The sequence below is a fragment of the Tursiops truncatus genome, chromosome 18 (genome assembly GCF_011762595.2).
Source record: "Tursiops truncatus isolate mTurTru1 chromosome 18, mTurTru1.mat.Y, whole genome shotgun sequence".
Classification (NCBI taxonomy): Eukaryota; Metazoa; Chordata; class Mammalia; order Artiodactyla; family Delphinidae; genus Tursiops; species Tursiops truncatus.
Window position 1 is genome coordinate 4,944,425 of NC_047051.1, and position 288,358 is coordinate 5,232,782.

The 288,358-nt window shown below is 44.2% G+C and overlaps 5 protein-coding genes and 1 long non-coding RNA gene across 15 annotated transcripts; 4 read left to right on the top strand and 2 right to left on the bottom strand.

Moving 5' to 3' along the window:
* Positions 1-28,873: 28,873 nt before the first annotated feature.
* On the top strand, positions 28,874-40,356 carry GTF3A (general transcription factor IIIA). Its single transcript, XM_033843862.2, is given in 11 exon segments — positions 28,874-28,897; positions 28,950-29,222; positions 31,419-31,519; positions 34,413-34,509; positions 34,879-34,967; positions 35,948-36,021; positions 37,525-37,605; positions 38,156-38,385; positions 39,415-39,474; positions 40,089-40,217; positions 40,219-40,356. Coding segments are annotated over 11 exon segments (1,278 nt in total). The 3' UTR covers positions 40,339-40,356.
* On the bottom strand, positions 40,308-50,967 carry MTIF3 (mitochondrial translational initiation factor 3). 5 transcript variants are annotated; one of them, XM_019936824.3, is made up of 5 exons: positions 50,669-50,774; positions 49,234-50,091; positions 43,408-43,868; positions 41,948-42,105; positions 40,308-40,559 (listed from the first exon to the last, which is right to left on the bottom strand). In XM_019936824.3, exons 2-5 carry the CDS (start codon positions 49,365-49,367, stop codon positions 40,341-40,343), a joined length of 972 nt encoding a protein of 323 aa, XP_019792383.1. In that variant the 5' UTR covers positions 49,368-50,091; positions 50,669-50,774; the 3' UTR covers positions 40,308-40,340. The 5 variants fall into 5 exon arrangements, with proteins under 5 accessions (XP_019792383.1, XP_073651093.1, XP_004313727.4 ...); XM_073794992.1 differs by having other exon boundaries at positions 43,408-44,171; XM_004313679.4 differs by lacking the exon at positions 49,234-50,091 and having other exon boundaries at positions 50,669-50,967.
* Positions 50,968-90,895: 39,928 nt separating this feature from the next.
* LOC141277011 (uncharacterized) lies at positions 90,896-126,162 on the top strand. The gene is made up of 4 exons (XR_012327537.1): positions 90,896-93,728; positions 94,842-95,873; positions 100,128-100,226; positions 125,633-126,162. It is a non-coding gene; the product is annotated as an uncharacterized lncRNA (long non-coding RNA).
* Positions 100,282-186,763, bottom strand: LNX2 (ligand of numb-protein X 2). 6 transcript variants are annotated; one of them, XM_019936821.3, is made up of 10 exons: positions 186,625-186,763; positions 144,438-144,956; positions 133,479-133,705; positions 132,137-132,336; positions 126,679-127,047; positions 123,150-123,287; positions 119,602-119,779; positions 114,748-114,979; positions 104,762-104,920; positions 100,282-100,547 (listed from the first exon to the last, which is right to left on the bottom strand). In XM_019936821.3, exons 2-10 carry the CDS (start codon positions 144,842-144,844, stop codon positions 100,541-100,543), a joined length of 1,917 nt encoding a protein of 638 aa, XP_019792380.2. In that variant the 5' UTR covers positions 144,845-144,956; positions 186,625-186,763; the 3' UTR covers positions 100,282-100,540. The 6 variants fall into 6 exon arrangements, 3 of the variants coding, with proteins under 3 accessions (XP_019792380.2, XP_004313728.3, XP_019792382.2); XM_004313680.4 differs by lacking the exon at positions 100,282-100,547 and adding an exon at positions 100,579-102,805; XR_002176701.3 differs by lacking the exon at positions 100,282-100,547 and adding an exon at positions 105,000-105,173 and having other exon boundaries at positions 104,742-104,920.
* A 1,389-nt stretch (positions 186,764-188,152) lies between these two features.
* LOC109550254 (RNA polymerase I and III subunit D) lies at positions 188,153-229,959 on the top strand. The gene is made up of 3 exons (XM_033843660.2): positions 188,153-188,285; positions 213,249-213,323; positions 229,372-229,959. The coding sequence occupies exons 1-3, from the start codon at positions 188,260-188,262 to the stop codon at positions 229,637-229,639; spliced, it is 369 nt and encodes a 122-aa protein (XP_033699551.1). The 5' UTR covers positions 188,153-188,259; the 3' UTR covers positions 229,640-229,959.
* On the top strand, positions 188,155-189,760 carry LOC117308844 (DNA-directed RNA polymerases I and III subunit RPAC2). The gene is made up of 2 exons (XM_033843662.2): positions 188,155-188,285; positions 189,187-189,760. The coding sequence occupies exons 1-2, from the start codon at positions 188,260-188,262 to the stop codon at positions 189,560-189,562; spliced, it is 402 nt and encodes a 133-aa protein (XP_033699553.1). The 5' UTR covers positions 188,155-188,259; the 3' UTR covers positions 189,563-189,760.
* Positions 229,960-288,358: the final 58,399 nt, after the last annotated feature.

Consider the following 288,358-nt stretch of genomic DNA (forward strand, 5'->3'; position numbering starts at 1 on the left):
GGGGAGGAGAGAGGGAGTGGGGATGGGAGGGGAGTGGGAGGGAGGGAGTGGAGGAGGTGGCAGGCCCAGCTGGGAGCAGAGGGAGAAAGTTCAGTTTCTAGCAGATAAAAGCAAAACTGAATTTCTGGCATCGTCTATTCTTAAGGCAACTTTGACCTACTTTGCCTCATCTGTAATCTACTCCAGGTATCTAAGTAATGCATCTCAGTGCTGAGCTGAGATTGTTATCCAGGTATTTGAGATCTGTTATCTTGTGATTGGAAGATACTAGATGGGTTTCCTGTTCTCTTACCCACCTCTCCCTCCACGCTGAATAGTGCTTGGTCATCCTGTTCGGGTCAGGCTCCGTGCAGGGTCCCACGTGCCATGCCGGGCTCCGAAGGTGGCATCCCACAGGGAAGCGCATGGACCACCCTGCTGTTCTGTCTAACTCCCAGGGTTTTATAAAGGGGTCTTCCTCATTCGTTTGTACGGCTGCATCGCTTAAAAGTACCACGTTTTATTCAACCAATCCTCTCCTGGTGGTCATTTGGGTTCATTTTAGAGTTTTGTTACTGCAAGTAGTGCATATATTTTTTCCTGTTTTTGCCAGTGTACATTTGGGCGATCCCTTCATAGAAGAATTGCTGGGTGAAAGAGTAAAGGCATAGGTAACTTTTCTAGACATCGCCCAGGTCTCCTCCCACTAGAAGTGTATGGGAGGCATTTCCTCACAGCCTGGCTAACATTGTATATTGTCAAACTACTGCATTTTTGCCAACCTGCCAGCAGAAAAACTGTACATCAGCGTTATTTTACTTTGGGTTTCTCTCAATACGAACGACGTGGAGGACTTTGTCATGACTGAGGGCCCCTTACAGTTCTTGTCTTGTGAACCATGTTCCAGTTTCTCATCCATTTTTCCATAGGTTTCTTGACCTTTAAAACCCTCTGTGATGTGATGCAAATGTTTTTCCTAATTTGTCTTTTGTCTCTTTACTTTGTAACGGCTGTATGCCATGTATAAAATATTTCCTTGTTGTTCTTTTATTTTAGCAAATTTTTTAACTCCTTCTTAATTCTGATTTTGAAAACATAGAGAACTTTCCCCCATTTCTGGTTTTTGGATTTGAGCTGTTTCCTTTATTGTATACTAAATTCTCATGTGCAGTTGGGTCAACTTCTGGACTTTCTTTTCTGGTCCATCTGTCTGCCTGTCTTTGGGCCAAAATTAAACTGTTTTAATTATAGAAGCTTTGTAATACCCTCTCGTGTGTGGTAAGGCTTGCCTTTCTTCTCTCCATCATTTCTCTTTTCCAGGGTTTTCCTAGTTCTTGCTAGTGCACAAACCATATTTTAAAAATTTTAAGGCAAATTTTCACAGTTACAATACATAGATGTTGTTTAGATCCTCATTCAAACAAAAAATTATTTTAAAAATGGCTTGTATCAAAACCAAGGCAATACCCATACTATGTATTTGATGAAATTAAGGAATTACTGTAAATTTATGTGTGTGTGTGTGTGTGTGTGTGTAATGCTATTGAGGGGTTTTTTTTTTTTTTTGAGTCCTTATCCTTTAGAGAAATATAGTGAAGTATCACACATTAAATCATAATTTATATTTTCTTCAAAGTAATCCTGGTGGTGGCTGGAGGGGATAAAGATGAAACAAGATGACCATAAACTGATAATTACTGAAGCTGGGTAATGGGTGCTTGAGGTTCATTTTACTACTCTATTTACTTTTATATATGTTTGAAATTTCCCATAATAAAAAGTTCAAAAAATCGAAAGGGATTTCAAGTTCTAAAGGTTTTTGAAATGTGGAGCAATATGAAACTTTTTTGAAAAATAAGTTTTAGAAAAGAGTGGGTACTTTGCATTAAGGAAATTTGCAGTCAGAAGCCGGTAGTGCAGAGGACAGAAGTGGGGAGAAAATGTTTGCTGTGGTTACAGGACTGACTTGGCCCAGGGCCAGGTGCATGAGCTAATCATTTTCTCCATTAAACATTTACCTGTAACTGAACTATATCCTTTTCTGGAATTAAAGGTCCAATATAGATAGGTGTGCCCTTATTTACACACCAAATGAGGTGTGTCATTTTTGTTCAGGGTTTAAGACTAGCACTCAGTCCTGCGGCTTGATCCCCTCTCTTGATTGAGTATCTTAAGACTGCTCTCCAGAAGTTAGCACTTTTGCAGTCCTTTTTAAAACTTAAGAGACTGTGAGAAAAAATACAGATAGAACTGGGTTGTTGAGGTGTGAGGGAGGAGGAAAACAAATATATACCCTTTATTTTTAAAAAATTCAGTACTGGCTACATATATTTCCGTTAAATTACTTGGGGGACTTCCCTGGTCCTGCGCTTCCCTGGCGCAGTGGTTAAGAATCCGCCTGCCAGTGCAGAGGACACGGGTTCGAGCACTGGTCCGGGAAGATCCCACATGCCGCAGAGCAACTAAGCCCGAACGCCACAGCTACTGAGCTTGAGCTCTAGAGCCCGAGAGCCACAACTGCTGAAGCCCGTGTGCCACAACTCCTGAGCCTGCTCTCTAGAGCCCACGAGCCACAACTACTGAAGCCCGTGCGCCTAGAGCCCGTGCTCCGCAACAAGAGAAGCCACCGCAATGAGAAGCCCACGCACGGCAACAAAGAGTAGCCCCCGCTCACCGCAACTCGAGAAAGCCCACGTGCAGCAACGAAGACCCAACCCAGCCATAAATAAACAAATAAATAAATAAATTTATAAAAAAAGAAAAATAACTGCTTGGAAAAACAGTTCTTCTCTGACTGAAGATAAAGAGAAATGACCCAGATATCAAGCTCCTGAAATACACTTCAGAGAAATGCATGTGCCCCTGGACACAAGTACAAAAGAATGTGCCAACAAGACTGTTCCCAACAGTCAAATACTGGAAACAATACAAGCGTTTAGCAGCAGCTGGACAGATAAATACGTAGTTGAGTACTGATGCATTGGATAATCATACAGCAACGAAGAGGAATTATCCATGGCTACATTCAGTAGCATGGATGAATATTACAAAGACGTACAACAAACAGACAAACAAGAGTACATACACATTGTTTATAAACTGTGTTGCTAAAGGACGCATACATAAATGTTAAAATAGAGAAAACAACAACAGGAAGAGTGACAAATATAAGTCTGTTAAACTCAACAGTCGGTGGATCATCACAGAATGCAGGATAGTGGTTATCTTGGTGGGAAGGAGAAATAAATGAGAAGGGACGCATAGGAACATCTGGGGTTCAGGAAATGTCCTATTTATCAGCCTGATTGGTGAACACACAGGTACAGAGTGTAAACTTATTTATTAAACTGGACATTTACTTATATGCTTTGCTGGATAGGTTTTATATTTCTCAATTAAAAAGTTTAAAATAACGTTAATTAAAGGGCTTTTAAACATTTATGGGAGGGATTTCCCTGGCGGTCCAGTGGTAGAGAATCCACCTTCCAATGCAGGGGACGTGGGTTTGATCCCTGGTCAGGGAACTAATATTCCAAATGCCACAGGGCAAGTAAGCTCACATGCTGCAACTACTGAGCTCGTGCTCCCCAACAGGGAGCCCGCGTGCATCAAACTACAGAGCCCACGTGCCACAGCTAGAGAGAGGAAACCCGCACGCCACAACTAGAGAGAAGGCCTCGCGCCGCGACGAAAGATCCCTCATGCCTCAACGATGATCCCGCCTGCGCAACTAAGACCTGATGCAGCCAAAAGTAAATAAAACATTTAAATTAAATATTAAAAAAATAACCATTTATGGGAAACATAATTTCCTTTGTATTGTCTATAAAAATATGTATCACTTGTGAAACAGCCATTGTGTACACAATTGTCTGTAATGTCACTAAATTTCGGAATCGTATAACTCATACTTATGTAAAGAACGTTGGAGAAACTAGAGATATATAAGGGAATAAAACATCCAAATACGTCATTAGCAGTGACTTTTCACTGAATTAACAGTTTGGAAATACACATCCGTGAGTCCATGTTAAATAATGATTTATAAAGGGAAAACATAAAATGGAGAAAATAGTAGCTCACAGGGGGAGATTGAGATGGTTTAAAAAGTAGCAAACCTGAAGTATATTGATGTTTTTTCTACTTAGAATAAAAGTCCTCTGTTACACTTTGGTATGTGTTTGTAGGGCAAGGAAGAGGGGACTCTTTTGAGTAATGAGGGGAAGTGACTTTAATATTGCAAGTGCAGCCTCTGGAGGCCCTTACGGATTTGCCATGCGGTAGGCAGCCAGCACAGCCCTTTCAAGAATCAGATTTTCACAGCTATCAGCCAGTCAGAAACTCAGTTTAGGATGACTTTCTAGATTTTAACATTGGTTAATATAGTACATGCATATTCCCTGCATTGTGGATTGTTACAAAAGAGCTATGTTGTACTTCACGTGGTACTGAGTTTGAGAAGCGAGACCCAGTTGCAGAAATACAACAAGCAATTCCATGTTATCAGCATAAGTAACAATCACTCTGAGCAAAGAGAAACGAGGAGGGAGCACCCGATCTTTATTGCACGTCTGGTACTGTGCCAGTCGCTTTTACACGTAATCTCACGCAATCTTACTGGCAGTGCTTCCTGCAAAGCAGGTACAAACTCCAAAGGATGGACTGTTCTTCCCCATTTCACAGATGAGGAAACTGGGATTCAGAGTGGTAAGCCAACCTGCACAACATAAGCGGCAGCGCCTGGGGAAAGTGTGAATTTCAATAAAAAACTTAAATTGTGATAACAGACAAGATACCAAGAAAATGTAGATGCTTTATCAATACATTTATTATATATGAAGACTAAGCACTCAGCTTAAGTAAGTAAATATCTAAAATGTGACCCATTGCAATCTTTCTGACTTCAAGACATATTATATAGTTATAGTAATCAAGAGAGTGTGGGACTTCCCTGGTGGCACAGTGGTTAAGAATCCACCTGCCAATGCAGGGGACACGGGTTCGAGCCCTGGTCCGGGAAGATCCCACATGCTGTGGAGCAACTAAGCCCGTGCGCCACGACTACTGAGCCCATGCTCTAGAGCTCGAGAGCCACAACTACTGAGCCCGTGTGCCACAACTACTGAAGCCCACGCGCCTAGAGCCCATGCTCCGCAATAAGAGAAGCCACCGCAATGAGAGCCCGCACACTGCAAGAAAGAGTAGCCCCTGCTCGTCACAGCAAGAGAAGGCTGCACACAGAAATGAAGACCCAGTACAGCCAAAAATAAGTAAATAAATAAATAATTTATTTTTTTAAAAAAGAGTGTGGTATTGGTGGAGGGATAGCTATGTAGATCAATGGAATAAAATAGGGAACACAGAGATAGACCTATACAAATGCAGCCAACCAATTTTTGAAAAAGTTGTAAAAGTAATTTAATGGAGGAAGAATAGGTTTTACAAAATATGGTGCTGGAGCAATTGCACGTGCATAAGCAAAAAAAAGGGATCTTGACCTCATTCTCACACCTTACACAAAAATAAACTTCAAATGGATAATAGTTATAAATGTACAATGTAAAACTATGAAACTTTTAGAAGAAACACGGGAGAAAATCTTCAGCATCTAGGACTAGGCAAAGTCCTTAGACTTGACACCAAAAGCATGATCCATAAAAGGACAAACTGATAAATTTGACTTCAAAATTTAAAACTTTCGCTCAGCGAAAGACCCTGTAAAGAGGATGAAAAGACAAGCTACAGAGTGGGAGAAAATACTTACAAACCATATATACAACAAAAAACTACTATCTAGAATATAAAGAACTCCTAAAACTCAACAGTAAAAAAAAAAAAAAGGCAAATATCTAATTAAAATACAGGCAAAAACCATTTCACTGAAGAAGATATACATATGTGAAATAAGGCCAAGAAGATGTGTTCAACATCGTTAGCCATCAGGGAAATGCAAATAAAACCACAATGAGATCACACTCCATGCTTACCAGGATGGCAAAAATAAAAAGCAGTGCCAACACCAGGCGCTGGTGAAGTTGCAGAGCAACTCAATCACACATACATTGCGCACATAAACGCACCACACGGCCCAGAAACTGCACTCCTGGACATTCATCCCAGAGCGATAAAGACCTGACATTCACACAGAAACCTGCACGCAAATGTTCATTTGTAACAGCCCTAAACTGCCACCAACTTCATTGCCCTTCAGTGAGTGAAGAGTGAAACAAACTGGGGCCCGTCCACACCATGAAACATTCCTCCGCAATGAAAAGGAACAAAATGCTAATGGATTTTGGATGGATCTCCAGAGACTCACCTTCTTGGGTAAATGACTTATCTTCCGTCTTTGCCATTTCCCTGGAACCACTGGACTTCTACAGTTCTTCATTCTTTGTACATCACGTGTCTTCAATCAAAGGCTGATTTAAGGCTTTGGCCTTAGAGTGTTTCATGAACAGTTTGAGGAAAATCCCTATTGTCGTCCAAACGTTCAAGTTAGCCTGCAGTCTTCAAAATTAAGGCTTAGAGCAATGAGCAATGTTTACAATTAAATATTATTTTTTGTTTGTTTGTTTTTGGGTTTTTTTTTTGCGGTACGTGGGCCTCTCACCGCTGTGGCCTCTCCCGTTGCGGAGCACAGGCTCCGGATGCGCAGGCTCAGCGGCCATGGCTCACGGGCCCAGCCGCTCCGTGGCATGTGGGATCTTCCCGGACTGGGGCACGAACCCGCGTCCCCCGCATCGGCAGGCGGACTCTCAACCACTGCACCACCAGGGAAGCCCTACAATTAGATATTTTCATGTCTTTCTAGTGCAGCAGTTCTGAAACTTTTGGATCTCAGGACCTCTTTACATTCCTGAAAGTTATTGAGGACCTCAAAGAGCTTTTGTTTATGTGGGTTATATCTACCCATATTTACTCTATTTGAAACAAACACCCAGAAATTAAAAAAAAAATTTTATTAATTCACTTAAAATAACAGCAATAAATCCTTTATCTGTTAACATAAATATTTTATTTAGAAGAATTATATTTTCTGAAACAACAAAACAGTGAGAATGGTACCACTGTTTTCCCTTTTTGCAAATCCCTTTAACGGCTGGGTTCCTATGTTTGCTTCAATCTGTTGTAATCTGTTGGTTGAGGTGAAGCATAGAAGAAAGCCCAGCCTCCCGCAGATACGCAGTTGAAAAAGGGGAACCCGGGAGACCCCCTGGAAACGTCTTGGGCCCCCCCAGGGATCTGTAGACCCACTTTGGGAATTACTGATCTAGTGGATTTCCTCAGATTTCATGTAAGTTCTTGCTTCAAGGTTTCAGAAGACATGCAAAGCTTGACTTTTTGTTCAAGTCTTTGGAGGACTTAGTCCTTGTAGACCATTCAGGGAATAGTAAACTGAAAACAGGATAATGAAGGAAAACAGCGTCTCCAGAAGGTTTTTGGGGGAAGGGGCAATGAGGTCTGTTTTTTCTTAAAAAGTCAAGGTCTCAGTGAGGGCCAGCTTTTGGGGGCCTGAACAAAGCTCCTGACCCAGCCCCAGGGCCCACGATGCACAGGTGACCCAGTCCTGGGAAAATGGGGCGTTTCCAGCAGCTCTGGAAAAGCAGCGTCTCTCTTAGCTTTCCTTTTAATGAGATTAGTCTTGCTTTTCCCCTCGTCTTTATTTCACTGTCTACGGGCCACCTCTTGGCTCTCATGGTAATGTGATTAGCTGGCCTGTGGCCCACACGGAGGCCACTGTCACAAAGATCTCTGCTTACTTGAGTGCACCTCTTTCCTGAAAGCGCATCTCGTGTTTATAATCACAGGGGTATTGTGAACACTCGGGTTCCAATAGAACAGGATATTTACGACATCCTCCTACCTCCCCCACCCCCATAAAAGTTGATTCAGGGAGACAGGGAAGGAATAGACAGAAGACAGATGTGTTTCCTTCCCAGATGCTGAGGAGCTCCAATTGTTCTGCGTATGTAATGGCTTTTTACTGCTCCCTGCAAATGCCTCTTTTGACTTTTAAAAAGGTGCCAAAGCCAAATATAGGTAGTTTTAGTAATCTCACCGGATGCTCCAGCTGGCTAGAAATCCTCTATCAGAGGACGCACAAAAAGCATACACCCCTTTCCCGTTTTTACAGATGTAGGTGTGATTTCTTAGTATTTATGTGTAAGGCTGTTCAGGTACATACAAGAAGCGATAGTGTCTTATTCGGACAACAGATATCTTTCATAAACATTTAATGATTCAATAATTGTTTTAAAGTCAATTTGTGTAATTATAACAAAAAGAAAATGAAATTAATGGAGAATGTGGACCCTCATATGAAATTTTTTACAAATATTTTATTACTACATTTCTGATTTTGTATAGCACTTTGCAATTTACAAAACTTTTTGAGGTACAGTTAGCTCATTTGATCTTTACAACCACATTGTTTTCAAGAAACTTCTTTTTAAAAATTTTAAATTATTTTTATAACTGAAGTGTAGTTGCTGTACAATATTATTGTTACAGGCATACAGTATAGTGATTCACAATTTTTAAAGGTTATACTCCATCTATAGTTATTTTATATTGGCTATATTCCCTGTGTTGTGCAATATATCCGTGTAGCTTATTTTATACCTAATTGTTCATACCTCTTACTCCCCTACCCCTATATTGCCCCTGAAACTTCTTTTCTTTTAATGCAAATCAATACATACGATCACCTCTGAAGGACAAGATTTGTTTTGGCGGTTTTGCTACTTTAGGTTGAGCTGAACAGGAAAACATCCAGGATTGGGGAATTCTGTCTGTGGTGCTGCACTGACCAGCTTCTTGCTGTGCTCCTCTCACTTTAAAGACGGTCTGCTCAGAGTTGAACTCACTTGATTTGATCCCAGCGCACAAGGTCATCACTGTCACGTCCGGTGTGATTTCAGAGGGATGTGCAGAAGGGTACTGGGTGCCTCACAGGTCTGCTCCCACTGTCATTTCTCCTCCAAGGCCTGGAGCTGAGAAACAAATCCCTGACTGACAGAAAAAAATGGCAAAAGAGAGCAGAGCCCATGAGGAGAGGCTTCCCAGACACAGACATTCTTCTGCCTGAGAATCCCGGTTCAAATATCTCCTCATCTGTGAAATTCCTTGGTACCCTCCATCCCAAAATGCTCTTTTCGGGGTTCTCATGTCAGGCGTGCTCAGTGGTCTGCTGGTAAAGTTTAACAACCAGCTCTTTGGGGAGGGAAAATGAGCCTGATTTGTAGTGTTTGTGATGCCTTGGTGTAAACACTCCCACCCTGGCTGACTTCCAGCCACCACCATGATGTCACTGCCACTGGAGCTGAGAAGAGATGCATCCGACAGGCTCTTGCCCACCGCTGCCCCAGCTCCTGCACCTCTGCACGCACTTCTGCTGCTTCTGCTTAATTATGCGTTAGGCGCGCACAGGTTTGTCTCTCCAGGGAAATCATAAGCGTGGTGAAGGCGAAGAGAGTGTCCTATAGGTTTTTACATCAGCTGCAGGGCCTGCTCAGTGTCCCACAATAGCAAGTCCCCCGTAAGTTGTCACCAAATTGCAGCATTATTACTAGTTTTTTAAATTGAAGTGTAGTTGATTTACAATGTTGTGTTAATTTCTGCTGTACAGCAAAGTGATTCAGTTATACATATATATACATTTTTTCACGTTCTTTTCCATTATGGTTTATCACAGGATATTGAGTATAGTTCCCTGTGTTTTACAGTAGGACCTTGCTGTTTATCCATTCTATATATAATAGTTTGCATCTGCTAACTCCAATCTCCCAATCCATCCCTCCCCAACTCCCCTCATTATTACTATTTTTATTGTTGCTGTTGTTATTGTTAGTTAATACATTTTTTATAATTAATTAATTAATTAATTTTTGGCCATGTTGGGTCTTTGTTGCGGTGCACGGGCTTCTCATTGCGGTGGCTTCTCTTGTTGTGGAGCACGGGCTCTAGGCGCACGGGCTCCAGTAGTTGTAGCACGCAGGCTCAGTAGTTGTGGCTCGTGGGCTCTAGAGCGCAGGCTCAGTAGTTGTGGTGCACGGACTTAGTTGCTCCTCAGCATGTGAGATCTTCCCGGACCAAGGCTCGAACCTGTGTCCCCTACCTTTGGCAGGCGGACTCCTAACCACTGCGCCACCAGGGAAGCCCAGTTAATACATATTGGATTTAAATTTACTCATATAAGAGCGTCACTTTTATTGTCTCATTTGCTGATGATGAAAATAAGAGTGTATTAGAGACTATGGAAAACAGTATAGTGCTTCCTCAAAAAGTTACAAATGGATTAACACTATTGAACTATATACTTGGAAATTGTTATGATGATAACTTTTATGTGGGATATTTTAGCCACAATTAAAATTCTTTTAAATATAGAATTACCATGTGATCCAACAATTCTTCTTCTAGGTATGTATACTCAAAAGAATTGAAACCACAGACTTGAACAGATATCGCTACACCCATGTTCATAGCAGCACTGTTCATAGTAGCCAAAAGGTGGAAGCAACCCAAATGTCCATTGACAGATGAACAGATAAACAAAATGTGGTCTATATACAGTGGAACACTTATTATTCAGCCTTTAAAGGGGAATTCTGACACATGCTACAACAAGGATGAACCTTGAGCACATCCTGATAAATGAAATAAGGCAGTCACAGAAGGACACATAATGTATGATTCCACCTATGTGAGGTATCTAAGATGAGTCAAATCCATAGAGACAGAAAATAAAGAAAGCCTGCCAGGGGCAGGAGCGGGTGGGAATGGGGAGTCATTGTTTAATGGATATGGGGTTTCAGTTTTGCAAGATGAAGAGACTTCTGGGGATGGATGGTGGTGATGTTTGCACAACAGTTTGAAAATATTTATTGCCCCTGACCTGTACAGCCTAAAATAATTAGGATGGTAAACTATGTTATTTGTATTTTACCACAATTAAAAAAATTTTTTAAGACTGTATTAGCGAGGATGAATATATTTGTTGAAAGAGTTGTTATCAGAATTATACTCATTCAGCGTCTGGAAAGCAGCGAGTGATGGTTTTTGTTTCCTCGTCTCTCCTCCTCTCGATGTTCCCCCTCCTCCGAGCACATCTTTCTTCCTGTTCCCTCTTCTCACGCTGTTCCCGTCTCCATTCTTTATGATGTATGTGTGCGCACAAGCATTTGCAAATAATTCTGTCATCAGAGTGGTACAATTCTCCATCTCACCTACAATTATCAACATCACCTCCCTGAAAAAGCACGTCTCTTGAGGCTTCTCTTATCAAGTTCCCTTATCAAAGAGTTAGGGGAAGCCAAAGAAAGAGCCGCCTCAAATAAAATCTCACAATCCCAGGACAGCAGACAAAGGAGGGGGGTCAGCAGTCAGAAGGGGGTTGGAAGGACCACATTTCTTTCAGGCCTGCCGCCTGTGTAGGGTCTCAGAAGAGTGTCTGGAGGCCCCTCCGAGGTTCTGCAGAGGGCAGCTTGAGCCTAGACACCTGGGGTATCATTCTGGCTCAGAATTGTCTCAACTACAGAATCGTGTAACTTAAGGCGGATCATCCCCCTTATATTCATTCAACATTTTTTAAAACTTCCATATTCTAATTTATTTATCTATAAACTGGAATAACACACTTCCTTATAATTTTGCGATAAAGTTCAAATATATGAGGTTGTGCTTTTTAAAAGCGCAAAGTATGACATATGCTCACATATGTAGAGCGTGTGAGAGCCCTAATTACATGTAATGCGTAAGCACATTCATATGAAGTATTATTTTTTCTTTGGACCTTAGACCAGTGATCTCATGGCTGATACAGACCTATAGGTATTTCACCGCACTGATCCAAATCCGTAAAACACTCATTGTTATCAGCATCACACATGTTTATTTGTTAAATGTTCGTTAAATGTCCATTTTGGTTGTGCATTGGTGCCTAGAGTCTGGGTGATTATTGTCTTTGAAAATGGTGACCGGACATCTATCCTATTTAGCTAAATGTATTACTAATGCCTAGGAAATGCTCTCAATTCCTGGTCCTATAGGTGATGTCTCATCTAACCTATCCCAAATTTCTGGATTGGGCAGAAGTTATAGAAATTTCCAGTTTCTGTTAGAGTTTTTTCCCTGTGTTTGTATTAATTTAGGCTGTTTTTTCCATAATACATAAGTGTATCCTGAGAAGTGAAATCTGACCAAAATGTAGATGGAAACATTTTAATAAGAATTTTATTCCAACTATAGCTATTTGTCTATAGTTATTTGAGGCATATATCAGAGGATTGTTTTCTACTTTAGGTTGAGTATCATTTAGTCAACAAATTCTTGTGAACGAATAACATTCTAGGAGTCATGGCTAGTCCCCCCAAGCTGCTGCCATGAGGCCGATTTGCTCAGTTCTTCATTCTGGGAAGGAGATCCAGCTTCACCCCTCGTCCTTCTCATCCACCAGCCCCAGAAGGGAACTTGGACTTCTGGCGTTTACAGACAAATGTACAGACTGTGGTCCAACACTGGACACCTGCATAAGCTCATAGAAGAGACTGTGGTTCAAACAGCCAGTTTTACATTCTTGGTCGATTGTGGAAACTCCACCCCCACTGCACTGGGGCTGGGGGAAGTTCAGATAAAGCACGTGCACACCCCTTGTCTTACCGGGCTGACAACCTCCCCAGGAAAGAAGGGGAGCGACTGCTGTGTTAGGATACCCATCGAACAGGGGAGCAGATGGGGGCACAGAGGGAGCAGATCCCGACGGGGATGGTTCCGGAGCCCCTGGGGGACCTGGGCAAGCTGCAAAGCCAGACACTTAGTCCATTGCTCCCCGTACCCTGAGACTCACAACGTGAGATGAGCTGAGAGCTAGATCTCGGAGGAGAAAGGGGACATTTAAACCTCATCGATTAAGCCCAGCAAGAAATGCTTCCTCTTCCAGAAACTAAAACGCATTTGTCATCAAAAGATCTTTACACGAAGGCAGTTATGTCAATACACCATCTGGGCACAAAGAAAAGGGTCCATTTGAATGTACGTAAATGCTGTCAGCATTCAAGTTGTTCAAACTGTGGGTGACAGTTGTGTTTCAGCCGGTGCCACCTGCACCCTCACCTCTCCAGTCCCTCTTGGAAACCAATTGCCGCATCTCAAGGTTGCTGTTTCCCCGGACTACGGGAAAGGAAGTTATGAGGCTGGCTGCCTTCTCAGGCTTCTCAGATCAGGAAGAAGTGATTTAATTTTTCTTGTTCAACCGATTATTTAATATCTACCATGAAAAGAAGGTACTTATTTAAATATAGCTTTCCTGTAGTGCTTTTCAAAGGGCAGATTTGAGTGCCCAAATCCAGGATGGCTTCCAAATTAATGATTTGCTTGTTTGTTTTTTAAAATGTTTTCTCCCAAGATCAGAGGTGAGGGTTCTTCTGAGAAGAGAATAGTTTCAAAGTCTATGGTACTTCCTTACTGGAAAAGCAGGTGGTGAGAATGGAGGCTGGGAGCAGGTCTGGAAGAGTCTGGATGGAAGGAGGCCAGGAAGACAGCAGGACCTCCTCTGAAGGATCCCAGCTCATCCCAACAAAAAAGTGCGAGTGGGAGATGGAGAAAATGTTTTTGTCTGGTTATATTTTTAAATGAATGGGCCCTTGGTGAAAAACATTAAGACCTGTTGTCGTTAAGAACTGGATATTATAAAAAATAAAACTTAACTTAAAAAATCTCCACACTTGACCAATAAAAGGGCCAGTGCAGTTACCCAGGGTGGAAAAGAACACTGTTCGTCCTTTGATAAAGGACTGCCAGATGTGTGACGCATCCATACACATCCTCGGACATGTCCTTTGATACTGGAATCTGAGTTTTATGATCTGCCCGTAATGAAAGTTTTGGGTTAAGTTTTTAACGGAGAGAAAATTAAACACTTTAAAGCCAACACCTTGTTTCTCAAGATGTAACCCGCGGCGGATTTTTATGGCTGCACTAGGCTTTTAGTCACTGGCTGCCACTTGCTTCCTAATTTTCAAACTGCTTCTAGCTTTTCCTCTTTATGGCAGGGGCTGTGCTTCCGGCGGGGCCGCAAGTGCAGACCTGCCCATTCATCCCCTGTAGACAGGCTCTGCAGCCACAGCTCCATCCTGGTCCCAGGGGTGGGCAAGACTGTGATGAGGGGCAGGGGCTGACACCGAAGGGGGTGGGCCAGGCCTAGAGGCAGCCGAATTATAAGCTGAAGGAAGTCGAAATGGGAAACGATCACTGTGTCTGAAAGAATAAAGAGCTTCTCTTAAATCACAGCTACCTTCACTGCCACACGCACAAAGGTGTACCAGGCCAGCTGGTACAGGCTCCCGAGAATCTTCAGGGGCCTTCCAAGTCAGTTATTAAACAAGCCATCCTTTTTTTTTTTTTTTTTTTTTCTGTACGGGGGCCTCTCATCGTTATGGCCTCTCCCGTTGCGGAGCACAGGCTCCGGACGCGCAGGCTCAGCGGCCATGGCTCATGGGCCCAGCCGCTCCGCGGCATGTGGGATCCTCCTGGACCGGAGCACGAACCCGTGTCCCCTGCATCGGCAGGCGGACTCTCAACCACCGCGCCACCAGGGAAGCCCAGCCATTCTTAATAAATGATGTAAGAAAAGAAGGTGGTAATAACTCAAAGTTGATCACTTACTATTTGTCTTTTACTGCATTTTACTATCATCTATGTTCTTGAGATTATTTGGGTTATTGTGGAAACCCTATAAGGGTGCATTACTGGGCATCTCTTACCAACCCCACGTTCAGTGATGTTATGTCAGTAGACAGAAACCGGCCTTGGTGGGACTGTGTGCACCATAGAAACTGGCAAAATGCTTGATTCATTGTTAAATCAGTCAGGGGTTGATTATAAATCAGGGCCGGATTTATTATTTTGTTGATTGTCTAGACTTAAGAAAGTGTGATGGAGAAAATGTTAATACTGCAGATTAAACTGAAAACGTATATTATGTGTATAGCTGTTAAAGTGTGAATAGCTGAAAAACTCAAAATGTGTCCTTCCAGTGTATGAAAATACTATCTGATGAAGCAAAGAATTCACACACATCATCGATAAATAACTGAAGTTTTGATATAGTCTTTGTTGTTTTACTTTTACTGTTAAACAAAAATCTCAACTAACAGTTCCGTTGGAACTATGTTTGTTCATCAGTTGGACATACAGATTGGCCGTGGATACAAGCAACAAAGATCAACTGAAGGCATTCTGTGAGAATCAACTAGCTAAATGGAATTTACAATCAAGAGTATTACCTATTTTTTAAAATTTGTAAATTGTGTCACACATCTACATCAGTAATAATATAAAATAAACATATGTATTATACATTATTATACAATAATAATGTACAGTAAACCTGTATATTACGTACATTATATATACACACACACAACATACACACATTTTTACCCCTGAGAACTGGTTGCTTAATATCTACTGAGACACTAGTGCAACGTAATGCCAGACTTGTAGAACTCTTAGCAACCCACTTTGACAAACTAAATCCCTTATGGCCTACCTACCTCCATTGGTTTCCATATGACATAGAAAAAGAGCTCCTTGGATACATTCGGCAGAATTATGCATACATTTTTTTTTTAAGATTTAATTTTTATCTATTTTTGGCTGTGTTGGGTCTTCATTGCTGTGTGCGGGCTTTCTGTAGTTGCAGCAAGCGGGGCTACTCTTCGTTGCGGTGCGCGGGCTTCTCATTGCAGTGGCTTCTCTTGTTGCGGAGCACGGGCTCTAGGCACGCAGGCTTCAGTAGTTGTGGCATGTGGGCTCAGTAGTTGTGGCTCGTGGGCTCTAGAGCGCAGTCTCAATAGTTGTGGCGCACAGGCTTAGTTGCTCCGCAGCATGTGGGATCTTCCCAGAACAGGGATCGAACCCATTCCCTGCATTGGCAGGCGGATTCTTGTCCACTGCGCCACCAGGGAAGTCCCTATGCACGCTTCTGACTTCGCAGCAGGGGCATTGGTGGTTCACACTGGAACTGCAATGCATTGGTGCGTTACTGTGTAAAGACTAGGAAAGTATAGGCAGATGCTAACGTACCCCTACGTACCGCAGGGCTAATCAAACAACCCACACCAAACTCAGTGCACGGTAACAAAGCTAAACCAACAGCAAGTTGTAATTTAAAAGCCAGAAAAGTGGCAATTGTGAAGCACAACCTGCTCACGACAGCCTGACAACAAAGTGTTCCTCCCCCAAACTTCAGGAATCCCAGCTACGTTGCGGGCGCCCCAGAGCCAGGCCTCGCGGCAGCCAGACCTCTGCATTGGGGGTGCCCTGAGTGGGGCTCTCAGTGTATCCAGCCCTGTGTTAATTTTCGTTTGTGAATAATACATTGTGCTGACTCCTAATGACTCACTGTCGGGTCACAAATAATTAGGCATGAGTCGTCATCTATAAAAGCGGAAGTGTCTGGAATGGCCTGTCATTCATGCATGAGGAAGGAGGGAAGGACCTGGATTTTGCCTCATTTCCCAGGTGGGCGGCGGACCATGGAAGCCCCTACCTCACAGGCTCTGGGGCGTCCTGTGGACCCTGTACATCTCACACGTAGACGCTCTCTCCCCCAAATCAGACTCAGACTTGGAGTCCTCGTGCTCAATCAGGTCTGTGCTGGCGGCTCCTGACATAAGTGTGGCATCTTTGTGGAAGCGTCACATCCTTCTGGCGGCCATCACAGCATCTCTGGGGCCAAGTCAGTCACAGCAGGTCTCAGGCAGCACCCGGCCACTCTGCTCCAGGTGGAAGGCCTTCCCTGACCGCTGGTCACTACAAAGGCCCAGCTCCACCCCAGATGCGGGAGCGCTTGGGCAGACAGCCCTCCATCCTCCAAATGAGGGCCAAGTGGCCGGTTATCTCTGCCTGGGAAATTCTGGGTCTGCTTCGTGGTGTGCTTCAAAGAGCTTACCTTTCTGCTTATTTGTTTCTCCTGATCGAAACAACTTTGGTCCACTGACAAACCGGCACCCGGAACTGACCCAGCAGCCGGACCGCCTCAGCCTTGGTTGAGACTTGACTTGGGGGTTAAAGTTTACACTTTTTGAGAAAGGTAGTAAAACATTAATGATGGGTAAAGTTCTTTCTCTTTTGCCCCGTACGTTAACTGGGCTGTGCTGTTTGCTCTATAAAGTGGACTGTATTTGCTGAGGGTAATTGAAATCGGCAGCACAAACGACCTCCCTGAGTTCCTGCTGCTTTCGGCCTCTGTGTCAAGTGAGCATTGCCACGTGTTACGAGGCAGCTGGAAACAGCCTTGTCGTGTCCAAGACCCGCTCTTCATCAGGTCCCCCGCCACGGGACAAATGCTGCATGTTTTGTGAGAACCGCTGGATCAGAGACTGGGGTGCCTCAGATGCTAGGAGCCGCGAGGTTCCCAGAGCTTACACCCCACCCGCAAACGTACATCCGTGTCCCGTGGTGCACGAGAAATCGGGAGCTGGGGAGTCTGATTGACTTTCATCGTTGAGGACTCTGATTTTATTCCTGTCTCCGGCCCCCAGGCTCCTGGGTGACCTTGGACCATGCTTCGGATTCGACATCTAGAATGTGATGTATCTCTTTGTTCGTGGATGTCTTCCCATGCTCAGAGCAGTGCCTGGTACATAGCAGCGCTCAGTATGTTAGACCAACAAATGAATCCTATTACCTCTTCCACACTGGCTGCCCATGGCTTTTGTGGCATTTACCATCCCCCTGGGGAGACGTGGCTGTTACATGGCACACAGGAAACGATGAGACAACCGAATGAGGCCGGCAGAGCTGGGTGCCGACCCCCCGCACAGCCTGCAGGCCTCCGCAGGAAGTCAGAGGGCTCAGAGGCCCTCGTGGGCCCAGGGCTGAGGCCGGGCAGGCACCTCCGCATCTGCTGGGCAAAGATCAGGTTGGCCCAGGTTGGGTCTGGACCAGTGTGGAGAAGCAGGAGGCACAGTGTGCGTTGCCCTATGGGTACGGGGAGCACAGCTCATTTTAAGAATTGAACTGAATTCTGTCTTGGCTGACTTTAAGAGTGTGGCCAAAGCCATCTGTGACAGGTTACCCCCTGATCTGGGCGGGCGATTGTTCCTTCGTGCCTGGAAACATCTACTCCAGCTGAGGCTCTTAGGGTTCCATGGCCTGTGGGCCTGAGGCTTGGCTTTGCTAAGCACAGCCCCGAAGGCCTCCTCTGTCAATGCCAGGCCGGCTGCTGAGCAGGGACCACATCAGTGGAGGCAACGGAAGGTTTCTCACTCTCCGGGCAGTCATCCCGCATCAGTCACCACGTCCTTAAAAAACGTCTCTTGTAACGAGAGTTCAAGTTGGGAGCTTAGGTTTGCTTATTTGAGGGCCGAAGTTTGTGTGCAGAAAAGCACACAGGCATCACCAGTCACAGCTGATACGTGTTGGCAAAGCTGTTTATGACAGCCCTGCAGACGCAGGTGACGTGGGAGCTTGAAGGAGCAGACAGCCCGAGCTCAGGTGGCAGCCGCACTCTGGAAGTCGCCCCCCGTGTGCACTGGGGGGGGGGGGGTGGTTCGCTCTGTGGGCCTCGAGAACGCAGCATATGCAGCTGTTTGTACCCCTAAACGGCCCCCATGAAATGACCGCTGCTCCCAGGAGCCGCAGCACGAGTCCTGATGCCTACAAATGGACGTTCTGCATCTCGTATCATCTCTGATGAACTAGACGCAGAGCGTGGCTGCACAGCTTTCAACAGCCTTGGAGAGCAATCTAATTTATTATTATTTTTCACAACATAAAAATCCAAACCACATGGTTGGGGCAAACAATAAACGTTTGGGGATCACGACTATCCAGTGTAGCTGTTTACTTCGATCAAATCACAAACTAATGACCGAATTTGGATTCGATTACATGCCTATAAAGATAACCGAGGACACAGTGTGGGCAACTGTCAGTCAAAGTCTCTTCTGAAAACAGTGAGCATTATAGCACGCCAATAACATTTTTATCAGGTAGTTAAGTTAATTACCTGTGGTAAATGTGTTAGCGGGACAAGTGTAGATTGCTGTCAACATTTGCTGACCACTTTAAAATGCTTCCCGACCGTGTGGGAGGAACCAAGGGTATGAGAGTATGCAGATACATTGACACCCGCCCATGTCATATAGAACCTAATTCAAGTTTTAGGCTGAAACGTGTGCATCGTTTTTCCACCACAAGGTGGCTCTGTTTGGTTTCTTCTCAGAAGAAATCTGGGATCGCCCGGCAAACCTGCGTTTGCGAAGCCGCAGCAAGCCTGGCTGCTTGCTACAATTGAAGAGTCAAAACTGCACGGTCAGTTTTTTAAGGACCCTCCATACTGTTCTCCATAGTGACTGTATCAATTTACATTCCCACCAACAGTGCAGGAGGGCTCCCTTTTCTCCACATCCTTGCCAACATTTGTTATTTGTAGACTTTTGATGATGGCCATTCTGACAGGTATGAGGTGACACCTCATTGTGGTTTTGATTTGCATTTCTCTAATAATTAGTAATCCATCAATTCCGCTCCTGGTACATACCCCCAAAACCCAAAAACACTGTTTTGAAAATATACATGTACCCCAGTGTTCCTAGAAGCATTATTTACGGTAGCCAAGACATGGGAGCAACCCAACAACAGAGGAATGGATAAAAAAGATGTAAAAAAAAAAATATATATATATATATATATATTCCATATATATACAATGGAATATTATTCAGCCACAAAAAAGAATGAAGTAATGCCATTTGTAGCAATGTGGCTGGGCCTAGAGAATATTATGCTTAGTGAAATTAGCCAGACAGAGAAAGACAAGTACTGTATGATATCACTTATATGTGGAATCTAAAAAATTAAACCAGTGGATATAACAAAAAAGAAACAGACTCACAGATCTAGAAAACAAACTAGTGGTTACCAGCGGGGAGAGGGAAGTAGAGAGGGACAAGATAGTGTTATGGGATTAAGAGGTATAAGCTACTATGTATAAAACAAATAAACTCTAAGGATATATTGTACAGCACAAGGAATGTAGCCAACATTTTATAGTAACTATAAATGGAGTATAATCCTTAAAAATTGTGAATCAGTATGTTATACATCTGAAACTTACATAATATTGTCAATCAACTATACCTCAATAAGAAAGAAAGAAGCAAATCAACAAGCAGACGAATAAACAGACTTGGGCAAATGTTTCATGAGAGTGCTAAGGGCAGAAGCCAGAGCATAGGATACAATGAAAGACATAAATTGATAAAGAAAAAGCATACATGTTTAAAAAAAGAGAGCAAATTTTTAAAAATTTAAACATGATAGCAGAAGATATAAAAACATAAAAATAGTATAGAATATTTGAAAAACTCAATAGAAAGGTTAGAAGATAAAGCTGGGGCAATCTTCCAGAAAACAGATCAAAAAGAAAAAAAAATAGAAATGAACAGATGAAAACATTAGAGGATTAAGGGCATCATTTAAGAAGTAATCCAAGAAAATCTCCAAAGATTCAGGGCATGGGCTTCAGATTACAAGAGTCCACTCTGTGCCCAGCCCAATGGTGAAAACAGGCCACAACGAGACACACCTCTGTGTATGCTCGTGAGATGTCAGGACACCAGGAGAAGGAGAGGACCCTCAGAGTTTCCAGTTTCCGTAGCAGGTCCTGGGAGCAGTCAGTCCAGATGGGAACAGGTCAGAAGTGCTCCAGGAGAAATTTCTCCAAGAAGATAAAGCTGAAAGAATGCCTGATGTGTTGGAGCGTGTTGAGAGAAGCTCTAGCTGACTCTCGGCAGTTAGGCTGAATTAGAGATAAGTACAAAAAACACAAAAGACCAGGTAAGCCACAACAACAACAAAAAAAACAGCTTTTAAACTCTGGCTAAATTAAGAAGTTTTGCAAGAAGGAAAGAGAAATCACAGTTTACTACCTGGATCAGCTGTTGATAGCACTGATATAATCATATTAGTAAAAATCCTGAAGTCTGGTCTCACTAAAGTTACGGCATAATCCCAGCCATATAACCGTGATTGAGAGCACAGACCCTGAGGCCAGACCGACTAGGTCCAAATCTTTACTCAATCATAATAACCCACTTATGAGCTGTGCGGGTGGGCAGGCCATTCACTCTGACTCAATTTCCTTATCTGTAAAATGGGGATCATAACAGAACCTATTGCATAGGGTTTGGGGGGATAGTAGATGAACTAATACATGTGAAATGCTTAGAACAATGCCTGGCATGTGGCAAATTCTATATAAGAGTAACCTAGCAGTATTGTTACTTCATAACCATTTAGGAGAATGGAGAAAGTGTGTGTGTGTATGTGTGTGTGTGTCTGTCTCTTTTTCTTAATCTTCATATCCCATAAGGAAAAATCAGTAGAAACTGGCTAAAACTGAAAAATCGAGAAGTAGCACTATGAAAATGTTATTTAGAGATGTAAAGGAACATACCAAAAAAAAAGAAAAAAGCTGAGATGAATGTAAAATTGTTGCTTCTGGAGAACAAGAGGTTGGAGAGAGGCCGGGTGGGGCTGGCAGAGGCCTGTTGTTTTTTGGAATAAACCTTATAAAATGATTTGAATCTTGGTTCGCCAGAGCAGACCCTGAGACTGAGTTTGTAGGCAGAATTTGTGAAGGAAGTGCTCCGAGGGGAACTAGTAGGGGACAGGGTCCCCTAGATGTGGGAGGGGGAGGCAGGGCCAGGCTCCCGCCCCTGCAGGCTGGGCTGCTGGGCTGCCTCTCACCCCTGGCCAAGGCCAGGTGGGGGGCCTTGCAGCCCCGGGGCGCGCCTTGGGAGTGTGCTGGGTGCTGGCGCCCAGAAGGCTGGTGATAGGCCTCAGAAATGTAAAATTATCTGGGAGGTGGCTTTTAAATCGCTAAAGGTCCTAAAAATCTAGTTCGAAACTCTCCAATTTGCACCTCCAGCCAGACTCTCCCAGGCTCCAGGGATGAGCAATAAACCCAACTCGTCCCCCCAGGGCTCCTGGAGTCTTCACACCCACCTTCCTGGGGGTATTTGCTGGTTTCTTTTCAGGTACCCAGATACCTCAGTGTGTACTTTCAAGCATGAAGCAAAGGACCATTCGGGGCCAAGTTCTTCCTGAGCCCCTGGAATCACGGGCGCAGACAGCTCCTCCCTCCGCAGGGGGCTTGATGCTGGACGGCTGCGCTCGGGGAAAGCACGCTCGTTATATACGGTCTGCCGTACCCCGTGCAGTGAAATAGAAACAACAGGGCTTAATACATTTCAGTACAATTTTAGTACACATTTTAATACAATTATAACACTCAAACAGCACTTTTTTGCAAATACGACCAGCAACAAAAAAATTTTTAACGCTCAAAGTAACTTTGAAAGAGAAACCAGTCCTTTTCATTTTCTCCCAGATTTACATACTTTCATGTATTGCTCAATAGAAGCTTAATGAAGAGTTTGTATCTGATGTCATGATTAAAACACATAAAATCGGGACTTCCCTGGTGGTCCAGTGGTTAAGGCTTTGCCTTCCAACACAAGGGGTGCAGGTTCGATCCCTGGTCGGGGAGCTAAGATCCCACGTGCCTCGTGGCCAAAAAACCAAAACAAAGCAGAAGCTATACTGTAACGAATTCGTCAAAAAAAGTCTTTAAAAAAAACCACATAAAATCTTTCTCCACCAACCTTGCTGCAGACAAGGGGCGATCTCACTGTAACACTTTTAACCGCTCACCCGGCACTGGCCCAGGTGACTTTGAGGTGTCTGCTCGGAGGCTCCGGGGTGCAGTCCCTGAGCACCACGTGGGGCTGGCCCAGCATCTCACACAGAGAGCCCCAATTAACAGCTGCAAGAACCAACCTTGAGCCATTACATGCAGGTCTGCCCGCCTTGTCGCTCTGTGCCATCACTGAGAGCCTCACCAATGTCATGACTCTGGGGGGAGGCAAGGACGTCAGCCACTTGCTTGTGGACAGAACGCGTTGTCGCAAACCGTCCCAGGGAAGAGCACACTCCCTTCCAGAAGACAGCACTGCCTCTCCCCGGACGCCCACCCTTTGGGATTCTGGAGGAGCCGCTGCGCCGGAGACAAGCCCCACCGGGAACAGTCACAAACCTCAGACTTGAAATCGTACCACAGAAAGCAACCAAAAGATCGAAAATTCCAACCGGCATGCCAGCTCCATTAGTCTCAGCTGCCCCAAGTGTTACTTTTGAAAAATCTTTTTCTACTCACCCTCTGGAGCAGGAATTCGTAAGCTGAGTCCACCCTCCATTAAATTGTATGCAGTATCTGTCTGCTGAGATGTGTGTGGGTATTTTCTGAGGAGAGGACCCTGGGGATGATGCCCCCTCCCCCCAGTTGTAATGATGGGCTCTAAGGGTGACAAAGGAAGAGCTTTTGGTGTGCAGTGGAGTATATATTTTTTCTACATTTGGTAGAGGAAATACCCATATAAACCAGATTTTTTTTAACATCTTTATTGGAGTATAATTGCTTTACAATGGTGTGTTAGTTTCTGCTTTATAACAAAGTGAATCAGCTATACATATACATATATCCCCATATCCACTGGGTAAAAGAATGACAAAAGGCCTGGAAAAGAGAAAAATGGAACAGAACCATTTCATTCCTCCGCAGCTGCAACTAGATGAAGGCATTTCCTCTTTTTATATAGGGGCAGGGACCTACACAGGAGAGGCAGCAGCTGTTTCAACATGCACTCAAATTCCTATTTCTAGAAAACTAATGCTTGAGACCAGATAATTTCTCTTCTCCACAGGTAAGTGAATATTAATAGAGGTCCTTTTAAGGTTCCGGGTCAAGTTTGTATCATCACAGACATTAGAGCCGTGGTTTTCCAGGATACATTCTGCAGGTTCTGAAACACGGCCCCAGACACCCCAAGGAGCCAGGAGACCCCTGCCCTTCCCATCCTCTCTCCACACAACCCTCTATCTGAAAAGAGATGGTTCCTATTTCTTCACAGCAGTGTTGGGAAATCTATAGGCTCTATGAGAAGAGAGTGTGATACAAAACTGAGAGGAGAGTATGCGGGGAAGTGGGTGATGGGCAGGTGTGAGTAATGAAGGAAGCTCATGGGGGTTGGACCGAGCAGGGGTGGGGGGCTTGGACCAAGTGGGAGGGGTGCGAATTGAGGCCGTGCGGGGTACAGTAAGGAGTCAGGGCTTTATCCTAAAGGCTCTAGGACACCACTGAAATCCTTGGCTTTTGGAAAGGATCCCTTAGCAGTCGTGTGGAGAAAGGACTGGAGAGGGGGACCCTGGCTACAGGATGCACCTGGAGATCAGGTGAGATGATGGTGGACTGGACAGAGATGAGGCAGTAAAGGGAGACGGATGGATTCCACCCCTAAGGTAAACCAAGCAGCCATCCATAAATGGGGCGAGGACTCCCGCTCAGCTCTGCCGGGGGCGTCTCTGGGCGCTCGGTGAAAAAAGCTGATGGAGGAAATTATCAAACGCAAAAATCTTGCACTGGCTGTGGATGGAAACTGTGAGCATTCAAGCACCTGACCCTGTGGGTAATCAGAGAGCAATTAGGTCTCACTAACTAGATGGAATCTGGCTGCTCCCGGCTCAGATGGGTTTGAAGTGGGTGGGAGTGATTAAGCACAGGCCCGTGGCGGTACCCTGGTGGGGCAATTACAGCTGCAGGAAAATTCAACGATCAGACTGAAGCGAGAGGAGGGCTAATTGGAGAAGCCAGGCTGGAACTGCGTGGTGAGCGGACAGCCAAGAAGGGAGGTGTCCCGCGTCTCCCACTGCCCACTGATGGTTCCCGGGGAGGTCGTGGCGGGGCGGGAGGCGGTCCAAGAACAGATGCTGCAAGAGGGCGAGGACTCTGCTGACAGAGGAGCAAGGACAAAGGTACAGGTGATGCCTGGGGAACCTCTCCTGACTGGTTAGATGATCAGTGACCCCGGAGGCTCCCTGAGGGATGGGGGAGACTGGCTATATTGAGGATGTGGCCGAGGGGTGGAATCTCTCTTGCTCAATCCTACCTTGGTCATCCTTGGGATGACCTTGGCTCATTCACCTTTTGTTTGAGCCAATATTTGAGAACCTAGTGTCAGTAACAGTTTACAGATGGCTAGCACTTCATGGTTGGCAAAGGTGTTTTACGTGTATTTTCTTGTTAATCCTCACAATCTGTGAAGTAGGTACTATTGTCCTCAGTTGGCTGATGGAGAACTGAGGTTCAGAGAGGTCAGTTAACTCGCCAAGTTCCCATATGATGCCCTTAGCAACTGTGAGAGGAAGGCAGGGCAGGGTCTCCTCTATTTCACAGACTAGGCAAAGCAGGTTGCGGAGAGTTGCCCAAAGTCACACTCAAGTAGTTAGTGGCAATTGGGGCTGAATCCAAAAGTCTTTCTATGGCATGCCTATAAAAGAAGGAACAGAGCTTCAAGTTAAAGGTGGGTTTCAGGGATGATGTCCTGGTGCTTTGCTTGATCTGCTAGGACAGTGGCCCTAGCTGACCACCTTGTCTGTGCTGGACCAAACCGGAAGAAGTAAACGTTAGGAGATAAGAATAAAATCGGGATTAAAGGGACCACATATTGAAGGGCAGTCCACATTCAAGCTATTTTGTCCATTTATCGCCATTACTACATGCGTTCTTGTCACACTGTGTGATTTTTGGATAGGAAGAAACTTGTGTGATGGTTGGATGCTGGGTCAGGGTCTCCCTCTGGTCAGAAACCTCTTTGTTCAGATGCCCTCTCCCTAGTGTGAGCGCAGGACTACCAGGTCTAGAGTTATTTTGTGTAATGTAACTCTGCGTTATGCTGCAGGACAAATCACCCCCCAATTTATTGGTGTAAACAAACACACACTTATTATCTCACAATTTCTGCAGGTCAGGAATCTGGGCATGGCTTACCCAGGTTCTCTGCTTCAGGGTCTCTCCCAGGCTGCAATGAAGGAGTCAGCCAGGGTTAAGGTTTCATCCCAAGGTTTGGCTGGGGCAGGATCTGCTTCTAAGCTCACATGGTCGTTGGTAGGATTCAGTTCCTCCAGGGCTGCTGGACCGAGGGCCTCAGTTCCTAGTTGGCTGTTGGCCACCCTCAGTTCTTTGCCCTGTGGGTTTCTCCAGTGTGGTTGCTGTTTTGTCACAGTGCACAAGCCCAGAAGGGAATGAAGGTCTGTTAGGAAGATGAAAGTCCCAGTGTTTTGTAACCTAATCACATCCCATCACCTTTGCCTTATGCTATTAGTTAGAAACAATTCACAGGGTCCAGTCTACCCCAAGGGGGTGGGTAATCACACAAGGATGTGAATACCAGTAAGCCGTGTTCACTGGAAGCTGTCAGAGCAGCCTGCCAACCGCAACTCAAGGGTAAGAATAGAAGGCAGGGCTTCCCTGGTGGCGCAGTGGTTGAGAGTCCGCCTGCCAATGCAGGGGACACGGGTTCGTGCCCCGGTCCGGGAAGATCCCACATGCCGCGGAGCAGCTGGGCCCGTGAGCCATGGCCGCTGAGCCTGTGTGTCCGGAGCCTGTGCTCCGCAATGGGAGAGGCCACAACAGTGAGAGGCCCGTGTAGCGCAAAAAAAAAAAAAAAAAAAAAAAGAATAGAAGGCATAAGCCAGCAGCAAGTGGGGAAAAAAATAAAGGCTACTAATTTTTGATTACTTATTATGTTGAGCCCTGAGCTAAGCACCTCGCATGAATTAACTGTCTCATATAAATCTCCCAGCAACACTGTGGCATAGATATCATTATTCCCATTGTACAGGTAACACACACTTCAGAGGAATTAAATAACTCTCTCTCGAGGCCAAATAGTAAATGGTAGAGCCAGGATTCAGAGTTGGGTTGCCAAACTACCAAGCCCATTCAGGGCCTGGAGGGGGCCTGAGCCCGGGGACCCCATTTCCCACCTGAGTGCTTTTACCTGAATTGTAGGAATAATAGCTAAGAGGAACAAAAATGCTTTGCAAATGCCAGTCTCGCAAACTTAAACCTAGAAAGTCTCAGGTGTTTTACGGAGAGATTAGAGGTAGGAGAGCGTTAAGGTAGGAAAGCGGTTGAGAGGCTGTTTCAGCTGTCCAGGCTCAGAGCAAAGCAAAGCTGGGCAGCAGGTGGGAGGGAATGGACAGGCAGGTGCACAAGTCGGCCAGGCCAGGGATGGGCAGATGGAAGGAGGAGGGACAGGGGCTGATTGCACTGGTGCGGGCGGGGCCCAAGAGACATCCTTTTCAGAAGCTCCTGGTGACTCCAGTGTACTGCCAGGGTGAGAACCACTGTTCTACATTTTCGTGGGTGGCAGACAGGGTCACGCTGCCAATGGCAAGAAAGGCAGGGAGCAAGCGGGAGGGCGGGAGTGTAACCAGGATAGAGGTGGACGATGGATCAGTTCATAGGAAAGAAAGAAAAGAAAAGGCACGGCCTGGGTTGTATCAGCTTCTTTACATGCAGAGTTGTTGGGAGAGCTAAGAGTTGCTGGGAAATGTGCTTGGCTCAGGGGGTGACACGTAATAAATGGAACTATCGGTTAATACAGTCGCATTCACTCCAAGAATGACTCCAGTGGTCCAGTTTAAAGGTAAGAAAAGAGATTCAAAGAACCTTATCCAAAGTCCTACAGGGAATAAATGTAGACTTAGACCTCAAAGTCGGTGCTCCCCGCTACAACACCTCACATCAGAGGGCTGAGCACGAAGACGTGGGTACCGAGAAGAAGGTGTGAAGAACAGTTGGTTAAGGAGATGGGAGAAGTTGGGAAGGCAGGAGCAGAGGCACGGGGCACGGTGTGCGTCAGGAGGCCAAGAGCAGGGCGGAAGAGGAAGAGGTTTACCACGCAACCCCGCCACGGCCAGCGGGCAGCGGAATGCGGAGGAGGTAGCCAGCACCGGCACCAGGGAAACCATTTAAGATGTGCACAGTTGTAGCAGGGCTGTCTGCGGACTTGTCCCCTGAAGAGGGGTCGGACCAGCAAAGGAGAAAAGCAGCATGTGGATGCGTGTCCCAGACTCCCTCTCCCAGTCCTCAGGACCCGACACGACAGGCCATTATCCTCGTGGGAGAGTCCTGGTTTGTTTTCAAAACTGCACTTTCTTCGCAGGGACTGCTCATCACCATCAGACAAGGGCTTGCCAAATGATTCAAAGTGATGCAGTCTGTGAAAAGTACACACCTGGGGGAACATCAGGCCATCCTGTCATTGTTATCCTCGTCCAAGGATGTCCTTTAAACATGTGGTCCCCATAAAGATACCCATACCATTCAAGCCTCTGAACAGTGCTTCTCAAATTCCAAGGTGCGTCACATCACCTGGAGACCTCTCCGATTCAAGCAGGTCCGAGGTTCCGATTTCTAACGAACGATGCTGCTGACCCGAAGACCACACTCTGAGCAGCAAGGCCTCAGGGCCATGGTCCCCAAACTTGTCTGAACGTTGGAATCACCTGGGGAATTTCCAGACTACGGATTCCCGTTTCCCAGTGACAGAAACTGTGATTTAATTGGTCCGGTATATGCTCTGGGCTTGGAAGTTTTAAAAAGGTTTCCACGTGATTTTAAGCAAGTTTAGGATGCACTGCCAGGGGGCTTGCAGAGGGAGCATGTAGAGAGCTTGCAGGAAATGAATCCATAAAGAAGACAAACCCAGCTTGTAGTAAGAACTGGATAGTTTAGATCATGCAAGGGTAGTACTTCGAAAAGGGTGGTGGCGGATGGGAACACATTTAACAGTCGCCTCGGGGTCCATCACAGGGCCTGCGACTCGCGGGCACCTTTTGCTGGGGGCGGGGGAGGATGAGGGCCTGGCCATTCTTTCCTCCCTTCCGCTCCTGCCCCAGGGCGGGAGGGGCGGGGGCCGGCGAGGAGCTTCTCAGAGCATGCGCAAAAGCGGGCCGGCGAGGAGCTTTTCGGAGCATGCGCTACTACGCCGGCGCTCCAGCCCCGCCCCGCCGGGGCCGCGCTACCGGAAGTGCAGTCGGATCGCGCGTAGGATCTCACGGAGTGGTCGGTCGGCCTCGGTTCGTGGCACGTGGCTCAGCACGTGGCCGAGTGCCTGACCCTGGGCACCCTGGAGCCGCCGGCCTCTGTCGCGGAGGCGGTGTCGTCCCTGACCATCGCCGACGCGTTCGTCGCGGCCGGCGAGAGCCTAGCCTCGCTGCCCCCGGCGCCCCGTCAGAGGTTCATCTGCTCCTTCCCCGACTGCAGCGCCAATTACAACAAGGCCTGGAAACTAGACGCGCACCTGTGCAAGCACACGGGGGAGGTAACGAGGCCGAAGGCGTGGCCGCGGGGGGCGTGGCGTCCAGGCCGGGGACTAGGGGTGCGGTGCGCGCCAGGTGGGCGCTGCCCGAAGGTCCCGCGCGTGGGTGCGCAGACGCGTTCAGCTTTGGCCTCCGGGACGCACAAGCGAACCAGCCATGCCTTAGGGCAGGGAAGGCCTGGGGAAGTAGACAGGGAGTTCTAGGACCGAGATATCCTTGCCGTGGGCTCAGGGCTCACTAAGCAACACTTTCCCCTTCTTTGACCTTGAGTGGTGGCCAGTCACCACGTCCCCATAACGTGTAAATATTTGCAAGGTTGGAATACTCCCTCCCACGCCCACCCACAACCTGCCTTAAAAGGCCCCGCCTCCTGGGACCGGAATGGAGGAGAACTTTAGAGTACTGGAGGTTTGCAAGCAGCATGTGTTCGTTCATTCATAGTTCAGTACCGTCCTGGCCCGGAGAGCAGCAGTTACGACAGGCAAGGCTTCTGCCGTCAGGGACCTTATGCTGTAAGCGGGAGGATAGCGGAATAAGTAGGAATGCGACGCAGTGAAGAGAGGGCTGCAGGAGGGTGGTCGGGAGAGGCCTCTCTCTTGACCTGAATGAGAAGGAAAGGTCCCAGCCCTGCAGACATTTGGGGGAGAAACAGCCCGGGCAGAGAGAACTGCCAGAGGAGCGTGTGGTCCTGGGGGTGGACGCCGGCCAACGTGATTGGGTGGGGGAACCATTCAAGGGGAGCCTGAGGGGCACGCCTGGAGGATCATTTGTAGGCCAGGGTACCAGTGGGTTTAGAGCCTGCGTTTTGTTTTGAGAGCAGTAGGAAGCCTTTGGAAGGTGACAGGTGAGTAAAGGGCGGCTCATGGAGGCCTAGGAATTGGCCGAGTTTCCCAGGATTTGGCAGTCTGGCTTCTCAGGGCCTCAGCTGAAGGCCGTTAACCAGGGTGCTGCAGCTCCTGCCTCCGCTCCTAGCACTTTCCTGACTTACAGGTCATTCCTCTGTGTGTCCTCACGCTGCCCGTCCCCCTCACCCCTGCAGCATTTGAAAGCTGACCGTTCCCTCCCCGGGACCTTGTCCCGCTCACTGACCCTTTCCCCTGGCTCCTCTCCCGCCCTCGAGGTTCTCCACCTGCCCCACTCTCTTGGCTTCTTCTTACCCTGTGACTGGCTTCCTTCATGACGTGCTTTATGCTTCGCCTTCCTCTCTTTCCTCTCGCCCGTTCAACCCCCCTAAATTCTGGGCCCTGTTACCAGGATGTCCCGATTAGACTTCACGTTTCCTTTCAGACTTGTGGGCTGTATTTAGGATATTGGCACTCCCAGCTTCCTTCACACAGGCTAGAAAACTTGGAGTCATGTCATCCCAAATCTCACATTAATTTGACAGACATTTTTCGAACGTCCTGCATGACAGGCTGTGCAGAGTTCTGTGCACCTGCCCTGGTAACGCAGCTCTTGTCTTCCTGTCCACCTGCTTTGCTACCAGTAGCGTCCTTTGAGGCCTTGGTACCTCCTTCCTGGACTGTTCTGGGGCATGTTTTCCATAGTTAAGTGCACAGAACTGGTTATAAGGGGGACATGTTTTGGCTTTTCCTACGGGTTCAGAGTGGAAGCCCTTCCTCCCAACTGCCGGGTCCCACGTGGTGGTTGCACTTTGGGCCGTGAGCTGTGTGTGTCCGGGCACCTGTGAGCTTTCTCGGTTGTGACACACTCTTCTGTAGCTGTGCCGGGCGTTCTCTGAGCAGACAGTGGGCTTGTCCAGATGAGACCGCCCGCCCTGGGCTCTGAGTGGATGCGGAGATGCTGTGCGGAAGGAGAGGATCAGTGCGCGCAGGCCGCGCTGAGAGCCGGCAGGAAATCTTTAAGGGGGCCGCTGCTGAAGCCGGGTGTAGGTCAGGAGCAGGTTCACAGTACTGTACGGTTACTGTGAAGGCTGCCCGCTGGTTTCACATGGTGTTCCTGGAACAGAACCTGCTGCAGCGACTTTGTGAGCAGCTGCGGCATTTCGGTTGTCGTGTAACCCCAGGCGGGAGATCCTTGCCTGGCCTCCTGTAGCAGGTGCTCAGCACTTACTGGGTGGAAACCACCTCTACAGACAGAGTCCACGGCTTTGCCCATCAGATAGTTTAGGGCTTGAAGTAACACCAGAGCCACTGACGCAGGCAGGATTGACGTGCTTTTTGTCGCCTTCCTGCTAGAGACCGTTTGTTTGTGACCATGACGGGTGCAGCAAGGCCTTCGTCAGGGACTGGCACCTCAGCCGCCACGCCCTGGTTCACACTGGAGAAAAGCCCTTTGTGTAAGTAGAGAACTGTCTTCAGGCCTCGGAAGTGGGCGGCGTTTGGCACAGAAAACTGGCTGATGACCTTCGAGGTGAAGAAAGCGGAGCTGCTTCGGCCTGCATCTCCTGAGACAGGGTTTGGAATGTGCAAAGAGCGTTGGGGCCTTGTGGGTCATTGCGTGTGATAACTTCAGGGACGCGCTCATCCGAAGTTGTCTTGAGTTTGCATCCTCTCGTCCGTCTCCCTTTAAAGTGTATCCTAAATGGGAAATCAACCTCGTAAAGTTCAGACCAGATGGAACATGGTTCCCTGGCAGATTCTGGGCTCTGTATCATCAGGGTCTTTACGAACCAGTCAGCTGCTGGGATAAGAGACATATGAACGAGGAAGTAGAGCTTTAACAGTTTATCTTCTCTTTCTTTCAATTAAGCCCCCACTCCTCTGCCATGCCAGTGTTAATTTCATTCTTCTCTGACAGAGTTGCTCATTATCTCTGAAAAGGTAGATATTACTGCTTTTCTTTTAAACCAGCTACTTTAAAGCAGTGGATCTCAAATTTGGGGTCCATCAGAATCACCTGGAGGGCTTGTTAAGTCACAGATGGGAGCAGCCCTCCTGCTCATCAGGAAGAACCAGGTAAAGTATATCCACACCCGTGGAATACTATACAGAGGGGAAAAAGGAATGCAGGTGTTCCCTGTGAAACTAAGAAAATCTCTGGGGCTTATTAGTTGAAAAACCAAGGTTCCGAAGAGGGTGTATTTCGGGCTACCTGTTTGTGTGTAAAAAGGAGCAGGGGAGGTAGACAACAAGTCCTCTATTTGTATTTGCTTCTGTTTGTGTAAAGAAATCCTAAAGGCTACATAGCAAAACTAAAGAACGTTGTTGCCTGTCTTGGGAGTGGTGGGAGTCCTGGGTGAGTAGGGGCAGGGCTGGAAGGAACCATGCAGCTGTGTCCCTCTCCAGGCCTCTGGTTTCTGAGCTAAGTGGCCGTATACTATTTAAAACACTAAGTCTTAAATAAAAATGGGGGTGGATGTGGATGCGCAGGTTGGAGAGAACAGCGAGGGCTACTCCTGCTGGAGCAGGACGACTGCAGTGTCTCTTCCGGCTCGCTCTCCAGCCCACATCCCTCTCTTTAGCGCCAGATCCCCGAGTCCAGCTGCTTGCTGCGCGGCGTTATTTGGCTGTCTCCCTGGTTCCGTGGGGCCCAGGTCCCTGACAGTCCACAAGCTTTGTCTTTGGTCCTGTTCTTGTCAGGCGGCATCACTGCCTGCTTGCTGACCCGCAGGACTCCTGGTTCTTCCCTCCCGTCCTCCACAGCAGAAGGTCTGCAAGGGCTGTCCTTACCCTCAGGGCCTCTCCCCTCCCCCAGCTGCCAGTGTCTCGGTTCAGGCGCTGGCCTGCACGCCTCACTTGAAGTCTGTTTCCCCGGCCCTCTCTCACATCACCCTCCAGATTGCTTCCTTTCCTAAAGCTGGGCAGTGGTTTTGAGCACTGCTTATGTAATGACCTTTGTGCCTGGGCACTTTTGTGGTCTTGCCCCATTTGCTGGACTCTGACAGGAAGTGGTGGTCCAGCTCTTCTTAACTGGGCAGCAGCACTCCCACCCCCAGCTTTGCCAGGGTGTCTCACGCCCCCTGTCTCTGCTGTTTGGTTCCTGGCAGGACTTTCCTGGCCCTGTCCCGCCCCACAGTGGTGTTGGGTTAGATGTCTGTGTCAGGATTGAAGTCAAGAGTGACGGAAAACTCAGCCCAATAGAGGCTTAAACAGGATAGTCTCGGTTTCTCTTGCATAACTAAGTTGCAGAAAGGCCGAGGTGGATAGGGGCTCTTCCTAACTTCCTCTGCAGTCCTCATGGTCCAAGATGGCTGTCGGAGCTCCAGCTGTCACATAAGCATTCCTGCCACTGGGATGGAGGGAGGGGCAAAAGAGGTGTGCCCCCTTTTTAGACACCTGTGGGAGCTGAGCAGGATGGGCCAGCACTTAGCGGTGGGACCACAAGGGAGGCTGGAAGAAGCTCTGTTTCTGTTGGCTGTGAACCCAGCTGAAAGTCAGCGTTTTGTTCCTGAGGTCAGAAATAGCACGTGTTGGAACTCGGGGTGGGTGGTCTCTGCCACAGCACCCCTCTTGTGTCCTTCCAGTGGCCTCTGGGCATTTCTCCCCCCGTCACTCTGCACCTTTTTCTGCCTGTCCCTGTGGATAGCGTGGTGCCTGATAGGAGTGTTATTCGGGGTTTATCAGTGAATGATGGGTAAGATGAGGGCTTGTAAAGGAAGTCCTGCTTCATCCATCCGGCTTATGAAAACTCATCACAAAAAGAGCACATATTAAAAATCAAAGAATTTAGATAATTCAAAGTCAAGATATAGAAACACTCATTAAGGGGAGCTACACCGGCTTGGTGATATGTCACAGGGCCTAATGGTTTATGGTTCTGTAAATATCTGTTTTTTACCTCTAATGATAAGCTGAAACCAGTTTTTTTGTTTGTTGGTTTTGTTTGTTTGAGGTCTTTTTGGAAATGTAGTTTGTAGAGACATTTCAAGCAAAATTAAAGTTATCAGATTCTAACCTGAGAACAGTTTAACTTAAGCATGATTTAAGTCTAAGCAGGGTTTAGGCTTTTGGAACTAGTGTTTTTCATCTTCCCTCTGTCCACTGTATAATGTCTGCTACACTGTGCTTAATTTCAGAAGCCTAACAAGAAAATGCATCTCTCGTTACATATAATCACGTCAAATTGAGAGGCGTTATGTGGTATGGCTTAACACTTTGGAATTTGTTAAAGACTATTTTTTATTATACTTTGGAATAATTAGCTTTTATAAAGTGGAAGGATGTACACATCTTAAAATTTCTCTTCCCTTGGTTTGTTAATATTTTGGTTTTTACACAATTTCCCAACAGTTGTACAGCTAGTGGCTGTGATCAGAAATTCAACACAAAAGCAAACTTGAAGAAACATTTTGAACGCAAACATGAAAACCAGCAAAAACAATATGTAGTAAGTATGAATGATTTTATAGGCTTAAATTCTGACTTTTTTATGTTGATTGCCTGTGTGTCTAAAATTTTCATCAACCAAATTTTGTTGGTCAAATATCTGAATTTACTTTGACACTAGCTATCATAATAATGGTTTATTTTGAAAGCAGACTTTTTGCTAATTAAAGTATATTATTGGTAGACTACCCCAAATGAATCGTTTTTGCTGTTTCATATGTGTTACTCTTCAGAGCTTCTTGAATTTTATAGTAACTAAATGGGTGAAAGTAGCAAGTATGTAATTTCTGCGATATTTTTATCTTGAGAGGATTCTGTTATGAACTGTTCTGGATTTGTTTTTGAGACTACCAAACCTTTACTTAAACAGTGCAGTTTTGAAGGTTGTAAGAAGACCTTTAAGAAGCATCAGCAGCTGAAAATCCATCAGTGCCAGCACACCAACGAACCGCCGTTCAAGTAGGTACCTTACGTGGGTGAAACCTCTTAAAGTTCAGGTGGGGATAAGATTAAAATGCATAGGTTGCATACCAATGCTCAGAAGCAGTTTCTTAATCAACATTTTCCTGTTAAGTTGTACAGTGTATGCCCATTTATGTATTGGGCGTTTCACAAGTTTGTGCTTTTGTTTCTCTAACAGAAAGATTTAATGTGTTTCAGAATAATTTGTGAAATTAGTACAATTGTGGTTAAGCTTGAAGGTAAGGCTTATGTCTTAACTACTCAAATAGAGCCTGTTCAGTGGCGTGAAATGTCCTTATGCAGATGCTAAGTATTCCTTTCCTGTAGAACAAAGGTATCTGGGCTTAGCCTGCATCAGAGAGGGTTTCAGGACGAACAGGAAGAGGTGACTGGACGCGTTGGAAGACACCTGCAAAGGGCACCTGCTGATGGCCGTCCTGCGAGCCCTGGCTGGCGCTTTGCACGGCTGGGCGGTCCCCTGCCTGGGACTTGTTGCCGTTGACAGTGCCCGTCCCTGCTTGCAGCTCTGCCGCCTCTTCCTGTGCCGCTGGTGGCCTGAGCGCAGAAGGGGCGCCCAGAGGCCATGCATCTGCTGCTGTTTTCTTTTCACACCATCCCATGGCAACATCATTAGAAAAACTAGACGCACATGACTCAGGATGGCTTAGGTGTTTACCCGAGCCATCTTTTTGTTGCCATGAAAACGGTATATTTTCAGAGGTATAAAGGTGAAAACTGTTTAATGTGATCACATAAACAAAAAAAAAAGTAATGACTTTTTTCTCTCAGTTTGTTCTGCCCAAGGCTGGTGAAGTAACTTGCATTTCATCTACAACTAGGTCTGAATTTGAAATCCCATTTTTATGACTGGTTTGGTTGTGGGAAGAGGAAACTTTGGCAGGATGAGGACGACATACTATTTAAGTACAGTTCTGTCTGAAAACGGATCAGCTAACGCTCGTGTGTTGTTGACCCAGGTGTACCCACGAAGGATGTGGAAAACACTTTGCCTCCCCCAGCAGTCTGAAGCGACATGGGAAGGTCCACGAGGGTATGTACTGGTGCCCGCTCTGACGGGCACACCAGCAGTAGAGCGTGTTAATTCTCTGACTGCTCGAGTCTGTGGTCATCCCAAGAAGCCGAAACTGCTTGGGCAGGGGCTCCATCTGCCTGTTCAGGTTTTATGCTCTTGACCAAAGAGGTGCTGGGTGTCGTGTCTGCCCTTCCACTCCTTGTTGTTGCTGTTGAGAGTTAACGTTTATTGTTTACAGCCGTGCCTGCTTATGCTTCTTCCTTGTGAAAGGGTTGGAACTCCAGCAGTGGCTTTGCTGCTTCAGCTGCTTTTAACCTCTTCTCTTTCCTTTCCTTGTTGGCATTCAAAGGACTTGGATTATAGTTTGAGGTTTTTGGAGTAATCAGGTTGTAACTTTTTTCAGAAAGACTTGATTAAGCCAACAGCTTGAATCTCTTCTGTTTCCATGAAGGATTTTTGATACATATTCCAGTTTCCCAAACCTTAGAATTTATGTGACTTAAAAAAAAAGTATTTATTTATTTATTTTTGGCTGCGTTGGGTCTTCGTTGCTGTGCGCGGGTTTTCTCTAGTTGCGGCGAGCGGGGGCTACTCTTTGTTGTGGTGCGCGGGCTTCTCCTTGCGGTGGCTTCTCTTGTTGGGTAGCATAGGCCCTAGGCGCGCAGGCTTCGTTAGTTGTGGCACGTGGGCTCAGTAGTTGTGGCTCGTGGACTCTAGAGCACAGGCTCAGTAGTTGTGGTGCACGGGCTTAGTTGCTCCACGGGCTGTGGATCTTCCCGGACCAGGGCTCGAACTTGTCTCCCCTGTATTGGCAGGTGGATTCTTAACCACTGCGTCACCAGGAAAGTCCCCCCTTTTTTTTTTTAAAAGACAAGAGACTAGTAGTTGAGTCTTTTAGTTTCTCTCTGGTATTTAACTGGGTGAAGCTCAGGCTGACTGTTACACTGACTAATCCAGTTCAAGTGCTTTGCACAGTGTCCATTTTTGTTCACAGAGTTTTTCTCTGGAATCTTTTCTTTTTTCCCTTAGCTGCTTCTTCCTAGTTCTTTTTTGCAGCATGAAATTTACAAGATATTGGCACTACAGGAAGCGGGGGGCGGGCAAGGTTATCCTTGGTGGTTTATCCAGGGCAAAGGGCTGAGTAAAAAAAGAGGCAAAGGTAAAGCTCGGGGAGGGGAAAGGGGCCTTGAGCCATGGAGGCGAAGTTGGGGGAGTGCATCACAGCAGCTGGGAGTTCGTGGGCCGTGTACCCAGCCCACTGAGAACAGGAGAGGGAGGGCCTCCTCCTGAAGCCCTGCTGAAGGGAGAGCCTATATGAAGGACCTTGACATGCAGTTGTTTGGTTTTACTGTAAAATACACTTTTCTTAGTTTTCATAGCTACCTTGCAGTCTAATTTTGTTTTGATAATTTGCTTGATTTTTTGATAATTATTTTCCTTTCAGTCTAATTATGATTGGTGTTTATGCCGAGTATTCACAAAAGGCCATGCACCAATCTGTTTTTTTTTTTTTTGGAATAGGCTATATGTGTCAAAAAGAATGTTCCTTTGTGGCAAAAACATGGACAGAGCTTCTGAAACATGTGAGAGAAGCCCATAAAGGTAAGGCAGGCATGAGGGGCATATGAATATCTGCCCCTGTGGAACTGACCGAGTGCTTTTAAAGGGTGAAACGTTAAATGTGAACTTGAAAGTACAGAGTTTCTATAGTGTGTCTGGGAAGTCCAGGGTACCTCAGCTGTTTGACACGTGAGCAGAGATCTGTGGTCCTGGGCCGAGGCCTGTGCACCTATTAAAGGCTCGGGCAGGTGAGGCCTCCGGGGAGGCCCTGGCTGATGTCCGCGGGGCAGTCTGGGAAGTGTGCCCTGTGTGTTGGGGGACACGGAAGAAAACCGGTCCGTTGAACTCCCTCCCCTTGCTGCACCTCCGGGTGGAGAACCCCTGCTGCTTGCAGACAAAAACAGGGACTTCATGCCATGTAGGAACTTGGAAAAATTGAGGCACACTGGAGTTAGTTTCCTCCCAGATTTCTGATCTATGTGTCATCATAAGGTTTTGGGCATCGAATATGTCGCTTGATACATTCCAAATTAGTTTTTCCTGTATGGTAACACATGGGAAGTGGGCTCAGTTTGCTAGTCTGCTCCCGCAGAGGACGTAACATGTGACGTGTGCCAGAAGACGTTTAAGCGCAAGGATTTCCTGAAGCAGCATATGAGAATTCACGCCCCGGAGAGGGACGTGTGTCGGTGCCCCAGGGAAGGCTGCGGCCGCACCTACACCACCGTGTTCAACCTCCAGAGCCACATCCTCTCGTTCCACGAGGAGTGGCGCCCGTTCGTGTGTGAGCACGCCAGCTGCGGCAAGGCATTTGCCATGAAGGTGAGCGCCCGCCCGGGCGCCGTCCTTGGGGGCTGCTGGGCTCCAGGGAGCCTGGCCCCAGGCGGCAGATGGGAGGCTGGGGGGGACTCGGGCCCTTCACTCCTGCTCCAGCAGGAGTGGTTCTTCACCAGACTCTGCGAGCAGACAGATTCGCCCCTGCCAGTGCTGTGCTCAAAGTCTGGCCCTCAGCATCGCCAGGGAACTTGCGAGCAATGCACATCCAGACCCCCTGAATCAGAAGTTCGGGGGATGGGCCCAGTCATGTTTGTTCTAACGAACTTTCCAGGTGATTCTTACGTGACGGAATTTGAGACCCAGTGGCCTCTGGTACGATGTGCTTATTATTTATGAGTCTGTTGATATTTGGGGTGTCCTTCTGGGCTGCCATCATCTGGGGATTGAGAAGGGGAGCAAGAGACAAGGACATGGGGGACCTTAGAGCTTCGGGACACTGGTCTAGACTTGGAGACCGTGACCCCAGGTGGAGGGGCCCATGCGGCTCTGAGGACCCGCGCCCGGTTGGTGCTCTCACAGGCGCTCGTGTGAACAATGGTAGAGACTGAAGTTGGGGTGAGGCTGGCTTAGCACAGCCCAGACCGTGAGAAAACCACGGAACTGCTGGTGGTCAGTGTTCGTGCTGAGGACAGCAGGACTTGGGTCAGATTTTCCACTGGTGTTTGGCAATGCTGATGACACAGATTCAGTTAGAAGAGCCTCCTTCAGCTCGGAAGGGTTTTCAGAACTCGCCCCCCAAACCCCTTACTATGAAAGAACTAGGAAGCCACAGGCACACGTGGTGAAAATGTATACACTCCTAACCTGGGTCCTTGGAAAAGGCAGTGATTTTAGTCCAAGATTTAAGGGACAGTTCCGCTCCAGTGGTAGAAGTCAGATCCCTCAACAGAATGTAACAGAAAGAAGGCTGTCCGTTTATTTAAATGACTCATGGGGTTTTCATATTAGCAGACACCAAATACCAAGTGGCAGTGTTTTACAAATAAAACTGTTTTTCTTTTTCCTTCATTGTAGCAGAGCCTCAGCAGGCATGCTGTTGTGCATGACCCTGACAAGAAAAAAATGAAGCTCAAAGTAAGTTGAGACTTAGCAAGCTGTTAACTTTAAAACATAAATTGGCTTAAACTAGATGCAATCTATTTAGCATATTTTCAACTACTTATTACTGTGTGAGGCTGTACTACTGTACAAAGCAATTGTGTGGATTTCACTTTCTTACTTCACGACAGTAGTTTTGTTGTTGTATATACTGCGATCGTTGTATACCTGATAGGTATACGACTCCAGTAGTTTTGATTTTGAATTCGAGTTACAGTCGTCCCTTGGTATCCATGGGGAATTGGTTCCAGGAACCCCCAGGATACCAAAATCCGCAGGTGCCCAAGTAAAGTTATATGAGGATTTTCGACTGCGCAGGTGTCCATGTGCCTAACCCCCCCCCAAGTTCAAGGGTCAGCTGTATTTGCATATAACCTCCGCACATCTTCCATATACCTTAAATCATCTCTATGTTACTTACAATACCTAATACAATGAAAATGCTATGTAAATTGTTGGCACACGGTAAATTCAAATTTTGCTTTTTGGAACTTTCTGGATTTTTCTTTTTTTAAAATATTTTTGATCAGCTGTTGGTTGACCCGCAGATACAGAGGCCTGCCTGTAATCTGTCTTCCTTATTCCCAAAGGTGAGACCGTCTCATGAAAAACGGAGTCTGGCCTCTCGGCTCAGTGGGTACCTCCCTCCTAAAAGGACACAGGACCAGGGCGTGTCTTTGCCCAGAAATGGGGAGACTGAACTGCCTTCTGAACTGCACTAAAGGCAAGGTGCCCTCTGCCGTGGCGACGCTGGCCCCAGCTACACACCAGACTGCTTTGTTTGAAGGACCGCAGACCAGCCAGCTCAGTTATTTTCTCTCAGAAGCACATTTTTATTAAAATCACTGGTGCAGAGCATTGGATGCTCCGTCGTTTCCATTTCCTCTGTTCAGAGCGTCTCCCCTCTGGGTCCCCAGAGCTGATCTGCACGCATTGTCTTCCTTTTGGCTCAAGGGACGAAGCACACACATCACAGCCTTGCCCCGTCTGATGGGCTGTGGCCTGGATGAGAAGGTAGCTATTCCAGGCATAGTCTGCAGTATTTGATTACATATCTCCTCCTAGAAAAGGAAAACAGCCGAAGACTAATTTAAAACCAACATCTTTGATTCTTCCCCGTGGTAATGCTCTAATACGCATAAAAACCAGCATGCTTGAATTGCTGTTTAAGGGATTTGCTGAATCGAATCGTACATACCTGGTTAAGTTGACTGAAACCTGTACAATAAGCAGGCAGTTATACAAACTCCATGTAACTAGGCTAATGCACTAAAGGCTTGATAGTTTTAAATCCCGTCAAGGCACTGAGGGGCTGTTTGGCCCAGACCACCCTCTCGAAAAAAGTGCAAAGCAGTGGGTTTGGGCACTGGCAGAACCCCTCCTTTCCCCCCAGGTTGTCAGCCCAGTGCCGTTCCCAGCACTCATTCACAGAGTCATTGGGGTGGTTAGAAAAACACAGACAACTCAGTTCTAGAGATTCTGGGTCAGCTGCGCTGGGCTGGGCCGGGCCCTAGGCCTGAGTCATTCTAACGTGGAACTAAGGTTGAAAACTGCTGGAATAAATGCTGCCTTTTAGATGCTGCAAGTTGTCTAACTCCAAAAGCAAAGTAGATAGTCCACAGACTTATCCTGGGACTGTAAACTGATAGCCACTTTCTGGAAGACAATTTGACTTTATATGGAATGCTGCTTATAGGCCTTTATAAAGAGGAAACAGACTTTAGAAGATGAACCCATAATGTTTCTAACTTTCCTATTTAAGTACTGGATCCTCTACAATTTGTAAAACAGAATAGCATATATCCTGTTAGTTATAAAGGAGTTTTTCTTTTATAAATTTATTCTTAGTTTTGCGTTGGGTCTTTGCTGCTGCACGCGGGCTTTCTCTAGTTGCGGCTAGCGGGGGCTACTCTTTGTTGCAGTGCGCGGGCTTCTCATTGCAGTGGCTTCTCTTATTGCGGAGCATGGGCTCTAGGTGCGCGGGCTTCAGTAGTTGTGGCTCGTGGGCTCTAGAGCACAGGGCTCAGTAGTTGTGGCTCGCGGGCTCTAGAGCACAGGGCTCAGTAGTTGTGGCTCTTGGGCTCTAGAGTGCAGGCTCAGTAGTTGTGGCGCACGGGCTTAGCTGCTCCGCGGCATGTGGGATCTTCCTGGCCAGGGCTCGAACCCGTGTCCCCTGTATTGGCAGGCGGATTATTAACCACTGCGCCACCAGGGAAGCCCTGTGAACTAGAGTGTTTTCATGTGGTGAAGTATTGATGCTACAATGGAAAAAGTAACGTGTACATTTTGCATTTTGAAAAACAAATTGGAAAGCTACTATCGTCACTGGGTAGGATTGGTAGTTACTTTTCTTTGCCTTTACATTCCCCAGATTTTCTACAGTTGTATTTTTAAGATCAGAAAGAAAACAAAAACACACAGGCAGTCAGTCACACCTGCTTTTACTCACCATTTTGTTTTCTGGCTCTTCTGTAGTCTTCCCTTTCTTTATTGTAATTTGAACTTTGTACTTTTTCTCGATCCACTGCTGAATCTGTTTACTCTTTGTGTCCAAATCATGTTGTCCAATATTTGAAGAAAAAGTCAGTTCCTTTGTCAGGGTGGGTCCTGGTTTGAAAGAGTGAGACTTGGCGCTAGTCTGTGTGAGGCCTGTGCTTCATCACATGCTCGTCCTAAGTCTACGTTGCTACAGAGGGCCTACAAGTCCTCCTGTCCAGTAGTTTCACATGCCAGTAAACATTCAAACACAGGAGACAGACACAGGTAAAATACCAATTTTTTACCTGCCAAGTAAGAGTATTTCAACATGGAATGCTTCTGTTTATCATTACCATTGTCGGATGAAAGAACAAAGAAGTGGTTCTTTAAAAGGAACCAGTTAATCCTCATTCTTATTTTGGATGGTGGGTAACAGGTGTTTATTATGTTTTTTCTTTAGGCTTTCTTTTCTTATATTTTTTCTTCTTTAAATTAATTTTTCTAAAAAGGAGTTCTTTTATTAACACCTCTTTGCTTCCTTACAGCTCCTACCAGCTGGCCTGAGTTCTCTGTCAGCCCTTCAGCCATCTCTGAACCAAGCTTCTCAGGCTGTCCACCTTTTTGTTGTAAACGTGGCATAGTTTGATGTCCTTATCACCCTGCTGGCCTCTGTGGATAGTTTTTGTTTTCCAGTCAACATCTCTGTTGTTAAATGTGGTGTCAGAAAATTGACACGTGGCCTTACTGTGCATTCTGGAGCCAGCCTTCTGACCTCTGTCCCAGTGTGTTTTCTGTAATGATCAGCACTTACTAGGAATCATGAAAAGCAAACCTCTTCACTTAATATCCAACTCACAGCTTCTGTACGGTTTAAATGACAAGTGAGTTGGCACATCACGTGAGCGTTCCTACCCTTACTGTGACGAAACGGGCGTGGGGCACGCTCCAGGAATCACTTCAGAGTTAGGGAGTGCTTCCGTGTGATTAACTGCACACGCACACACACACCCGCCCCCCCCCCCCGCCCCGCTTAGAGATGATGGGAGCAGGGGAGGAGGGCGCCCCGACAGGTGAGTGGCCCAGGACAGGACCAGGAGCCCACCCCACCTGTCCACGTCGTCATGCCCTTGCGCAGTGGAAGGCCAGGCAGCCGTCAGGGGGGTTAAGGGGTTCCCATTATTTTGGTGGTGGTCACCTTGTTTTCCCCTCATTTTACACAGGTGTAGAGGAAGACATGACAGACACAAGAGTAGCAAGGAAAATAGAAAAAAAGGGATAGAAATAAGTGGACAAAAAAGACACTGGAAACGGTGGTGAAAGGACGTCTCAGCTTCTCACTGGCCTGTTGTCACAGGGGCCCTGGCAAATGCCTGACCTCAGCTGCGGATGTGCAGTCCTGAGGACCTCGGGGGCAGACAGCAAGGTACCTACCAGGCTTGGGCTCGGCCCTCTCCATCCCTCTGAGCCGGAGCCGCTCCTGGTAGATCTGCGTGCCCGTCATGAGCTGGTACTGCGGGGGCTGGGCGCCGGGGTCCCTTGGCACCAGCCGCAGGTCCTGCTCGGCCATGAGCCTGATCACGTTCGCTCGGTGCATGGGGCCCAGGTCGTTGCCCTTCTCGTCCAGCACCTGAATGATGCGCTCGTTAATTTTTCTTCCAACGTTACGAAAAGCTGTTTCATTCTTTTTTTTCTTTTCTCTCTTGTCCTGGGTGTCTTCAGTACTAAAAGCTTCTGCGTGAATGAGGCAGGACAGTCTTGGGGCAGAGGCAATGTGGGATGGTTCCGCCAGCGCCGTCTTCTGTACGACGTATTTACCCAAACGTCTTCTAATGCAAGTATTTTCCGTTTTTATAGTTTGTAATGTTAACCTCTTTAGCAAAAGAGCAGCCATCCTAAAAAGCAGGGAGAAAAGCTCACTGAAGTCTGATCACTTATTCCCATGGGTCGGTGCCGTGGAACATGGAGGGCGTGTGTGAGCCTGTGGGAACCTCACCTGTGAACACTGCAGGTCCATGCACAGGAAACTTAAAAGTTATCTTAGCTGACTCCGTTCCCCATGGATCTCACAGCCCTAGCTCCAAAAGCAGATACACCCTAAGGCTTTATTTAGGACGATGCAGAACATTGAATCCCTGGTGACTCAACAAACACCTCTTCATGAACGTAGTGAACAACTCATCAATACATCTGACGGTCTACAAAAGGTAAGAACACTGTTATGGGAAAGGGGACCCTCCAGGAAGACAGCTGACCCCCTGGAAGAATGAACTGGGACTCTCAGAAAGGAAATGCCCTGACATTAAAGTGGCCTCATAAACTACATCCATCGCTCACAAGGCAGGTGCTGCACTGCAGCCGAAGGTGAGCTGAAGCGTCAGGCGCGTGTGGTCTGACTTACGGCTATGAACGCTGCACTTAGAAGGGGCACTTTGATTTTTTAGTTGCTTGTCCGCCATAATGTGTCCCTCCTACCATCCACATGACAGGTAGACCTGAGAAGTGTCTGAGGAAGTGATGAGAGGACCTGTTCATCTCATCTGGGTTTGCTGAGAAACACGAGAGAATCAAGAACTCAGAGAGGTAGGTGTGTGCGGCTCGTCAATGAGAGAAGAGGATGCGGTGCCTTAGGCGGCGCTTCTCAGAGAAGGCTCCCTGGGGCACCTGCTCGAGCATCACCTGGGGCGTTTGTTCAGACTGGAAGCTCCCTCTGGTCCAGCTCTGATCCCCCTGGGCTGGGTAACCCACCCCTCCTACCCGTCACCACCAACCACGCCCATCGTCGACCAGTGACATGGGTGGGGGGAATGAACAGCAAACTATGGAAAGTGATGGGAGGCGCACGTTCTCACCTCCCTCCCCCGCAGGTCTGTGGCTATGGCTTCAACCCCCCAGCCCCCCCAGAACGCCACCCTTGCAGAGTTAACTGCCCACCCAGCCCCTCCACGCAGATACCCAGCGGGCACCCTCATCAGCACGGCCAGAGCTGAATTCCACCTGCCCTGCTCCCCGCTCTGTCCTCCCGTGTCCTGTCCTCACATACACCCTCTGGCGCTCAGGCCCAGACAGCTGAGTGATCTCTGACCCTTCTTTTTCAGCAGATCCCACTGTTCGCCCTCTAAAAATCAGCAGGATCCAAGCACTCCACCTTCTCCCTCGCTGTCTATCACCCTGCCCCTGACACGCCCTCATCTCTCACCTGGATCAGGTCCCAGCCTCCTGACCGCCCTCCCCGCTGCTGCCCCTGCCCCTTAAAACATGGAAGTCAGGCCGCAGCGCTCCTCTGCCCACAGCCCTCCGCGGCCCCCACCTCGCTGCAGAGCCCCTGGCACCAGGCCCCCACCCACCCCTGCCCACAGCACCCGCCCCGCTTCCTGCGCTCCCTGTCCCAACCGCACGGGCCTCCCTGCCATTCCTGTAAACGCCGGGAGCGCCCTCCCCGCAGCCCCCGCCCCGGGTGGGATCCTCTCCCTCAGACGATGCCAGTTCATTTACTTCTCGGCGAGGCCCTCCCTGTCCACTCTGTCAACGGCACATCCCATCCTTTCAAACCCACGACCTTGCCTTTTAAAGAGATTCACTGCTGACATACACTGATCCACACACGAACACTCAGTCTTTCCTCACTGGAACGTAAGCTTCGTGAGAAAACGTCACTTGTCTACTTCGTTCACTGCTGTGCTCCCCACACTACCGCCTACAGCCTGTCTTAGTACGTACAGCCGTCCTCGGTATCCACGCGGGACTGGTTCCAGGACACCTGGCATGGACGCCAAACTCCGAGGATGCTCACGTCCCTTATATAAAAAGCTGTCGTGTTCGCACATAACCTGTGCACATCCTCCTGTACACTTTGAATCATCTCTAGATTACTTATAATACCTAATACGATGGAAGTGATATATAAATGGTTGCCTGGCACAGTCGCTTTTTGGAACTTTCTGGCAATTTTTTCTTTTTTGAGTATTTTTAGTCATGTTTGGTTGCAGCCACGGATGTGGAACCTGTGGATACGGAGGGCTGGCTGTACGTGCTGAATGACTGCATGAGCCCAAGGAAACCGCCAGGAGGCAGGCGGTGTCTGGGGGCAAATCTCCAGGTCGTCAGGTGCATCAGCGGCCCCCACCGCAGATGCGCCGTAAGAGTGCTCTTTTTATTCTAGAGATACTGAACTTTCCTCCGTATATTTTATTCCTTTATTCAAAAGCTGGGGCCCTTTTTTCCAGGAGTATTCAATCATACCGCTGTGTCAGTTTTCTTCTGGTGCTCTTCTATAGTATCGTGAGAAGATATTGTCAGATTTATGAATAAACCTTGAATAAAATGATCCAGGCTTTACAAAAAAAAAAAAAAATTCCCAGCTGGCATTTCAAATGTCCACCAACCTCAGAGAGCTCTACGGCCAGATGTTTCATCCACAATGAATGGGTCACCTGATGGTCATTAACTGGGGATGCAGATGCTGTAAAGGCTCCACAGTGGGACTGAACTGGGTTTTAAATAGCTGAGATACTTACTGTTCAATAACAGACACTCAGATACTTGTTGCCACATGGCGGAAGCCGGCAAACCAAACAGAAAAGTCTGAAGACACTGGAGACGACTTTTCCATTATCCTCAGAAAAAGAGCAGCAGCAGCAAGTCCCAAAGTTCAGTATGAGTTAGGAGGAAACTAGCAGTTACAGACGAAAGCTAGTGTGCCCTGTGTAATGAGTTACCAACACGTTACATAGAAAATACTACTCAATAGGTAGGATTTTGTAAAACAAGGAAGCGAATGAACAAACTAGGCACAGGAGAAAGATGAAAAGAAATTTAAGAAGAACCCTGAGGTTTCCTTAAGGTTGAAGACACAGTAATTTTCATTCCCCTATTCTTCCTAATTACCATTATTTTTCTAAATTTTTTTTTTTTTTTTTTTGCGGTACGCGGGCCTCTCACTGTTGTGGCCTCTCCCGTTGCGGAGCACAGGCTCCGGACGCGCAGGCTCAGCGGCCATGGCTCACGGGCCCAGCCGCTCCGCGGCATGTGGGATCTTCCCGGACCGGGCACGAGCCCGTGTCCCCCGCACCGGCAGGCGGACTCTCAATCACTGCGCCACCAGGGAAGCCCTCTCTAATTTTTTATAAAGAGGAAGTATTTTTTATACTGATAAATTCTATTTGTTTACAAAATAAAAACTATTTCAGAAAGATAATGTAGATTTTTTTAAAGCTTTAAAAACATTTTCCAAGAAGAGGAAAAGGTAAAGAGTAGAAAAATTATTATAACAATAATTGAATATAATAATATATAATTATTAATTATATTTTAATATTATGATATATAATTATATAGATTATACACTATAATTTATATAAATTATAATTTTTATGAATTATAAAATTTATAACAATACTATATAAGTATATATTATAATTATATAATTATAATAATATATAATTATTAATGTAATAATTAAAAATGGTTATTATTTACCTTTACCTTTTTAAAGGTTCTTGCTATTATTCAAATTTTAAAAGGCTTTAAATGTTCTTGACTTACACAGCAGTTATGCTTCAACACTAGCTAAATTTTGGCTTTGGAGCAGCAAAAAGGAAGATATACCTGTTTCTTCAAAGTAAGCTTTTCATAAAAGATAAAAATATAAATAACAGAGTTAGGGAAAAACCTGTGATATGAAATTTGAATCGGAAACATCAACATAAATTCAAGTAATTGAGAAACTTCTTATTAGGAAAATTCTCGAGCATGTACAGAAAAAACAGCAAAATAAAGGCCTAAGCACCCATCACTTAGCTCCTTGATTTGCAGCATGTGGTCCAACAGGCTTTCTCTCCACCAGCAACTACTCCCGGGACCCCAGCATCTGTGAACTACTTCCGAGTAAATCCTGTGTCACCAGTAAACACTCCAGTAAGAGCTGAGGACTCTTGTATCTTTTGAATAAACACAGTAACACATCCCAACTGATAATCATTCCTCTGTATGTTCAAATATCCAGTCTTCAGGTTTCCCTGATAGTATTACCATTTTGTTTACATTTCATTTACAGTTTGATCGCATGAAGAGACTCCCACGGGCCAAATGTGTGATAATTTAAACATCAGTGACTGAAATTCATTTCAACACACCGAATATGCAAAAATCTATGAAAAAGAAAGATAGTTAGCCACAACTGTATGTGACTGCTACTCTGACTCCTTACTCTGGAAACTGGTCATTGAAAAAGAACTAAGCACTTATCCTACCTTTTTAAGAAGAACTGTAATCACCGCCAGTTGATGAAGAAAAGCGTTCTTTAGAGGAGAACGCCAGCTAATACATGGAGAAGAAAAGTAAAAGTAATTTGAAAACCACCATTTTGCCACCTCCGATCAAATCACTGACTCGGGCAAGGATGGATGCAAAGATCATTAGGTAAAAAGCTGATGAGGAAACAAAGTATTCAAGCGGTGCCGAAGGGTGACCCAAAGAATACTTCCAGACTCAAGCGGGAAATGCGCACCCTGGCCGCCACCCCGTGACAGAGGTCAGACTCAGCACACTTTCAGCATATGCACATCATTAACTAGAGTTCAATATTCATTTACAATCTCTTCATTTTGAGGCAGAGTTTACAATGAAATGTACGAATCTTACATAATTTGACAACACCTTTGTTACCAAACTCCTATCAACTGAAGAGGTGAAAATAACTTCCATTTGTTCACTCCCTGCTTTTCTTTCCTACAGAGCTGACATTGTATATTGATATCTATTCTTTCCAGGGAGGTTGAGTCAAAAGGTACATGGATTCTAGTGGACTAAATATTTGTGAAATTAATTTTGCCAATTCCAATGACTTTAAGAATCCTTTCTCACGCCTTCCAAAGGAGTTTCACTAAGTCCTTCTGCCTGCTGCCCTGCCCACTGCCCCACCTGCCCCATTCCAGCCCGGGGTGAGCACTGCTGTCACCAAGCCTTCAGGTTGCTGTCCGCTGGCCCTGGTTTTGTACAAAGTACTCTCCGCACTGCCGAGCTGTTGACGAGCTAGAACACTGATTAAAACACTGGAAAAAGCTAACATATATCTTGGCCAATTACTTAACCACATTTCTTTAGCCATAAAATTTAAAATTTTATTTTTTAGTTATTTTATTGAAATAAGTTAACCATCCACAAAACATTTTTTGAAAAGCTCTTAAATCCTGAGCTCAAGACTCAATATTAAAAGTTGTACTTATTCCTGTATATTAATTTTCTAAACGGTCATCTCACCTTCCAGAACTCCCTATCTCAGTGACCAGCATCTCAGTCCGTCCAGAGCCACGTCGTCTTGTCCACTTCTGCTCTCCCGCACTCTCACAGCTAATCCAACACCAAGCCTCCTCAGTCTTACTTCCGAACACCATAAATCAACCTACTTCTCTCCACATCCACTGCCACCACGCTAGTTTAAGACATCTTCCACCTCTCCTTTGGATTCCCATCAGTCTCCTAACTAGGCTGTTACACCATGAGCTCTGCAATCAGTTCTCCCCTCTGCAACGCTGGTGTTGTCCCGGCACCCAGCGCCCGCCCACCTAAAACTGCCTGAAGATTAAAGACCAAGAGCTTTCAGGAGGTCAAAAGGTCCTTCGCACCTTTCTGGCCTCACTCCATTCCAAATTTCATTTATGCCTAAACCCCCTCGGCCTTTCCGATCTTGAAGTGCTCTTCCCCTTGGTTTAGGAAACTCCATTCCTGTCTAGCGGGGTCTTTCGCAGGGCGTTCTTTTGATTACCTCCCAGACTAGGCCAGCTCTCCCCTGGTCAACCCCCCCTTTCCCCCGTGTCCCGCTATTTGCTTGTTGAGCTCAGAGTTAAGTGCGTCCACAGAACAGCTCATCTTTCCACGATTATAATTCTGTGATTATCTTATTACTGTTTCTCTCAGACGGTAAGTTCTGTGAAGCAGGGAACGCATCCGGTTTACCCTTCCCTGCATCGCGCTGGGCACGGTCAACAGTGGCTGATTTTCCAGAGCTCTCCACTCTGCACTTCCTTACACTGAAGCCTCTTATAACCTGTACTTGGAACTGCGGCTCTTCAGTAAGAAAATGTATTTACTTCTTTCAGGAGTCTTATGCCGTGAAGCCTAGTTAATGGTAAATGGGAAAACAAGAAATCCCAGATCACTCAGCGACCTTTCCCACTACGCCGCCTCTCTGGCCGCAGAGTGCAAAGAGCCTGCACGCCCGCCAGTTCTCCGCGCTGAGCCAGGGACTGGGGAGTGGGGGGAGCCCGGCGCACCAAACAGACCGGTCACGTGCATCTGTGGTGGCCACGCCCACCCGAGCCCCGCCCCCGCGGCGCGCCTGGGCCGTAGCGGGCCGTAGCGACGTACGGCCTGCGTGCGTGCCCGTACGTGCACAGGGATAGCGGGGCGGAAGGTCCAGGGGCCTGAAGGACCGTGGACGGCGGGTCTAGATGCTGCGGCTCCGGGGTGCGCGGACAGCAGCCTGGGCTCGAAGACGGCTTTAAGCCCGGCCGAATCCCCGAACCCGCGGCACGGTCTGCAGGGCCTGTCCGCTGGCGGGTGGGCGGCACTGAGCTTCCAGGGACAGGGACACGGCCGAGCGCAAGCCCGCGTCCTCCGCAGGCACGTCCCTACGACCCCGTCCTCCCGCTGCAGGTCCCCTCACCCGCGCAGCGCCCCTTGCCTTTAGTTTTACCTGTTCCGGGCCGCCGATTGGTAAGGTTTGGCAGAAGGAGCCCGCAAACGGGCTCCGCCGTGTGAGACCCTTTCACCTTCCGTAGTGGGCGGGGCTTCGGCCTGCGTCTTTAAAGGAAAGGAGATGAGGAGGAGCGCCTTTCCGGCCGGCGGCCTAAAGTCCTCCGACACAAAATGCGGAGGGCGAGGGGAGGTGCGTGCGGGAAGTTGCCGTTCACCTGGCTCCTGCCGCCGCAGGTGGTGCTGCGATCGGAGCTTCCCATCCCCTCGGTCCATTACGTTGGTGCCGACCACGGTGTGGCTGTATTCCCACTAGGCTTAGAGCTTTCATACACGTCTTTTTTATTTAATAAAATACTATTTTGATAGAATACTTAATAAACGATTTCATAAACGTCTTTATAATTATTGTGAGTTCGGGAGCACTGCTCACCTGCATTTGTAGATGAGCAGGCAGACTCGGGAAGCAGAGGCTCCCGTCGGTTCCCAGGTAAGCGGCACTGGCGGCCTGCGAGCGCCGGGCCGGGCGCGGAAGGCCCCCGTGGCGCCGTATCCCGGAGAGCTCGGAGCCGTCAGCGTTTGGCCGAGGACCACACGGGCGTGGGGCGTGCGTGCGGTGTCCAGGCTCTGGAGCAGTTTTAACCCTGGGAGCGGACCGTGCACCCGGTCTCTTGCCTGCCTGCTTTGGGGTCTGCGAGCCTGCAGACCGCCGTGCCAGCCCCTGCCCCTCTCGCCTCTTCTCCAGTAGGAAATTCCTCCTTGGCAGAGTGGGAATTCCTCAGTGGCCGTGACCCCCTGAAGCCACCTAGTTAGAGGATACTTTTATTTATATGAGAGCACACTGCTTCTATTGGATACTTGTAGTCCAGCAGGACACGTCGCTTTATTCTCATTAAACAGCTCAAGTCTCGCATTACCTCTTTCGTTTCAGATGAGGAAACTAATGCAGCCTTAAATAGTTCCTTGAGAGCAAAGACCAAGTTTCCGTTTCCTCATCAAATCCACGGCGTCGTCGGGCATAGTAGGTACTGAATTTTCGTTGAAAACAGTGAAGTGGTAAACCCAGAAAAACTATGTGAGGCCCAAAGGCCAAGGTTAGTATTTGCATGTTGGTCTTCTCCAAGTTAAACATGAAGAATTAAAGATTCATTTTATCCTACCAAAAATATTCTTTAATAGCAAGGTGTGTTTGTTTAGTGTAGATCTGGGGATGGAGTGACCAGCACAAAACTTGGGAAATGGTAGGTGCTTGTCACCTGCAAATGCCCGCATTTACCTGTGTGCGTGCCCGGGCAGTGTTACACAAGTGGTTGACTTCTCTCGAGTTGTTTAATCCTCAGGAAAATGTAATGACCTCATTTCACAGATGAGGAAACTGAAGCCTGAAGAAAGTAAGTAATTTGCCCAAGGTCACGCAGCTAGTAGCAGATTCAAGGATAAAACAACCCAGGCAGCCTGGTGCCAGAGTTGGTGTTCTTAATGCTGAATGTCCCTTATGAAATGAGTGTCAATGGAGTTACACGTCTGGGAAGATACTAAGTGAAATTGGTTGAAGAGTTTAATACCCAAACTAAGGACTTAAAGTTTGGTGAGATTATGGTTCGAATAAATTCACACCAAGTTGTCCTTGGTAACTGGAGCTACCTGTCAGCATCCTTTTTTTTTTTTTTTTTTTTTTTTTTTGCAGCCCCTCTTTGAAGGTATGAGTGGCCAGAATAGATGATTTGGGGAGTTATCTAGACTGCCATTGTGAGATATCTCAACAAGAGAGGGGCTTTGGTGTTCCTGGAAGGAGATGAGCAGGAAAGGGTGGGTGTTACAGACATGCCCTCAGAGAGAGAAGCAGGTTCTTTTTAGCTCTTCTTTTGAACTCTGCTCTGACCTCCAGCTGAAATGGGGCCAGGCAGCTTCAAAAGAATTGTTGATTGTCTTGGGCTCAGCTCCAGTGGGGGTGACTTTGAAGACCTTTGAATAATGATAGTAAAGTAGGTAACTGGGTCTTTCAGGACCCCTCCCTGTACTTACGGCCTCTGCTTGCTAAGGCACCCTTCTTGGTTTGGGGACAGAATATGACTACACCACAAAACCCCTGTAAGCTGTCTCTTTCAGTATGTGCAGAGAAGAGGACTCTCAGAAGTGTATAGAGCTTCCCAAATTGTTATTGTCTCTACCCGTAATTTACCAAAAAAGCAAAGCCCAGAATGTAGAAGTGTAACTCCGTAATATGACTCAAATCCTGGCTATTCTAAAACTTCTCCATTTTCCACCACAGGGTAATTTCCATGATACTTTTCCTGGTTGGTCCCTGAGCGACACATTTCCTCACACAAGGCAGGTATTGATGTTTTTGCTCTGACGAAGGATTAAAGGAAATATTCTGTCCCTCTCCTTGCCTGTTAGCTTTCAAAGTCCCCTCTCTCCCACTGGTGCGGACAGAGGTGTGTGAAACACAGTTGCTCAGCCCAGGTCATTGAGGTTCAAGATATCTGTCCCACAAAGTCGTTACTCTGTGGGTGATTTCTTTAAAAGTTGTCAACACTAGGCTGTGTCTTCATGATACCACAGTGACTGCAACAAGTTGAGAAGCTACTCTGCTAATAGTCCTGCGTTTGTTTCGAAGGTCTGTGCGTGTGGCAGAGCCTGCGTGAGGTCCAATCTCTGCATATTCTTCAACAGGTAGTTGTTAATGGATTGCAGGTAGTTTAGATGCCCCCTTGCCTCCCTCCATTACACTGTAAACTCCTGCCAGGACATTTTGGTAAAACTAAAGAATGGGAGTCTATTGCACGTGAGAGCCTGTGCAGTGCAAACTACGTCCAGTAAGAGCGCTGGCTTAAATGGCAGCCACTTTCTCGTCACAGTGCCATTTAAAAACCGAGAGGGTCCGTGCTCTGCTCTCCTGGGTACGTGTTTACAAACTTGTCGAAAGGGACAGAGAAAGCAAGGTGCGCACAGGGCTTTGGCTGATGTGGGGTGACTTCAAAACCTCCGGAAGATGCTCGCAGCCCAATACCATGTGTCTATTCTCATAACACATGAAAGCTGGAAGCCTTCTTACAGAATCTGTACCATTATCCACAGGCAGAAGTGTGATTAATGCGTTCTAAACGTGTAAACATCTGTACACTTAAAAAAACAAACAAAAAACAAAACTCCAAACGAGGAGATTCCGCCCTCCCTCAGTATCTCATTTCGTTGTTTTAAAGGACTGAGGAAATCTTCCTTTAAGTAACCTAAATCCATCATGCAGCTACTTCTGCTGGTTCCTCAGAAGAACTGGAACATCTGGTGACCACATCTGTGTTAAAACCCTTCACATACTCTCAAACTATTATTAGATTCAGAAAAAATTTCTTTTTTAAAAAAATTTATTTATTTATTTATTTATTTTTGGCTGGGTTGGGTCTTCGTTGCTGCGCTCGGGCTTTCTCTAATTGCAGTGAGTGGGGGCCACTCTTTGTTGAGGTGCGCGGGCTTCTCCTTGCGGTGGCTTCTCTTGTTGCAGAGCACGGGCTCTAGGTGCATGGGCCTCAGTAGTTGTGGCGCGCGGGCTCAGTAGTTGTGGCTCACGGGCTCTAGAGCACAGGCTCAGTAGTTGTGGTGCACAGGCTTAGTTGCTTCACGGCATGTGGGATCTTCCCGGACCAGGGCTCGAACCCGTGTCCCCTGCATTGGCAGGCGGATTCTTAACCACTGCGCCACCAGGGATGTCCCAGAATAAATTTCTTTATCATGTAAAATTTCCCATAACATTAGACTCCAGATTAATCATTTATCAAAAGGGATGGCACCAATGTTTAAAACATGATGGTGGTTGGGAATGAGCAAAACAAGTTTGTCTAAAATGAATAACAGTGTGATGAATTTTTTTAAAAAGCTCTCATGTCTACTAAGTAAAAGAATATTTATATATGGAAGGGCCATTTATCTTCTGTGAAAAATCTCTTGTGCAACCGAATGAAGCAGAAAACAAATAGGTTCAAAAGTCTCCTTGGGAAAAACAACAGGGCCATATGCTTCCATTTCAAAGATGTTAAGTTTAGGAGTGAGTCAGTTAACTTTGGTCATTTTGAAACACTTAATGAAAATAATTTCCTTTACCATGATAAGACATCATGCAGAAATACAAAGAGCTAGTACAGGAAACTTGATGAAAGGTGCTGTTTCCTACTGTGTAAGTCAAAGCAAAGCAGGACCAAGTTATTAGTGTTCTACATTATAAAGAAAACCCAATAATGTGTTTAAACAGCCACATGAGATCTAGTTAGAAGGCTATGTAAGGAAGCAGAACTAACAGTAAATATCATGTTAGTGATGAAACAAATTTGTGCTCTCACTGTTTCCCATCTTTGAGGGAAATGGAATTAAAAGCAAATCATTACATCTTGGCAAGTTCTCAGATGTGGAGTTTCACACGTTTACTGTCTAGGGAGGACTTTCCGCTGGACATTTCCGTCACTGTTGGGCTGATTTCACCCCCTGGAAGTTGCTAGCTTCCACTGCAAAGATTTTAAAGGCTGTTTTGCTTGCAGCCTGGGACGTATCCATGACCTTACCGAAGTGGAAGTGAAAGCTCTCAGTTTTTCTTCTTCTTTTTTTTGGCAACAGTAAATCTACCAATTTTACAGTCAGTTGAACAGCAATAGATGAATTTGTTTAAAGTCTGCATTCACAAAGAAAATCTGAACTTCAGTGGCTTGAACGCCTGAAGCTGCAGCGTGATAGTTGAAGGGCAGACATGCTTACAACTTGCTCTAGGCCACTGTCACCTGCTTCTCCGCACAGGTGCTGACCCCTCCCTCAGTCGATCTGGGGCATCCTGATGGGGGAGCAGGAAGCCTGGCCTTTGTGTGCTCCAGAGAACGCTTTTCCAAGGACTGGACCACTGTCATCTGCTTCTCCGCACAGGTGCTGACCCCTCAGTCGATCTGGGGCCTCCTGAGAGGGGAGCAGGAAGCCTGGCCTTTGTGTGCCACAGAGAACGCTTTTCCAAGGACTGGACCACTGTCATCTGCTTCTCCGCACAGGTGCTGACCCCTCCCTCAGTCGATCTGGGGCATCCTGATGGGGGAGCAGGAAGCCTGGCCTTTGTGTGCCACAGAGAACGCTTTTCCAAGGACTGGGCCACTGTCACCTGCTTCTCCGCACAGGTGCTGACCCCTCGGTCGATCCGGGGCCTCCTGACTGGGGACCAGGAAGCCTGGGCCTTTGTGTGCTCCAGAGAACGCTTTTCCAAGGACTGGGCCAGTATTCTCCAGCAGTCACAGGAAGCAGAAGAAAGAAAAGGTTAAGGGCCACCACCAGGGTCAGAATAGGTTAAGTTTAGTTAACATCAGAGGTTATAGCTTTTAACAAGAGCTTCAAGAAAACTTATTCGAAGATGCAATTTGTTTCTTCTTTGTCAGCTGTTATTTTTTTTTTATCCTATTGATAGTGACAGCTTAACAAACTTTTTATTTGCTAGAGGTTTTCATCCTTTAGAGGATAAAGGACTGTTCCTAAAAAGAGATGCAGGTGGAGAACTTTATAAAGCTTCCATGACTTTCAAATTGAGAGCTTTAAAATAGACTCCCTGCTTGGCTAAGTCAAAAATAATCTGTGAGGGATGTTTAAAAAAATCCCTGTTGGAAATGGAGGACTGCTTCTGAAATCAGATGCAGAGGCTCAGATTTCTAGAAGCTTCTTTGTGTGTATTTTGCTTTCATCCATTCTAGGACAGTTTTCCCAGTTGTTATTCAAAATTACCAAAGAGGCCTCCTGTGAACTTTCCATACATGTATTTCTTTAAATTTAGAGCATCGTACTGAGAAGAACTAGTTGTTTATTGTATTTCTGTGTGAGCAGAAGAGATGGCCACAAGTTTCTGTACCTGCCGTCTATGTTCCTATCATTCTGTTAGTCCACATTTTCTGATCAAGGACTGAAAGGTTCCAGAAATTGGTCCTTCAAAGGAGAGTCATGTAAACTCTAGCTTTTCAATTGGAAACCCACACCTTTCAATAGGTGTGATTACCCAGGGCTGATGTTGAGTGTCCTGTGTCATACGAAGGTGCTGTGCATTATTTAGCTGCATTTCTGCCATAGACGAGAGGCTTGACTTTCTTTGAATGAGTTTTATATATTTATTTAACTGAGGTTTTGTTTTTGATTTGTTTTTGTTTCTTGGGGCCGCGCTGTGTGGCATGCAGCGGCCACACAGCCAGACACAACCAGACTGAGATACACACTCATACTGTGAACGTGACAGAGTCCGAGAAGAAAACACAGGACAGTGGGGATTCCATGTGGGTAGGGGGTCTGGAGAACCCCGTGGCAGGCTGGGCAGACCTGGGGGCAGGTGGCAGGGGAGCGGGTCTGGCTCTTTGGGAACCTCAGAAACATTATGGTCAATGAAAGAACATGTATTGTTCTTACATTTATAAGAAATACCCAGGGTTTCCCTGGTGGTGCAGTGGTTGAGATTCCGCCTGCCGATGCAGGGGACACGGGTTCGTGCCCCGGTCCGGGAAGATCCCACATGCCACCGAGCGGCTGGGCCCGTGAGCCATGGCCGCTGAGCCTGCGCGTCCGGAGCCTGTGCTCTGCAACGGGAGAGGCCACAGCTGTGAGAGGCCCGTGTACCGCCAAAAAAAAAAAAAAAAAAAGAAAAGAAAAGAAAAGAAATACCCCAAAATGACAGCTCCATGGAGACGAAAAGTAGATAATGGTTGCGTAAAGCAGGGCGTGGCAATGACGAATGATTGTAGATAGAAAAGAGGTTTTTGTTTTGTTTTTTAGGGTGATGGAGGTGTTCTAAAATTAGATTGTGGGGATGGTTGCACAACTCTATAAATTTACTAAGACTCATTGAATTGCACAATTAAAATGCGTTGATTGTATAGTATGTAAATTTTCTAGTGTGTATTGATATTATATATCAGTAAGGCTACTTGTAAAAAGCCAAAGGAAACGTTATTTTAATAATAATTAAAACACTTCTAGGAAAATCTTATTATATAAAAAGATCATCATTTTACCAAATTTCTGTTCTTAGTATTGCATCTGTTTTATCTCAATGACCTGTAAAATGCCCATTGGGATGTTAACTATGAACTGCATTTTTATTTTCCTCAAATTATTATTATGCAAAAAAAGCAGCTTGTATTTTTTTCAGTTTATGTGGTATTAGATAGGAATAAGTTTATTTTCCCCAGGGAGTCAGTATTCCGTGGAATTGAGGGCGCTCAGATTTTATACTTTTGCCTTAACAATTACAACATATAGTTGTAGTAGAATTTTGATAAAGTTTATGTTTAAAAACTACCATAATTTGAAAGTATCATTGGGTTACTGCTGACAGAAAATACTTTATCATGTAAAATTAAAATACAGCTACATTTTGCATTAGGTCTTGAATCAGTTTCAGTGAGAGAGATTTTATAAATTCAGCCTGTGTGCAAATAGAATTTCTTTTATAAATTAACCTGTATAAATGGTAATGCCTGTTATTCCACAAGAATATAGATTTCTTATTTTTACCAACAATTGTCTAAAATGCTCTCATGAAAGGAGACTGCGCTAGAGCCGACCCTTCATATACAAAGTGTCTGAGTGTCTGAGGTGCTCTGTAGAAGCTGGATCTGGACGTTAGTCCTACAGACTCCACAAGAATTTCTATTCTGTCGTTAGACTCTTTAGGGAAAGTCTTGTCTCGCTGGTTGGAGGGTCTCCCTCACGGTGTTCGTGTTGAATCATTCTCACGTGCCCTAGAACGCCATGCTGAAAGGGAGTCAGGCCCCTGAGGACAGGAGCTCAGTTTGGTGAATTGTGTCCCTAATTCCATGACAGACGACTCACGGGCTTCCTGAGGGGGCAGCACACACAACCGCTAGCAAAGCTGCACGCGAGCCGTCTGTGCAGGAGGGTCTTTGCCCACAGGAAGGATTCGTCAGCCAAGCACCAACAGTCAGAGGAAGGCCCCAGACAAGGGGAGTACGCAGGGGTCAAACAACCCTGGGAAGCAACTTCCCAAAGTCCAGCACCTGGAGTTAGTGCCAGACCAGGGGACGCCGTCAGGGTGGCCCTGGACGTGGTGCCGAATTCACCGGCCTTCTAACTTGCAGTTTCAGCTCCGTCTTGGAAGTCGCGTACAAATCCGGGTGGGGCGTGAGTGTCGGCAAGCTGGGGGCTCAGCCAGGACTGCCAGGCATTTCCCATCCTGCTCTTCCTGGCTGTCCTGGGGTGCTGCCCCCAGGGACCTGGGCTTTTCCTGCCTCCGAGACAAGGGCTGGGTCCGGGGTGCTCTGCGAATCCTTCCCTGACATTCTTTTTCGAGGATGCCTCCTCGCTGGTCTAAGTGAGGGAGGGATTCTGTGTTGTTTTTGAGAAAGAGAATTCTGGGTCAGAAAACTGAGCCTTGACACCCAGGACTCCTGGTCTGAATTAAGGCTTCCTGCAGATCCCACCTGGCCCGGGCCTGAGGGCTGAACAGCTTCGGGGCACTGTTACTAATAATGATATAATATATGATACGTATACACACGTATGTATGTATACAGCTTACCGTGTGCTCTAGACACTCTTCTAAGCATGTTACATCTATTGACTCATTTAGTTCTCATAAAAACTCTCTGATTAATTACTATTCTTATTCTTATCTATTCTTTCATAAATAAGGATGCTGAGAGAAGAGAGTAACTTGCCCAAGGTCACACAGCTAATTAACAGCAGAGCCGGGATTAGAACCTAGGAGGTCTGTGTCCAGAGTTCATGCTCTTACCTAATGTACTACAAATGAGAGTTAAAATAATATTGTGATATGTTATTTATGCAATAATAATAATAGTGACATTATTATTAGCATCAATTTGAATAGATACCTAGGTCTTACTTAAAGTGAGTTATAATCCCAGAACTTCCTTCACTTCTCAAAAACACTGTAGGGAGGTGATATCGAAAATCATCTACTAGAGGGGAATATTTATAATTAGTTAATATTTTATTTTCAAAATTCTTTGTTTTCCGTGTGGAGGACAGAGCTCCATTGTGAGATATATATTTGCTAACTGCGTCTTGTACCACCTATAGTTCCTTGAGCAATTAGCTTTAGCTCTCTGGATGCGTCTTCATCCTTAGAATGGGATAATATTGTCACAGAATCACAAGGATCAAACATGATAAATTAAAATATTTTGGAAACTCTAAAGCAATATAGAAAGGTAAGATATTATTCATCTCCTGATCCCAGGTCCCCTCGAAATACTTATCTCTGAGGATTTTCAGACTTCTACACATAAACTGAGGAGGAGGAAAGCTACACAAACCGGTGCTACCTGAAGTGTGGTCTGTGGACCGGCAGCTCCAGTGGCCCCTGGAAGCTCGTTAGAAACGGCATTTCTCGGTGTGTTCTCAGATCTACTGATCAGTAACTGAGTGCAGGTGCGGAGCCCAGCAGTCGTGCTCAACAACCTCTCCAGGGGATTTGGACGCACGCGAAGGTTTGAGCGGCGCTGTTGTGGAGGGTTTTCATGCATTCTTCAACAAATATTTATGGATGATCCTAGAAGGGGCCGGTGGCTGTCCCGGGAGGATAAGACACAGATGCTCTCCTCAAGGAGAGTAGCTCCTCTTGATGAACCCCTTCTCATCCTTCAAGATACTGTTCAAGAGCCCTCTGGAGGACCCCACAGCCCACGGCACGTAGACTGACTGTGGCCACGCTGGCGCCGCCTGCGTCTTCACTAGCGCCCCCACACCTGTCCTCCCACCTGGAGGCCTGTCCCTGAGAATTGCTCTTCCCAACCGTCCCGTGTTCTGTGCGGCCTCCGTGCTCCTGTGCTCGCTGGTCTCTCTGTGAAGCCTTCCCTCCTTCAAGGGCCACTCCCAGGAAGCCTCCCCGCCCTCCGTGCGGACCGTCACTGTCCATCCCTCTGCGTCTCCTGTGTGCCTCCACTGGGCCTCTTTCAGGTCATAAGGTGAGATGTTTTATGTCTGGTTTTCCCCTAAACTAGAAGTGTGCATTTTAAATTTCTAGATCTCCAGAGCTTGATAACATCCACTGAGGGAAGACAGGAGCGAAGTGAGGGAGGGGGGCCGGGGGGTCGGGGGTGGGCGTTTGCCTTTTTGCTTTGTAAGGCGTCACCTCCATTCACCTGCTGTGCAAACAGGATGATTTTGTCTTTGGCGTTGAAGGGACTTTTCAAAGCCCGACTCTTGAAATGACCTGCAAATTTAATCAAATTCAGTAACTATTTCTTTTGCACCTACTGCCTAAAAGGCACTGTGGTTGCTGCACTGAATGATGCTGCCCTCGGGCAGCTCCCAATCCAGCGGAAAGACGGAGCACCCAGTGCCCCTGACTAAGCCAGGTGACAGTGCTTTACCAGGGTCGCAAGACTCAGAGGGCAGGTCAGGAGAGCAGTGGCCCAGGAGAGGGCAGGGTGATGAAGGGGTGGCCCCAAATAGGAGCTGTTCCAGGTCCAGGTGGAGAAGGGGCTCCGCCCAGGCCTCCCTGGAGGGATGGGCAAGTGACCATCTACACCGGTGGCCTCATCTGTGTAGGATCCGTTCCCCTGGCGCAGCCTGCATGGCACACGTGGGGACCTCCGGCTGCAGTGCAGGTTCAACCCTGCTCCCCCCAGCCCGTCCTTACCCTCCTGAGGATAATCGTTGTTAACCGAAGTTGATGTCCACCTCTGTGACTGCTGGACGCTGGGAATCTGGGGCACAGAGCCAGGAAAGCGGGGTAAGCAGCATCCTTTCAGAACACGGCTTCAAGAGAGCGCAGTTTTGACAGAGGGCTCTCTTTACACCTACCTGCTCTGTCAGTGGCTGCAGTGTCTGCTGCTGTCCCCTGAGACATGGACACATTCAAATGAGAGGGTGTAATCTCGGCGCTAGAAGGGAAGACTCCTTGCATTTCTCCCCAGGTGGTCTCCACTGTGTGTTTTCCCATCAGAAGGCAAGCCGCCTGGCAAAGTGGGAGAGAGTGTGGGCTTTGCCGGTGGGTGAAACAGGGCTTAGACCCTGACCTTGTCATTTGTGTGCTGTCACCTTGGGCAGATTGCTGACCTTCTCTGTTTTTCTTACTCCTTTGCAAAATGAAGATCATGATTTCAGTTTGTAGCTGGAGCGTCTCATGTATATTAAGTGCAACAATATTATTGCTACTGCTGCTTTAGGGTTACATGAAGTGCTGTAGGATGGACAGGATCAGGGTTTCCATAAGCTGGTGATGTCAGACCACTCCAGCAGAACCGTTAACCTTGAGTCTGCCCGACGGCAGCCCAGGAGCGAGGGTGCGATGGGTGGGGGACGGTGGCGAGGCTGAAAGGGAGGTGCATTCGCACCCGGGGTCCCTGTCGCTGCCTCTCCCCATCTTAATGCTGTGTTCCCCTGTCATTCTCCTCCACCATCTTCTCCTCTCTCTACACTTGTACACCCAGAGGGAATTTCAGGTCAGTGTCCTGGGAGGTGGAATTTTGATCAGTTGGTCACCTGGAATCCTCTGGATGGCATTCTTAAGCCTCTGCCGTCTTCCTAAACGTAGGGCTGGTGCCACGGTCCTCTGCTAAGTCCCCTGTTCCTTCTAGAAGTTTGCAGCTGGGAGCCGTGGCTTGGCGTGCAGTGGTGGGCTGCCCTTCTGTTTGGAGGTGGGAAGTGGGTGGAAGCTGGTCGGGGGGAGGTGTGCAGTGTGGAGGAAACAGGGGGGAGGCGGAAGGGGCTGGCTGAGAAGATCGAATCATGTTTCCAGAAGCCCTGAGGCTCGTTTGAAATACTGATTCCTCTGGGAGGTCACAGCTCAGCCTTTGGGGTGCTTTCAGAGAGACTATTTGTACATTTTGGTCTCTGTTTCAGAGTTGCCTCCTGGGCTGGGACACTCTAGCTTTGCTGAAGTACTGTTTAAAAAAGAAAGTAATAATTACTAACTTCGTACTCAGAAAACAAAAGCTTTCACATAAGCATCTCCTTCCACTGCTCTGGGCAGGGGTGGGGGCACGGGACCTGGAGTCTTCATCTCTAGCTAAAGCAAGGTTCTTGGAATAAATTAAGTAAGGACTTTCATGCCCTTGAAGGGAATGAGCGTCTCAAGGTCGGGCCAGCTGGGACCTGCCGTCTCACTGTGGTTCCCGACTTCCTTAGGAAGGTTAGTTAGTCAGTGAAGTAGAGTGGGTACGGGAATTCTCGGTACTTTCTGCTCAGTTGTGTTGTGAACCTAAAACTGCTCTAAAAATCGTCTATTAAAAAAATCCAACAGTGTGGAGTTCGAGTGAAATTAGCCGAATCGATGTTTTAATGATGGGTTAGAATCTTCTGTGCTTATTATTTATATGTCTATGTCATGTATGTATGACATATGACGTTCTCAATCAAAATAATTAATCAACGACAAGAGAAAACAGTTCAGAAAAGAAGATGAGACCGTCGGGTTTAGACGGCAGGCCACCCTACTCTGTGGAAGAACACAGAGCTGAGTTCAGCTACCGACCCACCACCGCCACCAGCATAGGGACCGAGAGAGGCACCTGCCTGGATACAGAGAGCTGAGCATCCTGAGTGTGACTGAAGCACCCAGAGAACTGGAAGGCTGGGCCCGGATTCTTGGCACGGCCTCTGCCTTGTGGCGGAGGGAACTCCAGGGGCCTCCTGGACTGTCTTGGACTCACTGGGATTCTCAAGGAAGAGCAGACCTCTCAGGTGAGATCCCTGGGTCCAGGAGCATCAGCACCGCTGGGGGGCTTGTTGGAAATGCAGGGATCCCAGACCTGCAGGGTCGAATCTGTGTGAAGTGTGGGAGTCTCTGCTGATGGCTCACCTGGAGCAAAGCAGAGCCTGCGGGCGTGAGCAGGGCCAGCATCCCCCAAGGTGTTCCCTGACCGTCCAGAGCGCCCGTCTCCATGGGGCCCGATGACGAGATGGCGTTAGCCACTGGGCGTCCCTGTGGACAGCCGCTCCGTGGGTGCAGGAGGCCCTGGATTTTAACACTGCCCTGTTTACTGGAAGCCACATCATCCTCCTTGAAGTGGCCGCTCTGAGACTTACCCCAGGAGACCGGCTTTGTGGGCACAGAACCCAAGAGCCCAAACAATCTTATCATAAGACACTGAGATTATTGGGTGAAAGGAGCTTTTGATCTTATCTGAAGCAGGCTCGTCTGCGTAAACTGCTACTACTGGAGACGTCTGCTCCTTTAGATTAAGTTTCCTGTGGCCCTGCTTTCGCAGCTCAGAGCTCTGTAAGTGCATTGTGGTTTATGACTTCTGTCCTCAAAACCCTCTCGAAAGCAAGGAGCCCCTGCTAACCTGTACACGTAGCTAGGATCCCTCCCCTGGTAGCCTCTGATAGTAGCCCTTATTAGTGCTTGCCAAAGACCTCACAGCTGGAAGTGGATTTACATGAGGTCTGACCCCAGAGCTTTCGACCATCATGCTGTAACGCTTCCGTGCACGTGTGCCTGACACTCTGCTAGGGTCAGAGAACGTTTGCTCATGCAGGCGCCCCAGGTCATCCCGTCTCCCACGTGGGGTGGCTCTTCCCAGGGAGAGAAGGGTGGTGGGGATGTTCTGAGGTTCCGGGCACCTCGTGCCTTTGCGACCCTGAACCCTCCCCTCCCCTCCATTAGCAGCCCCCCTCCCGACCTTATTCTCAGCCACAGATGCTGCCGTTAACGGGAGCAAGCGTGTGGAGACAGAGGATGTAGAAGCAGCTGGAAGTCCTCCCGAGAATTCGGTAACCTGGCCCTTGTGCTCCTCCCGCAATAAGGGAGGCCTGTGTGATGGTGGAAAGTCACCAGTGATTTGGGGGCATCCATTCCTGGTCTCCCCGGTGCTGTTCTCTGGAGGCTGAACTGGGAGCCCAGCCCGTCCGCAAGCCCCCAGCTCGTGGCACCGGGCTCCATGGAGAGCAGTGCCCTGGGGTTTACTGGCATTACAAGAGCAGACACTAGTATCGATACAAACGCACAGGTGACGGCAGAATGATGGCTGCGACTGGAAACGCTGGTACGGAGCTTGTAAGCGTTGGCGGGTGAGGGAGAAACCGTGAACTTGTTTTTCTAGATTCAGACACTTCTATCGGATTCAGGGTTGACACAGGAAGGCTAGTTATGTGGCGTATCTCCTCCGGGATTTCCTCTTCAAACATCAGCCGGTCCGGTTCCTTCTGTGCAAATCATTTTGAGCATTTATCCTGCTTTTCATTAACATAATCTCTCCTGGGCCATCACCCTAGCCGCTCTCCTCTGAAACATTTCACAGGGAAGAAAAGCTCAGAAGGGGTGGGGGAAATACCGCATCTTTGTGAAGGAGGTGGAGTTTTTATTCTGTCTCCTCTGGCTGCTATATAGTATTATATGCTATATCCACATCCAAGAAGCTTTATTTTTTTCTGTAAAGAACAAAATAAACAGATTTACAGATATAGAGAACAGACTTGTGGTTGCCAAGGGGAAGCGGGGTGGGGGAGGGATGGAGTGGGAGGTTGGGATTAGCAGATGCAAACTTGCATATAGAAAGGATAAGCAACAAGGTCCTACTGTAGAGCATAGGAAACTATATTCAATATCCTGTAATAATCCATAATGGAAAGGAATATGGGGAAAAAACTAAAGCTGAGGTTAACTACTCCTAGGTTAAAAAGCCCCAGAGTCTCAAGGGAGATCTGGATTCTCTCTGCGGCGTGCTCTACACGATGCTGTGCTTCTTATCCCAGTGCTGGGCCAGATACGAGGCAGCACGTAAGGGTAAATTGTGCAGGAGATGTGCTCACTGCAGAAGACACATCACTGAGGACTCGTCTCTTCCAGATGGAGGGTTTGTTCCAGTTGGAGAGGGCTGGAGGTGTGTTTTCTACCTCTCTCTTCTGGGAGAGCATCTTTTATTTCTCTGCCAGGTCAGGTGGAGGGGGACGAGGGATGGGTACCCCACAGCCCTCTTCTGCTGCCGCCCGCTTCCCCCAAACGCCACCTTTTCACAGTTTGTCCCTCGATTTGTACGCACACGTGGGCCACTCTTTTGGGTTCTGTACGCGGTGCCCGTCAACCTGTCTCCAAATCTATTCGTTCTTTGTACCAATACAATCCCAGCACTTAGTAGGCAGACGTGAGACACTCAATCAACATGCCTTAAATTGAGTTAATTTCATGCTCTGAGGTGGGAAGTAGGGATTTTCTGATTTTGGAGAGCCTTTGTTTCTAAAGTAATGAAAGCGAGGGTACAGAACCACATACCAGATAGAATCTCGGCTATGAAAACACACACACACACACACACACACACACACACACACACACACACACAGCTTGTGCACACATGCAAAAAAAAAAAAAGACTGCAGACTATCACCATAGTGTTAAAAAGGATTATCTCTGGGTAGTTGGAATTTAGTTTCTTTCCCATATTTTTTCAGAATGGCTCTGGGAATCTATATTACTTTTGTAATCAGAAAAAAAATAAACATTTTATTTCTTCTGTAAAAGTACCCTTGACACTGGTTAATTAAGTAATCATCAGGCAACATTTTCAGAGGAATTAATGAATGAAAGCCTCGGAGAAATAGCACCCGAGCTCAGTACCTGAGGTTTGGGAAGAGACAGGGTGACAGGGCAGAAGGGAGGGCTGTGGCCCTGTAGGACAGTGTCACTGATGTCACACCTTTCTTACTGTGTGTTGAGCTAAAGAAACCAGACAGGAAAGAGTACACAGTCTGTGATTTAATTTGTGTGAAACTTGAAAACATGCAACAATAAGCTATGGTCATAGAAATCACTAGTGGTTTCTGAGGAGGGGCTGTGAATTGACTGGGAAGAGGTGTAAGGAACTTTCTGAGGTGCTGGAAGGCCTTTTATGTCTTGATTGAGTGGCTTATGGGTTATAGGTAAGCATTTGTTGAAGTTGAACTCTACCCTTAAAAAGTTAACAATGAAATTTTAAAGTCTGTGTTTTATTGTGTGACTATGATACAGCAATTTTAAAAAAGGATGCAGAATCAATATGAATGGACACCTCTCTCAAAACGAAAAAAAAAACCCACCTGAATAGACACCCTGACTTGTAATTCACCTGAAAACTGCATCAGTGAATTAGAGGAAAAGCAATGGAAACCATAAGAAAGGATAAAATTTGTTTTTCGTGTTTTTTTTTGTTTTTTTTTTGCGGCACGCGGGCCACTCCCTGTTGTGGCCTCTCCCGTTGCGGAGCACAGGCTCCGGACGCGCATGCTCAGCAGCCATGGCTCACGGGCCCAGCCGCTCCGCGGCATGTGGGATCTTCCCGGACCGGGGCACGAACCCGCGTCCCCTGCATCAGCAGGCGGACTCTCAACCACTGCGCCACCAGGGAAGCCCAAGAAGGGATAAAATTTGAATCCAGAGTAACCAGTACTTGAATATTAGAACTTTCATGAGGAGAGAGAAAAGGATAGAAGAAAAAACAATGAAAATATCATTAATTTTTTTTCTGAGTGGAAAGGGGCCATTGAGTGCCAAGTAGGAATAATTTTTTGAAAAACCAAACACCTGGATATAGTCTGATGAAATCTCTTAATTCCAAGGTCAAACAGAAAAATTTATAAGACAGAACCCTCCACCCCAAAAACCAATTACCCTCATAGAAAAGAGAATCAGGCTTACCTACAACGTCAAGCGCTAGAAGAGAGTGAAACAATATTCCCAGGGCCCTGAGAGAAGGAACTGTGGGTTCGAATCCATAGCCACCCAGCTTGGCCTTTCAAGTGTGAGGGCAGAAGAGTCACGGTTGGTGGACCACCCACACCTCTCCTGTGCTGACAGCCACACACAGTTATTAAGAGAGTTCTCTTAAAGCTCTTTAAAGTTCTTAAAAGTTTAAAAGTTCTCTTCACAGGAAAAAAAATGTAACTATGTCTGCTGACAGATGTTAACTAGATTTACTGTGGTGATCATTTTGCAATATATACAAATACCAAATCATTATGTTGTACGCCTGAAACGAATACGATGGTAACTGTCAATGATACCTCAGTAAAAAACAAAACAAAACAAAATGCAGAAACTAAATAACCTCCAGGAAATAAGTGAAAATGCACCAAAATGAATAATTCAGGAAAGAATGAAGGTAAGAAACAGTGTTAAACAATAAAAGCTATAACTGAGTTTAAATTATTATTGATAACAAGGTTATTCTTTTAAGCATTCTTAAAATAGAAGAGGGATAAAGTAAAAATTAATAATAACATAAACTCCAACATTTAGATGATTTCAACAGCGGTATTTCAACCCAGAGAGGTAGCAAAGGGTAAAAGTATGTTAAATATTGCTCTTTCTGTGAACTTGGAGGAATTATATAGAGATTATTTAATTCTTGACATTGATGAAAAATACACGTTCATATATGTTTGTTAGAATAGAAATAGGATTATAAAAGCTTCCAAAAACCGGGTGGGGGGGCGGGGGGCGGTGTGGGTTACGAACTGTGTTCATCCCAACAGATGTACACTCCACCGCAGTCTCTGAGCGCCAGGGGTGGGTAGAGATGTACAAATGAAACAAGAATGGCAGAATGCTGTTCATTGTGGGAGCTGGTCGACAGGGACACGCGGGTCATCATCTTTATTCTGTTTATTTTATATGTTGAGTTTTCGAAAATTTTAAGTATTTTTTCCTATTTCCTTCATTCCAACTGGGTCTTTAGTTTGCACTTCCTCTCTCTGAGGCTGGTCTGGGAAAAGAGCCAGGTCAGCAGCCCTTCGCTGCCTCTGGCGTCGTGGGACAGGAGCCTGGTGTTCTAACTGTGGGCGTCTGGGTCACGGGGCAGAGGCCAGGGTGCAGACTCAGCCTCCAACTCACCCTGAACTCTGCCTTTGCAATTTGCAACCTGTGGACAACTTGAAGCAGAGATGGTGGTTCCTTTGTGCGCCCGACCCCGAGCCCTGCCAGAGGGGTGCTCACCAAATGTTTGGTGAATGAATAAACGAATGAGTTAACAGGAGAGTTAAGCCAATAAATTATCATTGAAACAGGCTATAGACTTTTCAAAAAATAAGCATATTGTAGGCAGAACCCAGTTTATACATGGATTGTACCCTAGAAATTTATTTGTCAACTGTTTGGATTTCTTGATGAATTTCTCCAGAGTGGTGAAGTTTCTAGATCAGTTACAAAAGATGGTGGCCCATAAGTCACAACATGTAACATTGTCTCCATGGAAAGATGCATTTGAGATCCAACCCTAGAAGAGTTTGCTGCAAATGTGCAAATATCCGGTATTTACTGAGAGGCAGTGGCCCCAAGCAAGAAGGCAAAAGAGCCTCCTAGAAGCTTCTCCTCTCCCAGCCTGGGTAGATGTTCTGTTTCGTGTTCCCTGTCCCCCCTCATCACTGGGGGAGCTTCAGAATTTCTATCCAGAACAGGGCTCGGGGGCCTTGTCTAAAACAGTAGTAGTTCATACTTAGATCACAGGTGTATTTGGAGTTGCTTGCAGAGGGTGGCAGAAGCCCCCTATCGCACACCTTGGTGCTTTCACTACTCGTATACAGCAGTCGTTATTATTGCTTTAAAAATATCTATCTTCCCCAGCAAAATGCCCGCCTGGTGAGGCAAGTATCATGTCTAGTTTTCTCCCCACACCAGGCAAGCACTCAGGAAGTTACCGTTGCACGTTGAATAAGGCACTGCTGTCCGAGGGGAGCCTGCAGGGCCTTCAGGATTCCCAGCAGGATGCGCTGCTGGCGGCCGGGCTGGGCCTCACTCAGGCGGCACTGGAGGCTTCGCCCCCCAGGTATTAAAGGAAAGCGCTCCAGGAGATGGAGGGGGACATATAGCCCCCTGAATACTCACCATGTGCTACGAGCTAGAGGTCTGATGGATGTTATCTCATTTTACTCTTACAAATTATATAAGGGAGAATTACATAGATATCCCCATTCTACAGAGGGGCAAGCAGAGGCTTGGAGTATGGTTCTGCTTGGAGATGATAAAGTACACTAACTCACTTAAGGTACCTAATACCCAGTGTCAGTCGACACTTTCAGTGGAAAGCTTTAGAAATATAATATGTCTAACCCTTGCTGATTCTTTGCAATCCCTTTGCTTCCTGTTGGATGAAAAGGGCACGTAGGAGCCATGTGGACGGTGGGGAAGAGAAGAGAAAATCAATGTATCAGAGGAAACCATGAACGGACGCGAGACTGTGTTTCATTCTCAATTTATTTCCTAACACATCCCAGCCCGGCAGCTGAGCTATTAGAAGCCTGCAGCGTTGGCTGGACGCTTGGACCTCTCTCCCACTGGAGGTATTTCTTGCTAAAATAGCAGTTGCACATGCCTCCCACAGAGAAGGACAAGACCGCCAGCCTGAAAGTTTACTCAATTCCTGCATCTGAAGGTCCTTCTGACTCTGCCATTTTCTCTTTTTAAATCCTATTAAGGTAAGGCAAGAGCAAATTTTACTGTAATAGGAAAAAAAACCCACCACAACCCAATCCTTGGGCCTGTGGTTTCAGTAATTAGCTCAATGTGTTAATGAGAGCCTTCAGGGAGAACATTAATTAATGGGTGAATTTCACTGTAATAAATGTATAGGCAATTTTCTAAATGCAGATGGCAGGGTCCACCCTGATGGTCTACCTAGAGCCACTCAACATGGTAAGTGTCGGAGGAAAGTGGTTAATTTGTAAAATGCGTCATGATCCTGATTAGAAGGGAAATCATGCTGCTGTTTGCTTTCCAACGTATTGTTCGTCTCTCCCAGGCTGAGAAGCCATCCTGCTTCCATCTCCATCGTGTCCTAAGGCTTTGTGTTACTCCTGTTGTCTTGAAGAGGGAGACACTCCTCTCTTCTTCCTGGGGGGCTGGGCTGGACATCCCCCACTTTGTGGGCTTTCTCTCCTGGTTTCTAACCCCTAGGCCAGCCCAGGGCTCTTTATCTCCTATTTCTCTGAATACCATAAATGGTCAGAATGTGGTCCAGGCGAGATCAAGACACTTTTAGAAAAGATGGCTTCCAGGATATGTGACACTTCAAAGTCACCATTTCCTTAAGAAATCATTTGCTAGTAGTTGGTTACAGACATTTAAAAACACCAGTAAGGACAGGACACTAAGAGAAGAATGAATTCCTCTCTTCTTTTTTTTAAATTTTTATTTATTTATTTATTTTTGGCTGCGTTGGGTCTTCAATGCTGCGCGCGGGCTTTCTCTAGTTGTGGCGAGCGGGGTCTACTCTTCGTTGCGGTGCGTGGGCTTCTCATTGTGGTGGCTTCTCTTGTTGCGGAGCACAGGCTCTAGGCACGCAGGCTTCAGTAGTTGTGGCACACGAGATCAGTAGTCGTGGCTCGCGGGCTCTAGGCACACAGGCTTCAGTAGTTGTGGCTCACGGGCTTAGTTGCTCCGCGGCATATGGGATCTTCCCGGACCGGGGCACGAACCCGTGTCCCCTGCATCGGCAAGTGGATTCTTAACCACTGCGCCACCAAGGAAGCCCTCCTCTCTTCTTTTAATTACCTCTCTGGATCAGGTTTGCCGTCAGGCTTCACAGTCAGGCAAACCTGGGCTCCGATTTGAAAGTGTGTTTCCAGACTTTCGAAAGTGGCTGTCTCCTCAGGATTTATTGGGCACTTTCTTGGACATGCCACTGGGAAGTCACAACTACAGTACAATTCAACTGCTCTGGATCAATAAACTTGAAAAATTACAAGAAGTCAAAATTCATTGCCACCATTATCTCAATGATAAAATCTGTTTAACAAATCATCTGTGAGCGAGACTCAAATTAATTGGAAAACCCAGTTAAATGGAAATGACTTGACCTGTGATTTGGCGTTTTAAGAATCAAAATGGGAAACTGCTGGATGATCATTGCCATTGCTTTGGACAAAGGTAACCTGTTTGCACCTGGACCAACTCCTACTTCACTGGGCATTTCCCACGCTCACTGGAGACACTTAGTCACCATCGTGTGCCCCATAAACCTGGGAGGATGTTCAGAAGATGACTTGGAGGGGCTGTGAACTCCTCTGAATGGACCCCACCTGCCCATCTTTGACATCCCCTGAAAGGGAGGTAAAGCATCACATTCTAGAGACACTTTTATGTACATGAGGTGGGATTCTTTTTCCCCCCTCAGCCCACAATGAGTAGTAAACTAAGGCAATTGGACGTTATATTCTGATAAATAGATTCTGAATCCAGCACAAAAATCTGGGACAATCACAGAATCCGTATGGTCCTGGAATCAAAGGGTTTTTTTTTTCCAGAACCGAAATGAAATTTGGGATTAGCAAGTGTTCACAGCCCAGACGAGAAGAGGCGGCCTGGAGGGGTCGGGATACTTGCTCCAAGCCAGCTGGACAGAGCAGAAGGAGGCCCAGACCCAGCTGCCAACCTCTGGAGGACGCAGCGGTCTCCCTGACCCAGGAGGGGGGCCGAGGCTGCCCGCTTGCTTTTTTCTCGCCGGCCCTGCGGTGCGCACACTTCTGGGGCCTGGCCCTTAATGCACTGGCCTCATGGCTCCAGGCCTGGCCAGAGTCTAGCCTTTGAAGTCAAGAGGCTGCTACATTTAGACAAGAGCAGCAGATTTAGCAAAGTGAAGAGACCAGAATGGCCACGCCGGGGCCCCCCGGGGCTTAGCCAGATGTAGTTTGTGTGTCCGCTGCAGCTGCCCTCCCAACACCTGGATCCTGGGACGACAGGAAAGCAGTGATCCGTGTCTCATTTCATGTGTAAGCGGAGAAGAGAGATGCATGCCTGACTCCCTTCTGTGACACTGGTTATTGGGAGTGGAACTCTTAAAAAAACAGTGCTAAGAAAATTCTTGCCAAGAGTTAGAAGAGAGAGTGTGTGAAGGGCCAGGGGCCCATAACCCCTCCTCGCTGTCCCCCGGACCATCCGACCAGAGCCAGATGCGCCCCGGTCTTCTCTGCTATGAGAAAGCAGGGACCACTGACGTGCAGCCTCTGAGCCAGGACTGTGTCACATGCTTGGTGGTCTGTTCTGCAAAGCCCGCCCCGCAGGCGTGAGCGCTGAGAGAGGGAGACCATTGCTGTTCCACACCTGGGCTGCGTTCAGATACCACGGAAACAGCATGGACTCTGTACACGGCTACGCTGGGTGCCTAACGGGTGACCTTCGTCCTTTCCATAATTCATTCACTTATTCAACAAATCTGACCACTTTCTTTCCACCAGGCACTAGCGCTGGGGATAAGACAGTGAGGAATGGGGATGCGTTTCCTGACCTCACGGAGCATGCGGTCCAGGGGCGGAGAGCAAGTTCAACAGTAATGTCCACGGTAAACTGATTAAGTTATAAGGTCGCCTTTGCCTCGTCTGGTCAACACACCCAGCGCTTTGTTACGGTGGCTCATGGGTGCTAAGGGGACAGGTCAGTCTTGCCGAGACCGGGACCAGGAATCCAACCAGGCCACAGGCTTTAAAGCGGCAGAGAGACCAAGGGTGGCTTACAGACTCAGACCACCCAGGTCACAGTCTGGTCCCTGTCCCTCACCAGCTGTGTGACCTTGGGCGGGTCAGCTGCGCATGTCTGAGCCCGCTTCCTCAGAGGTAGAATTGAGTCTAGGGCTCGGCCTCGGACGGGGCGATGCCTGCGCTGGTGTCCAGTGCCAGGTGCGGTGCCTGGTACATAGGAAATGTTAGCTGTTGGCTTTGCCAAGAGTTCTTGGCTGGAAATTTAGTTTGTTGAGGGCAATTCAGTTTATTTGATTAACAGTAATAACAATCTAGGCAGATAGAGGGCCTGGGAGGCTATCGGGGGAATATGGCAGCAGAGTTCAAAAATTAAGACTGGTCTCAGGCAGTCCAATGGCTGCAGCAAACGGAGGGGTGGACCCAGACCCCACAGCTGCCTCTGTTTTGCGTTTCCTGAGACCACGGACTGGGAGTGCACGGGACATCAGGAGAGGGGCCTGTGTTGGAGGCTACTGTGAGCTCTGAAATCAGAAAGCTTTCCTGACTTTTCCGTCTTGTTCACCTTTGGGCAGAAAAACTCAGCCAAGGTCACGCTTCCTCCTGTGTCTGAACCCGGCTGTTCAGAGGAAGACAGGACCCGATGTTTTTCTCTCATTTTCACTGGAAGGCATAAGGAGTGAGGACGCCTGTCCTGGGCATGTCTGTAGGAGAGTTTAAGTTCATAGTTTAGGTTTTAAAACTGCAATTTGAGCCCATTAGAGAGAGATTGGGCTACTGACACACACGGGAAAACAGTGCATTAGCCTATTTCCTTCCCGTAAAGACCTGTAAAAGCCAGTGTGATTTTTGCAGAATGAGGTTATTGCAGCGAGTGATCGGCTCGGGCAGCGCCAGAAGCCCTGAAATCAAGCAGACCGGGTCAAAGCAGGGCTGTGCGCCCGAGAGGGAGCCGGGAGCAGGCTCTGTGCCTGGTGTGGAATGTGAACAGATTTATCTGAATATTCACTGTCACTGGATGGGGTTAGGATCAACCCCATTTTATGGATGGGGAAGCTGAGGCTCGGGACTCCGTGATTGTCCTCCCTGGCATTGGGAATGGAACAGCCTGAGAGAGGAAAAGCTTCCTGCCAATCGAGACAGCCCGGGTTCGAATCCCGCCTCTGCACCCACTGGCCAGGTGACCTTGGGCACGTTCTTGACTTGTGAGACCTCAGTTTCCTCATATAAGTAGCCCTGCCTTGTGGGGCACCGGGGAAGGTTGAAACAGAAAATGCGCCAGCCTGCTCAGCCCTGCTCCTGTGTCTTGACCTCAGAGCTGCCCCTGCTGCCCTTAGTATAGCGACACGGAGGGGACCTCAGTCTGCTCAGCACAGGGACAGGCACAGGTGCAGGAGGCCTGCAGCGTGCTGCCACTTCCGCACCTGGGGAGGCCCCGCCCAGATAGAAGCGGGTGCCTGGCGACGCCAGGACTCTCCCGGCCCCTCCACATAGCAGCTGGGCGGGCTCCCTGTCGCCCCCAGCCGCTCTCAGCTTCCAGCATTACAGCTCCCCGCAAACACCACCTCCCGAGGGTGGGCCATCCATGCGACAGCTTGCAACGCATTTCCCGGCTTTCGCCTCTGTATCTCCCGGCTTCCTCATCCGGAAGCAGAGGTCATGACGTGGCCCACCCTTTGGGGAAACTTTGAGTGTAATTAATCTAATTGTTTAGAGTGCTTTGAACTCTTGGGGGTTACGGTTTATCATAAAGATGATCACCATCGGGATAGCAGGTGTAATTAACTCACCATATACTTTGCCCAGGAACCATGTCTTTGAAAAACATTATTTGTAACTTTACAAATTGGATGGCCCCATACTGGTCGGCAGCCAGCAGCGGACTCTTGAAACAAGCCCGGGGGGTCCTGGACTGGTGTCTCTGAGCATCCCAAAGGGGAGTGGGGACAACTTTCCTCCCTGAGGGCCCTTCGCCCCAGGCAGTGAAACCACAGCAGCACAGACTTCAGAATCAAAGCGGGATCCTGTCTCAAAATCGCTCTTCTTAAGTTGCCGGAGCCGGATGGCAACTGCACCCGCAGAAAGTCCCTTTCTCTCCTCCTTCCAGGTCCGTGGCCCACCTGTATTTTACCTCTTCTGAAATCACGGCCGTCAGAAAACCCATTCTGATATTCTTTGAAAGAGCATTTATTTATTGAATGCGAACTCTGTTCTAGGTAAAAGGTAAATTAGACATTCTCTCTGTCTTTCATATGGTCGGTTATGGCTGTGGTCACAGAGAGGGAAAAGCACGCCCTTTGAATGCTCGCGGGGAGAGGCAGATGGGATCACGCACGCGCATGCACGCAGACGCACGCACACTCGCACGCATGCGCACGCACCCTGCGTACCTGCGCAGGCGGGGAGCCGCAAAGTGGTCCCTCGGGAAGGATACGTACGAGCGAATCAAGACACCAGCCATCGGCTCTCACCTCTGCGACGCGGATTGTGCTTCTCATCTGACCATCGGAAGAGTTCGCCTCCCAGGTCCCCTCTGCCTGATTGCATATTTTGCGCACCTTGGCAGGTATCACGTTTTGAAGCGAATGCAATCGCAGCGCTTATGTAATGTGGTTTGCTGTGCACGCCGTTCCTCTTCCTTTTTGAGTCCTCTTCCCGTAAAGACCTGGGAAGGTCTTCTCTGCCTTTTCTTAATCGTTCTGTTGTTGCTTGAACGCCTCACGTGCTCCGAGTTCTTTAGAAATGTGGCAGTGTGTTTGTGTCTCATAAGTTAGGGTCCTGAAGGACCGCACCCTCGTCTCAGCTGAAAGAGGGGCAGGCAGGTGGGCCTAGCCAGCGGGCAGGTTTTGAGTGGTGTCCGCAGAGCAGTCTGCACACGAACCCGGTAACAGAAGGCAGCATGGCCGCGGGAACACCGTCTGCTCCCCTGAGAGGCCTCATGAATCCCCTCGTGTTTAGTAACTGAGGGTACGCGGCTCGCTGCCGGACCTCTGCCCGATGCAAAGGTACAACTTGCCTCAGGCAATGAGGGGCTCAAGAGGGCCCGGTTGTGTGACTGTGTCTTCTTAATAAATCACTCACTGCAATTGTCAGGGGCGTTCTTTCCCATGGATGTCTGATTTAGGGAAGGCAGCCCTGGGCTGTGGACAGCCTTGGAGTAATTTGGTCCTAAAACAATGACCCAGAAGCAATCAATGACATAGCTGTGTTAGGGAGATGGGCCTTCCATGGTGTGGCTTTGGACAACTCAGAAATCACGGATCCGAGCAGTGGAAGAAGAATTCCCAGGTTCAGACCAACAAGGTGTTCTTAACACCTCTGGCTGGCACTCCTCCGAGCCCAAGGATGCCGCTGCAGAAGACTCTTCGGGCTGGCATCCCCGGGGAGGGGGGGGGTGGACCGGGGTGTGCTCCAGTGCCGTCTACCTGGTGGTTGTCCAGCTCTTTCGAGGGTGTTCTCTGCAGAGCTTTCCACTGTGTGGTTTATTGTCTTGTTTGGAGCTCCTTTAAATGAAGACAATCCATGCCAGCACGGTTCTCTCATTGTTGCTTCTGGTCTGTTTACTCCCAGCTCTCTTTAGGGAGGAAAAGGCTGGAAACTGCATCCTAATGGCCCAATTAGTCCTAATGCTGTGCGGTGTTGACTATTTAGTTACCACCATATTGTGTACGGAACTAATTGTGGTGAAAGCAAATGAATGGTCAGGAAACAAACAGGCTACTAGAAAATAATTACTTGGAGTGTTTCTCTTTAGTACCTGGGCAGCGGATTTCATTATAGTCAACAGCCTCTAAGCTGCTCGAAATACTGGTATTTGTCATTTTCATAGAAACTTGATAATGACATTAATTTATCTTAATGGCCTGTTCTATTGTTATAAATAGTAAAATTATCTCAAATTGTCTTGCTCTTGCTGGTTTTGGATGGCTGCAGAGGACCCCACAGCAGCGGACGAGTAGATAATTTGGTATACTTGACAGATTTCCAATAATTTGTTATTTGGGACATGAGTAATGCTAGTACCATTAATGTTCATTTTCCTCTAAATTCATTACTGCCCTTTTCCCTTTTATCTTTTTTAATGTCTGGGCCATTTTTCTATATTTCAAGTGGAGCCACAGAGCCTATTCATATTCAGCCGGCTATTAACATGCTGCACATAGCGAACATCCCATAGAAAACAACCCTATGAAATGATGAGCCTGGTCGCTCTTTATGACAGAAAAACAGGCAGAAATGGGGAGCTTACTGGTATCAGGGCCCGGGTGTAATTAAGTCAAATGTAATTTTAAAGAAATTTAAATGTTTTCATTTTATGGCAAAGGTAAAATGTACTCAAGGGAGAATCTAAGAAGGTGTAAATGCATTCACCGCGCCTCCTCCTTCCTCCTTTCCACATCACTCCTGTTTCAACTTCCTGGGGCATTTTATCAAAGGTGAGCAGGCAGCGCTCCCTAACAGTTCGATTCTAATTAATCCCTAAGAAATGTTACGACCGATTTCATTTCTGTAAGCAGATACGTTGACGTAACATCTGGAACAAATGTGAAGGTTATTTATCATCGGAAAAACTCCTGTGATTTAGTTTGTTCGCTCTTCGTTCCAGATCTTTATATTTCCCCCATTTACTGGGAAGGACCACAAAATCAGTTGCTTCTGTCCCTCAGCATTTTCTAAGTGCACGTCCTCTTCTTTTGTGTCATGATGTGAAGGCTCTCAAGCAATAGTCCAATTAGAGCCTTTTTATCAGTTTAATAATATACGTGTTACAGCTAACATGAAAAAAAAAGTGTGCACTATGTATCCAGGACAAGAGAAGGGCCACTGCCACTTGAAGTGGGTTTCTTTTTACAACCTGGGTAGAACAGACATTATTTCTTAGCCTGAGTGCCGTGACCCAGCCCAGGTTGAAATGCCCATGTGGGTACAGTGAAAACATGACCGTGTTTGGTGAGAAGCAGGCTTTTCTATTATAAGCTGCATCTTTTAAAAAGGGGAACTTAACCAAACAGAAAGGTTGACTTTCTTACGATGCTTGGTTCTCAGCATAAGGGAGATGCTCCTTCCTGTATCCGTGCAAAACTCATCCCAGGATCGCGTGGTTCCGTTGGGAGCGCCAAGGGAAGAAGGTTCACTGAATTTTAAAAACGAGACCCTGCACACGTCTGTCAAACCAAAAGTCCCCCAAACGATGACTTTCACACTGAAATAGCAAATCCACATTTAAAGAACTTTTCCTGTCCATGAGACAAAATTATTTCTTTTCTCCATGGATACAAACAGATTTTGAAATCAGCCTGTTCAGTGAAATCACCCAGATATACTCTTGAGTGTGTGTCTGCCCGGGCCCTGCAAACCTTGGGGAGGAATGAAGGATAATGTCCTAATAATGTGATGTCTCAGAGGGGCAATTCATAAAATATTTATCCTAAAGCAGAAAATGTGTCTGTCTGCCTTGTTCATTTATAAAATAATAGTTTAGGGGAATTAGGTACCAGCTACATTCCTCAGTCAATGGGCTTGGTTTCACCCAGAGTCCATTAGACTAGGTTATGTATGTGCTGAGGAAGACACAGCCTGTCAGCAGTGCATAATGGCTCATGAAAGATAAATGGAATTAGGCAATTGAATAATTAGAGTAGTGGCCACCAGAGCGGCTCTAAGTAAAGGGCTGCAGGGATTTCCATTAGAAACCTCCATTTCAACGGTTAGAAATCCATCTGGGAAAATTTGGCTGGTGCTGTAAAGTTAGAGCCCGGTGGGGAACTCAGGGGGAAGACTCTCCCCAGGGAGCGTCCTGGCACCCGAAAGCCAGTGTTGGGTGGTTTAGGAGCCACGATGCTAGAGAGGCTTGAGCCTTGCCCCCTTCCTTCACCTAAGTAAGCCTCCCAAGTTCCAGATTTGATGGAAATTGAACATTTCCCTGGAGAGGGGGAGGTCTGATCTGCTCCTCTGTCCTCAGGCTTGGAGCCTTGGAGATGCCTTAGGGAAAGGCTGTGCTGTGAAGGCCGTACCCTGGGATTGTGCAGTAGACAGGCTACACAACCGTGCTCTGCCGCCCTCCAAGGGCCACACCTCCAACACTTGGCACGGAGCCTGGCACGTAGAAGCTGCTCAAAAATATCTGATGATTGAACAACAGATGATTATGACCTTTACTAAATCCAGTGAGAAAAAAGAGAAGACAAATTGCTAACAAAGGTGGTCCCAGGTTTGGAAGACAAGATTAGAAGATTTTCTGCAGGTGCAGTATGAGAAGAGAGTAAAGTCTCTGGGCTATTTTTAAGAAACCCAGAAAGCATTTCCTCACTCGGGATTTATTAAGCAGCTGCAGTGTGCCGGGATATAAGACGAAACACAGGCTCCTGTCTCAGCTGCTTTGTGTCCGCTGGGGGGACGGACGTCATGCTGGAAGAGGGGACTGTCCCCAGCGCAGGGAGCCTATGCAGGAGCCCAGTTGGCCTGGAGGCCCCGAGGAGTCTAGGCACATCCGTGTGCCCTGGAACCTGCACAAACATTCAAAAGCCTTTTTTGTCCAATAGGATCTAGCTCTATTCCGAAAGCTATTGCTGGAAGGAAAGAAGGTTTTTTTTTTTTTTTTCTTTTTTTGCGGTACGCGGGCCTCTCACTGTTGTGGCCTCTCCCGTTGCGGAGCACAGGCTCCGGACGCGCAGGCTCAGAGGCCATGGCTCACGGGCCCAGCCGCTCCGCGGCATGTGGGATTTTCCCGGACCGGGGCACGAACCCGTGTCCCCTGCATCGGCAGGCGGACTCTCAACCACTGCGCCACCAGGGAAGCCCGGAAAGAAGGTTTTTATTAAAGGTATGATTACGTATGGAGGGAAACACAAAATCCCCTGGCCCGGCTTGGCCTCTGATTGGGTGTGGAGCCAAGGGCAAGTCAGTGACCGTCTTTAAGCCCAGTTTTCTCGGCGTCTGTAGAGTTGAGAACAGCCAGCTCGCCGAGTCCCGGGATCTAGCGAGGAACGAGGGGCCCGAGTGTGCCGTGAACGTGAACTCTGAGTGGACACGGTCTGGTTATGTCCATCACCTTCCACTGGACATTCACACCAGGTCCGTGCAGCTCTCCTTCATCAAACACACAGGCATCTTACTGTCTACCACACGTGTTTGAATCTGGTCATGTTGCCCTATTTTATAGAGAATGAGACTTAAGAAGATGCAGGAATTTGTGCTAATCTGATGCCTGGTAACTGATGACACGGGTAGGACCCTTAACTCAGGTCTGCCCAGCACAGAGGCCCTTGGGCCTCGGGGTTTGTTTGGGCTGCCCAGAGGGGGAGGTCCTGCATGACAGGGACGTGCTGGCCGCCTGCGTGCGACAGTGTCCGCGTGCAGAGCGCCGCCCTGGTGGAGGTCCATGCAGGCACAGGTGCTCCCGGGGGGATGCCGCTGGGGGGGCGTTTTCGGTGCGTGCGACCAGTCTCCTGCAGAACCCAAGCCCTGCGACTCCCTGTCCCCTTCCTGCCCAGCCCCTGGTACCTGCTGTTCCGCTTTCTGCTTCTACGAACTCGACTACTCCAGGGCCCTCATATGCGTGGAATCACACAGCATTTGTTCTTCGGTGTCTGCTAATTGCACTGAGCGTAATGTCCTCAAGCCTCATCCATGGTGTACCCTGTGTCCAAATTTCCTTCCTTTCTGAGGCTGAATACTATTCCCCCGTGTGTTCACGACACAGTTTGCTTATCCATTCATCCGTCGACGGACACGTGGTTTGCTTCCACCTCTTGATCGTTGTGAACAGCGCTGCTGAGAACGTGGGTGTACAGTGATCTCTTCAAGGCCCTGCTTTCAATTCTTCCGGGCATATACTCATAAGTGGGATTGCTGGATCGTACTGTAGTTCTATTTTTAATTTTTTGAGGACCCTCCATACTGTTTTTCATAATGGCTGCACCATTTTGCATCCCCACCAACAGGGCACAAGGGTTCTCATTTCTCTGCATCCTCACCAATACTTGTTATCTTGTTTTTTGGTTGTTGTTGTTGTTTTTTGCGGTACGTGGGCCTCTCACTGCTGTGGCCTCTCCCGTTGCGGAGCACAGGCTCCCGACGCACAGGCCCAGCGGCCATGGCTCACGGGCCCAGCCGCTCCACGGCATGTGGGATCTTCCCGGGCCGGGGCACGAACCCGTGTCCCCTGCATCGGCAGGCGGACCCTCAACCACTGCGCCACCAGAGAAGCCCCTATCTTGGTTTTTTGATGGTAACCATCCTAATGGTGGTAAGGTGGTATCTCACCGTGGTTCCACTCATCTTTTAAGACCTAGGTTAAACCGCTTCTCTACTGCCACAATTCTCCCAGCTTTTTCAGACAGGGTGAGCATCCCGGGCGCACCCCTGACACCTGTCCCCAACTCAATTATGCTTTATGAGGTTCTGTATTTATTTGTTTATCTGCATCCCCCGCAGGACGTTGAGTTCCTAGATGGTGGTCCCATTTGGTCAGTGAGGTGTTTTCAGCGTCCTGTACGCAATAGTTATTCTAGAGATGTTTGTTGATTTTGTTGATTTACCAGTTTTAATTTTTTTAGAGCTACACCTTACCTCAAGTACACACATCTTAAGTGTACAACTCAATGGATTTTTAAATATGTTTACACCTGGGTAATCATCTGTCCCGATCAAGACAGAACATTTCTAGCCCCTGAACAGTTCCTTTGGGTTCCTTACCAGTCAAATGCCCACTCCCCAAAGGAACTCCTACTTTTAGTTTTTAACCCTCGATTGCTTTGCCTGTTCTTGAGTTCATATACATGGAACCACAGGGCACCTGCCCTTCAATACCTGACTTCCTTCACTCAGCCGAGTGGGAGATTCATCTCCATTGCTGTGTGTGTCAGTGATTCATCCCTTCTCATTGCTGAGGCGTATCCCATTGTGTGAATAACCGCGGTTCATTCAGCCATTCTCTTGTTGATGGACATTTGGGTTGTTTCCAGTTTTGGGCTATTGTGATTAAAGCTGTTATATAGATTCTTAGCTCTTGCAAATAGAGATGCTGTAAGTATCTTATGCACGTCGTTTGAGGAATGCTCCTCTTGTGTTCTCATTTCTCCTGTGTCTGTGCCTTTGAGTGGAACTGCTGGGCCATCTTGTACACATATGTACAGGATTAGCAGGTAATGCCAGTTTCTCAGAGTGCTTGAATGAATTCACACTGCCGCCAAGCAATGTGCGAGAGACGCAGGTGTTTCCTAGCCTCACCTGTGCTTGACACTGTCAGTCTTTTGACTTCATTCATTCTGGTGATTTGCACATAGCTTTTTCATGATCTTTTCCCTGGTTTCAATTTTTTTTGGTACCAAAATTTTATTTTTATACTGATATTTAAAATTTTGTGTGTCGCAATTTCTTGTTTATTGAATGTCAGACTTCACCTCCTGCATTTGAGATAGGAATTTAAATTTTTTTAAGTTTGTTTTTAAAGCAGGGCTTTTAAAAAAAATTAAGTGTAGTTGATTTACAATGTTGTGTTAGTTTCAGGTGTGCAGCACAGTGATTCAGTTATATATATATATTCTTTTTCGTATTCTTTTCCCTTATAGGTTATTGCAAAACATTGAGTAGAGTTCCCTGTGCTCTAGCGTAGGTCCTCGTTTATCTATTTTATATAGAGTAGCATGTATATATTAATCCCATCCTCCTAATTTGTCCCTCCCCCCCTCCCCTTCGGTGACCATCAGTTTGTTTTCTGTGCCTGTGGGTTTTAGCAGGGCTTTTGAAGAATAACTGTTTGAACAACTGGGTTGAAGCTCTGTCCTCACTGCAGGGAGAGCAGAGCAGTGTGAGGTTAAGAAGCTGGGTGTGGACTGATTCTCCGGGCGTGGATCCCATAGCTCTGACACCAGAGCTGCTGTGTGGTTTGGGGCCAGTTCATACACCCTCTTGGTGACTCAGTTTCTCCATCCATAAAATCGGGAAAGTAATAGAACATGCCTCTTGAAGTTGTTAATAGGATTAAACAAGTTATTGCACTTTTAGAATAACCCCTGGCAATAAGTAAGTTAATACTTATTAAATAGTAACTATTATTGTCACTGAGTTTCTTCAATGGATTTTATTAAAAGTTGCTTCCTTTTCCTTTGTTTTCTTATTCCAGGTTGGTCCTCGTAACAGCTCTCATAAGGTGTAGGCATATATCTGGAATCTGTGCTTTATTTTGTTCGTTACTTTTTTCTGTTCTTAAGCCAATGTCATACTGTCCTATTGATTGTCATTTGGTAATATATTCGATAATTATCTAGGAAGTGAGTTCTCCTGATTCCACTTTTATTTTCCTTCCCCAGTGCAGTGTTCTTGCCTACTTATTTTTCCAGATGGATTCTTAGTACAATTCCTGTGGAAATTTCTAATTAGTTTTTGAACTGTATGATTTTTAATTAATTAATTTTTAATACAATTTAAAGTTACTTTCCAATTTACAGTTATTACAATATATTGGCTATATTCCCCATGGAATACCTGTACAATGCATCCCTGAGCCTATCTTACACCCAGTAGTTTGAACTTTATTTATAACTAACTACAGGAGTTTTTTGATCTTTACTGTGTCAGATCTTCATAACCTGAAACAGACCCCAGCACCCAACTTTTTAAAACTTCATTTCTCCCACAAGAATTTTATAATTTTCTTTCAACAGATCTTGAAATCACCACACCAGGTTAATTTCCAAGCATATAAAGGATAAAGCTTTTGTGAATGGGATATGCCTTCTGTTTACCTCCCATGTATTAGAAAGTCATTGACTGTGGTGGATTTCTGTCATAGCATGCCACTTTGGGGAACCTGTTGATTATCTCCAGTAGTTTTCTCTTTGGTGGGGGAGATAGCAAATTACAGCGGGTAGAACATGGGCTTTGGAGCAGAAGAGCCAGACTGTAGATATATCTCCTCTCGTGACTTGTGTGAGACACTTTGGGCAAATTGCCGTCTCCTCTGAGCGATGGGGGTAATAATAGCTAGGGAGGACTTGTGCTGGAACTCTGGAACTTCCTTCTTTCTTAAAAATCACATAAGCCGCCGGGTAGATACCCAAAAGAATTAAAAGCAGAGTCTCAGAAATATTTGTGCCTTACATTCAGAGCAGCATTATTCACAGTTAATGAAGAGGTGGAAGAACTCAAGTGTCCATGGATGTCGGATAAACGAGATGTGGTCCCTCCATACAGCGGAATGTTGTTCAGCTTTGAAAAGGAAGGAGATTCTGACACAGGCAAAAACATGGATGAACCCTGAGGACATGATGCTCAGTGAAATTAGCCAGTCACAAAAGATGAATTCTGTGTGATTGAACTTATATGAGGTACCCAGAGTCATCAGATTCATAGAGGTGGAAAGTAGAGTTGTGGTTGCCAGGGGCTGGGGAGGGGGCAATGGGGAGTTGTGTTTAACGGGGACAGAGTTTCGCTTTTGCAAGATGGAAAACATTCTGGGGGTGGATGGTGTGATGATTTGACAACAGTGTGAAGGTACTTAAGGCCACTGAACTGCACACTGAGAAATGGTCAAGAGGGAACTTTTCTTATGTGTATGTTATCACAATTAAAATAATAATTCTTAAAAAAAATCATGCAAGCTGGAGTTGGCATTCTGGAAGCACATCCTTAGCAGATGGGAGTTAGTGCAATGAAACACACGCTATGCATCAAAAAAAATGTAGGGCTCAAGTCCACGAACAAATGTTGAATTGTGCATGTTTGGTATCTCCTGGTATGTAATAATATTTGTTCCTTCCTTAAGTTAGCAGGCTGGGGGGAAAGTCAGTCCTTCCATGACACGCACCGGGGTGGAGGTGGAGGGAGGGGTACCAGGTGAGAGAAAGGAGGGTGAGAAGCTGTAAGTGTAGAATAATCGTGTTTATAACATTAATAACGGCGACACCAGCAGGTAGCCCTGGATGACTCTTTGTGCTAAACATTTTGAAATCATCATTTTATTCAATATTCATAGCAACCCATGAAGTAAGAATGATTCCAGTTTTCCCAGCAAAAATACCTGAGGCTTAGGAGGTCAGAGAGAAGGAAGCAGCCGTATATTTGCTGTTCCTGTAAACAGGCCTCTTCACCCTGCAGGGGACCTGGAGTTGTTATTTCTCTTTTTAATATGGGTTTTATTTTTTAATGCAAATGTATTATGATTATTTTTTAAATTTATTTATTTATTTATCTTTGGCTGCATTGGGTCTTCGTTGCTGCGCGTGGGCTTTCTCTAGTTGCGGCAAGCGGGGGCTACTCTTCGTTGCGGTGCGCGGGCTTCTCATTGCGGTGGCTTCTCTCGTTGCAGAGCAGAGCACGGGCTCTAGGTGCGCAGGCTTCAGTAGTTGTGGCACGTGGGCTCAGTAGTTGTGGCTCGCGGGCTCAGTAGTTGTGGCACGCAGGCTCTAGAGCGCAGGCTCAGTAGTTGTGGCTCGTGGGCTCAGTAGTTGCGGTGCACGGGTTTAGTTGCTCCGCAGCACGTGGGATCTTCCCGGACCAGGGCTCAACCCCATGTCCCCTGCACTGGCAGGCGGATTCTTAACCACTGCGCCACCAGGGAAGTCCTGGAGTTGTTATTTCTGAGAAATTTTTTACCGTTTTCCAATTAAAGAGGACAGAAGGGGTTGTTCTCCCCCAGATTCGGTTTGACAGATCCCATGGAGGAAGGGCCTGGCTTGGGTCACATGTCCTGTCCTGAAGAGATGACTATGGTGAGAGGAGGCACAGTGATATGAGGCCCCCTGAGAGATGGGGCCCTAAGAACACCCTTGTCTTGTTCCTGACTTTAAGGGAGAGGCAGCTGGTACTTCGGCAATGGCCACAAAAAGAAAGACTTGAAACATATTTTAAAAGACCAGAACAAATGGAGAAAAAATGAAGTTCACGGGAAGAAAATACCAATACTGTAAATGTAATATTGTAAAGATGTCAGTTCTCTCTGAGTGAGCTCAATGCAGTGCCAGTCAAAATCCCAGCAGTCTTTTTCAAGGAACTGAGCAACCTGCATCTAAAATTTTACATAGGCGTAAAGAACCAAGAATAGACACAGAATTCCTGAAGAAGAAGAAATCGGAGGGACTTTGAGATCAAAGATAAAGTCTCATTATAGAGCTGTTACCGTAGGAACAAAAATGAAATCGCATTTGTATCTGACACCACGCACAAAGATCACTTCTTTTTTTTTTTTTTTTGCGGTACGCGGGCCTCTCACTGTTGTGGCCTCTCCCGTTGCGGAGCACAGGCTCCGGATGCGCAGGCTCAGCGGCCGTGGCTCATGGGCCCAGCCGCTCCACGGCATGTGGGATCCTCCCGGACCGGGGCACGAACCCGAGTCCCCTGCATCGGCAGGTGGACTCTCAACCACTGCGCCACCGGGGAAGCCCACACAAAGATCACTTCTGACAAGGAAAGACTTAAAATGTGAGAGGCAAAACCTAAATAAATGAGTGGATCACCGTAACATAGGCATAAGGAAGAATTCCTTCCAAAAGTTCCCCAAAGTAGTAATTATAAATGAAAAGACTGGTAAGTGCAACTACATTAAAATTAAGGCCTCCCTTCATCAAAAGACAACATAAAGGAAATTTATATGAAATTCACGGTGGCATCCTGGCTCAGCTCTTGAAATGGCAAAAGGACATTGCTGGGAAGAGTAGTGAAATCTGAATGAAGTCTAGAGTTTAGTTTATAGTAACACACACCGATGTTGGTTTCTTCGTTGTGAGGAGTGCTTCTTGGTAATGTTCCCCAATTAGGGGAAATTGGGTGAGGAGTAGATGGTAATTCCTCAGCAAGTCTTCTGCAAATCTAAATTATTTTAAAATAAAAAGTTTATTCACAACCTGGGATTTGGTGTTTATGATATATGTAATCAATAAAAAAGTAATTTTAAAGAACCACGAAAACATCAATAGTCAAGAAAAGATGTTTTTCAGAAGAGGAAAAGTAAACAGTAAATAAACTTAAGGCAAGATGACAATCTCATCTTTAACAAAAAATTTTTTTTTATTGGGGTATAGTCGTTCCACAATGTTGTGTTAGTTTCTACTGTACAGAGAAGTGGAGTTCCCTGTGCTATAGAGCAGGTTCTCATTAGTCATCTATTTTATACATATTAGTGTAGACATGTCAATCCCAGTCTCCCAAGTCATCCCCCCCACCTCCCCCCTTGGTGTCCATACGTTTATTCTCTACATCTGTGTCTCTATTTCTGTCTTGCAAACTGGTTCATCTGTACCATTTTTCTAGATTCCACATATATGCATTAATATATGATATTTGTTTTTCTCTTTCTGACTTACTTCACTGTGTATGACAGTCTCTAGGTCCATCCACATCTCTACAAATGCCCCAATTTCGTTCCTTTTTATGGCTGAGTAATGTTCCATTGTGTATATGCGCCGCATCTGACAATCTCATCTTAATAAGCAGACCGCTGCCAATAAATGCTACAGTGCCACCTCATCTCAGCAGTCCTCTTACAAACTGCTGGTGGGAATGTGAAATGGTACAGCCGCTCAGCGAGTAAGCTGGAGGCCCAGCAAGCCCAGCAATTCCTCTTCTAAGTACATGCCCTAGGGTCGCTCTTGCTTTTGCGCTTGGACACCAAGAGGCAACTGAAAGGGTGTTCACAGCAGCATTACTCATAATAGACAAAAACTAGAAACAACCAAAATGTCCATCGATAGGAGAATGGATAAGTAAACCACCCCGTGGAATATTATACAGCAGTGAAAATGGATGACTGTCAACAATATGCAAAAATAAGGATGAACTTTAGAAACAATGTTGAATCAAAAAAGTCTCAGATGAGACGACATATGGTATAATATCTTATGAAGTTCAAAATCAAGCAAAATTAAACTTCATATTAGAAAACTGTAGGATGGTGGTTACTCCAGGGTTGAGGATGAGAGAGGGGGATGGGTTCAGGGAGGGACACTCAAGTGCTTTTAGTGACCTTGGTGACATTCTGGTTTTCAGGTCAGGTAGGTTCATGATGTTCATTTATTATTTTTTGTCTCATGTTATCATATGCATTATTTTGTATCTATTAAATGTTACCAATTTTTTTCAAATTTAAAGATAGGTTAAAAAAAACAAGCAACAGACAGAGCAAGGACGTTGCCAAAATTCATGATGACAGGGCTTTTCTTTTAAACTCTAGTGTTTCTAGAGGAAAATGGAATCTTGGGAAGGCTTTGGGAGACTATGGAATATCCACATGTCTTCTCAGCTGGAACTGATGCCAAGAATGTAGAAAAGACGGCTGATCTCAGTGTGTCTAGAGGGCAGGGTGGGTGGATGCACGTGGAAATGCTATTCAGCCTCCCAACAAGCCTTCACTAAGAATGGTGAGTGCCCTGGGGATGCCAAGGGCGGAGGGACAGAGCTCTGCACTCAAGGGGCTCGTAGGGTGGAGAGGACACTGCTCCGCTAGGGAAATATCCAACAGAGCCAGAGATGATCTTTTTGGAACACAGGCTAATGATGTCGTGACCTTTGCTTACCCCTCAGGGCTTTCTCTCGGCCCTGGGATCAAGCTCCCTTCTCTGGTCCTGGTGCCCTTTAGTCTCGGGCAGCTTGGCCACCGTCCCTTCATTCCTCATGTGACTCTCATCCGGAAATCCTTTGGTTCCCGGAACCTACCAGAGCTCTCCTCTCAGTGGGCTTTTTCACACTTGGTCTGGAATGTCTCCCACCACGTGCTGAGTCCTACTTATTGACTTAGGCTCCTTTGCAAAGGAGCGCTCCGGGGACCCTGGGCTGCACTAACTTCTGGCTGTACGCGTCTGTGGCATCCTGTACCCCCATCAGCTCTAGGGTGACAGTTTCCATCCTGTCCCCCATGAGATCCCCAGCAGGCCCTGGAGCACGGCAGGGGCCTGATCGGTGTTTGCTGGATTAACTGCAGGTATGTCTTTTTTTTTTTTTAAATAAATTTATTTATTTTTGGCTACACTGGGTCTTCGTTGCTGCGCGTGGGCTTTCTCTATTTGCGGCGAGCGGGGGCTACTCTTTGTTGTGGTGCATGTGCTCTCACTGTGGTGGCTTCTCTTATTGTGGAGCATGGGCTCTAGGGTCGTGAGCTTCAGTAGTTGCAGCATGCGGGCTCAGTAGCTGTGGCACACGGGCTCAGTAGTTGTGGCTTGCAGCTCTAGAGCGCAGCCTCGGTAGTTGTGGCACACAGGCTTAGTTGCTCCGCGGCATGTAGGATCTTCCCAGACCAGGGCTCGAACCCATGTTCCCTGCACTGGCAGGCAGATTCTCAACCACTGCGCCACCAGGGAAGTCCCACAGGTATGTCTTAAGAGTTTCATGCAGTTACAGAGGAGGGAGCGATAACTTGTACTTGGAGGGAAGAGGTGGAGGGCTTCCCGGAGGAGGTGGCGTGGGCTATGAGGACATGTCCGTTACTTGCATCAGCTTCCACTTACCAGCCTGTTTTGCCCAAATTGCATGTTTTCCTCAGTGGGTGGGCTGTGTGTCCCTGTGGTTGCCACAATTTCTTTGTCCGTTCATCCATTAATGGACACTTAATTGGTTGCACCAATTTACAGTCCCACCAGCAGTTCACAAGGGTTCCTTTTCTCCACATCTTCACCGACACTGATTTCTTGTCTTTTTTGTATTAGCCATTCGGATAGGTGGGAGGGACTGTCCCTTTGTGATTTGGATTTGCATTTTCCTAATGATTAGGGATCTTGGGCATATTTTCATGTACCTGTTGGCCATCTGTAAGGAGGGCTATTCTTATTAAAGCATCGGCACTGTACCAGATGCCCACTACAGTCAGACCTTGGGGAAATTCATAACCCCCTCTCACTAATTTCTCCAGAATCTTCTACTGTGTTCTAGGTATACTGTTTCTGTGTCACTCATCCTCTTCCTAGTGTCACATGGGCGAGTGAAATTTGGGGTGAAAGCATGTGAAAAGACACAAGGATGGTGGCTCATATGACCGAGCTTCTTGAGGAGAGTTTTCTCCTCTTACGCCTCTGTCTCAACATTACTTACATCCTTTTACTCTTTATCCCTCTTAGCTTTCTTTTAACCACCAGTGCCTTGTCTAACCTAATTTTGAAATTTCTCCCTTATGCCCAGACCCTATAAAGATAAAATCCCCCCGAAAAGTGAGCAATTTGGATTTGGTGGAGATGTCAAAAGTGAAATCCTCAACCACAGTGTTCCTAAAGCCCCCTTCCCAGCTGGGAGACAGACCCAGGGGCTTGGGAACAGGGGTGGGAGTGACAGCGGATGGGGGAAAGGGTGGAGACACCCTCATCACGAACCTGTAAGTTCCATTCCGGTGTCTCTTAAGGGGTCGAGCCACTTGGCTGGCAGGCCACGGAGGTACAAGGTCAAGTTAGTTGACTTAATCCTACATCTGTCAAATGGGAAAGATAGTACTTACTTGCAGGGTTCCCTTTGCTCTGGGTCAGTAGACTGAATTCCACTTTTATGTCTGTTCCTTTCCAGCTTAGGGCCTGTAGGGAGTTCAACCCCACTGAACTTGAGTTTCCTCGCTGTCAAATGACCACGTGCAACATGATTTACCTGAGTCGTCCGTCAGAGTAACACGGAGACTGAGGCATGGTTAATCACTTGTTAAATAGTTGAGTTTTTATTTTGGAGAAACACCGGCTGCACAGAGCATATATGAGAAAGGTTTGCATTGCATGAATTATTTTCCCATTTGAAACCCAGAATCTCGCTCAAATGGCTTCCCAGCCCACATTGTACTGAAGTACCCTGTTTGTTCCATTAACTATTCACAGAGTCAACTGGGGAACCGCTGTTATTAATTTCAATGGAAAGCTAAAATGCAGTTCATTTTCTATAATTGCAGGCCCACGGTCTAAAGAGGCAGCAAAAGCTTTTAATCTGAGGCATTTTTAGAGGAGTATGATCAGAATTACATTGAACATCTTTTGAAGGTACATAATTATGAAAACCTCAATGACACTGACATTCAAAGAGCCCAAACCATAGATGCAGGGAACTCGCATGCGGGGAACAAGGCAAATTGCCGTCTTAGTTACTCGTGATGGAGAAACGCCCACGGGGAAGGTCGGCAGTGTTTGCCCACCTTGCTTTTCTATTTTACTCCAAAGACGTGAGCTCTTCATACCGCGTGGGAGGGGGATATGGCGCTCTCGTCCGAAATGTAAGATTTCTGTAGCCCCAGAGAGCCTGCCCCGGGGCTGCAGCCTCCCTCGCACCCCTTCCGCGGGGCGGGGCTCTGGCCCGAGGCGCGCGAGGGCGGGAGGGTGCTCCGCGCGGCCACCAGAGGGCGCCAGAGCGTCTCTGCGGGTGCCGGTCCCTCCACGGCTTCCTGCGTCCAGACTGCTCCTGGGTCGCAGGTGTCTGGGCAGGGCTGTCATCCGTTGGTCGCGACTCCATGAGGACAGAGCTCCCCCTCCACTTCCCCGAAGGAGGAAGAACACTAAGAAGGCAGGGAAGTGCCCGCAGCAGCCACCTCGCCACCACGACTCCCATGGGGGCCTGGAGGTGGGGAGAAGCCGCGTGCGGGAGAGACGTCGGCTTTCGTTCAAAACTAAAGTGCAGGGCTTCCCTGGTGGCGCAGTGGTTGGGAGTCCGCCTGCCGATGCAGGGGACGCGGGTTCGTGCCCCGGTCCGGGAGGATCCCACATGCCGCGGAGCGGCTGGGCCCATGAGCCATGGCCGCTGAGCCTGCGCGTCTGGAGCCTGTGCTCCGCAACGGGAGAGGCCATAACAGTGAAAGGCCCGCGTACCGCAAAAAAAAAACCTGAAGTGCAATTTACAAACACACCCTCCAGGCGAGCTGCGCAGCAGGGGGGCCGCAGAGATAACGAGGCGGGGCCCCCACGCCCACTCAGCCCTCCCTCCGGATGGGGTGACGCACGTGCTGTGGGCGCCCAGGCCCGCGAATCGTCCGCTCCGCCCAGCGCGGTCGGGAGGGGTCACTGAGCCCTGAACCGGCTGCGGCCCAGGGTGGAGAGAGGCAGCGGGACCAGCAGGGACAAACGCGGGAGGGGCAGGGGCGAGTCCCAGACGGTGCTTGGGTGGGCCGGGCGTCAAGCCCCACAGCGGCTCGGGGCCCCCAAGGGTTGGGTCCCCGGTAACCTAAGTCAGGCTGGGGAAGCTGGACTTTATTCAGTGGCCTGAGGAACCAGCAGCGGTGTTGGAGCTGGGGGGCGATTGACCAGGTCCGGCCTGGCCTTGGCTGTCACCATGGCTGGCTGGGTAGGAGGGGGCAGTTTGCCACCGTGCAGCCCGGGAGGTGGGAGGAGACACTCACCCCCAGCGGGTGCTTAGTGGAAAATGTTTTGCAGGTTGCGATGCCGCGTTTCTGCAGTTCTCCAGATCTTACTGAATTTCAGTGTCAGGTTCTTAACGCGCGCATCTCGGAGTTCTGAAGTACACTTGAGGCTTTTGCCAAGACATGTAACATCAGCCCCAGGAGGAAGAGCGGAGAAGAGGCCTCCAAGGGCGTTCTCCTGTTCAGAAATTAAAGCGGAAGAGTTTGAAAGCAAAGAGCTCAGATACAGGGGGTGGGCTGAACTCAGCTGGTTTGACACTAGGAACCAAGAACGCCAATCTTTTTCAAAGTCAAGGGTAAGCGTAAATCAGAACATAGATTTAGCATAGTTTGCAACCTTGCAGCGTTCCTACTCGGTAGAGCTTTTAACTCCTGGCCTCCCCGAGGTCCGGCAGAATACGATAATGTTTTAACATTTCTTCTGACTTGGCTCCTTACCCTGCGAATGTCCCACAGTGCCCGGCTGTCCTCATCCTCACGTGTGTTGAATGAATGGTGACCACCCCAAAGCACTCCTCGTGGGGAAGGCGGATGTAAAGAGGTGGAGAGCAATTTTTCCTCCTGGTTTCAAGATGCTAATACAGTGCACTGAGGTAGAGTCTGTAGCAGGTGGTGGGCAGGGACCGTGCGGCTTCTGGACTCTGGTGCGTAGTTTTCCATTTGCCACTTTTGTGGCTTAACCTCAGTTTTCGTCACTTATCAAATGGGAATAATCTATACTGAACAGACCTCCTAAGGTTATTATGAGAATCGAAAGGAAAGTTTGTAGTGAACGCACAAAGCGTGAGGGTAAAGCTATCGATTGTATGGAATGTTGTGGACAGATGTGCGGAGTTATGACGTTAGTCATGGGTCAGTTGCCCTTGAACATGCGGAAAGACAGAAACTAGCGAATTTGCCTAGAAATGATGCCCAAATAGGTAAGCAAAAATAAATTAATCACACTCTTGTGTTTCTCGTACGGGTTCATTGTACTGATTTCAAACCACAGGGGTCTGGCCAACGACAGCTTTTTTTTCTCACCTCCAAACTTTTCTGTTGGTTGGTTTCTGCTGTTGCGCTATTTTTATTATGGAAAATTTCAAACATCCCCTTACTCCCTTCTGTTGTTCCCATTTCTCCCTCTTTGTTTGCTGGAGGATCCCAGACGTTGTCCTGTCATCCACGAATGCTTGCATGTCTGCCAAACATCTTGCAAGAGCAGCTCTCTCGGCGGCCTCCATCCACTCCCTCACCTTCGGCACCGCTCTGCCCAGCCCGACCCCGCCATGGAGCCTGTTTTCTTAAGAATCACCGAGGACGTCATCCAGAGACCATTTCACAATCTCATCCTCAGCTTCCGACACTGTTGAATGGAGACCGCTGAGCCAGGCACTGTCAGGTATGGCGGCTGATCCCCAGACCCGAAGGAGCTCACAGCCGCGGGGGGCTCAGCCCGAGGAGGAGCCTGCGGTCAGAGGGCGCCTGAGGGGCGCGCAAGCCCAGCCGAGGGGCAGACGGCGCTGCCGTGGGGGAGTCGGAACTAGGGCGCGCAGTGCTGGGAGGCTGGCTGCAGCCGGCCCTGGGGCTGGGCTGGAAGGGTCAGCAGGGTTCGAGAGGCTGGTCTGGGCGCTCCTGGAGGGATTGGCGAGCCTGGCCGTGGGAAAGCTCAGCGCCACGTCTGGGGAAGGGGACGCAGGTCTGAGACGAAGGTGTGTGAGAGAACCTGCCGATCGGTGCATTGTTTAGGAAACGTGCACAAACAATGCTGAGCTTCAACAAAAGCTTGAGTTCAGAGGAACCGCTAAAGTAGACAACTCACTTGAAGCGCGATTTCTTGATAATCGCCGGGGGCGAGTTGGGGAGCCGGCATCTCTTGGTGTCTGCACGGAACTGCAGCCGTCACCTCTTTGCGCAATGTGTCAGCCACCTCATACGCACCATCTCTAGAGCTGGCAGCCCTCTAGCGAGGTGAGCAGTATTCTCCTTCTACAGGTGAGAGGCTGAGGTCCGAGGTTAAATGGACTGCCCCCGGTCTTCTAGGCTTCTAGGGTCTTCTAGGCCACTTCTAGGTCAGTGGCCGCAGCAGATCCAGGCCTCTCTGGTTCCATCCCTTTTGCGGAGCAGCTGGCCTCCCTCTAGATTAGTGTCGTGTGGGTACCAGCCTCTCTCGGCGCTCCTGTTACAGAGCCCGAGAAAAGGAGTAGGGGTCCAGCGAGCGTGCCATGAGCCTGGGGCCCACCATATTGGCACTGTCGTCCTAGAGTGAGGTCACCAGTGAATGGGGTGGAAGCTTCTGGTAGTTGGCAAACAGTCGACATCCACAATCTGACCTGCAACAGCGACCCCATGTCCTGCCTCTTGTGCCTCCTTAGAGAGGCCTTCCCTGACCGTCTCTCCCACCCCGTTCACTGCATCACATGTTCGCCATGTAGCTGGCTTTATTTTCTTCATAGCATTTATCGCCATCTAAAATTATGTTATTTCTTCATTTGTTTATTATTCCCCTCTGTAGAATGTAAGCTCAGGAGGTAGCTTCGTCTTGGTAACTGATGGATTCTGAGTAAATACCTGGCACACAGTAGATGCCCAATATTTGCTGGGTGAAGACGAATCAGTAAGTGTTTTGCCCGTTGTACCTGCCTAAGTCATTTAGATATTAAAAGTAACAAATGAAGAGACTCCCCCTCCCCCTGCCCCAATTTCCACACTGTAGCTGTGAAGAGGGACAGGGACAACCTCTACTGAAAAAGCAATCACTTACACTTAGAAATGAAGTAGTGAGGTCCCTGTCATGGGAGCATTCAAGCAGGAGTTGGATGACCATTTTATAGAAGTGGTTCCCATACCGGGAACATGGATAAGGACCTTCCAATTCTAAGGTTCTATGATTTGGGGTCAGTGAGGGGAAAGACTTTAGTATATAGGGTGTGGGGACGTGGTTGACACAAGGACATCATAGCCTTTGGAACGGCTATGGATGAGAGAGAAACCGCGGGTAACCGCTAGTTAGATGCATTTCACCTGTACCCTGCCTTCACCAATCAAGGTCGTTTGAATTGTTACGAAGGACCGGCGTGTCCTCCATGCGGCACGGAGCCTAAACAAGATGTTTTCTAGGATCTTGGAGTCAGCTGCGTCTAATTCACGTGGAGCCTGTTAAGACTGGATAGGACCGCCGACCCTCCAAGGGGGCGTGCGTGAGGGTTACAGGCTCCGAGGCTGTTGGAAGTGAGGTCCCAAAGCCCCGCCCTGAGCTCGTGCCCCGGGCCTCCGGCTTGGAGCGCCGAGGCCCGCCGTCTAGTTACGCCTGCGCAGAACGCGACGACGCACCTTCTCCCAATCCCCTTTCCCCGCCCCCCACGCCCCCCGCGCCTGCGTCTTCGTCCCTCATCCCTTAAGTACCCCCGCCCCTCGCCTTCCCGTGAGCGGTTTCTGCGTTTGGCTGGCTTGCGGGTAAACCGTGTGTTTGCTGCAGACGTTGGCGTCCCACATGTTGTGGCTCCTGACGCGGCGGGCAAATGGACCTGGTTCCTTCCGTAACAAGGTGAGACAAGAACTCCTTTTCCTCAGGCGTTTACTAGTTATCCGCAGGACAAGCTTTGGTGCCCTGAGCACCCACCACTGTCGGCAGGCGGGGGCCCCAGGAGCAGGAGGCCAGCCCAGGCCCAGGGAGGGCGTGCATTTGCACAGACCACCCTGGGAGAGGCAGGGGTGTGCGACTCAACATGTCCCATGACCTCAGACACTCTTGCATTGATTGGTTCTGAGTCGTGGGCAACAGGGGACTTTTTCATAGAATCTAGGCAAAGGAAAGGAAAACTTTGTTTTTAACACCCCCAGAACGTCCATGTTGGATAATTGTCACTTCTCTTCCATCAGCGTCTAAGCGGTAGATCTTTCCAGATCTCTCTAGAACTAGTGGTAGTTCTGCGGGTGGTCCAAGGAAGGGTGGTAGTTGGATTCACCCTTAAACAGAAACTTCTCGAGGAAGCAGGTGAGAACTGGTAAAAGTTCATAAAGAGCCCATCCGCAAAGCATGACTTGCAGGTGAGCAAGTGAACAGCGCCGGTGGGAGTCACTGTGTTCGCAGGCGGCGCGGGGGCTGCAGCCGCCCTCCCGAGTGGGACGCCTGCTCTGGGCCGCGGGCAGGGCGCCTGCTCCTTTGCTGGTAAAGATTCCGCGTCTCTTACTTGGCACTTTACAGACAGTGGGCGCGGGGCGTCGGCACATCACTTCTAGAGAGCGTCCGTGTTGCCATAGGAACCAGCTGGCTTAGATTTACACTAAAATGGCAAAAGAGCTTTCTAATAAGGACCCCGAGGAGTTGAAACCTCCCCTTCAGCAGGCAGAGAGACTGAAGAGAGAAGGCTCACTTTCTGAATTCCCAGCCCCTAACTGGGCAGCAGGTCACCAGGCCGCTGGAATCTACACTGGTTCATTTATCACCAAGTGTGGACAAACGCAGGGGAGTCTGGGTTATGACAGACGAAGTCAGGTGTTATAAAGCAGTGATCCAGAGCCCAGCTGTGTCTTGTGCACACAGTAGGTGCTGGAGAAGTTTTAGTTTAAACGACCACATGGTAAAGAAACACGTCAATCACTTGAACGTGCTTGGGTATTTAAAGGCAACTTAAGGAGTATGCGTCAGCATGCAGCCTCAACACCCCACTCTCCGTTTATTTAATACCTTGACTTCACTTGGCACTTTAAGAATATCTTACTTCAGCTCTTAGCTTTAATACTGCAAGTCAGTTAAATCTGAACGAATGGGGAGGGACTTCCGTGGCAGTCCAGTGGTTAGGACTCCGTGCTTCCACGGCAGGGAGCGGGGGTTCGATCCCTGGCTGGGGAACCAAGATCCCACATGCCCCGTGCGTGGTGCAGCCAACAACAACAACAACAACAACAAACTATCAACGAATGGGGTTTTTACTCTACGGTCCGACGAGACCTTCAGGCATGATGAACGGGTGAGGTAACCTTGGAAGCTATCCAGGTTGGTTAACTTCACATTTAACTTTAACCATCCATTTATCTGACTAAAGTCTCAAGGATCTGAGCAATAAAGCAGCAGCCCACTTTAATACGCAAAAGAATGGAAATCAGGAAGTTGTAGCCGTGGTTTTGTAGGGAGAAAAGTGCGACAGCTGTGAGGGAGGGCTGCGCTGTCTGAAAACCAGCTCACGTGGCGCAGTGTCCTGAGAAAACGAACCCCCCAGATCCGCCTCCCAACTCTTCCTATGGGAGCTATCTCTGGGTTTAACACAAGCTGTGTTTGCTCTGGATAAGTTGCTGACAGTGATCTCTGCAACTCCCTTTTTTCCCCTCTGGAAAATGAAAAACTGCTTTAGTGACTCCAGACAGCTTGGAAACTGGCAGCAGGATGGTGAGGACGGCGCTGCATCCCACACTTTTATGAAACCTCCCCCGACATCTGGGCTGCAGCACAGCTCCCAGCTCGTTTAGGTCAATAAGTTGCCTTTAATCCCACTCTGGCCTGTTTCCCACACGTTTTTTAAAGGTATAATTGACTTACAACATTAGCTTCAGGTGTGCAAGATTTGACGCTTGCATACATTGCAGAATGACCACAGTGAGTCTTGCTAACATCGTCACCATACAGTTAGAACGTTTTTTTTCTCGTGATAACTTTTAAGATCTACTCCTCAGCACCTTTCAAATAGGCAATGCAGTATCAACTGTAGTCCCCACGCTGTACTTTACATCCTCATGACTTATTTTATAACTGGAAGTTTGTACCTTTTGATCCCCTTCACCTATTCAACCCCCTGCCCCCCACACCTCTGGCAAACCAGCAGTCTGTTTTAAGATTCCACATATGAGATGGTTTGGTATTTGTCCTTCTTTTTTTTTGCGGTACGCGGGCCTCTCACTGTTGCGGCCTCTCCCATTGCGGAGCACAGGCTCCGGACGCGCAGGCTCAGCGGCCATGGCTCACGGGCCCAGCCGCTCCGCGGCATGTGGGATCTTCCCGGACCGGGGCACGAACCCGTGTCCCCTGCATCGGCAGGCGGACTCTCAACCGCTGCGCCACCAGGGAAGCCCTGTCCTTCTCTCTGACTTATCTCATTTAGCATGATGCCCTCCAGGTCCATCCATGTTGTCCCACATGGCAGGATTGATTTCTTACGGCTAAACAGTATTCCATCGTTTACATACACCACGTGTTTATCCATTGATGGACATGTAGGTTGTTTCCAGATCTTGGCTATTGTGAGCAATGCTGCAGTGAACATGGGGGTGTCAATAACTCTTCTCCACATGTTCCTTGTGGGATATTATTGTAGTAAGAACGACTACAAACTCTGCTGGTGTCAGTTTTTCTGTATTTCACGTAGTTCAGAAACGAAATCTAAACAAATCTTGACTGTTCGGAACAATCATAGTTACGACTAATTGGAGGAACCGCAGTCTGGTGGTCACGTTAGACTGCAGGGGTGGCCGGAGTCGACAGTGCAGAGGGGACAGAGCTTTTGGGTGGAGCGGGAGGGTTAGACAGAAGAGTACTTCACTGTGGAGAAGCCGGACACACGTGGGCCGGGTGGTCACGGGCAGCATCAGTGGTCATAAATCCTGTGGACAGTGCGTGCCCTCGAGATGACAAGAGGAGAACGGCGCTCTTCCTCCCCCAAGCCCATAATCCCAGTCTAATCATGAGGAACAGGAGACGAACGCCGATAGAGCGCGTCCTGCAGTGTCCCCGTCCATCCTCTTCAACACTGTCAAGATCCTCGGAAACAAGGAAAGTCTGAGAAAGTGGCCTCACAGCCAAGGAAGACCTAAGGAGATGTGACAGCTGGTGGTCACGTGTCCTGGATGTGACCCTGGAACAGAAAAGCACAGGAGGCCTAGCTTCTCTCTCTGGAATACCCTGGGTTCTTCAGGAGGTGCAGAATCTGATATTTAATGTCTGGTTTTAAAAACTGTTTGAAACTGGTATTCAAGCATCTACCTGACAAGTTGTCCTAGCACACATCATGACCATAAAAATGCAATGTAATAAAATCTTTTAGGAGGAGAAGGGTGTTTGCCCTGAGAGCTCGATAATGATTTCTCAAGGAGGTGATGTCACTTGAGCCAAGCCAGCCACGGAGACCCAGGAGGGCAGGGGGTGGGTGGTGGTTTAGAAGAGAGGCAGGGGAGGTGGGACCAGGTCGTGAGGGGCCTTCCACGCGGTGCTGAGCTGCTGTGCAGATGACGTGGAACTGCCGAAGACCTGCACACAGGGTTGGGGTTTAGGAAGGTTACTCTGCTGTCATGAGAGTCTGGATCGAAAGAGTGGAAGTAGGCAGAGGCTTGGGAAAGTTCAGTTTTGCAGAACTGAGATTTAGGGGCCCTAAAGCAACAGGATGCTTAGTCTACAGACTGGGAGCTACAGACTCAGGGCATCAGTGGTATTCAGAATGGCAAGGTGGCAATCAGAGACGGTACTTAGAACTATGACAGAAGTAGGTGATGGGAGCCAAAATGAAGTCCGGTATAAAGGCCCGCTGAGATTCACCATAAGGAGGATCATTCTCCTGAAAGTGCGGAGTGGAGGCAAGAGGGGCGGCGCTCAAGCTCTGCCTCCAGACACGGGACCACGTGAACGTGCAGGGAAGGGAAAGCACCGCAGGGGCATGGGAGGGAACGCTACCAGTGTGTGTGGAGGTGCATGGACCTCCCGGGCTGTGGAAATCCTGATTGGGGTTGGACCAGAGGCCTTGGGTTGAGCTTAACTTACTAGGAAATTGGGAGCTAACTTTCAACTAAAACTTTTTTTTTTTTTTTAATGCAGGGAGTGAGCAAAGCTCTACAAGAACAGAAATCCCAGTGTCAGGACTGCCTGGTAGGTGCAGTTGAGGAAACCAGTGCTGCCGTCCCAGAGAAATGCAAGGTGAGCCATAGAGGTGATTTAGTTTTCTAGTAACCACATTAAAGTAAAAAACTGGTCAAATTAATAACTTTATACAGCCCAATATGTCCAAGGTATTAGCATGTCAACACGTGGCACTAGTCACATTTCTGGTCCTCAGTGGCCACCGTCTAGAGGTCCTGCACAGGCTGAGATCCCGAGTGTCAGTAGGGATCACCTGTGTTCTGCCTACAGCAGTGAGAATTAGGAGATGGATTCGTGATCCCAAGTCTTCAAGCTTGGGATACCGTAGCGGTGACAAAATGCCACGAACAAAGATAAGGACCACACATGAGTCAGCATCTGCTGTGCAGGAAAAGAGACAATGTCGGTCTTACGGAAAGGATGATTTTTATTTCCATCCTAAATGATTATCACACCATTATTTAAACACATCTGAAAAATCCTGAAGTAATTTAAACTGAAGGCACAGAACAAATCAAAATATCTAAGCTTAAAATGAGAGAATTCAAATATTTCGACAGTATCAATAAATTATGAACAAGTTTCCATCACCAAATATCATTCTGACCAACAGCTACAGTCTTTTATAATAAAACCAAATTAGCTTAAACTGATTTCAAGATTTCCATGATAAAAATAATATTGAAAAAAAGTCGTCTTTCAAAATATTCATTTTATCACCAGGTTCGCTGTAAGCATTTTATTTGTAACAAAGTGGCAGTTAGGATATTTGTTGATGGGTGACCACTCCCCAAGAATGATGCATTCTTACAAAATGTTTTAAAAAATAGCAAAGTAGGCTACAAAATTCTATTTGGGGAGCAGGAAAAAAAACTTGTTCTATGTCAATTAGAATAACAAAGCATTTCAATATCAAGTTGCTTCAAAAGCCCATCATCACATAACAGTAACATACTGCATAGGGCATTCCACTGCCTCTTGGTTAACTGCTGATCATACAGTGTCGCTGAGGGGTTGAACAAGTCAGTAATGATTATTGTTGCCATTTCTTATTTAGTCAAGAGATATGTTTAAAAACAATCGTTAAAAAACTCACTGGAATAATCTGTGACACGCTACAGAAACAATAAACCCCAGCAAGGCAACTGCTAAGTTTTGAAATAAAGTGGTCATGCTTCATAATATGCTGTAGTATTCTGAAATACATTCTCTGACCATCAACACCATTTATTAGAGGTCACTTGTATTAGCTCAGATTCTGAACTAGATTTCTAAATGAAACTTTTTTCAAGTATGCATAATATTGATAAGGTAAAGACTTTCCTCTTATTCACTTCTTTATGTGTGCTTCCAATGGACAACTGTGATGGTTAAAAGACAAACAAAATGGGCTGGTCAGTTTTCAAAAACATTTCAAAAAGCATGAGTTAGTCTAGTGACCAAGAAGGACTGACTGAAAAGTGTTTTTAAAATCTGGTATAGCAGGTTTCACATGTTAGTATCTTTCAGAATTTTTCCTGAAATAACTAAGTAAAGAAATAATGGGGAAAAATAACGGTTTCTAAAACACTTGAGAATAAAGTAAAAAAGGTGTGTCTTCTACTTAGCTGTGATATATATGCATGTGCATTTAACAGCAATCTGGTTTCATTTTTATCATCTAATTGCATAAATCACAAACATTTCCAGCCAAGTTTGCTGATAGGAGCATAATACAAACGCTAGAAAACGATTTTTAGCAAAAACTGCTTCAAAATTTTCCTACCTAACAAAACATCCTCTTGGAAATGACTCTTTAATGCGTTTGGACTGTGCAAGTAACTGCGGCTTTTACCATCTCCAGCTGTAAACTATAATTATCTCCAAATTCCTTTGTCACTGGATAGTGTTATCTTTTATTCTCTACTATTCTAATAATGGTACATTATTTTTAAAAAATCTCTTTAGGGGTCTCAGACTTAATGTCTTCATCTATGAGTACTGAGATTAAAGCAGAAATAAAATAAGCCAGAAAAATCCCCTTATAAACAGCATGAAGTTTTGAAATGTGGCACCGTGTAAACTGGGAAAGCCTTATCCAAACTCCAAACGCATCCGTTCCCGGCACTGCCGCTCCAGGGGCAGCACGTGCTGCCCGTCTTGGGCATGTGGAACTCATTTTCTGACTCAGTTAGTGAAAACAGAGCCACCAGAAGTCATCTGACCCAGCCGGCTGGCTCACAGTTTGGGCGGACTTCATTCTTTATTATAGCTCACATTGTGACAGCTGAGAATCTGAATTCTGAAAATGTGGTCTCACAAGGGTTAGTGGAAGATGGGCACTGAGCTGGCAAACGGAAGGAAACATTTCAATAACAAAAGACGAGCCTAGTGGTTTTGACCCTGCGTATACCCAGCTGTGTCTGCAGCCCCTTACAAACAGAAACTCGACAAAACCAAAGGGTTTTCTTTCCAAGCCCTAAAGAAAGGAAGATGTTTGACTTAAAACCAACTTCAGAGTCTACACCAGGCTGCCAGGCCAGCAGACCACTGTCAGTGTGACTTTGTTCCTCTGCCCCTTCAGCATGGGGACCAACGCCGAGTGGCTCATGCCCACGGTCGACAGGCCGTTTACGGCCACGATCATGTCTCCACACCTGCACAACGACAGACAGAGACAGTCACTGTTTCTGTGATTCTGAAACTGTTATCCCGGGACTTGCTTCGCAGGAAAACCACACTTAACCACTGTCAATGAGTAGGCTACACAGTTTACTTTGAGAGACATCTGGGGTGATTTTTAAGCCTGTGTTGGCTTTCCCTTGCCAATCAAGGACACCCCTTGCCAGCCTCTCCTCTAACTGGTAGATGATTTTAAGGGCAAGCAGAATAATTTTCATATAAGCTTAAGCAACATATAGTTAAGAGAATAAATCTGCTGCCTTTTTTTTTTTTTTTTGGTGGTACGCGGGCCTCTCACTGCTGCGGCCTCTCCTGTTGCGGAGCACAGGCTCCGGACGCGCAGGCTCAGCGGCCATGGCTCACGGGCCCAGCCGCTCCGCGGCATGTGGGGTCTTCCTGGACCGGGGCATGAACCCACATCCCCTGCATCGGCAGGCGGACTCTCAACCACTGCGCCACCAGGGAAGCCCCTGCTGCCTCTTTTAAAAATACCAGATGATACATTTGGACGGTGCTGCTGATTTTCATTGTTCATCCTTACCGCTCATACATTCGAGGGCTCAATTAAATTGAGAATAAGACCCGCACCTCCTCTGTCAGCTACGCATGCTCACTGTCCTCCAAGGCGAATTACCACAAATGGATGATGAGTCCGAAGACCTTTCTAGCCTTTATGATTTTTAGTCTTTAGTGTGAATACAAATATGCTACTTTACTGTGAGCTACTTCAGTTTCTTTTTGGAAGTAAGTGGAAGTTAGTTTATAATTTGCATGAGACCCAGACTGGTTGAGTAACTTGGCTAAGAGAACAGTTAAGTCATCCCCCCATTCCTCTTTCCTCCTAAAATAATGATGTTTTTCCATCTGTGTCAGGGTAAGACTGATCTGCAGCACACTAACCCTGATCGGCTTGTCCCAATATTCTTGAGCTGTCACTCTGTGTTTGCAAACAGTGTAAACTCCCCATTTGTGCAGCACGCTGACGAGGCTGTCAGCATCCACTTTTTAAGAACCGTTTCTTTCATCCAAAACTAGGCACTAAGAACTTGGTCACCCATCTCCTCTGCTTGTGTAATCTCTTGATATGAGACCTCTTTCTTCTCAACGTGCCTGAGCTTTGAAAAAGAGGTGGCACAGAGATTGAGAGAATACTTTTTGCCCAGTGGTGACAGTAGCGGGGCTGAATGGCAAAGGCTCTGAGCCACACGGTCCTGGTTTAAATCACTGTCAACTACTTCCAGCTGTTCGACTGTGGGCAGGTTTTTAACCTGTCGAAGCCTCAGTTATCTTGCGTATAAAATAGGAACCACAGCAGCACTTACCTCACAGGTTACTAAGAAGATTCAGTAACCCGTGCCCAGCGCCTAGTCCTGCGCCTGGCCCGCACATCACCCATCCAGTGTTGACGAAGACTTTACTACATACACAAGGCCCTGTGATGGCCGCCAGGGATATAGCAAGAAGTGCAACAAAATCCCTCCCATGTGGACTTGCATAAATTGAATGTTAGGCTGACATAAGTGCTGCAGAGAAAAAGTTACCTAATGACAGGACTGGACCCAAGTGTTCAGAGCAAGTTGTCACGTCACAATGTGCCCAAACGACTCAGCTTTATTTTGTTAATCTAATAACAGGCACTGAACCTATGAGTGCCAAGATGGTAAAGGTGCTTCAATCTAGACCAGGGCTGGCAAACCGTTCTGTAAAGGGCCAGATGGTAGATCAATATCTCAGGCTCTGTGAATCACTGGTCTCTGTCACAGCCACTCAGCTCTGCCGTCGTGGCTCGGAAGCAGCCATGGTGATACGCAAACGAGTGAGCGTGGGCATGTTCCAATAAAACTTTATAAAAACAGACATCAGGCTGGATTTGGAGCTGACCCCAGTCTAGAATAAACACAAAGTACATCATTAAACATAACAAGACTCACTTTAATCTTCCATCGTAATAAGCAGGAGTTCCCAAGACAATGGTTTTAATGAAGAAAGGCTGATTGGTGTGGTTTTCTTCATATCCACCAACGATACTGAAGCCCCAGCTTCCCAAGTAACTTCTTCGCAAAACTATATCATGGCAGCTGTGAAGGGCACTATAAACAAAAACAGAAATCAAGAAAAATTAGTGGGAAGGCTTTTTATAGCCTGTTCACGTTTGTTATAACTACACACCATGTTACGTGCATCATTGTTGGGGAGCAATAAACAACATGCTAGAACTTCTCATCTGGTCTACTTTCTTAGCTCAGTGATCAGCATTAAAAAGGCTCCTGAGATGCAGAAGAGTCCCACACAGTGGCCTGATATTTTAGGACAGTGCAGGTTGTTTTCATTATTCTGAATCTTCTGCAAAAAAACAAAACACAGATGAGCAGTTGTCTGGTACACCCAGCAAATCATAGTGGAAGAGCCTCCCTCTTAGGAAAACCAGAGCTGCTACCCTAGGTGGTGGCCCCTGTGACCCACAGTTGCTGAGTACGGGTTTGCATACAATAGAGACCTCCGAGAATCCACAGAACAGCGGCTGTTTATTGACAGGTATTCTTTTGACACAGGTGGGCTCAAAAACAGGTTTTACTATCCTGTGTATTTATTTTTTAACTTTATATTGGAATATAGTTGATTTACAGTATTGTGTTTCAGGTGTACAGCTAAGTGATTCAGTTATACATATATACATATCCATTCTTTTTCAGATTCTTTTCACATATAGGTTATTACAGAATATTGCATAGAGTTCCCTGTGCTATACAGTAGGTCTTTGTTGGTTATCTATTTTATATGTAGTAGTGTGTTTATGTTAACCCCAAACTGCTAATTTATCCCTCCCCACCATGTTTCCCTTTGGTAACTGGAAGTGTGTTTTCGAAGTCCATGACTCTGTTTCTGTTTTGTAAATAAGTTGATTTGTATCATTTTTTTAAGATTCCACAAATAAGTGACGTATGATATTTGTCTTTCTCTGTCTGACTTCACTTAGTCTGATGATCTCTAGGTCCATGCATGTTGCTGCAAATGGCATTATTTCACTCTTTTTATGGCTGAGTAGTATTCCATTGTATACACGTACCACATCTTTAACTGTTCCTCTGTCGATGGACGTTTAGGTTGTTTCCATGTCTTAGCTATTGTAAACAGAGCTGCAGTGAACATTGGGGTGCCTGTATCTTTTCGAATTATGGTTTTCTCTGGATATATGCCCAGGAGTGGGATTGCTGGATCGTATGGTAGCTCTGTTTTTAGTTCTCTAAGGAACCTCCATACTGTTCTCCATAGTGGTTGTACCAATTACATTCCCACCAACAGTGTTGTTGGGTTCCCTTTTCTCCACACCCTTTCCAGCATTTATTGTTTGTAGACTTTTTAATGATGGCTATTCTAACTGGTGTGGGGTGATACCTCATTGTAATTTTGATTTGCATTTTTCTAATAATTAGCAATTCTGAGCCTATTTTCATGTGCTATTTGGCCATCCGTATGTCTTCTTTGGAGAAATGTCTGTTTAGATCGGCCCATTTTTTAAATTGGGTTTTTTTTTTTAATACAGAGCTGCATAAGCTATTTGTATATTTTGGAGATTAATCCCTTGTCAGTCGCATCGTTTGCAAATATTTTCTCCCATTCTGTGGGTTGTCTTTTCATTTTGTTTATAGTTTCCTTTGTTGTGCAAAAGCTTTTAAGTTTATTTAGGTCCCATTTGTTTATTTTTGCTTTTATTTTCATTACTCTAGGAGGTGGATCCAAAAAGATATTGCTGTGATTTATGTCAAAGAGTATTCTGCTTGTGTTTTCCCTTTAGAGTTTTAAAGTATCTAGCCTTACATTTAAGTCTTTAATCCATTTTGAGTTTATTTTTGTGTGTGGTGTTAGAGAATGTTCTAATATCATTATTTTACATGTAGCTGTTTGGTTTTCCCAGCACCACTTATTGAGGAGGCTGTCTTTTCTCCATTGTATATTCTTGCCTCCTTTATCAAAAATAAGGTGACCATATGTGCATGTGTTTATCTCTGGGCTTTCTATCCTGTTCCATTGATCTATATCAGTACCATACTGTTTTGATGACTGTAGCTTTGTAGTATAGGCTGAAGTCAGGGAGTCTGATTCTTCCAGCTCTTTTTTTTTAATCAGTATATTTTTAAATTGAAGTATAGTTGATTTACAGTGTTGTGTTTATTTCTGCTGTACAGCAAAGTGATTGTTTTACATATATATACATTATTTTTTGTAGTCTTTTCCATTATGGTTTATTGTAGGATACTGACTAGTTCTCTGTGCTATACAGTAGGACCTTGATGTTTACCCATTCTATATATAAAAGCTTGCATCTGCTAACCCTAACCTCCCATTCCACCCTTCCCCCAATCCCCTCCCCCTTGGCAACCACCTGTGTGTTTGCTATGTCTGTGAGTCTGTTTCATACATAGGTTTATTTGTGTCATATTTTAGATTCCACATATAAGTGATGTCATATGATATTTGTCTTTCTCTGTCTGACTTCGCTTAGTATGATAATCTCTAGGTCCATCCATGATGCTGCAAATAGCACTATTTCATTCTTATTTTTAAGGCTGAGTAGTAGTAGTCCATTGTATACATGTACCACATCTTTATTCCTCTGTCCAGGACATTTAGGTTGCTTCCGTGTCTTGGCTATTGTAAATAGTGCTGCAGTGGACACTGGGGTGCCTGTCTCTTTTTGAATTACAGTTTCCTCTAGATATATGCCCAGGAGTGGGATTGCTGGATCATATGGTAGCTCTATTTTTAGTTTTTTAAGGAACCTCCATGCTGTTTTCTATAGTGGTTGTACCAATTTAAATTCCCACCAACAAGGCAAGAGGGTTCCCTTTTCTCCACACCCTCTCCAGGATTTATTGTTTGTAGACTTTTTAATGATGGCTATTCTGACTGGTGTGAGGTGATACCTCATTGTAATTTTGATTTGAATTTCTCTTATAATTAGCGATGTTGAGCATCTTTTCATGTGCTTATTGGCCATCTGTATGTCATCTTTGGAGAAATGTCTATTTAGGTCTTCTGTCCATTTTTTAATTGGGTTCTTTTGTTGTTGTTGACTTGTGAGCTGCTTATATATTTTGTAAATTAAGGCCTTGTAGGTCACACCATTTGCAGATATTTTCTCCTGTTCTGTAGGTTGTCTTTTTGTTTATGGTTTCCTTTGCTGTGCAAAAGTTCGTTAAGTTTGATTAGTTCCCATTTGTTTTTTTTTTTTATTTCTATTGCCTTGGGAGACTGACCTAAGAAAACACTGGTATGATTTACATCAGAGAAAGTTTTGCATACGTTCTCTTCTAGGAGTTTTATGATGTCATGTTTTATGTTTAAGTCTTTAAGCCATTTTGAGTTTATTTTTGTGTATGGCGAGACCTGTGTATGGTGTATCTTCATTGATTTACGTGCGGCTGTCCAACTTTCCCAAGACCACTTGCTGAAGAGACTCTTTTTCCATTGTGTATTCTTGCCTCCTTTGTCAAAGATTAATTGACTGTAGGTGTATGGGTTTATTTCTGGACTCTCTATTCTGTTCCATTGATCCATATGTCTGTTTTTGTGCCAGTACCACCCTGTTTTAATTACTGTAGCTTTGTAGTACTGTCTGAAGTCTGGGAGGGTTATGCCTTCTGCTTTGTCTTTTTCTTCAGGATTACTTTGGCAATTCTGGGTCTTTTATGGTTCCATATGAATTTTAGATTATTCTAGTTCTGTGAAAAATGTCATTTGATAGGGATTGCATTAAATATGTAGATTGCTTTGGGTAGTATGGCCATTTTAACAATATTCTTCCAATCGATATCTTTCCATTTCCTTGAGTCATCTTCAGTTTCTTTATTCATGTTTTATAGTTCTCAGGGTATAAGTCTGTCACCTCCTTGGTCAGGTTCATTCCTAAGTATTTTATTTTGGGGGGTGCAATTTTAAAAGGTATTGTTTTTTACATTCCCTTTCTGATAGTTCATTGTTGGTGTAAAGAAATGCAACTGATTTCTGAATGTTAATCTTGTATACTGCTAACTTGCTGAATTTGTTGATCAGTTCTAGTAGTTTTTGTGTGGAGTTTTTCTCATATAGTATCATATCATCTGCATATAATGACAATTTTACCTCTTCCTTTCCAATTTGGATACCTTTTCTTTTTCTTGTCTGATTGTTGAGGCTAGGACTTTCAACACTATGTTGAATAGAAGAGATAAGTGGGCATCCTTGTCTTGTTCCAGATTTTAGCAGGAAGGCTTTCAGCTTTTCACCATTTAGTATTATATTGGCTGTGGGTCTCTCATAAATAGCTTTTACTATATTGAGATATGTTCCCTCTATACCCACTTTTGTAAGAGTTTTTTTTTTTTTAATCATGAGTGGATGTTGAATTTTGTCAAATGCTTTTTCTCCATCTGTTGAGATGATTACGTGGTTTTTGTCTTTTGTTGATGTGGTATATCACATTGATTGATTTGCTTATGTTGAACCATCCTTGCGAACTTGGGGTGAGTCCCACTTGGTCATAGTGTATGATCTTATGTGTTATTTTCTTGAGAATTTCTGCATCTATATTCATCAAAGATACTGGCCTGTAGTTTTCTTTTCCGGTTGTGTCTTTCTCTGGTTTTGGTATCAGCGTGATGATAGCTTTATAGAATGTCTTTGGGAGTGTTCTCTTCTCTTCAGTTTTCTGGAAGAGTTTGAGAAGTATTGGTATAAGTTCCTTTTTGTATGTTTGGTAGAATTCGCCTGTGAAGCCATCTGGGTCCTGGACTTTTTGTTTGTAGTGAACTTTAAAATTGCAGATTCTATTTCACTTCTAGTGACTGCTCTGTTCAGATTACCTATTTCTTCTTGATTCAGTTTTGGTGGGCTGTTTGTTTCTAGAAACTTGTCCATTTCTTCTAGGTTGTTGAATTTGTTGGCATATAATTGTTCATAGTATTCCCTTATGGTTTTTGTATTTCTGCACTATTGTTATGTCTCCTTCTTCATTTCTTATTTTGGATATTTGGGTTCTTTCTCTTTTCTTCTTGGTGAGCCTGGCCAGATCCTTTCAAAGAACCAGCTCTTAGTTTTACTGATTATTTTTCTATTGTTCTTCTAATCTCTATTTTATTGATTTCCCCTCCGATCTTTATTATTTCCTCCTCCTGCTGATTTTAGGTTTTGTTTGTCCTTCTTATTCTTTTATTAGGTTGTTTGAGATGAAGGCCTGTATTGCTATGAACTTCTCTCTAAGAACTGCTTTTGCTGCATCCCGTAGATATTGTATGGTTGTTTTCATTGTAATTTATCTCAAGGTATTTTTTAATTTCCTCTTTGATTTCCTTGTTGACCCACTGGTTTTTTAGTAGCATATTGTTTAGTCTCCATGTAACCATTTTTCCCCCCTCATTTCTTTTTCTGTGGTTAATTCCTAGTTGCATGCCATTGTGGTCAGAAAAGATGCTTCAGATAATTTCTATACTCTTAAATTTGATGAGGCTTGTATTTTGCCCTAGTATGTGGTCAATCCTAGAGAATGTTCCATGTGTACTTGAAAAGAATTGTGTATTCTGGGGTTTTTTTGGTTGTAATGTCCTGAATATATAAATGAAGTCTAACTGTTCTGTTCTATCAGTTAGGATCTTTATTGCTTTACTGATTTTCTGTCTAGAAGATCTGTCCACTGATGTGAGTGGGGTGTTAAAGTCTCCTACTGTTATTGTATTCCTGTCCATTTCTCCCTTTGTTTGTTAGTATTTATGTATTTGGGTGCTCCTACAATAGGTACATACATACATGTTGATTAGTGTCAAATCCTCTTCTTGTACTGATCCTTTTATCATTATATAGTGTCCTTCTTTATCTTTCTTTACGGCCTTTGTTTTAAAGTCTAGTCTGTCTGAGTATTACAACCCGCGCTTTCTTGCCATTTCCATTTGCGTGAAATATCTTTTTCCATTCCCCCACTTTCAATGTATGTGTCCTTTGCCCTAAAGTGGGTCTCCTGTAGGCAGCATATTGTGGGCTCTTTTTTTTTTAATCCAATCTGCTACTCTGTGTCTTTTGATTGGAGCATTTAATCATTGATATTTAAGGTAATTATTGATAGATACGTATTTACTGCCATTTTAAACCTTTTAAACCTTGTTTTCTCATTGGTTTTATACTTCTTCTTTGTCCCTTTTTCTTTAGTGGTTTAATGATTTTCTTTTGTATTATACTTATGTTCTCTTTGGTTTTTGTGAATCTATTGTATACTTTAGATTTGTGGTTAACCCTGTTTTTCAAGTATGTTACCCCCTTCCTGTATCTATTTGCCTTAGATTGAGCCTATATTATGACTGCCAAACACATTCTAGGAAAAAAAAGTTACATTTTCTTACTCTCCTCCCCCACGTTTTATGATTCTGGTGTCCTCTTTTACATCTTCATGTTCATCCTTTTGCTGTTCATTGTGTTTATCATCACTTTCACAGAATTTTTTTTTTTAATCTGTGTACTGGCTTAAGTGATTTACTTTCCACTTGTGACTTTCTTTTCTATAGATTCTTCTTTTTCATTTGGAGAAGACCTTTCAATATTTCCTTTAGGATAGGTTTAGTATTGCTGTATTCTTTTAGTTTTTGCTTGTCTGAGAAATTCTTTATCTCTCCTATTCTAAATGATAATCTTGCTGGGTAGAGTATCCTAGGTTGCATATTTTTCCCTTTCAGGACTTTGAAATCTTGCTACTCCGTTTTGGCCTGCAATGTTTCTGTAGAGAAATCAGCTGATAGCCTTATGGGGGCTTCCTTTATTATTAACTCTTTTTCTCTTGCTGCCTTTAGAATCTTCTCTTTAACTTGTGCCATTTTTATTATAATATGTCTTGGTATAGGTCTGTTTGGGTTTATCTTGTTTATCCTGTACCTGGATATCTGTTTCCTTCTTTAGGTTTGGGAAGTTTTCAGCCACAATTTTTTCAAATACATTTCGGTCCCCTTTTCTGTTTCTTCCCCTTCTGGAATTCCTATTATAAGTAGATTGGCCCACTTTATCCCATACGTCTCTTATATTGCTTTCATTATTTTTCGTTTGGTTTTCTGTCTGCTGTCCTGATTGGGTGATTTTCATTATTCTACCTTCCAGGTCACTTATTCGTTTTTCTGCCTTATTCATTCTGTTGTTCATTGCCTTTAGCTCAGCTTTCATCTCTGCAAATGAGTTTTCTTATTTTTCTTGGTTCCTCTTTATAGTTTCTGGCTCATTTTTACAGTACTCTGCATTTCTGTCCACAGCCTTTCTTCATTCCTTCAGTCTAATAGACACCCATTTCAACAAGGAGATAATGAAAATACTGAAGAGGTCTGTTTCATTGTTTGTTCTTTCTGGGGAATTCTCTTGGTCATTTAATTGGGAGTGGTTCCTCTGCTTCTTCATGTTACTTACATTTCTTATATTGCATTTTTTATATTTAGTCATATCTCTTACTCTGTGGCCTTGGAGTGCTGTTTATATTTAGGGGCGTTGCTGTGTAGCGTGTGTGGGTTTAATATACTTGGTGCGAGGGTGGTTTTTAGTATGGATGCATGTCGCCTATTTCCTCAGCATGTGCTGATCATTATCCCCTTGATAGGGAGTGTGCTGATGCCTGGTCCTGGGATTCTGGGTGGTGGTGGCAGCTCAGCCTCACCCCTGGAGCACACAATGGGAGCGGAGGTAGCTCATGACCACTCCTGTAGTCCAGGAGGGACGTGGCAGTGGCTTGTGACTGCTCCTGGCGTCTGGGCAGGAGGCGGCTTGCTACTGCTCCTGGAGCCCGTGCAGGCAGTGTCCTGACCGCACACACAGGGGAAAAGGCTACAGTGCAAGGTCCTGCCCCTCCCCTTGTGCATCCCCCAAACAATGGTGCCTGGCCTCTGAGGTGGCCCAGGCTTCCTCCATGTATACCCTCAGGTGCAGTCACAGTAGATGTCAGCCCCCCACCCCCCACGGCTGTTTCTGCACAGCCAACCCCAGTCCTCTCCCCAGGTCTGATCTCCAAAGGCCAAGTTCCAGCATCCACCTGTACGGGCAGACATGTGTCTCAGGCTGGGGAGTGCAGGGTGGTGGCACTGACCATCTGTGCAGTCTTCCCACTGCTCTGGCTGCCATAAAACCAGCTGCTGCGTTCTCCTCTGAGGTTCTGAAGCTCCCCTTCTGTCCTGGCTAATCTTCCCGCTGGTGAGGGGGCCTCCCAGGATGCAGGAACCTTTCCTCTTTCACAGCTCCCTCCCAGGGGCACAGGTCCTGTCCTGATTCCTGTCTCACTTTCTTTTTCTCTTTCTTTTGTCCTACCTGGTTATGTGAAGATTTTCTTGCCCTTTCAGCAGTCTGAGGTCTTCTGCCAGCATTCAGTAGATACTCTGTGAGAATTGTTCCACATGTAGATGTATTTGTGGGAGGTGGTGAGCTTCACGTCCTACTACTTCGCCATCTTGATCACTTATCCATTTTTCCTTCTCAGGATTGCTTTGGCTATTTGGGGTCTTTTGTGTTTCCATACAAATTTTAAAATTTTTTTAGTTCTGTGAAAAATGCCATTGGTAATTTGATAGGGATTGCATCGACTCTGTAGATTGCCTTGTACTATCCTGTGCATTTCTCATCTAAAATCTTTGTTATTCTTCCTGGCACATCAGAAAATGCTCTGAACAAAGGAAGAGATACTGACCCCAAAACTAGCCTGGAATAACAAATAAGGAAAGCTACAAGAAGCATGGGGGTTTCTCCAGGATGCCGTTGGTCTCGGCCTGTGCAGCAGCGGAGTTGGGCACTTGGGCAGAACTGCTCAGCATGAGGGTACAACTTCACACACAAAGTTCTGGGCTGAGTGTTTAATAAGATCAGTTAGGTTCCTTCTGACAGCTGACACCTCACAACTTAGATGGCATGTCTGCAGGAGTTGAATAGGAACCATTTAAATCTATGTTGACTTTTTAATGGGGAAAAAAATCAGTTTTTAAACATATGAAGCAGTTAATCATCTCTGTCATGAAAAATCTCTCCACAGGGGCCCTAGAGTTCCCTGATTACAGTTTTATGCCCTCTTACTTTTTTTTCTTCTTCTTTTAACTGAGAGGACAAGTCAGCAAGTTAAATTAATAAATGAAATCCAATAGTATCCTTGCTTTTTGTGTTATTCTTCATCTGAAAGTACTTTATAAACCATATAGCACTGTATAAATGCTAGTTATTATAAATTTATTCCACATGAAGCTAGATGGCTCAGAAACGGTCATATTCTTATTGCTTAAAGAATCATTTTCATAGCAGTGTAAAAGTCAAAACGTTTCATCATATTTCAGTTTCAGGATTCTTCTGTACAATAAGAATCTAAACTGAGTTGGAAACAAATGAAGATGGTAATTCACATCCTCTCTACCTCAATACCAAATTACACAACTACCACCTGGAGGTTCCAAAATGTCTCACGACCAGACACCGACCAACTACAGAATGTCCTGTCTGGTGAGCCGGTCATGAGCTGTGACCTCCTCCTAAAGGGGGTCAAGAGCAGTAACGCTTGAACACCAAGGGTGTGGCCTAAAGACTCTTATGTCCAATAAAAACTCAGTTTTACACTCCTTTGTAGGAAGAGTAGGGCTTTCAGAAATACTTCTGGGAGAGGGAAAGGCCCCACGCTTTGACCTATTTTTTCCGGTGAAAAAAGGCACATAAGTCTAAGCATGTATCAGAGTGAATGTTGGTAAAGCTGTTCTAAGCAAGAGACTGACCACCCAATCTCATAGCTGGCCCACTGGGGAGCCTTTTGTAGGAATGAACAGAATAGCTTTATTTATTTTTGTAAACAGAGGTAAGTCTTTTCAGCTTCGTTCTTAATTTGCTGTGCTATACCCCAATGAAGATTGCAATTGCAATTTTCCATAAAACAACAGAAAAGCTGCAGTACCTGGGCAGCCCAAGCCACATGACCCATGACGGGGACCAGCTGGCATCATACTCATTCTCGCTGACAGTGCTGGGCTGCTCATCTGGGCCATGGGCGGCCTCCTCCACAACCTGCACCTCCAGTGCTTTCAGGGCCACCGTGGGCGACGTGGCGCTGGCCTTCAGCATAGCCACAGCCTCACTGTGACTTAAACTGGTCAAATCGATGCCATTGATATTCAACAAGATGTCACCTGTTCAAATAAGGGAGCAAGAAAAATGAGCCACCAAGTGATTACTTCCCTGTAAATCCTGTTATCTGTAAACTAATTAACAAAGGTTAGTTCCAAAAACTCAGATGACATAATAAGGGAAAAGACCATTTTTCTCTTTATAATTCTTAGAATACTGAGGAAAAATCCAATTCATGGACAACACTCCAAAACAATTCAAAAATTTTAAACAATTCAAAAATTTTAAATAATGTAATAATATGTAGGAAAAGGTTTGGCTCGAGGCTCTGGAATGCAGTTGGGGGTCCACATCATCAGCCCTGGTATAGCTGTGGACGGGCCCTGGGCACCTTCATTTCTCTTCTTACCCTTCCTTCCAATTAGAAAGTGATTTGATCTTTTGCTCTTAGAAGGGAATTTTTAATATATTCTACTTTATACTGATACGGTTTTATACATCTAGACAGCCCTACATAGTTCACTCAGCGCAATCATCTCAGTATGTAGAGAAGATACCCTTGGGCCTACACAAAGAAATGAAACTTGTGATTTGAACATGTCCTGCTTGAAGAAGAAAACTAGTCTTTGTTGCTCTGCCAAGTAATATAATAAAAAAGAGCAATGAGGCTCATATAAAAGGTTAGGAAGGAAAAGGATTAGTTTTATAGGAAGCACAAATGTTTGTACTAAGAAAGCCCACGGAAAATCCTCCCCCAATTCATCATTTTTCAGATTATTAAAGCAAAACATTCTCTTTGTAGAAAACTTCGAAAACATAAAATAACAAGAAGGAAATAAAATTACCTCAAATTCCACAACAGAACAAATAACTTTTAAAGGCCTTCTAGAGATACCATCCGTGCACCTTTCAATTAAAGTCTGTAATTTTATGGGTTTCTAGTCACAGAGGTGTACAGCCATCACGTCATTCTTAGAAGATTTTTATCACCACCCCCAAAACCCTGTACCCATTAGTAATCAGTTCCCTTCCCTGAGTCCTAAACAACTGCTAATCTACTTTCCATCTCTATAGATTTGCCTTTTCTGGGTATTTCATATAAATGGAATCATGTGGTCTTTTCTGACTGGCTTCTTTTACTTAGCATGTTTCCAAGATTCATTTATATTGTACAATGTGTCAATATTTCCTTTTTATGGCCAAATAATATTCCATTGTATGGATAAATCACAGTCTCTTCATCCATTCACCAGTAAATGGACATTTGGGATGTTTTTACTTTTTGGCTATTATGGAAAATACTGCTATAAACCTTCACGTACAAGTTTTTGTGTGAACATGCTTTCATTTCACTAGGAATGGAATTGCTGGGTCATGTGACAACTGTTTAACTTTCTGAAGAACTGCTAAACTGTTTTACAACACAGTTGTACTGTTTTACATTCTCTCTGGCAAATATATGAGAGTCTCGATTTCTTTACATCCTTGCCAACTGTTATTGTCTTTTTTTTCTATATTCATCCTAGCGATGAATTTGCATTTCCCAATAACTAATGTCACTGAGTATCTTTTCAAGTCATTATTGTCCATCTGTGTATTTTCTTGGGAGAAATGTCTATTCAGATCAGTTGCCCATTTTTAAATTGGGTTATTTGTCTTTTATTACTGAGCTATAAGGGTTCTGTAATCCCAAACTCCTAATTTATCCCTCCCCACCATGTTTCCCCTTCAGTAACTATAAGTTTGTTTTCAAAGTCTGTGAGTCTGTTTCTGTTTTGTAAATAAGTTGACTTGTATTTTTTTTAGATTCCCTATATAAGTTGATGTCATATGATATTTGCCTTTCTCTGTATGACTTCACTTAGTATGATGATCTCTAGGTCCATCCATGTTGCTGCAACTGGCACTATTTCGTCTTTTTAATGGCTGAGTAATATTCCATTGTAATATGTACCACATCTTCTTTATCCATTCATCTGTTGATGGACACTTAGGTTGCTTCCATGTGTTGGCTATTATAAATAGTGCTGATATGAATATCGGGGTGCACATATCTTTTCGAATCATGATGTTCTCCAAATACATGCCCAGGAATGGGATTGCAGGATATGGTAGCTCCGTTTTTATTTTCTAAAGGAATCTCCATACTGTTATCCATAGTGGTTGTACCAATTTACATTCCCAACAACACTGTAGGGAGGGTTCCTTTTTCTCCACACCCCCTCCAGCATTTATTATTTGTAGACTTTTTGATGATGGGCATTCTGACTGGTGTGAGGTGATATCTAGTAATTAGTGACATTGAGCATCTTTTCACATGCCTTTTGGCCATCTGTAGATTAACAGACCATAAGTGCGTGTATTTATTTCTGGGCTATCCTGTTCCGTTGATCTATATTTCTGTTTTTGTGCCAGTACCACACTGTTGTGATTACTGTAGCATTGTAGTATAGTTTGAGGTCAGGGAGCCTGTTTCCTCCAGCTCCATTTTTCTTTCTCAAGATTGCTTTAGCTATTCGGGGCATTTTGTGTTTTCATACAAATTTTAAAATTTACTGTTCTGTGAAAAATGCCATTGGTAATCTGATAGGAATTGCACTGAATCTGTTGATTGCCTTGGGTAGTACAGTCACTTTGACAGTATTGATTCTTCTGATCCAAGGACATGGTATATCTTTCCATCTGTCTCATCCTTGATTTCTTTCATCAGTGTCTTATTTTTCAGAGTGCAGGTCTTTTGCCTCCTTAGGTAGGTTTATTCTTGGGTATTTTTATTCTTTTTGATGGAGTGGTAATTGGGATTGTTTCCTTAATTCCTCTTTTTGATCTTTCACTGTTAGTGTATAGAAATGCAACAGATTTCTGTGTATTAATTTTGTATGCTGCTACTTTATCGAATTCATTGGTGAGCTGTAGTAGTTTTCTGGTAGCACGTTTAGGATTTTCTGTGTATAGTGTCATGTCGTCTGCAAACAATGACAGTTTCACTTCTTTTCCAATTTGGATTCCTTTTATTTCCTTTTCTCCTCTTGATTGCTGTGGCTAGGGCTTTCAAAACTATGTTGAGTAAAAGTGGCGAGAGTGGACATCCTTGTCTTGTTCCTGATCTTAGAGGAAATGCTTTCAGCTTTTCACCATTGAGTATGATGTTAGCTGTGGGTTTGTCATATATGGCCTTTATGATGTTGAGGTAGGTTCCCTCCGTGCCCACTTTCTGGAGAGTTTTTATCATAAATGGATGTTGAATTCTGTCAAAAGCTTTTTCTGCATCTATTGAGATGATCATATGATTTTTATCCTTCAATTTGTTAATGTGGTGTATCACACAGATTGATTTGTGGACACTGAAAAATCCTTCCACCCCTGGGATAAATCCCACTTGATCATGGTGTATGATCCTTTTAATGTACTGTTGGATTCAGTTTGCTAGTATTTCGTTGAGGATTTTTGAGTCTGTGTTCATCAGTGATATTGGCCTGTAATTTTCCTTTTTTGTGGTATCTTTGTCTGATTTTGGTATCAGGGTGATGGTGGCTTCACAGAATGCAATTTTTTGTAATAGTTTTGGAAGGATAGGTGTTAACTCTTGTCTAAATGTTTGATAGAATGCTCCTATGAAGCCATCTGGTCCTGGACTTTTGTTTATTGGGAGTTTTTTAATGACAGATACAATTTCAGTACTTGTAATTGGTCTGTTCATTTTTTTATATCTTCCTGGTTTAGTCTTGGGAGATTGCACCTTTCCTAAGAATTTGTCCATTTCTTCTAGGTTGTCCCTTATTGCCACAGAGTTGCTTGTAGTAGTCTCTACGGTCCTTTATATTTCTGTTGTGTTGGTTGTGGCTTCTCCTTTTTTCATTTCTAATTTTATTGATTTAGACCCTCTCCCTTTTTTTCTTGAGTCTGGCTAAAGGTTTATCAATTGTGTTCATCTTTTCAAAGAACCAGCTTTTAGTTTCATTGATTGTTTCTATGTCTTTATTGCTTGTTTTTGGTGTCATATCTATGATAACCATTGATTAATCTGTTGCATAAGCCAAGGCCATGAGGGTTTACACTTGATTTTCTTCTAAAAGTTTTAGCTCTTACATTTAGGTCTTGGATCAGTTAATTTTTGTGTATGACTTCATTTTTGGAGAAATAGCTTTCAAGACTCACTTTTCCATATGAACCAAGTGTATGGAGAATGCTACTGTTACCACTACCACCCCCACCCACACAAATTATATAGTATCAATCAATGGGGGTTGTGAAATTGTGAATGAATTAATCCCTAAAAACCACTCCTTTTTATTAAGTTTGTCTCTGCTCCACCTCTTCTGTGATCCTCCTCCCACCCAGACACCTTTTTAATAAGCAACAAGTGTATTTCAGTGAGATGATCCTTCAAAGTATCTGGTCTACCATAATGCTGGAAGCATAAATCTCTTAGAGGGTCTTTTCCAACATAAAATAATCCAACAGTCAGAGTAACTGTTAGAAAGATTATTAAGCTTCAGCAATCTCCCTTTATGTTAGGCATTTTTCTAACCTTATATAGAGAGGCTTTATGCTTCCATTATGTACAGGACATTTTAAAGGATTTTAAAAAGCCATGTTTAATAGGAAACTTTGTAGACATTATTTTTAAAAATGTGAGTTGACTTTGGGAGATGTGGTGAAACTGTACAAGATCCTAGCTTACCTCTCTTGATTCTGCCATCACGTGCAAGGCAGCCATGAGGTGGCACACTGGTCACAAAGATGGGCAGTTCGCCACTTTTACTTCCTCGGCCCCCAGCTACTGTCATTCCAAGGGACTCGTGTGGTTCCTTCTTTATAGTAATGTGTTTTTCTTGGCATGTAACACACTGGGCAAGATCCTGAACATGAGAGGAAAAATTTATTGGATAATGAATAATATATATAGTTGAAGTAATGACAGCTAAAGTAAAGACATAACGTGGCAATTTTAAAGTCATTAAAAAAAAATCACTATAGAACTGAAAGCAATACACAGTTCTTCAGAGGCCCATGAGCCCTGTGGCTCACAATGGCAAACTTTGGACTACTGTATTTTCACAGGACTATAGATGGAACTGAAAAACTCAGGACTGTTGACATAGGGGAAGTCAAAGTAAAATAAGCATATCATTTGTGTAATTACCTCCAGCTCCCAAATATAAAAGTAAATAATGCATTTGAATTTTAACATTCCGAAGAGAAGCCAATTAATTTTACTTCCACTTTTCTCCTATATTCTTTGAGAGAAAAGTTGACATAGTATAAAAGTGTGGATTTTACTAACTGCCAGAAAAAAGCTACAGAGCTCTCTTCTGATTCTGACTAACAAGGGTTATCAGAGCACTCGATCGTGAAGCAGGTGCAAATCTACCTTCAAAATTTGTGAAAAGATAAAAGGATATGAAATAACTGAATTTTTGAAGTTAATCACAGGGAAATCCCCAGCAAACTATATTCTCAGGGAAAAGCTATTTTTACTGACATTTGTTACTGTTACCTATTACTGAGATACTCCTGGAAGAAAAGGAGAATCTAAAATACCACTTTTCTGAATTAGAATTCAACAAAATCAAGGTGTACATATGCAATACGAATATTAAAATAACATTTATCGAAGGCTTAACTATGTGCAAAAAGCTCACAGCTTTACATGCGTCATTTCATTAATCTTCACGGTGGTCCTGGAAAGTAAGTACTGTTATTGGCCCCATTTTGTGGATGAGGAAACAACTTAGAGAGGTCATGTAACTTGCCCCAAATCATACAACTGTAAGTTCCTGCATAGGGATTTGAGGGGTGCAAATATCCAAACATACGCTTTGCATATGTGCACATATGTACACATACTGTTTATATGTCCCCACACCACATGGTTACTGTCCTGTTAAGTGTAACAGTGGAAGCTAACGTCTCAAAAGGTTTCCAACATTTGTCAGCTCTGAGAAAATGTAGATAATAACATTATTAACAATATCAACAATAGAAATATGAGTTACCTTTACGGAATTATAACATCCCTTTAGTGACATTATTTGAAAGTGTTGACAATCTGTGACTCAGGCCTTGGAACTGCAGGCCCGTCTCCCTTTCTCTGGTCCTGGAATCCATGTACTCTTGAAATTTTATTAAGGGAACCACCTGCAATAACAGCCTGGTGTTTCTAGAGAATGTTACGACCTAGTAGAAAACTTGGAAATGTCCTAAGGCAGTCTCCTGTTTAAAGGTATGAAATCTATCTTAGTATCCTTCAAAATTGGGCAAAACCCACTTGATTATGAAGACAACTCATGTAAACTCAGTCTTGAGTATATTTATAAGCAATTTTGGCTTGCAGGTATTTAATCAGTTAAAGGTGGTTGTTTTATTCCTCTAGATGGCTCAGATATATATATACATTATTTTTTCCTCAGGAACCAAACCAGACTTCAAAGATTATACTCAGAATACTTCAAGGAAAGTTCTAAATCATACAAATGTTTATCTAAGCAGCTACCTAAGAGGCCTAGTAGCAGGCTAATGTATACTGTAATTTTCAATGATGATTATAATCATCTGAACACGTTTTCTGGTGAATCTGTTTATTTTCCCTAGGAGACCCTTATTTTTCTAAATCAGGATTTTATATAACAAATGCAGTATATTAGTATCAAATAGCTAACACTTAAAAGTACATTTCATGTGGCCGTTCTAACCAATAAGAGTTGCAGAGCACACAGAATAAGAATAAATTCAGCATTACTATTTAAAACGTTGTCACAGAAAGTTAAAGACAGTAAGAGCAGCAGAGTTGAGAGAAGAATATGTTCCCCAAATAAGCAGAGTTCTCTATATGAACGTTGGGATGACTAAGTACAGTTTTAAAAATTGTCTTAAAAATCATGTCATAGACACTCATGTTCAAATTACTGTAAAATTCAGTGACATAAAAGGGTCAATAATCAATTTTTGCCTTATATTGTAATTTTAGGAATATATATGTAATGCATAAAGGACAAGCCATATGAAACTATTCAAAACTCCAAAACAATAACTCCTTTTTCATAGTCATCATCATGAAGGCAATATTATAGGTTTCCTTCATACTTTCAGTTTCAGTTCAGAAATGAGAACAAGTCTGTGGTTACATTTTCTTAAAAATATTAACTAAACCAAAGACCAGTGACAAGTCTCCACTTGAGCTCTGAAAACCAGATAAACCTGAAGGGCGAAAAGTACTTGTGCCTTTAAGGGATGCTTTCTTAGGGTACCTGTGACATTCCAAAGGTAAGTATTCTCTCAAATACTGTACTTACATTAAGAAGTCATTTTAGCACACAGGGAACTTCCTGTGGTTTTAAGCAGACCAACAGATGTTTTTGTTTAGTAACTTATAATTTTACTTAAAGAGAAGGACTTTGGAAGCTCATATTTAGCTTATATTTTCACATAGTTGAGTAAACATCATTTTAAAAACCCCAGCCTGGGACATCCATGGTGGTCCAGTGGTTAAGACTCCCCAGCCTACCAGAAAGTGGTAGGTAGGAAAGTGGTTAAGAAACCCCAGCCTACCAGAAAGTGAGTTCAAATGAAGGAAACAATATCAAGAATGAACTACCAAAAAAAAGAAGAATGAACTACCACCCTTTTTAAATTTCTGCAACTGAAGTGAGACAGTATCAAGATTCTCAGCACAGGTAAATGACCTTGGTATATATTATAAAACCGGTAAAATACTGAAGAAGCAGGGAAAATCCTCAACATACAGGAATTTTAAAATATTTAGGGTAGTCTTCCTATACTATTCATATAACAAAAAATACGCTATACATGTAGCTATCGAAGTTTATGAGTTATATGTTTAAGATGCACATATCTAATTCTGTTGTAGGCAAGCTATCCAGTTGCTAAGTACAGGCTGTCAATCATTGTCTTCACTATGCTTTTTCAGTTACATAACCAACTGTCACATTTAAATGAGTAAGCCGAGATAAACCCCACTTTCAAGCAGAACTAAACAAACCGGAGATTTTTCTGGACAGTCAAACATTTCTCATCAATCACCTGGCAGAGGGTCCTTCCCCACCAAGAAACTCTACTGGTTGCGGGACTGAGACAATGCAGTCACTCTCCAAGGCAGCAAAACACATTCACATCCCAAACACCTAGTGTACTTTCTCCAACATCTTCCCAGCTTGTAATGATCATCCTTTGAGGGTGGATGAATTAAGAACCACAAACAAGGCACCTTACCTTATGTGAGCTGGGTCTGTTGTAAGGCAGCGGCTGTGTGTGGTGCTGGCTGCTCTGAGTTCCCGCTTCTCGGACAGCGTTTCCAGGCTGGGGTTTCCCTGGTCTAGCAATTGTTAAATTCACCCTCTCGCCACTAGCCTGGAGAAAACACACAGACACGACTGCCAGTCATTAAAAAGATGCTTCTCATTTCACAAAGCACAGGCACTCCTCACCGAGCCAGTGCCTTGCCTGGGGGGGACTGCAGGCACCCGGTGGTCGGAGAAGGGAGCTCTTCTCGTGAGCTCATGTTTTAAGACGTCTGCAGCTGAGACGCATGTGCACGGCTCTTGGACAGACTCTCCCCAAGCCCGCTTCCACAACAACCCAGGCAAAGCAAACTGCCCTTGTTCTTTCCCCATGATTTCCTGAAGGGTAACTTTCTTCTGATACTTCTCTGCCCCTTCAAGGTTGGCCTTGGCGTTGTGAGGGAGAGAGCAAAGGAAAGAATAAAAGAGGAAGAACTGATTCGAAACCTGATTAAAATCCACTGCGACTTTACAAATAAATTCCATGGTGGCTATTTTGGAAGTAATCATCAGTGAAACTATGCACAGCTTTGTTTCTGTTTGCTATAAGTTTGAGTCAAAAATAGGACATCAGCTTAAATAATCCTGGAAAGAATGATTCTAGAGATCCTGTATAAGATTGTATTTATATAAATATTGCACACACACCTGTGTTAATTATCGTATTAGAGGTTTGTGACTGTCATTTTAAATTTAGAGGCCCATTATCTATATCCATATATATTTTAAACGTAGATGTACATCTATTTTTAAAAGTTATTTTATCTTTGCTTTTAAAGTACAGGCCTGATTTATTTGAAGGTGACTCTTGGTCATGACCACAATTCCCAATTGCATTATTACTCCTATGGGAAATTATGATGGCCTGCTTTCAAGGAATTGTGGTAGAAAGTGGGGACCTCCCCCATGATTACAGTCAGTAATGTTAAGAAATCACTATTTTCAGTTCTTTCCCCAAGTATTATTGAGATAAATTGACATATATCACTGTATTATTTTTAGTTTTTAAACTGGAGAATAAGTGTTAATTTTTATGTCCACCTAAAAAACATTTGCTTATTCAAGCATTTTATTCCACTAAATTTCAAACAAGTTTCTCAAAATAACTGAAAGAAAATCAATACGTGGCCAGATTCCCAAAGCACAGAGTCTGGGTACTTGATCTAAGGGGTAAATACAGAGTAGAATCCTGATGTTGAAAATTCTCACACTTCACATCATGTGATTGCACGGCGTGAAGTGGCGAGACGCTCCATCTGTGACTTTACTTCAATGTACATGTACAGAATTAGTTTCATTACTGCTTACTGCCTCATAACCACCAAATACTCTAATTAGTATTTCAACTTTCACTGGAAAACCCCTGCATATGCAAAACCTATTATTAATAGAAACAAATCCTTAATCATTCTAGATTTTTTGAAAGACAAAATTCTGTGCATGTGATGGAAGTGGGCATTTAGGACTTTAATGATGGACCAACATTTGGGTTTAGGCTGACTTTAAACAGATTGCACATCTAATATGTCAGGGATTCAAACACAGCAAAAAAAGTTCTGTTAAATTCAAGATTTTTAAAAATGCAAGATGTTCAAATAACAATACGCTTAAGTCATAGTTGAGTAGTACACTCTGATGCTGGGAGTATAAATTGGTATGATCTGATCTTTCTGGAGGGAAGTTTAGCAAAATGTCTTAAAATGAAAACAAAACATGAAAGTCTGTCAATAGGGGAACACTGAATCAGCTAGTAAAGATCATGATGGGGTTCTACACTTTCATGGTGAGAAGTTCACAACATACTGCTGACAAAGTTGCAAACTCAGAATTTACAAGATAAGCACGTGTGTAAGTATTGTGTAGATTTGTATCTATCTGTGGACATACACACTCAAAAGTTTGTAAGGATGTCCTCCAAACACTTAACATTGATACAGCTTGGGGTGTTTAGACTGGATTTGATTGTAACTTCTTTTCAGTATTTTATCTTCAGTGTGCTCCTTTTTAGACATGCAATGTGTTATTTTTATAATCCTCAATAAGACTTCATTTTTTTTCAAAAAGAAGTTGAGCAACTTGAGTTTTCTATAGTCTGGGAAAAATCACAGCACAAAATATGCAACTATTTGCATTATAAAAATCCAAATAAAATATATTATGAAAAATTTTAAATGTGTTTTCTACCTGTGTAACTATATTTTCTACATTTTGGTTAGAAATCTAGTAAGGACCATCTATTTAGGAATTAGTGTACTGTAACATTGCCTGAAATATATACAGGCAATATATTTCTCTCTTCCTTTCCATCTTACTGATCGGACTTCTCACTTCAGAAAGTCCACTCGACTTGCCTATTTCTGTTAACAAATCCCCAAAATGGATTAACTTTCTTCTTCTCCCCCTGCCCCCCGCAAGATGAACTTGATCTCAGCAGTGCAGCGGCTGGCGTGATCCACAGGTAAAGCTCCTGGTGCCCCGAATGCTGCCTCTGATTTGAGGGGATTTCAAGGCATTCAATTTTTTTAAGCCTCGAGTCTATGAAATAAAACCAATACCTGAACCGCCTCTCAATGCAATATGGCTGTGAGCGTGTGTGTGTGTTTCCTTAAGGCTATATTGAACCAAAAAGTGGGAGAAAAGGCAGTAGGTTAAAGGGGAGTGAGACGTGGGTTTTCTTAGTGTTAACATCTCATTGTTATTTGATTCTATGTATATATATATACCTATTTTCGTGACTATCAACCGACCTTAATTCCAAAAGTTCGGTTATATTAACTAATGCATGGTTTCCACTGGTAGTGTGTGTGGTGCTCGCTTAAACGCTCCCATTTTGCTTCACCCTCGTACAAGGCTGCAGGAGACAGCCACGTTAAACGCCACAGCACGCTGCAGAGCCTAAAGATCTTCTCGGATGGTTTTAATGTATCTGCTTTGATGCTCTTACTAAAAACATGTTTTTTCTCTAATCATGACTACCTCCAGAGATACTGTGAGGACAATATTATGTGTTTGAAATGCTCTGAATTCCTTTAAAAAAAAAAGGCACTATAGAAATAAGTTGCTCTGAATAAAAAGTGATTTTCCCCCTCATTTTCATGGATTGTGCAGTAAAGGTGAGAGGTGAGTGAAGACACCAGGTGAGCTACACCCTCGGTGACCACAGCTCCTTGGGGGTCTCACCTTCTCCCTTGTGAAGTGTGGACACTGCCATCTGCCACGTGAAACCGTAGGGCCTTTCCTCCAGAAACAGCCCGCCTACAAGTTCATGGGTGTGCACACCAGAAGGGAGTCACCTGGGCTGAGCTTAGACTGGTGTGGACTGTGAAGAATTAGGTAGCTGTGCTCGACTGTCCAGCGAAGTCTCAAGCACCCCCTGGATCCCTGTGTCCCCTGCTAGTGAGAACCAAGGCTGCGCGACGGCAGGAAGGCTGAGGGCCTGGAGCGGGCGCGAGGGGGCTCACCTGGATGATCTGGGCAGCCAGCTCGGGTGTCCCGTGCTTCAGGTCGTGGCCGTTGACGGCCAGCACCCGGTCGTTGCCGCTCAGCCTGCCGTCCTGCGCCGCCAGCCCCCCTTCCAGCAGGTCGAGGACGAAGACGCCCGGCTCGTCGGTCCTTCGGACGAGTTTGATGCCGAGCTGTTCGGCAGAGTCCCGTTTGTGAAGAACCACCTGGAAAACCTCTTCCGGGGGTGAGCCGCCCACGGGGCGGCTGTGCGCGCGGCCGCCGCAGCGTCTCTCCCGGAGCACAGTGAGGTGCAGCGTGCTGCAGGGCTGCGACAGCACGGCGCGGGCGTGGTTGTGGGACACGCTGCTGATGTTGTGGTGGTTGACCTGGAAAAGAGGGTGACGGCCGAAGCGTGACAATCTTTTATCCTCCCAGCTTGTAGCAATGTTCATATAAGGGTTCCGAAGGAAACTGACGTTGTGAAAATGATACACAATCGTTACTTACAAAGACAAGCACTCCAAAGACATTTTAAAACGTACAGCGTTCCTAAAATTAACTTACAGTGACTAGCATTAAGTAGAGAATAGTCGTCAAGATCACAGGCTTTAATGATAGTCTTGAATGAGGGTCCTTGGTTCTGCCGTATAACTGGATAACCTCGGGCAAGTTACAGAACTTGTTTCCTCACCTGTAAAACGTGTTTACCATCCACTTCACAGGGTCAGGAAGTGCACGACTAGACAACATCAGACAGGGCAAGTGCTCATGAAAGACTAGTTCTAGTGGGACAGAAACTGAAGTGCTACTGGATTACAAAGTTACTTTTCCAAAATGAAATACACTTAAGCTAGAGAAAACACTTTTAAGGAAAGTGGTGCACTCAAGTATACAGCCTTATATTAGATGAGTGACTTTTACTTTAAAGAAGAGCCGATAATCATAATTCCACTAATTATCTGGCACACAAGTGTAACATATCTTATAAAATAAGCATAATTTAATACAGAACATTTACTTATTAAACTTTATAACCTTGAAATAAGTACAGTGACTGATCCTTGGACCTGTAACGTCACTGAGAAAATATACCCACCTTCAGTTATTTACCTAGTTAGAGGAATTAGCACAGTTCTTGGTATTTATCACAGTGAGAGCTCCTCTGAATCTGCCTGAGGTGAAAGTGAGGGGGAACCAGCGCTCTGAACACCGGTTATGTGACAGGCTCTGGGTGAGGTGTGAGGTTAAATTTTTTTCACATGAAATCTATGTGAAGCAAGACCTCCCCCCTTTCTGTTAATCTAGGGTTGATAGTTTTGAACACTGTTAACTTGAATTTTGTTCATTTTGGCCTGTTGGCATCTTTAAAAATTCAGCCATCAAATTCATAGATGGCATACACAAAGTTGCTATTCTCCCAAGTCTGCAACATCTATGCATTTGGTAGCCATCCAAGCCCTCAATAAAAACACTGAATACGGGGTCAAGTAGAGAATTAAGGCAGTTTCTAAAAAAACTAGCCTGACATGAATCCATTAATCAAAAACCATCATTTCTGGCTACTCAGCTAAGAGCTACCTATCTCTAGGCTCACAGCTTTCCGTCTTATATTCAGGTATATCACAAATGACTTTACAAAATATCTGGCTGAAATCCAGCCATAGCCGTGTGCAACCATGCAGCCTCACAGTATCCTTGGGAAGTAGGTGTGGAATATCCCACAGCTGGAAGATTTTTTCCTTCATGAATGTGTGGTGGCTGGCAAAAGGCAGAGAAAGCAGAGACCAGATAAAATACTGTCTCCAGGCTTCGTAAAAATAGCACCAGCAATAGTAAACTCTACCACTTCGGCTAAATGTGTTTTGTACCAATGCAATGAACATATGGCTGCAATTATTTTCCTTCAAAACTGAACATGCCTCAGTCACTGATGATGGATCAAACTGAAAATACTTCAAAAGTTATATTATCTTTAATAGTGACACTGATGTAATTTATAACTAATTTTTTTCTTCAAACTGCTCAAAAGGCTGCATCACAAAAGGCCTTGAAGGTTATATGGGTCTCCTCTTCCAAGAGGCTATTTAGTAGAATAAGGGGTGTGTGTGTGCGTGTGTGTGTGATGCGGGGAGACTGAAGCCACACCCTGTCACTGCACACAGTTTGCTGAAATAGAAGCACAGGCAGCTTGACAGCTCTTTGCTCTATAAATAAACCATCTTTCCCACTCCTGGGGATTTTCAGATGGGCTCACTGTATTATTTATGTATCTTATACAGAGTTGGACCAGGTAGTAAACCAGGTAGTAAAAAAATTCCAAGCAGCCTTATTTCCCAGCGTTTACTTTTGAATGACCATAAATACTCCACATTTGGGCAAGGGGCGTGGCTTTACTTACTGGCTCCAGCATACCAGTCAGAGGCCGAGCAGAAGTCAGGGCCCACAGTAGGAGAGATCCTTTTGAATCCATTAACCAGGTTATGTGTTCTTACTTTTCTTACCAATTTGAATCATTCAACTGGACTTATTAAGATGATCATTACTAGAGATATTAATATGTGTGCCTCCGTAAACAATAATAGTGCCTTGGAATTTCTACAATGTAAATTTATAGCTATGAGTTAATTTCCAAAAATGCAGTCAATAATTTCAGATAACTAATTTTACTTGAGTTGTAAGGATTCAATTATATTACTAAACACAATTCTCTAAAATAGAAGAGTAAAGTGCCCGCTGCTGAAATATATTAGCAAATAAAGCCTGAAAAACTATTTAACCTCAATGGTATTCAAAGAAATGCAGATAAAAACAAAGCATTTGGGGCTTCCCTGGTGGCGCAGTGGTTGGGAGTCAGTCTGCCGATGCAGGGGACGCGGGTTCGTGCCCTGTCCAGGAAGATCCCACATGCCGCGGAGCGGCTAGGCCTGTGAGCCATGGCCGCTAAGCCTGCGCGTCCGGAGCCTGTGCTCCGCAACGGGAGAGGCCACAACAGTGAGAGGCCTGCGTACCGCAAAAAAACAAAACAAAAAAACCCAAAGCATTTGTTTTTACCTTTAGAATTTAGGAAAAGAATGAGAAATATATACAAATGTTAATACCCAATGCTAGTACATCACTGGTAGCAAAAAAGAAAACACAAAAATGAATGCACACTTATTAATAGAGAGGCTGGAAGTGGGAGAAAATGGGAGAGAGAAAGAACGCTGTACGAGCTGCAGACAGGAGCCACCGGGCTCTCCTGGTCTGGGCCACCCGGGTGTCAAAATGTCAGGGCGGCCAGCAGACTCGGACTGCGAGCTGGGAAGTCGGGAACACAGGGAAGGTTTTGCCAGCCTGGCACAGCCAGAGTACTAATGTCATAAAATGACAGCAAATACAGCATACAGTAAATAGCTATCTTTTACTAGTAAACACAGTGAAGAGCTAGCTACGGTATGATCAGGAAGCTGATTTTATATAAGCGGGACTGGTTACACTTCCTGTACCCCCTACTTCTTCTTAGTATTTAGTAAGAAACAAAACCTTGCTAGAAAGCTCAGTCTGTGTCAGCCTTGCTAAGGGCAATGAAGGAAGGGTTTGGGGCCTGAGTATGTTAAAGTGGGAATAACACACTGTGAGGGGCAGCGTGCAAGTGGGAGTGGAAAAATTCCTAGAGGGTCCAAGTTTTGTTTTAATAAAGGAGATGGCTATTCCCGACAGGATGTTATAGCCAAGTCCACTCTTTTACTGATTCAGCAAGTATTTCCTGTGCTTATGACATGCACAGCACTATGAGAAATCTGTATCACAACTGGTACTGTTAGGGTGGCTGCAATCACCACACAAAGCCAAGCCCATTTGAATAGTTCACTGTGATTACACGCCAAGAGCTGAAGAGTAAAGCAGTGAACACTGTCAGTAATTCAAGTAAGGAGGGGTCAGAACGGGCGAGAAGGGCTGAGCAAAGCTCTTAAGGATGAAGGTGGACAAGCCAGCACGGTGGGACAGCCTGGAATCGGGAGTGAGGTGGCGGCAAGAAGACTGCCATGTCTGGCTTTTCCACTGGATTATAAATTCCATGAGGACTGGGGGAGTACCTTGCTCTTAGTTGCATTCCCAGTGGCTAGTACAGTGCCTAGAACATTACCACTGCTATGCGTGAAACAAAAAGGAAGGGTTAAGATGAAGATGACAGGCTGTGCAAGAGACCACAGAGGACCGTGAATATGAATCAGTCTGGGTGTGACGCTCTAGTCACATTTTCCCAAGGAAAGCAGAGTTACAGATATATTAAGCTGGCAGTGATTTTGTCGGATTGAAGAGCGGAGAGCTGGGCGGCAGGGACGTCTGGTGGGGTGTGTACAGAGTTAGACACAGCAGTGGGGGCCTGGACTGAAGAGGGAGCAGGGAAAGGGGGAATGAGGGGTGGGTGTCAACACATCATGGTGAGGACCAAACAACGAAGGAGGGAGGAGTCCTGGAGCTTGGGTTCCTAGAAGATAGTTTTCCTTGTATTTCTTCTCTCTCCTTCTGGAGGTTACTATTTCTTTTAGCTTCAACTATCATCTACACTTGTATGACTCAAATACCCAGGCCAGTAGCCACAGAAGTCCAGTCCCATACAGAAGAATCCTCCCCTCCTTCTCCCCTCAGCCCCACGTGCCCTCTAAGAAAACAACACCTTGTCCCAAGCTAGTTCTTTTCGGGGAATAGCTGTTTTTTCTTAAATGTCATCTTCTGACAGAGAAGGTGAGGGTAGCACCAAGGGTTAAAGGGTGGAGTGCACACTAGGGAGCCAAGGAGACAGGCATGGTTTCTGAATTCCGGCTTAAATCCCATGGTATAAATTGTAACTAACCAGTGCTGCACGGTCTGTCTTTTACAGACGGTCGTAATCAGTGTAGTAGAGGAAGGTAAACTAGACAATGCAGGTGATGGGTGGATGAGAACACTGGATCTGGGATCAGAGGATGTCAGCATGGGTGGGACGGCTCTGAACCAGCCAGCCCTGCAGACCAAGCCGGGAAGAGCCCAGCCGGCCCCAAGAGCCCAAGCACTGCAAGCACAGCCACATGCGGGACTGGAAATAAAGTAGGGAGAAAAACTACATTCCATGCATATGGGGAAACAGAAGAAATTACAGATAAATTCTGACTTCTTTTGCATATAATAGCAGTAAAACTAACCTATATACAACTCAAGTTCCACAGTACCACAATGTTTTTTTTTTTTTTTTTTTTTTTTTTTTTTTTTTTTTTTGCGGTATGCGGGCCTCTCACTGTTGTGGCCTCTCCCGTTGCGAAGCGGCCACAGCTCACGGGCCCAGCCGCTCCGCGGCATGTGGGATCCTCCTGGACTGGGGCCCGAACCCGCGTCCCCTGCATTGGCAGGCGGACTCTCAACCACTGCGCCACCAGGGAAGCCCACAATGTTCTGTTTTAAACTTATGAATAAGAACAAAAGAGCGCAAGTTAACACAGTAATTAAAACGGATACCTGAAGAATCTGGTCTCCAGCAAGAAGTCTCCCATCTCTGGCGATTATCCCATCCCGGTAGACTTCCTGGATAACAATGTTAATCAGTGGCGTTTCATTGCCACCCACAATGCTAATTCCTAGCTGAATATAAGGATTAGACCGGTGAATTTCAATTGTGGTGATTTCGCCTTCTGGTAAACTAAGTGGCTGCTGTGTGGCTGCCAAGTTAGAAATGAGAGAGAGAAATAGATGGAAAGAGAAACATTTTATATTTTGGTTATCATCTTCAGGTAAATAAGTCATCTTACATTAGCAGATGGTAAAGAACTATGCAATACCGCTGGATAAGGAAAGCAGAATGACAAAAAGTATCTGTTAAGATTATCTAAACATTTCTTGTCCCAAAGGTGATCAGCGAATTATCACAAGCGGCTACTACGTCTCAGATCACAGTGATCTGATGGAGCAATAGTAACAGAACGTCATCTCGACCTAACTGACGAGAGACAGTTTGGTCGGTGGAACACGTGTAAACCGTGCAAAGAAGCATAAAGACGACTCTGTGGTATGTGATCGCCACGGGGTGAGAGAGGAGTCCCAAAGGCTCTAAGAAGGGGTGGCTCTTGGAAAAGGGTTATGGCTGGGGCAGGAAAAATTTGAATTTGTAGTAAGATTTGGAATTTGTTCAAGAAAAGTATATTTAAAAATAAATGCCTAGAGCCAACCATCAAGACGTGCCCAAGATCCACGACTACAGGCCTTCTGTTCACTCCTAGTGGCTGTACAGCCAGATTCGTGGCGGCCACCAGAGCAGAGCGATAGTCACGGGCGTGGCCGTGGGGTCAGATATACACCCAGCCCTTCCCCGGCGGCACGAGCCGACCAATTCGTCTCAAGATTTAGGCCTCTCCTGTCACAAACCAGCTCCCAGCACCGTCAGCGGCATTTAGTCAGCTAACAGATGGGAAGGGTCCGGCACACGTGTGACACAGGGAGCGCCTAATTTGCGGTATTATTTTTGTTGCTCTTGATGTTGTTGTTTTCTTAGTCAAGAAGCAACAAGCGTTTGCACACAAACATCTAGTAAGAAGCAGGTTAACAACCAGTGAATCATGGACTAAACAGAAGAGGGAGGGAAGGGTCACCTTCCTCAGAGTAAGTTCTGAGCTCTGCTTCTAAACTGCAAACTGTCAGACTTGTGCACTTTAAAGGGTGAGTTATGTGCTATGTGGATTATATCTCAAAATTAATTTTTTAAAGAGGAAAGAAAACGCATGTTGGGAGAGCAGCAGGGAGTGGTGGGGAGGAAGGCAACGCCCGGTTTGAGAAGAGGCGAGGAACACAGGCGGCCGACACGTACTGTCCCCGGTAGGGCTCTCCTCGAAGGCGGGGTTGTCCAGGCCAGGCTCCTCTGTCCAGGCGGGAAGGGACACCGATGTCAGGGTCGGCCCTGAACAGTCCGCTTCGGGTGATAAAGTAGCTGGAAGATCTATGACCATGGTTCCATTTTCATTCTCGATCTCCGTCTGAGCTTTACTAGTTTTCCATCTCTCCAGGGCAACTCTCTGATGAGAAGCTCCAGGGCATCTAGAAAGAGAGCGTCAGGTGGTTTCCAGATGATGTGAAAGGAAAAAAAAGCGATTAACAGTTTGTACCACAACAAAACAATGGCAATGGCTTCTACGCAAAAAGCACCTGGAAGTACCCACAAGCATTTCCACTCAAACGAAGTTCTTACCACTCCACGGAGCAAATCTAAAACAAGGCATTTGCACAAACATGTACTCAGGAATCTATTAGTACCAGAAATAACATACACAGTGTAGTACACCAGTACAGTTCTCCCTGCACGGTGAGAATCATCCTGAGGTTCTGATTTCATAGCCCCTTTTACAGGTTAAACGGCTGGACCACAGGACTGGAAACCAGCACCTTCCTCCACAAGCCCCCTGCGTCCTGCCTTAGACCCTGAGCACCCTGCCGCTCCGCTCTCACACCCAACACTTCACATCACCTGTTAGTGGGTGGAAATACATCTGAAGCTTTACCACTTGCAGGAAGGCACAGCAAAGGCTCAAATTTATGACAGGCATGGGAGGAGAGGAAAACATATCTCCTGGTTTGTAAAAACAGAACTGCAACAGTGGAATTACAGATATGCTATGAAACTTGAAGAATATACTTCTAAGTACTGGGGAAACTTACATAAGCACCAAAAAATAAGGGCTGTTAACTTGCTTGTTTTTACTTACTTAGGCCAACAAAGGGGCAGATATATGTTTGTTTAAAGAAACATTTAAAGAAAGTCTTTATACACAGATGTTAGCAGTGCTGCAAGGTGCCAGTTCTTTCCACCTGACACCCTGACTGGACAAAGTGACGAATAATGCCCAGTTGGAGGAGTGGGTGGAAGAACTGGGGATTTGTACAGGAGCCAGGCCCACGCGCCTAGACCCCGACACGGCTCTACAGACCCCACCTACTCTCCTGCTGGGGTAAGAAGTTTAGCAAAGGGTGGGCAGGATCGGCGACAGTCTTGTGGCTAGGGCTGCAGACCTTCATTCAATAACAGGATTCTTAAAAATCTAAAATTTCAATCAAAATTAAGGACAGAATTCAGTTAAAATTGCAAGCTATTCCTTAATGATAAGAGTAATAAAATTTCCCTCATGAACTGGAGATTTATTTTAGGTCCTGGATTTCAAGTTCTTGAAAAGGATCATTATGAGATTTCTTTATTCAACACTCTCTCCGGACATGCTTTCTCTTCACCTTGCTAAGAAGGGGGTCCAATTATTTTCTTCCAGGGAGTGTTTCTGCAAGGGCCTGGCAAATATGTTTGAAAATGATGTCACTGAAAAAATTACTTTTGTCAAGTAAGCATATTTAATTAGAAATGCATTTTAAAAAATTTAATTCAACAAAAAATTGACACTAAAAACTGAATCAGAAAAAATACTTTTGATTAAGAAGACAGGTAATGATTTAGTTCTCAAAATATGTATCATACACAAATATCTACATGGCCAATGGCTAATCTTTAATGGAATAGAAGGACTAGGAACAGGAATTGAAGAGGAAATACAAACGATGTGAACACCTGGGAATGAGCCTAACAAGCAACTAAAAAAATCCTACAAACTAAATAACCATAAAGGCTAAGATATAGTTATTAAACATGGAAAAACAAATTTAAAAAGCAAAACTTAAGATTGTTAGAGAGGTGAAGAAACAGGTATACTTAAGTTCCCAGTAGGGCAGCAAATCGTTAACAGGAATTAAAGATATTAAAAATGATACTATGTAAAAATATGGAAGAATGATCCTACCCGGGAATAGAGGAAGGTTACACAGGGAACCTTCGGGAACACCCGTGTTTAAACACGATGGAGCAGCTGAGTAGACTGAGACAGAACAACCAGACAAGAGTGTCAACAAAGAAAAAGCAGCCAACTGTGCAAACGCCATAAAGGGGGCAAATAAGGTAAGGGCCAAAGCACTGGTTTGATTTTAAAATTAAAAGGTCATGGTGACCTTAGAAAGAACACTTTCAGTGATGAGGGCAAAAGCCCAAACTGTAACACAAGCAGTTCTGTTAACAAAATAACATGCATTCCACAAAACTGCACAACAAAACTTACAGAGCTTAGGTGGAAAGAGGACGGGGATAGATAGACCATTCAACACCGGGGCATCTGGGGATGGAGAATGGCTGCTAATGGGTACAGGGCTTCTTTTTGGGGTGTTGACGTGTTCTAAAAGTTAGATTGTGATGATGGTTACACAATTCTGTGAATATACTAAAAACCACTGAATTGTATACTTTAAAAATAGGTGAAGTTTACAGTAGGTAAAATATATGTCAATAAAACTAATTTTTAAACAAAAGGTGAATAGGGAATGAGTAGATCAGAGCAGGCTTGGACAGAGAAAAGCCCCTGACCACAGACAGCCCACAGCCAGCATCCCTCAAATTTGTAAACATTTGGAACTGAAAGAGAAAGGAAGAAACCAGAATTTGCTGGGTGTCTAATTAGGGCCAGTCACTGTGTAGACCTTATGTACAGTATTTCACTGAATCCTCAAAACTGCTCTGTCATCCCCATTTTACAAATGGGAAACTTAACTCACTAAGCCAGCATCACATAGCTGTTAAGTTATGGAGCCAAAATTCAAGCAAACTCAGATCTGATTTAAAGGTGCCTGCTCTTTACACTGGATCGTATGGGGTTCTTTTCCCAGGCCTTAAGAAAACACAAATTGAATTTGTTCTACAAACTTGTACCTAGAAACACAGTCATAGAATGTTAGAGTGAGAAAGGCTTTGGTGATCATGGAAACACGAACGGAAATCACAAACAGCAACAAAAACCTGTGCATCTTTTTCAATGGAGTATTTAACAACACAAACCGCAACTGGCATAGGGGGATATAACTGGGATCATTCCAGCAGGTAACTGAGTGTAGCAGGAGGCTAGTTTGGAGGCTATTACACATGATAAAAAACACCAGAAAAGAAGTGCACCACTGAATGACGTCAGGGTAGGCGTGGGCTCAGACGATGCAGGTGGAAGTGGAGCCCTGAGACAGTGGGCTGCCCTTAACAAGGGCACTGGAGGCAGCGTGACCTGCCACAGGCTGAGGGCTGTGCCCCCCAGGCAGGCTTCTCTACATGCAGGTGTGTCTTTACATTTTTCCTAAATAAAGCCCAAAGGCTCTTGCAGCACCTACAGCCAAACTGAGGGACTTTTCCTTTCCTGCTGAAGGTTATAATTTCATTCCACTATTCTGGCTCTCCTTATGGAGGAAAATCACATATGAACTAGCTTGATTTATGGCACGGTGGCATCATTCCCTGAGTAACGATGATTCACATTAGGAAACACACAGTGTAACAGAGCACACTGTATTACTGGTAGCAGTACTAGGGTTAGTGGTGGTGGTGGCAGCAGTAATAGAGGTAAAATCAAATGGGGCACGATAAGTGCCAACACAATGCCAGGTACTTAATGCAACTCAAAGAGCGTGAGCATCTTAGAACCAAGAAAAATGATAGAGTTACGGATTACAACATGCAAACATCACTTTAAGTGACGTCAGTGAAAATGTTAGATTAAGGGTATCTGAAAAGCCTCTCTTCCACAAAGCAACGCGAACATTGGCAAAAGCTGTCAGAAAAATTTCTGAGCTCTGGAAATAAGCCAAGGTTCTGTAGCAATCTGGAGTGCATTTATTTAAGAAAAATGGCTGCGTCTTTACGAACAGTGAGCTCTGTAGCATTTGAACTTGCCCTATTCCCATCCCCACCTCCCCCAGTAGCCTGGGATAGCCATGGCCCACAGTCACAGTGGAATCAGGAGTCTGGCAGCCACTGGAGGAGCAGACTGGAGCACCTGCAAAGCCCCATTTGTAGAGAATTGTCATTAAGTGACCTGTTGGTTCCCTGGAAGACCTCACTCGCAAGGCTGTCTTTATCTGACCTGACTTGGGGCTTACTCAGTGCAAAGGCATTTGTTGGGGTGGCGGGGGAAGGCAATTGTGTAAGACTGTGGCTGCCTGAGGTAGACAGACAAAAGGCTAATCAAAAAGTTTAAAAGGAAAAGCTAGGGAATGAAATGTCCAGGGCTATGTGCATGCACAGGAAAGAGCTGAGAAGGCCCTAAGCTCTCACTTCTGGCTAACACTGAAGCTACGGAAAGCAGGAGATGAAGGCTAAGCAGGAGTGTCAACTGCCTGAGTGCTGAAGGTGTGCCCCACCGTGCGCACAGTGCCCCTTGGGGAGAGTGGGAGATTCATCGGTTACGGGCATTTAAGAAATTCTCTGTTCAATCATTAGCTGATTAGAAAACTCACTAAGCAAACAGTAACAAACAGCAATAATAAATCCTGAAGAGAAAGAAGAATCTGATTTCCAGAGTTGCCACATTATATTATTTAAAATGTCCAGTGTTCAATACAAAATTAAGAGACATGCAAAGAAATAAGTAAGTATGGCCCATACATGGGAAAAAAAGGAGTTAACAGAAACTGTCCCTAAGGAAGCCCAGACATTGGCCTTACAAGACAATGACTTAAATCGAGTATTATAAATAGGTTCAAAGAACAGAGGGACTCCATGTCTAAATAACTAAAGGAAAATATGAGAATGATCTCTCAACAAATAAAAATACCAATAAAGAAATATGTTATATTAAAGAGCCAAATAAACATTCTGGATTTAAAAATAAGTACAATAAGTGCATTTATTCTAAGTACAATAAATGAACAATTCACTAGAAGAATTCACAGGAGATTTGAACAGGTAAAAGAATCAGTGAACTTAAAGGTAGGTCAACTGAGATTATCCAGTCTGAGGAATAGAAAGAAAAGAATGAACAGAAAGGATAAAGCCTCTAGGTCCTGTGAGAAACCATCAAGAGTATTAACATATGCAGAATGGGAGTCCCATAAGGAGACACATTAGGGCAGGAAGAATATTTGAAGACATAGTGACCAAAATCTTTTCAAGTCTGAAGAATGCTGAAAACAGCAAGAGTGAAGTACCTCATCACAAAGAGGTGACCCTCAGTAAGGCTGCCACCTGACTTCTCTTCAGAAGCTATGGAGAACAGGAGGCTGTGGACAGCACATACTCAGAGTGCTGAAAAAAGACTGTCAACCAAGAAGTCTATCCTTCAAAAACAGGAGAAATCACGACATTCCCAGATAAATGAAAACAAAGAGCCTGTTGCTAGCAGACTTGCCCTGTAAGAAATACTAAAAGAAATCCTTTAGGCTGATATGAAAGGACATTAGACAGTAACTCAAATCCACATTAAGAAATAAAGACCACTGGTAAAGGTAACTACATAGATAAATGTAAGACGGCATTAAAGTGCTTTGTGGTTTATAACTCCTTTTTGGTCCTATTTGGTTTAAAAGACAACCCTGTGCAAAGCAATAATTATAATTCTGTTTAGATGGGCATGTAATGCGTAAAGATGTAATTTGTACAACAATGATAGCACAAAGGATGTGGAAAGGAATGAAGGTATATATGAGCTAATTTTGTGTATACTGGTGAAATCAAGTCAGTATTAATCTGAACTAGACTGTTGAAAATTAATATGTTAATTGCAATCCCCAAGGCAACTACTAAGAAAATAATTCAAAAAATAGATATGAACAGAAATGACAAAGGAATTAAAATGGCATACTTGAAAATATCTATTTAACAAAAAAAAAGGGAAGAAATGGATTAACCTTTAGAGAAACCAAAAAGAAATGACATGTGGAAACAACAAAATGGCAGACATAAATTCTACCTTATCAGTAATTACATCAAATATAAATGAATTAAACACTCCAATCAAAAGCCAGTGATTGGCAGAATGGATGAAAATGACAAACGGGATCCAAGTATATGCTGTCTACAAGAGACACATTTCAAAGACACCAATAGGTCAAAATTAAAAGGAGAGGAAAAAGATATACTATGCAAACATTAACAGAAAGAGAGCTGAATGGGTATACTAATTTCAGACAAATAGACTTTAAGACAAAAATTGTTTCTAGTGACAACATTCTACCATAACGAAAAGGTTTGATTTGCCACAAAACTGTAACAATTATAAACATAAACACAATTAACAGCAGGCCTTCAAAGTACATGAAGCCAAAAATGACACAATTAGAGGAAGAATAGACAATTCAAAACTAATAGTCTGGGCTTCCCTGGTGGCGCAGTGGTTGAGAGTCCGCCTGCCGATGCAGGGGACACGGGTTCGTGCCCCGGTCCGGGAAGATCCCACATGCCGTGGAGAGGCTGGGCCCGTGAGCCATGGCCGCTGAGCCTGCGCGTCCGGAGCCTGTGCTCCTTAACGGGAAAGGCCACAACAGTGAGAGGCCCACGTACCGCAAAACAAAAAACAAAAACAAACTTATAGTCTAAGCCTTCAATATCCCACTTTCAATAATGGATAGAACAACTAGACATAAGGACAAGAAAAGAGACTTTTAACAATATTATAAATCAACTAGACCTAACAGAAATCTATAGAACATTCCACCCATCAATAGCAGAACACACATTCTTCTTGTGTACAAAATGGAGTATTTTCCAAGATAGACTGTGTGCTAGGCCATTAAAAAAAGCCTCAGTAGTGACTTCCCTGGTGGTCCAGTGGTTAGGACTCTGCGCTTCCACTGCAGGGGGCCCGGGTTCCATCCCTGGTCTGGAAACTAAGAACCCACATTCCGCTCGGCATGGCCAAAATCATTAATTTTTTTTAAAGCCTCAATAAAATTTTAAGTATTAAATTGCACACATGTTCTCCAATAACAATTAATTCAAAATGGATCAAAGACCCAAATGTAAGTGCTAAAAGCATACAGGTCTTAGAAGGAAACACAGGTGTAAAGCTTCATGACCTCGGATGAGGCAGTGGTTTTTTAGCTACGACACCAAAAGCACAAGCAAAGAAAAAAACAGATAAAATGGACTTCATAAAAATTAATTGGAGAAATATCTAACCAAATCCTTTGACCACCTAAATTGGATTACTTGACTTTTTGTTGAGTTGTAGGAATTCTTTACATATTCTGGATACTAGACTCTTACCGGATACATGATTTACAAATATACATCTGCTTTTTACATTATATAGGAGAAAAAAATGCTGGTGAGAATGTGTCAAACACAAGCTTCTCTCCAAGTTAAAATGTGAATTTGAAAGAGCAATCTTGTCTCAGCCTACCCTGACCCTTAAAGGCTTCAAAACCATTTGATGAACTAGAAAAGCTCTCAGCATAGAAAAAGACTTCTTTAAAGGGTTTCTCTATATTGTACAAACTTTTTAGAATACTGCTAAACTCTAAGTTTTAAGAGGAAAAGAAAAATGGTTCTGAATTTTGCCATAAACCAGGGCACAAATGCTCAATTTAACAACAACGACAAAAAAAAAAAAACACCCCAATATTATCATTTACAATTAGCATAAGATGTTAGATTGCTGAGGATGAGGCAGGGATGGGGGTAGAGAGGTAGGAGGAATGCTTTATAGTTGATGCTGCTTGGCAAAATTTCTGAAAGCAATTACTACAATGCTCCAGGCGTCATACAATATATAGAATATTTCTTAAGGGCTTTAGTTCTCCTCAAAGATGAGCACTTTCCTAAATCTTTTAAAATTCTTCATTGTTTTCCTAATATATAATCAGTTAATAACTAGTCATTTTATTTTAAAACACAGTCATCTTTCATAAATGTTTTACTTTTAGCCATAGGAGAAAATGTCAGCTGTTTTCAGACTGAAGCAGATTTCTTAAGTTCAAATAGGTAAGGTAATTTAAACTCAAAATTACCAGATTTAACAAACTATTCCTAATGCTGTATTTCTATTAATAATTAAAGTAATCATAATTCTGTGTCTCATGACATCACTCTTATTGCTAGTTTGTGTTGCTTTTACCTGGCTACAAATTTTTTTTGTCCTCCCCCCACAAAGTGAAGCTTAGTTCCCCTCCCCTTGAATCTGGGCAGTTATGTGACTACAGCATAAGGGATGCTATGTGACTTTAAGGCTAGAGCATACAAGGCCATGCAGCTTCTTGCCTTATTTACTGGAACCCATGTAAGAACTTAAAATACCCTGAGGCCACTGTGCTGGAGAGGCCACCCATAGGCTCTCCTGTGGACAAGTCCCGGCTGTGCCCATGCCTCTAGTGGACCGCCATCAAGGTGCCAGACATGTGAATGAAGCTGCCGCCTTGGAAGTAAATTCTTCAGTTGCAATTGCTGCAGTCCTGGGCTTTTGTTCTCCCCAGCTGTGGCCCAGACTGGACAGAACAGAGTCGGGCCATCCCTGCTGTGCCCTGCCTGAATCCCTGACTCACAGAATCCATGAGCAGAACCAAGCACTCACTGTTTTATGTCACTATATTTGGAGTGGTTGGTTTCTCAGCAATAGATAACCAGAACACAGATTAACAATTTAATTGAACAAACATTAAATGAGTGTCAACTTTCTAATTTTTGTAATCAATAGTCACTCTTAGCTGCATACATCAAGCAAGTCACCTCACCTTTTCAAATCATTCACCTTTTTCAATGTATCTTTCACAACACAGGCCTACGACACTTTGGAAATGATTAAATTAGTAGCTCAAATATTAATAAGCACACTTGGAAAATAGAACTTTCAACTGGACATAATTGCTTAGCTTTTATCAAACTATAAGGATAGTCTGCAATTCCCAACATTTTTATGTCAACATAAACAGCTTGATAGAAAATACTACTGATACTTCGACTACATATTAAGTTCTTATATGCATTTTAGTTAAGCAAATATTCCTAAAATAATTGTGTAATTTTTATCTCACTGCTATCAAAATACTTAACTGAATTGAGACTTTGTTCAGTTCCTGTAATACCCCAAAACCGATGTTCATAAAAGAGTCACAAAAGAAACTTATCTCTGAAAAAGACTAGTTCTACTGAAAGAAATAGGAAAAGCCTAAAATCTTCTTCAACCTCAGCCACAACTAGGCCTGACCCAGACAGCAGATTCAAGAGTTTGGTGTCAATCTCCAGGAAGTCTCTGTTATCGTGTTCAGATTCTATGCCTGCTGCTGACCAAAGACACACAAAAGCCTAAGACTCCTGCATTTTCAAAAGTCTATACATCTATCCTACTCTTTTTTTTAGCTCTTATTTTTAGACAGTGCAGCTTAAGTTTAAGCAATTTCTTTATAAATCTTCACGTTTCTGACATTTTAATAACATCTCATTCTTTCTCATAAATCTAAATTATTTCTAATGAGTACACTCACTTTATAACACTGATATTTAGGAACAGAATGAACACGTATACTCACGTGCACATGAAACTTTTACTACCACATAACGGCAGAGAACATGATTCACCCTGGGTAAGGTCAGCATGGTATGTTAGAACGCTAAGCAGGAATACTGAAGTTTAAGTCTAACCATGCCATTACCTAGCTCCAAATCTTTGTGACTCAGTTTCCTGATTCGTAAAGTGAGGGGATAAGATTAGATTCAATTCATGATTTCATGTGTGAGTATAATGACAAACTGTTCCATACCAGACTTATACTATTATTTCTAAGTCTCTGAGTCCAATATATTGTGCTAAGCATTGTTTTTCACAGCAATCAAGATTACTGCAGATTTACACTGCACAAGTGGCTGACCTATAAAATTTAGAAATCAATACATTTATTTTGGTCATTTTATGTGATTCTATCTCCAAAAGAGATGAATTTTAGCCCTTCTTAAGGGTAGAAACAATTTTAAAGATCAAGTCTTTTATCAAAGTCAAACGATAAAACTCAATCTTTTAAAAAGCTTTTGTCAGTAGAACAAAAATCCCCACTAAATGTTTTAAAGTTTCCAACCCCTAGTTCTCGTTCAGTCAAGTTCTTGAACACAGAATTTTACAAGATCTTAGCGAATAAAATCACAGATACAGGCAGACCTCATTTTACTGCACTTCCCTTTACTGCACTTCACAGACTACATTTTTTACAAATTGAAGGTTTGTGGCAACCCTGTGTGTCACCAGATGATGGTTAGCATTTCCTAGCAATAAAGTATTTTTCAATCAAGGTATATAAGTTTTTAGACCTAATGCTATTGCACCCTTACTAGACTACAGTACAGCGTAAACAGAACTTTCATATGCACTGGGAAACCAAAAAATTCGTGTGACCTGCTGTATTGTGCTATTTGATATTCACTTTACTGCAGTGGTCTGGAACCGAACCTGCAACATCTCCGAGGTGTGCCTGTACCCATTTCCATGTTGCAACAATATTATAATTCTTAACAGCTGCATGATATCCCGATACACTGATGTACTATTGTATTTTAACCCTTCCCCTACTGTTAAGTAATCAGATTGACACCAGTTTACTGAACTCTGCACAATGTTGCAGCAAACATCTTTACATACAATTTTCCCTTCTTTTGGACTATTTCCTTAGGATAATAAGCTAGATAAGACGATACTGACATTTACAGTTTTTGAAACAAACTGAGAAACTGCCTTGCAAAAAGAGTCTATCATTATATCCTGCTACCATGTGACTATAACCACCTCATATTGATAAGTGTAAAACGGTACTTCCTGACTGTAGTTTTTACATGCATGTTTTTGATAAATAATAATATTAAATGATGGTTGCATGCAACTTGTTTGTTGTATCTCCTGTGCAGGATTTGTCTGTTTACTTACTGATGCCTTGGCATTTGTATCGGGTTTATTTGTTTGAGCCACCTTTTTATAGCCTAGAGTCGCTTCTCTCTCTCTCTCACCTGTTTTTAAGGTGTGCCTCCAGGTCGCAGCGCTGCACTACATCTTGGCACACTGAAGAGAACGGACATAAAACTAATAATTTGTCCAGAAGTTTATGAACTAGAATGCTAGACTTCTTACACAACTTAAAGTGGAGTCTCTTCCGGTCCAATGGACAGAAATCCTTCTCTTGCAGGAAGTTTCTGAGGCACTTGCAGCAGAAGGTATGTCCACAGGGGGTGTCTAGTGGCTGCAGCAGAGGCTGAAGGCAAATGTGGCAGACCAGGTCGTCATCCACTTCATCCTGGTAATTGTATAAGTGGTTTTCTCGTGTCCAGTGCTGCTGGCCGCATTCAAAACACAGAGGATTGAAGGAGGAGGAAGAGGTCTGCTCCACAGACACCATCTCATCGTTTGTCGTTCCCATTTTGAATCAGCGGAAGCAGTTTCTGTATCTTCATACATTAGACTTCCATTAAAGGTTTGATCTTTAAAAGACAGTGATGTATTTGACTAAAACCCAGGTCTGTTTTTCTAGACTAGACAAAACAAAACAAAACAAAACAACCAGAAAAGTAATTACTATCAACCAACATAGGCTAAAAGAATCAACATAATATTACTATGTTGAATTCTTTTTTAGTAAAAAATTAAAATGTACATCAGGGAATAAATTAGTCATAAAAACATAAAAATGACATTAACTAATTTGCTTGTTGGCTAAGGATGACTTACCTTGCCAAGTTCTTGGTGAAAAAAGAACTTAGGATTAAAAGCAAAGATGACATATTAATATGTGGTGTGACACAGGAAACAATTTGTTCTACTGACTGAAATCCCCTGATACTTCACTGCTTAATGGTAGTTTCAACGCCAGTTAACCTACGTCGTATGCAATCTGAGGTATATTATGTGATAAATTTGCACTTGCCGTCCCAGTCATGGTGCCCTGCTTCTGACCGATCTTACACATTTGTAGTGCCATCCCAAAAATTACGTCTCTGAAATGTAGTCTCAAGGATAATCCAGTGTCTTAAAAAAATGACCTCTACTCTACACTGTTTGGGAGAAACTGGATTTCAAAATATATATGTATGATTTGAATATTCTCTCCCTATAATACAGATTGCAGAGAGATAGATCTGCACAGCATATATAAATAACATCTCTGCAAACTCCACAAACTTCAATACTATTTCATGCCATTAAGAGAAAAAACCCACTGATGCAATTTTAATATTAACTTTTAAAGGTGACAGGGTAATCTAAGACACATCTTTAGGCTTTATTCATATGTACATCAGGGTATTATGAGTCAAGAGGATCCTGAGCGCTGTTCTCGACTCTGGAAGACTCTTATTTAATTGAAACTGTCTGTTCACAAAGCAGTAACTTTGTCTTATTCCTGTTGGGCTGACCCCGAAGATGAGTGTGAAGTACAGTGTGTGTGGGTGAAAACGGAGTTTTGGAATTGAGCTCCTTGCCTGTAAATGTTCCCTAAATACTTGTGTATATGAAACCTGTATAATAAAAAGAAGTATTCTCAATAAAAAAAAAGAAACCCACTATAATTCAATTAAACAGATAAGGCATGTTATAAATGTCCATCCCAGCTCGCATTATTCCACACTCCCATTGCTTCTGGCTTACTCAGAGCAGCAGAGTGCACGTGTGTGTGTGTGCGCGTGCGCGCACACGCACCTCCTCTAAGACAGCAGCCTGCTCCAGTTTGGTGCAGGGCTAGCAAGGAATGCTCCCCTCACATAACGGTTTCCATACCTCCTGCTGCTGCAGCACCAGGGGTCAAAAAATCACCTCCAAAAGCAGCAGCTATGTCCATTCTGAATATTTACAGTCTCTGGTATGTGCCAAACACTGAACAGGGAGATAAGGGAGGTGGGGAGAGGACAGTTAAGAGAGCCCATTGTTGGATCATATGGTAGTTCTATCTTTAGCTTTTTAAGGAACCTCCATACTGTTCTCCGTAGTGGCTGTATCAATTTATATTCCCGCCAACAGTGCAAGAGGGTTCCCTTTTCTCCACACCCTCTGCAGCATTTACTGTTTGTAGATTTTTTGATGATGGCCATTCTGACCGTGTGAGGTGATACCTCACTGTAGTTTTGATTTGCATTTCCCTGATAATTAGTGATGCTGAGCATCTTTTCATGTGCTTTTTGGCCATCTGTCTGTCTTTGAAGAAATGTCTATTTAGGTTTGAAGAAATGTCTGTTTAGGTCTTCTACCCATTTTTTGCTTGGGTTGTTTGTTTTTTTTGATACTGAGCTGCATGAGCTGTTTGTATATTTTAGAGATTAATCCCCTGTCAGTTGCTTTATTTGCAAATATCTTCTCCTGAAACTAACACAACATCGTGAATCAACTATACTCCAATAAAGATTAAAAAAAAAAGAATGCCCATTGTGAAAACTCAATGAACTAAATATTCTCAGAAAGTTGTGCACCGGGTGCTGTGTGAATGCAGAGAAAGAGGAGGAGAGCTGGCATCTAACTCAGTTTGGCTTTGTAGCCAGAAATACTTTCAAGAGGGGACACAACACGGCTGCTGGGCTGTGACAGGAAGCACTGGCCAGAGAGGAAACGGACAAGGGCCTCTTCACGTCCTGAGTGTGCACGGCACATTCGGGAATGTGAGCCGGTGAAACATCTGAGGCAAGAAAATGAACTCAGAGTGGAGGCATTCTGAAACCTGGGGTCCTGTACCAGATCAGAAAGGGCAGACACCACGTTAATGCTGCTAGCATTTGTTTCAGTGATAAAATCCTCTTCCGATCATATATATATATATATATATATATATATACACACACACACACACACACACACACACACACACATATATATACATATATTTATATTTATATACATATATTTTTGCTATTTTATTACTTGGAGTATTTATCAGAAAAACAATATTAACATTTTAAGAGATTTAACAAGAACTGCCATGAATTATGAGGGGGTGGGACAAGATTCAGATGGCCTGGCTGAGTCAGATAAACTGTTTTTCAAAACAACTTAATAAAATAATAATAGCAGCTTGTGATCTAAACTATCGGTACAGCATTAAGACAGTAGACACTACTTCCTGTAGTTTGTAACTCATGGGGCTTACACTCTCTGAGCACCATAGCTTTTGTCAGTCCAAGGTATGTGAGATTATGGAGATAAACATCATTTACGTCAGGCAAACAGACCACTTCAATCTCTAGGTATTTTAATACAGAATGTCCACAGACTCGTTTCCTACTCAACTAGCAAGAGAATTCATATATCCCTTGCTCTTCTTTGTTTGTGATAGTATTTATCCTAATTTTTTTCTCAAGAATATACACTGCAATTCTGGCCTCCCACATAATGACTAAGGAAGCATTTCTCTTAAGACTATTATATTTTAGCTATTTTCTGACTCTCTAAATAACTTTGATTATTTTCCTATCACAAAATATTTTCATAAGGAAAAAGAACACGTTCCCATTTAAAATACCAAATAACAACCGCATTATCAACAGCCCCAAAATGCCTCTGTGTTACCATGACACAAACATTAAATGAAAATTTATCACGGGTAGATCACTAACACGTGCATATAAATATTGATTAAACAGTTTCAAGACCATACAGTCTAAGTAGCTAAGAGTACACACCCTGGAGCCAGTCTGTGAGGGTTCAAGTCCTTGTTCAGTCACTTACCAGCCCTGTGGCCTGACTGAATTTCTCTGTGGCTGTTTCCTCCTCACGTGTAAAATGGGGGTAGTTAACAGTGCCGATCTCAGAGGGGTGATACAGAGAATAAACAGGCACATTAACAGGTGCTGAATAAATGTCAGCTATTACTACTATTACTAAAGATAAAGAAACAGATGTTCAGACAGATTTTATGATTTGCCCAAAGCTGCACAACTTATAATTGCTCAGTAAGAAAGAAGGAAGATGAATCCAGTTCTTTCTTGTTTCAAAATAACCCGACAGTAAATTAAGTAATTATAGGAAAGAGGAACGGTGTTTCATGTAAGCCTGAGTGTATGGATTTTTTAAAGACGAAGGCAGCCTACGCCTGTTTTCCAATCCCCAAGCCCACTCCTCTCTGCCCAGCTCCGGCAGGTGACTTGATTTCCACTTTGTGAGCAAGCCCACTCCTAACACCTCACAAGGCTTCCTACACTACTGTCCCTCCCCCGAAGCTGTGAGCTCCTTAAGAGGTGGACCTCCAGCAGGGGAGAAGCTCAATAAATGCTGAATGACCAACTGGGTGACCAAAGTTAGGTGGCCAGAAATACATTCATGTATACAGGAGGATATGCCCATGTTTAATTTTGATTTCAGACATTCTATTAGCACAATTTGAAATACTAAAATACAAGTTAAATAATAGTCTTAAATATTTTCCAAAATATAAAGATAAAATGTAGCATTACGTGTATCTTTACAAGCTATATTATCCGTGTAGCTAATATAACAGTCATATAACAGGAACAGTAAACAGATGGATGCTATCAAATCGGCTGGGAGGGAATTCCCTGGTGGTCCAGTGGTTAGGACTCTGCACTTTCACCACCGAGGGCCCGGGGTTCGATCCCTGATCCGGGGACTAAGATCCCATGAGTCGCGTGGCGCAGCCCAAATAGATAGATAGATAGACAATCAGTTGTCTCATACTTTCTCTCATTTAAAAAATAAATAAATTGGCTGGGAATATTACAACACATTTAAGATAACATCCTGAAAGATAATCAGTGCAGTGGAGAGGGAGTTATAAGACTGTTTACTACCTAACTCCAGTTATGATTAACGTGCTTGCTTTTCCTGGCCTATGAGACAAGACTATCCTGCTACATCCTGAAGACTCTCAGAACGAGCTACGGTTTTTCACAGTTAATTTGCACACACTCCCAAACTATGTTATTCAGACCATTTCTCTTAATGTTACTTTTGACTCAGGCTGAAAGAGTCCTCACTGGCCCTAAACTAGGAGATCCAGCCCCAGATAAAAGAAGATGAGCTAAGGGTTACCACCAAAGTACGGTTAGGTGGGGATCATCTTTGGTTCCTCTGACACATCAGTGCTGAGTCTGAGGATACCCCTCCCCATGCATCCCAGCAAAATCCTACTCACGCCTTAAGTCTTAGCTCCACCTCCACCCCCTCCGTCAGATCCCATCGGCCTCCTTCCCGCTCCCAGTTCGCCCCCTCTTTCCCTTCTGTTCCTGCTGCTTTTTACACACGCCTTCGTCTCATCAATGACTACACTTGCGTGCTTGCTTATCTGTCTCCTTACCGCTTGGAGGTTACGGTGAAGACAGTATCTATCTCTTGTGTTCCCAGGTCTTGGCACATATTGTACAATTAAAAAAAAAAGTTCTCAGGCTCATACTGGAGCCTGAAATGTATGAGAGTCTTGAGATGTATTATATAACTAAGTAAATTTATGAGAAACCCTTGCACATTAATTTGTGGCACTGCAAACCGATCAACATACTGGACCCTGCCCTATGATTACAGACAAACTAGGAATAAGATATTACTTCCTTTAATCTTCAAAAGTCTGAGGGAAAAAAAGGGGTTTTTTTGTTTAATGATGTCAACACAAGAAAATTTTCTTATTGTATATGTTACATATCAGCTTTCATAGCTACCTTTGTATAAAGCAGTGGTTGTCAAACTTTGACACCTAAGGATCCCTTTATCCACCCTGGATAAGTTTGGCTGTTTCTTAAAAAAACAAAACAAAAAAACAAACAAAAAAAACTACCATACAATCCAGCAACTCCACTACCCGGCATTTATCCCAAAGAAATAAAAACGTTCACACAAAAACCGGTACAGCTTTATTTGTAATGGCCTCAAACCAGAAACAACCCAACTGTCCTTCAACAAGTGAACAGTTAAACAAATGATGGCATATCCACACCACACGGCTCAGCAATAAAATAGAACGATCTACTGATGTGCACACCAGCCTGGGTGGACCTCAAGGAATTATGCTGAGTGAGAAAGCCAATCCTCAAAGGTTGCATATTGTATTTTCCATGTATATAATGTTCTTGAAATGACAATGCAATTAAGTAAATTAATTAAAATGTTTGTTAATAAAAAATAAACCCATTACATGTTAACATTTTTATGAAAAATAACTTTTTTCAAAATAAAAAAATATATAGTGCGGAGAGAAGCACTGTTGATGTAGAATGTATTTTCCAAATCTGGAGTCTCAAATCTGCTTTCAACCTTTTGTGACATCACATGTCAAGTTTCCTCTGGAAAACTCTACGGAACACTCATGAGAGAATGAGAATGAAAAGGGTAGGTAAAGTATTGTGTTACTGGGAAAATAATTTTGACCTTGTGGACCCAATGAAAACACAGGGTCCTGGGTCACACGTGGACAAGCAGTACAGAGCACTGAAGGGTTCTGACACCCCTCTTCCACAAGAAGAAGTACCAGTCAGTAACCAACAAGACTTTTAAAAAAGACAAAAACTGGAAAAGGCCTACTGTGGAGGTGAGCCCATACTGGAGGAATCTGTCTTTCCTGGAATGAAGCTCTTTCTCCAGAGCCTTCTCCCACTGAAGAAGCATATCTGGATATCACTGTACAGGAATATTAAGCATATTAAATGAGACCCTTACATAAATTCTATTCTTAATCAAAACATTTCCTATATGTCATGAGGAAAATGACCAAATACCAGTTTTCCAACAATTCCACATCTATTATTTATAATTCTCATTGTCTACGTAAAAGTGTAATTCAGCACACTTAGCTATTTGTCTCCTATTCCTTTTTATCAAGTAGAAATATTTGAAAAGCCATTTAAAAATTCTTAAGCTGCTACTTGTAGTGAGATGTGCCCTATTTAATAATCTAGAAAATTAGTAAGCTAAGCAAAAAAAATGCTAGAAGCTATGAAACTTAGGCTCTGAGCTCCATGCCAGCTGGGTAACTAGGTCACTACACAATTCCTTTTCATTCATCACATGTTTATCCAGTGTCTACGAAGTGCTGGTATTATATAGATATTCTGGTGCCTAGGCTTCCTGTCTACACACTATCAGCTTTGCTTAAATAGTAATAAACCACACATCATATACACACAGTTTAAATCTAGCTCCAAAATTCTCATTTTATATCTTTTTATACACAATATTTACTGATATGTTATATTTACGTTTTAGTCCTGACATCTGTTATTGTTTTTTGATAACTTTAATAATCTCCTAAATATTTTACAAAAAGGAGGTTAAATTGTGGCTGGCAGAGAATTTACAAATTTCAAATGTCCTTCTACTTTAGTTTTTCTAATTTTGAACCACTAATCTATGATGAAAACTTTTTTTTTTTTAATGCAAAAACCAAACTGGATTACCTACCCAATTCCTGCAGGCTCACAGAGTTATACTAGAGTTATACTTCTTAAAATACTACTAAATTATGTTACCTTACAGTAATTTAAAAACAGAATTGATATAAAACTATTTCAAAAAGGAAATACACCATATGGAATGCTAAACATTTCCATACAGCTAAATACCCAGACAGACCTCCACCAATAAGAAAAGGCTTCTGTGGGAAGGGGTCTTCCAGGAAAGACACACTCCCACAGCACGTGACCTCTTCTCAGCAGCACTCCTCACCAGCCAGCCGAGATGGGGCAATTTCTAACATCTTAAAGAATGTCACAAATTCATAAGAGTTGCACAATACATTTAACAATGCGGGGTGGGTTTTGAGGGGAAGTAGTTTTCATTGGTTTAGTTTTATTGCATGCCATGTTCACCGGCTGGATATAATTTTAATACTTCTTTATATGACATTCAAAGGCAAGGGTTCTGATTTAAATAAATAATCTGTTTTCTTCTAAAGGATGAAACCTCTCAAACATTTACGTTCTTGCACAGTAAATTTAGAAAACATTTGTTTTCAAGTGATTGATAAATTCTTATTTTCAAGGTCTTTTCAATCTCTAATTTCTGTAACTGTGGACCAAAATCCCTCTGCTCACTCTCAGTTATCCAAGGAAGTAAAGGGCATCAAAAAGAGCACTGGCCGTGGGTTCAAAATTTGCTTCTGCCATGCACTCACTAGCAATGTGGCACCGCAACGCGGCACAGCAATTAGAAGTCTATAAATCTCAACTTCCTCATGTTAGAAATGGCATCTTGCTCGTGGCGCAGGATTACTATGAAGCTAAAAATGTTACACTGCCAGAAAAACCTCTTACAAACCACAAGGCATTATAACACAAACTTATGACTAGATTAATGACTGTAAAGGACGATGTAGATAAGAACAGACAGCTGGCCTAATCTGTGGCCCGAGCTCCTTCCACGAGACTGGTCACGGGAGGCCTGTGTCTGATTCCTGGCTCTGAGACCGGCAACCAGGCCACCAGCTCAGCCCTTCCCCACTCTAGACTCCACTCTCTGAACCTACAGACCAGTGGGCCAAGCCAGATAAACTCTAAAGTTACTTATAGACCCCCAATGCCATGATTCTAGAAACGTTCTTTGAGCACACATTTTTCCCCCCAAAACAGAACAAACAGTTTTCTTTACTATTATCCAGCATTGTATTAACTATAAAAATGATCTAAATCCAAAGCTTATCAGGAGAGGTTTTTGTGTGTTTCTTTTTTGTTTTTTGATTTTGTTCGTTTGTTTGATCTTCATAGTACTGGACACTCTTTTAAGTTCCCGACCTGAAAATTTCTCTTTTTGCAGACAAGCGTATGGACAAGAGAGGAGGGCTAGATATATAATTGAACATCTCTGTATGTTTATTATGGTGGGACAACGTACGAGACTATAGTGCTATAAGACAAAATTTACTTTTCTTACTGGCTCTCCTACAGTGCTATTTAGGAGATGCTGCGACATCTATCTGAAGGACTAATATGGTTAGTTCGTCTGCTTTCTCTGAAAGGCAAGCACAGGTTAATTGTCAGTAGTATAAATAGACGTTTTAGATGGCAGATTTTGCTCCACACTCAAACATATTTTTCCATTCAAGAAACATCTAAAGCTACAGAAAAAGAACAAACTTTTCAGTCTTACTTCCTTCAATAACTGCAAAGAAATCAGCAGGACACTGCTACTCTGTGATCAAACCCACACAATAAAATAAATGAAGTGGAACTAAACCACAGTCAGGAAAGGTTTTATGGTGGTGGTACTACTAATAATTAAGGGTCCCAGACTTCATTATCTTAACTATCAGTAAGGTATAAGAAATTTAAATGCTGCAGCTTTCCAAGCTAATTAGGGACACCGATAATTAAAAGAACAGATATTATTTAAGATGCTCAATTTGTCCCAGTTATAATCTAATGTATATAAAAATGATCAGCTCAAGAATGACTCTGGACCAGACTCAAGGGACCATCACCGAATGGCCAGATCTTGTGCTTTCTCAAGACCAGCCTAACAGGCACCAGTGTCAGGGGCAGGAACCAAAGCCTTGTTAGCCTTGGTATTTATCCAGAATGAGTCTAGTGTGTTGCCAGAGGTCCTTCTAATTTATTAACAATGAGTTGTTTGAGTTAAATACAGTTCCAATACTGAGAAAAATTAAAAGAGAAATCCTCATATAATGTAACTCATTATCCAGATTCAGATACATCACAGATAAAACCACCCTTTAAAATATAAATGCCTATGTTACATGACAGGAAATAAAATGTACTATAAAGCCAGAAATTATAAGGGGCTGTACTATGTTAAATCATTAGGATGATCAACAATGCACCCTAAATTATATTAGTTTCCCATGTTTCAGAAACCGAGTCAAACAAAATCCCAGGTTTTACATGTTATGTAGTTATTACCTGCCTTTTTAACATTTCCACTAGGAAACTTTTACAAACAAAATATTCAAGAGCAAACTAATTACTCATATCCCTAACCTTCAAACCTGACCTCCTTTTCAATCTCCTATCCTCCCTCTTTTCCATCCATCCATCGGTCCGTGTTACTGAGAATCTCCTATGTGCCAGGCACTGTTCTAGGGCTAGGAGTTCAGCCCTGAACAAAAACAAAAATCTCTCCCCTTGTGAAGCTTACATTCTGGGGGAGAAGACAGACAACACACACACAAAATAAATAAAATACTGGGAGGATAGCTTTTTAAATAGGGTGATCGGGGAAAACGCACTATTAAGGTGGCACTTGAGTTAACGCCAAAAGGACATAACTAGAAATCCACACGGTTATTTGGGGTAAAATGTTTATTATAGACAAATGAAATAATAAAGGCCCTGAGCTGACAACGTGGCTGGTATGTTCAATGAACAATCAGGAGGCCCGTGTGGATGAAATGAAAAAGCAGAGAGAAGGAAATGGATCAGACCAGTAACGGGGGCTAACTAAACCCTATAGAACTTTGGTGTTTACTCTGTGTAAGAATCCTAACAGGATCGCTCTGGCTGCTACACTGAGAATAATCTTAAGTGGCCAAAGGCAGAAGCAATCAAGAGCCTACTGAAATATTATAAGGAAGAGATGATGGTGGATTGAACCAGGGTGGACACGGTTGAGATAGTGACTCATTTCTGCATCTACTTTGAAGGCAGACTGGTGTGACTTGCTGATGAATAAAATGTGTGCCCGGGCTCCTGGTGGTGGGAGAAGTCAAGGACGACGCCAAGGTTTTTAGTCTGAACTAGAAAGATAGAATTAATATATTTGAGGTGCGATAGTCTGTAAGAGAGTAGGTTTAATGGGTATGGCCAAGTTCAAACAGCTTATATTTGAAATGCCTATTAGACATCCAAGTAGACACACGGAGTAGGCAGGCAGCTAAGTATACAAGTCCAGTTCAAGGGAGAGGACTGGACTGATGATATAAATTCAGGAAGCACTGGTGTACAGAACAGAAAGCCATTCGATTGGGAAAGATCACCAAAGGAGAGTGGCTGAGTGAAGTAGAAGAGAAGGGGGCTGAGGACTGGGCCTTGGGGCATTTCAATATTACAAGGTCTGGGAGATAAGGAGGAACCAAACCGAGCAGGAGTGGTTAGCATGCAAGAAGCCGATCAGGAGAGTGTGGTGTGGAAAAACCAAATACAGAAAGTCTTTCAAGGAGGAGGGAATGATTAGCTGTGTCAGATCCGGCAGGCAAGTAAAATAAGATTAGGACTGAGAATTAAGCATTGGATTTAGCAACACGGCACTCACCAGTGACCTTGACACAGAGTTTTGGTGGACTGGTGAGAGCAAATGCTTCCTGGGAAAGAGTTCAGGAGACAGGAATTAGAGCATGAACAATTCTTTTGAGAAATTATGCAATATGGGAAGGGGGAATTTTTGTATTCTGGGAGGAACTGAGACTCTAATAGTGATCCCCCCAACATTTAACAAAGGCAAAGATGTACACGTTTATCATTTGCATCTATACACATCCCTAATTCCTTTCTTCTTGCGTCAGACCTCTCCCTCTGCTGTCTCAAGGCTAATTTCTCCTCCACCTGGGCTCAATATTCCATTCCTTTGGCAACCTTTGTCATTTATCTCATCTTTCTTTATTTAACCTCTAACCTTTTCCCCTCAGCATAAAAAAGTTCATGTTTCAACAACAATGAAAACAAAACATTCTCCTACAGTTGTTACCCTTTCCCCCACCTTCATTTCATCTCCAATATTTCTGAAATATAAGACCATGCTTGCAGTCTCTGATTCCTGACCAAAAGGGCTTCTTTCTACCTCTACCAGCCACTGAGCCTGGTTCTACTGTGGTCATGGTCGTCATGACGGGCTGCCAAATCTAATGGTCACGTCTCAGTTCCAAACCCTGCTTGATCTCTCTGCAACGTCACCGACTCCTCTTGCCGTGAAACTCTTTGCTCCCTTGCCTTAATTATACCACTCTGCTCTGGTTCTCATACTATTTACCACTCTTTTGTGATAGCTGTCCAACTTTTTCCTTTAGGCAAACTCTAAAAAGTTTAAACTGTTGGGCCAAGTGAAAAGAAGTCTTCTGATTCACTTCATTAAACTGCTCTCCAAAACGGTGAACAAAATTTTGATTCCTACTAGCAATGCTAGTATGTTAACTTCTCCCAAACTGTTCTAATCCTGGTTAATTTTATTCATTTTAAATATTTATAAATCTTAAAGTTGAAAATACAAAAATAACATCTCATTTTTTCTTTAATTTGCATCTCTTTGATTCTAGCTAAATTAAATTTATGATTATAATCCTTACTCTGGTGAAGTGCCTCTAGATCCTTGGCCTCACTTTTTTCCTACTGAATAGTAGTGTTGTTCTTAATTGATATGAACTTAATATATTATGATAACAATCCTTCATCACATTATTATAATTACTTTTCCTCCTGTTTGCCTTTTAGTTGTCTACTGGCATAAAGAAGTTGTCAATTTTCATGTAATTGAATACATTCATGTTCCCTTTAAAAATTCTTCCACTACTTATCCCCTCCTCCTTAACAAGTTGAGATGAAGATTTGCCTCTGTATTCTTCATTTGCATAGTTTAAAAAAAATGATTACACTCTATTCTGACTGGAATGCAGTATGAGAATAGATCTTTCTCTCCCAGTACTTAAATAATTGTCCTAATTCCAGTACATCTAACTCACATTTATGTTCAAAAACCATGTCATTACTGCCCTCTAAATGATCCTATTACTGTAGTTGCTAATGGCCCTTCTATACTCCCCGTACGCTATAACTACAGCCAGAGAATCCTGTGTCTCTCTCACCCTGAGCCTCATTTTCCACACCCGGTCACCAGGTTCCTATTGATTCTACCTCCAGAATATGTTACTTATGCCTCCTCTTTCCTCTCCCCCTACCACTACTCTGTTATTTATTACACTTGCTCATTTAGCCATCACTCAAAAGGTTTTCCCATCTTCTTCTTCTCCTGTCTGTCCTTTACAACACTGGCATCCAAGCACCAGCGATATTATTTTCCCTGCTGAATACTCTTCTGTAGCCCCCAATTGTTTCTACAAAATGAAAGCCAAAGTCTCAAGCTGGCACTTAAGTCTCCCAGCTCTGGCTCCTCTAGTTTCATTTCCTGACACAATTCCACACATTCCATGCTAAACCAAACTACTTACACCTTCTGACCTCAGCATGTTCTCCCTTCGCCTGGAGCGTGCTCTCCCACCTTGCTGGCCTGCAGAACGCCCGTCCATTTAATGGCCAGCAGCTGTGAAGCTCTTCCTGATCCACCCAAACATAACTACTCATCCTGCCCCTTACGTCACTGTCGTACTATTACAGTCACTGGGTTCCTCACTGCTGGGGTCAGCAATCACTTGTTTGCATGGGTCTTCCCTGCAGACTGAATATCCCTTTAAAGACAGGAATCAGACATGTGCACACCGCTGTATTTAAAATAGATAACCAACAAGGACCTACTGTAGAGCACAGGGAACTCTGCTCAATATCCTGTAACAACCTAAATGGGAAAAGAATTTGAAAAGGAATATATAAAACTGAATCACTTTGCTGTACACCCAAAGCTAACACAGCATTGTTAAACAACTATGCTCCAATATAAAATAAAAATAATTAAAAAAAAGACAAGAATCAAACCTCATCTCTATAACCCTAGCATTTGGAGCATGTCTGACATAGTTTGTGGTTAATCTCAACAATCAAAGACGGAATGAATGAACAAATTTCCTCAAATTTCACCTGCCTCACCAAATCCTGACTGTAATCCCTAGAATTTGTATTCCCACTGCCTCTGTCCTAATTCAGGTTCCTGTTACTTCTTGATTACCTCATCTCTGTCCCTTCACCTCTCCATCGCAAAAGGTGATCTCTTAACAAACAACTATGATTCTGTCATTTCCCTCCAGAAGAAAAATCTGGTTCTAGGAGAGAGACCAGGCTTCTTAACAGGACCTGTCTGTCTCTATCATTCCGACCCCACACCCCACACGCTGTGCTTGAGCTGGACACTGCGCCAAACCATTCCTTGATCACGAGCCGCATACCTTGACGTTCCCCAAAGCGGTGAGCTAGTCTCTGTGACCAGGAGAGTATCTTCCTGCTATGGCTCCCTCCTGTCTCTCCCTTACTTCCCGCTCCTTTCACCTACTCTGTCCCTCCCCATTCCCTACACCACACTCCCTTTACTCTCCTCACCAAGTTCTCAAGGCTTCCTTTGTGTTATATACTTTTCTTCTTCTTCTTCTTCTTCTTCTTCTTTTTTTTTTTTTGCGTTACGCAGGCCTCTCACTGTTGTGGCCTCTCCCCGGCTGCGGAGCACAGGCTCCGGACGCGCAGGCTCAGCGGCCATGGCTCACGGGCCCAGCCGCTCCGTGGCATGTGGGATCTTCCCGGACCAGGGCACGAACCCGTGTCCCCTGCATTGGCAGGCGGACTCCCAACCACTGCGCCACCAGGGAAGCCCTCTATATTCTTTTGATGGTCCTTTGTAGAGTCACCATTCATCGCCTAAGCTTACTTTTATAGTATTTTATACTTTACAAATTTACAGGCTAGTTTTACCTGTAAATTTTACCTATGAGATTTACCATTTTCAGATACAACATAAGGAGAGAACTATGGGAAGAGGAAACTATCTTCAAATCATACTGTAGAAAAGGGTTACTTCTGGAAAATTTTCCTGTACAACATCTATTTTAAAATATACAGTGTAGATTCTTGTTAGGTTTCTCAAAGACTGACAGTTCTTGAACTTGTCCTTAAATATTGTGCTTTGTTGTCCTGATAGGGGCCTCCAGCTACAGATAAATTATTATGAGAAGCTCTTAAGAAGTGGTAATAATTATCATTAGATATTTCAGTGGTTTTATCACCAATATTAAGATATTTAAGTGAGGACAATCTAAAAACCAAGAGATTTCACAATTCTTAACTGTTCCTATATCCTAGCTCTAAATAAAACATAAAATCTAATGGTCTTGTTGAAAGAACACTTCTTAAAATTTCAGAATTAAATTGTATACATAAAACAGCTACTATCTGACAAAGTCACATTCTACTCCTCCAAAATTTATATATTTTTGCTTCTTCAAATTTCTCTATTTAGAGAGCTGAGTTAGGATTTTTTACTTTAAAATATCTGTTGCTTAGGAGTCCAATATGAGAAACTGTTCTGGTTCTAGAAACAATCTGATTTAATCTGGACTAATCTATAAATGATTACAAACATAAACCTTAATACTTTAGAAAAAAACCTATAGGATAGATGTTCAACATAAGCTAGTACAAAATAAATTAAGCAGAACAACATTTTTCCACAATTACTGGAACCTTACATCATTTCCCTTGATGTACTAAATATTATATATTCAGAGTTCATCATAACACCTTAGAAATGTGTCTTCACTCTTAAGAATGCCTATAGTCTTCTGAATGGATAAAAAACAAGACCCATATATATGCTGTCTACAAGAGACCCACTTCAGACCTAGGGACACATACAAACTGAAAGTGAGGGGATGGAAAAAGATATTCCATGCAAATGGAAACCAAAAGAAAGCTGGAGTAGCAATTCTCATATCAGACAAAATAGACTTTAAAACGAAGACTATTACAAGAGACAAAGAAGGACACTACATAATGATCAAGGAATCAATCCAAGAAGAAGACATAACAATTGTAAATATTTATGCACCCAACACAGGAGCGCCTCAATACATAAGGCAAATGCTAACAGCCATAAAAGGGGAAATCGACAGTAACACAATCAGAGTAGGGGACTTTAACACCCCACTTTCACCAATGGACAGATCATCCAAGATGAAAATAAGTAAGGAAACACAAGCTTTAAATGACACATTAAACAAGATGGACTTAATTGACATTTATAGGACATTCCATCCAAAAACAACAGAATACACTTTCTTCTCAAGTGCTCATGGAACATTATCCAGCATAGATCATATCTTGGGTCACAAATCAAGCCTTGGTAAGGTTAAGAAAATGGAAATCTATCAAATATCTTTTCTGACCACAATGCTATGAGACTAGATATAAATTACAGGAAAGAAAAACTGTAAAAAATACAAACACATGGAGGCTAAACAATACACAAATAACCAGTATATCACTGAAGAAATCAAAGAGAAAATCAAAAAATACCTAGAAACAACTGACAACGAAAACACGACGACCCAAAACCTATGGGATGCAGCACAACCAGTTCTAAGAGGGAAGTTTAGAGCAATACAATCCTACCTCAAGAAACAAGAGAAATCTCAAATTAACAACCTAAACTTACACCTAAAGCAATTAGAGAAAGAAGAACAAAAAGCCCCCAAAGTTAGCAGAAGGAAAGAAATCATAAAGATCAGATCAGAAATAAATGAAAAAGAAATGAAGGAAATGACAGCAAAGATCAATAAAACTAAAAGCTGGTTCTTTGAGAAGATAAATGAAATTGATAAACCATTAGCCAGACTCATCAAGAAAAAAAGGGAAAGAAAAAAAAAAAGAAAAAAGAGAAAAGACTCAAATCAATAGAATTAGAAATGAAAAAGAAGTAACAACCGACACTGCAGAAATACAAAGGATCATGAGAGATTACTACAAGCAACTATATGCCAATAAAATGGACAACCTGGAAGAAATGGACAAATTCTTAGAAAAGCACAACCTTCCGAGACTGAACCAGGAATAGAAAATATAACAGACCAATCACAAGTAATGAAATTGAAACTGTGATTTAAAATCTTCCAACAAACAAAAGCCCAGGACCAGATGGCTTCACAGGCGAATTCTATCAAACAATTAGAGAAGGGCTAACACCTATCCTTCTCAAACTCTTGCAAAATAGAGCAGAGGGAGGAACACTCCCAAACTCACTCTACGAGGCCACCATCACCCTGATACCAAAACCAGAAAAGATGTCACAAAAAAAGAAAACTACAGGCCAATATCACTGATGAACACAGATGCAAAAATCCTCAACAAAATACTAGCAAACAGAATCCAACAGCACATTAAAAGGATCATACACCATGATCAAGTGGGGTTTATCCCAGGAATACAAGGATTCTTCAACATATGCAACTTAATCAATGTGATAAACCATATTAACAAGTTGAAGGAGAAAAACCATATGATCATCTCAATAGATGCAGAAAAAGCTTTCAACAAAATTCAACACCCATTTATGATAAAAACCCACCAGAAAGTAGGCATAAAGGGAACTTACCTCAACATAATAAAGGTCATATATGACAAACCCACAGCCAACATCCTTCTCAATGGTGAAAAACTAAAACCAATTCCACTAAGATCAGGAAAAAGACAAGGCTGCCCACTCTCACCACTATTACTCAACATAATTTTGGACATTTTAGCCACAGCAATCAGAGAAGTAAAAGAAATAAAAGGAATCCAAATCAGAAAAGAAGAAGTAAAACTGTAGTAATCTCTCATGATCCTTTGTATTGATGACATGATACTATATATAGAGAATCCTAAAGAGGCTACCAGAAAACTTCTAGAGCTAATCAATGAATTTGGTAAAGTAGCAAGATACAAAATTAATGCACAGAAATCTCTTGCATTCCTATACACTAATGATGAAAAATCTGAAAGAGAAATGAAGGAAATACTCCCAGTTTACCACTGCAACAAAAAGAATAAAATACCTAGGAATAAACCTACCTAAGGATTTAGGTAAACCTACCTAAAATTTAGTATGTAAAAACAATACTGACTGGGATGCGCATCACGGGTGACTTACTTTCTTATGTTTACCTATACATCCTTTCAAGGTTTTCTAAAATGGCCATGTATATAATAAAAATCAAGCTTGTTTGTTTATTTAAGCAATGCATACTCTCCAAATTAATAAAATAATGTGTGTAATTAGTAAGTGAAGAAGGGAAAGAAAGAAAATAAGAGCACCTACACAGGGATGGGGCACATGTAGACAGGTGTCCCTAGCTTCTTAGCAAGTTTGCAGGCATCCTACAATTCAGTGGTGGGAGCACAATGTGGCTGGAGTGTATACATCTTCATGATCTCTTTGGCATGATTATTCCCTTCATATGCCAAACAGAAAATGTCTGTACTTAAATTTTCTCAAAAGTGGTAGATTTCAGTAACATATCACATGAGGTGTTATAAGGGGATTGGTTAGACCACAAAGAAGATTCCAGAGGAAGGAAATCAAAGAAAATGGCAATTTCCTACTACAGGAAGCTCCCTGTCTCCATAAATGATCTGTCCAGAAGTTACACACTCAGAGAACTCCGTCCCATGCAGCCAGGCACGTGACTCTGACCAGAACTTATCCTTCCACACCTCCCCAGGATAAATAACTGTGGAGGTCCAGAATTAGGCCAAACACCCAAGATTAGTGCAAAAAGAGTTCATTCGGTTGTATGTAATCTTTTTACATAAGAGAGACTCACCAGGTCTGTGGAGTTCTATCTGTGAAGAAGTCTCTAAGACCTAAGCGTTCTATTTTGACCCTCTCCATGCCAATGAAAAGTCTAATAGTCAAGAGAACATCTTTGATCAACTCAAAATGGTTAAGCCCAGTTATCCTATACCCCTATGATGTTATACTCCAAATACTAACTTTTTAGCCTCTTTACATTGCTCAGATATAACTTCAACCACCTACTGTTACCATTCTTGGACCATTCCAGTCCATCTAGCACTCATCCCAATCTACTCATACCAACGGTCCAATGACCCGTAATTAATTTGCACCCTCATCACAATTCCTACATTTCAAATAATGTTGCCTAATTACTTCTACTAAAACTGTATATATATATAAAGCTACCAATGAGAGCTTCTGTTAAGCATGAGAAAACCAGGTTTTCCAAGTTAAAGGTGTTAAAATGGTGGCTGTCTATTTTATTCCAAGTTAAATAAATCTACCCATAAACAGAAACAAGAAGGAACTTTCTGGCTTCTGAGAAATTTATTAGTCTTTCAAAATATTATCTCAGGATACTGCTTCTGAACAGATCTAGTATTTCTTGGCCACTGACATTATAATGTAGTCAATTAAATTGCACCCAACAAACATTTACTGAGTGCCCACTATGTGCTAGCCTGGGTACTTAGCAAATATTGAGTACTTATCCACAATTCTATTAACTGAACAGATTTAAGTCTCCAATTTCAACGTATTATGTATGTTTCACAATAGTTTTCAAGAGAACTAATAGAATTGATCAAAATTAGAAATAACGAAAGGAAAGTTTCAGTTTTATTTGTGGCTCTTGGCAGATAAAATGTCTTCAATGTACATCCTTTTCATTTTAATTCATTTTGTTGGAGTAGGGAAAGCAGACAGATGTTCAAGTTAAAATGGCTATAAAAAGAAAACCTTCGGCTTAGAGAACAATCTTAAAGCAAAGGTCAGAAATCCATTTCATAAATAAAAGTAGCAGGATACAAAATTAATGCACAGAAATCTCTGGCATTCCTATACACTAATGATGAAAAATCTGAAAGTGAAATTAAGAAAACACTCCCATTTACCACTGCAACAAAAAGAATAAAATATCTAGAAATAAACCTACCTAAGGGGACAAAAAAACCTGTATGCAGAAAATTATACGACACTGATGAAAGAAATTAAAGATGATACAAATAGATGGAGAGCTATACCATGTTCTTGGATTGGAAGAATCAACATTGTGAAAATGACTCTACTACCCAAAGCAATCTACAGATACAATGCAATCCCTATCAAACTACCAATGGCATTTTTCACAGAACTAGAACAAAAAATTTCACAATTTGTATGGAAACACAAAAGACCCTGAATAGGCAAAGAATCTTGAGAATGAAAAATGGAGCTGGAGGAATCAGGCTCCCTGACTTCAGATTATACTACAAAGCTACAGTAATCAAGACAGTATGGTACTGGCAGAAAAACAGAAATATAGATCAATGGAACAGGATAGAACACCCAGAGATAAACCCACGCACATATGGTCACCTTATCTTTGAAAAAGGAGGCAAGAATATACAGTGGAGAAAAGAAAGCCTCTTCAATAAGTGGTGCTGGGAAAACTGGACAGGTACATGTAAAAGTATGAAATTAGAACACTCCCTAACACCATACACAAAAGTAAACTCAAAATGGATTAAAGACCTAAATGTAAGGCCAGACACTATCAAACTCTTAGAGGAAAACACAGGCAGAACACTCTATGACATAAATCACAGCAAGATCCTCTTTGACCAATCTCCTAGAGAAATGGAAATAAACACAAAAATAAACAAATGGGACCTAATGAAACTTCAAAGCTTTTGCACAGCAAAGGAAACCATAAACAAGACCAAAAGACAACCCTCAGAATGGGAGAAAATATTTGCAACTGAAGCAACTGACAAAGGATTAATCTCCAAAATTTACAAGCAGCTCATGCAGCTCAATATCAAAAAAACAAACAACCCAATCCAAAAATGGGCAGAAGACCTAAATAGACATTTCTCCAAAGAAGATATACAGATTTCCAACAAACACATGAAAGAATGCTCAACATCATTAATCATTAGAGAAATGCAAATCAAAACTACAATGAGATATCTCACACCGGTCAGAACAGCCATCATCAAAAACTCTAGAAACATCAAATGCTGGAGAGGGTGTGGAGAAAAGGGAACACTCTTGCACTGTCGGTGGGAATGTAAATTGATACAGCCACTATGGAGAGCAGTATGGAGGTTCCTTAAAAACCTACAAATAGTAGCATACGACCCAGCAATCCCACTACTGGGCATATACCCTGAGAAAACCATAATTCAAAAAGAGTCATGTACCAAAATGTTCAGTGCAGCTCTATTTACAATAGCCAGGACATGGAAGCAACCTAAGTGTCCATCGACAGATGAATGGATAAAGAAAATGTGGCACATATATACAATGGAATGTAACTCAGCCATAAAAAGAAACAAAACTGAGTTATTTGTAGTGAGGCAGATGGACCTAGAGTCTGTCATACAGAGTGAAGTAAGTCAGAAAGAGAAAAACAAATACCGTATGCTAACACATATATATGGAATCTAAGAAAAAAAAAGGTCATGAAGAATCTAGGGGTAAGATGGGAATAAAGACACAGACCTACTAGAGCATGGACTTGAGGATATGAGGAGGGGGAAGGGTAAGCTGTAACAAAGTGAGAGAGTGGCATGGACATATATACACTACCAAACGTAAAATAGATAGCTAGTGGGAAGCAGCCGCATAGCACAGGGAGATCAGCTAGGTGGTTTGTGACCACCTAGCGGGGTGGGATAGGGAGGATGGGAGGGAGGGAGATGCAAGAGGGAAGAGATATGGGAACATATGTATAACTGATTTATTTTGTTATAGAGCAGTAACTAACACACGATTGTAAAGCAATTATACTCCAATAAAGATGTTAAACCCAGCAATCCCACTACTGGGCATATACCCTGAGAAATCCAAAATTAAAAAAGAGTCGTGTACCAAAATGTTCACTGCAGCTCTATTTACAATAGCCCGGAGATGGAAACAACCTAAGTGCTCATCATCGGATGAATGGATAAAGAAGATGTGGCACATAAATACAATGGAATATTACTCAGCCATAAAAAGAAACGAAATTGAGCTATTTGTAATGAGGTGGATAGACCTAGAGTCTGTCATACAGAGTGAAGTAAGTCAGAAAGAGACAGACAAATACCGTATGCTAATACATATATATGGAATTTAAGAAAAAAAAATGTCATGAAGAACCTAGGGGTAAGACAGGAATAAAGACGCAGACCTACTAGAGAACGGACTTGAGGATATGGGGAGGGGGAAGGGTGAGCTGTGACAGGGCGAGAGAGAGGCATAGACATATATACACTAACAAACATAAGGTAGATAGCTAGTGGGAAGCAGTCGCATGGCACAGGGATATCGGCTCGGTGCTTTGTGACCGCCTGGAGGGGTGGGATAGGGAGGGTGGGAGGGAGGGAGATGCAAGAGGGAAGAGATATGGGAACATATGTATATGTATAACTGATTCACTTTGTTATAAAGCAGAAACTAACACACCATTGTAAAGCAATTACACCCCAATAAAGATGTTAAAAAAAAAAGATGTTAAAAAAAAAAAAGAAATCCATTACATAAAAATAAATATTTTCGGGCTTCCCTGGTGGCGCAGTGGTTGAGAGTCTGCCTGCCGATGCAGGGGACACGGGTTCGTTCCCCGGTCCGAGAAGATCCCACATGCTGCGGAGCGGCTGGGCCCGTGAGCCATGGTTGCTGAGCCTGTGCGTCGGGAGCCTGTGCTCCGCAACGGGAGAGGCCGCAACAGTGAGAGGCCCACGTACCACAATAAAAAAAAAAAAAATTCAATTAAATGTTATTTATATATTTATTTCTAGTTATAAATTGTGAGGATGCCTTTTAATCTACAAGATTATTGAAGTTCTAGTACACAGAGTTTATAGATTCATTATTTATCATTACAAACTTTCTATAATACTTTTAGCAAAGCTAAATCAACTTCATTTGTAAAAACAAATTCTAAAGGAAAAGATGGTGAAAAGGAAATCCTATGAAGGTACATTAAGCATACATGTAGGGCCAGCCCTAGATCAATTCTGTCTCATACATTTTGTTTTCTTAATCATTTTTCCCTTTTCTATGTCCTTTCCTTCCTCCATTTCAATATTACCTTCTCTACCCTTACCTATTTTTCAAACAAAACCTCTTTAAGGAAATAAATCTCAATCAAGTGATTGTTATACGATTTATGAAAATTAATATACTACCTTGTTCTAAGGACATTTGTACCTAACAGAAGACAAAGTGACACATTAAAGGAATAAATCTTTAATTAATTTAAGATACTGTCAAAGAAAAACATCTGAATGGAGCTGACTTAATACGGAGACTTCCCAGCAAACACCTAGTATAATATATAGATAGATGCCTCTTAGTCAAGTTTAACATGCCTGCATGAATGTGATTCTCTGAAGGTACCTTCCTCCCCTAAATAGGCATTTTCCCCTCAAAAATAATCAGGCTTCAGTCAGCCTTCCTGTTTTTTCCATTCTCAATCATAAAATTCTCTATCATTAGATTATTGCTAGAGGGAAAAGCCTGTAAGGCCTGATTATCAGAAATCAATCTGTCCCATTTATGGATGGCCAACGTCCCTAAAACCACATCTTCCTAATTTCATGATAAAGTAAGGCACCCAGCCAGGTCAATACTCTAAGGAAGATGGTCATTTACAGTCACTGCTATCACACACACTGAGAGGCAGACCTTCGACATAAGGGTGTCAGGGTTAGGTGGACTAGAAGAGGAACAAAGGGTTATGCAAGTAGAAGGGAAAAAGAGGAATTTCTATTGTGATCATTTGGAAAAGTTTCTTAGAGAAGTGCTCTGGCTCAGAAACAAGAGGGGTTCTCCACAGGAAGTAGGGGGGCCAAGGGACAAGAGCTTTAGAAGAGAGAAGGTGTTCTGGGGAGAGTTGGAGCACCACGTGTGGGTGTATACATGTGAGGGAGTGGGGGGACAGAGGGATGGACTATGGTACAGAGAGAAGGCTGGAGGGACGGCTAAGCCACTGCAGAGTTCTGAGTCATGACTTGATGTGTGCAGGTCTGCGTGTCATGGGAGAAAACTCTGGGATACCTAAGGGGGGTACGGCAATAAGGCAGGAAGGCAAAACAGGAAGTTATTACAATGGTCAAGATGAACAGTAATGAGAACTTGAACTAAGGTATAATGTCTAGAAACAGTCCAAAGAAGAAGAGTGAATTTGAGCAGCATTTTAGGATGCAGACATTAAAGAGGGGCAAGAGGGTAAAAGGAGGACTTAGCATTCCAAAACCATCACAGACATATCCAAGAAAAAAGACCTGTAAGTGAACTTTTCTCATATTTCCCATCAAAATATACCTACCTTCCCTGTAATTCAAGATTAGTTTCTCAGTCATAAATATAAGAATTTCCTGGTATTTCCCCAATTTACCAGCCCATTTGATATTTTAGTCTGTGAATTATACCCTGTTGAGAAATAAAATGTCTTTCAAGATTTACAAAAAAAGTCCATCCTCAGGAGAAGTTGTAGTCAGAGGCCTGACCTTCTGCTTTGAACAACTAGGGCTCTGGGCTAGACGATCTGTAAAGCTTCTTCCAGTGGAAACTTCTCTGGAAGTGGCACAGTAAGGGGTGGGGGTGTTTAGAGGGGAGGAGTCTCACCATTGTTTAAAACCAAAAGGCAACAATCATGGTTAACGCCTATGGACCTAAGGCCCACACCTGCCTGAAACGTCAATGCCCAATAACCTAAAGGAAAATACAGTGAAGTCAGAAAAAGACTGAGACGCAGGATACTAAAATGAGAACAAGTGAAAGGAACAGAATATGTGATGGGACAGAATACTGGGATGTTTGTTATTAGAAAAAGGGGATATGACTGATGTCATAAAAAGACAAACAGTCTAAATGAGGACAATTTTGACATCTAAAAGGAATGGGTTTCAGGAGATAATTATAATAGCTAATATTTATTGACTGCTTACTATATATCAGGCATGGTATTAACTAAACTGGGAAATTAACACATTTAATCCTCATGATAATCCTGAGTTTGATATCATCAGCATCCCCATTTTTCAGATGAGGAAACTGAAAATAAGAAACATTAAGTAAATTGCCCAAGAGCCCAAAGCTAGTAATTGATGGAACCATGATTCAAATCAGGCACTCTGACTCCAGAGCTATAATTTTTAAAGTACATACCGTACTTAAGTGCCTAAAGTAAATGTGTAAAGACTGCACACACCAAAATATGCACATGTACGTATATACATATTCAGGTATACACACAAACATACATGTATACACACACATATATACGTTCATACAAATAAATGGATGATAGACCCATAGGAAAATAATTTATTTTCTGTTGTTAGCATCAGGGAGGCTAATTTCCAGAAGAAAACACATATTGCTATTTATAGAAGGGCCAAAATGCTTAGATGGACCTAATCTCTTAATCTCATAGTTACTTCCCACAATTCTGTATTTTCATTTTAATTTTTTATTGTGATAAAATGAAGCCTTAAAAATTGACATTCCAGGAATTCCCCGGTGGTCCAGCGGTCAGGACTCCGTGCTCTCACTGCCAAGGGCACAGGTTCGATCCCTGGTCGGGGAACTAAGATCCCAGAAGCCCAGTGGTGCAGCCAAAAAAAAAAAAAAGCATTCTTTTTTACATCCACAAAATTCAAATAACTTTGTGCTTCTGCATTCAGATATCAAAATCAATTTGAATAAACATAAAACCATATAGCATCTCAATTTCTGAGCTGTCCATCAACCTCTCTAAAAACATCTTGGAAAACGTTCACTTATATTTGCCATGGGGCACAAAATTTTTACAAAGCTCTGAATGCAACTTCATATATAAAAGAGTATCCAGTCAGCCCTCTGTATAGGCAGGTTCCGCATCTGCAGATTTGGACTGAAACCAACCAACACTGGGTGAAAAATATCCAGGAAAAAAATTCCAGAAAGTTCCAAAAAGCAAAATTTGAATTTGCCGCAAACAGACTATTTACATAGCATTTACATTGTATTTACAACTGTTTATACAGCATTTACCTTGTATTAGGTATTATAAGTAATCTCGAGATGATTTGAAGTACATGGGAAGTATGCAAATACTACGCCACTTTATATAAGGGACTTGAGCATCCCTAGATTTTGGTATCCTCGGGGGTCCTGGAACCAATCCTCTGCAGACACCGAGAGACTACTGTACAAATGTTTTAACTATGTTTAAAGCTTTCTTCCTAAGCCTTCAAGGTACAAAAGGAGACTGCATGCTTCTTCATTGCAACAACACTGCCGTCCAAGGCCATCTACTTCTACCTTGTATATTAATGTGTCAGGATCTGTATTCCCACCTTTTTGTTTGTTTGTTTTTTGCCAATGGCTCTGGGTTATACAATTTGGGATACAAATGCCTCTATCCCTACTAACATCCTCAGTGCAATCTGAACTCATGATTCCTAGTAAGAGAAGTTCACTTTTGTTACAGACAATATAATTATGTTTTAACAATGTAAAGGTCAGTCAGCAATATTTACAAAGCATTCATTAGGAAAGAAAATAAATGACAAATGAAAGCAAACAACAAAGGTGTCTAGTAGAAATAGAACAGCCCTCATCATGCTTTAGCAACTCTTTTGCTCTCCAGCAAACTATTTTAATAGAAAGGATGGGCTTCAAAAGAAAAACAGAAAAAAGTGAATAGTTAACAACTTTTCCTCAAATTCAATTTTTACACTTGGGATCTCGAACTTGAGATAGATCTAAATACTTAAATTTCTGGGTCTCAGTTAACAATGACAGCAAATATCACCCAGAGACTATTACAGCAACACAGGCAGTCTTTTGGTTGCTGTTTCCATGGAAACCATCTAAAGGAAGAAAACCTAGTAGTAAAACATAATGTATTTAAAAAAAACCCGATTCATCTTGTTGACCCCTTTCAGTTTACTAAACACAGCACATAACAGGTACATACATTAAGCACCAGAAAATTCACAATTCATTCAACAAATATTTGTCAATCATGCTGCGTGCCAGGCACTGTGCTGGGGGCTGGGTCACTGCGGAGCCCTCACAGAGCTTGTCTAGTACAAAGACACTAAGTAGCCAGTGACACAGAAACAGGAAACAGAAAGAAAGCTCATCAGAGGGCTTGATGAAAGCTGGGAAGTCTGCAGGGATGTGATTAATTCACAAAGCGCCATGGACAATGTTAAGGACTTGGGTCTTTATCCTAAAAACAAAAAGCAGCAACTGAAGGGTTTTACGAAGGAGACTGACAAGATGAGATCTGTATTTCAAAAACTTATTGTGGATATGTTGAGCTAAGAATTAAAGAGAAGCTTGAAAGAACGGGGGAGTGCAGTTAAAAAGCCAGTAGAGTAGTCCAAGGGAAAAAAGATAACGAACTAGGATGGTGGCAGTGTGGAGGGAGATTGGAGAGATTTAGAAGGTTAGACGGATGAGTTAAGATATTGTGGGGGAATGAGGGTGAGAGAAAAAAACATCCAGGTAACTCCCAGGCTTTTAAAACAGAAAGCAGCAGTGCCATTCGCTAGGTTCTGGTGGAGGAGAGATCATGACATATTGAATGTGATGTGCCTGTAAGAGACATCCATCCAGATGGGGGTATCCAGGCCTGGTCATGAGAGGACAGGTCTGCGCAAGGGAGATATGTTTGGGAGCTTTTAGTATAAGGAGGCACTGAGGCTATGAAAAGTAGGTATGAGGTCATCTAGGGACAGAGTACAGAGTGAGAAAAGGGATAAGGAGCAGTAAACATCAATACTTCTCGGTTTCATATTCTGACTTGTATTTTGCAACAAACATTCAATGTGGATTGTTAAGTATAGCTCAAGAGTAACATAAAAGAATATAATTGATCTTGATCTTATTAAACTTGCCAATCTAAATATTTTGCTAGAGAAACAGGATCAGAATGATTATCAAGAAGATAAGGACCAAAGAGATTCCTAAATTATACTTACAAGACTGAGATAACATAAGAGTCACAAAAGAAAAGCACGTGGGGAAGGTGTCTTCCTTCACAGTTTGATAAAACAAAATATACACCAGGGTGTTTCAGAGATACCATAACATGTTCAAAATCAAACCCAAGATCATTTCTACCAAAACTCAGTCCCCCTCTAGTGAACGGGCTCACCAGCACTGGCCATGTAGGCATGGAAGCCAGACACTCAGAGGTCATCTGTGACACTGCCCTCTCCCTCACCTCCCACATCTGTCCATTACAAAGTCCTACCAATTTCACTCTGCATAATTTTGTTCTGACTTAACTCTCCAACTTTTATTTTTTACCACAATCCTCATTGACTTCACTTCTCCAATCCACAGATTTTCTATTACCTCCTTTAAAGTATAATGCGCTATTTTGACTCAAGACTTTTGCAAATATTCCACCTGCCTGGAATACACTTTTCCACTCTCCTCTCCTAAATAACTCTTTGTCTTTCAAAATGTGATTTCTTAAAAAAAAAAAAAAAAATCTGTCTGGCACCCAAGACTCTGATAGGTCTCCTGCTATATGGTCTTATAACACCCTATACATTTCCCTCTTAGTACTCACCACAGTAATTATTTATTTGCATGATTATTTAATATGTCTTCCCCACTGGATTGGAAGCTCTGTGAGTCCTGGGCCTGTGTTCTGCTCAGCATTACCGTCTGTGCACTAAGCACACTGCTTAGCACATAGAGAACAATAAATAACATTTTTAAATGAATCATTAATTCTAAACCACTGATAAATTACCCAGTATATAGGAAGGAGAGAAAGAATTTAGGCTAAGTCTCTGACTCCAAGTCTTGAGCTCTCAAGCCCAGTGTCACACTGCCTGCCTAGGTTGAGACAGGAGGGACTTGGTTGACAAAGAATAAAAAAGGGATCAAGGGTCTAGATCAGCACTGTCCAATGGAAATATAATGTGCAGCATATATAACTTAAAATTTCTAGGAACCACCTTAAGAGAAAGCAAAGAGGTGATATTCATTTTAATAACATATATTATTTAATCCAATACATCCAATATCACTGCGTAATTAATATTCTTAAAATTAATGAGGTGTATTACAGTCTTCTTCCATACTAAGTCTTTGAAATCCAGTGTGCATTTTATACTTACAGCACATCTCAGTTAAGACTAGCCACACTTCAAATGCTCAAAAACCACATAAGGCTAGTGGCTATTACAATGGACAGCAGAGATACAGGTATTCATACCTACATGAGGATTAAAAGTATATCTGACAGAGTTAAGACAGTCCTTCCCTCAAAGAGCTGACCATCTAATTAGCAGATAACCACTACATAGTGACATAAGAGTCATGGAAGCCTAACTGTAGAATCATTCAGTAGGAAAAGCAGCCCTGAAGCAAGGGTTATACATACTGGGTGATGCACACTAGGTGGGCGTCTCTCTGTAGGATGCTTCAAGCTCCTAGTAGAGTGACAGCCAGAGCTGTCACTCAAATGGCAGTTATTACAATGATTCATATTTGCAGTTCTACAATTCTGCACGTTTACATTTCACAACCAAAAGGAAGGCAGTGTACAGTGAAAATATTAAAGCCTTCTAGGGTGATAGTCTTAAATTACTAAAAACAATTTACTTTTTTCCCCTCTCCATCTAACATTGTATTCTAACTGAATTCAAGGAAAAGACTACCTTTCCCCCTCCCCTTTTTCGAATAAAATCGATGCGCTCAACACTTCTTAAAATGAAAAACACTCTAAGAGTGCCCACTACACACATTAATACTGTAAAGATACAACCTACAGAATTGATGAACACTGTAAAATGCACCAAGACATTTCAAATCAGCAAGCAGATTTGTTAAACAAGTAACTTTTAATTCAGCATAATTTTTACTATAATATTCCCTAATAACCAAGTTTAGCAAAATGTAGAATGTAACAAACAGCTATTCTTCCATGGTTGTACTATATTTGCCAGATCAAAGGAAATTAGAAAATGCTCCATTTTCTCTTAAGTCATCATAAAGATGACTAAATTTGTTTTTTTAAGATGACTAAATTTTTATTATGTTCAGCATTCCCTTTAAAAAAGGAATAAGCAAGAGGGTCATTTGTAGTTTAAAAAAAAGTTCAAATAATCTTTTTTTTTCTATAATCATATTCAACAGAGAAAACCTCTGCGTGGTAATATTTACATGTTCTTCAAGAGAAACAATTTTTTAAGGTAATATAAACCAGCAAACAAAAGACGACTAAGTTAAATTTCAAAAAGACTAGCAACTTAACACAAATTTTGAGCTAATTTAAATCAAAGCACAGAACTGTATGGTTTAAAAATATCTGTCTATACAGATACATACATGAATGTATATGCACAAAGCATGCCTAGAAGGATATACAAAAGACTCCTAATGGTAGTCAACTCTGGAGCAGCTGGGTGGCTAGAAAAAAGGAGTGCAAGTCTCACTTTCATTAATTATCTATTTGTACAGACTGACTTTTATGTGCATGGGGGTATACCATAGTGGAAGCACATACAAAAGGAAATAAAATAGGAGGTAGAAATTCTAGCAGCCAAGCTTGGTTCTCACATACATGAAATTAAAAAGCTAAGCGAGGTCTTCCCTGGTGGCGCAGTGGCTGAGAGTCCGCCTGCCGATGCAGGGGACGCGGGTTCGTGCCCCGGTCCGGGAAGATCCCACATGCCGCAGAGCGGCTGGGCCCGTGGGCCATGGCCGCTGAGCCTGCGCGTCCGGAGCCTGTGCGCCGCGACAGGAGAGGCCACAGCGGCGAGAGGCCCGCGTACCGCACAAAAAAAAAAAAAAAAAAAAAGCTAAGCGAACAAACAAGATGTCCACATCAAAAATAAAAACAATTTTGTGGAGCACTAGAAATAAAGTAGTATGCCCAAGACAATGCTTTTTCTTCACTGCTTCATCTGTTCCAAAAATAATTAGGTAAAACACAAGCCTACATATTAAGATCATATTTATCTACAAAGTGACTTCATACCCTAAAAAAGGGAGAAATGCAGTTACTGCTGCATAATAAGAATCTTTTTTCAGGACATATAACATAGTTTTATACCTATTCTATTCATACTCTTTGAAATGTCCAGGGTTGGAACACTTTTCTAAGAATCAATTTAACATACAGCTGTAATAACACGAGCAGATACAGACAAATTTGTGTTTTCTTGTATATACTTTCATTACCGCTGCTCAAGGGAAATCTGCTATTGCATTCTGTTTCTAAAAATGCACTACAATGTCAACTGATGAGTCATGGGTCACACTCCAAATTCTTACGTACCAAAGAAAGGATACAAAAGTCCTACACATCAACTGTAAAGACTGTCTAATCAGCTGAGTTACAAATCAAGAGCTCTTCATAAGGTGAGATAGATGATAGTTTTTTGAAAAGACGTGAGAAAATTTAAAATAAAACTGTAAGGATTGATAAAATCATTTTCCCTTGGTCCTTCTTCTAATAACTGGTAGGTCTTTGTTTTTCTTAATTCAGAACATATGAATAGTAAGTACTGTTGAGATACTGACAGGTACAAAGTCTCAGCTTCATGCAAAGCCAAATTATCTGAGAAATGATTTTCTGGATGCCTGGCTTCTCTTCCTTCCTTCCTACTTTTGCTATTTAGTCATTTCACTGAGTGAGAAATCTCCAGGAGAGGGTACGAAAGGGCAAGAAACAGAGATGGCACTATTTGTGTCTTTCTGGCAGTGTTAGCTAAAAGTTTTCCTGGTGAAGAAGGCAAGCTAATAGCTGAATCTGAGGACCAGCTGTAGATTTTAGTCATCGGTAAACAGATCACTGAGATCTGACCACATTGTCATTTTCTTCCTAGCGTTTGCCATTATCCTTCTCAATTATCTGCTCGCCTGCCCCCATCAGCATGTAAACTCCATAAGCACAGGGATCTCACTTGTCTTGTTCACTGAAGAGTCTCACCATCTAGAACAGTGCCTGGCGTATAACAGACATTCAATAAATATCCAGCGGGAGAAAAGACACATAATTATTACTTAGCTATCTCGGACCGGCACAATTGCAAAACTGTTGAAATTTCTTTTCTCTTGAGACTCCTCTTTACCTACAATTTATAATAATAATTTTTAACTTTTGCCTTGCCACAGAACTCTCTATGCTTATACTTTACCATTTAAGTATCATATTTGCATCAAAATATAGTAATTGTAATGAAACTGTAATCTGATTTATCTCAATTTCTGATTTTTTCAATTTTCTATTAAAAAATAGAAAGATATTCTTTAAGATGAAGATGTCACTTTAAAACTTTATTACTTTAAAACTGAATTAGAAATATTACTAAGAATATTAAGCTTTATCTCCCAGATAGATATCTTTCCATAAATCCTAGTATACTTTGAGAGCAATTTCTTTGTTTTTTATTAACAGAGCAATTTTGTTTTCAAAAGCTTCAAGTAACCAACAGAGTAATTCTTTATAGACAGTAAAGAATGCTGTACTATGCCTAAGCATTTTAAGAGCTACTTAATGGTCTACTTTGATTTCCTCCAGGACCAGGTTTGATTTACTGCCTGTGAATCCAAACTATAAATAAAGAAAATTAAGTCACATTGTCACAGTTAGAAAGACTAAAATCACACTGAGCAACTTTATAACATATAAACCTTTTATAAGAAAAAAGTTAGGGGACTTCCCTGGTGGCATAGTGGTTAAGAATCTGCCTGCCAATGCAGGGGACATGGGTTCGAGCCCTAGTCTGGGAAGATCCCACATGCCGTGGAGCAACTAAGCCCGTGTGCCACAACTACTGAGCCCACGTGCCACAACTACTGAAGCCCGCGCGCCTAGAGCCCGTGCTCCACAAAAACAGAAGCCACTACAATGAGAAGCCTGCGCACCACAATGAAGAGCTGCCCCCTCTCGCCACAAGAGATAGCCCGCGCACAGCAACAAAGACCCAACGCAGCCAAAAATAAAGCAACAAAAAAGTTAATTGAAAACTTTCAAAAGTTAGTTGAAAGCTGAGATTGTATCATCCTTCTGTATCCTACAAAATGGATTCATTAAAAAAAAAATTTAGTCCTTTGTGTAAATAGCTACCATACCATTAAAACTCACCATCCAGACTCACAGAATAAATCCTGAATGCTTTATTAATATACCTTCAAAGGTGGACAAATCATTCAAATATGCTGCAAATATGCTCCACACACCTGGAAAAAGAACAAGTCAGAGACCGAGAAAAATTACATCTATTTTTACCAAACTCTGAAATTAGTCTATTGAAGTATCAGTTAATGTATCTCATCTATAACAAAAGCACAGAGCCTAAAATTAGAGAAATTAATGAGATTGATAAATATTTCATATGAGATCTAATTGCTCTGGATATTTCTGAAATTTTACTAAATGGCCCTGACAGAACGGTCTTAAAAGGCAGACTACTGATTGCACACAGTACGTATTTAGTAGGAAAGACACAGGATGCAACCATATGCAGTCTGATACCTGGCTTCTCCCCAGTCACCTTATTTTTTAGCTTCAGCTAGCCCTAGATTACTGACTGTTTCCATACTGGTGTCTCACAACTATAAGAAACAAAAAGGGAAGAGAAATTCACACTAGAATATGCTACAGCTGACCCTTGAATAATGAGCGGGCTGGGGTGCCAATGCTCCCCCCACCGCTGCAGTTGAAAATCCGTTAAACTTTGAGGAGGGCCCTGGGTATCTGTGGTTCCGTAACTGCAGGCCGAGTAGTACTGTAGCACTAATTTATCGAAAAGGAAAATCCATATATAAGTGGGCACACAGAGTTCAAACCCCTGTTGTTCAAGGATCACCTGTAAGAAGCACCATTCGAGAACTGTGTCCTTAAGCAATGTCATCCATCCCCCCCAAACTAAAACTACTCCATGTATTTCAGAACTTTCCCTCTTATTTACATAAGGTCTCAGAAATATGTTCAAAATATTTTGTTTGGACCCTTACTTACACCATATCTAAAATTTGACTCAAATGCATTTAAGAAACGATAAAACTCCTAGAACGAAATATAGGGAGAAAGTTTCATGACATTGGATTTGGCAGAGATTTCCTGAATATGAGACCAAAAGCACAGGCAACAAAAGCAAAAATAGACAAATGATGGGACTATATCAAACTCAAAAACTTCTGCACATCAAAGGACACAATGAAGTGAAAAGGCAACCTAAGGAATGGGAGAAAATAGCTGCAAATAATATATCTGATAAAGGGATAATATCCAGAATATATAAAGAATGCCTACAAATCAACAACAAAAATCAAATAACCCAGTTTAAAAATGGGCCAAAGACTTGAACAGAACCCAAAGATGATGTACAAGTGGTCAACAAGCATAATGAGAAGATGCTCAACATCACTCATCACCAGAGAAACACAAATCAAAACCACAATAAGATATCACTACATACCTGGTAAGATGGCTACTAACAAAAAAGAGGGAATAACAACGTTGGTGAGGATGCAGAGAAACCGGAACCCTTGAGTATTGTAAAATGGTGCAGCAGCTATGGAAAACAGTATAGGGGTTTTCTAAAGAAATTAAGAGTAGAAGTACCACATGATCCAGCAATCCCACTTCTGGGATTGAAAGACCTGGGATCCAGAAGAATTCAAAGCAGACCTTCAAAGAGATATCTGCACACTCACATTCACTGCAGCACTATTCACAATAGCCAAGAGGGAGAAGCAACAACCCACATGTCCATCAACAGATGAATGGATAAACAAAATGTGTCATATACATACAGTGGAATATTCAACCTTTAAAAGGAAGAAAATCCTGTCACATACTACAGCATGGATGAATCGTGAGGTCATTATACTATACTAAGTGAAATAAGCCAGTCACAAAAAGACAAGTACTATATGGTTCTAACTACGTGAGGTATCTAAAGTAACCAAATCCACATAAACAGAAAACAGAACGATGGTTCCCAGAGGCAAAGGGGAGGGGAAAATGGGGAGCTGTTGTTACGCGTACAGAGTTTTAGCTCTGCAAGATGAAAAAGTTCTGGAGATCTGTTATACAACGATGTGAATATACTTAATACTACTTAACTATGCACTTAGAAGTGGTTAAGATGGAAATTTTATGAGATATGTTTTTTACCACAATAAAAACTGAAGCAGTATAAAATATTTTTGTTAAATTATTATTATTTTGATAAGATTCCTTTTACTTTACCCACTGAAAATGTAGCATCTGCACTGAGATAGGCTACACGTGTAAAATACAGTTGAGCCTTAAACAACACAAGTTTGAACCGCGTGGGTCCGCTTATACACAGATTGTTTTCAATAGTAAGTACTATGGTACTACATGGTCTGCATTTGGTCGAATCACCAGATAGAGAGGAACTGTGGACAAGGAGGGCCGACTGTAAGTTATCTGTGGACTTTCAACTGCCTGGGAGGGTCAGTGCCCTTAATCCCCATGTTGTTCAAGCGTCAGTCGACTGTATAACCAGATTTCAAACACGTAATATGAAAAAAGTCAAATGTCTTGTTAATAATTTTGTATTGACTACCTATTAATACATTTTGAATATACTGCTTTCAATAAAATATTCAACTTTAAAATATTTTGTCATGCTTTAAGAACAGTAACTAGAGGGGCTGCGGGGTCAACGGAGCTTTGTTTTATGAGTCTGGGACTGGAGCATACTTACAGGTGAAAAAGCCAGCAGGGAGACAGATTAAATACAGAAGGCAGTTAACTGATGAAGCTCTCCTAAGAGACTCTGAAGGATGGGATCAAGGGCACACGTGGAAAAATGAGCCTTTAACAAGACCTGAGACTTACCTAGACAAGCTGGGAAGGGGAGGGACAGAAATCTGCTAAATCAAATCAGATCCTCATGAACTGACCAGATTATCTGCAGGCTGTAGAAGTGGGGGATTGATAAAAGAGTTTGTGAATGACGATGGTCTAGAATAATCCATAAGTGAGACGAGAACAAATCCTGATTAGGGCCAACAAGGGCCACATGACCGGCCCTGTCTACCTCCCAGGCCCCATCTCACACCACTCTTCCCCAGCTCTCTCCCACCCACCTCTTCACCCTCCTGCAAAGTGCAATCCCCACCTCTGACTGCTTCGCCTGAGAAGGGTTTACCTGTATGACATCTACTCAACCAGATACCTGTTTCAAAGACAACTTCCTCAGGGCGGGTTCAGCGACACCCAGCTCCCCAGAGACTAGGTTAGTTCCCTTTGTTATACCCCAGACAACACCCCGTGCCACTGCTACCCAACAGAAACAGAATGTGAACCACACGCACCATTTTAAATGTTCTAGTAGCCAAGTGAATTAACTATTTTTAAAATTTTATTTAATCCAACATATCCAGGATATCACCATTTCAACATGTAATCCATATACAAAAATTATTGAGCTATTTTATCCTTTTTGATACTAAGTCTTCAAAATCTGGCGTGTAGTGACACAGCGCATCTCAATTCAGACCACGCACATTTCAAGAGCCGCAAGTGCAGGTGACTACAGCACAGCCCTACACTATTTCTTCAAAGCACTTGCCGTACTTTATAACTATAATGTGTGCTATTATGTGATGAATGTCTATCTCCTCTAGAATGTAAGCTCTATGAGGATACCTCTGCCTGCCGAATTCTTAGCTCAGCGTCAGAGCACTCAGTAGATGCCAAATAAACATAACTGACTGAGGGGAGTGAAGGGGACGGGTTGTTTGAGAGGTGATGCCCTGCACTGAGGGCCTGGCTTTCTAACAGCGTTGCCAAAGCAACTCAAGGAGCAGCAGTTAATCCAGCAGGGTCGTTATCTGGCAGGCACTGAACAAAAGCAAGTTCAAGAGAAGCAAGGTGCCAGTGAAAGCATATAGATTCCACAGATGTTAATACAACAGAGAACGGGAGGTGGGGTGGAATACAGGGATTGGCAAACCATCTCTGCCCAGAGGAAGGGCACCAAAAGAGCACTTGTGGGTGTGAGAGAGCTGGAAGGATAGGCTAGGAGGCTGCAGTCAGAGAACAGGTACATAAATGTAAGGTCTCTACTGTGGAAAACAGGGTGGAATGTCAAAATACAGTGGAAGTGAAGGCCACGGAGTTGGGGAGCCAGGTATTAGAAGTCAGAGGTATTCGTCAACCTGCTTTGAATTGATGTGAGGCGGCCACAGTGGGCGGCAGCTTGAAGCAGGATCTCAGTTCCCAGAGCGGGACTCAAACCCACACCTGGGCAGTGAAAGCGCCAAATCCTAACCACTCGACCACCAGGCACTAGTGGCTAGAAGCAGGGCCCTGGCTCTTGTCTCCTTTGTAAAAAGAATTTTAGCAAAGAGACAGAAAATAGTGAAACAGGTGTTTATTAGAAAAGCAGACACATGGGCAGGCTCAGAGAAAGAGTCACATGCTTTGGGGGTGGCTTAAATTGCTTATATAGGGGCAGTTTTCCAGGTCTTTGTTTTCCTCTGGCCAATCATCTTGCTTCCATCCCATACTTGGTCTGACTCAGGGCCCTCCCCTGTATGCTCGTGTATCTTTTAGCCAAGATGGATTCCAGTGTGAGGGTCTCTGGGAGGTTGGCAGGACAGATTATGGGCTACTGTCCCCTCCCCTGAGGACCCCTTCTGTGCAAGTGCAGTGTGGGAGGTCGCCTTGACCCCAAGAATGAGAAATATGTGGCCTCCTGACCTAAGCAGGGCTTAGTCCCTCTTTGCTCCTGCCATTACCGTTATCTCGAAGGGTCCACAGGAGACAAAGTCCAGTCGCTTACCCTGTTCCGTTATTATCTTTGTCTCAAAGAGTCAACAGGAGACTAGTCGTAAATGTCTAACCTGGGGCCCATCTACCTCTTGCCTTGGAATGATTAACTCCACGACTGAATGTCTTTTAAGATTTTAAGTTCTCCAAGGGCAGAGAATCTTTTGTGTCCCTCACAGCCAGCCCAGTGTTGATCACATCACGTATGCTGCTTGCTGAATACAATTAAATTGAAAGTCAAACTGCAAACATTAAAATCATGTGGAAGAAAAGTGGAAATAGTCACAATAAAACAATGAAAAAAGATATAAGTGAAGGACTCCAATTTACTGGTTCAATAACTATGTAGTTTAACTGAACAGGATTAAGAACTCTGATGAAGGATTAATTTTTAATACTGGTAGCCAAAATCCCAACTTTGGGGGGTGAGTGGGGGAAGGGGTATAAATACATACCAGACTCACTTTATTTTTACCTATAAAACAAAGTAATAACCAACAGAGCCTTTGGAAGCTTTACTAAAGCCAAGTACACCTTGTTTTAATAACATATATATCCTCATAACTTGGTTATGAACATTTTTTACAATGGCCCCCATTATACACTTTAGGGCAATTTGTTATTTAAAAGAACTCTAAGATTACTCTTTCAATAGAGAAAAAATTAAAACATCATTTGTTTACATAAAAGTGGTATGCTTTTTAAGTGGACACATGATAGTTTTTAATATACTCATCTATATAAAGCAGCACAGAAACACATGATATATGTAATTCCTACAGTATACCTATATATATACATAGTACGTAAAGTTTTATTTGCCTATTCCTATTTTCCACACTTGTTTCTATTTCTCATTTCTCCTTCCCAGTCCAATTCGGAGAAAAAAAAAATTTCCCCTACATAATTTCTCCACCGAGGAATCCTGATTATCTGAAGTAATAGTATTAAATCTCGAGGCTGGGAAGATAGAGGCATAAACTATGCTCGACCCTCTCTGCCCACGCCACTTCTTCTATTCCTATCTTTTCAGCTTTTCTTATCAATCTCTTATCTGCTCTGGAGTTTTGCTAATAAGAGGACAAAGTTATGACACAGCTATCATCAGTTTAACTCTGAACAAAGCAATATCCCTACAGAAGTCTGTTCCTCCCTACTACACCCCACAACTTTCACAGTAAAGGGGGGAAAAGGAGGGAATCATGCAAATAACTATAGCAGCTGGCATTAAAATCACTGAATCTTAATAGTTATAAATTCTGTTACAGTTCCGGTAGCTTCCTACAAGAACATAAAATACTTTAAGCTTCTTTGCTGGTTCAAATCCCTTTTTTGTTTTCCCTCTGACCAGTGATTGCTCCAAAGATTTCAATAAGTCTGTGGGCCCAGACAGATCAAAGCCAATGGATCCAATTCATTTATTCATGCATACATTAATATTTATGGTTCTAGTACTTGGGGACTCTCCTTCGGTGAGCAAATCAGGATCCCTGCTCTTAAGAAGCACACATTCTGAAGGACAGAGCCTACAATACCTGCCTCTTTAAAAACATACTAACTAGATGCATTTATCACCAGAACGTATATCATGAACATTTGCTTCTTAAAAAACTCCTCTTAACAACTTCTCATCAGTTAATACACAAAATAGCCATTCCTTCTATCCAACCAACCAAACAACTTACATAATCACAGATTTTTCTACTCTTTTGTACTTTCTGAGGAAAAGAGACATGACAGGAAAGCTAAAGGGGATTTATTTTGTAAATCTCCCAGGCCCCTTAACAGGGTCATTTTAGGCCTGGCTAAGTCTTCTACAACTATAATTTTACATGAAGATATACACAGATATACATAACATATTTATATATACAAATATATATATATATATTTTAGAACCAACATTACTTCCTAAGTAAACCTATGAAATGAGAACTTTGATTCTTCCAGAAACCTTGGATTTTGCATAGGAAGGTGGGCCTAGAGTGAACTTTAGCCCCATAAACAGGAAGAGTTAAATGGCTCTGCATAACAAAATTAAAAAGTACTTGGATTTTGGGGGCGTGATCAGCAAGGAGAAGAGGAGGGGGAGAAGGGCATAGAGCCAACCTGGTTATAGGAGCCTGGAGTTCCCTTGTGATGGTGGCCACAATGCATTTTAAGGCTAGAGATGCCCAATATCCGACACCAACACTCCTGGCACTGCCATATGTAAACCTCTTCTCTGTCCCCCTTCCCCCAAATCTTCCATAAAGCTGACCACACCCACACGGCTTTATGTGAACTCTTGTTTTTCTTTTCCATTCTTTCCTAGCTCCTGCCAGACACATCCATCCAACAACTGCATCACAGACTTCTCAGTCACCCATGAGCACCTCAATGGGTTGGTCCAAAACTATCTTCCTTTCCCTATTCCTACCACCAATTGTTTTTAACTCTTCCTTCTCGTAACTTCCAGCATTCCGCTGGCTCGTTGATGTTATCACCACGACAGGAACAACTAATATTTATTAAGCACGTGTAATGTGCTAGGTACTCGCCAAGGGCATTACACGCGTAATTTCATTTGATCCTCAACCCTACTAGACAAGTACATCGTTTTCTAAATGTCAGGGAACCAAAGTTCAGTTAGGATAGTAATTCTAAGGGTAAGTGATGGAATTCAATCCCTGTTCACAGCCACCTTAACCAGTATACTCCAATGCCCTCAAGTCAAAAAACCTAGGAATCACCCTTCTCTCATTAATCATATGCAGTCACTTACCTAATCCAACCAATCACACCTCCCAAGGGCCGCACCATCTCTACTTCCACTGCCCTCACGCAGAATAACAACGAGCATCTACCAAGTTCTTCCTATGCGCCAAGCACTATTCTAAGTAGCATACATGTTTTTCAAGCTTTATCCCCCAAACCCTACGAGACGAAGAACCTAAGGAAGAAAGAGGTTACATAATGAGCGACAGAGCCAGATTCAAACCCAGATAACGTGAATCGAAAAGTGCTGAGCACTTAAACCCTACAGTATAACAGCTCCTGCTCCGTCTCCCTACTTCCCATCTGGACCCTCACCATCCTCCAGACTGCCACAGTTATCCTTCTGGAATGCACATGTTATCATGACATTCTCCTACTTAAAATTAGCAGCTCTGTATTCACTGACTGGATAAAGCCCAAATTTCTTAATGCGGCATACAAAATCCTTCATGTTTCTGTTCAAGTCAGTTCAATAAATATTTGAGTGCCCTCTGTAAGCAAGGCAAAGTGCTAAGTGCTCGGAAATGAATAATACACCAGGCCCTGGCCACGACTCCAACCCCAGACACTGTGTGCTTCAGCCAGAGGAACCATATGCAGCTCTCATAAAGCAACACCGTGCACGCCAGCCCCTTTGCCTAGAATGACAATCTCTCAGCAATTGGAAGTGCCTGTGTGAGGTCTTCCTTAACAAGCTCCAGGCAGAAATGCTGCCACATTTAAGTTCCCACAGCACCTGTTCAAATTGCTTTCAGGTAGCTGGTACACCATGAGCCAGTTCAGGGCAAGAGCTGACCTCTGCCATCCACGCCCGGCACACAGAAGACACCCATTTGCTAGATGAATAAATAATGAAAGCTGTATAACCCGATGAGAAAAAGAGAGGAACAAGTTACAGAATTATGACTGCTAACACACAGGTGGGACAAATTAAAAGCACTGTTACTCTACTTCGGTTCCGAGTTGGCCTACATTTTACCCCTATGGGAAAACTCATGTGTGGGACTTGGACAAGCTAAAAAGGCAAAACTTTTGTTATTCGTGGCTCAAGAAAGCTCTGACAGGCCAAAAAGGATACAAGATCAAAGTCCATTTTCTAAAGGGGTGTGGAGATGGGAATCAAATCTATCCAAGGAAATAAAATTGACCTACTGAGATCAACTTTATCAGTGCTGCGTCACAGTACAAGCAAGAAAAAAAGTAAATAAATAAAAATCAAAATCTGTCCTGGGACGAAAGCCAATCTACAGATAAGTACCACTACTGCAAGAATGTGAAATTCTTAAAGTGAAGACAGTTCCAGTCAACCGGAGCTCACAACTGTTTCCTCCTCCTGAACCGCCGCTGCTTTTCATTCAATTTCGTTTCTGTGATTTAAAAAGAAAACAGCTACACAGTTAAGGCCACGCATGAGTGTACTGTAGCTCCTGGCAGATACGAACGTCCTAATTCATAACCTTAAATGTACACAGAAACATCAGAAGAAACACTACATCTAAGTGGAAAGTCCTTCGTCTAAAACAGGGCATGAAGCTCTGAAAAGCGAGTGATGTCTTTCCTGAATGGTGCTCTGGGTGCGACTGCTTCCAAATCAAGATCCGAATTTTGAAATTCCTCCCTCGAAGACGTCAAATCTCTCTCCCACCCTCTCCAGTCTAAAGGGAAGGGTGAGAATTCACAGGCAACAGGCTGGGACCGAGGGTATGATCTCTCCCCACTCCTTTGCAGGGAACAAGACCGAGGTAAGGCAGCTGGCGGCACTCTCATTCACGGCAACATACACGCAAGGAACAGAAAACTCATCCCCACCTCTCCCCTCCCTAAAATTGGAGCAAGCAACGCAAAGACCAGCGAGACGGTGGCCGGAACCACCAAACGGTAACAACGGCGGGCACCCGGCGCCGGCAGCCCGCGCCCTCCTCCCCGGACCAGCGCGGCGGCCCCACACCGGTCCGCGTCCCCGCAGCCCGGCCGGGCGAGGAGAGCGCGGAAGACGCCGCGGCGCCGCTCCGGCCGCCCCACACCCCACGCCGCCCGCCCCACACCCCACGCCGCCCGCACCTGAGGCGCAGCCGGACCCGCGAGCCGGCGCAGAGCGAGGCGGGCAGGGCAAAGTTACTCACCGGGGGAGCGCGCCTGCCCGGGCACGCCCGGCTCCCGGCGCCGCAGCCCAGCGTCTGCTCCGCTTCCGCGGCCCGCTGAAGGAGCGCGGAGCCGGCCGGCCTCCGCTCCGCCGGGAATCGCCGCCGCCGCCGCGGATTTCCTGGCAAGAAGCAAACTCTGGCCAAGACTTCACTTCTCAACCGCCCCTGCTGCCTTCCCGCGGGCGAACGCCAGGGCCGAGCCGCGCAACCCGACACGCACCCGAGCCAATCGGCGACAGCACACGGCGGGAGGGGGCGGGCCAGAGGGAGGCTCCGCCTATCCTAGAGCTCGGGGGGCGGGCCAGGCCTGGGCCGTCACTAGGAGTTAGAGTGAGCCCGCACCGCCCCTCGCCGCCCGCCCTCCCCCACCCCTCGGCTGTACACGCAGCCCGCCTGATTTGCCCGCGCTCGGGAAGTGCCTCTTGCGCTCACCGCCGACGGCGGGAGGAGAGGGGAACAGCTGGGGGAGGTGGTGAACATCTAGGGGATCGGGGGTGGGGTGAGGAGAAGAGGTGGCGCAGGAAGACAGAACTGTGGGCGTGTCGGGTGGTAGGACTGCGGGGGTCGGAGGTAGGGACCGGGGCTGTCCGGGGTGATGGGGGCGAGGGGAGCAGGACCACCAGGAGGGGAGAGGGTTATTGGCGAAGAAGAACACCTGAGGGGACCGAGAGCGGAGAGGTACGAAGGGAGAAGGAGGGCGGAGAGCGAGTCTGGGTGGTGAAAGGTTGCCGAGGCGGGGGCAGGGGCACCTGAGAACAAAGGTGAGCAGGAGGTTCCGCAGGTGAGGAGGCTTAAGAGGCCAAAAGGGTAAAGGGAAAAGGACGTCCGAAGCGAGGCAGGACATACTCCAGGGGTAGAAAGAGATCCTAGAAGAGAAAAGATGGGGAGTGGGGACAGTTTCCTTCCAAACTCTCACTCCTCCCCTCCCCCCAAAGATAAAAAACAAACGCTTGTCCTTTGACCCAGTTGAGCTGTGCAGCTGCAAGATCCCAGATGAGACAAATACCGTGTTACACCCATGCTATTCTGTGGTGAAATTCTTCAAAGTGTGTTGCTCAACTATAGTGTAAGTCTGTCGTGCCATGAACGCCCCCGTCCCCGGGAGGCGAGGTCCTTCCTGGGATTAATCCCGTCACCCACCGAGCCAGCAGCAAGTCAGAAAGAGGCCCGATCCTGGCACCGAGAAGGAAGGTGATCTGAGGGCGGCAAGTAAGGCCCCGCCCCCTTCGCCATCACCTGGAGGGAAGGTGCCAAGGGCTGAGCTCCGGCGCCCACTGGCCGGTCTCGGCCTCGGGGCGGGGCAGGAGCCCGACCGCACCAGTCTCCCGACTAGCTCTGCGGGCCGACTCGCTCGGGAGCGCAGGTGAACCGCTCAGGCCTGGCCGCCGCCCTCCGCGCGCCGGGGGCGGGGCCCGTGGGCGAGGCTCCGAGGCGGAGCCTCCACGCCCCGCCCAGTGGCCGGGCCCTGCCGCGCCGCTGCGGCTCCTCCTTCCTCCTTCCGTCCGCGCTCCTCCCGTCAGTCCTTCCTTCCTGCGGCGCCTGCTCGCTTCGAGGTATGGGGCAGCGCCTCCGGCCCGTCAGCACCACCTGAGGATCCCGGAAGTCGCCCCCGCCATGGAAGACGACCAGGAGCTGGAGAGGTAACGGCCGAGGAAGGGGACGGGAGGAGCTGGCCGCGCCCTGCGCCGGGAGCCCGCGGCCGACCGGGGCCTTAGCCTCCGCGGCCCGGCCTGGCAGCGAGGGCCTGGCTGGGAGAACAGTCGAGGAGGGAGCAGTGGGCGCCAGGGCGGGGAGAGGGGCCCCGATCGGGAAGGGAGGGGGGGACACCTGGGTTGCTTGAGTGGAGACTCTCAGTACACTCGATATCAAGGAGGGAACACGAGTTGTGAGACCAGAGTTAAGCTCCCTAACTGCCCACCCCCATTTGGAACAGGAAGAGCAAATAAAGCTAACGTGCACCAGGCCACTGTTCCCCGAGCGATGGGGGTGGTGTGTTGGTCGGGCCCAAGTCCCTCCTCTGTGCCGAGCGCTAATTGATCCACTCTGTGCGCTGAGCGCTTTCTCCCTCCTGCTTGGTGCTCTTCTCAGACTTTCCATTCTAATTTCCTTACCTCCTGCAAACGGAAGCCCTAGTTGGCCCTGCACGTTGATGATCTTTAGTTTCTATTTTTATTATAATCTGCGCTTTTCCACGCCTTTCAACTTCCTTCTCATCCTTTAGCAAGGCCCACCCTATTCTAATCCTACTTCTTTCTTGTGAGCCTACCAAAAGAAAATTTTAGCAAACTTTTTTGTTTTAAGAACACTCCCCTTGTGGCCATGTGGACGGCCAAATGGAAGAGGGAGAAATTGGTGGCAATAAATTATTGAGTGCTAGAATACGTGGAGGCAGGAAGATAATAAGGGCTAATGCTAATCGTTCTGTGTAATTGGAGTGCACTAGAGTAATAACGTGTTGCAATTGTGATATAGTAGATGAAAAAAGCTAGTTACAAAACCGTATTCAGTGTGATCTCATTTTTATAAAAAATATGTGTGTAGAAAAATATCTGGATTGAAGACCCCAATGGCTGAAGGCGAGAGGAAGACAGCCCTGGAAATGGTCCAGGCGGCTGGGACAGATAGACACTGTGTGACATTTGTATTGCACGAGGAGGACCATACCCTAGGAAATTCTCTTCGTTACATGATCATGAAGAACCCGGAAGTGGAGTTTTGTGGTTATACTACAACCCATCCTTCAGAGAGCAAAATTAATTTGCGCATACAGACTCGAGGTGCCCTTCCAGCTGTTGAGCCCTTTCAGAGAGGCCTGACTGAGCTCATGAATGTCTGCCAGCATGTGCTTGACAAGTTTGAGGCCAGCATAAAGGAATATAAGGATCAAAAAGCCAGCAGAAATGAAGCCACATTCTAGTCCCTTATGCACTATACAGGGAGGACTGACCACTAGGATATTCTATTCGTGCTCTTGCAAAACCCAGAAGTAAACGTTTGTTATTACATGATCTGTCCTGCAGAGAGGCCTGCTTCTAGCTCTTAACCCATTTCAGCTGTTGGAGTCCCTGCAAGAAACTGTATTCTTCTAATAAATTCCCTCTTTTATTTAAACTGATTTGAGTGGTTCTTGTTCCTTTGTCCTCGAGGTTGACTATTTTAGGTTTTTGTGGGGTTTTTTTTTCTTTTAATTGAACCAACATTGAAAGTGAGGAAACTATGAGATAATCAGAGGCCTAGACAAGGACTTTTTTTTTTTTTTTGTGGTACGTGGGCCTCTCACTGTTGCTCAGTGGCCATGGCTCACGGGCCCAGCCGCTCTGCAGCATGTGGGATCTTCCCGGACCGGGGCACGAACCCACGTCCCCTGCATCGGCAGGTGGACTCTCAACCACTGCACCACCAGGGATGCCCTAGACAAGGACTTTGATCAAGGGAATTGAAAGGAATGTGTATGCACACCTGTGATTGGGGGCGAGGGAGAGATGCAATAGAGCATGAGCCCAGATAGGCTGTGGATAGTCTAGACAAGAAAGGTGGGAGTGAAGGGAGGACTTGGCCTCTTCCTAGATGTTTTTAGTAATTCATGAGACAACTGCATCCTTTGCTATGATTGGTAGATTGGGCAAGGGTGGGAAATAATCAGAAAGAATTGTGAGAATTCTGGTTTCACGTGAGAATGTTAGGTGGTATCAGGCTCCATCTTTATGGTAGCATTTATAAGACAGATACCAGTTCAGTGCTCTAATTTCAGGATGCTAATATATTAAAGGAGAAAACTGGGATGACCAGATAATATTTTCAGTCCTTGGGTAGGTACCTCAGTATAGCCCAGGGTTACATTAAAAGGAACAGTATTTGAGAGAAAGTAAGGACAGGGAAGAGGAAACTTGCATGTGGGGAAAATGATTTTTTTGGAAAACCTAAAATATTCCTAAATCACACTTAACAGCTGCCCTATTTACCTCTTCAGCCTTGTGTCTCATACCTGTCCTACCCCCACTTGACTCTTAATTCACCCTAAATATCTGTCAACCTTTGAACCTGAGCACCCCACCCCCCAGTACTCTGAGAGGGGAATCTGCTTTAGGTATGGAAGCAGAGAGGACCTTCCAGAGATTACAGGAAGAGAAGGAGCTGGCTGTGCAAAAAGAAAAAGCACTCTGGGGGAATAGCACTTGCAAAAGTCCTGAAGCAGAACACTGGTGGTTTGAGGAAATAAAGGTCTTGAAAGATGTGCATATCTGTAGCAGGGCCAGCAAGGAGGAGAAGGGCCTACGATAGACTCCACGGGAAGAGCTCTGGTGTGGGAAGGACTTTGGGAAGTACAATGGGAAGACATCTGAATAACTGATCACAGCGTGTTGTAATGGATTGTAGAGAGGCCAGGGTAGAAGCAGATAAACTGTAAGAGCTGAAGTGGCCTGGAAGGGCCATAAGCTAGTGATGGAGAAAAGATTGTGGATTTGAGATACGTTTGAGAGCCAAACTGGCACAGAATTGGTAGACCTCAGGAATTGGATGTGGAAGGTGAGGAAAGAGAAGGGTGACTCCTATCGAGGTATGGGGCGAAATTACTGACACGGGAAGCCTGGTGGGGGGTTGGGGGGATTGATTGGGAGGTAGAGAAGGTGACTGAAATCCAAAGTTCCCTGTTGAATGAGGTAATCTGTAGACAGGAGTTGGAGGCCATGAAAGAGATTTAAATGGAGATAAACTTCGTGAGTTCTTGCCATAAAGATGAGGTAAATCCGTAGAAACTGGAATGTGATTAAGAAGAGGGCTTGGGACTTTTCCCTGGTGGTCCAGTAGTTCAGACTGCACTTCCACTGCAGGGGACAAGGGTTGGATCCCTGATCGGGGAACTAAGATCCCACATGCCGTGTGGCAAGGCCAAAGAATTTTAAAAAAATTTTTAAATAAATAAGAGGGGCCAAGCCAAGCCTTGAATAAGCTCAGTATTTAAAGGTTGGGCAAAAGAGCAACCAATGACGTGGTGGGAAAGTCTGCAGACAGTCGAGCTGTGGAAGCCAAGACTTTCAAAGAGGGGAGAATGATGCATGAGTCACATGAGGACAGAAAAATATGGGTTGGAATTAACGGGGAGGTTGATGGGCAGCTGGCAGCCTTAGTTTAGGGCCTAAAAAGGCTAAGCATTAACACTCGTACAAGAAGAATGGCTTAGTTTGGGTTTTCCAATAATGAAAATATACTGTAGGACGTCGGAGACTAAATTAAGTGGGAGGAGGAATGGATGGGGAAAGATCAAAGTTACGGGGCAGGGACAGGGAGTATTTTCCCAGGGTAATAGTAAGAGAAAGCCAATGTCAGTGTGAGGACATTAGCACTTGCAGATGTAAGGAAGTCCTAAAGGCATAGTGGTAAACAATCAAACACTTGTTTGCCTCTTCTACAATTCTGCCTATGAGTAGTTCGGTGGTGATAGGAAACAGGATTATTTAAATGAAGTTCAATGCCTATGAACCAAGACCTGTCAGGAGATGAAAGCCAAGTTTAATTAGTGGACATAACAGCGTGGAATGGTGATAGTAGACTGGAGTTATCAATAACAGTACACCCACTGGTGGAGATGCACCCACTGGTGGCCACCTGCCACATCTCATGGCTTCATTGCTCCTAGAAGGATTTATTGTCACTGATGATGTGGCATGCAGTCTTGAACCTGTTTAGGGTAGCCGTAAACTCAGGAACATACAAAACACCTTGACAAGGCAGACGTGTGAAAGGAAGAAACAGGGCAGGGCAGGCAGGATAACCATGAGTCACTGTGGTGTGGGAGGAATCTTTGCAAAAAGTCTGCAGGAACCTAAGGGAAGGCAGAACTGGTCGATGAAAAAGTGAGGGAGATAGATAAGAATCATACATTTATTTATATAAACTGAAAAAAACTTGATCAGTGTCTGATTTGCTAACAGCATTTCACTCTAAATAAAATATCAATGGTTCAAGCTCAGAAATTCTGTTCAGCTATAAAGTACTGTGCCTTTTAAAGGGCCAGTTATTAAATAAAATGATTTTATATGTCAAAGGCTTTTAATATATAATCATTTGAGTACTTGCCTAGCACTTTCCATTTTCAAAGCACTTTACAAACTATTTATAAATTGCATATAGCTGTGACATCTAAGTGTTCTAATTAGTTGTTATAATGCATAGGGGTCTACAAAATCTCTGTGGAGATGAAAAGGTGTCTACATAGAAAGTGGGCCTATCAGTGTCATTCTGAACCGAAGAGTGTCTTGCATTTCCGGAAATACGAAAGCTCACCAAATTCTACGGCCCACCATTCCCCACCCTTCTTTTTTCCCTTAAACATGTTATTAAGACTATAGGTAGACAAAGGTCATCTTTTCCGGTTAGGAAAATTCAGAGTCAGAGACAGTCTTTGTACTATCCTTCAAACTGGGCTTCTAGGCAATTTGCCCAGATCCACCGGTCTGCTTTCAGGTACTTATTAAGACCCCAAATCCAGCCCTTTTGTGTTCAAATTCTTAACATTGGTTTTTCTTTTGCCATTTGAAAATTTATAAATTACAGTTACTGTATGGTCTGTATTATTTTTTCATAATGAAATTCCTTCCAAATCTAGATTTTTGGATCTCTGTACAGCACATATGTACCTAGTAGTGGTAACAGTCCTGAGAAATGGTGGACATAAGAGAATATGAGTCTGTCCTAAAAAGCCCTCTGCTTTTGGAGAGGGCAGACAAGAGCTGTACACATGAAAAAGGTATCAGATTGCATTTACGACCAAGTGCCCTGATGTGCAGTGTAGGGTATTATCTGCTGAACACAGAATGGAATTGGCGAGGGACACTCTTGTAGCAAAGATTGTTTCATGCGCACCCACTCTGCCAGCCACTGTCCTGGGCTCTGGAGAGAGAAAACCATCGGGCAGCCTGCCTTCCAGTAATTCATGGAGTACTGAAGTAGGCAAACTTATAAGAGGAATAGTGTTCCAGGATAAATGGTTTCCTTTTTCCCGGTGTAAAGAAGCCATTCGAGATTCTCGAGCTAGGGAATGCCATAAAGGTTTTGCTTTTTTGTCCTACACCTGTGCAGAATGAATGAGTGGAATGAAATGTCGGAAGATAGCTGGGAGTTAGGGGGCATTTGTAACAGTCCAGGTGTAATGTAAGGGGGCACAGTTGTAGGCGTGGAGGTAAAAGGATGGATACTAGAAACCTGCTGGAAAAAACTTGGAGGCAGATTCTCTGTAGGGGTACAGGTGAGAGAGGTGGAGCAGGACCCCACATCCATGCCTTTCACAGCCCTTTGTTTTCCTACCACTCCCTTGCAACCAAAACCAGTAAGGCAGGATTTACCATCTCCTCTCCTAAACCTGTCCTTGATAATAGGAGTCCACCCTTACCACCTTCCCCTACCTGGTGAGAATTCACATCTTTCACAAGGTCGAGACTCCAGGGCTACAGATGTGGAAAGTGGGGGTGGGGAGAGGACATGGGGCAGTGAGCTGACCGGCCCTTGCTGCCCTCTGCCTGCACCAAGTGGCTCTCAAAGGGAGCATCGAATTCATTCATTCGTTTGTGCGGCAAAATCACTGAGCACACGCTAGATGCAGGCACGGTTTAGGTATCAGGGGGACAGCAGGGAACAAGTTGCCCCACGTGCGGTCTATTTTCTAACAGCAGAAGTAGGAAACAAGTGTATAAATATCAGAAGTAGAAAACAAACAAGTGTACAAATATATAATGTAATTAAGGTAGTGATGTAAACAGGAAGTAAAAGAATCATGGGGTTTGAGAAGGCACGGAGAGTTTGATTAGTTGAGGAGGGCTTTTCTGAGGAGGTGACATGTGAGCAGAGAAAAGAGAGAGACCAAGGAAAAATGAGAACATGCTAAGAATTTTCTAGAAGATAAACTTAGATTACTGAGCAACGAAGAAAGCAAAATGATGAACCTTTTTAAAGGAATAAACTTTCAGCCTTGTATGTGTGTGTAGTGTTTATTAGCGCCTAAAGTCATATCATGTGTCTTTAATCTGTATATGTACTTACCTAATAATTATAATAAAGAATTTTGAGTTATTGTGCGGGGCAGTAGGATGTTGTAGGAGTTTGGGATTGGCTAATAGATGTATGTGTATTAGGAGAGTTGATCTTACTTTTGTTTTTGGTATTTTTGAAAGAAGCGTATCTTTCTTAGAAGCAGAAGTGGTCGTGCCTGGGATCCTGCACATCTTTTCAGGCTAAATAACTGATAACTGCGAGGCAGTATCGTGTAGGAGTTAAGAGCTTGCACTGTCGGAATCACACCGCCTGAGTCTTGGTCTTCGTGCTAGACTTTTTAGCTATGTGACCTTGGACAAGCTGTCTGACCTCTTTATGCCTGAGATTCTTCATCTGTAAGGCTGGGATAACAATAATACCATATAGGGATGTTGTAACTCTTAATTTAGACAGTATAGTCAAAGTGCTTAGGGCAGTATCAGGCCCATATAGCATGCTCTCAATCAAGGTTAGCTATTAATGTTATTACTATAATATCCTTAATTGTGTCGAACAAGCTGGTTTCATTCATATTTCTTCTAGGTGAAAACTTGAAAACAAAAACCTTAGTGCCCTCTGTTTTTTTTTTGTTTTGTTTTCTCTGGCTAAATGCAGCACTATAATATAAATTTATGGACCCCTGTATGTAAGGTTATCAGTCTGCTAAAGCCATTGCTTTTTAAAAAAGATAGTTTAAAATAGCATCCCTAATGTAACTGAATATAGATAAAAATCAAAGATAAATGGATTGTGTTTCTCCTCTTTTCACAAAGAGATTAAGATTCTGATGGAATACTCATAGTCCTCCTCAAGCTTCAAGACAAACGTTAAGTAGGAAGGAAAAGCAAGTTCTATATATAGCACATGGATACCTGGTTGGGTACCAGGTATCTGAATATTGATAGGAGCTCAGGGCTCAAGCTATGTCAGCTAAGCATAAAACTGCCTAAAATAGAATATATTGGTATTTTACCTACTGATTCTCAGTAACTTCCAGGTTTGTTATGTAAGGCTCTTAATAAATGTCAAAAAGAAGAGCTACCTGTGTGCTTTTCTAAGTCTACCATGCTGACTTGGGTCAGACCTCAGAGCAATTGTAGATAATGCCTCAAACCGATTCTCTCAAAAGGGCTCCTAGAGAAAATCAGGCTGCCCGGAGCATCTGATCGGACAGGGGCTGGACCAGTTGGATTAACAACACTTTGGGGTTTGGAGGGGTTGTTTTGATTTTTCTTTTTTAAGGGTGAAAGAGGCTTTCTTTCTAGGGGCCTCTTTCAACAGTACTGTGTAGAGGGGAAGTGTAAGGACTCCGAAGGCAGAGGGCCTGGTTTGAATCTCCGCTTTCCTGCTTCCTAACTTGCAAATGTGAGAGAGCCACTCAGCCTTTCTGAGCCTCAGTTTCCTTATCTATAAAACTGAGCAGATACTAATACCTACTTTATAGGGTTACTGTGAAGAATAAAGCACTTAGCACGATTCCTAGTGCACCTAAGTACTCAAACATTAGCTCTTACTGTTATTGTTGTCATGTTGGCGCCTGTTTAAGGTGGTTAGTGGGGGCTAGAACAGCAGCCTTCTAGGGCTGGGTGCTTCTCTACCCGTGGGGGTCTCTGCCTGTCTCTTCTTTCCGCATCGCACTGGCCTTCGCACTTCTTTCAGACTTGCCCAGCTTGTTCCCGTTTCAGGGCCTTGGCGCTTGCCCTTGACGTCCCCAGCCCCTCTCCCCCCGCATCTTTACATGGCTGTCTCTTTCAAGGTACTCACTCAGAGGCCATCCTTGACATCCTTGTGTCAGTTACCCATTGCCGTATACCAAATTGTCCTAAAACTCAGCCGCTGAAATCAAAAAACATTTCTCACCGTTTCTGTGGGTCAGGAATCTGGTTGGAGCTGAGCTGGAGGAATCTGACTCAGGACCTCTCACAAGGCTGCAGTCAAGGTGTCACCTGGGCTGCAGCTGTCTCCAGGCCTGAATGGGGGTGATGGGCTTCCAAGCTTGCTCACATGGGACGGCCTCGCGCCATGGCTTCTGGCTTCCCCTAGAGCAAGAGATCCAGGGAAGAGGGAGAACGCAAGATGGAAGCTCAGTCTCTCTATACCCTCATCTCAGCAGTGACAGTCCATCACGTCTGCCCTGCTGTGTCTGTCAGAAGTGAAGGGAAGGGGTTGTACAAGGGCAGGAATGCCAGGAGGTGGGGAATCCTTAGGACCACCTCAGACACTGCCTAACCCCAGATAACACGTGTGCCGACCGCCAGACCTCCATCGCTTTCTGTCCCCTGACTTGGTTTCATTCCTTCAGAGTCCTCACTGTTAACTGACGCTAATATTATGTATTTATCCATTTATTGTCTAACTCCACTTCAATGTAGGCTTTCAGAGGGCAAGGGCTTTGTCCTTGTTTGCTTTTGTATCCCCAGCACTTAAAACCATGCCAGGCACGCAGTAGGCTCTTGTCAGTCCTTAGTTGATGAACGAATGAATGACTGTGTGTGCGTGATTGAGCGTCAGTGTCTAAGCATGACTGCCATGGCAGGGAGGGAAAACTGCAGTTGCACTGACATTATTTTGTACACTTATCAGCTGACACTTGCATACTCAGCCACCACAGTCATAAGCTCCGAGAAGAAAAGGGCTTCTCGAGTGGGGCAAGGAAGCATGCCTGTCCTGTGGCTTCAGTGGGAGGAATAGCTGAAGTGATGAGCGTCGTGGAGCACCTCAGTGAAGGTGGCCATACCTTATACTCCATCTCACTGATGTCTTCTCTATATTGCCAAGAGCCCTGGATACGGACATCCCTTACCATGCAACGTTTGTTATCTTTTCTCCTATTGGTCTAAAATAAAAGGCAGCACATCTCCCACTTAAGGGCGCTCAAAGGACATTCTGATTTTGCAGTAACAACTATATGGAAGGGTGATGTGGATTATCCTGGGATCTTGTCCCCACAGAATTCTAGTGGAACAAACATGGTAGAATTATTATTTTGGGTACCACGAGGTGGAATTCCAAGGATGTGATCCTAAGGCATGCTGTTTTGTCAATGCCAAATACTACATCCATTTCCTGGCCAGCTGTCTGATAAATCTATGCTGTTTATTACAAGTAGCCTTGCTTTGGAAAAATACAGGATATATGTATTTTTTTCAGCAGTTATTCTAAAGTCCTGCCATGGACCAGGTACATTAGGGATACAAAAATGAATCTCCTTTGGTTCCTGCCTTCACAGAGTTTGCAACCAGGGTAGACCAAAGAGCTGTGTATTTCAGGACTAAAGGAAAGGTGTCATTTCTTCTAACTTGTCCACCTTGTTCAAAACCATAGCTCCTCCCCCAACACCCACACCCTGCAGTATTTTTTTAAATATAGCCCTATTGAATTCACCTATTTGTTGCATTTATTCTATATTATCTATTCCTCCCCCACCCCTGCCACACACACATACTGTAACATAAGCTTCATGAAGGCAGAGACTTTTGTCTGTGTTCACCGATGTCTCTATAGCCCCTGGAGCAGTGCCTGAAGCACAGTAGGTGTTCAAAACATATTTATCACATGAATGAATAGAAGATGGACACTCTGTATTTTTTAACTGAATATCCTAAGAGCTGAATTTGAATTTGTAATGCTGAAATAACTATAAGCTTTGGGGTTGAAAACCACAAGTTTGTAGTTAGTTGTATGTCTTTAGCTGCATACTCTGTCCACATGGAGATGACAACATGCTGGGAGCCACAGGGAGGAGTTCACTAAGCAAAGGTGGTCATGACCAGAGCAGGCAGAGATGGAGTCCCAACCAAGTATCCCGCACAGCAGGAACCACTCAGATCTTACACATGTATCGACCAGGTGGTAGGGGAGTCCAGAGAAGTCACCTGAGCTAAGAAAAGTTGGCTATGTTGTTTTATTTGGATCTGAAAGGCCAGAAGTGGTTCCCATTGCGTGCATCTCATAGTCATAAGCACTGACCCCCAAGGCAGCCGCTGTTGACTCCGTGAGCACCTGCTCTACTGCACATACCTACTGTATGGTTTCAGATTTGGGGAGTTCACTGGACAATAATATTTCAAAAAATAAAATCTAATAAGGTGAACTGATGTGGAGTCGCATAGTTTTATTTTGCCATTGAAAATGAACTTTGTTTTGGTTGGAAACTGTCAGAAATCCCAGTCTTTATATGGCCTGATAGCACATAAAGGTCTCCAGTGTGCGTTTTCCAACACCATCAAGCAATCCGTCAAGCAGTGCAATTCTGACACTGTCTGCCCGGAGACAGTATCAGAGCTCACTCGGTCCCACAAGACTGCACCTACCCAACCCCACTTCAGATGCCAGCTGCAAATCCAGGTTGTTTTACCTGTGCTTCTGACCTACTGGCTGTAAACCGGAAGTTCTCATGACCCCATCCCTGGGCCCAGTTAATTTGTTAGAGTGGCTCACGGAATTCAGAGAAACATTTACTTACTTTTTATCAGTTTATTATAAAGGATACAGATGAACAGCCAGATGAAGAGGTGCATGGGCAAGGACTGTGGGGGGGTCGGGGGGGGGTGAAGTTTCCATGCCTTTTCTGGGCAACCACCTCTCCTCAAATCACGCACTCACCAGCCCGGAAGTTCTCTGTACCCTGTCCTTTTGGGGTTTTATGGAGGCTTCATTACACAGGCATAATTGATTAAATCATTGCCATTGGTGGTAGAACTCAATCTCTAGCCCCTTTCTCCTCCCCAGAGGTCTGCGGATGGGACTGAAATTCCAACTCTCTAATCAGCGGTTGGTTATCCTGGCGACCAGCCCCCATCCTTAGGTTACCCAGGGCTTTCCCTAAAATCACCTCATCAAAACAAAAGACAGCTTTATATTTCTCATCAATTAGGAAATCCCCATGGTTTTAGGAGCTCTGTGTCAGGAATGGGAGGAAAACCAAACATATATTTCTTACTATATAAGTCAGCATATCATAAGACCAAACAGAGAATTAAATGAAGCATTCTATAATTTGACATCTGTTAATGCCATTTTTATCACATTAGCTCCACGGTAAGATGCACAGACTCCTCAGTTTTCTCTGGGATCCTCAGAGCATTTGGTCCACAACTCTTAATTTCTCACCACCATGCTTGGTAAATTATATGGGATTTCAAAATGAATTTTCATTGGAGCTTAGATTTCAAGATGAGGATGACGTATCATTGAGATTCCTCATCTAAAGTTATTTCAGATCCTGGCTTGCTTGCTTAACTCTGTTCTGCATACTTAAGCATAAATCCTGGTGTTTAGAATACTTAACAGGGTTTTTATTCGGAAGTGATTAATATTTAATTGGGGATATAAGTGTCAATTATCATCTCATTCCCTGAAGATGAAGAAAAAAGTATAATCATCAAGTTCAGTGTCTATCAAAGTAAAAGAGGTGGATTTATGTTCTCCATCAGAGCTTGTAATCTAAGCCTTCAGGACTTGGTTCTACAGTTGTTTTCCTGGTTTTTGTTTGTTTTCATGGCAAAGGCTGTACTTTGTCATTAAATGGATGGGGAAAGTAGGGATTCTAGAGTCTTATGATTAGAAACTGTTCTGCCGCTGGCACATGAAAAGATGCTCAACAACACGTATCATCAGGGAAATGCAAATTAAAACCGCAATGAGATATCACCTCACACCTGTCAGAACGGCTGTTCTAAAAAGACAAGAAATAACAAGTGCTGGTGAGGGTGTGGAGAAAGGGAGCCCTCCCACACTGCTGGTGGGAGTGTCAATTGGTGCAGCCACCGTGGAAAACAGTATGAAGTGTCTTGAAAACATTAAAAATAGAACTACCATCAGCCCAGCAATTCCACTCCTGGGTATTTATCCAAAGAAAACAAAAACACTAATTCAAAAAGATACATGCACCCCTATTTCATTGCAGCATTATTTACAATAGCCAAGATATACAAGCAACCTAAGTGCCCAGCGATAGATGAACAGATAAAGAAGATGTGTACGTGACAGAACATTACTCAGCCATAAAAAAGAATGAAATCTTGCCATTTGCAACAACGTGGATGGACCCAGAAGGTAATATGAAATAAATCAGACAGAGAAAGACATATACTGTGTGAAATCACTTATGTGGAATCTAAAAAAACAGAACAAATGAACACACATAACTAAACAGAAACAGAGTCATAGATAGAGAGGAAAAACAGATAGTTGCCAGAGAGGAGGGAGCTGGGGAAGGGAGAGAAATAGGTGAGGGAGATTAAGAGGTACAGACTTTTAGTTACAAAATAAATGAGTCAGGTATGAAATGTACAGTGTGGGGAATATAATCAATAATTATGTAATATCTTTGTATGGTGACAGGTGACAGCTAGACATCATGGTGATCATTTTGAAATGTATAAAAATATCAAATCACTGTGTTTATACCAGGAAATAACATAGTGTTGTAGGTCAATTATACTTCAAAAACAAACAAACAAACTCATAGAAAAGTGACCAGATTTGTGGTTTCCAGAGGCAGGAGGTGAGGAGAGGGGGAACTGGATGAAAGTAGTCAAGGTACAAACTTCTAGTTATAAGATAAATAAGAACACTAGGGATGCGATGTACAACACGATAAATACAGTTAACGCTGCTGTATGTTATATATGAAAGTTGGTAAGAGGGTAAATCCTAAAGAGTTCTCATCACAAGGGAAAATGTTTTTTTCTATTTTTTTAATGTTGCATCTATATGAGATGATGGATGTTCCCTGAATTTACTGTGGTCATAATTTCATGATGTATGTGAGTCAAATCATTATGCTGCACATCTTATATAGTGCTGTGTGTCAGTTATATCCCAATAAAACTGGAAGAGAAAAAAAAAAAAAATGTTCTGCTGAAAATGTCAGTCTTTAGGAGTATCAGCCTGCAGGTGCGTCACTGCCTGCTGCCCAGACTTGCAGCAAGCAGGCCAAAGGTTCCCTTTCTGTTTTCTTGTTGTAATAAGCTGGTCGCCATCTGAGAGCAGTGTGCTTCAGAACAAGCCCGGACGTGAAGAATCCAGCTAGGCTTATTCCTAGCCAGAAGCAGACACGCAACTGTGACTGTGAAGTAAGAAGACCAGCCAGGTGGACAAACCAGTTTACACCTCCTTCAAGGCAGATGATGTTTTTCCCATTTATAGAGAAAGAAACTGAGGCCTGGAGAAGTTAAGTAACCGCCCTAAGGCTGTACGGCTAGTGAGTGGAATGAACCGAAGACAGCCTGACCCCTGAGGTTCAGCCTTTATTTCCATGATGTTGCCTGTGTTACCCCCTGCAGGAAGACAGGAAAGCTTTGCCAGAGCGTGTGCTCCAGAGAGTTCAGTTTGAGAGACAAAACTATTGACCAGTAATCCTTGTTTATTTCTAAATTCAGGCTGAAACATGTTGGAAATGGGACTGTTTTCTATAAAACTTAACCACGATAAGAGTCACTGAGTTACAGACCATCTGGTCAAGAACGTAGATATAGGCTTACTAATAGTCGCTTCATGAAAATATCATTTTCCATATTATTAAACTTCATTGGCATCATCTTCAAGTACATTAACTTTTTAATCGATGTTATGCCAAAGCAGCACTTGATCATCCTCAAAAGGTAGAAGACATCTTCCTGGACGGGATAAAGTAAGGGTGTGTGTGAGCGGAGAGGACTCAGAGCTGTCCAGGTCAGATCAGGTGTCCCCTGATGGTTTGCCCCTGGACGAGGCAGCCTCCCTAAGCCTCAGTGGTCTAACACATACAAAGGGGACAATAACTGAAAAGGTTCCTCTGGGGGTCAGTGAGATCGTATGTTCTGCTCTTAATCACTGTGCACATGATACATACTATTATACGGTATTTTTGTGTTTTAGTTAGCAATATAACAATCGATACTATAGACCCATTTAAAATTTTTCTTAAGATAATGCATTTGTTCAGTGCTTTATAGCTACAAAGTAATTATATATATGATTGTGTTTGATCCCCATACAAACTCTGAAAGGGTAGGAGAGATATCTTCATTTTATAGATGGTGTAACCAAGATGACAAGAAAAATCACAGTCAGTAAGGGCAGAACTGGGATCATCCTCTCTCCACTGCACTGTGGCCGCTTCCTCATTTTCCTAAGGTGACTTGAACATGTCCTTGGTTCAAACCTAGGAAGTGGGAACTGCTGGATCCCTCTTCTAAGAGCATCAAGAGATGTGGCAGAGAATGTATAATAGTAGAACAAGTATCAGGTAATTCTACTCAGTCTGAACTTCTCAGGTGAGAGATTCTCCTCTCAAGCTTGAACTTTCCAGAGCTTGTCCCTGTATTGGTCATATCCACCAGGAAGTTGCCCAGCTGCTGACTTTGCACGGAGCAGACCTAGTTCCCGAATGAACACAACTCTCTGAAAAGCCAAAGAGCCAGGACCACTGGCTTTCTTTTTGTGCATATGAGATAGGATGCTTTCATGTAATTCATTTCTGATCATGTATTTCATAGGTCATGGGAGGGAATTCTGTTCTGACTGGGGCTCTGCCCATCTCCCTGTCATTAGATACAGGAAATTTCCTCTGACTTAACCATAGGAAGATAGAATTTCCTTTATATTATTTGCACTGATAAATAACCCCTCAGCTTTTCATCAAAACAGAATTATGCAACAGATAATTAACATTCTGCAAGTTTTTCTTTACAGTATAAATGAAAAGAGGAGATACTGAGATTAAAAAAAGTTTTGTTTTGGCAAATTCAGATACCTAAATGAACCCTTGTCCCTCCCAAGAAACATCAATGCAAAGAAAGCCCTCTGTACCTCTCATCTTTTTCAATCCTTGCAGTGCATCTGTGAGCCGGGGCTCAGGCTCATTTTACGGAGAGGAAACGCACTCAGAGAAGGTACTTAACTTGTCCAGAGCACCCAGGTGGCTAGTGGAGCTGGCTCCCACTGTCCCACACTGTTCTCCAACATGAAACACAGTTTCCATAGTAAAAGCTTTTGATCTATCCTGCTTTGAAGTTAATAATTTAGGTACTTTTAAATAGGTTTTCATTTTTATATGATTAAGCAATTACAGCAAATGACTTCAAGTAACATTTTCCAGGCTGAGTGAGTTTCAGTTACACTACCCCTGAATGCAGCCAGGACCCAGTTTCCCGTAAACCATCACTGGGTGGGGTCTTCTAGTGTGATTCATAACACAGTTGTAGACACACTAGTGCTGGTCCTTGTAATGTTATACTCCAAAGGTAATGACCTTGGGCTGAAGTATCATAATTATGGTCTATCCCCTCCTAATTTCTCCCCAGGATGACTGAAACATGCCATCCAGGTTCTGGCCGGGGGTGGGGGGAGAAGAAATATAATTGTGAATTAAATGTTCCCCCCGCCCCCCCAAAAAAGTCAGGTAACTATTTAGTTTTAGGCAAGTTATTAACCTCTCTAAACCATCATTTCCTTGGCTTTATATGATAATGTTAAATTAGAGGACCTCTAACAGGAAACTTCCCTTACATTTTCATAATATAGTATTATATTTAAAGGATCTTCACCTGAACATTTTAATTCATTTTGGTTTCTTTCCTCGCCTATTATAGTAAAAAGAGCCTTGTAATACTTGGATTTGAGGCCTCTCTGGGAACACTGACTGTGTAGGAATTAATACAGAAGTTTAGCATATGGCCCGATTTCTGTCAAGCAAATGCTAAGGCAGAGTTGTGAATTTAGGGGGTTGATATTTCATATGAGCTGTGCAAGTGTGGTCCTGAACATTTGTATTGAAAACGCAGTGCCCTTTTTTTGTAAGCCCATTATCACACCTTGGGAGCAGGCCAAATGATGCTGTTTGTATAATCAGCACGATCTGTCTCTCAGAGCTTTCCCTGCTGTCTCGGTTGGGTACCTATTCCATTTTTAACACAGTTCTGAGCTCTTCATTAGCACTGCTCCATCCAGTTAAACTGCAGCTGCTGTCCCATCCCTAAGGATGGGTGGTATTTCAGTAGCAGACAAGATGATTCTAATATGTGCAGCTACTTCAAGCACAGCAGTAAAAAGGGCCAGGAGAGGACTGTGTTGTGTCTTGATATTTCCTGAAATGTACAGTGAAACATCTGCTCCAGAACATGCTTCCCTATTTCCCTTCTTGGCTAACAGCACCGCTTGTAAGTAATTTACAAGTCCCAGAACTCTGGGACTTCAGAGTTCACTAGTTCTTGACTGTCTTGCAGCTGGTTTCTGATGCCAAAATCACCAATTGTATTATCCTCTCCGGATTCTTTCTTTTGGCAGTTGATGTATTGTTTGCATGGTATGATATAAACCTAAAGATAGGATTAATCAGTAATGGAATTTTCCATGCTTTGGGCTTTCCTCCTGTAGCGTTTAGTCCCCATGTGCTGGTTCCTACCCTTTGGCCATCTCTGCAGCCTTTCTAGTGGTCCCTCCTGTGCTGTTGAATTCAGCGTCTGTAAGGATGTTTGCACTGCAACAGAGTCTATGACTTCTGCCAGCTACGAGGGAAGCATCTCGGGTCTTTATAAGTAAATGTAAAGCCTTGCTTGCACAGTTGTGCAGTTTTGGCTGACTTGTTCCTTGAGCCATCTAAGTTCAGTAGAACTTTGAACTTTTATAAACATTTTCCTCAAAGAGACACTACTCCCCAAGTCTGTGTGTGTGTGTCTAACTGGTCAATTCTATTAACTACATTATACCAATGTAGAATTTTTTCCCCAAAGCACTTGTATTATATTAACTAAGATTTTTTTTAAATTGGAAAATGGGATTGAAAATTGCCTTGTCCTTAAATTCATTGTCATGTGCATTAGCCCCTAAAGACAACTTGAAACTTGATGCTAAAGAGTTTACAAAGAGTCAAGAATTCACTGCTTGTTTTCAATAAATTATTTTGTATAGTAGATTCTTGTATTTAATGACTGAGGTAGAAAATGTTGTCTGTGTGTATATGTACTATTTCTTTTCAGAAACTCTCCCAGCCAGTTTTGTAGGAGAAACTACCATCCCTCTCAAAGTACCCCCTGATACCTAAAGTGTGGAGGACAGGACACTCCTGGTGCTCAAGATGAGGCTGGGTCTGGAGGTGCACAGAGTGGGGGCTGGGAGGGGCTGCGCCCTCTGTTTCGTCGTCTCTTGCCTTGTACTGAGGGGCCCCCAGGCAGCCATTGAACCTGCGCTGGTCGCTAAGGAACACAGGCTTTCTCTTCCTCCCATCTCATTGTGTATTGCGGGACTTCTAAGAATTAGAAGCATCAGTATGTTTTCTTCCTGGGTTCAACACTGCTTAATGCAGCTGAAAGGAAAACACTTTTTAAAGACCCTGAATTGATTAGGAAATCCCACACATTCTGGAATATTCTATATTTTCCCCATTCCTTGGCTCTTACCTCCAAGTATAGTTTATAATCATTTGATGAATCAGACACTGAGATGCACATGGGGTGGATGGCTTGTTTTCAGCAGACTGCTGCAGCCCTGACACAGCTGAGGGAAACGCCTTCAGCGGGCTGACCAGGCCTTCTGCTGAATAGGCCGTCCTTTGGATGGGGCTGCGATCCAAGAGCTCTGAAGGGTCCTTTAGGACAGTCTGCAGAAACCCGCAGATCTCTGGTATAAAATAAAGCTCTTTTAGGATTAAGAGAGTGATTTGCAGACCACGCGATGGGCGAGGTGGCTTTTCTGGTGTGTGGCGTGTTTACCGAAGGGCAGTGCGCCAGGTGCCAGGCCTCACTGAAGAAGGCTGCGGAGGCGAGCCCTAGAGGCTTTCTATCGCAATGTTTCCTTTTGTTCAATCGTTGTGATTTTTTTCCTTTTTGCATTTCGAACAGCTATTGGGTGAGAGTTTGAATTTTATAAAGAGATAACAAAATGCTTTCACAGAGTAAGAGACCTCAATAATTATTTTGACCTTACTTTCTTTGACTGAGTTTACTTCTCCCAACTAATCTTTTAGTAAGGCACGTGTATACTTTATATACTTTTAAACTTAATTGACCTATCAGACAGACACGTTGTTCCTGGCAATGGTATAATTCACAGGCTTTTCTATTTAGAGTTTACTATCTTCTAAGGTAGTTCTCTGCCATCCCCATCCCACCTGCACAGAGTTTTTTCAGTAAGAGATGCTTGTCTTCACAATACACGATTTACCGTGGCACATTTAACTAGGTCCTATAATATGAACTGAAAATGAATCACTGTATTTTCTGTGTGTGGCTCCTTAATCGGGATTTAAGAATAAATATTTGCAGAAATACTTACTACTTTGACAATGAGGTGACTTCATTATGAGGTCATTCCTCAGGTGAGGTGTTTTATGACCTGAGAGATAAGGTTTCCCTCTAAGAGCTAAACTAATAGAAGTCAGCCCACGTATTACCTGAAGAAGTCATCTCGCTGTAATAATAACCCACCCTCTGAGGTCACGCAGGATGGGTAGCTGTGGACATTTGAGACTGTCCAAGTCCAGGTGAGGAGACGGGAGTTCTGCCTTCACCACAGCGGTCTTGTCGTGACTGCAAATAATCGCAGTAAAACGTGCTGCCAGCCCTCCCATGGCCTTCCTCTCACGGGGCTCAGCTGTGTCGAGGCTGGGGTCTCGCCTTCACCAGAACTGTAGTGTCAGGGTCAGTTAAAGTCAACTGCCCGGGTTCACATCCCAGCCCCAGTTTCTTCACTCTTTATTTTCTCCTTATCAATGAAATAGTAGTTACCTAGAGGAGTTGTGAGGATTAAGTGTAAGACACATGGCACATAGGTACTGCTGCCATCATTATTTTTCATCATATCCCCAGTGGTGCATATTAAGTGCTTATTATATCGATATTCAAAGGAGAGTTTCCTTGAACCTGGGCAGCCCCATGTGTCACAAACGTGCAGATCTTCCATCAGTGCAGTTCCTAGCCCAGGAAACACCCTCCTCTTGTTTTGACCTGCGTCCCTGAATGAAAGGAAACTGTGGGGTCCGTGGCGATGGGGGGCTGTGCCCTGTTGACGTCAGAGCGCACACTGCTTCAGAATCCAGGAAGGATGTGAGCCGCGCAGTGTTCGGAAGAAAAAAGACACATTAACTTGTCAAAACCTTCTTTTCAGCGTGAGTGCAGGAGGTTTTGCCATAAGGAAATATTGTTTCCCAGCAGAGCTAAGCTTCCCTTTGCTTGCTTGTCTCAGGATTTCAGTTCAGTGTTCTGGAGGTTCTCATGACTTAGTTCAGTATGAGGAATAGTTATACTTGGAGACTAACATTTAATGTTAGATCAGATTACTCATACATTTGTATATGTGTAGGTCTTGGAGAACATACAGGAGGTTTGTTACTGATTCATTAATCTACAGGGAAACTTTAAAACATTCAAAATTTAGGTTTTCAGTTTTTTACATTTATGTTAATTTACATTTTGACAATATACTACAATTTGGTCCATGTTGAATAGTTACACTTTGTTTTTTAATACTTTAGATTATTACAGTCCATAGAACTTACTTTATATGTAAATCTTGATCATAACAATATGATTAGTGATTCTGCTGAAATAAAGGCAAGAAAATAAATTTTATGGAATAAAGATATATATAAATTTTCTGTCTTTCTGTATTCATCTAAATATTACCAACCCATTAAGAGAATAATCAACGTGTGCAGGGAGTTAATTCTATTATCTCATATTTCACTAACTTAAATTTTTAAAAATCATAGCTTTACACATTTTTTTGAAGTACAGCTGACTTACAATTTTATATTAGCTTCAGGTGTACAACATAGTGATTCTATATTTTTATACATTACAAAGCGATGGCCACGACAAGTCTGGTTACCATCTATCACCATACAGAGTTTACACATTTAAATTTTTATTGTAATGAAGGTGTATTTGTCATGGTAGGAGGAATGAGTATGTTTTATTTAATGGTTTTTAAATGTAACTTAAATATTTAGAAGTATGGTACATTGGCCCGAAAGTAAAGGCGGTTTTATAATATCTATTGATGAGGCACCGGTGGGGAGATGAGGAAGGGCTGGTGGAGAAGGTGACCTCTGACCTGAGCGTCCGGTGGTGAGGATGTAGCTGCAGGAAGAGCCCTGGGCAGGGTGCAGCCCAGGCAAAGCTTCCCATGCACACGACGGCAGATATGGTGCTGCCGTCCAGCCGCTGTCCCGGCCAAATTGGGCTTCTGGACTAGCAAAGCTACAGCCCACGAATGTGCTGTCTGGCTGCTGTAATAAAAAGACCATGGACTAAGTGGTTTAAACAGCAGACATTTATTTCTAACAGTTCTGGAGGCGGGAGGTCTGAGAGCCAGTTGCCAGCAGATTCGGTGTCTGGTGAGGGCCCATCTTCTCCCTGTGTCCCCACATGGCAGAAGGGAGGAAAGAGCTCTCTGGGGTCTCTTTTATAAGGGCACCAATCACCTCCCCCAAAGGCCCCACCTCCTAATACCATTACATCGGGAGCTAGGATTTCAACATCTAAGTTTGGGGAGGGAGGGACACAAACATTGAGTCCACAGCACTTTCCTTCACCATTTCGCAAGAAAGTATATGTTGAGGTCTTTTTTTGAGCAATTACTTGATATTTAGCTTCTCTGATATTATTTCTTTAAAAATCTCATTTTCTTGTGTTCTTCATTATTTAATTTTCTGTTGTTTCATTTTAGTTGCCTTAAATATCTTGCTACCCTTTCGCTATAGTGATATAGTTAACTCTCAGTTGATTTATGTGAGTATAAAGGACCACAGACCCAGATAACTCAAAACTAATTTGTTTGACTTTGGATTTTAAGGCGATTTAGCACCAGATTTGTGTTCCCACCCGGGTTTTATTTAAGCTGCTATTATGATCAGTGTACGTTGTACAAGGATGTACCAGCTGGCTAATGGGATGAACAGGCAGGCCTGAAGAAGCTGAGCTAGGATGGAAAATTGTCTGTGGATAATACACACATGGATCATTGAAAATCGATTGTAGCTTGTTCCTGTGCCCAAGAAACTGTCTGCTTAATGACCTGGCTTTCTGGGACTTCTTGTTTGCACCGGACTGTCTATTCTAATACAATGGATTTGTTTTACAAAGAAACCTTTAAGATGCTTAAAGGATCTAAGCATAAAAATTATGGTACTTAAATTTGTGTCTGAAATTTAATTGTTCAAGTCCTTGTTGTAGTTAGTTCTTATATATTCTCCTACTGTTTGCTGTTCCTGTATTTTAATTGCAGTTTACACTTCTGTTTCACAATCTCATTAAAAACTATCTTGTTTCATGATGCCGATGTTTCATAATCTTTGATAATTTAAGTATCTAGCCTCTGTGATAATGTGTGGTAGAAACTGACTTTGTTATTTCCTTACCCGAGAATTCATTAGCGAGAGTTCCAGAAAAAAACAACAGAGGCTACAGGAGTGAGGAAAACTACCTGACTTTCTAATTTTTTTTCCTGTTGATTTTGAAGGTGATGTTGTTATTTCAAGGACAAAACACATGATTGCTAGAAGTTGCTTTCCTATTTGGAAGGAAAGCCCTGCAGAAGGAGCTCGTGCAGAGTGTGGGTGGGACACAGCGAATGCCCCACATTCTTAGGACAAAGTCTGAGCAGCCCTCCGTTCCTCTGCCTCTGCAGTTCTCTGAATGAGTGCGGAAGCAGTGGCAGCTCTGTCAGGGCTTTTTTTTTTTTTTTCCCCTTTTGCATTTACTTTATTTTTTGCCTTTTAATGATAATGAGAAAAGGGCTTCTCCAGGACTTGTCGTGCAAATGTTTGTGGAGGAGACGGGAAGTATGATAGGAAGATGGAGGGCAGGTACCCTTAAACCCACAGGTCCTTTTGTTTTGTTTTGGTCCTCCCCACCGCTCTCAGTGTCCCCGGTACCTCCTTCCTCATCTGAACACTGGTCGTGATGACTATGTTGTCATGTTCAGATGGGACAGTGCTTTGTAAACCGTAAAGCTCGTGACAACATGAGTTGTCCAAACAGTAACAAACGCCTCAGTCGCAGGCAGTCTGCTGGGCCTGGGTTCTGCCCTGTCTGCTCCCGACCTGTCACCGTCTTTCCTCACTGGTGAACTGGTTCACCCCAGGCAGTCTTTCTCATACTTACACCTTCTTTTCTCTTGGGCTGTCGTTGTAAGTCAGAAGGTATCCTTAATCACGGCAGAGAAAGTTAAGCACAGCACTGGAGACAGTTTTCAGTGAAATCACAACTACAGAAGAATCCACGTCCAACTTCACGCTCTGGAAGGTGCCTAGACTAGGCCTGCAGGATCTCGGCACGGTTCTTGACCGAGTATTGCTTCCTGCAGATGTACAGCATCCCAACTGTAGCGTGATACAAACTGGCTTTCGTAGGCATGTCCAGAAAGCTGGGCAAACGTTTTAACAGTTTTTATGGGAAAATGCATTCTACTTCATCTGTCACTGATACATAGTTTGTTCATAATTGGGGAACTGCCCAAGCAGGTTCTTTCACTGATGATTTTTAACTGTGTCTGTTGTCAGGAGAGAGGACATATGGATGGATCCAGGATGATTGATTTTCTGGTTGTTTTTTTTGTTTTTTTGAAAGCTACCACTCTAATTGATGGGAAGGCAGGGGTGTATTTGGCATATTTTTACCCTTTGGTTTTTTTTTGCTTACATCTATAAGGGTGAAGAAGGATCTCTGTTTTGGAGCCAGAGAGGATAAATCTTTCCCGAAATACTCTATGAGACAAAGTCCTCAGATCACATCCATAGGATGTATTATTATTTTAAAGAGATGGAAGAAGACTCTGTGGTGTCACATGCACTTAGTATTCCCGACACCTGGAGGCTGGGCTATGACACCTGATCTGATTGAGTCCAGGCGCAAGAAGCAGACAAGCTGGTCAGCGTTTCAGTTTTTCATCAGCCCATCCGTGGGCCCTCCCAGGATGGATTAGAAAGTGTCCAGCTGCTGAGTTAGCTGAAATGGCATTTTTTTTAAAGATCTCACTATTAATAGGAGTTTATTAAAACTTGTGTAAATTATAGAAAAATAGCCAGATATATCTGTTGAGGATGAAGAGGGTGGTGAAATAGTTTGAAAGAATACTATTAGAAATATGGAGGTGAATACCAGGAGAAACAGATAAGAAGCAGTTGAAATTGGTTTTTTTGGTGGGTAAGGAAGGCTGATGCAGAAGACTGCTGTATTTCATTTTAAGTCTTTAAATAATATTTTTCTCTTTAAGCTATATGCATGCTTTGATAAAATAAAAATCAGTATAAAATAAAACATTCTTATAAACTAACAGAATGGTAATATCATTGAGGACTATGCGAATTGTACCTAGAGTAGTACTGTAAGAGTGTAACTAAATGTTTTTATATAGAATCAATATATAATTATTGATATTATATTATATTTTAATAATATAATTATTATATTATAATAATTATAATCATTACAATTATAATAATATAATTATATTTATAATTATTAAAAAAGTTTCAAATTTTGTGATTAGAATTACAGTTCTGTCTTTGGACTATTGTTGTTTGCAACGTGATCCCTCTCTTTTTCTTAACTTTATTATTGCTGTATCATAGGTAATATTAAGGTCAGGGATGACCATGGTCCTATCTTACTACCCATGACACCTTGCACAGGATTATATGTGGTGAAGTCTCAGAGTATGGTTGATAAATATGTCTTCTAGGCTTTTAAAAAGCCTCTTTCTAAAAATTACACAAATAATACAGATTCACTCTAGAAAAAACAGAAAATGCAGAGAAGCAAACAAAAAACTAAAAATCTGCCCCAAACTTATCGTTTTGGTAACATCCCTCCAAATGTTTCCCTGTGCAATAGGTACATGTAAATAAATTTAAATAAAATTATCCTATACATACTCTTTTGTTCCCAGATTTATACACTTAACATGTTATGAATGTCTTGCTGTGCCAAGCATTTGTCTTCATTTTTAACAACTGCCTAATCTTCCGCTGTGTGGATATGCCATGATTTATTTAAACAATCCCTTTTTAGTAACCGTTTAAGCTTTCTCTTCTTTTTCTTTAGCTGTTAAGGTTTTGAATGCGTATCCTTGTACATATAGTTTTGCATACTTAGTTGAATTTTTCTTAGAATAAGGTGGAATTTTTAGGTCAACATGTATGTTTTATTTTTACGGCTCTTTATCACGTTTCCAGTTGTTCTCCAGAAATGTTATATCAGCTTTAGTCCCCGTTGGTAGAGAAAAGAATATCCATTTCTCCATTCCCTCACTAACTGATGAGCAGAAACAGATTCATCATTGTTGGGTTAATTAGTATTTCTTAGAATAATAGTGCGTTTGAACATTTTTAATATGGATATAATTCGTCATTTTGCCTTTAATTTTCTCTTCAGTGCTCTTCCCCTATATGGAAAAGGTTTCTTTTTAATTTTTATGTATTCAAAACTATCAGCCATTTTAAAACATTTTTTTAAATTTCTCCCCCAATTTTGAAGTTTAATGCTTCAAAAGCTCTTTCTTTCCCAGGATCACATACGTGGAACAAATTGATTTTCAGAATTTACTGGGGTGACTAAAATTCTCTCAAATTTCTTCCTTTTTCCCACCAGGAAAGCAATAGAAGAACTCCTTAAAGAGGCAAAACGTGGGAAAACAAGAGCAGAGACAATGGGACCTATGGGCTGGTAAGTTCTTGAGTCATCTTCCTTAAAATTTAAACTCATGTATATATTAAAGAGAAAAGTTTTCTTTAGCATATACAGGGAACGTAGAACCGTGGACGCAGAGGAACTCACTCAGAGGCAAGTGGTAGAGCAGGGACACTGCTGAGGGCTGCAGCCACGGAAGTGGGCAGAGGGGTGAGAACAGAGAACACTTGTCATGGTGTTGTCACCCTTTGGTCCACAAGTCCCCAAGAGATATGATGACGCGGCTGTGCCTAAGGCCACCTGAGTGACAGTAATATTATGTCAGTGTTCATTGTTTAAGAACTTCTATCTTAATTATAGTCCTCAGTAAATTAAGATTTATAATTTTAAGTATTTTGATTTTGTGACAGTTCAGCTGTGTAGCACTAAAGTTTACCATTGCAGTTGCTATACAAAACAGAGCTTACTAAAACTTAATAATATAGACAAAGGAAGAATTTAACCTTAAGAATCAAGTCTACTCTTCTAAGCGTTACTTTAGCAATAGCATTCTCATCCAATAAACATGCTGGCTTACGTCTTTTATCCACAATTTAAAATTCACTATAATGGAGTATTGTGGGCCGTGAAAACGTGTAAAATGTAAAAATGGGACAGGAGTAGAAGCTAGATCTCTGTGGATTTGACTCTTAGAACCAAGCACAGGGTTTATGTCAAATATAAAACAAGGTTCAGTCAAAGTTAAAGAAATAAGAGGGCAAAGGCAGTTCCTAAAAATCAAGAAACATAAAATAAATGGACCTCAGTAAGCCATTGAGCAGATGGCTTAGCCACACGTGGAGGAACTGTTTCAGGTGATCTGAAATTTGACTGTATTTCCAAAGGCAGAAAAGAACTAGAAAGAAATCTTAAATTGTTTCCAGTTATCACGTTGTTGGTAATAACGTTGACATTGTTATTCTGAAAATATTGTATAGTAGGATAAAGCAAATAAGTAAATGTTTATTTGTTATAGATACCAAAATTTTCAATGTAAAAGATACAACTATAAAATCAAAGATATAAAAATCTGTACTCCTAAATATTAATTGGAAATATCAGTATGAAGTTGTGCTAGATTTTCTCTTTAAAAGAGAGAAAAGCTTTTCTAGCTCTGTTCACAGAAAAGTCCTGGAAACAATGACCATCCACTCAGTAGCAGTGAGTGTCCCTGGCACCCAGGGGTGGTGTATAAATTCTACTGTGGTATATATAATTCCATTTCTCACTGAACGAAGAGAGAGCCTTAGAGAAATAACTGGCTGCCGATCTGAGGCCGTTAGCCTGGAGTTAGCCAAACTGCAAGCTAGCTGTCACAGCCTCCAGCACTGCCCTCACTTCTCATGCCAACCGCAAGTTCCGGGAGCTCCCAAAACTATCCTCAGCTTCAGTAATTTGCTAGACCACACACAGTTCACAGAAAGCTATTATACTCATGGTTACAGTTTATTACAGGGAAAGGATACAGATTAAAATCAGCCAGAATAAGGGATGCAAAGGGCACAGTCAGGAAAGGTTCCAGACACAGAGCCGCTGTTGTCCACCCCGTGGAGTCAGGACCCACACATTACCCTCCCAGCACCAACATGTGACAATGCACTTGGCATACTGACAACCAAGGAAGCGTACCTGAGCCTCGGTGTCCAAAGTTTTTCAGGGGGTTCCATTACTTAGGTATGATTGATTGATTGCTCACATGGTTGACAGCAGTCTCCACAGTACCCCAGATTTCCACCCTCAATCATGTGGTGTGTCTCTGGCATGGCCAGCCCTCCCTGTAAGACTATCAGTTGTGGCCAGCTCCACCCTAAACAAAGACGTTTCTGTCAGGTATGACATTGCCTCCCAGAATTGATATTACCTCCCAGAAGCCAGGGCAAAGGCCAGACCTCTCTGTGGGCAAGACCACACTGTTTACTACATAGATAGGAAATGTATAAGAAGAGCCAGAAAATCTTATCAGATCAGAAAGTAAAACTGTCAGAAACTACTGTAGTCATGTCAGAAAGACACAGGAACCAACTTGAAAGGCCTCCCACTAGTCAAAGATGGGATAATTTAATCACCAAAGAATAAAGCAATAATGAGTGAGATAACCTAAAATATGTTCAAATCCATAAGGTCATAATAAAAATCACATCAAGAAGCTTTTGGATGAGGCTAAGGGGCCAAATTATTATAAAACTGGTAAATAGTGAGGAAGAGCCGAGCATTTATCCTGTTCCTTGTACAAGTTATACTTCAAAGTTACAAAATAATTGATGAAAGAAAACTTCCTTATAGAATTGCAACTGTTAAATGTAGGACTATAGAGTAAGATTATCATCACTTGAATAACAACTCAATTACAAGACAAACTATCTAATTTAAAAATGGACAAAAGATTTGAACAAACACTTCACCAAAAAGGATATCAAATTGGCCGATAAGCATTTGAAAAGATACTCAAATCATTAGTTATCAGGAAAATGCAAATTAAAACCACAGTTACTTATTCACTACACATGCACTAGATTGGCCAAAATAAAAAAAAAGACTGACAGCACCAAATAAAGAGGAGGATTTGGAACAACGAGAATGCTCACATATTGCTGGTGGAAATGTAAATCATACAGCCACTTGGAAAAACAACTGGTAGTTTCTTATACATATGCACTCACCATACAGAATTCTTCTTCAAACCACCTATCAGAGAGCTGACAATGTAAGCCCACACGGAAATCTGTCCAGTAATGTCCATAGCAGTTTTATTCATGATAGCTCAAAACTGGAAACAACCCAAATGACCATCAGCTGATGAGTGGATACACAGTTGTAACATCCATACATTCCACACTCATCAATAACGAAAAGGAACAGAACTACTGATACACACTGCATGGATGAATCTCAAGCATTTTGCTCATGAAAGAAGCCAGACTCAAAACATTACACATTATAAGATTCCATTTATATGACATTCTAGAAAAGCCAAAACCACAGGGACAGAAAACCCATCGGTTGCCAGGAGGTAGGGGCTGAAGGACTGAATTTCCTGCAGAACTTTTCTGGGTGCTGGGAATGCTCTATATCTTGACTGTTGTGATGATCACACGACTACACACATTTGTCAAAACTCATCACACTATTTACTTAAAAGGATAAATTTTAATTTGTATAAACTATACCTCAGTAAACCTGATGTAAAAATAAAAAGAATGTCGTTATTCTACAATCCCTAATGATACACTGGATCTAGGCAAAGATCATCACCGGTTGCTAAATCTATCAGATGAGAAGCTGATGGGGAACTTTCTGATGAGTGGGTCAGGCTGACGACACCTGGACTCATCCATCAATCTTTATACCACAAGAAGATGCAATAGGAAGAGGGTACCGCCACTTATGGGACATCCTTGTAAAGAACTTGAACGTGAATCTGATCAAGTCTCTAGTTAGAACTACTAGTTTGCAGGAAACAGAGGGCAGAGGAACATACTAAATGATATTATAGAGATAAAATTACAAAAATGTGGGGAATTCTACAGGACAAACAAACCAGTTTCTTTAACAAATGAATTGCAAGGAGAAAAGGAGGAGGAGTATCCTATGACTTAATAGATTTGGGACACATCTATGTGTATACCTTGTTTGGATCCTTATCCAAACTAATTGAAACAAGGGTATTTGATGATATTAAGGAATTGATGTTGATTTTTTTTTTTAGGTGTGATAATAGGATTGCTGTTATTATTATTATTTATTTATTTATTTTGCGGTACGCGGGCCTCTCACTGTTGTGGCCTCTCCCGTTGCGGAGCACGGGCTCCGGATGCGCAGGCTCAGCGGCCATGGCTCACGGGCCCAGCTGCTCCGCGGCATGTGGGATCTTCCTGGACTGGGGCACGAACCCGTATCCCCTGCATCGGCAGGCAGACTCTCAACCACTACGCCACCAGGGAAGCCCTGTTATTTTATTTTTTAAAAGCTATTATCTTTTAGAAGTTCATTCTGATGTATTTATGGATGCAGTGGTATAATAAGATGAAATGATCCAATGTGAGTCAATCTTTGTGTAACATTTGTAATCATTTTAGATTTCAGTGAAATAGCGACCTCCTAGGATATGGTAAAAATTTGGTAAGATAATGTATGTGGAAACACTCAGCATAGTTCCCGGCATGGAGCAGTCAGTTACTAAATGTTAGTTAAATCTGCTCTTAACTTCTTTTTTCGTTTGTTTGGATTTTTTATTGCCATATAAAGGGCCATCTAACTGGTCTGGACTAAAATAAATAAGTGTTCTAGATGTACCAGGCCAGGTGGAGTGAATATCAGTTTCAATGCCAATTTCAGACAAAGGATACTCATTGAATGGTCAACGTTTTCTACCATTTCTATGAATTTTTCCTCAAATACAGTTTTTTTCATGTATAAATTTAAATGCCATATTTTTAAATATCCCACAAGATTTTTAGATATGACATTGCTATTTTTAAATTGCAGTTACAAATCTTATTTTTCAGTGACAGAATTATAATTCCTTAAAAATTAGAAGTTGTGGGCTTCCCTGGTGGCTCAGTGGTTGAGAGTCCGCCTGCCGATGCAGGGGATACGGGTTTGTGCCCCGGTCTGGGAAGATCCCACATGCCGCAGAGCGGCTGGGCCCGTGAGCCATGGCCGCTGAGCCTGCGTGTCCGGAGCCTGTGCTCCGCGGCGGGAGAGGGCACGGCAGTGAGAGACCCGCGTACCAAAAAAAAAAAAAAATTAGAAGTTGTATTTACAAGAATGAGCATATCCTTTTTTTTTCTAGTTGGAACTAAATAAGGAGGAACATAGATTTAAATGGTTGATTGCTCCAGTTAAACGTTGATTCATCGGATCTCCTGACTTGGTGTATATAACCACCTATGTGGTTGGCTGTTTTCTTTTTACCTTTTGACCCCTTGACTCCCCTACCCCTGCCTCTGGCGACCACCAATCTGCTCTGTTATCTATGAGCTTGATTTTTTTTTTTTTTTTTTTTAGGACTCCACATATAAGTGAGATCATACGGTATCTGTCCTTCTCTGTTGGACTTATTTCACTTAGCGTAACGTCCTCAAGGTCCATCCATGTTGCCACACGTGGCAAGATTTCATTCTTTTTTATGCCTGAATAGTATTCCATTGTATGTGTATACCACAATTTATCCATTCACCCATCAGTGGACACTTAGCTTGTTTCCGTATCTTGGCTGTTGTATATAAAGCTGCAGTGAACACGTGGGTGCAGATATCTTTTTGAGTTAGTGTTTTCTTTTTCTTCAGATAAATACCCGGAAGTAGAATTGCTGGATCATACGGTAGTTCTATTTTTTAATTTTCTGAGGAAGCTCCATACTGCTTTCCGTAGTGGCTGCACCAATTTACATTCCCACCAACAGTGCACAAGTGTCCCATTTGCTTCACGTCTTCACCAATACATGTTATTTCTTACTTCTCTTATCTTCTTTCCAGCCCTCTGTCCTTAAGAGAGGAGAGGTAAGGTGCCCCTACTAATACGAATTAGATTCGTGCAAACTTTGGTAGGGGCAGGCTGCTTTGGGTTTTGGTGTAAGGCAGGACCTCGATCGGGCTGACAGTAGTCATTGGTCCATTTTAATATCTTTTGTGAAAGAATCAGCCTAAAGCTACATCATAAATTCAGATGACTTGCCAAGTGGATGAGAAAATATCAGTCAGGGTTCTTGCCAGATGAGGAATGTCGAAGGGGATCACTTGTTACTAGGCAGCTCTCCTGATGGAAGTCATTTATCCTGACAACCTTAGTGCCACTTACTGGCTCGGCAGAACTTTCTGAGGGTCAAAGAACTAGTCTGTCAGCATCAGCTCTGCTTTTCCTGAGGAGAGTTGCCATATGCACAGGCCAGCTTGAGATCTGTCGGGTACTGACTGACCTCCTCTCTGGGCAGCATATCAGTTCGATTGGCTGTTCCAGTGTTCTGGAGGACCCGGGCTCCTTCCAGTTTTCCAAATCTCCCAACCAAAGGGTGTGATTCTTTTCCACACTTTAGTTAGCAGAAACGAAGAAGCGGAAGAGGCATGCCCCCACCCCCTTCAAGCACACTTCCCAGGAGTCATCTGTGCCATTTCTACATGGACCCCATTGGCCAGAATTTAGCCTCATGTCTACACCAGCTACAAGGCCAGGAACTCAGTCTTTTCTTCTCAGTCAGTCATGTGGCAGATAAAATCTGAGGTTCTTTTACTACAGAAGAAAGGAAGAACGGATATTGGGGGGCAACTAGCAGCCTCTTCCCAAGAAGGGCGGGAGAAGGATGTTGAAAAGAGAGTAAAAACTGGCAGACAAAGTAAGATGACTCCAGATTTACAAGAGGTGGATCCTGGGAGAACGGGATGGGAAACTCACACTCTCCCATGAGGTGACGAGACAAGCGAGCATTCCTGTTGACACTGCTATTTTTTTTCAACTCTCATAACGGCGGTTCTCAAACTTCTGGGTCTTTAGGATCCTTTACACTCTTGGAAATTACCGAGGACCCCACAGAACTTTTTTACATGGGTTATATCTATCGGTATTTACTGTATTAGAAATGAAAACTGAGCAATTTTAAAGTATTTATTGATTTATTTTAAAAATAATAAACATATTACACGTGTAGATAATATATTTTTTTATAAAAATAGCTATGTTTGCAAAAATTTACCTATTCAGTAGAGTGGCACTGTTTAATATTTTTGCGAACCTCTTCAATGTCTGGCTTATCAAAGACACCTGGATTTTCCTATCTGCCTCTGCAGTCAATCTGCTGTAATATGTTATTTTGGTTGAAGTCTATGAAGAGACTCTGATTTCACACAGATACGTATTTGGAAAAGGAAGAAGTACTTCAACAGCATTTTCAGAAATTTGTGGTATTCTTTTATACTGCATCAGTACTTGCAAGTAACCTCAGCAAGTGGTAGTTTCTTCACATTCTTTTTAATAATGTGGACTTTTCATATGCTGTTACAGTAAAATCCCTTGGTCTACCTTGCACTTCGACTGGATCTTCCACTCATGCATGGTTCTGTAATATCAGGAACTGGTCATCTGGATATTGGTTCGCTGAGTTATGAAGCTCCCCCAAATGTTGACACCTTTCATTATATAATATTTTAAAAACACATTTGTTAACATCACCACTGATCTCATCAGAAAAGTCGTTTAAGCGTTGGGAAACTGTCAAGGTCACTGTTTCCCAAAAGTCTAATTTTCTTTCGTTTGCAAGCTTCAGTTTTATCTCAGCCGTGAATACCGCGAGTTGTTTTCTTTGAAGTGACGGCTCACTTACATCTGAATACCCAGCTAGGTCACCTCGCAGCTCACACAGCCTCGCAGAACTTTTCCTGGAGGCAGCGTTTGGTCCAGCACACCTAACAGGGACGGGCTGTGAAGGGAGGTCTGGTCCAAGGAAACCCATGACTCGCTTCTGCCCACGGTGCTGGGACAAAGAACGCCTTTCCCATCCTGCTCATTCCAGGGGAACACCTGGTTCTACATCTGTTTAAATAAGTGTGTGTGTGTGTGTGTGTGTGTGTGTGTGTGAATAAAACTTTTAACCACTAATCCAGTGGTTTCCAAATTTACCTGCACATTTGAAACCATCTGAGGAGCTTCCAAAAATACAAGTATCTGTTTCCCACCATCAAAGATTATTAGTTCAGGGGTATGGCCTGAGCTTTGGGGTTTTAAAAAGATACCCAGGTGATTCTAAAGTGCACACCAATGTGAAAAACACTATGCTAATCCCTATTTATTAAAAAGAATGATACCAACCTGCTCTGCAGAACTGGGAGCATTCCCACACTCCTCCCAGGAGCAGACAGGTGGCCAGGTGGCCAGCCACAGGAGTCCCAAGACCCATCCCTGTCAAGTGGACAGATACCCCAAAGGAGCAGACAATCGGTCAGTTACTAGCGGGCGATGGTCTGCGTTTCTAAGCATCTCAAAGATCTTCACATTGGCTTTAAAATTTGACACTGAACTAGAGTGAGTGACATTATTTCCTCCTCTTGGATACTGCATGAGAGAGATCTTAAGTGAGGTAGCTGAGCCGTTGCCAGAAAGAGATTGCTGAACTAAAGGAAATGCAACCGGGATGCCGTTTTCTGTAGTGTAAAGAAAGAAACCATTTGGTGCTATATACTTCCTTGGATGTATTTCAGCAAAAGAATCTCTTGAGAAGCTGTTCTTGACAGAAGCCTCAGAGAAGCTGAAATATTGGCCCACATGACTTCCTTTCAGTCAACATAAAGGAATTTATAAGCACAAATTTCAGAAATTTGCTCAGCTTCCTTGCCTACAAAGCTGCTTTTATTCTGGTCACATCCACTTCAGCTGACCTTTGCCCAGTATAATGCCTGAGTCCACTGCCTGTATGATTTCAGCCTTAGACGTTGGAGTAGGCGTATGTTTTGGTACCAAAACTTCCAAAGATTGAATTTGAGAGAACATGATTTTTCAGTTTTCTTTACCCAGTTGTTTTAAGGGGAGTGGCGTTTTGGGTGCTCTTCTGTTTGGCTTGGGGTCAATCTGGTGGTAAGGGGGAGCACCACCTACATTTCCTTCCATTTTACGTAATCAGCTTTTGATTACTGGGAAGCAGATCATTGCCCCAGTCTCCACTGAGGCACGTGGTGTCTTTATTCGTTTGAAGATTCGCTCAGTACCAGTCGGGGTATTAAGGGGCCAGGCACGGGCAGCGGTACAGAAGCCTCACACAAAATGCCGGCCCTGAAGTTGCTCACGCACAGGTGCACATGGACAGGCCTGCAGCTGAGCACCAGACCACGTGATGGAACCAGCGGGGAAGGCAGGGAGGGCTCAAGTTTCAGCCTGACTCGTGGTGAGGCTCCCGGCAGTATCTCAGGGCCGCGGAGATCCAGAGCCTTTACTTTCCAGTAAAAGAACGTGGAGCCCAAAGAGGTTTCCGAAGTCCTGGTTAACTGCTGATGGGACCAGCACGGATCCTTCTTGTCTAGAGCCTCCCTCTGTGGTTACTGTCAGCACACAGCGCTGTGTGTCCTGCCCCTGCTTCCCACGTTCACATCCCCTTCCTGTCTGCTTATGAAAGTGGATCCGGGAGCCCTGAATGAGCTCTCGTTGGCTTACACGGCTACAGAAACGACCTGTCCTACAGAGGGAGCAGGGGGCCAGGGATCGTGCCCTGTCCATCCCAGGGCCCTGCTACTCACACCCCCGCCTCTGACCCTCGCCTGGTCACACCTTCTCTTCCTCCTGGCCGTCTCCTAAAGAGCATCAGACAGGTAGCCTGGTATTTATTTTTGCTGCAGGACCTAGCATAGTGCTTTACATATGAAAGATCCTCAGATGTTTGAAAGTAAATACTGCAGATATATATGTACACGTATGTCAACGGTTTTTCATTACTTTTGGGTGTAGTGGTGGAGACGGAGCATACTGAAAACCTGCCTCAGGCCTCAGGCCTGTTGTCTGCAGTGTAATTAAGGATTAACAGTGTCGCTGTGGGGATTAAAACACTATAAAAGACCTTCTCAGATGGCTAAGGCATTTGATTGCCAAAGTATAACCCGTGGCGCCGTGGGTGGCTACGGTGATCGTGGCGTGTTAAACAAGATGAGCTGTAACCAACCACAGCATCAGATCAAAAGTATTACCTGGTTCCTTGGAGTGTTGGAAGTGTAGTTGTGCTTCTTCCTGTGGCTGTTACTTTCGACGTACATCCGTGACCATGCAAAGCAGTGTGCAGAATGGAAGATAAAATGCCGTTTGCTGGCGTGGAAAGGGCTCTGGCCGTAGAATAAAGGAATGAATCGGGGCGCAATGCACTGAACCCGGCTTCCATGGTCCCAAGGCTCTATTTCCCTAAACAGAAGAAGAGGAACCATAGTTTCCCACAGCCTGATGTACTTCACGAATCTCCAAGTCACGTGTGTGCAGCGAGTTTGGTGCCTTTGTTCTTGTCTGTGTCAGACTCACCTGGGCTCCTGCATGGCCAGCGCTCTTAGCCGACTTAGATCTGCTTCTAGGAGTCTGTCCCAAACGGAGCAGCCCCGGCGGCCAGCGTGCTGACAGCTTTTCACCTGCGGTTTCCTTCCCTGCCTGCTCTGGGCCATCTGCTTACTCCACAGGTGCCTTTCTCTCATCTGCTCCTTCTGTCCCAGCTGGAATGGAGCTGGTTCCAGTCCCAGCTCCACATCCTTCCGGCTTGGGAGCCTGGATAAGGTGCTTTGCCTCTTGTGCATCTGTAAGAGGGGAGACGGTGGAGAGATGAAGTGAGGCGTTGGTAACGTAAGGGCACAGGGAACTGCTCGTCAGTGTCAGCAACACCGCTGTCGTCGTTCTTATTGGCTAGTGGTCATGTGTCACTCTTTGAGGGGTCACATTCATGAAACTGCTTTAGACACAAACGTGGCAGGTCTGTATCTGCAGAATGTCAGCTATTACTACCTCTGTCCTTCAGCAGCAGAGAGACAGAAGTATGAAAATCAGAAAGAAAAACTGCATTTATCTTTCCCCTTCTGTTCTCTAGATTTGTTTTATAATTTACTGGTTTTCATACGTCGAGTATGATACCTGTGGGGAGAAAGAGCCTCATTTTTGCAAATGACAGTTACACAGTGTTACACAGTGTGCCTACTCGAGAAGAAGGGAAAGAAGACTGAAAAGCGTAGAGCCCTGGCCTCGGCCCGTCTTAATCTCTCCCGTGGCGGGCGGAGCCCTTCATCTCAGCCTCTGGGCTCACAGCTTTGAAAGCGAAGGGACTCGCTTCACTTGTCAGGTTTCACGTGGATAGGATGCCAGCTCCTGAGTCTGACAGTGCTGTCATGGGCACTTTCTAGAGCAGTTTTAACCAGTCTCATTCTCTTTAGGGTTTTATATCCATTTATGTTGTTAGCACCTTAAATCTGGCCCTTCCCACATGAGCGAGTATAACGTTCTAAAATCAAAAATGAACCCAAAACAAAAATAACTAGCCAGCATGAGAAAGTCAACAGAGCTGGGGTCAGAGTTCCACAGGAAAGCAGCTGCCCATCCTGTGGCCTCCTGCGGTCCCCACCCACATCCTTGGGCGCGGCCAGGGACAAAGCCGGTACAGACCCACCCAGCAGCCAGGCCTGTGCCCGTGCCGCAGGGCTCAGGCTTTTGCCTTGATGCTGATATAAAGAAGGCTTTAGGGCGGCTGAGGATCTAACGCTAGCTTATTGTGTCATCTCAAATACAGAATAACATGGCACTAAAAGAGAGCTGAGAAACAAGGAGACAGAGAGCAATGAAATAATTTCCTAATTTGATAAAGGAGAGGAGGGTCACTTTCTGAAGGGCCAACATACAGAACGTGCGCGGAGAAACTCAGAAGTGGAAGGACCTTCGAGATCACCCACTTACTCCAGCCTCCAGTGTTATTTATACCCGAGGACCATCTACAAACAGAGTCTATAGACCATTAGGAAATGCAAATTATAAGCTGAGAGGTACTACCCAGTAGCCCACTGACTCTGATATCAATGGAGAATTGAGATATCCTGGAAAGTGAAACTTGCAGATACAGAAGTTTAACCATCTGAAGTACCGAAACTTTAAAGCTGTAACCATTTTTATGAACATTTCTGTAAAACATCTTATTCGTTTCTTCCTGATGGCTCAGGTTCTTTTCATTTTTTAATCATTTTTTTCATGGAGAAACATCAGACATTCTTCTCTGTTCTTGATTAACTTATTATCCCAGGTGACTTGAGACTTAGCTGTCTTGAGTTTCCATCACGGAAAAATCCCTGATGTATTAACTTGAGTGCTATATATATTCTTTTTCATGAAGGGAGAGTGAAGAGTAATAATATGGGTCCACAATCCCTTGTTTAAAGCCCCTGGATCCAGATATGTTTCTAAATTTAGATATTTTCACATTTTAGATAGGTGCTATAGCCCAGACAGCGTGCACAGCAAATACCCTAGTGGTACTTGTTCAACACGTGATCATTTCCTCAGCAAAGCATAGGAACGCTTCCCTCAAACGGGATACAGAGTAGAAAGAAGGGCCCAGCGTCAGGTTAGGCCAGGTCTGGTTGCCAAACGAGTTGTCGTATCAGAAAAAGAACTTGGGGGCTTCCCTGGTGGCGCAGTGGTTGAGAGTCCATCTGCCGGCGCAGGGGACACGGGTTCGTGGCCTGGTCTAGGAAGATCCCACGTGCCGCGGAGCGGCTGGGCCCGTGAGCCATGGCCGCTGAGCCTGCGTGTCTGGAGCCTGTGCTCCACAATGGGAGAGGCCGCAACAGTGAGAGGCCCGCGTACCGCAAAAAAAAAAAAAGAATAAAGCCATTAAAAATCAGCAGAGAGGACTTCCCTGGTGGCACAGTGGTTAAGAATCCACCTGCCAATGCAGGGGACACGGGTTCGATCCCTGGTCCGGGAAGATCCCCACATGCTGCAGAGCAACTAAGCCCCTGTGCCACAACTGCTGAGCCAGTGCTCTAGAGCCCGCGCGCCACAGCTACTGAGCCTTCGTGCCACAACTACTGAAGCCCGCGCGCTTAGAGCCCGTGCTCCCCAACAGGAGAAGCCACTGCAATGAGAAGCCCACGTACCACAAAAAAAAAAATGAAAAAAGAAGAACTTGGTTTTCCAATTTTGGAATTATGCATAAGAAATCACAGCCCCATAGGTAACATTCATTGAAGATTTACCATATGCCAGGCCCTGTGCTAAGAGCTTTGTGCATTATCTCATTAGACCCTTGCAATAGGTGGATACTTCTACTGCTTCCATTTGCAAATAGAAAAGCGAGGCACAGAGGCATTAAGTAACTTGCCCACCGTCACAGAGCGAATGGAGTCGGAGGAGTAGGCCGCGCACTGAGCTAACCTTTACCAAGTGCTGGTTGCGCGTCAGGCATTGTCCTGAGCACATTCTCCCTCCTTTGATCGGCATCCGGTCCCCTAAAACAGTCACTACTGTCCCCACCTAATAGATGAGAGACAACAGGGAGATTATTTAACATGCCCAAGGTCTGGCCTAAGAGACAGTATGATTCCAGAGCACGTGTGTACACTGTGTTGTATGACTTTGTAGCCGGAGGACAACTGGCAGGGAGCTTCCGCAAAATTAATGACCACGTTATAGGCCAGAGCCGCTCTCTGCCAGGGACTTCCTCACGTTCAGCATTGATGTTACTCTCCTTATGCTTGAATACATTCAGTGCAGATTTTATACTTTCTTTATATGGAATCATTTGCCACGTGTCCGTTCACATCTGCCCTCAACTGCTCCCCCCCCGGCCCCCCAATCTCGTTGTCCTGCCTCATTTATCAGTGGAGCGTGGGTGAGCACTTGTCACCATTTCTAAAATGTGTCCTGGCATATCTGGGGGAGCCGCTTTCATTCCTCCTTCCCCACTCCTCCCCCCACCCAAGTACACCAAGTTCTCTCCAAGCCACGCTTGACTTTTCACCTTGAAGGTGGACACAACCTAGGCACAACCAGCATTAAAACTCACATCTTCGATGTGAAAAAGTGATGTAAAGGCCGGTTTTCTTGTGGACTTTGTTCCAGAACACCACCTCATTCCACGCTAGCTTCTGGTCCCTGTGCTGAGTCGGCGGGTTACATGAGCAGCGGGGAGCTAGGGGTGCTTCCTCCGACGTGGTCCCCACTCACAGCATGAACCCTGCCGGTCTCTAGCCCAGGAGGAGCTCTGTCCATCTCAGGCAAGCACACGGTGCTGGAGATGATCTCACGTGGAAGATGGCAAAATGCACTTGAATGCGCCAGCAGTTTCCAAAGGTTTGAATATCTTGGGTTACTGTCCCATCTGGCAGTAATCACCTTCTTTCTTTGTTTAATCCAGACAAGAACTGACCAGTTTTACCAGCGCTGACGACCCACTGCACTGACAAGGCCCCAGAATTCTCCCGTAGCTGGCTGTTCTGCACCAGCCGTTTCTAGTCCGCCCCATCCCAGAGAGAGCGGTGCTCCGTTGCTCACGAACATGATTAGCTGCTACAGTAAGCCCTGGCCACAGCTGGCAAAGAGGGGCACCTGGGCTCTTCGTGTTCCGCATTGAAGGGCAGTCCCCTCCCGCAGGCTGGCGGAGTTGTGCCGCTCTGTGACACACGCGTGTGTCGTGCTCTTCTGAACCTCTGCTGAGCTTGCCAATGCGGTGGTCCAGGTGTCGTCAGCCACTCAGTGCCTAGATGCACTGATGATCCTGTAAAGTCACTGAGGTCAGAGCCTGGCCATCCCTCCCAACTGCACAGGTGTCCTGAGCCTGTCCCTCTGGGAGGTACACGTGGCTGTGCCTGGGGGCCCCTGAGGAGCGTCATGCTGGCGCGCTTTTCCGGAAGCTCGGCCTCCCCCAGCCTCACACGCAGAACCGTGGGTTTTCTCTGCTCTCTGTTGTTGCCTTTCTTCTTTGCTCACCACTGTGGCTTCTGAACTTCAGCAGTAGAAGAAAACCAGACCTCCGGTGCCGTCCCCACCCAGCGTTCCCACTGCTTCTGCTGCCCCCTGCGTCCTTTTCTCCCTGAGTCCGTCTCCTCACCGCCGCTCATTCCCCGTCACTCCTCCCAGCCTGAGCGTTAAGCACACCAGCACGTGGGCGCACACACCAGCACGTGGGCGCACACACCACTTGAGACCTCGCGGGTACTTTCTCTCCACGCAGGCTCAAGAGCTGCTTATTCGCAGCAGGAGCCATTTTCTTTTCTTTTTCTCCTCCTCCTTTTTTTTTTTTTTTTTTTTTTTTGCGGTACGCGGGCCTCTCACTGCTGTGGCCTCTCCCGTTGCGGAGCACAGGCTCCGGACGCGCAGGCTCAGTGGCCATGGCTCACGGGCCCAGCCGCTCCGCGGCATGTGGGATCTTCCTGGACCGGGGCACGAACCCGTGTCCCCTGCATCGGCAGGCGGACTCTCAACCACTGCGCCACCAGGGAAGCCCCTTTCCTCCTCCTTTTACTAACAGATTCAGTGCCATTCTGACTGTCTGAGGTAGTCTGACCTCCATAACAGGGACACTTGGCTGGTGACCCCTTACATGTCTCTTCCACGAGAAAATCACTGCAGTGGGGCTGCTGGTGGGTTGCTTTTGAGTTTTGTGTGGGATTCTCCTTGAATCCAAGTTTGATACAAAGATGGAGATTACAGAATACTACATTCAGTTTTATTTACTACCAGCCACCCTGAGTAACATGATTTGGACCAATTAGCATCCTCCTTGGCTCAAGGCCAAGAGAAGTATTCAGGTTTTCATCGTGTGGGGTTTTCTTTTCTAAAATGAAAGGTTTACTACACCTGAAAAATAAAACAAATACTGAGTATATAAATATACCTAAACATGTAAATTAACGATTTAACCAGTTACATCCTTCCTCCTGGGTGAACTTGACTCAGGGAGCCCCTGAAATGTACACTGCACAGAAATTCACCCAGAGGGTAGATGTGTGAAGAGCGCTCTGGGACAGAGCACAGACTCTGAAACAGAAGGTCCTGAAATAGAAACTTTAGGTTTTTTGGAGGGTAAAAGGTGATTATCGCATTTAATAGATTCTTTAGATATTTTTATTTCTAGAGTAGATCATATAGCTCCAGTATTCAAGATATAGCAAGGTGTCCTTTTTTTTTTCCTCAGGGAGGGACTGATCCTTCTTCTTTGATATTTAAAAACAAGCCACCATAAATGTAACTAAAAATGCAGATTCTAGTCAAATCAGGCATTTATGGTGTAAGGAGATATTATTAAATGACTCAGGTAATTTGGGTTGTGGTCAACACCTATATATAACATTGTGGTACCTGTTGGGAAAGTTAGTCCCAACAAGGAAGAAAGGGTTAAAGTCTTCAGATGAGGTCCAGCCAGTCTGTGTCCAGAATTCTAAGTGTCTTGGGTTTTCCCCCCCTGCGCCCAGAGTTTACACTAGGTGGCATGCAAGGAAAGCTAAACAAATTCAGAAAGTCGACTCTGGGGAAGCAGTTCTTTGGTACTTGCCACGATCGGAGGGTTCAGCTTTGGAGTCAGTGTTTGATTTGTGGTTGTTTTTTCCCCCAGGATGAAGTGTCCTCTTGTTGGTACAAATAAAAGATTTCTAATTAACACAATTAAGAACACGCTGCCCTCCCAGAAAGAGCAAGACCACGAACAAAAAGAGGATAGTGAGGAACCTGCGAAAAGCCAGGACCAGAAGGAGGAAAGCCGGCAGAAGCACAGAACCCACCCATACAAGCACAGGGTCCACGCTCGGGGCCCTGCCCGTCATTCTCCGCCGGGGAAGCGGCGCAGCCCGGAGAAGTCCCAGAAGCGATCCAGCAAGCGGTGAGGCAGGGACGCAGGGTGAGCGCGACCGTCCCAGCACCCGGGCCTGGGCTGGTGCAGAGACGGGGCTGAGGACGGGCCCGCTGCTGGCAGCGCAAACACCCAAGAGGGATTTTCCAGCAGGGCAGCTGTCGTGACAGCGGAAGATCACCTGAGGCTCCGAGGAAAGAGTTCAAAGGGAACGCTCTGAAGACGCCTTGGCAAGTTTAAGCTGCTTCAGCGGTGTAGTATACATACGTATTGATTTTATTCTGTCTTGTTTGGAAGTTGGTTTCAAAATAAATCTTTAAAGTTTTCAGAGATTATTAAAACTAGTTCCACTTATTTTTTGGTGTGCTGCCCTCGTGATCCTTTCTCAAAATTTCTCAAAAAATTAAACACTTGTAAATCCTATACTTTACTTTTTTGGGTGACAAATTTAAGTTTTAGAAATCTGGCCGTATTTATGAAAAGGGCTAGAAACCGTATTTATGAAAAGGGCTAGAAATTGACCACGAAACTCTGATAGCACCGCACCTGTGGTCCTTTAAGTAAACAATGTAGGAAAATCTCCAAATCCTCTTGAATTCATGCTCCCTGTCAATAACCAGAGGTTCAAAAACTGTCTCTGTGGTTTCCGTGTGCACTCTCAAACTCATTCCTGAGACAGAGCAGTTTTTCTACATTTAATTTTGGGGGGGAATGTGTACGTTTTAAGTGGTGCTTTTAAAAGAACCTTCAAAAGTTAAAGTGAACATGATTTTCGTGCTATGTCTTATTTAGCTAAAGACGTACGATGCCACTCTCAGTATAGTTGTTTCAGAAATCTGAATTTTCAATAAAAGTGTGTTTACCATGCCTTTTTTCGTTTTTTCAATATCGGCGTGGCTCTCTTCTAACATACAATTATAAACCTTTCAAACCTGTATTCTTCCTTGCATTCTCAGGAAAATGTCACCAAGCACCCTCTTCCCCCATCCACAAAAGGAAGAAGAATCTCTCTGTCCATACCCCACCCCCAATCTTCCAAAGCATCTGAGCTTATGCCTGGCCGCTCCCAGATAATCACTCAACGCAGCCCCACTCCCTGCTTCCTGGCAGCCGAGAAAAAACCCTTTCTAAGCACTAGAAAGGAGCACATCCGCAAAGCTAGCTTTGGGGTGCTGGACGGACGCGTACCGCTCCCCCCGCCGAGCTGCTGTGCCACACCTGCTCAGTCTGCTTGGAGCCGAAAGCTCAGGGGCACAAGCCCAGAGCCTGCCCGCTCTGCGCACCCTTCTCCCCCAGACCCCGGCCTCACCCCATGACTTGGTACAAACACCCTTTCCTTTCAGACATTCCAGAGGAGTCATCTGGCTCATGTGACTGTAATCCAAACCAGTGACGCATTAGCCTGTATCACTTGTGCTAAAATTCGAAATGTTTTGTATTTAAATATCTATTGGAAACAGCCCAGAGTTGTGGTTTTAAACATTCTTGTTCTAATTAAGTAAAATAAGACTGGACTGTATCATCTGTCTCTGTGCTCTGTGTTTAGAGCACACTGGCAAGCTCATTATTCCTAAAAGAGGGGGATGATTATAACGAGCACATTCTTTCACTCAGAAGTAAAGGAAGCGCCTTGGCCTTATCACACGTACCTTTCTCAGACAGTCATGGTAAAGGACAAGTGTTCCACAAAACCATTTTCCCTTTAAGATCCACTGTCCCACTTGTGAAATTTTTCTTAGAATCTTTAAAACTTTCATCACAAGCAGCCATGGTTTCCTGTGTTTAAATGTCAAAAGCAAATCATTCCTCTGTGTTCCATATGTATACAGTGGATATCAGGGAGGGGCTGGTCCTGAGACGCAAACCCAGCCACCTCCTGCGTCTGCGGGGGACACACGGGCACGGCAGCACCGTACTAAGAGATCATCCAGCCCAGGACACAAGGTGGAGGGGGTTGAATCTCAGCCCCCCTCTGCCATTGGCTCACTGGGGGGCCTCCTCTGGGCCACTTCTCTGCACGGCATCATCCTCATCTGCAAACTAGGATGTTTGCACTGGGACTTCCCAGCTGGTCCAGTGGTTAGGACCCCACTTCCACTGCAGGGGACCCAGGTTCGATCCCTGGTCGGGGAACTAAGATTCCACATGCCACACGGTACGGCCAAAAATAAAAAAGTAAATAAATAAAATAAGGTGTTTGCGCTGAGTCTCTGGTTTTGAAACAAGTAGAGACAGAAGTGCATGTCTGGCCCTAAGCTTAGGAACTGCATTGCCTGCTTCCACTAGAAAGCGGCACGAGTTACACCTAAGTGCAAGCTAGCACAATTCGTTTACTGTTTTAAATCATTTTAGAAAACATCATCGCCAAGAAAGTAAATGAGAAGCCACGGTCTCTGCCATGTCCCGTCACCTGCTGGTGGCCAGTCTTTCTGAACAGCGCATACGTGGAGGGAGAGGGAGCCAGGGTGGGTAGTTTTCCCGAGAGCAGGCTACGTACTGAGGACGTCTCCTCCGGCCTGATTCTGGAAGGTGGCCGTGGAGTTTTTAATTTCTCTGTGATTTTTTTGGGGGGTGGGGGGCGAGGGGTGGATAGATTTGCCTCAGATCTACTAGGTGGAATTTACCATTCTGTCATTGATTATCGATGTGACTTAACGTGGCATTTACATGTTTATATTATTACATCATATCTGTCACTGCTAGAAGTCTTGCCACTGTCTTTGGATCATAAAGAATATCTGGTAGGTAATCAGTGCTTGTTGAATAGACATTACCTGAGGTGAACCTCAGATAAAGTGAAGCCTAGCCACTTTCCTAAGGAGCATTAAACCCACAAGGTATCGCAGGCTATACGGGAACCCGCGTGGACAACAACATTCATTGTCTGTCACCTATGGGCAAACATTGTGGGGCCCTTTTTCCCCAGCTTGCTGAGATATCCAGTATTTGATATATAACACTGTACATTTAAGGTATACAATATGATGATTTGATAGAAGTACATATTGCAAAGTGATTATCACAATAAGGTTGGTTAACACAGTCATTACCTGAGTTACCATTTTGTGTGTGCGCGGTGAGAAAGTTAAGATACGCCTTTTTTTTTTTTTTGCGGTACGCAGGCCTCTCACTGCTGTGGCCTCTCCCGCCGCGGAGCACAGGCTCCGGACGCGCAGGCTCAGCGGCCATGGCTCACGGGCCCAGCTGCTCCGCGGCACGCGGGATCCTCCCGGACCGGGGCATGAACCCGCGCCCACCGCATCGGCAGGCGGACTCTCAACCACTGCGCCACCAGGGAAGCCCAAGATACGCCTTTTAAAACCCCGTGTCCACGTGGTTATCTTACAACCCTATGAAGAAGATGCCATCACTCCCATTACAAATAAGGAAACCAAGGAGAGGTTTAAAGTTTGCCCAAGGTCATGGAAGTGGCAGAAATCCTATTGGAAGCCAGGACTGTCTGAATCAAAAACCTATATTCTTTCTTCTACCTTATGCTGAACTTGATCCAAACTCAGCTCCCTCAAAACACAGGACTGGGATGTCTCAACGCACTTATGTCCCAAGGATTGCCAGTTTAAGAGCCTAAAGAATTTTTATAACCAATGCATTTCACTGGTTAAAATTTACTCCCGAGGGGATCTGAATGCAGAAGCCCTGTGGCAGGGAACATTTGCCCTGGAGCCACATCTCTGTGGGCCAGTTTAGACAGCCGTCTAAATCCAAGAGAAAAACTCTTACCCTTCCATGCTTCCGCGGTTAAACAGCAGCCCACAGACTATAACGAGGGGACACTAAACTCTCCATGTGAAGCACATATTTTAGGTTACTTCACATTTAACCTCGTCTTTTTTCCACCCACAATAGCAAGGTTTGGGAGTTAAAAAGTCTTAGAGGGGCTTTCCTGGTGGCGCAGTGGTTAAGAATCCACCTGCCAATGCAGGGGACACGGGTTCAAGCCCCGGTCCGGGAAGATCCCACATGCCGGGGAGCAACTAAGCCCGTGCACCACAACTACTGAGTCTGCGCTCTAGAGCCTGAGAGCCACAACTACTGAGCCCGTGTGCCACAACTACTGAAGCCCGTGAGCCTAGAGCCCGTGCTCTGCAACAAGAGAAGCCACCGCAATGAGAAGCCCACGCACTGCAATGAAGAGTAGTCCCTGCTCACCAAAACTACAGAAAGCCTGCGTGCAGCAACGAAGACCCAACGCAGCCAAAATTAAATTTAAAAAAAAGTCTTAGAGTCAAGGTCTCTGTGGTACTATAAACAACATCCTATGGTCCAAGGAAAGTACACTACCTCTGCCTCTACCTTAGGCCCTGGAAAGGCATGTCTACAGATCATAGATTGAGCCCTGCCACATGGCTCATCCCAGTATAGAGAATGAGAAGGACAGTCTGCCGAATGGAAACTCTTGTTCTCAGCATGGAAAACAACGCCAAGAAGCAGGCGCTCACGCACAGGAACACATTTTAAAAAGTAAGTTAATTAATTAATGTACATTAAACAGGCACGACAACATAGCAAGTAGAATTCAGAGGGATTTTGTAAATAAATCATTTTTATTTGGGTTGCCATGCCATAAATCTCAGTAGAAGGCCCTGGGCATTATGAAAAGGCCCAATAATAAACATAGATTTAAGAGCATTATTAATAGTTGACTACATGAGCAATTTCTCCCATCTATCTAGCCCTGTATTTTCACCGCTGGCTTATATAACTTATAAAAATTTCCTAAGTGAGACATAAACTCCAGATAGAACATATTTTATAAAATACTGGAGGAAGATGTTTCTCCACCAGGCGAACGTACAGCCTGCCCACGGCGCTGGTCCCCTGTCTCTCCCAAATTGTTTCTTCTCATTAATTCCTCAGGCATAGTCCTCTCAAAATGAACTAGTATACACTGTCCAATTATGAACCTCTATTTACTCCAAATTATAGATCCATCAGTCGGATGGGTAGTCTTTCAAAGTTCGATGTCAGTTTACAAAGGAAAAACAGCAAGACTGGTTTTCAATCCTACAGGGTTTTTTAAAATATTTATCTATCTATCTATCTATCTATCTATCTATCTATCTATCTATTTTACCTACCTACCTACCCACCCTGGGTCTTAGTTGCCCCACACAGGATCTTCGATGCTGCGAGCAGAATCTTCGTTGCAACATGCAGGATCTTTTTTTTAGTTGCGGCATGCGGGATATTTAGTTGCAGCATGTGGGATATTTAGTTGCAGCATGTGGGATATTTAGTTGCAGCATGTGGGATCTAGTTCCCCAACCAGGGATCGAACCCAGGCCCCCCTGCATTGGGAGCCCAGAGTCTTAACCACTGGATACCAGGGAAGTCACGATCCTATAGGCTTTTTTCTAAAAAAATTTATTTATTTATTTAGTTTTTGGCCGCGTTGGGTCTTTGTTGCTACGTGCGGCTTTCTCGAGTTGCAGCGAGCGGGGGCTGCTCTTCGTTGTGGTGCACGGGCTTCTCATTGCGGTGGCTTCTCTTGTTGTGGACCACGGGCTCCAGGCACACAGGCTCAGTAGTTGTGGCTCTCGGGCTCTAGAGCGCAGGCTCAGTAGCTGTGGCGCACGGGCTTAGTTGCTCCGCGGCATGTGGGATCTTCCCAGACCAGGGCTCGAACCCGTGTCCCCTGCATTGGCAGGCGGATTCTTAACCACTGCACCACCAGGGGAGTCTCAGGTTTTTAATCCTATATCCTACATAAAAAACAAAGCATCACTCACTCACTCACTCATTCAGTAAACACTTAGGGAACCAAGCACATATGACAAGCACATGCTGGGCCCAGACTGGAGCAGTTTAACTCCTGTCTTCAGACTCTGCTGGGCCATGTTCATGTCTTCCAAATTCAAAGCTGTAGAGTGTTTGTGCAGCAAGAGATTTACTTCTCAAGAATATCTTGGCCAGGGCTTCCCTGGTGGCGCAGTGGTTGAGAGTCCGCCTGCCGATGCAGGGGACGCGGGTTCGTGCCCCGGTCCGGGAGGATCCCACATGCCGCGGAGCGGCTAGGCCCGTGAGCCATGGCCGCTGAGCCTGCGCGTCCGGAGCCTGTGCTCCGCAACGGGAGAGGCCACAGGTGAGAGGCCCGCTTACCGCAAAAAAAAAAAAAAAGAATGTCTTGGCCATGCCTGTATTTCAATCTTCTATATGAGAAGCACTGGTGGTTGTTCATCAGCACAAAACAGCGCAGACGCTTTCATCTTCATTTTTTAGGAAAAGTTTTCCATTTTGTTAAGTTCTAAAAATATGTATATATATAATGAATCTTAAAAATATGTATGTATTTCAAAACTATAAACATTTATATATATATAATCGGTGCATGTAAGACTGTTAGAAACACACTAGGAACACAATAAAATTTTGGCAAAAGGTGAAACAGTCACAGAAAATACAAACATCCAACGAATATACAAAAAAAATCATCTAAAAAACAAAAATGTAAATTAAAATGATTTTTTTCACCTTTTAAATTAGCAGGGTTTTTTTTTAAGTAACTCTGCTGACAAGTATGGTGATACAAATACTCTCAGAAAACAATTAGCAAATTAGAGAAATGCAAATCAAAACTACAATGAGGGCTTCCCTGGTGGCGCAGTGGTTAAGAGTCCGCCTGCCAATGCAGGGGACACAGGTTCATGCCCCGGTCCGGGAAGATCCCACATGCCGCGGGGCGGCTGGGCCCGTGAGCCATGGCTGCTGAGCCTGCGCGTCCGGAGCCTGTGCTCCGCAACGGGAGAGGCCACAACAGTGAGAGGCCCGCGTACCGCAAAAAAAAAAAAAAAAAAAAAAAAAATGAAAAACAGAGTTGCCCTATGATCCAGCAATCCCACTCCTGGGCGTACATCCAGACAAAACTATAATTTGAAAAGACAGATGCACCCCTATGTTCATAGCAGCACTATTCACAACAACCAAGACATGGAAACAACCTAAATGTCCTTTGACAGATGAATGGATAAAGCAGTTGTGGTACATATATACAATGGAATACTACTCAGCCATAAAAAAGAATGAAATAATGCCATTTGCAGCAATATGGAGATGATCATACTAAATGAATTAAGTCAGATAGAGAAAGACAAATACCATATGATATCACTTCTATGTGTAATCTAACATATGACACAAATGAACTTATCTACGAAACAGACTCACAGACATGGAGAACAGACTTGGTGGTTGCCAAGGGGGAGGGGAGGTGGGGGAGGGATGGATTGGGAGTTAGGGATTAGCAGATTCAAATTAATATATAGAGAATGGATAAACAACAAGGTCATACTGTATAGCACAGGGAGCTATATTCAGTATCCTGTGATAAACCACAATGGAAAAGAATATGAAAAAGAATATATATATAACTAAATACTCTGCTGTACAGCAGAAATTAACACAACACTGTAAATCACCTATACTTCAATAAAATAAATTAATAATAAAAAACAATTGGCAAAATTATTAGAGAAATGCAAATCAAAACTACAATGAGGTATCACTGGTCAGAATGGCCATCATCAAAAAGTCTACAAATAATAAATGCTGGAGAGGGTGTGGAGAATAGGGAACCCTCCTACGCTGTTGGTGGGAATGTAAATTGGTGCAGCCGCAGTATGGAGGTTCCTTTAAAAACTAAAAATAGATTTACCATATGATCTAGCAATCCCACTCCTGGGCATATATCTGAAAAGATGAAAACTCTAATTTGAAAAGATACATGCACCCCCAAATTGGGGTGGTCACATGAGCCAGGCTGTGACAGTCAAACAGACTACTTCAACTCAGAAGCCAAAAAAAGATTCATCCAAGCAGGGGACCTGACCAAAGAAGGTGCAGACTAGGCTAATAGATTCTGAACAGAAACCTACAGAGAGAGGGCAGGTGGAGCTGAAGTCATTGGATGGTCCCGTGTTCCTGCTTCCAAGCTCCCCAAAGAACCCTCATCCCGTCTTTCCCAAAGTCTGGCTCTGAAGCTGTTTGCCACTGTCCTTCCAATAAATTCCCTTTGTGCTTTAATTCACTGTGTAAGTTTCTACTGCTTGCAACCAAAGAACCTTAGCTAATACAACTATGCAAGTGTTAAAATAAAAGAATAAGAAGCTCCTAGATAAAGTGAAAAATACAGAATGGTGTGTAGTATGTTATGGTTTGTATGAGAAAATGGAACATCATTACATAGGCATAGATATCTCTGGACATGACCATACTCAAGAAACTGTAAGCAGAGTGGGGGGACTGGAGTAAAAGGCAGGCCTCCTTTTCTACTGTACCTTTTTGAAATTCAAACCATGTACATTGTTTTGAAAATTATTTTAAATAAAGGAATTAAGTAGATATAGATGCATCATTATGGAAATGATAAAATGTTATGTGAAAAACGCAAGCTGCAGCACTTTAAGCAAAATATGATCCCATTTGTGTGTTATTCTTGAGAGAGAGAGACAGTGTGTGTGTGTGTGTGTGTGTGTGTGTGTGTGTGTGTGCATGTGCGTGTGTGTGTGTGTTCGTTTATGTACCTAGAAAACCATCTGGAACTATACCTATCAAACTGACAGCAGTAAACGTCATATTCAATGGAGAAAAATGGAAACCTTTTCCTCTAAGATCAGGAACAAGACAAGAATGCCCACTATCACCATTCTTATTCAATATAGTACTTGAAGTCCTAGCTAGAGCAATTAAGCAAGACAAAGAAATAAAATGAAACCAAATCGGAAAGGGAGAAGTAAAACTGTTGCTATTTGCAAATGATATTATTCTGTATATAGAAAATCCCAAAGGCTCAACCAAAGAACTGTTGGAACTAATAAAAAATTTTGGAGAAGCTGTAGGATACAGAGACAACATACAGAAATTAGAGTGTATTTCTATACACTCAGGATGAAACATCTGAAAAAGAAAAAAAGAAAACTATCCCATTTACAGTAGCATGAAAAATAATAAAATACTTAAGAATAAATTTAATCAAGGAAGTGAAAGATCTGTACATTAAAAACTACAAGATGTCGGTGAAAGAAATTGAAGAAAACAAATGGAAAGACATCCTGTGTTTATGGATATTGTTATGGAGTTGATATTGTTAAAATGTCCATACTAACCTTAGCCATCTATGGGTTCAATACCATCAAAATACCAATGGAATTCTTTACAGAAATAGGAATAAAAAATCCTAAAATTTGTATGGAACCACAAAAAACCCTGAATAGCAAAGGAGTCCTAAGGGAAAAGAACAAAGCTATAGGTATCACACCTCCTGGTTTCAAACTATACTGTAAAGCTACAGTAATCAAAACAGTATGGTAGTGACACAAAATAGACACATAGATCAATGGAACAGAATAGAGAGCCTAGAATTGAACCCCTGCTCATAGCCAACTAATATTTGACAAGGGAGCCAAGAGGGGAAAGGAGAGTCTCTTCAACAAATGGTGTTGGAAAAACTGGATAGACATATGCAGAGCAATGAAACTGGACCCTTACCACGCACAAAAATGAACTTGAACTGGATCAAAGACCATAAGACCATAAGACATAAGACCTGATATTATAAAACTCTTACATGAAAAGATGCTCAACATCACTAAGCATCAGGGAAATGCAAATCCAAACTACAATGAAATATTACTTCACACCTGTAAGAATGGCTATCATCAAGAATACAAGAGATGGGCTACCCTCGTGGTGCAGTGATTAAGAATCCACCTGCCAATGCAGGGGACACGGGTTCGAGCCCTGGTCTGGGAAGATCCCACATGCCGCGGAGCAACTAAGCCCGTGTGCCACAACTACTGAGCCTGTGCTCTAGAGTCCATGAGCCACAACTACTGAGCCCACATGCCACAACTACTGAAGCCCGCATGCGTAGAGCCAGTGCTCCTCAACAAGAGAAGCCACCACAATGAGAAGCCCATGCACCGCAATGAAGAGTGGTCCCCGCTCGCCGCAACTAGAGAAAGCCCGCTCACAGCAACGAAGACCCAATGCAGCAATAAATAAATAAATAGATAGATAGATAGATAGATAGAATACAAGAGACAACAGATGCTGGTTTCCAAGCAATTTACCTGCACTCTAGAACAAAGTTTAAGAATGATTACAGGACTACAAAATAAATAGCCCCACCAGGCAAAATTCACAATGTCTGGTACCCAATCAAAAATTAGCAGACATGCAAAGAAGCATAAAAGTATAAGCCATCATTAGGAGAAAAATAAATCACCAGAAAATGATTCAGAGATTCTATCAGAGATGACAGAATAGCTAAAGACAATAAATATTATTTCATATGTTTATGAAGCTAGAGAAAAGATCGAACATGTTAAGCAGAGGCATAGAAGATACAAAAAAGACCCAAACCAAGTAGAGATGGAACTATAATGTCTGAGATGAAAAATATGTCAGATGAGATTAGTGGCAGATTAGACACTGTAAAAGAAAATATTAATAAACTTAAGACATAGCAATAGAAACTGTTCAAAATGAACTACGACAAGAAATATGGTTTTTTAAAAAAGGAACAAAGCATCATTGAGCTCTGAGACAAATTCAAGTACCAAATATACTTGTAATCGGAATTCTCGAAGACAGTGATGGATAGAGAAAAATATTTGTAGAAATAATGACCATAAGTTCTCCAGATGTAATGGAAAGTATAAATGCATGGACGTAAGAAACTCAATGAGTTTCAAACATTAAAAAAAATGAAGAAAACCACACTAAAGCACATCAAAATCACATGGCTTTAAACAGACAGAGAAACTGTATTAAAGGCAGCCAAAGAAAAGAGACAGTATATTCAGAGAAACAAAGATAAGATTCAAATCAGATCTCAACAACGGAAGCTACAAGACAGTGAAAAAATATATTCAAAATACAGAAAGAAGAAAACAATCATCAGCCTATAATTTTTTACCCAGTTAAAACCTTTCAAAAATGAAAGATCCTTGCCCACATCCTCATCCTCACTGTCAGGGAACCACCCACCACGCCCCCTCCTTGCACACTGGGCTCAGAGACTTTTCCTGGAGGAAGAAGCAGGACATAACATAGATACCTCCTAATCTCTTCCCAAAGAACCTGACTTTGTTTGCAACAGAACATGGAGAAGTTCAAGCCTAATGATGCACTCAAAAACAGTGGAGACTGCGGTGAAAGATAATTGAGAGGATACTGGTAGATTTGTTGAAGAAGATACAGGCTAAATTGAAGACTGCTAGTTTGCAGGAGAGAATTGGGGGGGAGGGGAAGCTGGGAGTAGCTCTCCTAGGATAATAACAAATATCAAACACTAACTAGAAGCTAGAATTTGATTGGTTTAGTCTCTGGAACAATTGATGCCGCAGGGCGTTGTTGAAGACAATAGAGCAATTATCCCACAATTTGTGGCATTTAACAGCAGGGTATGATGGGGGGAAAAGAGAGCTAAAAAGAGCCCTGCCAAAGCACTGCCATCCAAGGTGGCTGTGGGCAAACCCAAGGCTGCACACCCTTGGCTGAAAAGCAACACCAAAGGCTTAACACAGTGTGTGTGTCTGTACCTATGTGTGTATGTGTATGTGTGTGTGTGTAAAATAGACTTCACTGAAATAAAAGCTAGTCACTAAACAAGTAATCAAGCAAATGGTGGTGGTTGGGGGGGGACCAGAACCCAGAATTGCTATTATAAATTATCTAAAATGTCCAATTTCCAACAAAATGTAAGAGACATTCAATGAAATAGGAAAATACGGCTCATACACTGGGGGACAAAAGCAACAGAAATTGCCTGTGAGAGTGACCAGATGTTGGATTAACAGATGAAGACTTCAAAGTAGTTATAAGTATATTCAAAGAACTAGTGGAAACCATGATTTACAAAATAAAGGAAGATATGCTGACAATGTTACATCAAATAGCTAGTATCAATAAAGAGATATAAAATTTTTAAAAGAACCAAATAAAAATTCTGGAGTTGAAAAGTATACTTGAAATGAAAAGTTAACTAGAGAACTTCTTGCCCAACTTCTTGCAGAAAAAAGAACTAACAAACTTGAAGATAGGTTGATAGAGATTATGCAATCCAAAGAACAAAGAGAAAAAAAAAGAATGAAGAAAAATGAACAGCGCCTCAGGAAATGTGGAATACCATTAAGTACACCAACATACGTGTAATAGAAGTACCAGAAGAGAAGAGGGGGAAAGAAAAAATATTTAAAGAAATAATGGTTGAAAACATTCCTAATTTATTGAAAACCACTAATCTATACATCCAGGAAGTGCAACAAATTCCACAAAGAGATCCACAAATAGACAGATACAGTAAAAGAGCTGAAAGCCAGATACAAGGAGAAAATCTTGAAAGTGACCAAAAAAAAAAAAAACTCGCCACTTGTAAGAAATCCAATAAGATTAGCAATTTACTTCTTATCAGAAACAGCGGAGGCCAGAAAGCAGTGGGATAACATACTCAAAGTGCAAAGAAAAAAAAAACACTGTCAATCAAGAATCTGATATCCAGCAAAGCTATCTTTAAAAAATGAAGACAAAACAAAGACATTATCGGATTAAAAAAATGAGAGAGTTTGTTCCCAGCACACACACCTTAATTTTTTCAGGCTAAAAGAAGTGACCCCAGAGGGTAATTTGAATTCACATGAAAAAACCAAGAGCACTGGTGAAGGCAACGATGTAATTATAAAATACAGTAAAAATACATCTTTATTCTCCTTTTTCCTCTTAAATTATTTGAAAAGCAAGTGTATAAAACCGTATGTATACAGTGATTGTTGGTCTTGTAACATATAGAAACGTAATGATTTTGCCAGTAACAGTGTAGAGGAGGTGAGTGGGCACAAAGCTATATGGACCTAAAACAACTCCAGATAGTAACCTGAATTCTTAAGAACAAATCACGAGAACCTAAAATGACATGAACGAAGGTTAATATAACAAAAGCTATAAATATATTCTTAGTTGACACCAGTGCCACTTACTCAGATCTGATCACCAGATCAGGCAAAGTGGGTCCCAAGAGTTGTAAAATTATGGGGGTATCAGGGAAGGCCCAAGAACGGGCATTCTTAGAGCCACTAGAATGTAAATTGGACCAACACACGCTCACCCATGCCTTCCAGTATGTCCCCGAATGTCCTGTACCCCTGCTGGGAAGAGATATCTAACATAAATTGGGGGCTGCTGTCCACCTAACAGGAGACAAACTGGAGGTTGGTGTCCCTGTAGACAAAGGGCACAAGAGGATGATGTTAATGGCTGAGGACAAACCTCCCTGGACAGAGTAAATCCTGAGGTCTGGGCCCAGGGACGGGTGGGACGAACTGTAGGAGCCTGTCCCGTGACAGTGCATCTAAAACCCGGACATACGTGGCCCAACAGAAAACAGTACCCTCTCCATCAGGAGGCCTTGTTGGGCATTGCCCCTGTGATACAGGACCTAACTGACCAGGGCATTATTAGTTGATCCAGTCAGCCTGTAATACCCCACTCTCCCCATAAAGAAACCCAGTGGGGAATACCGGATGGTACAGGACCTCAGGGCAGTACTGAAGCCACTGAGGATACACATCCAGTGGTCCCTAAACCCTACACCCTGCTGGCTACTCTATGTCCACCAGGACCTAATATTCTGTATTAGATTTAAAAGACACCTTCTTCTTCCATTAGCCCCAAAGCCACAAGGAATTTTTGCTTTTGAGTGGCAGGACCCAAACACGCAATAAGAACAATACTTCTGGACAGTCCTGCCCCAAGAATTCAAAAATTCCCCCATCATCTTTGGGGAAATAGCTAAAGGCCCAAAAGATCACATCTGGAGGAGGGAACCCACCATTCCGACCACCAGGCCTACTAAGGAGGCCTCTGAAATAATACTGTAACCACCACCTAGCCAATAAAGGGTATAAAGTGTCCAAGCAAAGGGCTCAAATTTCACAAGCTAGAGTCACTACCTGGGCTTCATTCTCACAGAAGGTCAGGGAAGCCTACCCCAGGAAAGGGAAGAAGCATTTGCAGCCTCGCCCCTCCTAGAACCAGAGGACAGCTTAGGGGTTTCCCAGGGGTGGCTGGGATCCCCAGCCACAGTCTAATAGCTGGGCCCCTACATGAAATGTTCAAAGGGAAGGATGATGAGCCTTTTGAATGGCATTAAGAATAGGAAGAGGCATTTCAAGAATTACAAAAGCAATTACTTCAGGCCCCTGTCCTGACCCTCCCAGATTTAGCTACTTCAACAGAGATCTAGGAAGCCACGAAGGGCTAGTTAATGAACAAGGGTAGCACTTCTTTCCCCAACTGCAGCTTGTCAAGCCATTAGGGAGGCTCATCAAAGAACTCACTACAGGAGGGAAGCCCTATATAATTGGTTAGTTGGGGTCATGGTAACTCCTGGCATGAAAAGTATAATCAGTTGGATAGTTGAGACGGGCCCCATCTGCACAATGAACAACCCTAACACCTGATCCCCCCAACCAAAGCCCCCAGATAAGGACCATTCAGACCAGAGGGACATATCCTGGAGAAGATGGGCACATTGATTTCACCGTCATGCCGAGGGCAGCTGGCAACTTCAGGTGTCCCTTGGTGCTAGTAAACATATTTTCTGGGTTAGACAGAAGCATTCCCTGCCAGAACTGAAAAGAAAGAATCCCCAGGTCTGGGCTCCCAGGATTCGTACAATGCGATAATGTCTCAAGTGCCCCGGGCGTAAGATGGACCCTGCGTGCAGCCTGGAGACCCCAATCGACGGAGAAAATAGATCCAATCAGACCTTCAAACGGGCCTTAGCCAAGCTATGTCAGGGAACTCCAACTGCCCCGCACCACATGCGGTTGGCCCCGAGGGATAAGTTAAGTGCCCTTGAATTCCTGTATGGTAGACCATTCCCCAAGCTGAAGAGAAGGGACACCTTAGCCCCCCTAAAATGCAACAGCCCGTGTGTGCCCTCCAGGCAGGAGAAACCGAGAAAGCTCTCGCGGAATATGGGGACCAGGTGCTGCCTGCGCCCACTGACCCGGCCCCCAACCCCTTCCAGCCAGGAGCCTGAGTACATCTGAAAACCTGGAAAACCGGCAGCCTGCAAGCCCAGCTCACCCCTAAGTGGAAAGGACCCTGTTGGTGACCCTCACCACCTGCTCTGCCCAGAAGTAGCAGGGGTCACTCCGTGGGGACACCGCACTTGAGGAAAGAGGCCCCCGAGACCCAACCTCTGGAGAGAAAACCTGGGGCCACAGCCCCCTTGACTACTTGTGCGAACCACTCTCTGACCTGCAGTTTCTCTCCTGAAAACCAACCGAAGTTCGACCACGTACACGCAGGCCCGGCAGTGAGCCTCTGCATCGGGGCCAAAGACCTGCAGCCCTGCCTTGTCAGGAAAATATCACAGGTGACCATTATTCTCTTGCTGACATTTGGGCACGTATCTTAAACTCTCCGGGGTCCTTTGTCTCCAAGAGGTTAGACAAATGGGGATCGCTCAGGGAGATGGTCAGGGCCGAAGCCTGGGGCCACCAAACAGACCTCACGGTGGCTGCGGGACAACAATGCCCACACTCAGCAGGAAGCAGTTACAGAAGATGGACCCGAGACCCTCAGTGCCCTCAACAATGAGGAGCAGGACAAAAGGCAGAGGAGGGTTTGTCACCAGCAAAGCCCATTCACAACTCCCGGAAAATAAAAATAGAATCTGGGTAGTAAAATAAAGTCTAACCTTTTTTTTCTTTTCCTTTGTGCTGCGTCTAGTTGCATCGACTCACATGCGGAGGCCTCGCACCAGGCACTTCAGACCGGAGTTCCTCCAGCGGAAGGGCTGCAGGACGCTCAGTTCAGGGACCATGTGCAGAGACGCCGCGCCGGCTCTGGATCGGGGGCGTGAGCGGCTGCGCTGCGCCTGCGCTGGACAACCCCGCCCCCTCCCTACTGCGAGAACCCTATAAAGCAGCCCCGCCCACAGCCTATCAGGAGAGCGTGTGCTCTAGAGCGGGAGCTTGCCCCTCTCCATTCTTTAATCAGGGAATAAAGCTTTCCTTTGCTTCTGAACCCAACTCAGTCTCATTCTATCGGCACAGTGACACCAGGCAGGAGGACCCTTGCTGGGGCCCGACTTGAAAGGGTCGGTAACGCTTGGACTTCTATTCCTACCTGGCAGTAGTGAGGAAGCCCCCTCCTTCCAGTTCGGGGGTCGTATGAGATGAAGACAGCTAACACAGAAGACTTAAATAACTACGAAAACCTCTTAATAGAATACCACAAATTTCCAGGTTGCAATAATAAATTGCTCATTATATCAAGAAGCAGGAAGATCTCAAACTGAATGAAAAAGACAACCCACAGGTATCAACATCGAGATAACACAGGCGTTAGAATTCTTACAAAGACTGAAAGCAAACACAAAAATGTCTCAACAATTCTAAGCACTCTCAAAACGAATAAAAAAATAGAGCATCTCAGCACAGAAATAGAAGGTCTAAATAAGAACCAAATAGAAATGACAATAACCAAATTAAAGAAACTCAAGGACTCCACAGAGTGGAGGAGCCAGATGAAGGAATCGGTGAGCTGGAAGATAGAACAATACCAATTACCCAAACTGAACAACAGGGAGAATTCTGAGGTAAAGAATTGAATCACCAACATATTGCTGGTGGGAATGAAAAATGATCTGGCATTAAAAAAAAAAAAAACCACATGCAGCTACCATATAACCCAGTGATTGCACTTCTAGGCATTATCCCAGAGAAAGGAACACTTATGTTCTCATAAAAACCTGTACAAAAGTATTTATAGCAGCTTTATTCATAATAACCAACAACAGGACCCGATGTCCTTCAGTGAGTGAGGGTTAAACAAAATGGGGTCCATCCACACCACGTGACACTGCCCAGCAGTGAAAAGGAACAAGCTACAGACACACACACAACCACCTGGTTGAATCTCTAGGGAATTATGCTGAATGGAAAATCCAGTCCTACAAGGTTGCATATTATATTATTCCACTTACATAACATTCTTGAAATGACAGAAATGGAGAACAGATTAGTGGCTGCCAGAGACTTTAAGGAAAGAGTGAGAATGAAAAGGATAAAAGAGCGGCATGAGATATCGCTGTGGTGATGGAAATGTTCCGTGTCTTCACTGTATCAATGCCAATGTCCTAGTGGTGATATTGTCCTAGAGTTTTGCAAGATGTTACCATTGGGAGAAACTGGGTAAAGGGGACACGCAACCTCTCTGTACGATATCTTACAACTGCATATGAATCTATAATTACCCCAAAATGAAAATTTTAAATCCATTTGGAAAAGAAGACAAATCGCAGACTAGGAGAGGTGATTTGAAACAAAACCAAGAAAGGATTTGTTTTCAGAATTTATAAGGAATATGTAAAAATCAATAAGAAAAAGACATAAGTGGTAAAAAAAGAAAAATGAAGACAACTGTTTAAGTGTAATGTGGAAATAAATATGGCATAATGTTAAAGTTTGATAAAGCTGGTGGTGGGTCTGTAGATGTTCCTTACACGGCCCATTTCCTCTGTTTGCAATATTCTATGTGTGATATAAATGACAATAGGTCACCACTTCTTTATGACTTGTTTCAGAGCAGTCGCAGAGGAGGGATGCTTGAAATATCTCAAAAAAGTGGTGCAGTACAAAGTTTTCCAATTTCTGTTGATGGAAATTTTGGTAGACTGATCTTCTTGCTAAGATGTCTTGTCCTTTGGGTCATGGGAAAAGCTGAAAAGATCTCTGATCCACTTGTCCCTTTCCAGGAACCAGAGGACTTTTTCAGTGAAAAGGATGCCACATATTCTTTATTTTATCACATATACTCTAACTTTTATTTTCTGTAAATGAAAAATACCTCAAATAACCAATCATTTCCATAATTAACCCTTTTCAAGCACCTCCTAAGTTTTATTTTCATCGTAATAATCTTGTAACTTTCAATAAAAACACTTATATTTTTCCTTGAATAGTGATGTATAAGTTTCCTTGAGGATAAATAGGTATACATCTGTATCACTGAAATAAAAAGGAATATGTACTAATATTATTACCAAAATAATACTCTTCAGAAAAATCTTATTGAGGTTTTTACCTTTTGCTTAATGCTTTTCCCCCCTTCCGTGAAGAAAAATCACAATTCGACAGTGAATTTAAAAACTGATGAGCACCATTCCCACGCTGCACTTTTATATACCTGCATAAAAATAAGTCTTCAGAGTTGCTTACAATTTTATTGCAAACTTGTACAAAAAGGCAAGCATTCAAACTACTTATCTTTTGACTTATAATATTAATATGATGTGCCTAAATGTAGCTTCCTTTATATATTTATTGTTTGGGGTACGCCGAACCTCCCATGACTATGAATTTATATATTTCCACAGATTTGGTAAGTTTTTTCCCATCGTTTCTTCAAATATTTCTCGTGCTTCATTCTCTATGTTCTCTCCTTTGGAGATTCCAGGTCCACGTATGTCAGACTTTTTTTGTATTGGGCCGTAGTCTCTGAAGTTCTGATAACATTTGTTTTGAGGGGGGAGGGGTTCCTTTTCAGATCGAATGATGTTTTTGTTGCTGTGGTTCACTCTTCAGAGCCTTTACATAGTTGATATTTTTAGCTTTATTGAGATATCACTGATACATGGTAAACTGCATATGTTTTAAGGTATAATTTGATGTGCTTTGGCATATATTTACACCAGTAAAACTTACAGCCATCATCAAGATAATGAACCTATCTATCATGATCAGAGTATTCTCATGCCCCTTTTAATCCATCATCCTACCCTCTTCCACACCCTCTGTCCACAGGCACCACTGATACCGTTTCTACAGCTATAGATTAATTTGCATTTTCTAGAATAAGGTTGACTACATATTCTTCCAAACTGAGAAGTACCCAAAACTTGGGGCCTGTCCAGATAGTGTCATCACAGGAAGAATGTCAAGATGATTTCCTCAGCTGCACTGACCTGGAGCTGCCTCTTGACAGCCCAGCATGAGGAACATCTCAGGGAAAAAGGAGAAGACAGCCAACAGGGGATTGGCAAGATGGGAGGGAGAAGTTGGGGGTGGTTTTGTGCAGGACCACCTTAGCTAAGCTGGAGCTGAGTTTCCCAGAATTCCCTCCCTGTATGTTTCCAGGTGAAGGGTGGCTGCGGGAAAACTTGTGCCTGACTTGAAAGGGGGCAGTGAAACAGCATCCTCGAAGCCCAGGCTCGGGGCAAAGGTACAGATGCTGCCACAGCGTCTGCCCGTGGCCGCTGACGTGCCGGCCTCCTTCTCTGCGTGGGGCAGCGGCTGGGCCCACGGCTCCCACAGCTCCTCTGAGCTCCGGACAAGGTCCGGGTGCAGCTCAGTGAGGAGAGGGCCGGCTTCTTCTGTAGGTAGCCCAGGCCCTGCAGGGGAGGGACCAGCGACACAGGTTCCAGTCTGTCTTTGCGGGTTCTGCTTGGTTCTTGCAGGTCTGGTTTGTCATGCTCTGTCCTGTCTCACGTCTGGGTTCTTCCTGGACGGCCAGCCCTGCTGACCTACAGCAAGGTTATGCCCACCACCGGACAACAGAGGCAAGCTTCCCATGGACACTTCACCAGCTCTCACAGCTGTAAAAAGCCCAATGCCCACAAAAGTCCTCTATTATGTATCTCTTGTCACGGCTCTGCTTCCTGAAATGAACCCTGAGCGGTACAGCTTGGCCTGCGGCAATGACCCTGTCTGATTGACAGGGGGAAAAGGCCTTTTTCATTACTTTGGAAAAGAAACATCCAAGAGATTAGCTTACTTTAAAAATTTACAGAGCTCTCAGCAAATCAGTGAATGTTCCTTATTGTTGGAATTTTCTCCCACGAAGTAACTCTTAAGGACCTCAAAATGAAATGTGACACATACTTAATGATAAACATAGCTACTGGATTTCCTTTTAACATTTTGCAAAAATTCTAGACTTTTAAGAAAATAAAGGAAGTCAACCCACAATCAAAGTATAACATTAACCTCAAATTATTTTTATTTAGCTAAATCCTCCCCCCCCCACCCCCACCCCCGCCCTTTACAAAGCCACTTGCAAAATCCCATTTGACAAGGGATATTATTACAGTTTGTAATGCCCAACGTCAGGGCAGGACTTTTTTTTTTCTCTTTTGTAAAATCGGTTTGAGTTATTTACAATGAACTTAAAAACCATGAACTTGAATGAAAAAGCTTGACAGGTTTGATGTATGATAGACGAAAGTTTCCAAAAAAAAAAAGCCCAGAAAAAAAATTTTTTTTTTCTTTTTGGCCGTGGAATAAAAACATGGGTCTAGCTACTCAGTCTCTTCTAAGAGAGCAGTGAAATAGAGTTGCCCGGCGATTATAAAATTTCTACAGAAAACTAGTTAACAAAAGAGATGTAAATGTTTTTCCATCAATGGAATAATGTAGCAGGAGGGGGGTTGCGTTTTTCCCAACAAACAGAATCGGTTTTTGTGTGTTTGTCTGCAAGCTAGTTACTGATTACATTGTTTCGTTTATTCTATCCGGGTAGCTCCTAATAATTATTTTTCAGGAGAACCACAAAATAGATAAGGTGCAGGACACTCTTGCAGGAGAGTCTGGATTCTGGCCATCGATGGCCTGACTTACAGGATGTTTCTCAACACACTCCTTCAGGCCTTCCACCGCATTTGCACCCCAGCTCCTTGTTTCGTTAACGCCTTTGCAGGAGTTGTAAGCAGTTTCTCAAACATAATCTTCAGTGGTGTTTACTTTGACCACTGACTGTTGATTCAGAAGGAGCTCCTTTTTCAAAGGAAATCCCTCCACTTTTCCTGTGCCTACAGGCAAGAGAGAATAATTGTCATGGCACCCGGCCCCGTGTGTTTAGAGCTTTGAAATGATCACAAAATTACTTTTCCCCTTTCATTTATTTTCCTCTTAAATCCTGTTTTACAGTAATCATTCAAATGACTTCACTACATGGTCAGCCAGATAATGGCTTTAAGAGGCTGGCTATTTTAAATAGTGGGGACTGAAGAGCCACTTCTCAGTACAAACCTTTTAAAAAGTGTTTGTTTAATGAACAAGAAATGTCTAGAATATGAATGAAAATGTGTCAAAAATACAATCACACTTCTTCTAAAACCCTTTTATGCAAGAAAAATGTAGATTTTAGTCCTTGTTTGTAACTTTCTTGAAGGTTGTATTTGTAAATGTCTCTGCATGAAATAAAGAGGAAACGAACAGGGCAAGATTAGAAAGGAAAACATCTTTTCAAATTATTCGTGACATCTACCTAATGCCTTACTAATTAATATTAAATCATTGACTTTGCAATATAAATATCAAATAAGTTACTTAGCTGGGAGAATCTCTACACCCTGTGTTCTATCCCTTTTGTAAATTCTTTGACTCTATTAAGTTTCTTCTTTGTGATGATGTCATTCTTTGGCTGAGTTTAATATTTAAACTACAGAAGGAATAAAACTTGGCTCACTCTAAATTAAGTTAGACTTTTTCTTCATTTTGATAATTCCTGTTCAAGAGCCCCTCCCTCCCCAAGCAATGACAACAATATCAAACAACAATTGGATGCTGGGTGAGAAGATGCTTCCTAGCTGGGCTTGGGAGAAGATGGGCTCGGGGAACCCTTTAATTGCTGAATTGACTCACAAGTGCTATGATGTCCAAGAGGCTAGTAAAGCTGGATATACTCAAATGTATTCAGGAGGAACTTAAAGAATTGATTAACTTTAGGGGCTTCCCTGGTGGCGCAGTGGTTGGGAGTCCGCCTGCCGCGCCCCCTGGTCCGGGAAGATCCCACGTGCCGCGGGGCTGCTGGGCCAGTGGGCCGTGGCCGCTGGGCCTGTGCGTCTGGAGCCTGTGCTCCCCGACGAGAGGGGCCGCGGCGGTGGGAGACCCGCGTACCGAAAAAAAAAAAAAAAAAGGAATTGATGAACTTTGTCATTTAAAAATTGGGGACTTCCCTGGTGGTCCAGTGGTTAAGAATCCACGCTTCCACTGCAGGGGGCACAGGTTTGATCCCTGGTTGGGGAACTAGGATACCGCATGCTGCATGGTACAGCCAAAAAAAAATTGTATTAAAATTTTTTGGGGGGGATACTGCTTTATTTGGAAAATATCCAGATGTAGGAAGAAGCTAGAATTAGAAAATCACTGTTTGGCAGGAATTGTTTCAGTTAAGGATCATCAGTGGCTGCAAAACTTGATGGGCAAAAGCAACATGAGAAAAAGGATATTTGCATGTTTCAACATATATCCCCCACTGGATATGTATTAATTACAAAGGGGGAAAACAGTTAAATTCCAGTGGAGAAGCCTGGCCTCACTGAAAGCAGCTCTTTTTCCCCTTTCCTGTTTGCCCATTTCTGTTCCCCTCTAAACTTGAAAGAACCTACTTAATTCATTTTCTAGGTAAAAAGAAGTAAGAATGAAGAATGAAGTAGTTAAAGAATGACTAGCTCTCTATCCCCATCAGCTCCCCCTTAGCAATCCTGCGGTCAGATCAAACGGGCAAGATAACATCTGAAGGTAGAGTCAGCCAGCCTGCACACAATGGAGAAGGATCCAGAACCCAACCTCCTGCCTTGATGACTCACTGAGATTCTTCCCTCCTTTTTCCCTTTAAAACCTGTCATGGCTGAGCAGACACTTTGGAGTTGGTCTCGGAACACGAGTCCACCTTCTCCCCAGATTGCCGCCTTTTCTGATTAAAGCACCTTTCCTTTCTGTTGATACTCGTCTCTCGAATTATTGGATTTTTAGCTGTGAGCAGCTGAACCTGAGTTTGGTAACACCACCACCTGAACCGAAGGTCAAGGTTAACTTTACCAACGAGGGAACAAAACAACACATGTGCCTCCAAGGACATGCAGCAATTCTCCGGTCGTCCTACCACAAGTGTGCAACTGAATCTGATCATGGAGAAACAGCCAAACTGGGGAATGTTCTACAAAATAGCTGGGTGTCACGAAAGACAATGATTGGCTGGGTGGTTCCTGATTAAAGATGACCAAATAGACAAGACGACTAAATGCAATTCCCTGTAGAAATGGTCATCTGCATCTTACAGAGGGACACAAAGCCAGAGAGGTTCGGAGACTGGCCAACAACATCAGTTTATGATGTGACCCAGTGCATGGAATTCAGACAGAGGTGTACGGATCAAAAAGGGCAGAACAAAAATGACTTTTGTCAGAGGCAATTTCGTGTAGTGCAAACCTATGAATTTTATAGAACAAAAGTCATGGACTACTGAATACTGTGTATTTGGCAATACACAGGCTGAGCAGGAAAGTAGAAAGAAAAGATACACACAGGCGAGGACACCAGAGGAGCTTTCCCTGTCCCCCGCTCCACCAGCCCCATGGATGCTGTGACAGTCAAGCCTGGAGTGGAGTGAGGTTACCACACTATGTAAGGATCAACATTCTCCTGTAATAGCAGCATTATTCACAACAGCCAAGACATGGAAGGAACCTAAATGCCCATCGACAGATGGATGGATAAAGAAGATGTGGTACATGTATACAATGGAATACTGTTCAGCCATAAAAAAAGAATGAAATAATGCCATTTGCAGCAACATGAATGGACCTAGAGATTATTATACTAAGTGAAGTAAGTCAGACAAAGACAAATACCATATGGTATCACTTATGTGTGGAATCTAAAATATGACACAAATGAACTTATCTACGAAAGAGAAACAGACTCACAGACATAGAGAACAGACTTGTGGTTGCCAGCGGGGGAGGGGGTGGGTGGATTGAGATTTTGGGATCAGTAGATGCAAACTGATATATAGAGAATGGATAAACGATTAGGTCCTACTGTAGAGCACCCAGAATATACTGTGGAGCACATTCTTTTTTAAGTATATATATGTATATCTGAATCACCTTGCTGTACAGAAAAAATTAACACAACATTGTAAATCAACTATACTTGGGTTTTTTTTTAATTAATTAATTTATTTATTTATTTTTGGCTGCGTTGGGTCTTTGTTGCTGCACGCGGGCTTTCTCTAGCTGTGGTGAGCAGGGGCTACTCTTCACTGTGGTGGCTTCTCTTGTTGCAGAGCACCAGCTCTAGGCATGTGGGCTCAGTAGTTGTGGCTCGAGGGCTCTAGAGCGTAGGCTCAGCAGTTGTGGCACACGGGCTTAGTTGCTCTGCGGCACGTGGGATCTTCCCGGACCAGGGCTCGAACCCGTGTGCCCTGCATTGGCAGGCAGATTCTTAACCACTGTGCCACCAGGGAAGCCCCTCAACAATACTTTAGTAAAAAAACATTCTCCTGTAAATAAAAGACGTCATATATAGCCTTTATAGTTTTGGTTTTGTTTTATTTCATTTTCTACTGCATCAAATTCTTTTATAGTGGGCAATTTAAAGGAAATGAGTGTTCCCTGCAAATTCAGATATTTTGGTATGAAAACTGATATTCAAAATATTTTATGGCACTAAAAATATGAGGTTTGTGTTCATTTTTTTTCATTTTCAGATATCCCCCAATGCTTTTGAATGATGCAAATCAGCTGTTATTTCTTCAAATACTTATTTATGAGATTTCTAAGATGTATGTACTTTCAAAACATTAATTTCCTACATCTTACGAGCTATATTACATATCATACCTTATAAGGAATACTTTTTAAAATCTTCCTGTTTTTTTGGAGTTAAGATATCTAAATCCCAGCCAGGCTAGTGACATGGAACAGGCTGGGTCCCAAACATGCCAGGGCAACTATCTTCTGTGTATTACTGCTCTCCCACAGGGCCAGTGTGCTAACACAGAAAGAGCCTGTGCTTTGAAGCTGGACAGACCTAGCTCTGAATTCCAGCTTTAGTACTTCCCATGAGCAGTTAGACAAATGCTATTTCTGAACCAGTTTTCTAATCTGGAAAATGAGGAGAATAATGCTTACTTCTCAGAGTTATTGTGAGGATTAAATAATGTAGATAAAGTGTCTGGCATAGAGTCTGATACAAAGTACAAAGGCAACATTAGTTCCTTCCTTCTTTCCTGTCCCTTATAATCCATGACTGGAACAATTTATATGTCAAATCAGCACGAAATAACCTTCACGTTGGGTGTTGGGTTCATGAATGATTACTACATCATTAAAACCTGATTAATTAATTAAAGCAGGCCATGCATGGGCAATAATGAGAATTATCTCAAGCTCTGAATTATGATTAGTCCAATACTGTGGACCTGAGGTCCAATATAAAATTATACATGAATATGTGTCCAATCAGTTCTCCTTTATCCTGAAATGTTAGCATTTACGTTAAAAAGTGTTTTTGAAATTTTGCAAGGTCAGAAATCATAGCTCTGGAAATTCACGTGGAAAAAGCTGACATGGATTAAATATACACAAAACCTTATAAGAAGTGAATAAGTACATGAAAATTCATTAGCCTGGTATAAAATTGAACTTCATCTATTTTTGTAATGCACAACCATGAATTCAGTAAACTAATGGGATGGGAGTTATATTCATTCACTCATTCCACAGATATTTATTGAGTGCCTGCTATCTGAAAAATCTGTTCTCTAAAAGAGAGAATAGACCATTGATCTGGGCAAGATGGAGGTCATTGATAAATTTGATGAGAGCAGTATCAGTGGAAAGGGGAAGACAAAAGCCTGATTGGAGTAAAGAGAAAATAGGAGATAAGGAAGTAAGGACAGTGAGTATAGGAAATTGGAGAACCGCTATGAAGGAAAACCAACATATTGGTGTAGTTGGAAAAAAGCATGGAGTCAAATTTTTTTAAGGTGGAAGATATCACAGTGTCTTTGTAGGTTAAAGGGAATGGCCCAGTGGACAAAGAGAAACTGATGCTGCCAGAGAGAAAGTGGGAAGTTTCAGAGCCAAGACCTCAAAAAAATGAGAGGGAGTGGAATTCTGTGCAAGTGGAGATATTGGCTTTAGGAGTGGAGGAAAGGCAGTGGATACAGGCAGAGGTAGGAGTCGGCTGAAAGGGATGGTCATGGGAAGATGAGGTCTTTTTTATCTGCTTTTGTTTTTCAATGAAGTAATGGAAACACAGGGCTAGGTCAATATCTGGGTGGGTGGGGGGAACTGGAGGAGGTGTGTGGAACGGTCCCTTTGGAGAGCAGAGATCCAATCTGATAAAGACATGGGTCAGATGGTTGCATGACACCATTCGTGGTCATGAATTTAAAGTGCGACCTGTCTGCATGGCATGTGCTTGTTTGAAGATACATTCAGCTGCTCAGGTGCCTGTCCAGAGAAGACAGAAAGCTGGGGCTGAGTTTGCTTTTTTCCTCCCAATAATATAGACAATTATAACGGAGGAGAAAGAAGTCAAGAGTCTATCCCACAGGGACTTCCCTGGTGGTGCAGTGGTTAGGAGTCCTCCTGCCGATGCAGGGGACACGGGTTCGAGCCCTGGTCCGGGAAGATCCCACATGCCGCGGAGCAACTAAGCCTGTGCACCACGATTACTGAGCCCACGCGCCACAACTACTGAGCCCGTGCGCCAAGAGCCCGTGCTCCACAACAGGAGAAGCCACCGCAATGAGAAGCCTGCACACCGCAACAACGAGTAGCCCCTGCTCGCCACAACTAGAGAAAGCCCACACACAGCAACAAAGACCCAACGCAGCCAAAAATAAATAAATAAAAATTAAAAAAATAAAGAGTCTATCCCACAGAATCTGCCCTGGTAGAGGACAAGTAGGAGTGACTGACAGGGAAGAAGTAAAGTATTGAGGTCCTCCTGGGGTTGAAAATGTTGGGGGGCATTAGAGTCAATGGCCAGATGGAAGGGGAGGGGGGGGGGAGCGAGTGGCAAACGCGGCTTGGCAGGTGGTGCAGTTCTCAGTGAGGACGAGGGGAGATCACAGCTGAGAAGACGCCGGGCAGCTGAGAGTTCGCAGTGCTGACTGCAGCGCCAACTTGGCTGCTGGCGCACGGGTGCTTCTGAGGAGATAAACAGTGTCCCGAGGGCCAGAGTCTTCAACAAATGAGGCGAAGTACCAGGAGATTGTAGCTGGGGACAGAGGCTGATGACATGCAAGTCCAAGGAGCCGGGAGGTTGGAAGGAAGATGGAGGAAAAGTCATGGAAGGACCAAAGAGGAGAAGAGACGGCGTCCAGGAGAAACAGTGGAAGCAGCATCCTTGGGAGGAAGCCAGGTTTCAATTACAGCAAGAAGGCAACTTAACACGTTATGAATCAATTTAGTGTGAGATGACTGAGCTTTTAAAAAATTGAGAAAGAATAGTTATATATAATAGAGTGGAAAATATAAGACCATATCTGATCGACTTCAGATAAGCATTGTTCCACAAATTTCTAAAAATGTGCGTATGTGAGTGCATGTGGTGTGTGTGTGCGTGTGCGTGTGTTATGTGTGTACTTGCTATAGGTACTTACTGTACCTATACTGTACCTACTGTAGGTTGGAGTCAAACAAATTTGAAAGCCACGGCATTTGGTGACTATAGAACCCTATGAGGATAAGAATCTTTATGGTGATGGATGACCTGGGTGGCCTGGAGATAATAAGAGAAGTGAGGCATGATGGGAATAATGCTGGTGATCTGTAAGGGAGACGGAGTCCTGAAGCCCCAGGTTCTGGTGGCCTGGCCGGGGCCTGTCTCTCACCTGGGCCTGAGTTCGTGTGACAATTTTAGTATACGACTGAGCGGCACCAGCAAGAGGCAATAGAAAGGCTCCTGGCATCTGAGCTGTTGTGCAGGTGGAGGCTGCCCCCTCTGCAGCTCAAGCAGCTGTGTTGGGAGCACGAGCCCAGCTGTGTCCTGGAGGGTTTTTGTTCAGGTGGAGGGAGGCTGGCATAGATTTGCTTGGTCAAAGAAATTGTCATCAAGAGAAGGTAATGTCAAAACTGAAAGTGATATAATCTGGGGCCTTGGAGACACAGAAGCCTCAAGAGAATGCTCAGCTTGGGCTTCCCTGGTGGTGCAGTGGTTAAGAATTCGCCTGCCAATGCAGGGGACATGGGTTCGAGCCCTGGTCCGGAAAGATCCCATGAGCTGTGGAGTAACTAAGCCCGTGCGCCACAACTACTGAGCCTGCGCTCTAGAGCCCGCGAGCCACTACTAAGCCTGCGCTCTAGAGCCCGCGAGCCACTACTGAGCCTGCGCTCTAGAGCCCGTGCTCCACAACAAGAGAAGCCACCGCAATGAGAAGCCCATGCACCACAACGAAGAGTAGCCCCCGCTCGCCGCAACCGGAGAAAGGCTGAGCACAGCAACGAAGAGCCAATGCAGCCAAAAAAAAGAAAGAAAGAAAATGCTCGGCCCTACTTCATCGTGCTTAATTAAAGAGATAAATATCCAGGAATAGCAGCAGCATAGATACACTGACTCATTTTAATAGATTGCTACTAAATTCAAGGTTTTGCTAATGCTAATTTGGTATGGACTAGTTGGGTATTTTAGTTCTACTAGTCAGAACTCTCTGTAAGGAGGTCATGAATGTTAAATCAATCTCCATAAGTATAAGATTTTTTAAAGTGACAACTGCGGGCTTCCCTGGTGGCGCAGTGGTTGAGAGTCCGCCTGCCGATGCAGGGGACACGGGTTCGTGCCCCGGTCCGGGAAGATCCCACATGCCGCGGAGCGGCTGGGCCCGTGAGCCATGGCCGCTGAGCCTGCGCGTCCGGAGCCTGTGCTCCGCAACGGGAGAGGCCACAACAGTGAGAGGCCCGCGTACCGCAAAAAAAAAAAAAAAAAAAAAAGTGACAACTGCGTGACGTGGCCTGAAACTCCTTTTAGCCACAATTATCTCAGCTCATCATTGGGTCCTGGTCACGAAGAGGACCAACAGGGATAGTAGATGATTCAGGGCAAATCCATCCCCAATAATGAAATTTTTAAAGATACAGCATCACCTTTCCATATGAGAGGCAGGATGTTATGGAATGTCCTTCTCTCTATTAAGGAACGATAACCTCATGAGCGATGCTTAAAGGTTTCCCACAGGAAATACTGTAAAAGACAAAAAGCCTAATGACAAGACTAGCTTCTGCCCGTTCCACTGGAGACATCCATCACTGTGAATAATGACTCACACTGAGGTCGTCCTCAAGACGACCTGCATATGGATGTATGTACCGGGCGTTCACGTGCGCTGTTTCCTGCTGCTTTCTTGACCACACTCGGAGACGGGCTTCACAGACGACTGAAGTGAGGCTCGGATAGGTTCTTCCATCATCCAGTGGCTCTGCACGACCCCCGCTAGGCGTCATCCGGCGCAGGGCGGTTGAGTTGGTGAACGCGGAGCAGTTCCTGCTGACTCCTCGGGACCTGTGCTCCAGAGGGAGGACTCGCCGCAGACTCCCCAGCATGTACGCTCGGGCCAGACGGAGCCCCCCCCCCCGCCCCAGTTCCAGCTCTAATTCCAGTGCTTCGCCCTTCTGCCTTCCTACCCTTCTTGGGGAAGACGGACAACAAATCCCATGATCCTTCTTTGACTTACGTAGTGTTTTTCCCTTTCTGAAGATGGAAGAAAAAAATGCATTTCTCCAGGTACCACCTCATATCAGTCAAAATGGCCATCATTAAATGTCTACAAATAACAAATGCTGGAGAGGGTGTGGAGAAGAGGGAACCCTCCTAACACTGTTGGTGGGAATGTAAATTGATGCAGCCACTATGGAGAACGGTATAGATGGTCCTCAGAAGACTAAAAATAGAGTTGCCATATGAGCCTGCAATCCCACTCCTGGGCAAACATCTGGACAAAACTTTAATTTGAAAAGATACATGCACCCCTATGTTCATAGCAGCACTATTCACAATAGCCAAGACATGGAAACAACCTGAATGTCCATCGACAGATGAATGGATAAAGACGACGTACATATATACAAAGGAATACTACTCAGCCATAAAAAAAGAATGAAATAATGCCATTTGCAGCAACAGGAATGGACCTAGAGATTATCATACTAAATGAAGTATACCAGAAAGAGAATATGACAAATACCATATGGTATCACTTATATGTGGAATCTAAAATATGACACAAATGAACTTATCTATGAAACAGAAACAGACTCACAGACAGAGAGAACAGACTTGTGGTTGCCATGGAGGAGGGCTCAGCAGATGCAAACTAGTATATATAGAATGGATAAGCAACAAGGTCCTACTGTATAGCACAGAATTATATTCAACGTCCTGTGATAAACCATAACGGAAAAGAATATGAAAAAGAATGTATATATGTGTAACTGAATCACGTTGCCACACAGCAGACATTAACACAACATTGTAAATCCACCACACTTGAATAAAGTAAATTTTTTTAAAAGTGCATTTCTCTTTCCCACAAATGCCCGAGATGGGGATGACAGATTAAAATCTTCATTTTGCAAAGTTTAAAAGTCATTTTTCGATGGCAGGGAAATGGGAAAGTTGGGACTTAAATGCTTTCTTGCTTTGGGACTGCTGTTTTAGTCAATTTAATTCTGATCACATTTGGCTACAATATGAGATTTAGGTGAATTGAGAGCACTTAACAATCCCTCTGTTTTTCTACGGCCTGGGTCCCGGACACCCACAAAACTTCCGCCGTGCGTTTCTGAGAGACAGTCACGCACACAGAGGTCCCGGTCTCAGCAGAGGCCCCTGCAGAGATACAGGGAAACTAGAGACAGACAGAGACAGAGGACTCTGATCCGGGGTCACGCTTTGCTATAATATCCGAAAGCAAAACTGTTTCAAGTGAGAGCATTAAATAGTGAGTGTCAATCAAGGATTCCAGAGCCAAGTTATCTACCAAGTGGGGACGCGGTGACTTGTGGTTTCGCATCTGAGCCGGGCAGGGACCTGGAAAGATTGTCAGACATGTGCTGATTCTGTTCCATTTTAGCCATTTTCTTCATCTGTGCCTAATTAGTACAAACCTTCACTGGCAGGGGAGGGAGCGTGAACAGAGAAACCGGTGGAGGAAGGCTCACAGTGAATTGTTCCAACTATATCTCTGTTCAGTGTGTCAAATACATTCTTGAGGCAGGTGCTCGAATTCACAGGCTCTTTAGAGAGAATTTAGCAGCCCCAGGAATATACTGGTTAAGAAGAAGAAAGGAGGGGCGGTGGGGGGAAACACACAGCATCAGCTGCTAGGAGGGAAAAAACTAATTGCGGAAACTTCTCTGCCGGGGAGAGGTGCAGCTGTCAAAGCAGGAAGGTAAATGAGTTTCAGACTAAAGTGGATTTTGCAGTAGAACTGTGTTCTCTGATAAATAGGGGAGCTTGAACTCCAGAACCATCCCGCTATTCCGTGGTAATGCCCCATTGGGGCACTGACTGGGTGGTCTTAAGCCCACTGCCATCTTGGCTACACCGGCCACACCAATCAAGGCCCCGCAGCTGAGACCCTGGCTGACCTGCCTCAGGAGCCTTTTTCAAACTCCAATTCACTCATTTGTGTGGGATGCTTTTTTTTGGCTACTTTATTTATGGGATTACATAAATGAGCCATTAAAACTGTAAATCTTCAGAACAGTGGAATAATACAGATTTAAACAATCAGCTCGGGGCGGTACAGTACAGAAACAGCCCTGCACCCGTGCTATCGCCCCATTGTGACTATGGCAACAATAGGGGCTGAGGGGAAGGACAGAGCGGAGAGAAAGAAAACATCCCGCATGGTGGCCGTCACCGGCGCCAGGGAAAGATTAGGGTGTGTTTTTTAAAGGAGTATTAGGACAATAACGAAGATGCACCATTATAGTCGACAAAGGACGGGGCACCCCTCACCCAGCGCGGTGCCAGGACCATCAGGCACACCACGGATCTGAGAAGCTTATCCCACCTCGTGGCAAAGTATTTAACCCTTTTGTGGCTTCTTGCAGAGGCAAAGAAGAAAAGGAAAAGGAAAGGGGATGAGTTGGGACAGAATCACTCTCATTTCCTTACCTAGTTGTGATAGTTTTAGATTTTTTTTTTTTTTTTTTTTTTTACTGTTTCTACAAGTGAATTCTATGGGGTCCTCCCATCAGGGTAGTCAGGCCAGAACCAACTTTGCCATCCTTCTGCTCTGAGCAGGGCACCCCTGAAGGGCAGCAGGGGCGATGTGTGGTGGCCTGTTAACTGGCAGCCTGGGGTCCCCCCAACGACAGTGGGCCCTGAGGCCCCTCGGCAAAGTTGAAAAACACTGCCCTCTGCTAAGGTCCCCACCCCCGCCTTTGCCATGACCATCCTGCAGCTCTGACACGTAAAGGGGCAGCATACTGGTCAGGGCGCCATGGGGAATACGCAGCATGGTGGGTGAGACAGGTGGACCTGGCAGAGCAGGTACCCCAGGAAGAGTAGACTGACCTGAGAGCCCAGGCAAGGCTCTTCCAGACTTGATGCCCAGACACCCCTGTCAGCAGGCAGAAGCAAGGAGTCTCTGACGCCGTATCCTCTTATAGTGGCCTCATTACTACCCACAGCCTAGGAAGGTCAGGTCGCTTGGGTTACAATTGTAGCTGCCTCTGCTCAAAGCGCTCCGTGTCCTGCTCTCCTGGGCAGCCTTTCTCTTGGGACTGCTTGTCTCATTGCCTCTCTGGCTGTATCCTCCACCCCCCAAATTGACCCTTTGTACCCACATTCTTCATTTGCTTCTTCCCCTACCATGTCCTCGGAAATGTCCAGCTACTATCCCAAAGAAGTGGCTTGGAACTTTACAAGATACAAGCATTTGCTTCCCACAGCCAATCCAGATTGGGAAGAACAGGCCCAGCTCACGGTTCTTTGGGGAGGTGGTGTGGGGAAGACACATAGCGAACGACCCCTCCCATCCCAACTCACTGAGGGCTCCTGATTGCGGAATTCTTAGAACTCCAAACTCGGAGTTTCTGACAACCCTTCCGAGAAGGGGCTCTCAACCTTTGCTACACGCTGGAATCATCGACAGGACATTAAAAAATATTGAGTCCTGGGTCCAGCTCCAGAGATTCTGATTTGATCAGCTGGGTTATACCCTTGGTATCAGGCATTTGTTAAAGCTCCCTCAGGGGCTTCCCCGGTGGCGCAGTGGTGGGGAGTCCGCCTGCCGATGCAGGGGACGCAGGTTCGTGCCCCGGTCTGGGAGGATCCCACGTGCCGCGGAGCGGCTGGGCCCGTGAGCCATGGCCGCTGGGCCTGCGTGCCCGGAGTCTGTGTTCCACAACGGGAGAGGCCACAGCAGTGAGGGGCCCGCAAAAAAAAAAAAAAAAGCTCCCCCAGGGCTGAGAACCACTGGTCGAGAGAGAATGCAGCTAAGAATTGTCTAAATGTACACAGTGCTTTTATCTTAGATGTCACAGCAATGGGGCTGTCACAGCTTAGGACAGTTGGGGGCAGAGGGGCAGAGGGGTGTGGACAGCATACAGAGAGGGGAAAACCAGGTATCTTTTGGATTCGAATGGGAAATGGAGATGGATGTTGCCTGTGTGTTATAGCAGGCTCCGTGGGTGGCACAAGAAAGACCTGGGTGAGTGTCTGTTATGTCCAGAGGGGTTCTCAGTGGGGATAAGAGGTGGTGTTATGGCTGCCACAGTGGATTCCAGAGAGTTTGAAACAGTGGTATTGGATTCATTCCCTTTTTCGTTCCACGAATAAGTGCTGAGCGACTGCTATTTCACTGGCACTTTGCTCAGCCCTGAAGATACAGCAGAGAACAGAACTCTTCCCTCCTAGAGCTACGTTCTAGCAAGGGACACAGATATGACACAAGCGGTGACCCCACCCATTATTTAAATGACAATTTCAGTAAGTGCTATACAGACTGTTGTGCAAGAGTGTCACAGGGTTGGGTCTACACCCCCTGAGTCCCTGTCCAGCCCTCCATCCCGTAACCTGGACTCATTCTGAGCACAGAGTAGGACGTATTACATGACATGGAACTCATGGGGCCACATCTTATTGTTAGCTGAAGTGAATTTCCACATCGAGAATTAGGTTCAAATAGGTTGATCTCTTATTGCTTCTCCAACTGTCAAGCTGGGAAAGAAGGCTTTTGGTGAAATAATATTAAAAGCGTGTGAAATGATATCTGCAGACAGAGCCCTGCAGAGTTGGACTGACCAGCTGGGTTAACCCAAGTGAATGTGAACTAACAAAAGGCATCACAAAGCAACATGAGGTGGGAACAGTATTGCTTATGCTAAATCCATGTGCACCAAAGAGGCTCTGCGGGAGAAGTGAGAGGTGTGTGTGTGTGTGTGTGTGTGTGTGTGTGTGTGTGTGTGTGTGTGTGTGTGTGTGTGTGTGTGTGTGTGTGTTGCGGAGGGACCTGGGAGGACAGGATGGATGAGGAGAGCTGACAGAGAGGGAAGAGGAGAGGAAAGCTGGAGTCCCTGCCCCCACCCCTGCTGTTCCTTCCCCTCCCGTGGCCTTGGCTTTGGCACTGCTCTGTCCCACTGCTGTTTGAAGCTTCCTCATTAGCCACAGAAATGCAGTCCTGCCCAAAGCTCTTCCCCGACACCCCATCCGAAAGATGCTCCTACACTCACAGAGGACGCACACATCACATAGATGGGATGGCTCACAGGGACAAGACATATTTTCAAATTGAAGATAGAGAGTAAACGAGAGTCCGAGCTGAGGAGTGACCATAGTTAATCCTCAATCATTTAAATGAGTACAGAAAAGCCAGGCTATAGAAAATCCAGAGGCATTTTCTATTTCGTTTTGGATTGCAATTTTTTCTTTATTAGACTTATCATGGCAGATTGGGAGTCTTTTGAGAGCAGAGATTATGATTGATTTTTTATTCTAGTAAAAAAGTAACTTGCTTATAATAGGAATGCTGCATTAATCTTTGCTGCATAACTATTAGAGAAATGCAAATCAAAACTACAATGAGGTACCACCTCACACGGGTCAGAATGTCGATCGTTAAAAAGTCTACAAATAATAAATGCTGGAGAGGGTGTGGAGAAAAGGGATCCCTCCTACACTGTTGGTGGGAATGTAAATTGGTGCAGCCACTACGGAAAACAGTATGGAGGTTCCTCAAAACAATGAAAGATAGAGTCACCCTATGATTCAGCAATCCCACTGCTGAGCATATACCTGGATAAAATTATAATTCGAAAAGATACATTCACCCCAATGTTAATAGCAGCACTATTCACAATAGTCAAGACATGAAAACAACCTAAATGTCCATTGATAGATGAATGAATAAAGAAGATGTGGTATATATATACAATGGACTATTACTCATCCAGTAAAAAGAATGAAATAATGCCATTTGCAGAAACATGGATGGACCTAGAGATTATCATACTAAGTGAAGTAAGTCAGACAGAGAAAAATACCATATGATATTGCTTATATGGGGAATCTAAAATACGACACAAATGAACATATCTACGAAACAGAAACGGACTCACAGACATAGAGAACAGACTTGTGGTTACCAAGGGGGAGGGTAGGGAGAGGGGTGGATTGGGAGTTTGGGATTAGTAGATGCAAACTATTATATATAGAATGGATAAATAACAAGGTCTTACTGTAGAGCACAGGGAACTATATTCAATATCCTCTGATAAATCATAATGAAAAAGAATATGAAAAAGAATATATACATACGTATAAGAGAGTCATTTTGCCGTAGAGCAGAAAGCAACACAACATTGTAAATCAACTACACTTCAGTAAGATTAAACATTTTTTTAAATCTTTGCTGCATAAATTAAATAAGTGATTTTACTTACTCAGAAATTAGTGGGGAAAACTAAGGAATGCGCCAGCTATCCTGAATTCTGTATTTCCGAAAGGTCTTCTATTCTCTCAGACCTCCAAGCTCTCGTGCATTTGGTTTCATCCACTTAGAAGTCTTTCTCTATCATTCCTGTCCTCTCTCCCTCCTCCACGATCCAAATTCCAAACTACAATCAGCCTCCAGTTTCAGCGGAGTGATGTTATTCCCACCGTCACCGTCAGGCACTCCCTCTGCCACTGAACGCACTCCATTCACGGGTGCCACGCTGCTGTGAAGGGCCTTTTTGTTCTGCTGTCTCCCCACTGCAGTATATGCTCTGTGAGTCTCTGGGCTATTTTTATCTTTTGGTCTCAGGGCCCAGCACGGTGCTACATTTAGTCTATAAAATTTCTGCATAAATGAAAAAGTGAATGCATAAATATCTATTAGTTAAGGTGTACATAGCTAAAAATTAACTTAACAATCCCATTGGTTCTTTTTATTTTTTTGTAATTGTCTGAGTATATTCAAGAAAAACAAATAAATAACAAATAAGTGAATAAAAAGTCAAACAACAACAAGATCATGCTACCTTCTCCTCATGATACTTCATATCCTGCCATTTCATGAAGTTTTGTTTTTTTTTTTTAACATCATTATCAGAGTATAATTGCTTTACAATGGTGTGTTAGTTTCTGCTTTATAACAAAGTGAATCAGCTATACATATACATATGTTCCCATATCTCCTCCCTCTTGCGTTTCCCTCCCACCCTCCCTATGCCACCGCTCTGGTTGGTCACAAAGCACCGAGCTGATCTCCCTGTGCTATGCAGCTGCTTCCCACTAGCTATCTATTTTACATTTGGTAGTGTATATATGTCCATGCCACTCTCTCACTTCGTCCCAGCTTACCCTTCCACCTCCCCGTGTCCTCAAGTCCATTCTCTACATCTGCGTCTTTATTCCTGTCCTGCCCCTAGGTTCTTCAGAACCATATATATATATATATATTTTTTTAGATTCCATATATATGTGTTAGCATACAGTATTTGTTTTTCTCTTTCTGACTTACTTCACTCTGTATGACAGTCTCTAGGTCCATCCACCTCACTACAAATAACTCAATTTCATTTCCTTTTATGGCTGAGTAATATTCCACTGTATATATGTGCCACATCTTCTTTATCCATTCATCCAATGATGGACACTTAGGTTGCTTCCACGTCCTGGCTATTGTAAATAGAGCTGCAGTGAACATTGTGGTACATGACTCTTTTTGAATTATGGTTTTCTCAGGGTATATGCCCAGTAGTGGGATTGCTGGGTCATATGGTAGTTCTATTTTTAGTTTTTTAAGGAACCTCCATACTGTTCTCCATAGTGGCTGTATCAATTTACATTCCCACCAACAGTGCATGAGGGTTCCCTTTTCTCCACACCCTCTCCAGCATTTATTGTTTGTAGATTTTTTGATGATGGCCAGTCTGACTGGTTTGAGGTGATACCTCACTATAGTTTTGATTTGCATTTCCCTAATGATTAGTGATGTTGAGCATCCTTTCATGCGTTTGTTGGCAATCTGTATGTCTTCTCTGGAGAAATGTCTATTTAGGTCTTCTGACCATTTTTGGATTGGGTTGTTTGAGCTGAATGAGCTGCTTGTAAATTTTGGAGATTAATCCGTTGTCAGTTGCTTCATTTGCAAATATTTTCTCCCATTCTGAGGGTTGTCTTTTCGTCGTGTTTATGGTTTCCTTTTCTGTGCAAAAACTTTTAAGTTTCATTAGGTCCCATTTGTTTATTTCTGTTTTTATTTCCATTTCTCTAGGAGGTGGGTCAAAAAGGATGTTGCTGTGATTTATGTCATGGAGTGTTCTGCCTATGTTTTCCTCTAAGAGTTTGATAGTGTCTGGCCTTACATTTAGGTCTTTAATCCATTTTGAGTTTATTTTTGTGTATGGTGTTAGGGAGTGTTCTAATTTCATTCTTTCACATGTAGCTGTCCAGTATTCCCAGCACCACTTACTGAAGAGTCTGTCTTTTTTCCATTGTATACTCTTGCCTCCTTTATCAAAGATAAGGTGACCATATGTGCGTGGGTTTATCTCTGGGCTTTCTATCCTGTTCCATTGATCTATATTTCTGTTTTTGTGCCAGTACCATACTGTCTTGATTACTGTAGATTTGTAGTATAGTCTGAAGTCCGGGAGCCTGATTCCTCCAGCTCCGTTTTTCTTTCTCAAGATTGCTTTGGCTATTCAGGGTCTTTTGTGTTTCCATATAAATTGTGACATTTTTTGTTGTAGTTCCGTGAAAAATGCCATTGGTAGTTTGATAAGGATTGCAATGAACCTGTAGATTGCTTTGGGTAGTAAAGTCATTTTCACAACGTCGATTCTTCCAATCCAAGAACATGGTATATCTCTCCATCTGTTTGTATCATCTTCAATTTCTTTCATCAGTGTCTTATAGTTTTCCACTGGTTCTTAAGTACAGAAGTTATTGGAGAGTTTACTTTTTCGAAGTGTTTCCCTTCCCATTTTGGTTTCAAGTGAATTTTAAATGAATGGATAAAATTACTGGGATAATTTAAAAAAACAAGCACATTATGGTGCTTGCCATGTGTCAAACTCATCTCTAAGCACTTTACATATAGAATATTTTCTATGCCAGACTATATATTTGACTTACAGCGGTCTGGATATATTGTGTGTGAGCGCACACACACACACACACACACACACACACACACACACACACACACACATCTTCTGATGAGAGGAACCTTGATTATTTATTAAATAATATATTAATATATTAATACACTTAAATATATTAATACACTTAATCAATTTCTTACAAAAATCAAAACCATCATGTGAGTTGGAGAAGTTTTCCTGTCTAAATTTATAGCTTGTACGGATGTGATTTTTCTATGAAATAGAGAACGTCAAAAGATCTGGGAAACCAATGCTGTGGGTCTCAAAGAAAGATGCTTTCCGTTGAAATTGCTCCTATGAAAGCTGCTTTTCGATCTTATTTTCTATAAATTGGGGCTATGGAGGAAGGACAGGATAACTTGTTCAAACTTCGTGACTAGAGGCAAACGTTTTCATTTTCTAAACGTTTTTCCATGTTGAGAGAGATGAAAATTTCCTAATTATGAAAATCACCCCTGCAGGTTCTTCTTATCTTCAGGTTGGGGAGCATTGTTAAGTGATGTGGAATTCATGGGGTCAAGTTTCATTGTGAGCTGAATGGTTTACAGATTGGGAATTAGGCTCAAATTGATTTCTTATTGCTTCTCCAATCCTCAGGTTGGGAGAGAAGGCTTTCAATGATATGATATAAAAGGTGGTGTCTTCTGCCAGACGTGGCTTTATTTGATGAAGGTGATGATGTGATGATGGTGATGATGGTGGTGGTGGTGGTGGTGGTGATGATGATGATGGTGATGATGGTGAGGATGATGGTGAAGATGATGATGACGGTGAGGAGGATGATGGTGAGGATGATGGTGAAGATGATGATGACGGTGATGGTGGTGGTGGTGGTGGTGATGATGATGGTGAGGATGATGGTGAAGATGATGATGGTGAAGATGATGATGATGGTGAGGATGATGATGATGATGATGGTGAAGATGATGATGATGGTGAGGAGGAGGATGATGATGATGATGGTGAGGATGATGGTGAAGATGATGATGATGGTGATGGTGGTGGTGGTGGTGGTGGTGATGATGATGGTGATGATGGTGAGGATGATGGTGAAGATGATGATGATGGGGAGGGGGATGATGAGGAGAAGGATGATGATGATGATGGTGAGGATGAAGGTAGTGGCGGTAAAGAAGAAGGAGAGGAAGAAGGAGAAGGGGAAGAAAGAGGAGGAGAAAGAGCAGAAGAGCTACCAGTATAGCTGTTGTTCATCCCCATTATGCTGCGTTTATTGGTTAACCTGAGGACAACCTTGATTATTTTTCTTCATATTAACAATTGTGAAACTACAGAATATTCTGAGAGAATTTCTATTTGGTCTTTTATGCCAAATCAGGAATTTTCACCTGGGTACTGCCCTGTCGTTTTGTTCATTCTTCTGGGCCCTAGGCATTTGGCAGGCAAAACAAGAATTCGGAGCTGTGGTTTTTTAATGACTTCAGCAGGAGTGTTCTGCCCAGGATTTCTCTGCCCCTTTCCCACTGAGAAACTTGGATTGATGTTTTTAGTTGTTTATTCAAAAGTGAATATACAAAACCTAGTGACCACATTGCCCTTTCTTTCTTTATCGCTTATTATTTCGAGGCAATCAACATTTTAAAAGTTACCATCAATTCGTCTTCTATATTTTGCCTTCTTAGAGAAAAAAAAAACAAAACTAAAGCCCACTAACTAGTTTAAAAGAGATGATACAAACAAAACAGGCTTTTTCCTCCCCATGAACTGTGTATATAATTACTTGAATCACGTTGAATTTCACCCATATGCTGGGGAAGGAAAAAAACCGGCAAAAATAACTACTGTGAATTCAAACTGCAAGTGAATGGAACCGGCCTCATTCATAAATGTCATATGAAGCTCTGGTTAAAAAGGCAAGTCTGTCATTCCAGGGACAGCAGCTGTTGTTACGTTGAACAAAATGGATACAAATGGGTATTATTTTAAAGTGAAATGCTTAATTTCAGGTCTAACAAGCACACTGTCCTCTGTGTAGCCCTGTGTCACACAAGCCATGATCTCCGGTAGAGGGCTTGATCGCACAGGAAATCAAGCTCACAGGCTGCGGCTGACCGGACCAGCACACACAGCGGCAATGTTTGAGTTACTATGGCAATCACAAAATGGGAAGGCCTTTTCTTCTCTTCCCCATCTCTGCATGCAGCCGCAGCCTGCTCCTGAATAGGCCACATCTGCAAAAAGTTTTAACACGGTACTCAGATAAAGAAAGGATCCCAAAAATGAGCACTGACCCGTCTCAAAAAATGTTGCAAATTTTACACACAAGAATTGGGGAGCTGGGCCACTTTGCACAGGTTATGTCATAATGCAAACACAAAGGGATAAAAGCGCATGAAGGCTTTGGCTGTCAGATATTGAGAGGAGGGAACAGCAGAAGTAAATGACAGCTTAAATGCAGATGTAAGGAGAAAAGTCAAAGATGGGTGACAGAAAGTTACTGGTCAATGAACAAGGGAGAAATTTCAAACACACACAAAAAAACAGACAAAAGGGTAAAATACAATAAAATCTACCCATAGAGATTTACTGAGAAAACCCCCCAAAGCATACTTAGCAAACCTGAGAACTATGAAACCCTGTGAAACCAACACATGGCTCTTCAGACGGGGTCTTTGTAGACTTGCAGCATCCCACCACTGTTTCCACGCAACCTGCCAACAGACGAGGGTGTTTTCAAACAATGGCAGACCCCTCTGGGGAACTGATGGTTTAGACACAGCCTGGAAAAAATGGATGTTTGCTGATAAAAACTATATAAAGACAGGTATCGATGATCTTGGGAAACAAGCCTTTCTTGGAATGCAGGGACTGGCTTACAGTAATTCCTGAGCTGTTTTAGGTGGAAAAGACCTCCCAACCCCGTAACGTCCGCTTCCCTACACACTTAAAAATCTGACTCTTGGATTTTCCCTGAGTCTCCTCATCTCTCCCGGGTTTCAAGGTGATGGGCAGTTTTTCAGAAGGGAGCTTCCTGTCCATGCCTTTGGCACGAGGGGCACCATCTTTAGGCTTCAGAAGAACATGGCTCATCCCCCCGCCACCCCGTGTTTCCCCCACCTCCACCCCTCCATCGCCACAGGGTCAGGAAGGATGCATTCCCTCTCGAAAATTCCAAGTGTTGAGAAGAAGCAAAACCACTGAAATTAATCTTCACTTCTTTTAACTTAAAGAGCTCTTCAGGGCGTGAAAGCCGTTGAAAAAGACTTGGGTGGGTAGCGGACTGAAAAGTCACCATTTGCAGGAGTTGAAACTCAGAGGGAAGAATACTCTTAAATAGCATGAACTCCCCACAAAAAGTCCACAGGGCTGAAAGGCGTCCAGAGTCCAGTAAAACGGACACAACATTTCACATTCATTGACTCTTGTTCTTTTGGGGGAGTCTTCATATGAAGAGAAAGAGACAATGGCAGACAATAGGGCTACCTTATCAAAGTTCATTCATGCAGCTACTTCAAATACTTCTAACTGCTTGTCAATAGGTCTTGCAAGTCTGAGATTCTAAACGTTCTGTCACATTTGTGTACTAACCACTTAAAGTTCTGCTAAAGCTTTGTGACCTGGACTGCCTCCCCTTTATGTGGGTCAAAATGCAAGGCGAAGCCATTGTGTTCAACGGCCTTCATTAAATTCATTGATTTGACCTGTATTTTAAAGACCAAAAGTCAAATGGAATGGGAAGTTAAAGTTCCCATACAAAAATCTTCTCCTGGTCACTCTTCGGCTTCCTTGAACTCTCTGGTGTGAAGGCAAAGGACATTTTAGGGCTGTTTGAAGTCTGGCTTGCAGCTAGACAAGCTTTTTGGAGAAGAGTTGGGGTTTGTGTTTCATTTTACTCAAGGATGAAACAAATGCTAAGGTTGAAGGAAGCTATTGTCTTGAACTTGATTTTCTTCCCGAAGAGGTAGTTTTGTTCACCTTATACAGCAGCCTTGCAAGGCTCTGCTCTGCACTGCTCTGTACTGGGGTCTCTGTTCCTGCTCAGAACTCTCTGGAGTGAACTATTATTCTTTTAGTCAATATGCACGTTTGGACTTAAAATGAGCTTACATTTTCTTTTGGACATTTTGAGGCATGTCAGCATCTCAAAGCCCTATCTTTTCCTTCTCAGTGTTTTTGTGGCAAAAACGGCCACAGACAGTGCTCATTGAAAGTGGGGAGGGGTACAGGTGGGAGGTGGAGGGAGGCAAGAGAAGAAAAGGAATTTTCAATTAAAAAAAATAGAAAAGTGGCCTTCAGCTGCAAGTCCACCTTAGCCCACTGTTTCTCTCTCCCATTTTTAGCCTTCATCATTCTCCTGCACTTTCCAATTAAAAGTAGAAAAACTGGGACTTCCCTGGTGGCACAGTGGTTAAGAATCCGCCTGCCAATGCAGGCGACATGGATTCGAGCCCTGGTCCGGCAAGATCCCACATGCCGCGGAACAACTAAGCCCGTGTGCCACAACTACTGAGCCTGCCCTCTAGAGCCTGCGAGCCACAACTACTGAGCCTGCGTGCCACAACTACTGAAGCCCGCGTGCCTAGAGCCCGTGCTCTGCAACAACAGAAGCCACCGCCATGAGAAATCCGTGCGCCGCAACGAAGAGTAGCCCCCGCTCGCCGCAACTAATGAAAGCCCGCATGCAGGAACAAAGACCCAACGCAGCCAAAAATAAATAAAAAGTTCTTAAAAAAAGAAGAAAAGAAAAACCATCCACCCGTTTCTTTATAGAAAGACAACATAAATCCAACTGTTGATACCACTTGCTAAATTCTGGAGATGTTTTTTTCCAACTGATTCCATCAACACAGTAGGGCCAGGAGAGAAGATACCAGACACACCAGTGACATGGGATGGAGGAGTCTGAACCTCGAGAAAATGATGGACCTGAGAAAGCAGAACGATGTGGACCCTGAGGCTCCATGTCAAACAAAGAAGGATTCAAGAAGCCCAGGGGGTGAATGAAAATGCTTGTTAGAAATCACGAACCTTCCAGGACAGAGTTCTCGAAAGTCACAGAGACTCATTTCTGTGCCCAGAAAGTTCACTTCTAACTGTTGCCGGGGGCGATGACAGTATAATGATACAGCATCTTTCTTGAAGGAGATATTCTCATCCTCACTCGATAAAGGGGAAAATTGAGACTCAAAGGTCAAGTAACTTTCCAGGGTCACACAGCAAGTAGATAGACGAATAGAACCCAGATCTGTGTGATCACAAAGCCCACCCTCTGAGGGAAACTTTGTGTAAAAATCTTCCAGTCACCTGTTCTTACAAATCTGTGAGTTTGGCGGAGAGCTATGAAAAGATATATTAAATTAGGTATTAATAAGCATTCATTGGGGGTTCCTGCTGTGAGATAAGAGATATTTTCCTGAGACCGTCTTTTAAAAGAGAAGAAATATATCTCTTGGGACAGATATAAATAGCAGAAGTCAGGAAGGCAGACCAAGAAAGTGAAGTGTTCGCTCTGCTTATCCTTAGGGAAATCGCACCCATGTACAAATCCCCAGAGCGTGGTCCTGAACACGAGAACAGAAGGTGGGGGTATGGGCCACAGGGGGCGTGACCACGGCCACCGTCCCATGCTCCCCTCGGGCTATTTTGCTCTGCTTACCTGAGGACTGTGGTCTCTTCACCCCCTCTTAGGACAAAACCTGTATTGATATTTAACACCCCTGGAAAGTTACTGCCTTTCTTTACGTTTTTTCCACAGATCATATTTTTTTCTGGAACAGAGTTTCAAGTTCAATATCGATCTTTTGCACATGAGGACACGGGAGCTTAGGGACCTTTGGGTCTTCGTTTTTTGCCCTCCATGGTAGGCATATGGCCTTGTGTTAAAAAGGCAATTTCTGGGACTTCCCTGGTGGTCCAGCAGTTAAGACTCTGCACTTCCAATGCAGGGACGTGGGTTCGATCCCTGGTCGGGGAACTAAGATCTCACATGCCACGCAGTGCGGCCAAAAGAAAAACAAAAAAGGCAATTTCTTCCTTTCCTGTGGCCGAATTAAAAGAGTTACCATTAAAAAAAAAAAAAAAAGAGTTACTATTGTTTTTGTTCATCACTAATTTAAGAAACCCAGGACCAGGGCCGTCTCCTCCTCAGTTCCAAAGGGGTCAGGCCGCCTCCCTGGTGGGGCCCAAAGACCATCCCAGGGGGCCTGGAGGACAGAGCGTGGAGCCCAAGAGGATAATTCTTTTTTTTTTTTTTTTTTTGCGGTACGCGGGCCTCTCACTGTTGTGGCCTCTCCCGTTGCGGCGCACAGGCTCCGGACGCGCAGGCTCGGCGGCCATGGCTCACGGGCCCAGCCGCTCCGCGGCATGTGGGATCCTCCCGGACTGGGGCACGAACCCGCGTCCCCTGCATCGGCAGGCGGACTCCCAACCACTGCGCCACCAGGGAAGCCCAAGGGGATAATTCTTGAGCCTTAAAATCTAGTAGAATTTTCCCTGCTTGGTTTTGGACTCCCTCGGGACCCATGACACTTTTCTTCTTTCTGATTGTTCCCTTTTAGAACAGAAATGTCTATCCTATGCCCGTCCCACTATTGTATTTTGGAAGCACATAGGTTACTGTCCAGTTTCACAGCTAGAGAGAAATTTTACCCCAGAATGAATCATACCCTGAGTCTCACTCATACCTGATTTAGATAATAATTAGATGAGATTTTGGACTTAGAGTTGATGCAGGCATGGGTTGATTTGGGGGCTGTTGGGATGGGGTGAATGGATTTACATGCAAACAAGATATGAACTTGGGGGACCAGAGGGCAGAGAGTTATAGGCTGAACTGTGTCCCCTCCCAATTTATATGTTGAAGTCTTAACCTCCAGTACCCCAGAATGTACCTGTATTTTGGAGAGAGGGTCTTTTAAAAGATAATTTAGTTAAAATGAGGTCACTAGGATGAGCCGTAATCCAACCACATGGGTGTCCTTATAAGACAGGGAAATTTGGACACAGACCCACATGGAGGGAAAACCACGTGAGGAGTCAGAGAGAAGACGGCCACCTACAAGTCAAGGAGAGAGGCCTCAGAAGACAGCAACCCTGTCATCACCTTGATCTCACCCTTCCAGCCTCCAGAACCGTGAGCAAGGGAATTTCTGTTGTTTCAGCCACCCAGTTTGTGATACTTTGTTATGGCAGGTTTAGCAAAGGAATATACTACGATTCCAATGTTGCAGGGCAACATTAATTTTTGTTTTGGTTATTTTTATCTTTTCTGGCTGCCATAAAACACTGCAGACTCATACGGATGACATAAAAACCCTACGAATTTTTTACATAACGTGTTCATGGTATATAATAAAGAATGTGGCCTTTGTCCCTGGTTCCTGGTAGATGACTTCTACGTCCTTGGACTTTCTTGAGTGATACAAGTGTCTTTGCAGGAACCCTCCTACACTGTTGGTGGGAATGTAAATTGGTACAACCACTGTGGAGAACAGTATGCAGGTTCCTTAAAAAACTAAAAATAGAACTACCATAGATCCAGCAATCCCACTCCTGGGCATATGTCCGGAGAAAACCGTAATTCAAAAAGATATATGCACTCCTATGTTCACTGCAGCGCTATTCACAACAGCCAAGACGTGGACGCAACCTAAATGTCCATCAACACAGGAATGGATAAAGAAGATGTGGTACATACATAAATATACAATGCAATACTACTCAGCCATAAAAAAGAATGAAATAATGCCATTTGCAGCAACCTGGATGGACCTAGAGATTATCATACTAAGTGAAGTAAATCAGACAGAGAAAGACAAATATCATATGATATTTGTAATCTATATGTGTAATCTAAAAAGATGATACAAATGAACTTATTTACAAAATAGAAACAGACTCACAGACTTTGAAAACAAACTTATGGTTACCAAAGGGGAAAGGTTGGGGGAGGGATAAATTGGGAGATTGGGATTAACATATACACACTACTATATATAAATAGATAATCAGCAAGGACCTACTGTATAGCACAGGGAACTCTACTCAATATTCTGTAATAACCTATATGGGAAAAGAATCTGAAAAGAATGGATATATGTATAATTGAATCACTTTGCCGTACTCCTGAAACTAATACAACGTTGTAAATCAACTATACCCCAATATAAAATAAAAATTAAATTTTAAAAAAATGGGGGCTTCCCTGGTGGCACAGTGTTTGAGAGTCCGCCTGCCGATGCAGGGGACACGGGTTCGTGTCCCGGTCCGGGAAGATCCCACATGCCACGGAGCGGCTGGGCCCGTGAGCCATGGCCGCTGAGCCTGCGCGTCCGGAGCCTGTGCTCCGCGGCGGGAGAGGCCACAGCAGTGAGAGGCCTGCGTACCGCAAAATAAATAAATAAATAAATAAAAATAAAGAGGACAGGTGAAGCCATTTAAGAAGCGGCTCTATCCCGAGAGCCCCACACTCATCCCACTCCACTCGGCTTGTGCCCCTAACCCGTCGTAAAAGACTAGATGTTTGCAGTGTGAAGAGTAACTCTGGACGAAAGAACACGAGAGAGTGAGATTCTAAGAACAGGAGGATTAGGGAAGCTTGTGCTTAATGAATGCCGAATGCTAAAGTTTCAGCATTCACACTCCACCCTGCTCCACTGCCCACCCCCAACACTTCCCAGTTACAGTCTCCCAGCTGGCCAGACTCTGACCCTCCAGACAGGAGACTGGGAAATCTTTGAGCCCAAGAGTTTAAAATAAAGATCCTGACATTGGAGGTTCTTCAGCAACAGACCCACCAAGACCCCTGTAGAGTGAAACTCAAAGTCAATGAGTCCACTCACAGCCAGAGCTTCCAAAGAGCTTCTCAGACTCAACTCAACTCAGACGATCTAATAGGATCGGCTGACAATTTCCATGCAGAGTATGAAAGAGGGGAACTAATGGTGAGTTATGGATGACGCCAAGAGAAGAAAGAATGAAGACTGGAACAGGGCTTGGGACTTATAGCATTTGACACGCCTATTACACATTCAGGCAGAAATGTCATTAGGCAGATGGACCCAGGTCTGGAGTATAAGGGAGAAGTCCAGGCCAGAGACAAAAATTGGAGAATCGTCCTTCTTCCTTCTATGCCTTTCCATGCTCTGCTCTCTGGATCAGCTGAAGAGATCCATTCCATCAGACGGAAATATTCTGCTTCGATCTACCCTTGTGAGATGGAGGTGGACCAGAGTGAACTCAGGAGCAGGATACACAGAGCAGCCCAATCCCTGCTGGATACCCAGGACCTGGTCCACATGACAGCCCTGTCAGGTGCCCTGGAGGAGGAGCTGGGCTCCTGTAAACTCGTGGGGAAGCCAACACCCCCGTCTCCTCCTTGGCACCTTCATCTAACACTGACAACACTGCCCTTTTCTTACAAAACTAATCTGGGGCTTGCTACTCAGTTTTTCAAAACTAAACCTATATACAAGTGTGGATACAGACACAGCATCAGACAAGCAAGGGAATGATTAACCTAAAAGTGAGGATATGCATAAATCCGGGAAGGAGAGAGAAGCACGCGACTGGGAAAGAGCCCGAGGTCCTGGCAATTCTCTGCTCCTTAGTGAAGGGCACCTTGGTCCTCACTTAATAGTGTTGTTTTAACGGTAAACATACATGCATACACTTCCCTACGTGTGCTATATTTCTCAATTAAAAATACTTAGAGAAATGAAGTAGGGTTAGGGATGTGAAGCATGCTGGAGAAGAAGCTGCTGCAGGTAAGGTGGTCCGGGAAGGCTTCTGGGAGGGGGTGACAGCTGAGCAGAGACTGCAGTGAAACCAAGGATCAAGCAACGCAAAGGAAGTTGGGCAGCAGTAGGTTCCAGGCAGAGAAGAGCAACTATGAACATCCTGAGATGGGAACGAGCTTGACGTTTTCAGGGAACAACACAAAGACCAGTGAGGGAGGTGGCAACTGTAGGTCAGAGAAGAGACTGGAGCCAGACAGTGCAGGACGAGTCAGCAAAGTGTGTTAGCTGTTAGCATCAGTGCTATTTTCATTATCGATATTATTCCCAGTGGATGGAAGGCCACTGGAAGGTTGTGAGCGGTCAAGGGAAGGAATCTCTTTTTTTTTTTTTTTGCGGTACGCAGGCCTCTCACTGTTGTGGCCTCTCCCGTTGTGGAGCACAGGCTCCGGACGCGCAGGCTCAGCAGCCATGGCTCACAGGCCCAGCCGCTCCGCGGCACATGGGATCTTCCTGGACCAGGGCACGAACCCGCGTCCCCTGCATCAGCAGGCGGACTCTCAACCACTGCGCCACCAGGGAAGCCCGATCTCTATTTTTATTCAACAATTCTCCACTTCCCTACACAATTAAGTGGAAGTAAGTCCCACCATCAGCTTCAGAGCAGACCCTGAGTAGTCTGAGCAAACCAGTGGGGAGGGTCCTGGACTGTACCTTGAGATACGGTTCTGTCCAACAGAATGTGGGGCAACATCTGCTGGAGCTTCTGGGAAAAGCTTTCCAGCTCTTAGAAAAAGAGTGTCTTCTTGTTTTCATCCAGGGCATGACAACATCCAGAAAAGGGATCTCTTTCTGGGCCTTCAGTCTCAAGCACAGACAGGGAGACAGAGCCCAGAGAATCGGGGAGAATCCACGCTGAGGCCTTGACGTGTCCCAGCAGGAGCTGCTCCACCTCTGCACTTCTCTGAGTCCCATAATCAAAGTCCTTAATGTCGAGCCAGCTGGAAACAGGTTTTCTGTTCTTTGCAGCCAGAAGTGCGCTAACCAACAGAGCAACTTCGTTCTGGAGGCTCAACAGTTCCTATCAGCTGGTCCTCAACGTTGAACCTCTCTTCAAAGTCTTCTCCTGGGAGATTCGAGGGGGTGGTTTACAAGTGCGTGGGGACGTCGGCACGTTTCTTCCCTCTTTCATCTTCCTGATGGGTGTCTGTTTATTCACAAGTCCTTTAAGGGAGGGGCTTCAGGGAGGGGCTTCAGCACGACCACTGCTGCTGGTGTCCCTGTGACAGCCGACCCCCGCCAAAGTCACCATGTCTTGGTGCTGTCAACGTGCCCACTGCTGGAAGTGGCAACGGGCCCCTCCAGCCTTCAGTGCGAGAGACCAGGGCTACACATTCCACGAAGAAAGGGAGAGCACATCTTCCTCCATAACCCCTGGCATCAGCCCCTGGCCCAGACACCTAAACACCCAAAGGTCCAAGAGTTACTACCCCTCCCCCTACATCAACTTGTGTAAAATATATGTGGGGGAAGGGTGAAGACCCCAGCCTCGCCTTGATGCTCAACAGAATGCCGGGCTCTGAGCCCCAATTTAGGGTTATTTGGAGCGATCTTCTCTATAAGCTTCAGTTCTGTTTGCATCTTTTCCCCAGTTTTTTTCTGAAGACAGGATCCTAGAAACTGAAGTAATAATACTCTCTCGGTAAATACTGACAAGTTTTGAAATATTTCCCAGTATTTAAATAGACACATCTCCCCATCTTGTTTTAGTCTGGATTCTCTGAGGAGCAAGTACCAAGACAGGATTCACTGTGCCACGAATATTATTCAGGGAAGTGAGAGAAACTAGGCAGTTATCCGGGGAAGGCGGGAGGGCTGTCAGACTTGATGCGGATCTGACCCCGAGTAGAGGAGACAGGAAGAAAGGTAGGATGCAATGGACGCCTCCTAGACTGCTCTGGAGTCTAAGGAAGGTTTGGAAAAGCTCTCAGTCCTCTAGTCAGAGTCAGCTGTCACTCTTAGAAGAAAACATAGGGTTAAATCTCATGGCCTTGGATTTGGCAATAGATTCTTAGATATGACACAAAAGCACACGCAGCAAAAGAAAAAGAAAAGCAAAAAGAAAAACTGGACTTCATCAAAATTAAAAACTTCTGTGCATCAAAGGACATTATCGAGAAAATAAAAAGACAGTCTATATAACGGGAGAACAATATTTACTAGTTATATACTTATATGATAAGGGACTTGTATCCAGAATATGTAAAGAATTCTTACAACTCAACAATAAAAAGACAAATAACGTGATTAAAATACGGGCAAAGGATCTGAATAGACATTCCTCCACAAAAGATATACAAATGGCCAAAAAGCACACGAGAAGATGTTCAACATTGTTAGTCATTAGGGAAATGCAAATAAAAACCTCAGTGGGGTACCACTTCACACCCACTAGGATGGCTACAATTTTTTTTTTTTTCGGTATGCGGGCCTCTCACTGTTGTGGCCTCTCCTGTTGCAGAGCACAGGCTCCGGACGCGCAGGCTCAGCGGCCATGGCTCACAGGCCCAGCCGCTCCGCAACATGTGGGATCTTCCCGGACAGGGGCATGAACCCGTGTCCCCTGCATTGGCAGGCGGACTCTCAACCACTGCGCCACCAGGGTTTGGTGGTGTGAGACCCCATGCTCCAGGGGACTGGCCTTTCCAGGTCTTGAATTTACAAGTAGAACCAGGGGTGACCTTAGAAAAACCTGACTCCATTTTAGTGAATTCTTATCTCTTATGACTACAAAGCAGGTTCATCCTCCTACACTGGCCTCCCCCTGCATTGATCTGGCACCCTTACTGCTCCTGGACAAGAGTCAGGTTGCCCATCTAAGTGGAGTCGGTTCCTGCAAGGCCAAGGGTGGCTTCTCCTAAAGCCGTAGGGTCGCTCCCCATCTCTCCTTATGCAAAACAAAAAGGAATTCAGGCCTGCTCTCATGTGGTCTGAGCCTCCCCCCAGCCTTCTACGGCGCACGCAGCCCGCTGTCACTCGCTCCATCTGGGCCTATTCGCCAGGCTCTCCGTTTTCAGTATCTTCCCCCACTGATGTCAGCAGCTTCTTAACCCGAACACGTGGGCCACAGTTTTCTTCTGAAGCGTTCGGATGCAATTTCAGAACTCTAACATGAAAGTTTCTGCTTCTCTCCACATTTGGCCAAGTATCTTGCTAGAGTCATTGGTGACTTTGGAACCCAGGTGACTTGGGACTTTGTAACGTTCACTGAAGCAGAGGCGTGTTTTAGCCACACTCAAATCCTCCTCTCTGGGAGCTAGCCTTGCACCTCCGGAAAAAGAGGGTTGCGTTTGGATCCCTCGTGGCTTCCACCAAGGGCTGGGGGCCCTTGCCAAGTACTTGGCCCTTTGCCCCTCGTTGCAAACGCCCTTGCAGAGCTGCGGGAGCTGGGCTGGGCTGCCAGCAAATGCGATCAGCTTAAGTCGACCCTGTCCTCTTATTGGAAGGAACATTCCACTTTCTTTAGAACTTGTTTGCACACAGTGGACTTTGTGTCTGATGCAGCCAGGACTGAAAAATGGCCTTTGCCAATGGTTCTACAAGTAACTCCAGCAGTCCTTTGCATCTCAGCTGCATCGCACGCAGCCTGGCTAGGAGCTGTCCTGAGCCTCCTTAAGGCACTGTCTAGGGGGCTGCCAGGTGAGCGCGGGTCCAACCCAAGGGGGCTTGCAGGGGAGCTCCAGAGACATAATTCAGGTTTCCTCGGGAGAAGAGAGACTCGGAGGAGATTGTAAGGTGCTATCAGTGGTCCCTTCTTTCGCCTGGAAGGGTATCTGGGTGTCCTCATAAGGACACTTCCACTGACCAGCACTGAGGCCCCACCCAACTCTGAGCCTTTGGTCCTTTGGGGCAGTGACTGAATCCTTTCACCACTCTTTCACTGCTTGTTTGCAAACCACCAAGTAAAAAATGTATCTCAAGCGTCTCTTCCTGAAACTCTAGTTAAGCTCTGTGCCCTGCACTCAGTCTCTGCTCCCACCACCCGCTTCCTGAAGGGAGACGCCGCTCAGCTTCCAGTGGAGGCAAAGGGTCCCTGCACCGACCTTCTACCGTGCATTAGGTCATTTGTGCTTCATGATAGCCCTGTGAGGACGTAACACTATCACACCCATTTTACAGAAGAGAAAACTGATGCTCACACAGGTTGAATAATTTTCCGAGGTCACCAACTACTGATTAACGAAAGTGGGAAACAAATCCTGAGTAACTGCCTGCAAAGCCGGGATGCTTAAGAGCACTCTGCGTCCAGAAGACAACCCCCCATCTTGGCCAAGCCCCCAGCCAAGGCGAACTCCACCATCTTCATCAGCATCCTTTGCCAGCACTGCGACCCAGTCACCTCCACAACCAGTGCAAAACTCCTCCAAGAGCAAGAGAGACTTTCCCTGCACCAGGGCTTCTCAGCCTCAGCACTGTTGACCTTTGGGGCCAGATAACTCTTTGCTGCGGGGGCCTGTCCTGTGCACTGGAGGATGGTGGCAGCATCCCTGGTCTCTCCCCATTAGATCAGCCGAATCCCCCATCCCAGTCGACACACAAAAGTATCCGCGGACACTGCCAAATGCTCCTGGGGGACGTGGGCGTGTGAGGCTGACAAGATTCCCTCCTGGCTGAGACCCACTGCCCTCAGGTACTCATTCTGTCGGCTCTCTCTCTGCTTTTGAGCTAGAGTTCCTGAGAAATCAAGATCTCTAAGACAAAGCCTGTCCCCGCAATGGCACTGCCCAGGCTTCCTGTCACCATCGCTGTCCTGTGTGCTCCGTGATGTACAGCCCCTTCTTGGGGAACTCAGATGGCCCCGGTGGACTCGGCTCAATCATTGGTCAGTCTCCCTTTCAAGAGACTGTGCACCTGGACTTCCCTGGTGGAGCACTGGTTAAGGGTCAGCCTGCCGATGCAGGGGACACGGGTTCAAGCCCTGGTCCGGGAAGATCCCACATGCCGTGGAGCAACTAAGCACTTGCACCACAACTACTGAGCCTGAGCTCTAGAGTCCGCGAGCCACAACTACTGAGCCCGCATGCCACAACTACTTAAGCCCGTGCACCTAGAGCCCGTGCTGTACAACAAGAGAAGCCACCACAACAAGAAGCCCATGCATCGCAATGAAGAATAGCCCCCGCTCGCCGCAACTAAAGAAAGCCTGCGTGCAGCAATGAAGACCCAACTCAGCCAAAAACTAATTAATTAATTTAAAAAAAGAGAATGTGCGCCTGAACTCCCCACCCCTCCGCCTGCCCAGCCTTCTGGGAGGGAAACCCCTCCATCTCTCACCAGACAGACACAGATACCCCGAGCTCACCCTGCCCTGCTGGTCTAGGATGCTGGGTTCCTTGAGGAACACATATCCCAAAGAGGCTGTGAAGAGTAATTTGGGGTCTTTTCCTGACCCCAAATGGCTCTTCACAGAGTAATTTTTTTTTCTCTTCACCACTGATCTTCAGTGGAGAGCAATTCCTGGCACCAATGCCCACGAACTATCTAAAGGGAAGCTGGTTCCCAGGTCTCTAGGGTCTGCCTGGATCCTTTCTCTGAGCCATTCTTGAGGGGTGAGAAAGTAGTGAGTAGCAACACCATTTCAACACCACTTCTTTTCTCCCTGAAAACCGACTGAACCTTTTCTTTCCATTCGTTAGAATGCTCTGTATGTGCTAAGGAAAGTGTGCTTTATAAATATGAACTCAGTAACTCTGCAGCCACTTTGACCCCACCTTTCCCCTAGTGCTTGTCCCAACTAAGCCACTCAAGAGCCCCTTCCCTTAGATGTGGAATTAGCATCAGGAGATTCAAGGTTCCTCTGGGTGCCTGGACCTGTAAGACATCACTCGGCAGCCACCAGAGGCCACATGTTCCACTACGCGCACCAGAACAGCAGAGGAAGCCAGCGCGCAGAGAGCAAGAGAGAAGAAAGACCCAGGAGAGCAGAGGTGAGTGGCAGAGAGAGATCTCAAGTTCAAGTTCCAGCTCTCAGCAGGTTTCCAAGGCCAGGATGCACTCATGTCTCTGGGATTTCTGACCCACTCCTGGATCTTCACAACAAACTCTTACGTTTTGCATCAGATGGTTTGAGTTGGTTTACTTGAAAGACAATGGGAAACTGCTTGTTACTGAAAGCCAAAGCACAGACGTTCTAGTGAAGAGAGCCAGTTATTGGTCCTCGTTTCCACTGCCATTGTAAAAAGACCCTTCTAAGTACACGTAAGATAAAGATTTAGACGTAAATCAGGATGCGATTCATGGGAGATGAGGCCTGGTGCTCTTTCTTGCCCTTTCAGGAGGGAGCAGAGAACAAGCAGCTGGATGTGAAAGACTCTGGGATGAGGCTGGCAAACAAACCAGGCTCATCTTCTGGGGGAGGCCTCGCTCCTGGTCTGGGGCGTCGGGTGGACCTGAGGCAGCATGCGAGCCGGGAGGTCGGCAAAGGCAGAATCACAGGCAAGGTGGTGAACCCCAAGGCCGAGGAGCATCTGCTCTCAGAGGCCAGGGTCGGTGCCCAGCGCAGGCAGGGCGTCAAAGAAGCAAGGGCCGGCCCACCCACCAGAAACCCTCCTTTAGTTCCTGCAGTCGGCATCCTCAGAGACAGGACTGTTCATGTACACAGTCTTTTCCTGCTTGCTTTCAGGTCAGAAAATCAGACCAGGGCATGAGTAAGCCTGGGCTGGTCCATTCACGCTAATGACCTGAAGCAGGGGTCTGCAGAGGGGAGTTCCTGTGCTCTGGTGGAGCTCAGATCCGGCTGGATCAGGGAGACAGCTGAGCTTGTCGGTGAACGCTGAGGACCAGCCTCCTGGAGACAGACCCTTGGTTCATTCCCCATGCCTGTTGTCCAGCCCAAAGCATGATGAGGTGTGAGCCTCACCTGGTGGAAGGGACCAGGTGGAGACGAACCCTGGCCTCCCACAGAGGTCCCAACCTTCAAGATTCAGGCAAATACCCACGGAAATGCCCAGTGGACACCTCCGTGGCCACTTGTCTGGGATCTCTTTGGAGAAGATGGACTGTGTAGGCAATCCATCATGGGCTGATGGAGCCGTCGGACGCTGGCGCTCCGCGCCTATGCCTACCTCCATCACATCATCTAGTTTTTAGACTTTTTCCTAATTAAGAAAGGTTCCCACCAGCAACGACAAAAATCCTCACCACCTCTTTCATTATCTCAGCTTTTCTTCCCCTTAATTACTGTTCAGCTCCTGGCTGATTAAATTAGTTTGTTGAGGTCCTTTCTGAAATCTTGGGGAAATTATCTAAAAATCATGAAATCAATTCCCTTACGCTGTTTTAATCTTTTATGCCCTGGGCTCAAAGAAGGATGGGCAGACAAGTGCAGGCCCTCTGAGAAGTGTGCAGCCCTACACTGCTGGCCAGCCTTCTAGGGCCTTTGTGGACCATCTGGGTCAATTTCCTTCCAAGTAAATGAAATGCAAATAAAAATTCCAGCAGTTTTTCAGCTGCCGGCTGTCCAGCTGATTAGCATGACAGAGGCCGGGAGATGAGGCCTGACCCACTGCACTTCCCCTCATCTCATTAAGTTGTAACTCCGCTGCGGCTGCATTCAGGGTGTTTATTGACGCTGAAAGGCGTCTTTATCTCAAACTAGCTAAATTCACATTCAGAGTTTTTACTTGGAAGTCTTGCCTGCTCCAGCATCCACATGAAAGTGAACCTATTGTGGCCGGCCCATGTGTCCTGCTGACTCTGAAACAATCTGGAGGTTTCCCAAAAAAGGTTTATTTTACCAGTTTGTATGCTGCCATCTTCCCCCGCAGCCTCCAGAGGCGCAGGGGCACCCGGTGCAGGAAGAGGTAGGGGTGCGCGTGGGGGGAATCCGAAAGTCAAGTTCTCTGATGCTAGGGAGGGAGGGTCCGTGAGAAGCCTTTCGGTCTGGACGATTCCCACATCTGCATGTACGGCGGCGGCGGTTCAGAGATTTCTCACCGGGGCGCTGGCTCCGCAGAGGCCTCTGGCTGGGCGCGCGGTCGTCTGGCCCACACCTCCTGTATCTCCCTCTTTTATGAAGCACTTGAAGGGCAGTGTCCCTCTACCTGTATCCATGACCCACCTACAAAAGCATGTTAAGACGGGAGCCTACGAGGCTGGGAGGTCCCGGGACCCTGTAACCCTCCCCCGTTTTCGTTTGAAAGAATTCCTGCGGAGGATACGTACCTCGCTTCGACCCGAGAGGAGGTGAAATTCAAGAGGGGGAAGCAGTCATTATTACTGGTAATTCTCTGCTGGCCTCCCCCAAGCCCCCACACACGCCGAATGAAAAATTATGGTCAACACCCTATCTCTCTGACACTGTTGGGCTTACAGCCGGGAGAGAGCTCTGAAATCGAGTTTAATGAATAATCTGGGTGATGAGTGACTTTCGGATGTGAAAGCAAAGCCTGAAGATTCTGGTGTGCAGGGATTTCTGTGGGTGAAGGCGCAGGTGTCCTCCAACGCCTGCCTGAGACCACCAGCCGTCTAGAAAGCACTTTTTAGCTGAAGTTCACCACGTTGGTCCTGTAGCAATGCTTTGCCAGCCAGCAAAACGACCCTGACCTTTGCCTCACAGGATCTGTGCTGTTATACTATTTAACAGTTTTCATTACCCTCTTTTCCTACACTGTGTTTTCTTTTAGGGCTGCTTTTATAACTCAGCAGATTGGTCACTTTACAGGTTGGCCCAGATCTCCCTGGCTGTTGAGGAAAACCTGTGGTTTCCCCTTCTGCTGGTCAGCAGGAGAGGGTGGGTGGAGCCTGGGCTGAGAGGGGGTGACCCGCTGGGGACTGTGGGAAGGGCTGTCACATGTGCTGGACTTGCTTGGCTACAGATGTCTGGCCCATCCCATGAGGGTTGTAACCGTAAAGGAGCAAAGGAGGGTGCCAGGGAGTGCTTGGGCAGGAGAAAAGGGCGAGCTAGCCCGGGCCAGGGCATCTTACTGTGGGCGGAAGTGCAGGACCGTCAGGTTGGAGAGTTGAGACAGTGTCTGGAGGGTGATTGTAGGAATTATGATGGGGGTGGATCATCCAAGGGGTCCTGCCTGAGTGGCTCACTGAGTGGGTGTTGCTTTCCAGAAACTAGCAGAACCCATTTATAAAGGAACCATCTGAAGGGCCGTCATTAAAAAGTCTACAAATAATACATGCTGGAGAGGATGTGGAGAAAACGGAACCCTCCTACACTGTCGGTGGGAATGTAAATTGGTGCAGTTACCATGGAAAACAGTACGGAGGTTCCTCAAGAAATTAAAAATAGAACTACCATATGATCCAGCTATCCCACTCCTAGGCATATACCCGGACAAAACTATAATTCAAAAAGATACATGCACCCCTATGTTCATAGCAGCACTATTCACAATAGCCAAGACATGGAAACAACCTAAGTGTCCACTGACAGATGAATGGATAAAGAAGATGTACGTATATACAATGGAATACTACTCAGCCATAAAAAAGACCAAAATAATGCCATTTGCTGCAACATGGATGGACCTAGAGATTATCATATTAAGTGAAGTCAGAAAGAGAAGGACAAATACCATATAATATCACTCATATGTAGAATCTAAAACACGATACAAATCAACATATCTATGAAGCAAAAAGAGACTCACAGACATAGAGAACAGACTTGCGGTTGGGGAGGTGAGGGATGGAGTGGGAGGTTGGGGTCAGCAGATGTAAACTAGCATATATAGGATGGATAAACAAGGTCCTACAGTACGGCACAGGGAGCTATATTCAATATCCTGTGATAAACCATCATGGAAAAGAATATGAAAAAGAATATATGTGTGTGTATAACTGAATCACTGTGCTGTACAGCAGAAATTAACACAGCATTGTAAATCAACTATGCCTCAATTAAATTTTTTTTAAGAGTGCCATCTGACAGTGCATCATCCCTCCGTTCCTCACAAGGACCCTGCACTTCACAGATCAGAAAACTGAGGCCATTGCATTGCACCAGCTACACAGGGATTCACCGCCTCAGAGCTGAGGCTGGAAGTAGCCCTCAGTGACCCCCGAGTCCATATTCTTTCCAATGCACTTTCCCGTCTCCTCCACACCACACACTTCCCATTTCCCATTTCAATGTGGGTCAATTATGTTTCTCAAAGGAATAAAACCATGGGCCAGGGGAGCTGCACCCAGGGCATTTAACAACCCTGTGGGTGTATCTCCTAGATGCCACCTACCACAGGCATCTGTGCTGCCTGGCGCCATATCTGCTTGGACAGAAAGCAGAAGGTATAGTCACCAGAAGAAAGAATAGAGGCACCACACGGCCCCCTCCATTTCCACTGTTTATTGCTGCATCCCCGCTGGCGACGTGGTCGGGGCCTTGGCTTTTCTGATCTTCCCTGCGAGCCAGGCTCCCCCAGGGACCCAGCTGGCCAGGCCACAGCTCTGTTACATCCTGCCCCCTCCCCTCCCTCACCTGATCACCCCTCACTATCCAACCTGTGGGAGACCGGACAACCACCGTGGGCCACAGGCTGACTCTGAAGTGACAGGTCTCCCCACAGTGGATCCGTGAGAGCCATCACTTACCAAGTCCTTGAAGGGGAGAACAACTTTGCCCCAGTTT

Coding starts and splice junctions, on each gene's coding strand:
- MTIF3 (XM_004313679.4), bottom strand. CDS start 50,943: ATGGACCGAGGGGATGGGAAGCTCCGATCGCAGCACCACCTGCGGCGG. Junction 42,106..43,407: donor GAGGGCCGAGCCCAAGCCTG/GTAGGTACCTTG, acceptor CTTTCAAACCAG/GACCCACCCTGACAAAGGAA. Junction 40,560..41,947: donor AAGAGCCAGAAAACAAAATG/GTGAGTAAAAGC, acceptor TTCCTTTTCTAG/GAGGAGATATGTAATCAAAT.
- LNX2 (XM_004313680.4), bottom strand. CDS start 144,844: ATGGGAACGACAAACGATGAGATGGTGTCTGTGGAGCAGACCTCTTCC. Junction 119,780..123,149: donor ACAGACCCAGCTCACATAAG/GTAAGGTGCCTT, acceptor TCTCATGTTCAG/GATCTTGCCCAGTGTGTTAC. Junction 102,806..104,761: donor TATTACGATGGAAGATTAAA/GTGAGTCTTGTT, acceptor GTCGTTGTGCAG/GTGTGGAGACATGATCGTGG.
- LOC109550254 (XM_033843660.2), top strand. CDS start 188,260: ATGGAAGACGACCAGGAGCTGGAGAG. Junction 188,286..213,248: donor GACGACCAGGAGCTGGAGAG/GTAACGGCCGAG, acceptor TTTTCCCACCAG/GAAAGCAATAGAAGAACTCC. Junction 213,324..229,371: donor ACAATGGGACCTATGGGCTG/GTAAGTTCTTGA, acceptor TTTTTCCCCCAG/GATGAAGTGTCCTCTTGTTG.
- LOC117308844 (XM_033843662.2), top strand. CDS start 188,260: ATGGAAGACGACCAGGAGCTGGAGAG. Junction 188,286..189,186: donor GACGACCAGGAGCTGGAGAG/GTAACGGCCGAG, acceptor ATATGTGTGTAG/AAAAATATCTGGATTGAAGA.